This window comes from Chlorocebus sabaeus, chromosome 11, assembly GCF_047675955.1.
Source record: "Chlorocebus sabaeus isolate Y175 chromosome 11, mChlSab1.0.hap1, whole genome shotgun sequence".
Taxonomy (NCBI): Eukaryota; Metazoa; Chordata; class Mammalia; order Primates; family Cercopithecidae; genus Chlorocebus; species Chlorocebus sabaeus.
The window spans coordinates 109051448-109292374 of NC_132914.1; the positions used below are offsets into that span (position 1 = coordinate 109051448).

General features: G+C 42.4%; 5 protein-coding genes and 2 pseudogenes across 16 annotated transcripts; 4 read left to right on the forward strand and 3 right to left on the reverse strand.

The window, feature by feature from the left end:
• Positions 1-6212: 6212 nt before the first annotated feature.
• LOC103239142 (disintegrin and metalloproteinase domain-containing protein 1-like) lies at positions 6213-9966 on the forward strand. Its single transcript, XM_008004766.3, is given in 2 exon segments — positions 6213-9467; positions 9470-9966. Coding segments are annotated over 2 exon segments (2496 nt in total). The 5' UTR covers positions 6213-7378; the 3' UTR covers positions 9877-9966.
• A 33405-nt stretch (positions 9967-43371) lies between these two features.
• Positions 43372-93081, reverse strand: TMEM116 (transmembrane protein 116). 2 transcript variants are annotated; one of them, XM_008004761.3, is made up of 11 exons: positions 92946-93081; positions 78990-79036; positions 77509-77572; positions 65565-65696; positions 55896-56000; positions 50274-50323; positions 49278-49361; positions 48808-48946; positions 45972-46116; positions 44653-44726; positions 43372-43904 (listed from the first exon to the last, which is right to left on the reverse strand). In XM_008004761.3, exons 2-11 carry the CDS (start codon positions 79001-79003, stop codon positions 43698-43700), a joined length of 1014 nt encoding a protein of 337 aa, XP_008002952.3. In that variant the 5' UTR covers positions 79004-79036; positions 92946-93081; the 3' UTR covers positions 43372-43697. The 2 variants fall into 2 exon arrangements, with proteins under 2 accessions (XP_008002952.3, XP_072877218.1); XM_073021117.1 differs by lacking the exon at positions 92946-93081 and having other exon boundaries at positions 78990-79207.
• LOC103239474 (solute carrier family 25 member 3 pseudogene) lies at positions 67176-67910 on the forward strand (annotated as a pseudogene).
• On the reverse strand, positions 74115-74394 carry LOC103239140 (immediate early response 3-interacting protein 1 pseudogene; annotated as a pseudogene).
• Positions 93082-93261: 180 nt separating the features above from the next.
• On the forward strand, positions 93262-104152 carry ERP29 (endoplasmic reticulum protein 29). 2 transcript variants are annotated; one of them, XM_008004758.3, is made up of 3 exons: positions 93262-93559; positions 100889-101027; positions 103315-104152. In XM_008004758.3, the coding sequence occupies exons 1-3, from the start codon at positions 93416-93418 to the stop codon at positions 103815-103817; spliced, it is 786 nt and encodes a 261-aa protein (XP_008002949.1). In that variant the 5' UTR covers positions 93262-93415; the 3' UTR covers positions 103818-104152. The 2 variants fall into 2 exon arrangements, with proteins under 2 accessions (XP_008002949.1, XP_008002951.1); XM_008004760.3 differs by lacking the exon at positions 100889-101027 and having other exon boundaries at positions 93299-93559.
• A 3654-nt stretch (positions 104153-107806) lies between these two features.
• Positions 107807-191073, reverse strand: NAA25 (N-alpha-acetyltransferase 25, NatB auxiliary subunit). Of its 7 annotated transcripts, none has more exons than XM_008004770.3 (24): positions 190838-191073; positions 174788-174873; positions 172448-172586; positions 169419-169537; positions 162243-162317; positions 160171-160278; positions 159728-159806; positions 157193-157304; positions 156181-156270; positions 153380-153549; positions 150488-150600; positions 142464-142671; positions 141552-141641; positions 135744-135924; positions 134907-135006; positions 129632-129783; positions 129002-129127; positions 124938-125181; positions 124405-124528; positions 123358-123423; positions 121776-121873; positions 120532-120642; positions 114299-114445; positions 107807-110734 (listed from the first exon to the last, which is right to left on the reverse strand). In XM_008004770.3, exons 1-24 carry the CDS (start codon positions 190893-190895, stop codon positions 110612-110614), a joined length of 2919 nt encoding a protein of 972 aa, XP_008002961.1. In that variant the 5' UTR covers positions 190896-191073; the 3' UTR covers positions 107807-110611. The 7 variants fall into 7 exon arrangements, with proteins under 7 accessions (XP_008002961.1, XP_037852433.1, XP_072877219.1 ...); XM_037996505.2 differs by lacking the exon at positions 190838-191073 and adding an exon at positions 188602-190380; XM_073021118.1 differs by lacking the exon at positions 190838-191073 and adding an exon at positions 175358-175570.
• A 19052-nt stretch (positions 191074-210125) lies between these two features.
• On the forward strand, positions 210126-237635 carry TRAFD1 (TRAF-type zinc finger domain containing 1). Of its 4 annotated transcripts, none has more exons than XM_008004773.3 (12): positions 210126-210228; positions 215173-215231; positions 219350-219485; positions 219625-219678; positions 225422-225827; positions 226695-226901; positions 230002-230078; positions 232107-232337; positions 233779-233899; positions 235833-236172; positions 236459-236531; positions 236764-237635. In XM_008004773.3, the coding sequence occupies exons 2-12, from the start codon at positions 215185-215187 to the stop codon at positions 236818-236820; spliced, it is 1749 nt and encodes a 582-aa protein (XP_008002964.1). In that variant the 5' UTR covers positions 210126-210228; positions 215173-215184; the 3' UTR covers positions 236821-237635. The 4 variants fall into 4 exon arrangements, with proteins under 4 accessions (XP_008002964.1, XP_008002965.1, XP_008002966.1 ...); XM_008004774.3 differs by having other exon boundaries at positions 210170-210759; XM_008004775.3 differs by having other exon boundaries at positions 210195-210286.
• The last annotated feature ends 3292 nt before the right edge of the window (positions 237636-240927 follow it).

Below are 240927 nucleotides of genomic sequence, written 5' to 3' on the forward strand. Positions count from 1 at the left end.
AGACGAATGGGGAGTGCCTGCTAACAGGATACAGGATTTCTTCTGGAAGTGACGGAAGTGTTCCAGAATTAGATAGTGGTGACAGTTGCACAACCTTGTGAATATACTACAAGTCAATGAACTGTACACTATAAAATAGAGAACTTCATATTATTGAATTTCATCTCATTTTCTAAAACTGCAAAAAATGTAAAAAAAGAAAACCAGATACTGCATTGTTGAAATTGAGTGTTCATAAATTCTAGATCAACGAAGCCTGGAGCTGAAAATAAATGTTTTTGTTTTCAATATTAACCATTAATTGTCTTCCTAATTCTTGTTTCTGCCTTTTATTTTTGAGGCAGGGTCTTGCTCTGTCACTGATGCTGGAGTACAGTGGTGTGATCTTGATTCACTGCAGTCTTGAACTCTCTGGCTCAAGCAGCTACCAGCCTTAGTCTCCTGAGTAGCTGGGATTACAGGCATGTACCACCAAGCCTGGCTATTATTATTTTTTTGTGTGTGTGATGGAGTCTTGCTCTGTCACCAGGCTGGAGTGCAGTGGTGTGATCTCGGCTCACTGCAACCTCCACCTCCTGGGTTCAAGCGATTCTCCTGCCTCAGCCTCCCGAGTAGCTGGGACTACAGGCGTGTGCCACCATGCCCAGCTAATTTTTGTATTTTTAGTAGAGATGGGGTTTCACCATGTTACTCAGGATGGTCCTGATCTCTTGACCTCGTGATCCGTCCACCTTGGCCTCCCAAAGTGCTGGGATTACAGGCGTGAGCCACTGCACCTGGCCTAATTTTAAAATTTTTTTGTAGTGACAAGATCACCCTGGCCAGGCATAGTGGTTCATGCCTATAATCTCAGCACTTTGGGAGGCTGAGGTTACAGATCGCTTGAGCACAGGAGTTCGAGACCAGGCTGGGCAACATGACAAAACCTTGTCTCCATAAAAAATACAAAAATTAGCCAGATGTGGTGGTGAGCACCTTTGGTCCCAGCTACTTGGGATACTGAAGCAGGAAGATCACCTGAGTCGGGGGAGGTCCAGACTATAGTGAGCCATGATTGTGCCATTGCACTCCAGCCTGGGCAACAGTGAGACCCTGTCTCAAAAACAAACAAAAAAAAATAGTCTCCCTCTGTTACCCAGACTAATGAGGTGGTACTGTGAGAAATGTGTTTCCTCATGAGACGTGTTCTCAGAACTGCAATTCTAGAGGTATACTTATGTCTTAGAGGAGAAATATAAACAAAACCTTGTAAGAGACACATGAAATAATCCTCAAACCACAACATTTCCTCTGGTAGTGGATTTTCAATAGTGGAAACCTTTCTTCTCACAGATAGTGATGAGCTGGGTGTCGCAGACAATTTCACATGAAAAAGAGAAATAGAAAGGCATAATGTCAGTGCTAAGGAACAGGAGAAAAAGCTTTCCCTCATGCCCTCCACTGGCCCCTCACACACCCAAAGCCATGCTTTCTATTTCCACGAATAACTTATGTCATTATAACTTGGCAGAGATACAAATAAATATACTAAGACAAAGCAAAAGGCTACCAATTAATTCTTAGGTTTAAAAAAATAAGAATGGGTCCCCACTTTGAGGTAATGAATGTGTCATGATTTATGGAAAGTTCCAGACATTCATGTATCTCTTTATCGAAAAACTAAAACTGCTGCCACAAAATTACGTAAGTGCATCAAATTTCACAAATATGAAGGGTTTTCATGTAAAGTTTTATATTTTTACACTAATACACCTAAAATAAGAGCCTGTTAATCTTATTCATGAGCTTTTACAAGAGCAGACAAGTTCTGATCAGACTCAGTACACTGGCCATGTTTGTTTATTTATTTATTTATTTACTTACTTATTTATTTTTTGAGACGGAGTCTCCTCTGTCGCCCAGGCTGGAGTGCAATGGCACGATCTCGGCTCACTGCAACCTCTGCCTCCCAGGTTTAAGCAATTCTCCAGCCTCAGCCTCCTGAGTAGCTGGGATTACAGGCACCCGCCACTACGCCTGGCTAATTTTTGTATCTTTTTTAGTAGAGACGGGGTTTCACATGTTGGTCAGGCTGGTCTCAAACTCCGGACCTGAGGTGATCCACCTGCCTTGGCCTCCCAAAGTGCTGGGATAACAGGTGTGAGCCACTGTGCCCGGCCGTTTATAACCAATCTAAATACCTAAAAATGTTTTACGAAACAACTCAGTAGAAAAGATTTGAGACACCTTTCTTGAGCCCTCCAGGAGCTCTCTTCTTGCCTTGGATGCTAAGAACATGAGAACTATGTCAGCTCTGCATCTTGTGTTTTGCTAGCCTAATAAATCCAACCAGGAAGATATATCTTAGAGCAAAAACGAATCTTTTTAAAAGGGGGAAATTCATCTTTGTTCTGAATGAGAGGACTTCCATGTTCCACATTCCTAAGTAGCAGGTCTCACGTTCTCACTGTGTCTTAAGACACGGAACTGAACTTCCTGAGATCTGGGTTTCCTCCTCAGTAAGATGCCACACAAAGGATGCCTCTCATAGAGTATTTGTGAGGTTAAAGTGGATAATGTGTGTGAGGTGATCTAGTGCAGTGCCTGGCATACAGCTGGTGCTCAAATAAATGCTGATGGCCTCTCAAATCAAACGCTGTGATGGATATAGATTGTATTATTAATTGCGTATCATTCAGCAATGATCAGATTTAATCACCATCAACTTATAATACTGAATTTCTCTGATACAGCATTGCGATCTACTACATGGTCATTGCAAACATATTCTGTCTCCACTACTACAGAGCAAATCTGTGGGTGAGGAGCAAAGTTTGGTTAACTTGGTCTCGAACTCCTGACCTCAGATGATCTGCCCGCCTCGGCCTCCCAAAGTGCTGGGATTACAGGCGTGAGCCACCATGCCCGGCCAACTTTGTTTTAAATGGAGTCCCGCTATGTTGCCCCCGTTGGTCTCAAGTTCCTGGGCTCAAGCCATCCTCCTGCCTCAGCAAATGGTATTGATGTTTGCATAAAGACAGGATTGAGGGTTGATTATGTGATTTGACAATGGAGTTATTCACTGGTAACCTGTAGTAGAGCAGTTAGCTGGATGGGGGCTGAGGGATGCAAGCCTTTTTCTACTAGAATCAAAACAGAAAGGATGGGCCGGGAGCAGTGGAGCACGCCTGTAATCCCAGCACTTTGGGAGACTAAGGCAGGCAGATCACTTGAGGTCAGGAGTTCAAGATCAGCCTGGCCAACTTGGTGAAACCCCGTCTCTACTAAAAATACAAAAAAATTCGCCAGGCATGGTGGCGCATGCCTGTGATCCCAGCTACTTGGGAGGCTGAGGCAGGAGACTCGCTGGAACCTGGGAGACAGAGGTTGCAGTGAGCCGAGATTGTGCCACTGCACTCCAGCCGGGGCAACAGAACAAGACTCTGTCTCAAAAAAAAAAAAGGATGGGTCAATAAACATTTATAAAGGTCTTCAGGTCTTTATCCTAATTAGTATTCACAGAAATGCAAAGCATACCTACAAAAGAATATCATTGCATATCACAGGCTTGGTAAAATTTAAAAGAGTCACAACACCAATTATTATTGAGAATGTGCAGCATTAGAGATTCCCAAACTGCTTTGGGCATGCAAACTGGCACACAGTTTTGCAATACAGTTTGTTATGTTCTAGTTTAATGAAATTTTGCTTATCCTATGACCTAGCATCTACTTCTAGGTTTATTTTTTATTTATTTTTATTTTTTATTTTTTTGAGATGGAGTCTCGCTCTGTCACCCAGGCTGGAGTGCTGTGGTACGATCTCAGCTCACTGCAAGCTCTGCCTCCCGGATTCGTGCCATTCTCCTGTCTCAGCCTCCCGGGTAGCTGGGACTACAGGCGTGCGCCACCATGCCCGGCTAATTTTTTGTATTTTTAGTAGGGACGGGGTTTCACCATGTTAGCCGGGATGGTCTCGATCTCCTGACCTTGTAATCTGCCCACCTCAGCCTCCCGAAGTGCTGGGATTACAGGTGTGAGCCACCACGCCCAGCCCTGCTTCTAGGTTTATACCGTAGAAGGTCATATGCATTTGCATCATGTTACATAGACAATAATACAGCAGCAGTGTTTATGGGTATAGAAAGCAAAGGATAACAGATAAAGGATCATTAATCTTAAGGGATTCACACAGAGAAATACCAGTGTTGTGCTATGGAGAGGAATGAACTTTGGGTTCATACAATAACTTGGAGGCAACTTAAGTGAACTATGGAATAAAAGAAGCCCCGTTAAAAAGTTGTACTTTTCCTTCAGTTCTGCTCTGATCTTAGTTGGGAACTGAACAATGAGATCACTTGGACTCGGGAAGGGGAACATCACACACCGGGGCCTATCATGGGGAGGGGGGAGGGGGGAGGGATTGCATTGGGAGTTATACCTGATGTAAATGACGAGTTGATGGGTGCAGCACACCAACATGGCACAAGTATACATATGTAGGAAACCTGCACGTTGTGCACATGTACCCTTCAACTTGAAGTTTAATAATAATAAATTAAAAAAAAATAATAAATAAAGACTGTTTTGGGGTCTTAAAATGCAAAAAAAAAAAAAAAAAGTTGTACTTTTATGTATTCATATGAAGTCTAAACACAGGTGAAATGAAGCTACATGCTACAGGTTGCACATTTAGAAGGCAAAAGTACAAAAAAAGCGAGGAAGCTGTTAATCTACCACAAGTTCAAAAATAAATGTTAGCCAGGTGTTTTGGCATGTACTTGTCTTCCCTGGTGCTTGGGAGACTGAGGCAGGAGGACTGCTTGAGCTCAGGAGTTCAGGGGTACAGCAAACCATGATCACACCACTGCACTTCAGCCTGGGTGACAGGGCAAGACCCTGTCTCTCAAAAAAAAAAAAAAAATAATAATAATAAGAGGGCATCCTGGGTACATACGCAAGAGGAGGGATTCGTAATTATAAAGGGGTGCCTATGTTTATTCTGTGGAGTTTAAATTGTTGATTGCTTTAACAAATTTATGCTTACACAGCTTTTCTATTTTTCATAATTCCCCCAAATCTACATCTATGTCAAAAATGCACTTTTTGCTGGGCGCTGTGACTCATGCCTGCAATCCCAGCACTTTGGGAGGTTGAGGTGGGTGGATCACCTGAGGTCAGGAGTTCGAGACCAGCCTCGCCTGGTTTAGTAGAAACCCCGTCTCTACTAAAAATACAAAAATTAGCTGGGTGTGGTAGCAGGTGCCTATAATCCCAACTACTTGGGAGGCTGAGGCAGGAGAATCACTTGAACCTGGGAGACCTTGAAATGGACAGTGGGAAAATCACTTGAACCTGGGAGAACCTTGAAATGGACAGTGGGAGGTGGAATTTGCAGTGAGCCGAGATCACACCACTGCACTCCAGCCTGGGTGACAAGGGGGAAACTCAGTCTGGAAAAAAAAAAAAAAAAAAAAAAAATGCACCTTTTAGTGAATGCACTGTATTCCAGAATTTAAAATGTTAAAATCAAACACTAGGTGATGAACAATGGAGAGCGCAACTATGTTCTCTTTCTCAAAGCCATTCGGTATAAAGCATAGGCAAGATTTGGATGGTTACTGGAGAATGATATGAACTGAATGGAATGGTTTCATTAAGGTGAGAAAATGCACCATATAAAGAGGTTGATCCAATGGATAAACACATTTTTAAGATTAGAAGAGAGAAGGGCCCACCATACAAGTGAAGTTCATAAGAAAGTGAAATGAAAGGAGACCTAATACACAAGTGAAAGAATTGATCTTAGACCAGACCATGGATGATTCATCCATCCTAACAGGAGTAAAATTTAGATACAGGTGGATTCATCTGGGGCTACATTTGCTTCTGTCTTTTTTTTTTTTTTTTTTTTTCAGTGAAATATGAGGCAAAATAAATCAGGAGAGTGAGCTGACTAGCAAAATGTGGTAGGGAGTAAATTTGGAGATCAGGAATGTGCCATTAGTCAGTACAGGTCAGTCACTGTGTAGGATTTCCTGAAGACATTTTTAGCCACGGGGGTAGGCATGCAACAAGTACAAATAACACACAACAGATGACACACTGTACCACTCATACCCAAGTGTCCTTTATTCATTCAAAAAGAATTTGTGTTCATCTACTCTTGGACAAGGCCTCTTGTATGCCTGATGGTATCAGGATGAACAAATAGAGGTGGTCACTGAAAGTGTAGAGATTATATTCTAACATAGGGGAGACTTTTTGGACACCTTCCTTTCAAAAGACATAAGAATAATCTTAGCACCTCCCTATGTGACACTATCGCCAGGAGAGTGTAGTTCTGGAGGTACCAGCCAATGGTCTATGATAATCACATATAATAGAAAGCTGCTCTGTTGGCATCTCCCATATACTCTTTTGGATAGTAAAAACTCAACTTCGATGATGTTAAAAAATAGGACTGGCCGGGTGCGGTGGCTCATGCCTGTAATCCCAGCACTTTGGGATGCCGAGGTAGGCAGATTGCCTGAGGTCAGGAGTTCGAGACCAGCCTGACCAATGTGGTGAAACCTCGTCTCTACTAAAAATACAAAACTTAGCCGGGCGCGGTGGCAGGTTCCTGTAATCCCAGCTACTTGGAAGGCTGAGACAGGAGAATTGCTCAAACCTGGGAGGCAGAGGTTGCAGTGGGCCGAGACTGGGCCATTGCACTCCAGCCTGGGCAACAAGGACAAAACTGTCTCATAAATAAATAAATAAATAAAAGACTACTGTGCCTTGTCCATGGGTCACCAGCCCACTGGGGTTTATGCTGGGGCACAGGGTAGCCACCTCACTTGGCCACTGAAATGCAGACACACATATCTATAATGCCTCACTGAGAAGAAAAGAGCACCATAGGTAAAGATGTTTGTGTGCTCAGAGTATGAGTTTTAGAAGAGAGGAAATGGACAGTGGCGTATGCCCACCAGAGAGATCTCCAAGCCCCCTGGTCTGGAACATGTGGAGTTAGCTGAGGAACGGACAACAGGAGGGGTGGGGGAGGGGTTGTTCCATATGGCCCAGTCGAAGAAAGGCACGAAGATTTTGTTTCCTCTCGCACAGTACAGTCCTGCATTATAGAATGTCCTTCATGATGTCGATAGGACCTTAACCAGGGGCACTGAAGCTGAAACTGAAAGAGAAAGTCATCAAGTATGGAAAATTTCTGAAAGATATGAGATAGACCCGGAAGACTAGGCAGAGACTCAGCCAGAAAGCTGGGTCTTTCAGAGGTGAAAGTAGCTTCATGCAGCCGGCATAGATCTGGGGCTAGTACCTGTGTCTGACGGTCTGCGTGTCAGGGAGAGCTGCTGCTCATGGACACAAGTTGCATCATCAACTGATTCCCTAGGGCCATGTCAGTGACAGCCTCTGTGAGAGACTCTGCCTCCTTCCTGTCTTCTCTGATGAAACTCTATGTGGTGTTGTATGAGGCTAAGAGGGTGCTTCAGACCTGGGCTCCCCAGATGAAAAATTTGAGGCTGGGGTTAGTGCCAGGTCAATCGTGTGTCAGGCTGGGGATGATGTTGCTTTTGGGGATAATTTTTCTCCCGAGCATATGCTGTGACATGGCTTCGGCATATTACTCTTCCTATGAAATAGTCATCCCAAAGCGGCTGATGGTCAGGGAAAGTGAAGACTCAGTGGAAAAGGCAACCTATTTGCTACTTATGCAAGGCCAGAAGCACTTGGTTCACCTGAAGGTGAAGAGAAGCCATTTTGTGAATAACTTTCCAGTCTACAGTTACCACAATGGCATCCTGGGGCAAGAATCGCTTTTCATCTCACATGACTGCCACTATGAAGGCTACACAGAAGGAGTGTCAGGTTCTTTCGTTTCTGTCAACACCTGTGCAGGTCTCAGGGGCATCCTGATTAAGGAGGAAAAATCTTACAGCATTGAGCCCATGGACTCTTCAAGACGGTTTGAACATGTGTTATACACCATGGCACGTGAAGCGCGAGTCTCCTGTGGTGTCACTTCCAGAGACAGCCATGTGGTGTCCACTAGCTGGCAACAAGGGGGCAGGAAGCCTCATGATCTACAGGCGCTGTCCTACTTGTGGTCACACACCAAGTACGTGGAGATGTTTGTCGTGGTCAACAACCAGCGGTTCCAGATGTGGGGCAGTAACATCAATGAGACGGTCCAGAGAGTAGTGGATGTCATTGCTCTGGCCGACAGCTTCACTAGGGGAATAAACACAGAGGTGGTGCTGGCCGGAATGGAGATTTGGACCGAGGGGGACCTAATAGATGTCGCAGTGGACTTGCAAATCACACTCAGGAATTTCAATCGCTGGAGACAAGAGATGCTCTTCCGTCGTGCGAAGCACGATGTTGCCCACATGATCGTCGGGCATCATCCTGGACAGAATACGGGCCAGGCCTTTCTCAGTGGTGCCTGCTCAAGCGGTTTTGCGGCAGCTGTTGAATCCTTCCATCATGAAGATGTGCTGTTGTTTGCAGCCCTGATGGTCCATGAGCTCGGGCATAACCTGGGTATTCAGCACGACCACTCGGCCTGCTTTTGCAGAGAGAAGCACTTTTGCCTCATGCATGAAAATATCACAAAAGAAAGTGGCTTCAGCAACTGCAGCTCTGACTACTTCCACCAGTTCCTTCGAGAACACAAAGGGGCCTGCCTATTTAACAAGCCATGGCCCAGGGGCCGCAAGTGTAGGGATTCTGCCTGTGGAAATGGCGTGGTGGAGGACACGGAGCAGTGTGACTGTGGTTCTCTATGTCAGCGTCACCCATGTTGTGATGAAAACTGTATACTGAAGGTGAAAGCAGAGTGCAGTGATGGTCCATGTTGTCATAACTGTAAATTTCAACCTAAGGGATATTCTTGCCGTCCTTCTAGTGATTCCTGCGACCTCCCAGAATTTTGCAATGGTACATCTGCAGTATGCCCCGACAACAGGCATAAGCAAGATGGCTCAAAATGTCATAAAATTTACCAGTGCATTAAAGGTAATTGTATGGACCCTAACAATCAGTGCAAACAACTATTTGGATATGGTACAAAATCAGCCTCACAAGAGTGTTACAATTCAATGAACAGCAAAGGGGACCGATTTGGAAACTGTGGCATTCCTACCAGTCCTGGGTCACAATATGTTCGGTGTTCAGATAGTAATACATTTTGTGGGAAACTTATATGTTCTGGGTTTACAGGCTTACCAAAAATCAGTCTCCAACATACTATGATTCAGGTCCCTCGGGGAGATGACTCATGTTGGAGCATGGATGCCTATACAAGTACTGACATTCCTGATGAAGGAGACGTGCACAATGGCACTTACTGTGCACCAAATAAAGTCTGCCTAAATTCCGCCTGCACAGATAAAACCCCAGTGATGTCTGCCTGCAACCCAGAAAAAACGTGTAATGGGAACGGAGTTTGTAACGATTTAGGGCACTGCCACTGTAATGAAGGGCATGCCCCCCCGACTGTGTTACTGCAGGACGTGGAGGTAGTGTGGACAGTGGCCCTCCTGGTAAGCCAGGTGGGACACCTTCAGGAGGTCAAAATCAAAAGATATCTACTTCCAAACATGAAGAACGTGCCGTAGACATGATGATATTATCATTCATTCTACTTTTTATAATACTATCATTAAGTGTAATTACTTGCTTGATCTGCTTGCTTAAAAAATCACCAGAGGCTGCCCCAGCAGAAGCTCCTCCAGCAGTGCCTCCACCACCAGGCCCAGAAATAAAGCCAGAGGCAGCAGAAGTGGCCCCAGAAGAAAAAGAAGAAAAAGAAGAGGAGAAGGAAGAAGAAGAAGAAGAAGAAGAGGAGAAGGAAGAAGAAGAAGAAAAGGAGGAGGAAGCATCAGATTCTTAAGGTTTGAAATAGGTAGATGAAGCCAAGTATATCAAACTTCTCAAGCACTGAGTGGAAATGAGAGGTTTGGTGAAGTAGAAATAGACAGCTTTAGTGGCTTTGACTCAGATATACTAATGTGGAAGGAAGGATTCTTTCACTTTTATTATTCATTTTAGTAATTAAATTTACATTAATTTAATATGTCAAATATTTTGGTACCTTTTGCTTTTTCACATTTCATTGGAACCATTAATATGCATCTTTGGACATCAATGTCCTTGTCTTTTTGGGCCAATTGTTTTAGTTACCAGAAACTTTTTCAGGACATGCTGTCTTCTATTTGTTTGACATACAGAATCATATGTGCCTGAATTTATTACTGTCTCTGGGATTTTCATTTTAAGTAACAACTACCTATTATGTGAGGACAGTTGTTATAGGATTAGTTGTTCTAACTTGATCTATAAATGTGCATTCATCAAAGGAAGAGTTTTTAAATCCAAAAACAAATAAAACCCTATTCATATTAGACATCTCTTCAGGTTCCACATGGTTTAGTTATTGAGTCCACTTTATTCTGGGACACTGCAGGAGGGACTGTATCAAAGTAGAAAACCCTGATTGCTTGTTGGTTAAGAGGTCAGCATTGAGGTCACCTGCTTTCCAAATCTGGCAGATGTTTAATATGATATATGTATATTTGATTTATTATTTCCCAATATTTCTAGATGCTTCCTACAGCCATCTTCCCTTTGTACCTAAAATACTTTCTATCTTCAAGGCCAGCTTTTTTTTTTTTTTTTGAGATGGAGTCTCGCTCTGTCACTCCAGAGCGCTGGAGCGCAGTGGTGTGATCTCAGCTCACTGCAACCTCCGCCGCCTGGGTTCAAGCGATTCTCCTGCCTTAGCCTCCTGAGTAGCTGGGATTACAGGTGTGTGCCATCACACCTGGCTTATTTTTGTATTTTTAGTAGAGACAGGGCTTCCCCACGTTGGCCAGGCTGATCTCAAACTCCTGATCTACCTGCCTCAGCCTCCCAAAGTGAGGCCAACTTTCATAGCTTTTCTGTTTTACTAATTTCCCTGGGATGAACTTCATACCCCTCAGATAACTCATGGCTGATGAACATCACCTAGAGTTAGGAAACTGTGTTTACATTAATTCTATAATAGTATAGAGGCATCTACCACAGTGCTGACTATATGTATGAAATTAAAATATTTTTGGCCAGGCGTGGTGGCCTGTAATCCCAACACTTTGGGAGGTCGAGAAGGGTGGATCACCTGAGGTCAGGAGTTTGAGAACAGTCTGGTCAGCATAGTTAAACCCCGTCTCTACTAAAAATACAAAAATTACCCAGGAGTAGTAGCATGCGCCTGTAGTTCCAGCTACTCAGGAGGCTTGAAGCAGGTGAACTGCTTGAAACCGGGACGTTGAGGCTACAGTGAGCCAAGATCACACCACTGTACTCCAGCCTGGGTGACAAAGTGAGACTCTGTCTAAAAAAAAAAAAAAATAACTAAAAATAAATATTTTTTCCTCTAGTTTTCATTTAAAAAAATTATTCACATTAATAACTTGTTGACTGAATATCAGAAGGAACTTCTGTACAGGTAATAGAATTCTGGAGGTGGCAATTACTTCTCTGAGAAGAGAGCACAAAGAAAATATAATGTTAACATTAGGCCAGGCTCGGTGGTTCATGCCTGTAATCCCCACACTTTGGGAGGCCAAGCTTTTTGAAAGGATCACTTTCGGCCAGGAATTCAAGATCAGCCTGAGCAACATAGTAAGGCCCTGTCTCTACAAAAAAAAAAAAAAAAAAAAAAAATTAGCCAGGCATAGTGGTGTGCACCTATAATCCCAGCTACTCAGGAGGCTAAGCCAGGAGGATTGCTGAGCCCAGGAGTTTGAGGTTGCAGTGAGCTATGATACCACCACTGTACTCTAGCCTGGGCGACAGAGCAAGACCCTGTCTCAAATAAATAAAAAACATTCATTCTGTTCCAGGCACTGTGTTAAAGCAATACTTTACATTCATTGCCTTAATTTAATCCTCCCAGCTTCCCAATAAAACTTCCATCTTGTACATGAGGAAAGAGAGACTGAAGAGTTTGCTATAGAGGTAGCCAGTAAGTGGTAGGACCTGCATCCCTCCCCAGGAATCAGTGAATCTACTGCCTCATGAGCTTTTTCCTTCCGTTAAAAACAAAACAAAACAAAAAATCAAAGAAAAAAAACTGAAGGGAAAGACATGTCCTTAATTGCCCAGAACAGAGGTGCTTCTTCAGTGACTCTAATGAAACCAAAGCCTTACAAACACATGCTGATCTCTGTCATGAATCTACTGCATTGTGTAGTCATTATGGATTAAAATATCTTTTCCCCTACTACATCCTGACAGAATGCAGTGGCAAGTTGGCATCATTATTCAGTTTTGTAGGCCCAGCTCACTGCTCAACAAATGTTGACCAAGTGAATAATTTAATCAAATCCAACTGTCACAACCGTGGCAATATTTGTACCTTGAGAAGGATTTTTTTTTTTTTCCAAAGATGGTGTCTAGGCACGGTGGATGGTGGAATAGAAGGCTCCACCAATCATCCCCCCGCAGCAAGGACACCAACTTAACAACTATCTACACACAAAAAAGCACATTCATAAGAACTAAAAATCAGAAGGGATAACTGGACCAAACACAGCTGACACCTGCCAATAGAGGGAGCATTTAAACCAGCTCTAGCCAGAGGGAAATGATAGATCCCAGCACTGGAACTTGAGTTCCTGTAAGCCTTACCACCATGGGCTAAAGTGTTCTGGGGCCCCAAAGAAACTTGAAAGGCAGTCTAGGACACAAGGACTGCAAAACCTAGGTGGAGTCCTAGTGCTGAATTGGCCCCGAGACAGTGAACTGGGTGAGAGGGTGGTGGGGACATGACCTACTTTGAAACCAGCTGGGGTGGCTAAGGGCATCACCCCTCCCCCTTCACCCCAGGCTGCATAGCTCACAGTTGTGAGAAACTCTCCTTCCCTCCACTTGAGGAGAGGAGAGGGGAAAGTGTGGAGGTATTTGTCTTATATCTTAGATACCAGCTCAGCCACAGCAAGATAGGGCACTGGTCAGAGTTCTGGGGCCCACTTTCCAGGCCCTAACTTCTGGATGATAATACTAGACACACCCTGGGCCAGAAGGGAACCTGCTGCCTTGAAAGGAAGGACTCAGTTCTGGCAGCATTCATCACCTGCAAACAGAAGAGCCCTTGGGCCCTGAATAACCAACAACAATACCCAGGCACTACATCGAGGGCTTTGGGTGAGAGTCTGAGACTTGCTGGCTTCAAGTGAGACTAAGCACATTCCCAGCTGTGGTGGTTATGGGGCAAGACTCCTTCCACTTGAGAAAAGCAGAGGGAAGAGTAAATGGGATTTTCTCTTACACCTTAGGTACCAGCTCGGCCACAGGTGAGTAGAGTATCAAGTGGGCTAGAGTTCCCGATTCCAGGACTTAGCCTTGGACAGCATTTCTGGACCTGCCCTGGGCCAGAGGGGAGCCCAATTTCCTGAAGAATGAGTCCCGGGCCAGACAGCATTCACCACAAGCTGATTGAAGAGCCCTTGGGCCTTAAGGGAACTTTGGCAGTAGTCTGGCAGTACTCCCCATGGGCCCATGGTGGCGGTGGCCACAGGGTAAGGCTTCTCTGCCTTTGGAAAGGGAAAGGAAGAGTGAGAAGGTCTGCATCTAGTGATCTGAGTGCCAGCTCAGCCACAGTACAAGAGAACATCAGGTAGACTTCTAAGGTTTTTGAATCTAGTCCCTGGCTGGCTCCTCTGGACCCACTCAGGGCCCGGGGAAACTCACCACCCTGAAGGGAAGGACACAAGCCTGGCTGGCCTTGCCACCTGCTGATTGTAGAGCCCCAAGGCCTTGAGCAAATATAGGTGGTAGTCAGTGAGTGGTTACAGCAGACATTGGGCAAGACCCAGAACTGTGCTGGCTTCAGGTCTGACCCAGTGTAGTCATAGTGGTGGTGGCCACAGGGGTGTTTATGTCACTGCACCCCCAGTGGTGGCTCAGAACAGAGATATAGACTCTGTATGTCTGAGAGAAATTAAGGGAAGAGAACAAGAGTCTCTGGCTGGCAATCCAGATTATCCTGGATCTTGCCTAAGACCATCAAGGCAGTATCTCTATGAATCTTCAAGAACCACAGCATTACTGGGCTTGGGGTGCCCCCTAAAGCAGATACCGCTTAGATTACAACACCTAAGTCCTTACAAATATCTGGAAAGCCTTCCCAAGAAGGATAGGTACAAACAAGCCCAGACTGTGAAGACTACAATAAATACCTAACTCTTCAATGCCCAGACACAGACAAACATCTACAAGTATCAAGACAATCCAAGAAAACATGACCTCATCAAATGCACTAAATAAGGTACCAGGGACTAATCCTGGAGAAACAGATATCTGACCTTTCAGACAGAGAACTCAAAATAACTGTCTTGGAGGAAATTCAAGGAAACTCAAGATAACACAGAGAAGGAATTAAGAATTCTATCAGATAAATTTAACAAAGAGATTGAAATAATTAAAAAGAATCAAGCAGAAATTCTGGAGCTAAAAATGCAATAGGCATACTGAAGAATGCATCAGAGTCTTTCAATAACAGAATTGATCAATCAGAAGAGAGAATTAGTGAGCCTGAAGACAGGCTATTTGAAAATAAACAGCCAAAGGAGCAAAAAGAAAAAGAAAAAAGGAAGCATGCCCACAGGATCTAGAAAATAGTCTCAAAAGGGCAAATCTGAGTTATTGGCCTTAAAGAGGAGGTAGAGAAAGAGATGGGGTAGAAAGTTTATTCAAAGGGATAATAACAGACAACTTCCCAAACCTAGAGAAAGGTATCAATATCCAAGTAAAAGAAGGTTGTAGACCACCAAGCAGATTTAACCCAAAGAAGACTACCTCAAGGGATTTAATAATCAAACTCCCAAAAATCAAGGATAAAGGATCCTAAAAGCAGAAAGAGAAAACAAACAAATCAGGCCAGGCTTCCTCAGCCCATGAACTGCCGGGGCTGGGGCTGGGAAAATCAATTATTTTTTTAATAAAAAAAGAAAGAAAGAAAACAAACAAATAACATACAGTGGAGCTCCAATATTTCTGGTCACAGACTTCTCAGTGGAAACCTTAGAGGCCAGAAGAGAGTGGCAAGACATATTTAAAGTTCTGAAGGAAAAAACTTTTACCCTAGAATAGTGTATCTAATGAAAATATCCCTCAAACATGAAGGAGAAATACTTTCCCAAACAAAAGCTGAGGGATTTCATCAACATCAGACCTGTCCTACAAGAAATGCTTTCAAGGGAGCACTTCAATCAGAAAGAAAAGAATATTAATGAGCAATAAGTAATCACCCTGAAGGTACAAAACTCACTGGTAATAGAAATACACAGAAAAACACAGAATATTATAACACTGTAACTGTGGTGTATAAACTACTCTTATTTTAAGTAGAAGGAATAAATAATATACCAATCAAAATAATAACAACAACTTTTCAAGACATAGCACAGTAAAATATAAACAGAAACAACCAAAAGTGAAAAAGCAGAGGTATGAAGTTAAGGTGTAGAGTTCTTATTAGTTTTCTTTTTGCTTGTTTGCTTATACGAACAGTGTTACGTTGTTATCAGTTTAAAATAATGGGTTATATGATAGTGTTTGCAAGCTTCATGGTAACCTCAAGCCAAAAAAACATATAATAGATACACAAAAATAAAAAGCAAGAAACTAAATTATTTTCTTAATAATTTAGAAATAATAATAAATGAAAAATAATATAATAATTATATTATTATTATATTAGGATCACCTGAGGTCAGGAGTTTGAGACCAGCCTGACCAACATGGAGAAACCCCATCTCTACTAAAAATACAAAATTAGCTGGGCGTAGTGGCACAAGCCTACATAATCCCAGCTACTCAGGAGGCTGAGGCAAGAGAATCACTTGAACTGAGAAGGCGGAGGTTGCGGTGAGCCGAGATTGCAACATTGCACTCCAGCCTGGGCAACAAGAGTGAAACTCTGTTTCAAAAAACAAAAAAACAAAAAACGAAACCCCTGGGAACCAACGCTTCACTGCTAAATTCTAGCAAACATTTAAAGAAGAATCAATACCAATCCTACTCAAACTATAGAAGAGGAAGACATACTTCCAAACTCATTCTACAAGGCCGATATTACCCTGATTCCAAAAACCAAAGACACATCAAGAAAAAGAAAGAAAGAGAGAAAGGAAGGAAAGAAGGAAGGAAGGAAGGAAGAAAGGAAGGAAGGAAGGAAGGAAGGAAGGAAGGAAGGAAGGAAAACAAATTACAGGCATTGGTCTCTGATGAATATCAGATATCTCAGATGAATATCTCTGACAAAAATCTTCAACAAATTACTAGCAAATCTAATTCAGGAATATATTAAAAAGATTATTCATCATGACCAAGTGGGATTTATCCCTGGGATGCAAGGATGGTTCAACATATGCAAATCAATTAATGTGATACATCATATCAACAGAATGAAGGACAAAATCCATATGGTCATTTCAGTAGATGCAGAAAAAGCATTTGATAAAGTTCAGCATACCTTCATGATAAGAACCCTTATCAAAAAACTAGGTCTAGAAGGAACATACCTCAACATAATAAAAGCCATATACCACAGACCTACAGCTAGTATCATACTGAATGAGGAAAAACTGAAACCTTTTCCTCTAAGATCTGGAATATGACAAGGATGCTCCCTTTCACCAATGTTATTCAATATAGTGCTGGAGGTCCTAGCTAAAGCAATCAGACAAGAGAAAGAAATAAAAGGCATGCAAACTGGAAAGGAAGAAGTCAAACTAACTCTGTTTGCAGATGATATGATCTTGTATGTGGAAAAACCTCAAGGCTCCACAAAAACACTATTAAAACTGATAAACTCAGTAAAGTTGTAGGATACAAAATCAACATAAAAAATCAGAAGCATTTCTGTATGCAACAGTGAACAATCTGAAAAAGAAATAAAAAAGTAATCCCATTTATAATAGCCACAAATAAAACTACATACCTAGGAACTAATGTAACCAAAGAAGTGAAAGATCTCTGTAATGAAAACTATAAAACACTGATGAAAGAAATTGAAGAGGACACCAAAAAGTGGAAATATATTCCATGTTAATGGATTGGAAGAATCAACATTGTTAAAATGTCCATACTATCCAAAGCAATCTACAGATTTAATTCAATCCCTATCAAAATACCAATGACATTCTTCACATAAATAGAAAAAACAATACTAAAATTTATATGGAACCATAAAAGACCCAGAATAGCCAAAGGTATCCTAAGCAAAAAGAACAAATCTGGAGGAATCACATTACCTGACTTTGAATTATACTACAGAGCTATAGCAACCAAACCAGCATGGTACTGGCATAAAAACAGACACATTGACCAATGGAACAGAATAGAGAACCCAGAAACAAATCCACACACCTAGTGAACTCATTTTTGACAAAGGTGCCAAGAACAGGGAAAGACAGTCTCTTCAATAGACGGTGCTGGGAAAACTGGATATCCATATGCAGAAGACTGAAACTAGACCCTTATCTCTTGCTATATGCAAAAATCAAATCAAAATGGATTAACACTTAAATCTAAGACATTAAATTATGAAACAGCTACAAGAAAACATGGGGAAAAATCTCCAGGACATTGCTCTGGGCAAAAACTTCTTGGGTAATACCCTACAAACAGGCAAACAAAGTAAAAATAGACAAATGGGCTCACCTTCTGCACAGCAAAGGAAACAATCAACAAAGTGAAGAGACAACCCGCAGAATATGAGAAAACATTTGCAAACTATCCATCTGACAAAGCATTAATAACCAGAGTATATAAGAAACTCAAATATAGGAAAAAATCTAATCTGATCAAATAGGCAAAAGATGTGAATAGACGTTTCTCAAAAAAAGACACACAAATGGCAAACATGCATATGAAAAAGTGACTGTTCACTAATCATCAGAGAAATGCAAATCAAAACTACAATGTGATATCATCTCACCCCAGTTAAAATGGCTTATATCCAAAAGACAGGTAATAACAAATGCTGGCGAGGATGTGGAGAAAAGGGAGCCCTTCTACACTGTTGGTGGGAATGTAAACTAGTACAATCACTATGGAACTAAAACTAGAGCTACCATATGACCCAGCAATCTCACTGCTGGGTAAGGAAGGAAATCAGTTATTGAAGAGATATCTGCTGCACTCCCATATTTGTTGCAGCACTGTTCACAATAGCCAAGATTTGGAGGCAACCTAAGTGTCCATCAGCAGATGAATAGATAAAGAAAATGCAGGTTGGGTGCAGTGACTCATGCCTGTAATCCCAGCACTTTGGGAGACTGAGGTGGGTGAACTGCTCGAGCACACGAGTTTGAGACCAGCCTGGGAAACATGGCAAAACCCTGTCTCTACAAAAAATTAGCCAGGAGTGGTGGCATGTGCCTATAGTCCTAGCTACTCAGGAGGCTGAGGTGGGAGAATCACCTGGGCGCCAGAAGTTGAGGCTGCAGTACGTGTATACAACAGAGTATTATTTGGCCATAAAAAGGAATAAGATCCTATAATTTGCAATAACATGGATGGAACTGGAGATCATTAAGTAAAATAAGCCAGGCACAGAAAGACAAACATCATACGTTCTCACTTATTTGTGGGATCTAAAAGTTAAAACAACTGAACTCATGGAGATAGAAAATAGAAGGATGGCTACTAGAGGCTGGGAAAGGGCAGTTGGGGGTAGGGGGAGGTAGGGATGGTTAATGGGTACAGAAAAAAAATAAAGAATAAATAAGGCCTATTATTTGATAGCACAACAGGGTGACTATAGTCAGTAATAATTTAATTACACATTTTAAAATAACTAAAAGAGTATAACTGGATTGTTTATAACACTAAGAATAAATGCTTGAGGGGACAGATAACCCATTCTCCATAATGAGATTATTATGCATTGCATGCCTGTATCAAACTATCTTATGTACCCCTATAAATATATATACCTACTATGTACCCACAAAAATTAGAATTAAAAAAATTAATAAACTTCTTTGGATAACATTTTCTTGAAAAAGAGAGATGAGGTCTCATTCTACTGCCCAGGCTGGAGTGCAATGGCGCAATCATAGCCCTTAAATTCCTGGGCTCAAGCAACCCTCCTACTTCAGCCTCTTGTGCTAAGTATTTTTATTATTTTTATTTTTATTTTTAGAGATGGAGGTCTATGTTACCCAGACTAGTCTTGAACTCCTGGCCTCAAGTAATTCTTCCACCTTGGCCTCCCAAAGTGCTGGGATTACAGGCATTAGCCACTGTGCCCAGCCACGCAGGATACTTTTTGCCAGTCCATAGCCACTGCACAATCCAAAATCTTGTTCAGATACAATATTGTTAATTTTATAAAGCTCACGAAGTAAATTTTGAACATTTATAAATCGCAAATTCCAGCCAAATAAGGCTGAAGCCCTTTATGACAGACTGTGGCAGGGAAGGATGAGTTTTAATGGGGGCAGGAATGAGCATGTACATGGAACTTGGGATCTTAAATGTCTGGGTTCAAGAGTCAGAGTTCCCTTAAGCACGAGTGAGAACAGTCTGTTCTGCATGGTGTGTTTGTGCCTCTAGGAAGTATAGCCTTTCTCCTGGTTCCTTTCCCCAGTGTGTTGGAGGATTATGAGGAATGTTTACGTGTTGCCATTGATAGTCACTTGTAACCCAGCCAGGTGCTACCCCAAGAGACTCTGGTGTTGACTGGTGACTTCTTGCCATCCTTTATCTGCCTTCTCTGGACCACTTTTGTCTTCTCTGTGCTGCCTCAGGCCAGCGGAGAACCAAGTCCTTCTTTTACTTACCCAAAGCACTGCCAAGTTCAGGCTCTAGTTTTATCTAGACTTGAGGGAAACAAAGGGAATGACGATATGGGAAAGAAAACACATTTGGATGTTACAGATATTAGTGTTCCTGGAGTCCAGGGGCCAAGTCCCTCCCTGGGGGACTTGGATTGGCTATCTCTCTCCTTGGCCCCAACCTGACATCTTTTCTTGTCACTTTAGGAATGTCTGAGGGAAGCTCCTCCTAACCTGGGGTCATACTCCATGTCATTCTCTGGACTCAGTGAGAGGGAAAAAAATTTTTTTAAAATAGTTTACTGAAAACCCAGATCACACCATCGTAAATTCAGATAGGTGCAATTCTGCCCACAATGAAGGCAAAGTGTTACACTAATTTGAAAAAAGTTTAGCTTCTTATTCCCCCAAACTTCATTCTTGAATTTTGTCATTTTTTGTGGGCAAGCTGTGGGAAAGGGGCATGAAAGTATCACTGAAGTGTTTTTTCAAAAAAGAAAAAAGGCAGTCTTCCTCTACTAATGAGAATGCAAAATGTTGAACAACTGTAAAATGTTTTCACCCTGCTTTTAGACGTAAAGCTTTAAAAAATTGTGAGCTCTTTTATCACATCCCCATTGTATACGTAATATGGCTCCAGATAATTACTCTGCCATGGGAAGAAAATCTTCCATAACTCTCCCCCGTATATCTGTACACTCCACTACCATATCTTGTTATGTTATGGTGGTGGGAGTATTTGTACCACAGAAACAGGCAAATTATACATCTGGGCTTCAGGCTGGGCGTGGTGGCACACCCCTCTAATCCCAGTATTCTGGGAGGCTGAGGGGCAGATCGCTTGAATCCAGGAGTTCAAGCTCAGCTTGGATAACATGGTAAAATCTAATCTAAAAATATAAAAATTACCCAGGCATGGTGGCTTGCACCTGTAGTCCCAGCTACTCAGGAAGCTGAGGTTGGAGAATCAGCGAGCCCAGGTCAAGTCAAGGCTATAGTGAGCTGTGATAGTGCCACTGCACTCCAGCCTGGGTTACAGAGTAAGACCCTGTCTCAAAAAAAAAAAAAAAAAAAGAAACCCAACAAACGAATCTGACCTCAGTTCATTTGTTTATTTTCTCATTGACTTCATTCTTTAAATTAAATATTTACTTTTAAGAAATATTTATATGCTAGGAACTAAATGGCTAAAGATAAAAAACACAGATTCTGGATGTAGAGAAATTAGAACCCATATGCACTGCTGGTGTGAATGTAAAATGGTGTAGTCACTTTGAATCAAAGCTTGGTATTTTCTTAAAATGTAAATAAATGCAGAGTTATCATATGACCTAGCACTTCCACTCATATATGCATAATATACCCAAGAAATACAAAAACACATCCAGACAAAAACTTGTACCTGAGTATTTATAGCACGTTACTTATACATTAAATGAAAACAATCCAAAAGTCTATCATCAAGTAAAATGTAGTATATCCATACAATGGACCACTATTCAGCAATAAGAAGGAATGAGTTGAGCTGGGCACAATGGCTTATGTTTGTAATCCCAGCATTTTGAGAGGTCAAGGTGGGAGAACTGCTTGAAGCCAGGAGTTCCAGACTAGCCTGGGCAACATGGTGATACTCTTTCTCTAAAAAAAATTTAAAACTTAACAGTTTGTGGTGGCATGCATCTGTGGTCCCAGATACTCAGCAGGCTGAGGTGGGAGAATCTTTTTTATTTTTATTTTTATTTTTTGAGATGGAGTCTTGCTCTGTCACCCAGGCTGGATGGAGTATAGCGACAAGCTCACTGCAACCTCTGCCTCCCAGGTTCAAGCAATTCTCCTGCCTCAGCCTCCCAAGTAGCTGGGATTATAGATGTGCACCACCATGCCCAGCTAATTTTTGTATTTTTACTAGAGACAGGGTTTCACCATGTTGGCCAGGCTGGTCTCAAACTCCTGAGGTCAAGTGATCCACCTGCCTTGGCCTCCCAAAGTGCTGGGATTACAGGCATGAGCCACTGTGCCTGGCCAGGAGAATCTCTTGAGCCCAGGAGTTTGAGGCTGCAGTGAGCCATGACTGCAACACCACACTCCAGCCTGGGCAACAGAGAAACCCCAACAATTTTTTTTTTCTTGAGATGGAGTCTTGCTCTGTCGCCCCGGCTGGAGTGCAGTGGCATGATCTCAGTTCACTGCAAGCTCTTCCTCCTGAGTTCACACCATTCTCCTGCCTCAGCCTCCCTAGTAGCTGGGACTACAGGCACCTGCCCCCACGCCCAGCTAATTTTATTTTTGTATTTTTAGTAGAGATGGGGTTTCACCGTGTTAGCCAGGATGGTCTCGATCTCCTGACCTCATGATCCGCCTGCCTCGGCCTCCCAAAGTGGTGGAATTATAGGCGTGAGCCACCACGCCCGGCCAACCCCAACTCTTAAAAAAAAAAAAAAAAAAAAAAAAAAAGGAATGAAATACTAACAGATGCTACAATGTGGATGAACTTTAAGAATATTATGCTAGAATCGGGTGAAGCCCACCGCAGCTCAAGGAGGCCTGCCTGCCTCTGTAGACTCCACCTCTGGGGACAGGGCATAGCTAAACAAAAAGCAGCAGAAACCTCTGCAGATGTAAAAGTCCCTGTCTGACAGCCTTGAAGAGAGCAGTGGTTCTCCCAGCATGGAGGTTGAGATCTGAGAATGGACAGACTGCCTGCTCAAGTGGGTCCCTGACCCCTGAGCAGCCTAACTGGGAGACATCCCCCACTAGGTGCAGAACGACACCTCACACCTCACACGGCTGGGTACACCCCTGAGATGAAGCTTCCAGAGCAAGAATCAGACAGCAACACTCACTGTTCAGCAATATTCTATCTTCTGCAGCCTCCACTGCTGATACCCAGGCAAACAGGGTCTGGAGTGGACCTCAAGCAAACTCCAACAGACTTGCAGCTGAGGGTCCTGACTGCTAGAAGGAAAATGAACAAAGAGAAAGGACACCCACACCAAAACCCCATCAGTACGTCACCATCATTAAAGACCAAGGCAGAGAAAACCACAAAGATGGGGAAAAAACAGTGCAGAAAAGCTGGAAATTTAAAAAATCAGGGCACATCTCCCCCTCCAAAGGAACGCAGCTCATCGCCAGCAATGGAATAAAACTGGATGGAGAATGACTTTGATGAGTTGAGAGAAGAAGGCTTCAGTCGATCAAACTTCTCAGAGCTAAAGGAGGAACTACGTAACCAGCGCAAAGAAACTAAAAATCTTGAAAAAAGAATGGATGAATGGATAACTAGAATAATAAATGCAGAAAAGACCTTAAAAGAACTGATAGAGATGAAAACCATGACATGAGAACTACGTGACAAATGCACAAGCTTCAGTAACCAATTCGATCAACTGGAAGAAAGAGTATCAGCGATTGAAGATCAAATGAATGAAATGACGTGAGAAGAGAAGTGTAGAGAAAAAAAGAGTAAAAAGAAATGAACAAAGCCTTCAAGAAATATGGGATTATATGAAAAGACCAAATCTACATCTGATCGGTGTGCCTGAAAGTGACGGGGAAAATGGAACCAAGTTGGAAAACACTCTGCAGGGTATCATCCAGAAGAACTTCCCCAGCCTAGTAAGGCAGGCCAACATTCAAATTCAGGAAATACAGAGAACGCCACAAAGATACTCCTCAAGAAAAGCAACTCCAAGACACATAATTGTCAGATTTACCAAAGTTGAAATGAAGGAAAAAATCTTAAGGGCAGCCAGAGAGAAAGGTCGGGTTACCCACAAAAGGAAACCCATCAGACTAAGAGCAGATCTCTTGGCAGAAACTTTATAAGCCAGAAGAGAGTGGGGGCCAATATTCAACATTCTTAAAGGAAAGAATTTTCAACCCAGAATTTCATATCCAGCCAAACTACGTTTCATAAGTGAAGGAGAAATAAAATCCTTTACAGACAAGCAAATGCTTAGAGATTTTGTCACCACCAGGCCTGCCCTACAAGAGATCCTGAAGGAAACACTAAACATGGAAAGGAACAACTGGTACCAGTCATTGCAAAAACATGCCAAAATATAAAGTCCATCAATGCTAGGAAGAAACTGCATCAACTAACAAGCAAAATAACCAGCTAATATCATAATGACAGGATCAAGTTCACACATAACAATATTAACCTTAAATGTAAATGGACTAAATGCCCCAATTAAAAGACACAGACTGGCAAATTGGATAAAGAGTCAAGATCCATCAGTTTGCTGTATTCAGGAGACCCATCTCACTTGCAGAGATACATATAGGCTCAAAATAAAGGGATGGAGGAAGATCTACCAAGCAAATGGAAAACAAAAAAAAGCAGGGGTTGCAATCCTAGTCTCTGATAAAACAGACTTTAAACCATCAAAGATCAAAAGAGACAAAGAAGGCCATTACATCATGGTAAAGGGATCAATTCATCAGGAAGAGCTAACTATCCTAAATATATATGCACCCAATACAGGAGTACCCAGATTCATAAAGCAAGTCCTTAGAGACTTACAAAGAGACTTAGACTCCCATACAATAATAATGGGAAACTTTAACACCCCACTGTCAACATTAGACAGATCAACAAGACAGAAAGTTAACAAGGATATCCAGGAATTGAACTCAACTCTGCACCAAGTGGACCTAATAGACATCTACAGAACTCTCCACCCCAAATCAACAGAATGTACATTCTCCTCAGCACCACATCGCACTTATTCCAAAATTGACCACATTGTTGGAAGTAAAGCACTCCTCAGCAAATGTAAAAGAATAGAAATTATAACAAACTGTCTCTCAGACCACAGTGCAATCAAACTAGAACTCAGGACTAAGAAACTCAATCAAAACCGCTCAACTACATGGAAACTGAACAACCTGCTCCTGAATGACTACTGGGGGTACATAATGAAATGAAGACAGAAATAAAGATGTTCTTTGAAACCAACGAGAACAAAGATACAACATACCAGAATCTCTGGGACACATTTAAAGCAGTGTGTAGAGGGAAATTTATAGCACTAAATGCCCACAAGAGAAAGCAGGAAAGATCTAAAATTGACACCCTAACATCACAATTAAAAGAACTAGAGAAGCAAGAGCAAACACATTCAAAAGCTAGCAGAAGGCAAGAAATAACTAAGATCAGAGCAGAACTGAAGGAGATAGAGACACAAAAAACCCTCCAAAAAATCAATGAATCCAGGAGCTGGTTTTTTGAAAAGATCAACAAAATTGATAGACCACTAGCAGACTAATAAAGAAGAAAAGAGAGAAGAATCAAATAGACTCAATAAAAAATGATAAAGGGGATATCACCACCAACCCCACAGAAATACAAACTACCATCAGAGAATACTATAAACACCTCTACACAAATAAACTAGAAAACCAAGAAGAAATGGATAATTTCCTGGACACTTACACTCTCCCAAGACTAAACCAGGAAGAAGTTGAATCACTGAATAGACCAATAGAAGGCTCTGAAATTGAGGCAATAATTAATAGCCTACCAACCAAAAAAACTCCAGGACCAGATGGATTCACAGCTGAATTCTACCAGAGGTACAAGGAGGAGCTGGTATCATTCCTTCTGAAACTATTCCAATCAATAGAAAAAGAGGGAATCCTCCCTAACTCATTTTATGAGGCCAACATCATCCTGACACCAAAGCCTGGCAGAGACACAACAAAAAAAGAGAATTTTAGACCAATATCCCTGATGAACATCAATGCAAAAATCCTCAATAAAGTACTGGCAAACCGAATCCAGCAGCACATCAAAAAGCTTATTCACCATGATCAAGTGGGCTTCATCCCTGGGATTCGAGGCTGGTTCAACATACACAAATCAATAAACATAATCCAGCATATAAACAGAACCAAAGACAAAAACCACATGATTATCTCAACAGATGCAGAAAAGGCCTTTGACAAAATTCAACAGCCCTTCATGCTAAAAACTCTCAATAAATTCTGTATTGATGGAACATATCTCAAAATAGTAAGAGCTATTTATGACAAACCCACAGCCAATATCATACTGAATGAGCAAAAACTGGAAGCATTCCCTTTGAAAACTGGTGCATGACAGGGATGCCCTCTCTCACCACTTCTATTCAACATAGTATTGAAGTTCTGGCTAGGGCAATCAGGCAAGAGAAAAAAATAAAGGGTATTCAGTTAGGAAAAGAAGAAGTCAAATTGTCCCTGTTTGCAGATGACATGATTGTATATTTAGAAAACCCCATCGTCTCAGCCCAAAATCTCCTTAAGCTGATAAGTAACTTCAGCAAAGTCTTACGATACAAAAGCAAAGTGCAAAAATCACAAGCATTTTTATACACCAGTAACAGACAAACAGAGAGCCAAATCATGAATTAACTCTCATTCACAATAGCTTCAAAGAGAATAAAATACCTAGGAATCCAACTTACAAGGGATGTAAAGGACCTCTTCAAGGAGAACTACAAACCACTGCTCAGTGAAATAAAAGAGGACACAAACAAATGGAAGAACATACCATGCTCATGGATAGGAAGAATCAATATTGTGAAAATGGCCATACTGCTCAAGGTAATTTATAGATTCTATGCCATCCCCATTAAGCTACCAATGACTTTCTTCACAGAATTGGAAAAAACTGCTTTAAAGTTCATATGGAACCAAAAAAGACCCCTCATTGCCAAGACCATCCTAAGCCAAAAGAACAAAGCTGGAGGCATCACACTACCTGACTTCAAACTATACTACAAGGCTACAGTAACCAAAACAGCATGGTACTGGTACCAAAACAGAGATATAGACCAATGGAACAGAACAGAGCCTTCATAAATAATACCACACATCTACAGCCATCTGATCTTTGACAAATCTGACAAAAACAAGAAATGGGGAAAGGATTCCCTATTTAATAAATGGTACTGGGAAAATTGGCTAGCCATAAGTAGAAAGCTGAAACTGGATCCTTTCCTTACTCCTTATACGAAAATTATTTCAAGATGGATTAGAGACTTAAATGTTAGACCTAAAACCATAAAAACCCTAGAAGAAAACCTAGGTAATACCATTCAGGACATAGGCATGGGCAAGGACTTCATGTTTTAAACACCAAAAGAAACAGCAACAAAAGCCAAAATTGACAAATGGGATCTAATTACATTAAGGAGCTTCTGCACAGCAAAAGAGACTACCATCAGAGTGAACAGGAAACCTACAGAATGGGAGAAAATTTTTGCAATCTACTCATCTGACAAAGGGCTAATATCCAGAACCTACAAAGAACTCAAACAAATTTACAAGAAAAAAAAAAAACCCCATCAAAAAGTGGGCAAAGGATATGAACAGACATTTCTCAAAAGACATTCATTCAGCCAACAGACACATGAAAAAATGCTCATCATCACTGGCCATCAGAGAAATGCAAATCAAAACCACAATGAGATACCATCTCACACCAGTTAGAATGGCAATCATTAAAATATCAGGAAACAACAGGTGCTGGAGAGGATGTGGAGAAACAGGAACACTTTTACACTGTTGGTGGGACTGTAAACTAGTTCAACCATTGTGGAAAACAGTGTGGCAATTCCTCAAGGATCTAGAACCTAGAAATACCATTTGACCCAGCCATCCCAATTACTGGGTATATACCCAGAGGCATATACCCATAAATCATGCTGCTATAAAGACACATGCACACGTATGTTTACTGCAGCACTATTCACAATAGCAAAGACTTGGAATCAACCCAAATGTCCATCAGGGACAGACTGGATTAAGAAAATGTGGCACATATACACCATGGAATACTAAGCAGCCATAAAAAAGAATGAGTTCATGTCCTTTGTAGGGACATGGATGCAGCTGGAAACCATCATTCTCAGCAAACTATTGCAAGAACAGAAAACCAAACACCGCATGTTCTCACTCATAGGTGGGAACTGAACAATGAGATCACTTGGACACGGGAAGGGGAACATCACACACCAGGGTCTATTGTGGGGAGGGGGGAGGGGGGAGGGATAGCATTAGGAGATATACCTAATGTAAATGACGAGTTAATGGGTGCAGCACACCAACATGGCACATGTATACATACGTAACAAACCTGCACGTTGTGCACATGTACCCTAGAACTTAAAGTATAATAATAATAATAATAAAAAGAAGGTATCACTCTTTCACAAATAAGTGAAACCCAGCAAGTTGAGTGACAGATCTGCATTTCATGGACTACCATAGTTCAAATGTCACTGTAAAAAAAAAAAAAAAAAAAAATTATGCTAAATTTAAAAAGTGCAAAAACTCTATTTAAGGGTTTTCTGTGTTCCATTGATCTATGTGTGTATCCCATCAGCAATACCACATACTATTGAAACAGAAAAGAGCGATTTCTCCAAGTTATTATTTTCCAAAATTGTTTTAGTTAGTCTTGTTTCCTTTGTCTTTTAGAAAATTTATATTGTAAAATTTAAATCTGAAAATTTTCTTGCCTGTATCTACAAAGAATCTTGTTTGGATTGTGATATGAATTGGGTTAAGCCTATGTATCAGTTTGAGGAAAACTGATACCTTTATTACCTTGTGTCTTCCAATTTGTAAACACAGCATATCTCTATTTACATCTTTGATTTCTTTCATCAGTGTCTTGTGGTTTCCATTTAATAGGTCCTATACATATTTTGTTAAATTTACACCTAAATATTTCATTTTTTGAGTGATTTTAAATTGTATTTTTATTTTGATTAAATTGTTCATTGCTAGTATACAGAAATATAATTGATTTGTATATGTTGCTACTGTATCTTGCAGGGGGAAAGATTCAGTCTTTCACCATTAAGTAAAACATTAACTGTAGGCTTTTTGTAGATGTTCTTATTACATTGAAGTAGTTTTCACTCTCTACCTAGTTTTCTGGGAGTTTTTATCATGAATAGGCATAAAGCTTAGCCAAAGGGTTTTTTCTGCACCAATTGATATGATCATGGAATTTTTCTTATTTAGGCTGCTAACATGGTGAATTCAATGATTGATTTTCAAATATAAACCAATCCTGCATCCCCGGAAGAAACAAAACTTGGTCATGGTGTATAATTCTGTTTTTCACATTGCTGAATCTTATTTGCTAACATTTGGTTAAATTTGTTTTGCATCTATATTCATGAGGGATATTGGTCTGTAGTTTTCTTTTTTTGTACTGTCTTTCTCTGGTTTTGGTATCAGGGTGACACTGGCCTCATAAAATGAATTGGATAAGGTTCCCTTCCCTTCTCTTTTATTTTTCTAGAAGAGATTGTGTAGAATTAGTGTTAATTTTTAAAGGTTTGTTACAATTCTCCAGTGAAACCATCTGGGCTTGATATTTATTTTTCTTGGGAGATCTGAAGTTATAACTTCAATTTTCTTTTTTTTTTCCTTTTTTTTTCTTCTTCTTTTTTTTTTTTTTCTTTTTGAGACAGAGTTTTGCTCTTGTAGCCCAGGCTGGAGTGCAATGGTATGATCTCGGCTCACTGCAACCTACGCCTCCTGGGTTCAAGTGATTCTCCTGCCTCAGCCTCCCAAGTAGCTGGGATTACAGGCATGTGCCACCATGCCTGGCTAATTTTCTATTTTTAGTAGAGACGGGGTTTCTCCATGTTGGTGAGGCTGGTCTCAAACTCCCAACCTCAGGTGATCCACCCACCTCAACCTCCCAAAGTACTGGGATTACAGGCATGAGCCACTGCACCTGGCTAAATTCAATTTTCTTAATAGCTATAAAGATATTCGACTTATCCAGTTCACAATGAGTGAGACATAGTAGTTTGTGCTTTTTGAGAAATTGGTCCATTTATCTAGGTATCAAATGTACGTCTGCAGAGCTGTTTGTAGTGTTTCCTCATTATTCTTTTGGTATCTCTTAGGTCTGTAGTGATATATTATTTCATTCTTGATTGCCATATTGTTTTAAAACAAGAATTTAGGCTGGGCGCAGTGGCTTATGCCTGTAATCCCAGCACTTTGGGAGGCCGAGGCGGGCGGATCATGAGATTAGGAGATTGAGACCATTCTGGCTAACATGGTGAAACCCCCTCTCTACCAAAAATACAAAAATGTAGCCGGGCGTTGTGGCATGTGCCTATAGTCCCAGCTACTCGGGAGGCTGAAGCAGGAGAATCACTTGAACCCGGGAGGTGGAGGTTTTCAGTGAGCCAAGATCGCACCACTGCTATCCAGCTTGGGTGACGGAGCAAGATTCTGTTTGCAAAAACAAAGCAAAACCAAAAAAACAAAACAGGAATTGTGTTTTTGAGCCCGAGGTGTGCCTATCAAGTGAGCCCAGGAGTTCGAGACCAGACTAGCCAGTATGATGAAATCCTGTCTGTACTAAAAATACAAAAATTAGCTGGGTGTGGTGGTATGCGCCGGGAGTCCCAACTATTTGGGAGGCTGAGGCATAAGGATTGCTTGAACCTGGGAGGTGGAGGTTGCAGTGGGCTGACATTGCACCACTGCACTCCAGCCTAGGCAAGAGTGAGACTCTGTCAAAAAAAAAAAAAAAAAAAAAAAGGCTGGGCACAGTGGCTCACACCTGTAATCCCAGCACTTTGGGAGACCGAGGCAGGTGGATCACGAGGTCAGGAGATCGAGACCATCTTGGCTAACATGGTGAAACCCCATCTCTACTAAAAATACAAAAAATTAGCTGGGCATGGTGGTGGGCACCTGTAGTCCCAGCTACTTGGGAGGCTGAGACAGGCGAATGGCGTGAACCCAGGAGGCTGAGCTTGCAGTGAGTTGAGACTGTGCCATTGCACTCCAGCCTGGGCAACAGAGCAAGACTCTGTCTCAAAAAAAAAAAAAAAAAAGGTGGGGTTGGGGGTGATTTTTTGAGCAGCTAGGAGAGTCATGTTCCTAGAAGTCAAGACCTGGATTCCTTAAGAGAATAGGGCTGGCCGGGCATGGTGGCTCACGCCTCTAATCCCAGCACTTTGGGAGGCCGAGGCGGGCAGATCACAACATAAGGAGATCAAGACCACGGTGAAACCCCATCTCTACTAAAAATACAAAAAACTAGCCGGGCGCGGTGGCGGGTGCCTGTAGTCCCAGCTACTCAGGAGGCTGAGGCAGGAGAATGGCGTGAACCCGGGACACGGAGCTTGCAGTGAGCCGAGATTGCGCCACTGCACTCAAGCCTGGGCGACAGAGCGAGACTCTGTCTCAAAAAAAAAAAAAAAAAAAAAGAGAATAGGGCTTATACTATAACGCACACAGGAAAAAAGACCAGTTTATTCGTTATTAAAAAAAACAAAAGAAATAAAAATCCTCTCTGGGTAGAGGAAGGAGGAAGGACCTTGGAGAATATTCAAATAGAACAGTGAGGTAATTTTGACACTGGTGTAAAGGCTTGCTGCCTTAGAGTTAAAACCCTGTTGGAAGAGCTATAAAAATTCCAAGATAGATTTGGGAATTGGATATAGAAGTGGTTTATGTTGAAAGCAGTGGATAATTTATTAAAAAGTTATACCCGGCCAGGTGTGGTGGCTCACTCCTGTAGTCCCAGCACTTTGGGAGGCTGACGTGGGCAGATCTCTTGAGCCCAGGAGTTCAAGCCAGCCTGGTCAACTTGGTGAAACCTCATCACTACAAAAAAACCCAAAAAATGTTATACCTACTCCTACCTCCACTAAGAAGACATGGAAGGTAGCTGAGAATTGAAGATATTTATGGAACACTTCATTCACCAAAGGCAGAATATACATTCTTCTCAAGCTCATATGATATATTCCCTAAGATCACATTGTGGGCTACAAAACATAGTTCAGCAAAATTTTAAAAATAGAAATCATACAAAGTATGCTCCTGGACCACAGTGAAATTATTTTTGAAAAAATATATAAACTATTTATTAACTGTACACTTAAAAACAGTAAAGATGGTAAATCAGATCTATATTTTTATTTCAATTTAAAAAATAAAAAATAAATTTCTTAAAAATGTAATTATACTAGAAGTCAGTAACAGAGAGATAGCTGGAAAATCCTAAAATATCTAGAGATGAAACAATACACTTCTAAATAACACATGGGTCAGCCGGGCATGGTGGCTCATGCCTGTAATCCCAGCACTTTGGGAGGCCAAGGGGGTGAACTGCTTGAGCAAGACAAGCCTGGGCAACACAGGGAGACCCCATCTTTCCAAAAAATGAAAAATTAGCTAGACTAATTAGCTGATGGCATGCGCCTATGGTCCCAGCTACTCGGGAGGCTGAGGCAGGAGGATCACTCCAGCCTGAGCAACAGCGTGAGACCATCTCAAAAATAATAAATAAATAAATAACATATGGGTCAAAGCAGTCTCAAGAGAAATTTTAAAATATTTTGAACTAAATTAAAATGAAATACAACTTGTCAAAATTTTGTGGGATGCAGTGAAAGTAATACTTCAATGAAATTTATAGCACCTAATGAATATATTAGGAAAGAACATCTAAAATCAATCATCTTAGCTTCATTTTAGGAAACTAGAGAAAGAAAAGCAATGTAAGCCTAAAGCAAACAGAAGAAAAGAGATACAAAAATAAAAGCTGAAATAAATAAAACTGAAAATAAGAAATCTACTGAGAAAAGGAATGAAACCAATGTTTCTTTGGAAAAAATCAATATAATTGATAAACCTCTAGGCAAAGTAACCCAGAAAAAACTAGAAAAGACATAAATTGCTAATATCAGAAATGAAAGAGGGGCCATCACTACTGATCCCATAAACATTAATTTAAATAATAAATATTAGAAATACTTCCATGCCCACAAATTTAATGAGATGAAATATACCAGTTCCTAGAAAGACATAATCTGGTAAAGCTCACACAAAAAGGAACAGATCATCTTAGTGTAGCCTGTATCTATTTAAAAATTGAATCAATAATTAGTAACTTTCCAAAAAGGAAAGCACCAGGCCTAGATGGGGGTTCACCGGTGAATTCCACCAAACATTTAAGAAAGAAGCAATACTGGCTGGTCACGGTGGCTCACACCTGTAATCTTAGCACTTTGGGAAGCTGAGGCAGGTGGCTCACAAGATCAGGAGTTCAAGACCAGCCTGGCCAAGATGGTGAAACCCTGCCTCTACTAAAAATACAAAAATTAGCTGGGCGCCATGGCAGGTGCTTGTAATCCTAGCTACTTGGGAGGCTGAGGCAGGAGAATTGCTTGAACCCAAGCGGCAGAGGTTGCAGTGAATCGAGATCGTGCCACTGCACTCCAGTTTGGGCGACAGAGGGAGACTCCAGCTCAAGAAAAAAAAAAAAAGAAAAAAGGATAAAAAGAAAGAAGCAAAACCAGTTAGCTACGATCTCTTCCAGAAAACGGTAGCTGAGAGAACATTTCCTAAATCATTCTATGAAGGCCAGCATTACCCTAATACTAAAACCAGATAAAGACAATCAAAGCAAAACTACAGATCGTATCTTTTATGAACACAGATGAAAAAATTTTCAACAAAATATTAGCAAATTGAACCAATGTATATAAAGACTTACACACCACAACCAAGTGGGATTTAGTGCAGGTATATAAGGCTGGTTCAGCATTCAAAAATCAATTAAAATAATCTATTATATCAATGGGCTAAAGAAGAAAAATCATATAATACCAGTAGATACAGAAAAAGCATTTGACAAAATCGACACATATTCATAATAAAACCTCTCAGCAAACTAGGAATAGAGGGGAGCTTGATTTTAAAAAAATCAACTTGATAAAAAAATCTATCTACAAAAAACCTATAGCTAACATCATACTTAATGGTGAGAAACTGCATGCATTCCTACTAAGATTGGGACTAAGGTAAGGATGACCCCTTTCAACACTTCTGTTCAACTTCATACTGGAAGTCCTAGCTAACACCATAAAACAAGAAAAGGAAATAAAAGGCAAACAGATTGAGATTTAAGAAACAAAACTGTCTTTGCCTACAGATGACACAATAATCTATGTAGAAAAATCCCGAAGAATAGGCAAAAACAAAAAACAAACCACCCTTCTGGAACTAAGATGTGATTATAGGAAGGTTACACGTTACAAAGTTAATATAAAAAATCAATCACTTTCCTACATACTAGCAATAAACAAGTAGAATTTGAAATTATAACCATAATACCATTTACATTAGAACCCCCAAAGGGAGAAATACTTAGGTATAAGTCTAATGAAATATGTGCAAGACCTATATGAGGAAAACTGCAAAACTCTGCTGAAAGAAATCAAAGGAGGTCTAAATACATGGAGCCATATTTCCTGTTTATAGATAGGAAGACTCAATACTGTTAAGATGTTCTTCCCACCTTGATCTACAGATTCAAGGCAATCCCAATCCAAAGCCCAGCAAATTATTTTGTGAACACAAACTGAATCTAAAGTTTATAAGGAAATCACAAACCAACACAATACTGAAGAAGCACAAAGTTGAAGGAATGACACTATCTGACTTGAAAATTTACTATAAGGTTATAGTAATTAAGACAGTGTGATTTTGGTGAAAGAGTGGATAAGTGGATCAATAAAACAGAATAGAGAATCCAGGAACAGACCCACAAAAATACAGTCAATCAACTTATTTCTGACAAAGGAGCAAAGGAAATTCAATGGAGAGAATACAGCCTTTTCAACAAATGGTGCTGCAACAAGTAGACATCCACATTACAAAAAAAAAAAAAAAAGAAAAAGGAATCTAGACACAGAACTTACTCCTTACACAAAAATTAACTCAGAATGAATCATATACTAAAATGTAAAACGCAAAGCTGTGCAACTTTCAGGCTGCAGTGCAGTGGTGCCATTTTGGCTCACTGCAACAACCCCTGCCTCCCAGGCTCAAGCGATCCTCCCACCTCAGCTTCCTGAGTAGCCAGGACCACAAGTGCACACCACCACACCCAGTTAATTTTTTGTATTTTTGGTAGAGATGGGCTTTTGCCATGTTGTCCAGGCTGGTATTGAACTCTTGAGCGCAAGCAATCCACCTGCCTCAGCTTCCCAAAGTGCTGGGATTACAGCCGGCCATCGTGCCTGGCCAATGATGACTTCTTAGAGACAATACCAAAAAAGCATGATCCATGAAAGAAAAAAATAATAATATTTTAAAAATCTGCACTGTCAAAGACACTGCTAAGAGAATGAAAGGACAAGCAATATACTGAGACAAAATATTTCAAAAATGCACATATGATAAAAGATTTGTACCTAAAGATACAAAGAACTCTTAAAACTCAATAAGAAAACAATCCAATTTTAAAAAGGGCATAAGATCTGACCAGACACCTTACCAAAGATATACAGATGGCAAATAAGCACATGAAAAAATTCTCAATATCATATGACATTAGGGAATTGCAAAACGAAGCCGGGTGCGGTGGCTCACACCTGTAATCCCAGCACTTTGGGAGGCCAAGGTGGGCAGATCAGGAAGTCAGAAGATTGAGACCATCCTGGCTAACGTGGTGAAACCCCGTCTCTACTAAAAATACAAAAAATTAGCCAGGCGTGGTGGCACGTGCCTGTAGTCCCAGCTACTCGGGAGGCTGAGGCAGGAGAATCACTTGAACCAGGGAGGCAGAGGTTGCAGTGAGCTGAGATTGCACCACTGCACTCCAGTCTGGGTGACAGAGCGAGACTCTACCTCAAAAAACAAACAAACAACAACAACAACAAACATCGATACCTATTAAAATGTCTAAAACACAAAACACTGACAATACCAAAAGCTGACTAGAATGTGGAGCATCAGGAACTGTAATCCACTGAACAATGGTATAGCCACTTTGGAAGATAGTTTGGCAGTTTCTTACATTACACATGGGCTTACCATATGATCCAGCAATCATGCCCCTAGGTATTTACTCAAAAACTTACGTACACACAAAACCTGCATACAAATGCTTACAGCAGCATATTCATAATGGCCAAACACAGGAAAATGTCCTTCAATTGGCAAGATTTGCCTTCATAAGTGAGTAAATAAACATACTGTGGTACATCCAGAGTGAAATATAATTCAGTGATGAAAAGAAATGATCTGTAAGGTCACAAAAAGACATAGAGGAACCTTACATGGATATTGTCGAGTAAAAGAAGACAGTCTGAAAAGGTTACATACTGTATGCTAAAGATATGTCATTTGAAAAACACAACACTATAAAGCAAGCAAAAAGACCAGTGGTTGCCAGGGGTTTGGAAAGAGGGAGAGATAAATAGGTGGAACACAAGGGATTTTTAGGGCAGTGAAACTGTTCTGTACAACATGGCAATGGTGGCTACATGACATTATACATTTGTCAAAACTCATACTAGTATATAACACAAAAAATGAGCCCTAATGTAAACTATGGACTTTAGTTTATAATAATGTATCAGTATTGGTTCATCAATTGTAACAAATGCACCACACTAATGAAAAAGGCTAATGGGGAAATCCTGTGTGGAGGTAGAGGAGGTATATGAGAACACTGTAATATCAGTTCAATTTATATTTTCTTTTCTTTTTTTTCTTTTTGAGACAGAGTATTGCTCTGTTACCCAGGCTGGAGTACAGTGGTGCTACCACAGCTCACTGCAGCCTTGACTACTCTGGCTCAAATGATCTTTCCACCTCAGCCTCCTGAGTAGCTGGGACTACAGGTGCGTGCCACCATGGCTGGCTTTTTTCTTTCCTTTTCTTTTCTTCGAGATGGAGGCTTGCCCTGTCGCCCAGGCTGGAGTGCAGTGGCACGATCTCGGCTCACTGCAAGCTCCGCCTCCTGGGTTCACGCCATTCTCCTGCCTCAGCCTCCCGAGTAGCTGGGACTATAGGTGCCCGCCACCACGCTTGGCTAATTTTTTGTATTTTTAGTAGAGACGGGGTTTCACTGTGTTAGCCAGGATGGTCTCGATCTCCTGACCTCGTGATCCACCCGTCTCAGCCTCCCAAAGTGCTAGGATTACAGGGGTGAGCCACTGCACCTGGCCATGCCTGGCTAATTTTTTTTGTACTTTCGGTAGAGACAGGGTTTCACCTTGTTGCCCAGGCTGGTCTCAAATTCCTGGGCTCAAGCGATCCACTTGCCTTGGCTTCCCAAAGTGCTGGGATTATAGGCATGAGCCATACCACCCTACCGAGCTCAATTTTTCTGTAAACCTAAAACTGCTCCACAAAATAAAGCCTATTGGTTTAAAAAGAAGGCCAGGCGTGGTGGTTCATGCCTGTAATCTCAGCACTTTGGGAGGCCGAGGCGGGAGGACCACTTGAGGCCAGGAGTTTCATACCAGCCTGGGCAACATGGTGAAACCCTGTCTCTACTAAAAATATGACAATTAGCCAAGCATGGTGGTGGGCACCTGTAATCCCAGATACTCAGGAGGCTGAGGTAGGAGAATCACTTGAACCCGGGAGGCAGGGGTTGCAGTGAGCCAAGATCGCTCCATTGCACTCCAGCCTGGGCAACAAGAGTGAAACTCCGTCTCAAAAAACAAAACAAAACAAGGATTTCATATCAGAATGCAATTGGAAAATGTCCCCGATTCACAAAAATGACAGTAAGCTGGGATGCTGGATACGTGTTTTCACAGGGAGCATTTCTACTGGGAAGAGCCAAATAAATTATAATGCCTCCATCAGAGATGCACAGTACGAGATTATAATGGGCTATTATACACATTATCTTGGTCTCAGAGAAAAGATACTGATGCCCTAGATATAAGTACATCTGAGAGATTTATTCCCTAGACTCTGGAACATTTAAAACAACTTGGGTCTCTAGATTCCTAAAGATCTAATCTCTTTTTCCTTTCCATGCTACTTATGTATTATAGGAAAGGTCTACTCATACTTCCTTCCAGGACTTGCTGGTTTTTTTGTTTGTTTGTTTGTTTTTAAGCCGATCCCTGGTGTTTCATATTCAGGATCTCATAGCTGATTCCCCTTACACTAATGGACATATATCATATCAAATAGGGAAGTGCCCATATCTCAGATGCAGAAGTAATTTTAGAGCAAGGATCAAAATCAGTCTATTTAAATGAGGTAAATGTCCATGCAGAAGAGATTCTTAGGATAACAAAGTGGTAGGTCAAAGACCATGCCCACAAACTCTTTTGGAGGCAGAAAAGGTTTGAGGGTTTGAAATGGACTGTGTGGTACAGAGTAGAGAATGGTGCAAGAGGCACTGGACAGCAGAGGCCTGTGACCTACCCAGAGACCCACAAAAGCCTGCTCTGGAACCTTTAGTTTCAATGAGCCAAAAGAATAACATATGCCAGGAGAGGTGGTAGAAGCTGTTCCATGGGCACTACAACTGACAGAAAAAGGTTTTTTTTTCCTTTTCTTGAGGACTGATCCTGGGTCATGGAACTTGCTGGACCTCTGAAATCTTCCTCTCCTTGGTATATTCTTCCATGAAAACAGCAGGAGGCAGGGCGTTTGGCTCATGCCTGTAATCCCTGAACTTCGGGAGGCCAAGGCAGGCAGATCATCCTAGGTCAGGCGTTCAAGACCAGCCTGGCCAACATGGCGGAAACCCCATCTCTAATAAAGATACAAAAATTAGCCGGGTATGGTGGCAGGTGCCTGAAATCCCAGCTATTCAAGAGGCTGAGGCAGGGAGAATTGCTTGAACCCAGGAGGCGGAGGTTGCAATGGGCTGAGATCACGCCATTGCACTCCAGCCTGGGTGACAGAGCAAGACTCCTTCTCAAAAAACAAACAAACAAAACAAACAAACAAACAAAAACAACAGCAGGAGTTCAGCTAAAGAGCACTAAAATGTTGAGGTAGGTTGCAAAGTAAAGATAATCATGGAGAGAGAGGAGTAGGAATAAACATGATCAAAAGGCAGGTGTCATCATGTAATACTCAGGTGAGAGCAGCTATCCTTCTGGCAGGCAGCATAGCTTTGAGCTTTAACCAAACAACCATATCACTGACAAAGTCTGGGTCCACGAAAAACAACTGAGATACAGAGGTCCAGGATTACTGGCTGTTTCACTTGGGCCATGACAATGACATCCCTAATTAATTACTTTGCCTCCCTCTTGATCCTTCTTCTGTGAAATTAAGCGGTCATAGGTAAAGTTTGGAATGATTTGTATTTTATTTATTTAGAAACAGGGTCTCACTCTGGCACCCAGGCCACCTAGGCTGGAATGCAATAGTGTAATCATAGCTCACTGTAACCTCAAACTCCTGTGCTCCAGTGATCCTCCTGTGTCAGCCTCCTTGAGTAGCTAGGACTACAGGCACAGGCCACCACGCCTGGCTAATTTTTTTATTTTTTTGTAGAGAAGGGGTCTTGTTATGTTTCCCAAGCTGGTCTCAAACTTCCGGCCTCAAGTAATCCATCCACCTCAGCCTCCTGAAGTGCTGGAATTATAGGTATGAGTCACCATGCCTAGCCTTGGAAATATTTTTCATCCAGGAATCCCTACATGGGGTTTTGAGAATGGGGGAAATATCTTTATTATAAAATAGTTGTCCTAGAAACCTGATGATATTCAGAGGACTAGAAGAAAAAGGAGAAAAGGTGGTCTATGTCTTAATATGAGAAAATGGAATATTATTAAATCTGAAGCAAAATTAAGGATTGTTAGTCAAAAACTTCCCTATCTGTACACATTAAAATGAGAAATAAAGCTTGGGCATGCCTTTTACACAGGATCACTGTTACTATAATGCAGAATCAACAGGTGACCTAGATTCTTTGGTGACTATCAGCACTTAAAAGGACCTTTTAAGAACTGGACTTCTGGTGGGGCACAGTGGCTCATGCCTGTAATCCCAGCACTTTGGGAGGCCAAGGCGGGTGGATCACCTGAGGTCAGGAGTTCAAGACCAGCCTGACCAACATAACGCAAACAATTTTGGACATATGGTTTACAGTATATCTTGAAATAAGGATTCAGAGCAGAATAGAGCCCAGACCACATGCCCCATATATGGTTGCTTCCCAAATATGTAGAAATGTTTCTTGTGGTTGACAATAAGTGGTTACAAATGTGGAATAATATAATGTGACCAACATTACACAGATGGTAACAGATGTACACACGCTGGTCAAGTGGTACAATAAGGAGCTAAATAGTACTTACTGGTTAGATATATGGACTAGTTTGGAGATATGGACAGAGAGAAGGCTAGCGCATATGCCCCTGAATCTGCAGAAAACGTTTCAAAATTTTAACTGCTGGAGAGACCGGCTGGCACCCCTTCAGAAAGGTGAAACATGTTATTGCTCATATTTGGATCATTGGTCAAAATCCCAGAAAGTACCAGGGCTATGCATTTCCCAGTTGTATCTGTAGAGCTAAGAATACAATGAGTGTTGAATCTTTCTTTCATGAAGATATACCCCACTTTGCAGCTCTCATAACTCATGAGCTTGGCCACAGCTTGGATATAAAACATGACTATATGGCCTACAAGTGTCATGGCCAGAACCTCTATACTATGCATAAATTTATTACTACAGATATGGGCTACAGCAACTGAAGCTTCCACTGCTTCCATTAGTTTTTGCATAGGCACAGAGAAGACTGCCGGTTTAATAAACTTGAGCACCAAATCTCCTTTGGAAAACCATATTGTGGGAACCAGATAGTGATGACAGAGAAGAATGCAAGTGTGGCAATGTCCATGATTGTGAAAGGGATCACGGTTGTCTGCCTTCAGGGTTCAGACATGCATTTGGACATGCATTGTCTGCCATAAGGGTTCAGATTATGCATTTGGATTCTGTTGCAGACACAGCAAATTGCCAAACCCAACCACACCCTGCTGCCTCAGCGTACGTGAATATGACCTCCGAGAGTACTTTAATGGCACCTCTGAGTGGTGCCACACAGATATGTACAAGGAAGATGGCATCCCTTGCAAAGAACAAGGTTATTGTTACCAGGGCCAGTGCAGAAGCCTAGAGAATCAGTGCATTAAAATCTCTGGAAAGGGCACATGAGCTGCTCGGAAAAATTATCATTACCAAGGGGGATAGGTTTGGAAACTGGCAGTGAGTCTAAAGGATTGCTTAAAGTCTTAAGGAAGTACAAGGCCAAATATGTAAGATGTGAGACTGCTATGTGAAAACATCTAAAGATCCCACACACTGAAAAACATCAAACACCCATTTCCCCATGCAGGACATGTAGTGTTGGAGTATAAACATGGCTGATGAGGGGGAGGTAAAAGATAGTCCATGTGGTCCATAAAAGATCTGTATCAATCAGTGGTGCTTAGATACTACTGTACTCCACTATGACTGCAACCTGGACAAATGTCATGGGAGGGTTGTTTGCAACAATTTTAAGAACTAGCACTTGTCTACAACTATGACCCTCCTACATGAGAATATAATGGTTAGGAGGCAGTCTAACAGTGGCCCAGCACCACACATCCCCTCTGACTCTCAGTATAACAAAAAGCTGATAATCCTAATTCAAGTCTTACCTAGCCACTTATTATTTCTCATTCCTACCATCTTGTTTGCTTACATCCATGATCTAAGAAACTGTCAATACATCACTAGAACAGCAAGATGAACAAACCTGAAAAATATTTGATAATTACCTTCTTTCTGGTAATAAGGCCAAATATGAAGTGACACTGAAAGGACCTTTTAAGAAATGGACTTCTGATTGGGCGTGGTGGCTCACGCCTGTAATCCCAGTACTTTGGGAGGCCGAGGTGGGTGGATCACCTGAGGTCAGGAGTTCAAGACCAGCCTGACCAACATGGCGAGACCCTGTCTCTACTAAAAATACAAAAATTAGCCGAGCGTGGTGGCACGCGCCAGTAATCCCAGCTACTCGGGAAGCTGAGCAGGAGAACTGCTTGAACCTGGGAGGTAGAGAGGTTGCAGTGAACCAAGATCATGCCATTACACTCCAGCCTGGGCAACAAAAGTGAAACTCTGTCTCAAAAAAGAAAAAAAAGAAAGAAAAAGAAAGAAATGGACTTCTGGTGGGGCACAGTGGCTCATGCCTATAATCCCAGCACTTTGGGAAGCCAAGGCGGGTGGATCACCTGAGGTCAGGATTTCGAGACCAGCCTGACCAACATGGTAAAACCCCGTCTCTACTAAAAAACTACACAAATTAGCCAAGTGTGGTGGTGGGTGCCTTGTAATCCCAGCTACTTGGGAGGCTGTGGTAGGAGAATCGGTTGAACCCGGGAGGCGGAGGTTGCAGCGAGCTGAGATCATGCCAACGCACTCTACCCTGGGCGACAGAGCAAGACTCTGTCTCAAAAAAAAAAAAGACTGGGCTTCTTGGTTCTGGTGTCCCTCAGGGACTATGGATATAGGAACTCTTTCTTGCTTCCATCTATTTTTCTATATGCTGACTGCTTAGTAGTTTTTAAATGAAAAGAAGTTAACACAGCTTTCTAGGTGAAGCAGTCTTTTTTTGTTCTGTGCTATCATGAAATCAGGTCTCAGGATCTCTGGGACAATGAGAAGCCTCAAGATATGATCTTGACAGAATAAGGCCAGGTTACCCTCCATAACTTCCATGAAGCTCATGGTCTAAAACCGAAAGAGCTATCATTGAGCTCCCTGACATGTCTATAGAGAGCTCTTTTGGAAAGATCTCTGTAACTTACTTATCAGAATATCCTGTCTAATCTTCCATTATAATCCTCTCAGTCAATTTCTCTAATCTTAAAGATTTTGCCTTGGACATACCAAGGTATGCATCAAGTGAGAATAAGACCACCTTTGTGATCATCAGATTATTAGGTCTAGATGTTTTGATTACTTATCATTCCAGTCACCTTGTCCATTTGGCTTTCCCTTTGTTTCGGCATCATAGTATATGATGCTCTGGCCTCAGACTGGCCTTCATAACTTAGCTGGAGACACCAAGTATCATTGTTACATGATTCACGAGGAAGAAACAGATTAGATAGATATTCCTGCCCTGGAATGAAGCTCTGAAGTCTGAGAATCTTTTCTTTCCCAAAAGATTTAAATTTTACCTATAAGTCACTAATTTGCTTCTTCACTCATTTATCCTATAAACATATATTTAGCACTTACTATTAGGCTGAACCATGTGAAATTGATATTAGACCATTTTCACCTATAAAAATGGCAAGTTGTTCATACTGTTCAACCTAATTTTATACTTTGATAAATGAACACAATGAAACCAACCTTGTACTTCTGCTTATAAATGCAAGTTAACAGTTATTGATTACTAGAGGTTTTTTTAGTCTCTATTTCTCTTAATTCTTATTGTCCCTCTAACTTCAAAAGATTAGTCTTAATATTCTAGAATGGGGTGATCTCTATTGTTCAAGTCCTAGAACAGAATTGAACATATGAGACTAAGATGTGATGTGTCTAAAGATCCCACTGTCACTTTTTTATAGTAGTTTTCCTTATGAGTTTCCAAAACTCTTCACAGAATAGAAACCCAGGATTTTCTGTGTCCAACTTTAGAGACAGTAATAGCAATAGCAAGACCTGAGCAAGTTGTTGCATGTCCCCTACCCCCACTTCCCCTGCAACCATGGAGTAGAGAGCCTTGAAATGACACATGTAAATAATAATCTAGAATTTATTTTTTCTAGAAAAGACTTAGACAAATCTAATATCCATCAAGGTAACATGAATCTATCTCTGAGATGGAAAGTGTCTTCCTCTCCCTGAACCTCTAGACTTTAAGGATCACTAGTAAATCTGGGAATAACTGCAGAGATACTGCCAGTTCACCTAGAATGACTACCAACCAATGACACTATATTTCCTTTGAGTTCTACAGTTTAGGGCATAGTTAGAAAAGATTTAAGATGTCCTTTCCCAACATTCTTTCCAATCCATTAGCGCAGAATAACTCCAGTTCCTGGATGTTCCAGTATTGTAGTTTCAAAAAATGGTGGAAGTACTGGTAGGAAAAGTAAGGGCGGATTCCAGTGAATTTAAGCCCCTGCTATAGAATCTCTTCTGTGAGCATAATAATGGTGTCTGGGTATCTGCATCACGCCGAGCCTCCTGCTTTAGTTGGTGGAATTTGTGCTGTGTCCAGCCATATACTCCACAGTTGAGTAGACCCTGAGATGTTGCCGTCAGAGCCTGGAGGAGATGAAGGGGTGATGCAGCCCATGCTTCAGGTTTTCAGGGATCCAGGGAATAATTCCCACTCCCCTTATTCATAAAGCATTGTAACATTTTCCCTCTCTCAAACATGAAGATCTGACTTCAGTTTTTTATATTTTTCTAGTTTGTCCTGAACTCACTCTCTACACTACACTGTTATGGATGACTAAGAGTTGGTCATATTTCTTAGTATATACATAGGGATAATGAAGTAGCTTCAATGCCCCTCCTTATTACCTCAGGGTAGCCTTGAGAAAACTCTCATCAGAATAGTCAGATAGCCCAAAAATCTTCCTAAACCCAATAAAGAAAAAAAAGAGAGATGATCATTCCATCCCCTCCTCATTATTCACCAAGAATAGCTCATTTATCCCATTCAATTCACTCTGGATGGGAAAGAACCATGTCACTATCAATGTTTCATAAGAACATGCCTGGCAGATCTGGTTTATTTTTACTGTCCATTCCTTAAAAACACATCAGTAAAATGAAGTTGACCAGAGATATATATGCTCTGGAATGCATGGGGGTACTTTTACAACATCATCTACCTCGACTTTGAGAAAATTTTCACATTATTCATAACTGAGTGTAAATAATACATTTTCTATTTTGCAATGTAGAAATACCCTGAGGGAAAAATTGTGCTTACCGAGTAAAGGTAGTATAAGAAAATAGGCTGAGCGGGTATAAGAACAGAGATACTAGATGTTGAAGGTGTTACCTGGAGAACATAAAGGGCCATGTGAAGCTTGGCGTCCTGTGGCTTAGTCAGCTTTATGATCATCAGAATGACAGCTGTGAATACACAAAGTGTAAACCTTCTTTTCAGTCCTGACTGTCTAAAGTATCAGGTTCCTCCACACACATACCTGAGCATTATCAGAATGGAAACAACAGGCATAATAAAATCCATCAGTGAGGTTAACGTGTTATGCAAACCAATGAGTCTTAGGCCTCCAACTTCTAGTCTTTATTGATGAAACTTTGTAGATTATTAGTGTAGTAATGGTAGCAGGATATACTATAGGAAGGTAATAATTTATACTTCCTATCAATTCAGATTTTCCCAAGCTCTTTCATAAAAATTATCCAATCTGGGCGGGCACAGTGGCTCATGCTTATAATCCCAGCACTTTGGGAGGCCAAGGTGGGCAGATCACCTGAGGGCAGGAGTTTGAGACCAGCCTGGCCAACATGGTGAAACCCTGTCTCTATTAAAAACATAAAAATTAGCTGGGCATGGTGGTATGTGCCTGTAATTCCAGCTACTTGGGAGGCTGAGGCAGGAGAATTGCTTGAACCTGTGAGGCGGAGGTTGTAGTGAGGTGAGATGGCACCACCACACTCCAGCCTGGGCAACAGAGGTAAGACTCTATCTCAAAAAAAAAAAAAAAAAAAAAAAAAATTATCCAACCTGATCCTCACTATAACCTTATGTAGTAGGAAGGGCAGGTGTTAATATCTCCAAGTCTGTCATGATGTTTTTTCCTCTTATATCATGGTGCATCTCATGTCTAATTATCTTAATTTCTAAAACATAAGAAGCAAAAGGAGTTAAGGAGGTTAGTAAAAACTGAAAATATGGGTAGGGCCCATACAAATTTTATAAGCTGAATAGGAATTTGCAGCCATCCTTCTTTTTTTTTTTTTTTTTTTTGAGACAAAGTCTCGCCCTGTCGCCCAGGCTGGAGTGCAGTGGTGAGATCTCGGCTTACTGCAAGCTCTGCCTCCCGGGTTCACGCCATTCTCCTGCCTCAGCCTCCCAAGTAGCTGGGACTACAGGCGCCTGCCACCACACCTGGCTAATTTTTTTTTTTTTTTTGGTATTTTTAGTAGAGATGGGGTGTCACTGCGTTAGCCAGGATGGTCTCGATCTCCCGACCTCGTGATCTGCCCGCCTCGGCCTCCCAAAGTGTTGGGATTACAGGTGTGAGCCACCACACCCGGCCACAGCCATCCTTCTTAGTGAGACCACTTTGCTTGATCAGAACCTAATAACTGCCCTCTTCACTGCCCATCTCTTCTCGTTAAGATACCTACCTGGGCCCCAGCAGCAAAAGAAGGCCATTGGGTATAAGCGTACCCGCTGGTCCACAATGTGAATCACTGCCCACTGTTCACTCCCCAGAAAGCCAGATGACTTCACAAACTTCTTATACAATGTCTGGGCCCGGATAAGTAAGACCTAAATATGAGTACAGCAGTGAGCAGTTTGCTTAAAGCTTAGTAAAACACCCCTCTATCCTCCTGTCATTTAAATCTATCCTCCTATCATTTAAAAAAGATTATTCTCTTAGAATCTCACAACAGGAATGACCCCATTCTCTTGTCTTTACTTTCTGAGATCAGGCTTTTTTTCTGAGAGAAAATTACCTTCAGAATGAACTTTTACTAGGTTAGGGAAATGGACAGATACTAGCCAAACTTGCGTACCATGTTTAACACATGAACCTTACATCAGCCTCTGGGCATTTCCCCCTCTGAGGCTAATCACAGTTTACACAGGAGGTTAAAAGTAAGCTCTAATTAGTTCCTCTTAAAACACTTTATTAGAGATTCTGTTAAAAAGTATTCTATGCTTAACACACTTAAACACTTTAGCACCATGGCTGAGCTTAAATTCTCAACTCTAAGCAACACAAGTTTTAGAAAGTCACTTCTTGCCGGGCATGGTGGCTCACGCCTGTAATCCCAACACTTTGGGAGGCTGAGGCAGGCAGATCATGAGGTCAGGAGTTCAAGACCAGCCTGACCAACATGGTGAAAACTATCTCTACTAAAAATACAAAAATTAGCCAGTTGTGGTGGCGTGTGCCTGTAATTCCAGCTACTCAGGAGGCTGAGGCAGGAGAATCGCTTGAACCCGGGAGGCAGAGGTTGCATTGAGCTGAGATGCGCCACTGCATTCCAGCCTGGGCAACAGACCAAGACTCCGTCTCAAAAAAGAAAAAAAAGAAAAAAAAAAGAAAGTCACTTCTTGCCTTTAGATGGAAAACAAATTGCTTTTCCCTACTTCAGCTGTCTGAATAAGGTTTAGCTCATGAAACAAATATAAATCAGTTCAAAAGTTCAATGTGGTTTTTTGCAAAAAATAAATTAGATAACACTCTTGGTAACAAATCTGAGTATTTTTCCTAATCCAGATCTACTCTCTAAGTTAATAACCTCATTACTTAATCAAGTTCAGCCATGTACATAGTCTCTTTTCCCTACATAAGCATCAAAAGGAGACTTGATTTTGAGAATACTTACATCTAAAAGAATCAGTTCACCAGCTGCTTTTTTTTTTTTTTTTTAAGAGATGGAGTCTTGCTCTGTCACCCAGGCTGGAGTGCAGTGGCATGATCTCAGCTCACTGCAACCTCCGCCTCCCGGGTTCAAGCAATTCTCCTCTCTCAGCCTCCTAAGTAGCTGGGACTACAGGTGCATGCTGCCATGCCCTGCTAATTTTTTTTGTATTTTAGTAGAGACGGGGTTTCACTGTGTTGCCCAGGCTAGTCTTGAACTCCTGAGCTCAGGCAATCTGCCCGCCTCGGCCTCCCAAAGTGCTAGGATTACAGGCATGAGCCACTATGCCTGGCCACCATCTGCTGATTTTTAAAGAATCTAGAATGCTAATTCTGAATATATATTGAAACCTGGGCTATTCTAAAGAAGCAATCAGGAATCCTCAAGGTGCCAGGATTTGGGACCTGTCTCTCTTGTTAGTCAGTTCCAAACGTAAACCATCAAACCCATTTTAATATGAACTAGTCATTGTGAACTCTTTACAACCTGATGATTTGAACTGAGCCATCTCGTGTGTGTGTGTGTGTGTGTGTGTGTGTGTGTGTGTGTGTGTCTGTTTTAAGACAGAGTATCCTCTGTTGCCCAGGTTGGAGGGGCATGATCTCGGCTCACTGTGACCTCTGTCTCCTGGGTTCAAGCGATTCTCATGCCTCTGCCTCCTGAGTAGCTGGGACTATATGCACATGCCACCATGCCTGGCTAATTTTTGTATTTTTAGTAGAGATGGGGTTTAGCCATGTTGGCCAGGCTAGTTTCAAATTCCTGGCCTCAAGTGATCTACCTGCCTTGGCCTCCCAAAGTCCTGGTCTTACAGGTGTGAGTCACTGTGCCCAGCCAAATTGAGCCATCTCTATAACTTATGTTTGAATTGCCAAAGGAAATTCCCCATAACTGTATCTAGTTCACAGGTACTAGTGGGATATACATTTGATCTGCAGGTAGATACCTTGTAATTCTTGAACTGAAATATAAAAAGAGGAGAAAATGATACGGAAAAATAGATATGGGAAATACAAAGGCATATTTGCTCATTTACTGCTTTTGTATGAAACAGTTATGTAACTTATTATCCCCTGGCTAATTATTATAATTGTACATCATCCTGATGACATGAAATGATTATCTGAAAACTTCATGAGCCACTTAACACTTTAGCCCCAGTTAGACACAGCATAAATGCAAATTTAATGGCCAAATGAAGAATTTTAAAAAGAAAATTATTTTCTTATTTGGAAAACTAAATCAAAGCATATGTTCTGTGTTTCACAGTGTCATCCTAACTATGTAAAGGATATATTTGACACACGAGTTTTCTGGCCATGGGGGATTGATGAAGCCTATATTAGTTGTAGAGTGAGTATAATTTTCACCTAATGAATACAAGCTGTTTTCTCTCTCTTATCATTTGATTTGGGGAAGTGCAAAAGTCTGAGGCAGTAACTATATTGTCAAGATCTCCTAGCTACTTTCTTAGTTCTAGGACCACAAGAAGTGCCTCTCTGCCTCATCTTTCCCAAGTCCTGGGAATACTGGCCCATCCCCCTCATTTCCCCATCTCTCCACAAAGGAAAGTAGGGTGGTACCATACCATAATGGTAAGGAGGCTGAGTACAAAGCTGCCCAGGAAAATGGTGATACCATAAAAATAAAGTGTGCTACAGACAGATGTGTTGGCAGAAGGTGGGAGTTCAGCCACGGCTGATGGTGGTGAGTGCATCAGGATACACCTAGGAAGAAAATCAATAAACAGGAGTACCACTACAGATGTAAGAAAAGAGCTGCTCAACAAAAGTTAATAAGCATGTTATTTTACTTATCATTTTGCTAACTCTTGCCCATAAAATCTTGTCTCTCCCCGACAGACACATTATCTTGTAGTCACTTTGTGTTACACTTTTACTTAACGTATTTTTAGCCTTTACTACATCTTATTCCCTAGCCCATTTCTAATATTAGCACTTTGGTCAGAATGTATGTAGAAAGTCTTTTTCCAGCTCTATTTATAGAAACAAATAGGTGTAGTCTGCCATGAAAATGATACATTTAGTTCTTACTTACTTGTGGCTCTGACTGAAGTTTTGGAAACATTCGCTAGTATTGCCCAGACAGAATACAGGTGTCATCAATAGTAGAGGTATCAAGCTGGGAGGGAAAAAAAGTATCACCCTAATATCCAGTCTTTTTCATGCCCTTCCTCCTTTGCAGAATATTCTCCTGCTCTTCCCTCAACTCTATCATCCCACCAATCTCCACAAATAACACATTTCATTTCTTCAAGAAAAATACCTCAAATACCTTAGGTATTCCTTCTTTTCCAGTTCCTAGGGAAGTACAATGCAGTGGGGAATTAATTTTATACCTAGGTTAATGAACCCTACTATAGTTTCACAGAGAATCTCTGGGAGCTGTATGGTCAGATAAAAATGCAAGTGGGTCAAAGTGAAAGGAAAATCTACTAAGGAGTTCTGTGTGCAGTCTCTTTTACTTTCTGTGGTGACTAGGGATAATCTCATTCTCATCAGCCCCTTCTTGGAAGCTTTTCCAAAATGTAGCTTTAAATAGCCAGCTATTTATCCAACTAAATACAGCCAGCTTCCTGTAAGAGGAAAAGATCCAGGAGCAAAAGTCACAAAGTCTAAAACCAACTCTGATACGGCCACCACTTTAGGTGAGATCCAAACCCTTTCTGGACTCTGTAATCCTAAGAGTCTTACCCAATGTTATAAAATAGATGATATCCTGAAGACCGTCTATTACAACTCTTTATGATACAGGAAAAGGAATAAGTGATCCAAAGACTCAAGGAAATTTTTCAAGGTTACATAGAGTTGATGGTAGAATTGGAGCTAAAACCCAAATCTATAACATCAAGCTACTTCCCTATTCAATGTGGAAAAATGGAACCAATGAACACATATTTGTTGTTTCTAAGTTAGGCTCTGTGAGGACTTAGGAGTGACAACAGAAATAAAGGGCATTGTCCTATTTGTTCCCACCTGAACACCAGAATAATGAGAGTCTACACCTTGCTAAGAAGTAAAGAAAAAATCTTACCTTGAGAAAACAAAGGCCATTTGACCAACTCGACAAGTATAATCTATCACCTGTGAAAAGAACAAATGTGAGAAATGTCTTAAGACATTGTCAATCATATAATAATAAATACCAAGTCATCAGTTAACACTCAATAGAACAAAAAGATTTTCAAAAGCCAGTTTGCTTCTGTCAAGCAATATTTGCTATAAAATTCATCAAATAGATAGTCCCTTATTAGCACTGTATATAATATAATTTTATCTCTATTACTATATTCTAAAAAGTACAACAACAACAACAAAGCCACAAAGAAAGCCTGCAGGAAGTAGCCTAATATGGAATTTGAGTACTCAAACAAATTATCTTAAAAAGACAGGCATATATGAAATCATATAGTAATCCTCTATCTTCTAATAACAGTTCAGCTCTTTTCTCTTAGACCCAGAGAGGTGTGGACTTTTTCAGACTTTATGAGTGGAATGAAACCCTTCTTATAAGATGACCAGTAAAAAGTGTAATAGGCCAGGATTAGTATAATAGGGCAGGGTCAAATATGCCCTTTGGATGTAAGACTGTTAAGACACTAGATGATAGAACATTTTCAAAATCTTGACTTGTGTTAGACACTGTAAAACAACTTATAGAAGAATTATTCCTACCCTCTAGGACTTTATGATGTAAGACTGAATAGAACATCTTAAAGAAATAATAGAATTAAAAATAAGCTTTTTTCTAGTTTAAGATAGAAAACAATATATTTGGAATGGCGCTGTTAGGGATCAATAAGCATTAAGTGAGCAATTAATCAATAATCAGATATTGGTAATTAATCTGCCCCAAACAGTTTGGACCAGGAATAGGACAGCTAGTGTTGACTTTAGGAAAACAAGTAAAATTGTTTTTTGTGACCCCTCCCACTCACTTCCCTTCTTCACTTTTCATTCTTTCCTCTGTCAGGTGGTTATCCTGTGTTTAACTCTTATTTTTACCTGGGTACCAATGAATCTCTGATAAAAAGCTTATTGTTGGCTGGGTGCCGTGGCTCACGTCTGTAATCCTAGCACTATAGGAGGCCGAGGCAGATGGATCACGAGGTCAAGTGATCAAGACCATCTGGGCCAACATGGTGAAACCTTGTCTCTACTAAAAATACAAAAATTAGCTGGCTGTGGTGGCATGCACCTGTAGTCCCAGCTACTCAGGAGGCTGAGGCAGGAGAATCATTTGAACCCGGGAGGTGGAGGTTGCAGTGAGCAGAGATTACACCACTGCACTCTGCACTCCAGCCTGATAACAGAATGAAAATCCATCTCAAAAAAAAAAAAAAAAAGTTTATGGCAGAAGTCTTGCGTTTATGGCAGAAGTCTTGCTAGGGTATTCAAAGAGAACTCAGGCTGAACACAGTGGCTCACATCTGTAATCCCAGCGCTTGGGGAGGACAAGGCAGAAGGTTCACTTGAGCCCAGGAGTTTGAGACTAGCCTAGGCAACATAGTATGACCCTCCTATCTCTACAAAACTACAATTAAAAAAAGAGAAAAGAAAAAATTAGCCAGGTATGGTGGCACACACCTGTGGTCCCAGCAACTTGGGAGGCTGAGATGGGAGGATCACTTGGACCCAGGAGACTGAGGCAGCAGTGAGCTGTGATCATACCACTGCACTCCAGCATGAGTGACAGAGTGAAACCTTGTATCAAAAAAACAAAAAGAAAAGAAAACCCAAAGAAGAAAAAGTATCTTCAAAGCTCTTTGTGTGTGTGTGTGTGTGTGTGCATGTGTATGTAGCTATAACAGCAGACTAATAGGTAGTAGAGTTAATATATCAGGCTGTGGTTGGTCACGGTGGCTCATGCCTGTAGTCCCAGCACTATGGGAGGCCAAGGTGGGTGAATCACCTGAGGTCAGGACTTCAAGACCAGCCTGGCCATGTCTCTACTGAAAATACAAAAATGAGCTGGGTATGGTGACATGCACCGGTAGTCCCAGCTACTTAGGAGGCTGAGGCAGGAGATCGCTTGAACCTGGGAGGTGGAGGTTGCAGTAAGTCAAGATCACGCCACTGCACTCCAGCCTGGACAACAGAGTGAGACTCTGCCCCCAAATATATATATATATATATATATATATACACACACACACACACACACATATATACACACACATATATATACACACATATAAATACTTTTTCCTCTTTGGGTTTTCTTTTCATTTTTTTTGAGACAAGGTGTTACCCAGGCTGGAGGGCAGTGGTATGATCACAGCTCACTGTGGCTTCAATCTCCTGTCCCCTACCAAAAAAAAAAAACATATATATATATATCTCTTAGGCTAAAGCTTTTCTTTTTGAAACCAGTGACAGAGTATGGGTTATAAAGAGAAATATAGTATACGCATCTGTATGCATAGAAAGCAGTAGGATACCATATTTTAGAGCTAATCTCATGTCCTTCCCATTTTTCTTTCAAATATTTTTTTGTTCTGCTGCTAGGAGCTCAAGCCTCAGAAAATTATTGCCCCATGTTTTCTCCATTCTTGGCTTCCAGTCTAATCATGGCAACTTCTTTAGGGAATGACTTGTGGCTGAATAAGTCTCACAAGCTACAGTCAGTCTATTGGCTTTTGAGTGAATGAATGAATAAATAAAAACTTGAAATGCTATCCCTGTAAGGCTATTGGACTTTTTAGACATTCACTTACCTAAAGGGAAAGATATTGAATAATTCTTTCTTTCTTTTTTTTTTTTTTGAGACGGAGTAGTTTCACTCTCATCCAGGCTGGAGTGTAGTAGCACAATCTCGGCTCACTGCAAGCTCTGCCTCCTGGGTTCACACCATTCTCCTGCCTCAGCCTCCCGATAGCTGGGACCACAGGCGCCCACCACTATGTCTGGCTAATTTTTTGTATTTTTAGTAGAGATGGGGTTTCACCGTGTTATCCAGGATGGTCTCAATCTCCTGACCTCATGATCTGCCCACCTTGGCCTCCCAAAGTGCTGGGATTACAGGCGTGAGCCACTGCGCCCGGCCATTATTTCTTTATAGTATCTTTCAGTTACAGAATACTAAAGGATATATAGCCACGGGTCCTTACTAACTTGTAGGGAGCTAAGAAACTATGTGACTTTAAAATATGGAAGAGTAGGCCAGGCATGATGGCTCATGCCTGTAATCCCAGCACTCTGGGGGGCCGAGGAGGGCAAATCACGAGGTCAGAAGATCGAGACCATCCTGGCCAACATGGTGAAACCCCATCTCTACGATAAATACAAAAATTAGCTGGGCATGGTGGCACATGCCTGTAATCCCAGCTACTTGGGGGACTGAGACAGGAGAATCGCTTGAACCAGGAGGTCAGAGGCTGCAGTGAGTCGAGATCGCGCCACTGCACTCCAGCCTGGCGATAGAGCGAGACTCTATCTCAAAAAAAACAAACAACAAAAAAAGAAGAGTAATTATTAGTATGGAACAAATACCCAGAGGTAAACTAAAGAAAAGGGCCCAGAGTATAATACTGTGTTGCACAATACAGTAGCTATAGCTACATGTGGCTAATTAAATTAAAATTAATTAAAATTATTTAAAATTTAAAATTCAATTCCTCAATCACACTAGCCACATTATAGGTGTTTGGTATCCACATATAGCTAGTAGCTACTGAACTAGACTGTGAATTAAAAATTTTTATTATTGAAAAACGTTGAACAGCTCTTACGTAAACTATGATATCTTGTTCAGGATACTGCTTAAGGGCCTCTTCATGTTACTTTTTCAGTTATTTCCTCAGTGCCCTTTCTCCTTACAGCAAGAGAGAGTGAGAGAAGAAATTTTAAAAGAACTCTCTGCCCCTGCCCTTCTTCAAACATGAACATCTAGAACAACAGAAAAAAGTAAGAAGAGTATCTCCTTAAGAAGTCAATCAGGGCCAAGTGTGGTGGCTCAAGCCTGTAATCCCAGCACTTTGGGAGGCCGAGGCGGGTGGATCACGAGGTTAGGAGATCCAGACCATCCTGGCTACCACGATGAAACCCCGTCTCTACTAAAAATACAAAAAACTAGCCGGGCGAGGTGGCGGGCGCCTGTAGTCCCAGCTACTCAGGAGGCTGAGGCAGGAGAATGGCATGAACCTGGGAGGCAGAGCTTGCAGTGAGCCGAGATCGCACCACTGTACTTCAGCCTGCGCGACAGAGCAAGACTCCGTCTTAAAAAAAAAAAAAAATCAATCAGATGAAGAGTTCATAGAATCATAGCATCTTGGAGGTGGAAGGGACATTAAAGATCACACAGACTAACATTTCATTTTATTTTATTTTATTTATTTATTTTTTTAGACAGAGTTTTGTTCTCATTGCCCAGGCTGGAGTGCAATGGCACAATCTTGGCTCACTGCAACCTCTGCCTCCCGGGTTCAAGCAATTCTCCTGCCTCAGCCTCCCAAGTAGCTGGGATTACAGGCATGCGCCACCATGCCCAGTTAATTTTGTATTTTTAGTAGAGATGGGGTTTCTCCATATTTGTCAGGCTGGTCTCGAACTCCCAACCTCAGGTGACCCGCCCGCTTCTGCCTCCCAGTGTGCTGAGATTACAGGTGTGAGCCACCATGCCCGGCCAACACTTCATTCTGTTTGTTTGTTTGTTTGCTTTTGTTTTGTTTTATTTTTGAGATGGAGTCTCTCTCTGTCGCCCAGGCTGGAGTACAGTGTGGCGTGATCTCGGCCCACTGCAAGCTCTGCCTCCCAGGTTCACGCCATTCTCTTGCCTCAGCCTCCCAAGTAGCTGGGACTACAGGCACCCGCCACCATGTCCGGCTAATTTTTTGTATTTTTAGTAGAGACTGGGTTTCACCATGTTAGCCAGGATGGTCTCAATCTCCTAACCTCGTGATCTGCCCGCCTCAGCCTCCTAAAGTGTTGGGATTACAGGCGTGAGCCACTGCACCCAGCCAACACTTCATTTTACAATGAAAAATTGGAGGTGCAAGAAAGGGAGATGATATGTCTAAGGTCACAACAGGAGATAAATAACAGAACTGGGTCTCCCAGGGCTGGCATGGAGTCAAGAAGAATTTCCCTTCCTGAATCAAACCAGGCAGGCATGCCAGCACTGTAAATAATATTCCTATAATCAAACCTGTGTGTGTGTGTGTGTGTGTGTGAGAGAGAGAGACAGAGAGAGAGAGAGAGAGAGAAAGGGAGAGGAGGAAGTGATGTCAAAAGAATGGAAACTCTGTGGGAACACGTTTTTCCTTCAATTAACCTCCATAAATGCACCTAGCTAGGGCTACATGCTTACACTGTTTATCAGGGATATACGGGGATTGTTTTTACATACTATTATTATTTTTTTTTTTGAGACAGGGTCTGTCTCTGTCACCCAGGCTGGGGTACAGTGGCTCAAGTGATCCTCCTGCTGCAGTCCTCCAAGTTGCTAGGTCTCCAGGCATGCGCTACAATGCCTGGCTAATTTTTTTGATATCTTTTGTAGAGATGGGCTTTCACCACTTTGCCCAGACTGGCCTCGAATTCCTGGGTGTAAGCAATCTGCCCCCCTCAACCTCCCTAACTGCTGGGATTACAGGTAGGAGTCACCACACCTGGCTTAGCATACTATTATTAACTATCAGCTCTGAATAAAACTTACCAGTGGAGATGTGCTCTGTCCACTCTGGGTGTGTTTCATCCTCAGTTCTGTGTACAAATACCAGATGTAATTGATGGTGTAGAGAAATGAGGAAATGTAGAATATCTAGGTTAAAATCAAAACAACCCATCATAACTATCTCACTTTGACACTGTGAAGTTCTTTCAACATACTCCATTATTTTCTATTATGGGAATCCTACCTACTAGTCTATTAGTAACGTACCATCTAGTGTCTGTATCAGGCAAAACCATACCAAGTCTGAAATTCTTTTTTTTGTGTGTGTGACAGAGTTTTTACTCTTGTTGCCTAGGCTGAGTGTAGTGGCACAATCTTGGCTCACTGCAACCTCTGCCTCCCGGGTTCAAGCGGTTCTCCTGCCTCAGCCTCCCGAGTAGCTGAGATTACAGGCACGTGTCACTATGCCCCACTAAATTTTATTGTATTTTTGGTAGAGATGGGGTTTCACCATGTTGGCCAGGCTGGTCTCGAACTCCTGACCTCAGGTGATCCACTCGCCTTGGCTTCCCTAAGTGCTGGGATTACAGGTGTGAGCCATCGCACCTGGTCCCAAGTCTGAAATTCTAACAGGCCTACCTAAAACATGCCCTGCTTTCTTATTTTATCCTTTGGACTGTTCAGAAGAACCACAGCATTATCCCACCTCTACCTGCCCAACAGTCCCACTTTTATGAAGATATCATATAATCTTTTTCTATTTTATTTTTTAATTGAAAAGGCAATAAGGATTTCTACTTCTAGTAATGACAGGCTAAGCTATTTGAATCAACTTTCCATTCAAAAGAACTAAACATGATGAATAAGATATATTTTTAAAAATCCTTAAAAGAACCTAAGAACTGAGATGATATCAAGGAACTAGTAGGATAAAATCTAAGGGAAGGAATTTCTACTTCCAGCTTTGATGAGATAACAGGAATAGAATTTACCCTCCAGCCTTAAACAACTAAAAATTGAATAAAATATATGAAAACATCCAGTTTTCAAACAGTAGGCAACAAGCAGAAGAGAACAGCAATCCCTGAAAAAAGAAAAGCAAGGTGAGTCCATCAAGTGCCCCAGCTCACCAGCTGGTAAGAGAACAGGAGGGCTGGGCATGGTAGCTCACCCTGTAATCTCAGCACTTTGTGAGGCCAAGGTGGGCGGATCACAAGGTCGAGATCGAGACCATCCTGGCCAACATGGTGAAACCCCATCTCTACTATAAATACAAAAATTAGCTGGGCATGGTGGTGCATGCCTGTAGTCTCAGCTACTTGGGAGACTGAGGCAGGAGAATCACTTGAACCCAGGAGGTAGATGTTGCAGTGAGCTGATATCGCACCACTGCACTCCAGCCTGGCGACAGAGCAAGACTCCATCTCAAAAAAAAAAAAAAAAAGAAAAAAGAAAAAAAAGAAAAGAAAAAAGAAAAAGAAAGAAAAGAAAAAGAGTGAGTACAGGAGCGGGAATCCAAACAGACCACTGTCTTGGTGAGTTGAGAAGACAAAATTCAGAGTTTGGGAGGCCAAGGCAGCTAAAATTTGTCAAGTACAGTATCAGAGCAGGGGAAGCTATACAGTGAGATGATTCTCAGGAGAGCTGCAGAGGTCACCCCAAGTCTTTGGTTAAGTATTAATCAATGTATATGGGAGAGAAAACCATGAAAACCAGAGAAAGAATCATCAGAAAGGAGTAGATGGGACAATCCCTAAAGCTCACACAGGGCCAGGAATAGTTTGTTTGCTTTCTCATCAACCAGAGTGGAAAAATACACAGGGCATAATCATAAGAAGAACATTGCTTCTGTAATGGGATCAAATTAGCCATACATAAAAGGCTGCCCTCACAATGCTTAAAAGCAAGCCTTCTAATTAGCGGGGCGTGGTGGTGCACGCCTGTAATCCCAGCACTTTGAGAGGCGGAGGCAGGCAGATCACCTGAGGTCAGGAGTCTGAGACCAGCCTGACCAATATGGTGAAACCCCATCTCTACTAGAAATACAAAAATTAGCTAGGCATGGTGGTGTGTGCCTGTAATCCCAGCCACTTGGGAGGCTGAGGCAGGAGATTCGCTTGAGTCTGGGAGGCGGAGGTTGCAGTGAGCTGAGATCACGCCACTGCACTCCAGCCTGGGCAACGGAGCAAGACTCTGTCTCAAAAAAATAAAAATCACAAAATTAGCTGGGCATGGTGGCATGCACCTGTGGTCCCCGCTACTTGGGGGTCTGAGGTGGGAGGATTGCTTGAGCCCAGGAGGTCGAAGCTGCAATGAGCTGTGATTGAACCACTGCACTCCAGCCTGGGAGACAGAGCAAGACCCTGTCTCAAACAATAATTATAGTAATAATAATAATAGTTTAGAAATAGAAAATTGGAACAGACCTATAACTAGTAAGGAGATTTAATCAATAATCAAAAAATTTTCCCAAACACAAAGCCTAGAACCAAATGGCTTCACTGGTAAATTATATCAAACACTTAGAGAATAATTACCACCAAAACCTGTCAAGTTATTCCAAAAAGTTGAACAGGATGCAATGCTTCCCAACTCATTGTATGAAGCCAGCAAAACCCTGATAGCAAAGCCAGACAATGACACTACAAGAAAAGAACAGACCAATATCCCTGATGAAAACTGTTGTAAAAATCCTCAACAAAATAGTAGCAAACAAAATTCAACAGCACATTAAAAGGATTATACACCATGACGAAATAGGAGCTATTCCTGGAATGCAAGGATGGTTCAACACACAAAAATCAATTAATATATCACATTAATAGAAGTAAGGAAAAAACTATATGACTATTTCAATTAATGCAGAAAAGCATCTGACAAAATTCAATACCCTTTCATGATTTAAAAAAAAAAAAAAAAGCCACCAAAAAAAAACCCAAACTAGGAACAGAAGAAAACTATCTCAACAAAATAAAGGCTAGTACATATACACACTGGAGTACTATTCAGCAATTAAAAAAATGAGATCTGTCATTTGCAACTACATAGATGGAACTGGAGATCATTATATTAAGTGAAACAAGCCAGGCACAGAAAGGCAACCATCGTATATTTGCAGTTATTTGTGGAATCTAAAAATCAAAACAACTGAACTCATGGACATAAAGAGTAGAAGGATGGTACCAGAAGCTGGGAAGGGTAGTGGGAAGGTAGGAAGGAGGTGGAAATGGTTAATGCATACAAAAAATATGTATAGTAATGGGTACAAAATACATATATAATAATGAGTACAAAAATATATATAGTTAGAAAGAATAAATAAGACCTACTATTTGATAGCATAACAAGGTGACTATAGTCAACAATAACTTAATTGTACATTTTAAAAGAATTAAAACAGTATAATTGTATTGCTTATAACAGAAAGGAAAAATGCTTGAAGGGATGGATAACCCCATTCTCCATCATGTGATATTTTACACTGCAAGTCTGTATCAAAATATTTCATGTACCCCCATAAACATATATACCTACTATGTACCCACAAAATTTTAAAAAATTGTTTTAAATGTTACCAATTTATACTCTTCCTCTACCAGAGGTATATAACAATTCCCATTTTATTATACATTTACCAATATTAAATCATTTCATAAACAAAAAAGCAAAAACAAAATAAAAAAAAATAAAGGCCATATATGAAAAGCCCAGAGAAAACATCATACTCAATGATGAAAGACAAAGCTTTTCTTCTAAGTTTAGAACAAGGTGAGGATGCCTGCTTTTACCACTTCTATTCAATATAGTTTTGGAAGTCCTAGCTAGAGCAATTAAACAAGAAGAAACACAAGATAATGAAATTGAAAAGGAAGATATAAAATCATATTTGTTTGCAGATAACACAATCTTATATGTAGAAAACTCTAAAGATTACACACACGCGCACACACACACACACACACATGCAACTGTCCAAACAAATAACAGAATTAAGTCAAGTAGCCAGATACAAAACAACATGCAAAAATCAGATGTACTTCTATGTATCAACATGAACAATCCAAAAAAGAAATTATGAAAATAGTTCCATTTACAATATCATTAAAAACAATAAAATACTTAGGAATAACTTAACCAAGGAGGCAAAAGACTTGTACACTAAAAAGTATGAAACATCGCTAAAAGAAATTAGAGAAGACACCAATAAATAGAGAGATACCCATGTTTATGGACTGGAAGAGTTACTACTTAGTTTTAGTTTTTTGTTTTTTTGAGACAAGGTCTCGCTCTGTCACTCAGGCTGGAGTGTCGTGGCGGAATCATGGCTCACTGTAGCCTCAACCACTTGGGCTCAAGCAATTCTCCCATCCCAGCATCCAGAGTAGCTGGAATTACAGGTGCACACCACCACACCCAGCTAATTTTTGTATTTTTTGTAGAGACAGGGCCTCGCCATGTTTCCCAGGCTGTTCTCAAACTCCTGGGCTCAAGCAATCTGCCTGCCTCAGCTTCCCAAAGCATTGGGATTGTAGGCATGAGCCATCACACCTGGCTGAAACACTTACTGTTGTTAAGATGTTCAATACTACCCTAAGTGACCTACAGATTCAATGCAATCTCTATCAAAATCACAATAACTTTTTTTTTGAAGAAATAAAATATACCATACTAAAATTCATATGGAATCTCAAGGGACCCTGAATAGCTAAAACAATCTTGAAAAAGAAGAGGCTGGGCATGATGGCTCACGCCTGTATTCCCAGCACTTTGGGAGTTTGAGGTAGGAGGATCACTTGAGCCCAGAGGTTTGAGACCAGCCTGAGCAACATGGCAAGATCCTATCTCTACCGAAAAAAAAAAAAATAAATTAAAAATTAGCCAGGTGTGGTGATGTGCACCTGTGGTCCTAGCTACTCAGGAGGCTGAGACAGGAGGATCACTTCAGCCCAGAAGGTCGAGGCTGCAGCGAGCCAAGATCATGCCACTGCACTCCAGCCTGGGCGACAGAGCAAGACCCTGTCTCAAAAAGTAAAAAGAATAAAAAGTTGGAAGACTCACACTTTCTGGTTTCATACAGAACAAATGGATCAGAATTTAAAGCCCAGAAATAAATCCTATATATATAATCAAATGATTTTGACAAGGGTGCCACGATCATTCAATGGGGAAAGGACACTCTTTTCAACAAATGGGGCCAGGCATAGTGGCTCACGCCTGTAATCCCAGCACTATGGAAGGCTGAGGCAGGAAGACTGCTTGAGCCCAGGAGTTCAAGACTAGTGTGAGCAACATAGGAGGCCCCATCTCTACCAAAAATACAAAAATTATCCAGGTGTGGTGGTATGCACCTGTAGTCCCAGCTACTTAGGAGGCTGAGGTGGGAAGATCAATTGAGCCCAGAAGGTCGAGGCTACAGTGAGCCATGATCATGTCACTGCACTCCAGTCTGGGTAACAGACCAAGACTCTGTCTCAAATAAATAAATAAATGGTACCAGGAAAACTGAACATCCACATGCACGAGAATGAAGTTGGACCCTTACTTTACACCACATACAAAAATCTACAAATAGATCACAGACTTAAATGTAAGACTAAAACTATAAAACTCTTCAAAGAAAATATAGTGTAAAAGCTTCATAACGTTACATTTGAAAATGATTTCTTGGGTAGGACACCAAAAACATAAGCAACAAAAGAGAAAATGAACTGTAACAAAATTTATAAAACTTACATGTATCAGAGGACACAACAGAATAAAAAGGCAGCCTACAGAACGGGAGACAATATTTACACATTGTATGTCCGGCAGGGGATTAATATAAATACTTTATAAAGAATTCTTACAGCTCAGTAACAAAAAAGCAAACAATCTGATTAAAAAATGGGGAAGTGGCTGGGCATGGTGGCTCACACCTGTAATCCCAGCACTTTGGGAGGCCAAGGCAGGCAGATTGCTTGAAGTCAGGAGTTGAAGACCAGCCTGGCCAACATGGTGAAACCTCATCTCTACGAAAACTACAAAGATTAGCCAGGTGTGGTGGCGCATACCTGTAATCCCAGCTACTCAGGAGTCTGAGGCAGGAGAATCACTAGAACCCAGGAGGCGGAGGTTGCAGTGAGCCAAGATAGCGCCACTGCACTCCAGCCTGGGTAAGAAAGCGAGACTTTGTGCCCCCTAAAAAAAAAAAAAGGGAAAGGACTTGAAGAGACATTTCTTCAGAAGATATATAAATGGCCAATAAGCACGTGAAAAGTTATCCAACATTACTAATGATTAGAGAAATGCAAATCAAAACCACAATGAAATACCACTTTGTACCCATTAGGATGGCTATTACTTAAAAAACAAAAAAAACCAGCAACAAATGTTGGCATGAATGTGGAAACCAGGGCACTGTGCACTGCTGTTATGGAAAATATGGTGTTTCCTCAAAAAATCAAACACAGAATTTCCTTCTGATCCAGTAATTCTACTCCTGAGTATATGTACAAAAGAACAGAAAGTAGGGGCTCAAACGTATTTGTACATCAATATTCATAGCAGCATTATTCACAACATCTAAAAGGTGGAAGTAACCCAAGTGTCCACTGACAGATAAACAGATAAACCAAATGTGGTCTATCCATACAATGGAATATTACTCGGCCTTAAAAACAGAGGAAATTCTGACACATGCTACAACAAGATAAACCTTAAAGACATGCTAAATGAAATAAGTCAGATACAAAAGGACAAATATTATGTGATTCCAGATTGAGACCATCCTGGCTAACACAGTGAAACCCCATCTCTAGTAAAATACAAAAAAAAAATTAGCCAGGCATGGTGGCATACGCCTGTAGTCCCAGCTGCTCGGGAGGCTGAGGCAGGAGAATCGCTTGAACCTGGGAGGCAGAGGTTGCAGTGAGCCGAGATTATGCCATTGCACTTCAGCCCAGGCAATAGTGTGAGACTCTGTCTCAAAAACAAAAACAAAACCAAAACAAACAAACAAACTAGTGTGTGTAAGCCCTCTCCAGCTCATCCCTGATTACAAGAAAGAATCCTAGGAAAAATATAAAAAACAACCACTTGAAGACACTGAAAAGTAAACAAAAACAGGTAGATTGTGGAAAGGAGTCAAACTTGGAGAAGTAAACCGAACAGAAGAAGTGAGTTTCCCAAACTTTTTCCTCTCTTTTCTCTTAGTTTTGCTCAAGCATGTACCTCAGTCATGATGGTGCTCAATGAAGGCACCTACAACGCTAATAGAAATCTATCTTAAGGAAACAGAGATCAGAAAAGGGCCCCCTTTGGGCAGGAAAGTATGGAGGGAATCCTAGAAGAAAGGCAGTCAGGAAAAGGGATGCTTTAATTCTATGTATTAATCCAAACAAGTCTCAGCCTAACCTGTCTACTATGCATGTGCACGACAGTCTCAAACCAACACAGCCAAGGCTTATAGAACTAAACTGAGATTTGAACCATTGTCCACAGATGATGAGACCAAATTTACATTCTAAACCTAATCAGGTTGCCTGCTAAAATAAAAGTATTAACAATCTCTAGAGAGTTACAAAAGGACCCAGATTCTATGCAACATAGTATTCATGACATCTAAGATGCAATCCTAAATTACCTGACATACAAAGAATAGGAAAACGTGACCCATTCTCATGGGAAAAGATAATCAACAGATACCAGCCTAGAAATGAGCCAGACATTGGAAATATCCAACAAATATTTTCAAAAGCAGCTATTATACTACATAGCTCAACAAGGTAAAGGAAAACATATCTGAAATGATTTGGAGGGTGATGGAAACAGGAATGTTTGTTATCTTGATTGTGGTGATGATTTCACAGGGGAATAGATATGTAAAAGCTGATTAAATTATACACCATAAATACATATAGTTTACTATAGATACAGCTCAATAAAGTTGTAAAAAAAAATAAAGTAACAGGCCGGGTGCAGTGGCTCATGCCTATAATCCCAGCACTTTGGGGGGCCAAGACGGGTAGATCACAAGGTCAGGAGATTGAGAACATCCTGGTTAACATGGTGAAATCCCATCTCTACTAAAAATACAAAAAATTAGCTGGGCGTGGTGGTAGGCACCTGTAGTCCCAGCTACTTGGGAGACTGAGGCAGGAGAATGGTGTGAACCTGGGAGGTGGAGCTTGCAGTGAGCCGAGATGGCGCCACTGCACTCCAGCCTAGAAGACAGAGCAAGACTCCATCTCAAAAAAAAAAAAAAGAAAGTAACATTAACCACATCTGTACCAAGCACAAAGTAAATATTATTAATGAACATTTTACAGATTAGGAGACTGAAGTTCAGAAAGATTAGGTACTGGCCAAACATTACAAAGTTAATCAGGTCCAGGATTCTAATACAGACTTTTCTGATCAAAGACTATAATTATCTCAGTAAACAATACAGTCTTAATTCTATTTAATTCCTGAGGTTATTAGCGGGACTGAGCAAAGTATGACTCCTAAAACTTTTTAAACTCATATGAGATTGGTAATATACTAGTGCACAGATTTTATACCACCAATTATATATCATTAATTTCTCACTAAATTGAAAGAAATTACCCCTCTAGTAACAAATTCCAAAGGAAATATCTAGCAGTGAGCATAGGCTGCATTTTAACCTTTACTTTTATCACACCACGTCTCAGAAATATAGAAGCAGTATTATATACTGATGGCACTATGTGAATTAATCCATTGGTAAAATTCATGAAAGATATACAATCCATATATGATTATCTGTAGTATTTTCGAAATCCAATGTTCATTTTATTCTTGTAACACAAAACCATCCAATCATTTCAAATGATGTTATAGAAAAGTATTTCATTACCTGGAAATATGGTCACAATACGTTAATAAAAACAGGTTATAAAAAAGTATTCATTGGCTGGGGACGGAGGCTCACACCTGTAATCCCAGCACTTTGGGAGGCTGAGGCTGGCAGATGATGAGATCAAGAGATCAAGACCATCCTGGCCAACATGGTAAAACCCAGTCTCTACTAAAAGTACAAAAATTAGCTGGGCCTGGTGGTGCACGCCTGTAGTCTCAGCTACTCGGGAGGCTGAGGCAGGAGAATACTTGAACCTAGGAGGCGGAGCTTGCAGTGAGCTGAGATTGCGCCACTGTACTCCAGCCTGGTGACAGACCGAGTCTCAGTCTCAAAAAACAAAAAAAAGTAATCCCAGCACTTTGGGAGGCCGAAGCGGGCGGATCACGAGGTCAGGAAATAGAGATCATCCTGGCAAACACGGTGAAACCCCGTCTCAATTAAAAATACAAAAAATTAGCTGGGCGTGGTGGCAGGCGCCTGTAGTCCCAGCTACTTGGGAGGCTGAGGCAGGAGAATGGTGTGAACCCAGGAGGCAGAGCTTGCAGTGAGCTGAGATCACGTCACTGCACTCCAGCCTGGGAGAGAGAGCGAGACTCCGTCTCAAAACCAAAAAAAAAAAAAATTAAAGAGTAAAGATAATATTATTTATCTTTTTGCTTCTCTGAATTTTCAAAATTTTCTATAATAAATAAATAAATAGTGTTTTTGTATGAAAAAAGATAAAAGCTATTGTTTCAAAATGTAACAATAAATAAATGGGTCTCCACTTCCCAAGGTGAATCATCTTTGTTTCTATTTAGATCTGAGTGTGCCTTTCTTGCAAGGTGCAGTGACAGTCTTGTAGCACTTACCTGTCCAACTGCTTGTAGGTTATAGCAGATGATGTCCTTATTTGCTACTGAAGCTCCATAGAGAAGTGTCTCTGTGAGCCAGCAAAGTCCCAGGAGCAGGTCACAGAAGCTCAGATAAAAAAGTGGTCTTATCTGTCAAAGTAATAAAATCCTCATTTCATATATGATGTAGCTAGGAGAATGTTAACAATGTAACAATTCTTACATTTTATCTTTCTAGTAGGAAACTGGCATCATTTTTCTGGGGCCTCTGCCATTGGCTGATTGTGGGGAATGCAAATGAAGACTACAGATAGGAAGGAATCTATAACATAACTACAGTTATCCCAACTGTTCTGGAATCAGAGTACTCATGGATAGATTAGTACTGAAGCTTCTTACTCATAGGGACACTCCTTTCTTAGGTATAGGGTTAAAAAAAGAGTGGAAAGATGAGAAATTTTGCAGTGGACATGTACCACAAGGAGACAATTGAGAGTGCTTTAGTGGCACAGGCAACATCTTCTACTTTTTTTTTTTTTTTTTTTTGAGACAGAGTTTTGCTCTGTCACCCAGGCTAGAGTGCAGTGGCACAATCTCAGCTCACTGCAAGCTCCGCCTCCCAGGTTCACACCATTCTCCTGCCTCAGCCTCCCAAGCAGCTGGGACTACAGGCGCCTGCCACCGTGCCCAGCTAATTTTTTGTATTTTTAGTAGAGACGGGGCTCCGTCGTGTTAGCCAGGATGGTCTCGATCTCCTGACCTCATGATCCACCCGCCTCGGTCTCCCAAAGTGCTGGGATTACAGGTGTGAGCCACGGCGCCCAGTGGCAACATCTTCTAAATATAAAAAATGAGGTAATCTGCTAAGTGTTTATGGATGTGGCTGAAGACTTAAAGAAAATGAAAACATGTTTACAGTAATAAAAAGTCAGGGTAAAAAGTCAGTAATAGTGAAAAATGTCAGAATGAACTGTACATGTTGCCTTTCAATTTCTGACCACACTGGTGAAATCTGTCTTCTTATCCTTCTCCTTTTGGCATCCCCATTCCCACTTATCTAAAAATAGTTTTGGTCCTTCTATGGAGAAAATTATAAAACATTTATTGAGGGACTCCTAAAGGAGGTCTAAAGTGAAGAAATATGTCATATGCTTATAGATTGTAAGACGCAATACTATAAAAATTTCAATTCTGCCTAAATTGTTCTATAGATTAAATGCAATCTCAATGAAAGCTCAACCTACTTTCCTGTGGAACTTGACAAGCTGACACTAAATCTGATGTAGAAATACAAAATATCACCCTGTGAGCCACAATCCAAGGGAGTAACGGTTGGGTGTTTGCCATCTTAGGGAGAAGCTCTCATCCATGGCACACCTGGCATGGGCAAACCCCTTTAATGCACCACACCTGTAGCTTGTGGACAATGGCCTCACGGACCTCCACAGCAGCCCCACAGGACCCACAGGCCCCCCTCACTGCTCTCTTAACCTGGCAGCTGCTGCCTTATAAAAGTACAGTTGTGAATTTGACTCCATGAAGTATTATGCACTGTGTGGTTCTCGTGAGGTCTTAGGTTGTGGTCTGACACACACTGTGGTCATTCCCCTAGGTTTAGTGAAATGCTGTATGCAGGTGGATCCCCAAAAGTACAAGGGCATATTTAATGGATTCTCAGTTACACTTAAGGAGGATGGTGTTCATTGTTTGGCTAAAGGACGGGCTCTAACTTTCATTGGTCACTCCATGCAGGGGCTCTGCAAGTCTGGCTTTTATGAAGTCTTTAAAGTCTTGTATAGCAACATACTTCCAGAGCATGTTATCTCTGGTGCACATCACTATACTTGGCTGCCTCTGCCAGTGCTGAATTATTTGCTGTAACTGCCCTACAGAAGCTGGTAAGGTTCAAATTCAAACCCAACCAGGTTAGACCAAGACTTTGAGGGATGCAGCGCCCAAGATGTATAAGGAAGAAGGCCTAAAAACATTCTACAGAGGGGTTGCTCCTCTCTGGATGAGACAGATAGCATATGCCATGACAAGTTTGCCTGCTTTTAAGGTACTGTTGAAGCATTGTACAAGTTTGTGGTTCAGAAGCCCTGAAGTGAATGTTCAAAGGCAGAGGAGCTGGTTGTAACATTTGTAGCAGGTTACATACCTGGAGTGTTTTGTGCAATTGTTTCTCACCCTGATGTTTCTGTGGTATTTGTGTTGAATAAAGAAAAAGGTAGCAGTGCTTCTCAAGTTCTCCAGAGACTTGGATTTAAAGGTGTATGGAAGGGACTGTTTGCCTGTATCATTATGACTGGTACTCTGACTGCACTACAGTAGTTTATCTATGATTCTAGATGCCAGAATCTCTGAAGAAGAGGCTTGGGTTAACTCAGCAGATAGATCAAAGCAAATGTGGACTGAATCTGCCTGTTGATCAGTGTTGAAGAAAGTACAAAAGGAACTTTCATATATTTGACAGTGTAGGAAATTGTCTATTCCTGATATTATTACTATAGTACTTAAGTCAAGAATTGCTTAAGTCAAGAATTTCAAATTTACATTGAAATAAACCCAATTCTTCAGGGAAAAAAATACAAAATATTAAGATAACCAAGACACTCTTAAAAAAAAAAGAAGGAGAACTTGCCCCACCTCATCTTAAGACTTATTGCGGGATCTGGCCAGCAGCCTGCAATGCAACGGGGTTCTTTCTTTGTTCCCAGACGGATCGGCAAGTCGAGAAATAAAAGACAGACATGAAATAGTGAAAGCTGGGTCCAGGGGGGGTCACCACCTTCTGGTCCTGTGATGCTGCCAATGCACTGGATATATCAGCATTTATTATTGTTTAGTGAGGGCGGGGGCAGGTTAGTGAGGGATTTAGGGTCATTTATGAGGTGAGATGATCACATGGAGATGAAATAATTCTTTAACATAAGATCGGTATGCAGAAGTGCAGTATACAGAGATAAGAATTTAAATATAGTGTGTGCGTCAGCAATTTCTAACAGAGCCTTGAAACAGAAACACAGTCTATCCATAACCTATGTTTAGTAAGATACTAATCAGCAATAATAACTGCAGCAAAAGCTGGTTGCAAACAATCAATAGAAACAGGACGTGAAACAACCGGTTAGACCACAAATTCTCAGAAAGGAGTATGCCTTAACCCTAAAGAGACCTAGAAGAGCTGTGGCAAGATAAAGGCGTTTATAACCCTATCTTCTCCATATGAACAGGTGCCCCTCATGTGTCCGTTTATAGGCTCTCCACAAGGGTTTCATTCCATTCCCAGAGCTACGAACATCTGCTTTTCTGAGATAGGAATCTTGGTGATGTGAAACCTCCCTGACTGCACATCCATTTATAGGCTCTCTGCAGGGGGAAGCACATCACATGCTGTTGGCTCATTTTGGCAGTCCAACCTGACATTGTCTTTACACAGTCCTGCATGCAATTTTGTATTTACAATAATCAGGAGCATTTAATCTTTTATTCCATAGCAATAGTTTCAGGGGGTCTCCCTACAAAGACGAACATAGACCTAGAGAGAAGATACTGTGGTACTAGTACAGGGATGGACAAATAGGTGAATAGAATGAAAATATCCCAAATTAAGCCCAGCAATATATATATATCTCTCTGATGTATGATACAAGTGACTTTTTCAATAAGTGGAAAAGGGACAGTCTTTTCAAAATATGAAGCTAGAACAATTGGGTATCCATACAGGGAAAAAAAAATGAAATTAGGTCCCTACTTTGTATCATACTACACTCAAAAAATCAGTTCTAGGATGGGCACGGTGGCTCATGTCTGTAATCCCTGCACTTTGGGAGGTGGGCAGATCACCTGAGGTCAGCAGTTCAAAACCAGCCTGGCCAACACGGCGAAACCCCATCTCTACTAAAAATACAAAAATTAGCTGGGCATGGTGGTGGGTGTCTGTAATCCCAACTACTCAGGAGGCTGAGGCAGGAGAATCATTTGAACCCAGGAGGCGGAGGCTGCAGTGAGCCGAGATCGCGCCACTGCACTCCAGCCTGAGCGACAAAGTGAGACTCCATCTAATCAGTTCTAGGCCAGGCTCAGTGGATTATGACTACAATCCTAACACTTTGGGAGGCCAAGGCAGGAGACCTGCTTGAGCCCAGGAGTTCAAGACCAGACTGGGCAACATGGTGAGATTCCATCTCTACAAATAAAATAAAACACAAAAAAATTAGCTGGTGACGGTGACATACACTTGTGGTCCCAGCTACTTGGGAGTCTGAGGCAGGAGGATCACTTGAGACCAGAAGGTCGAGGCTGCAGTGAGCCATTAATGCATCACTGCACTTCAGCCAGGGCAACAGAACAAGACCTTGTCTCAAAAAAAAAAAAAAAAAATCCATTCCAAGTAGTTTAAAGACCAAAATGTGAAAGGGCAAAAACGATAAATCTTTTTTTTACATTTTATGTCATTTTATTCCGTAGCAATAGTTTCAGGGGGTCTCCTATGTTAGTAAAAAGACTAACATAGACCTAGAGAGAAGTGCAAGCAAACCTCACCTCGTTTTGCCCTCCTTTGCCCTGCCAAAGACTTTTGATATGTTTTAACATCTCCCTATACATAGGGTCCTTTCCTTTCCTTTTCCTCTTTCCCCCTTTCCCTTTCCTGAGAGTCCAAATGGCCATAAACACATGAAAATATGCCCTACCTTATTAGTAATAAAGGAAATGAAAAATTAAAACTACAATAAGAAAATAATTATACACCCATGGCAAAAATTTTAAGTCTGATAACAGCGAGTATTAATGGGAACAAAAAGCAACAGGACCCTTTATACGCTGCTGGCACAACCAGCTGGAAAAGAGTTTGGCATTAATTTAGGGGCAGTGGAAATCCTATGACAATTCTGATATTGGGCAAATACACTAGATAAACTTGTTCATCTGTGCACCAGAAAACATGTACAAGAATGCTTATAGCAGCATAATGTACAAGAATGCTTATACAAGAATGCTTATGTACAAGAAAACATGTACAAGAATGCTTATAGCAGCATAAGCAGGTAAATATATTCTAGTATATTTATACTACAGAATACCAAACATCAATGAAAATGAAATGACCTCGTGCTCTATACAACGTGGATAAATCTCACAAATAATATTGAGGGATAAAAGCAACTCACAAAACAATACATACAAAAATACATATAGCATTATTCCATTTATATCGAGTTCAAAAATGAGCAAAACTAAATTGTTTAAACATACATACATTTCTGGTAAACTGTACATAAGAGTAAAAAAATGCTTATCACAAAAATCTGGATACTGATTATCTCTAAAGGTGAGAGGGAGAGCTGTGATTGGGAAGAACCTCAACAGGTATATGTCTGGAGGTACAGGTAATGTTCCATTTCTTGTCACTAGTGTTTGTTTACAATCATTCTTTAAACAGTACATATATGTTTCATGCATTCTAGTTCATGTCTGATATATCTCACAATAAAAAAAATACATTTACAAATTTTAAAGTCCTGGCCAAGCATTGTGGCTCAAGCCTGTAATCCCAGCACTTTGTGAGGCTGAGGCGGGAAGACTGAATGAAGCCAGGAGTTCCAGGCCAGCCTTGGCAACATAATGAGACCCCTGTCTCTACAAAATTAAAAATTAAAAAAATTAGCTGGCTATGGTGGCATGCACCTGTAGTCCCAGCTATTCAGTAAGCTGAGGTGGCAGGATCGCTTGGGTCTAGCAGTTTGAGGCTACAGTAGGCTATGTACTATGGCCTGAGTGACATTGCAAAATCCTGTTATTTTAAAAAACAAAAACAAAAACATAAAAACAGATATTACCTAATACGAGAACTAATCTCCCTATATATACAAAAGAGAATTTCTCATCTCTTTCTCCCAAGCCCACCTGTACAAGAGGATTTTTCTCATATATTTTTCCCAAACCAGAAAAAGAGGTAAGATGCTAATTAATATCTTGTTAATAGGGTTAGACGGTCACGTTGCCTTGGCTAACAGAAACATAAACAAGTGAACTAATATGTAATAAAACATTTAAAAGTATAAAGTATTTAATAAATATCAGCTACTATGTTAACCACATATGGCCTTTTCTCTGGGTAAGCTTGCTAAAATTCCAGCTGGATGGCACAGTCACAGATTCTACTGGCTTATGACCTATCACAAGTTTGTAACTGTTAAGAGATTAAAAAAACTAAGACTAAATATGAAATGGTGAAGTCAAGAAATATATAGAGACAAATCTCTAAATTTAAAATGTTTTATTTGGGAAGCAAGAATTGTGTTTCAGGGCACACACACAGACTGGGTGGTCTTGGACATGACTGAAGAACAAAGAGATGACTGAGTTTTATTAGAAAGGGAAATAGTACATGTTATTTTGAAAGCAACCTCACTGACACCAGAGACAGTTTTGGGAGTTGGCAAACTCTGATTAGTGAGTGACCATGGTATGTAAAACTGGTCCTAAGAGTCAGGCAAGTCATTTCAGCAACTACAAGGTCAAACTGGTCTCAGGGTTATATTGAGCCATTTCAGTAGCTGGGCTTGTGAAAATATTAATTATTGGAGCAGGTGCTGTGTGCTCTGAGAGCTTGTTCCCCCGGCTTTCCAATATATATAATCAACTTTCACATAAATAATCCCTGGAGAAGAAAAGCAGCCATGCAGCTTTTGTGAGCAAGAACATAATTCTGATCATTAATTCAAGAAATAGCCCTATGAGGCCGGGCGCAGTGACTCATACCTGTAATCCCCAGCACTTTGGGAGGCTGAGGGGAGCAGATCACCTGAGGTCAGGAGTTCAAGACCAGCCTGACCAATATGGTGAAACCCTGTCTCTACTAAATATACAAAAAAATTAGCCAGGCATGGTGGCACATGCCTGTAGTCCCAGCTACTCAAGAGGCTGAGGCAGGAGAATCACTTGAACCTGGGAGACAGAGGTTGCAGTGAGCCGAGATTGTGCCACTGCACTCCAGCCTGGGCTACAGAGCAAGACTCCATCTCAAAAAAAAAGTTATATATATATATACACGTATAACTGTGTATATTATATAGACACACATACACACACACACACACACGTATATGTGTGTGTATATATATGTGTGTATGTGTGTATATTATATATACACATATATATAGCAACTAATAATTTTCACAAAAACCATTTACATTGTTTCAACCTTTCTGCTTGAAACTGTACTATGAGATGAGCAAACAATCCCACAAGATGATTTGAGACATAAAAAAATAAACAAAAGACAACCTATCCAGCATGAATATCCTATTGACAAACACAATGAAGAATTAAAAATCACAACCCACAGTGTGCCACTTTACCAAGAAATGGAACTGGAATGATTTTGGTAGAGGTAAATGCTTCACAACAGTCTTCTTGTGTAGTATAGTTTAATTGTGGTTGTTTAGAACTGCTCTTGCAGGCTAATAATTATGCTGTTTTTTTTTTAAGTCATCATTGTAAAAAGGGTAGACCTTTGTAGATTTTTCTAACAATGAAAATACGTAGATACTGGTCTGGTCTCATCATTTAGGCCAATTAATAAAATAATAAATGCATTAAAAAAGTAAAACAAAATCATCATGTGACTAACACAATTCTCCTTGATAAATCAGAGAGTACTACTCCTCAATAGTGTCTATAAATTTGAATTATTCATAGCTGAAACAATATACAAACAAAATAATTAATCAAGCGGTTCAAAAGAAAATTACTCAAATTACCTATTTATCATTTTACATGTAGCAATTACTTTTTAAAAATCCTTTAAATTTTATCTAGGGATAAGCACTCACATCGTGGCTAAGTCCCAAAGAACTTCAAAACATTTTTTAAAAATTCATCCCTGAGAAATGAGAGATAGAAAATTATCTTTAAAAACAGAAACAATAGCCGGGCGCGGTGGCTCAAGCCTGTAATCCCAGCACTTTGGGAGGCCGAGACGGGCGGATCACGAGGTCAGGAGATCGAGACCATCCTGGCTAACACGGTGAAACCCCGTCTCTACTAAAAAGTACAAAAAACTAGCCGGGCGAGGTGGCGGGCACCTGTAGTCCCAGCTACTCCGGAGGCTGAGGCAGGAGAATGGCGTAAACCCAGGAGGAGGAGCTTGCGGTGAGCAGAGATCCGGCCACTGCACTCCAGCCTGGGTGACAGAGCCAGACTCCGTCTCAAAAAAAAAAAAAAAAAAAAAAAAAAAAAACAGAAACAATAGACTTATGCGTTCTTTTAACAATCTCTGCACAGAGTGAGCTACTATTAAGAGTGAGCAAATATTCCAGTCCTGGAGAGTTACTGCCTCTCATGATCTGATTTTTCTTTCTTTCTTTTTTTTTTTTTTTGAAATAGGGTCTCACTTTGTCACCCAGGTTGCAGTGCAGTGGCCCGATCTCGGCTTACTGCAGTCTGTTTTACTGCAGTCTGTCTTTCTTACTTACTTACTTACTGAGCCTTCCAGGCTCAAGTGATCCTCGTGTCTCAACCTTTATTCCAATAATGACCTAAATAATAACTTCTGCTAGCATCTCTTCTGAGTCTCTATTTCCTCCACGGATATTCATCCAAATAATAAAAGTAACACAGCTGCAATTGAGTTTACTATTATCAATGGCATTCTCATCACAGTTGCTACAGATTGAATATGGTTCATTAGCTGAGATTTAATTCCTGGCTCCTCCCCAAATCCACCAATTCTCTAGTCTATTATCCAGCCAATGTTGTTGAGGAATCTCTCCTTGTGCAGCATGGTGATGGCGCTGACACAGAGCAGGGCTGCCTGCAGCAGTGAGTACAAGGTAAAGGTCATGACCATCCAAGCTCCCCTGAGGTCCAACTGATTCTTCTCTGTTGCCACAAGGGGACTTGTCGCCACCATGGCTGGTGCTTTCCTCTCTGTCTTTAATTTAAACCACGGGCAGAATAAACCAAGAGCTCCCCCTACTCAAGAGCAACTCTATTTTGTTTTAATTACAAATAATAAGAAAAAAAAGTCACGTCCTAAGCCAAATTAGACCTCAACACCTTATATCTTTATACAGTCACAACCCACTGTTATGCCAGAAAGTCACCTCGGACAGTAGTTTCCAAACAAGAACAATTTCGCCCCGATCCCACCCTCACAGGGACATTCAGCAATTTTTTCTTTTTAAGAGATAGGGTCCTGCTCTGTCACCCAGGCTGGAGTGCAGTGATATGATCACAGCTCGTTGCAGCCTTGAACTCCTGTGCTCAAGCAATCTTCCCACCTCGGCCTCCTGGGTAGCTAGAACTATAGGCACCTGCCACTACACCTGGACCATTTGGTGTTGTTTGAAGAAATTTTTGGTTGTCACAACTGAAGAACAGAGGGTTTACTACTAGTATCTAGCTGATAAAGGCTGCCAAACGTCCTAATGTACAGGACTACAAATAATTATCTAGCCCCAAACCTCAATAAAGCTGAGGTTGAGAAACCCTGCTTTCAGAGATAAAACTTAGCTCTCTCTATTGTGTAACTCATACCTTATTAACTTAATCACATCTGAACTCAAATTCCAGCAAAGGAAATAAACATTAGGAAAATCTGAATCAGAAGATGTTTGACTTAAAATTACTTTAGCAGGCAATGACAATACAGTATCAAGACTTTTACTTTCCAGTTTGACTTACATAGTCACAATCTACCTCTGAAACTTCAAAATCCATTTTTATTGGACATTATATTTTGGTGGTTTAAAAGTGTGTGGGGGAGAGGCTCTGGAATAAGACAAGGATGCATTCAAATTCCAGCTCCAACACTTACTAGCTGTAAGAACTTAGGAAAGTCCCCTAACCTTACCAGGATTCAGTTTCCTTGTCTACAATATCATCTATTGTAGACTACTAATAATATCCATCTCAAAGTTTTTTAAGGATTAAATGAAAAATACATTGAAAGCACTGAGCAAATGTATCTAGAATATAATAAATACTATTTTTTTTAAATTTGGAGAGCAACTAGTTAAGAGTATGGACTTTTAAAAATCCTTGCTCTTGGCCAGGCTCACACCTGTAATCCCAGCATTTTAGGAGACCCAGGCAGGTGGATCAGGAGGTCAGGAGTTCAAGATCAATCAGGCCAAGATGGTGAAACCCTGGTTGAGGCAGGAGAATTGCTTGAATCCAGGAGGCAAAGGTTGCAGTGAGCCGAGATTGCACCACTGCACTCCAGCCTGGACAACAAGAGTGAAACTGTCTCAAAAAAAAAAGGCCGGGCGCGGTGGCTCAAGCCTGTAATCCCAGCACTTTGGGAGGCCGAGACGGGCGGATCACGAGGTCAGGAGATCGAGACCCTCCTGGCTAACACGGTGAAATCCCGTCTCTACTAAAAATACAAAAAACTAGCCGGGCGAGGTGGCGGGCGCCTGTAGTCCCAGCTACTCGGGAGGCTGAGGCAGGAGAATGGCGTAAACCCGGGAGGCGGAGCTTGCAGTGAGCTGAGATCCGGCCACTGCACTCCAGCCCGGGCTACAGAGCAAGACTCCGTCTCAAAAAAAAAAAAAAAAAAAAAAAAAAAAAAAAAAAAAAAAAAAATTAGTTGGACACAGTGGCAGTCACCTGTAATTCCAGCTACTCAGGAGGTTGAGGCAGAATAATCACTTGAAACTGGGCAGCAGAGGTTGTAGTGAGCCAAGATCGTGCCACTGCACTCCAGCCTGGGTGACAGGGTGAGACTCCATCTCAAGAAGAAAGGAAAAAAAAAAAAAAAAAAACCCTGCTCTTCTACTTACTGTGTAACTTGAACAAATTATTTCCTGACCTTGAACCACAATTTCCTCTTTTGTGAAATGGGCCTAATACTATCCCTCTTACAGACTGATGAGGACCAATGAGATAAAGTATGTAAAGCACTCAGCATAGTTGGAAAATAGTAAGCGTTTAACATACAGAAGTTATTTTTATTATTAAAGTGGGCCCAATAAAACCCAATGGCATTTCCCACATATAAAAGCTCTCCCATACACGTCCTGACCTATGCTTTGCCTAATTTTGTGCTATTTGGTCTGGTTAGAAAATAGCTGTTATATTTCTCTTAAAATCTGTTTACTAAGCTAGAAAATACATCACTCTCCCTAGTACTCTGTTAATCAGGAAGGTTTTTAATTTGATCTTTTTGGTATGAATAGTTTAAGATGTATTTTTACTCCATTTTCACCATAAAATTGCAATTGCCTAGAAGGCCAGAGAAGCAAAATAAGTATGTTTCATATACTAAAGTTTTCAAACTATCTCCTAGTCCCAGTAGCAATTTTACTAAAGTATCAAAATCCGAGAACTCACCTCTAGGCAAGCTCCTGCTACGCTTAGAGTGAATATTGGATTCAGACAACATTCTGTTTCCTTAGTCTTAGCAATTAACGGATACCAAAGAAATCCATATTTAACAGTTAATCTCGGGGCTGGGTGTGGTAGCTCACACCTGTAATCCCAGCACTTTGGGAGGCCAAGGTGGGCAGATCACAAGGTCAGGAGATCAAGACCATCCTGGCTAACATGGTGAAACCCCATTTCTACTAAAAATACAGAGAATTAGCCGGGCATAGTGGCAGGTGCCTGTAGTCCCAGCTACTCAGGAGGCTGAGGCAGGAGAATGGCATGAACCTGGGAGGTGGAGCTTGCAGTGAGCCGAGATTGCACCACTGCACTCCAACCTGGGTGACACAGCAAGACTCCGTCTCCAAAAAAAAAGTTAATCTCTCAGAATTCGAAGTTATAGCTAAAATAATTACCTAGAAGAAAAGGGAGCTCTATTGACCAAGCTAAAAATATCTCATTGTATCATCATGACAAATTTAAAAGTAATTCATAGAATTATTTCACCATTTATAGGTAACATCTGTTATTTGTTTTGGAGACTAAGTCACTAAAAAGTTCAAAGCCAACACCAAGAGAAATCACTCACCTCTGGAGATTTCTGTATATTCTGGAATACAGCATAGGCAATAAGTGAACTTGAACCTATAACACTGAGAGATTTAGAAGATGACTGATCATTAAAGCAGGACAATGGAGTGCCACGGTTTTTGTTATTAATTTTGGGATTTTTTTTATAGTTTTATTGGCATGATTGATATAAAATAAACTGCATTAAAAAAATTTTTAGACATGGGGTCTTGCTATGTCAGCCAGGATGGAGTGCAGTGGTACCATTATAGCTTAACGTAACCTTGAACTCCTGGGCCCTAGTGATCCTCCTGTCTCAGCCTCCTTAATAGCTAGGACTAGAGGTGTGCATCACCACAACTGGCTAATTATTTTATTTTTTGTAGAGGCAGGATCTTGCTGTGTTGCCCAGGCTGGTCTCAAACTCCTGCCCTCATGGGATCTTCCCACTTTGGCCTCTCAAGCACTGAGATTGCAGGTATGAGCCACCATGCCCAGCCCTGCACATATTTTTTTATTTTTATTTTTATTTTTATTTTTAGAGACAGGGTCTCCTTCTGTCACCCAGGCTAGAGTACAGTGGTATAATCACAGCTCACTGCAGCCTCCAACTCCTGGGCTAAAGTGATCTTCCCACCTCAGTCTTCTGAGTAGCTGGAACTACGGGCGTCTGCTACCATGCCCAGCTCATTTTTAAAAATTTTTTTGTAGAGACAGGGTCTCACTATGTTGCCCAGGCTGGTCTCAAACTCCTGGGCTCAGGTCACCCTCCTGCCTTGGCCTCCAAAAATGCTGGGATTACAGGCATGGGTCACCATATCCAGCCAATATTTTTAAACAAATATAGAATGCTTCACAGATTTGCATGTTCTCCTTATCCAGAGGCCATGTCAATCTTTTTTTTTTTTTTTTTTTTTTAATTTGTTTTGATATAGGGTCTTGCTCTGTCAACCAGGCTGGAGTGCAGAGGCACAATCACAGCTCCTCCTGAGTAGCTGGAACTACAGGCACATACCACCATGTCCAGCTATTTTTATGGTTTTTTGTTTTCTGTTTTGTTTTGTTTTGTTTTTTGTAGGGACAGGGTTTCACCATGTTGCCCAGGATGGTCTCAAATTCCTGAGCTCAAGCGATCTGCCCACCTCAGTCTCCCAAAGTGTTGGGATTACAGGTGTGAGCTCAGCCCTGCCTAATTTCTCTGTGTCATTCCAATTTTTAGTATAGACACTGCTTAAGTAAGCACTTTGCTATTGATTTTGCAATTGATCCTGTTGACCAGGTTGTCCACTGATGTTCAGATGTTATCCTTTAATCAGTTTTTTGTTATTATTGTTGTTAATGTTGTCATTTTATTAGTAAGAAGATATCAACATGATAAAGAATATCATTTCTCTTTAACTAAAGAGTAAAAGCAAATCCCCGAGGGGGAAATGTGGAAAACTAAGGAATTGACCAATTGTGCTTATACTAGTTTAGTTATATGAGATTAAATAAACATACCTCAGAGTAGCCATGACAAATTGTATCCACTGTATTGCAGGAAAAACCTAAATAAAACAAGGAAAAAAGAATAAAATTAAACCTTTTACATTGAATATTCAACCTAACTCTATGTTCATCATTAACTATCTGTACAGCATAAAGTTTCTTCAAAGCCTAATCTCAAAACATACTACAAGCCTGAGAATGAGTCAAAAGGCTGAACGGGCCCCTGGAAAGACAAGGCGCTCCTTTTTTCCTCTCTTATTTCTGTTTCCCTGGGAAATAGTATGATTTTTTAAAAAATAGAGATGTGGATTAAAAATGACTAAATGAAAAAAGTAAGCTAACCAGGCACTGTGGCTCATACCTGTAATCCCGACACTTTGATAGGCTGAGGTAAAAGGATCACTTGAGGCCAGAAGTTTAAGAAAAAAGAAACCTGGGTGAGAAAAATAATAAAAGGAAGAACAAAATGGCGAGGGAGTAGGAAAAATGTTGAGAGACAATACAGAGATGTGTGGAAAGAATAGGTAAGAGAAAAGACAAATACTAGAGTTCACTGATAGGAAGAAAGAGAAAAGAGAATAATAGTAAACCAGAAACTGAAGAAAAGTTAGTAGTATGGAGAGAGAGACTGTGAGTGAAAAACGCAGAACAGGAAAGAAGAAAGGGAGAACACAAAGACAGGGAGAGCTTCTGACCTTACCAAGTCCCAACTGTCCTCCAGAATGCTAGCCTCTAGTGGAAAGGTCATAGGGACTTCAGTCCCAGCTACCCTTGAGCAGCTGATCCTTCCTAGTCAGGTTCTGAATCCTGAAGCAGTGAACAGGTGGCTCCACCCCTACCCCAGTTGGGCTCCTCCTATACCTAATCCTGCCCTGTACCTTGGAGGGCAAGGAGAAAGGTACTGACAAGTGCAGGAGAAAGCCAAGCAGAAAGAATGAAAACAGAAAGACCAGGTGACAGGAAAACAAAGTTGTAAGTGGCATTAGGAATTAAAAGGAGCAAGAGGCAGAGTAATAAAAAACAGACAGATACAGAAGGGGCAGGATTGAGAAAAAAAGAATGAGTCATAGTGAAAAGATAAATAGAGCTGCAATAGAGAAATGGAACTAAAAAAAGGGGTGGGGGGAGAAATAAATGGGATAGAAAGGAGGTCTCCCTAAAATTTGCCCTTGTTTAGAGACAGAAGCCTGTGATGGAAAAGAGAGATTGCATATTCACTCAATTAATAAAGTTTTAGTAATACTAGTGAAAAGCTGAGGTGGTTATTAATGTTTGTCATAAATTACATTATTTATTAATACACTGATGCTTAAATATCAACTTTGTGCAAAGCAGTGTGTTATGGAAGATATAAAGATAAATAAGACACAGACCCAGCCTTCTAACAGCTTATAATATAGTAGGAAAAATGGCCTGAATGCCAAAAACTCAAATGATCTGCGCACAGCCAAGAATATACCTACACAGAGTAGCACTCAAAGAGGATTTGGAAGAACTGATAAAATTTGGACAAAGACTGGAGGAAAAAAGGGAGCAGAAGGAAGACCAATCCTTTGTGTAATTTATCTTTCATCTAGCCATAATTGCATATAGTCTACAAATCCTTATTGATAACAAATTAAATCACTTGCATGACTAGAGTAATTTAAATACATGACTAATTTATTCATATCAGGTTAAAACTACAGTCCAAAGCAAAACAAAAAACAGCCAGATGCAATGTCATGCACCTGTGGTCCTGGCTACTTGGGAGGTGGAGGCAGAAGGGTCTCTTGAGGCCAGGAGTTTGAGGCTGCAGTGTGCTATGACTGTTCCTGTGAACAGTCATTGCACTCCAACCTGGGCAGCACAGCAAAACACCATTTCTAAAACAAAATAAAACACGGCCAGGTGTGCTGGCCCACGCCTCTAATCCCAGCACTTTGGGAGGTCAAGTTGGGTGGATCACTTGAGGTTAGGAATTTGAAACCAGCCTGGCCAACATGGCAAAACCTTGTCTCTACTAAAAATACCAATATTAGCCAGGCAGGGTGGCATGCACCTGTAATCCCAGCTACTCGGGAGGCTGAGGCATGAGAATCACTTGAACCCAGGAGGTGGAGGCTGCAGTGAGCCAAGATCATGACACTGCACTCCAGCCTGGATGATAGAGCGAGACTTCATCTCAAAATAAATAAATAAATAAAAATAAAACAAAACAGAAACCAAACCAAACCAACCAAACAAAAAGATTATAGTCTATAGTGGAAGACCAGACATTGTTAAATAAAGGTTATGTTCTAATCACTTTGCTTAAATTGTTAGGTAAACAAATAAATAAAAATACCAGGAAATTTCTAGATCCGAAATCCCCAGCATAAGGTCTTAGGAAGTATTTTAAGGCCTCTACTCACACGTCTTACCTCATAAAGGTGAGCAGACTACTGACAGTTTCACCAAGTGATAAGAAAATGCTTTGAGACAAAGGACTGTTGTTTCAGTCAAGAACAAATCTCATGTTGTTTAGAGAACAGCCATTCCAAATTAGTCTGCTGCTCTTGTCAGGACAATCAATGATGAATAACTTTTCTCTTTAGCATTCTCTTCTAAAACATCTATACCATCTACCAACATTTGGGGATTTACTTTCCAGTTTTTCTATCAAAATTAGTCCCATGCTTGCTGTATATTCAGTACTTTGTCCCTTTGAAGTATCTTTGGAAACAATCTTGCCATCTTCCTTTTCTAAAAAGGCTAACCCAAGCTCAAATGATGAAGTAGGTGATATTTACTTTCAGTTTTCCTTTATCTCTTTTTAGCAAAAAGCTCCTTGCATGCCTGCGGTCCCAACATTACTCAGCAGGCTGAGGCAGGAGGATCTCTTGAGGTGGAGAGGTCCAGGCTGCAGTGAGCTGTGTTTGCACCATTGCACTCACACTCTAGCCTGGGTGACAGAGTGAAACCCTGTGTTTATATATAATCAAAAAAACCAAAAAAAAACAAAAAAAACAAAAACAAAAACAAAACAGCCAGGTGTGGTGGCTCACGCCTATAATCCCAATACTTTCGGAGGCCAAGGCGGGTGGATCACAAGGTCAGGAGTTCAAGACCAGCCTGGCCAAGATGGTGAAACCCCATCTCTACTAAAAATACAAAAATTAGCTGGGTATAGTGGCAGGCACCTGGAATCCCAGCTACTAGGGAGGCTGAGACAGAGAACTGCTTGAACCCGGAAGGCGGAAGTTACAGTGAGCCAAGATCATGCCATTGCACTCCAGCCTGGATGACAGAACGAGACTTCATCTCAAAAATAAATAAATAAATAAAAGCTCCTTAGCAAGTTCAAACCTACCCCAATTCTTAACTTATTGGGCTACTATATATTACATATCAATTGAAGTCAACACATATTCATAAAATTGCTATCATGAGCAAGTTACTCAAAGTCAAGAAAGACACTTGCCTTTGTAAAATATTTTTATTTAACCAAAAAGTTTTCTAAAAATAACATTTAAAGATTTCTAGGGCCAGGCATGGTGGACCATGCCTGTAATCCCACCACTTTGGGAGGTCGAGGTGGGTGGATCACCTGAGGACAGGAATTCAAGACCAGCCTGACTTAACATGGTGAAATCCCATCTCTACTAAATACAAATAATTAGCTGGGCATGGTGGCGGGTGCCTGTAATGCCAGCTAGCTACTCAGGAGGCTGAGGCAGAATTGCTTGAACCCAGGAGGTGGAGGTTGCAGTGAGCCAAGATTGTACCATTGCACTCCAGCCTGGGCAACAAGAAGTGCTTTTGAGTTGTATCTTAGTAACATTATTGCCAATAAAATGAAGTTTGGAACAAAAGCAAGGAAGGAAATGCCCAGTGCTAGAATTCATGGTGTAATGATTAATGGATATGTTTCTGTCTGACTAAAAAGGATAATACTCAGAATATAAAGTATAAAACAAACATTGTAAGAGGGAACTGAAGATAAAGATTTAAGAGGGCACCTGACTACTCTAAATAAATCCACCACTCCTGGACTGAACAAATTACACTCCAGAATTTTGATAAAACTTGCCAGTTAACCTAATAAACCATTTGAGAAAAATTTGAGAGTTCATGTAAAAATGGGAAAGTTGCCAGAAACCTGGTGATAACTAAATTAAAGGCAAAAAGATAGTGAAATCTGCAAACCAAACCATACATCAAGGATCTTAGTATTGATCCCAAATAAGAATCTAGAATGAATTGTCCAAAAGATGTGTTTGCAAACAATTAGGAAAAAAAAAGTAATTGCTAAGTCGGCATGGGTTTACCTAAAAAAAAAAAAAAAAAAAAAAGGCTGGGTGCAGTGGGTCACACCTATAATCTCAACACTGGAGGTCAAGGCAGGAAGGATCACTTGAGACCAGGAGGTCAAGATCAGCCCAGACAACATAATAAAACCCTGTCTCTACAAAAAATACAAAAATCAGTCAAGCATGGTGGCACATGCCTATAGTCCTAGCTACTATAAAGGCTGAGATAGGAGAACTGTTTGAGCCCAGGAGTTTGAGGCTGCAGTGAATCACGATTGCACCACTGCACTCCAGCCTGGGCAACAGAGGGAGAACTTGTCTCAAAATAATAATAATGCCAGACTAATCTGTTCTCTTTTTGGATAGAATTACTAGACATATATCTGAAATTCTAACAAAGCATTTGGTGAGACATTTCATGCAATAAAAATTAGAAAACAGGCCAGGTGCGGTGGCTCATGCCTGTAATCCCAGCACTTTGGGAGGCTGAGACAGGCAGATCATCTGAGGTCAGGAGTTCAAGATCAGCCTGGCCAACATGGAGAAACCCCATCTTTACTAAAAATACAAAAATTAGCCAGGTGTGGTGGCACATGCCTGTAATCCCAGTTACCAGGGAGGTTGAGGCAGAAGAATTGCTTGGACCTGGGAGGCGGAGGTTGCAGCGAGCCGAGATAGTGCCACTACGCCCCAGCTTGGGTGACAGAGCAACTCCATCTAAAAAAAAAAAAAAAAATTAGAAAATAGAGGCTGGATGCAATGACTCATGCTGTAATCACAGTTCCTCAGGAGACTGAGGTGGAAGGGTCCCTTGAGCCCAGGAGTTTGAGGCTTCACTGAGTTACGATCACACTACTGCACTTCAGCCTGGGTGACACGGTAAGATCCTGTTTCTACAAAAAATAAAGTAAAAAATTACCCAGGTATGGTGGCACATGCCTGTAGTCCCAGCAACTCGGGAGGCTGAGGTAGGAGGATAACTTGAGTTTGAGGTTACAAAGAGTTACGATCACACCACATAATGAGACCCTGTCTCTTAAAAAGAAAAAAAAAAAACAAAGTAGACAAAGTAGAAGCATAATTAAGGTCATTCACTGCACAAATAAACCTAAGGGAATGCTAAGTAATTGATCAATATTAACCTAGCAATGACTTCTATTGATATGAACCAGCATACTGACTTGGCACTGTTCTGTAAAACACTTTCATCAATGACTTGAAATAAAACATAGTGAGCATATTTATCAAATGAGTATTACGTATCTATTGTTGCATAACAATTTTCTACAAATTTGGTGGCTTAAAATACACATTTATTATCTCACAGTTTCTGTGGGTCAGAAGTCCATAGCATGGCTTAACTGGGTCCTCTACTTCAGGGTCCCTCAAAAGGCTATAATCAAGATATCAGCCACAGGCAGAGCCTCCCTCATTTGAAGGCTCAAATAGGGAAGAATCTGGCTCCAAGCTCATGTCATTGTTGTAATTCAGTTCTATGAGGGCTGTTAGACTGAGGGCCTCGGTTCCTAGCTGTTACCAAAAGACTTCACTCAGTTCCTTGCCATATGGACTTCTGCAAGATCTTCTCCTAGAAAGATGGAAGGTACAATCTTATGTAAACAAATCACTGAAGCAAGATCCCATCACCTTTCCCATATTGTTTTTGAGATAGATCTTACTAAGGGATTATACAAGAACAAGAACATCCAGAGGCAGGGATCACTGGAGGTCATCTTAGAGTCTGCCTACCACTGTGTATTCCTCCAACACATCAAGCATTTTTCCACTTCAGGTCATTTGCAATAGTTGTTTCCTCTGTCTTGAGTGCCCCTTCCTCCAGATAATCACAATGGGGTCCTTCTCATCCTTCAAGTATCAGCTCAAATATCATCTCTGAAATGTAACATTTATCAAATTTTCAAGTACCTTGGTTATATGTTTGTTGTCGGATTCCCCCAATAGACTATAACTTCCTTGAGGGTAGGTAACTTATCTGTTGCGTTCTAAATAAAATGCTATTTATAATAATACCTGTAGTTGTCCAGCTTTTGAAATGCGGCCAATCCAAGTTGAGACATGTTGTAAGTGTAAATATCCACTGAATTTCAAAGTATAAAAGAAAGGGTGTAAAATATCTCAATGACATATTTATATTGATTGTATGTTGCAAGGATATTTGGGATATTATCTAACCTTTTTTTTTTTTTTTTTTTTTGAGACAGAGTCTTGCTCTGTTGTCCAGGCTGGAGCACAGTGGTGCAATCTCAGCTCACTGCAACCCCCACCTCCCAGGTTCAAGCAATTCTCCTGTGTCAGCCTCCTAAGTAGCTGGGACTACAGGCGCCAGCCACCATGCCTGGCTAATTTTTGCATTTTTAGTAGAGACACGGTTTTACCATGTTGGCCAGGCTGGTCTCAAACTCCTGATCTCAAGTGATCCACCTGCCTCAGCCTCCCAAAGTGCTGGGATTACAGGAATCAGCCACTGCACCCAGCCTATTATCTAAATTATTACACAAGATTATTTTGGATATCTGGAGATACAATATCTCCAGTACCTAAAACAGTGCTTAGAAGAGGCACTCAGTATTTGTTGAATATTTACTCAACAATGTACCAAACTTGTGAGGAATGACAGATTTAAGATCTAAAAAGATCTAAACACTTCAGAATGAGTATTATTAAATAAAAGTTAATAGAAATAAATGTAAGTATACTGTACTTGGGTCTAAAAAACCAACAGGGCAGAGATTAAGATGAAGAATATAACAATTATCTTATTTTTTAAATCTTAAGTGCTATTATCCAATAGAAACATAACGTGTGTCACATATGTAATCTTAAATTTTCTAAAAGCAACATAAAAAAGCAAGAAAAAAATAAGTGACTTTTTTTTTTTTTTTTGAGATAGGGTCTCACTCTGTCACTCTTGCTTAATTATAATGGTACAATCATAGCTCACTGCAGTAACAAACTTCTGGGCCCAGAGATCCTCCCACCTCTACCTCCCAAGTAGCTAGGAATGCGTGCCTCCTATCATGCCTGGCTGATTTTTAAATTTGTTGTAGAGATGAGGTATTGCTGTGTTGACCAGGCTGGTCTCAAGTTATCCTCTAGCCTTGGCCTCCCAAAATGTTGGGATTACAGGCGTGAGCCACTGCGCCTGACTGAAATTAATTTTAATAATACACTTATTGGCTGGGCGGGGTGGCTCACACCTGTAGTCCCAGAACTTTGGGAGGCCAAGGTAAGCGAATTGCTTGAGCTCAGGAGTTCAAGACCAGACAACATGGTGAAACCCCATTTCTACAAAAAAATACAAAAATGAGCTGGGCTTGGTGGCACGCGCCTTCGGTCCCAGCTACTCAGGAGGTGGAGGCAGGAGTTTCGCTTGACCCCAGAGGTGGGGGATTGGGGTGAGGCAGAAGTTGCAGTGAGTCAAGATTGGGCCACTGCATGCCAACCTGGGTGACAGTGAGATCCTGTCTCAAAAAGTAATAATAACATATTTTATTTAACTGAAGTATCCCAATTATTATCACTGCAATGTGTAATCAATGTAAGTATGTCATTGAGATATTTTACATTTTTAATTTTGTACTTTGAAATTCAGTGGGTAGTTACACTTCCATGTCTCAACTTGGATTGGGTACATTTCAAAAGTTCAGTCGCTACATGTATTATTATAAATGCATTTCTATTTAGATAGCTTTTATAACTAGGTTATGGAGGCTGTTGCATTTGGATTTTATCTTGCAGAAGTGCCATTATAAATTCCTGAGCATTATAAAGGCTTTAGTGAGTACATACTTTATGCCAGGCACCACTCTCAATGCTTCATATGCATTAACTAATTTCATCTACTCACAATCCTATGAATTATTATTATCCTAATTTTACATGATAAAATTGTGAATATTAACACAATGGCAATATACAGGACTAAAAGATGAGATTGACAAGAGTTAGGTTATTTTTATTTACTTACTTATATCCCTCTTTGACTTAGATAATATTTCAGGTCATTTACAAAACTACATAAATAAGACAAAATAACATGAGTTGAAAGTGGGACAAAAGAAGGAACATTTCTGCTAATGTGACTTGATTCCTGAATGTTAAACTCTGCGTTTTTAAATGTTATTTTATTGCAAAAACAATATTAACATAATAGAAATCCAAAGTAAAAAGTTTCCTGTAGTCCTATTATCTTGCTAAAACAATAATTTAATTCTTGCCTATATGCATATTCCATTTTTACAAATTTGCAGTAACTGCAGCTAGTATTTTACATTCTATTCTTTTTTCTCAGCATTATGCCATAATTTTTTCCTTTTATTAGTCTTATGTGCTTTCTCTCCACTCCCTCAGATGGTACCCAATGTTAAATCCTAGTGTATTTCTCTGTATTTTTTCTCTATGCTCAGCAATACACATTCAAATATATACACACATATATGGCAAGGGGTATTGCTGAGGCAGCAGGGTTTTTAAAAATGGGATCATATGTTTCTGTACACACTGCTTTTCACACTATTTCACAGATATCTTTCTGCTTTAATAGAAATAGTTATAATCCATTTTGATTGTTACATAATATTCCACATAAAATCATTTATCCAGCAATTCTTCTAATGATGGACATGCAGATTATTTTTGTTTTCTGCAAACAATGCAGCAATAAACATCCCAACACATATAACCTCCTTCTGTGCTGATTTGTTGTTGTTAGAGGCAAGGTCTCATTATGTTGCCCAGGCTGGTCTTGAACTCCTGGGCTCAAGGGTCCTCCCACCTCAGCCTCCTGAGTAGCTGGGACCACAGGCATGTGCCACCATGTCTAGCTAAAAGTTGTTTAAATTGCTTGTAGAGATGGGGTCTCCCTATGTTGCCCACGCTGGTATTGACCTCCTGGGTTCAAGCATCTTCTTGCCTCAGGCTCCTAAAGTGCTGGGATTACAGGTGTGAGGCACTGCATCTGGCCTTAATATCATTTTTTCCATGAACTTTTTGAAGTCCGCTTGCATGTGGTCCAAGAAGGGAATGTAAAAAGAGCCAAAAGTATTTTGAGACACAGACATGGAATAGTTTCTCCTTCAGACAAAAAAAAAAAAAAAATTTAGGCCTCACAGGAAAGGTAATAAGCAAAATCAAACTAAGCAAATTATATAGTGTGTTACAAGTTGAAAAGTACTATGGAAAAAAATAATGAGGGGAAAGGAGATGGAAAGCAGGGCAGTCAGGGAGAAGCAATTTTTAAAAGATGGTCAGGATAGGTCTCAGTAAGAGGTTGAGGTTTCAGCAAAGACTTGAGGGAAGTCAAGTAGTCAGCCATGTGGATATCCTAAAAGAAAGCGTTCCAGAGGGAGAAAATACAAAGGTCTTGAGGTAAGGGACATGCATTGTGTATACCAGGAACAGCAGAGAGGTCAGTGAAACTGGGGCCTCACTGGCTTAAGGACAGAAAAATGGGAGTTTATATATTAATTGCCTTAGCCAATCATGCTATTTTTCTTCCTCTTCACTCCAGTTGCTATGCTGAGTCTTGTGGACATTCATGCAACATGCCCCCTCCTCTTCACCTCCATACAACACCCAGGGTAACTCTTTTGATTTTCCACATCAGTGTCAACTGTGGGATTTTATGACTTCCAAAATATGCCGGAACTATACTCAGTTTATTTTTGAAGATCATCATCAAGGTCCTGAGGCCAAAAATCTAATTACTACTATTATTATTATTATTATTATTATTTTTTTAGACGGAGTTTCACTCTTATTGCCCAGGCTGGAGTGAAATGGTGCAATCTCGGCTCACTGCAACCTCCACCTCCCAGATTCAAGCAATTCTCCTGCCTCAGCCTCCTGAGTAGCTGGGATTACAGGTGCCCACCACTGCACCTGGCAAATTTTTATATTTTTAGTAAAGACAGGGTTTCACCATGTTGGCCAGTCTGGTCTCAAACTTCTGACCTCAGGTGATCCACCCACCTTGGCCTCCCAAAGCACTAGGATTACAGGTACGAGCCACCGTGCCCAGCCCAAAAATCTAATTATATCTTAACACAACTGACTAGGACCAGAGTGCTATTCAAAGGAAGGATTGGGACAATTACTTTTGCAGTTTATAGCAAAAGTGCCAATTTTTCCTTTCCCTATCCAACCAATCCACTTCCCTTACTTCTACAAAACCTACTTTTAGGCCGGGCATGGTGGCTCATGCCTGTAATCCCAGCACTTTGGGAGGCTGAGGCGGGTGGATCATTTGAGGTCAGGAGTTCAAGATGAGCCTGGCCAACATGGTGAAATCCCATCTCTACTAAAAATAAAATTAAAAAAAAAAAAGTAGCCAGGTGTGGTGGCAGACGTCTGTAATCCCAGCTACTCAGGAGGCTGAGGTAGGAAAATCACTTGAACCCAGGAGGTAGAGGTTGCAGTGAGCTGAGGTCAGGCCTCTGAACTCCAGCCTGAGTGACTAAATGACTCTGTCTTGAAAAAAATTTAAAAATAAAAAATAAAAACCTACTTCTAAACTAACCATGACTAGATAGTCACTGTTGATCAATTCTACTAACTAGGTATAACCAAAGTTATTTATACTGAGAAGTGAATAATTTTAGAAGTTTAAATGTTTTATAAAGAAATTTTAAAACTCTTAATAGCTCCATATAGACTACAGAACAGAAAATTCTTAGTTTGACTTCAAGATTCTCCCCTACCTGGGCTTAAAACTGTTTTACTATCTCCTGTTTTGAGAACTCCCTCCAACCAAGCCAGTCACTCTCCCAAAGCATCATGTTCATTCCCACATCTGCTCCTTTTCCACTTGTTCTCTAATGTTCTTTCTTCCAAGGCTTAACTCTATTTCCACCAATTACATAAAGCCTTGTTTCACCACCTCAGTTCATAGTTTTCCCCTCTTCTAACTTCTATCACTTGTCTTGTAGCTCATAGTGTTACGGGATCTTTGGGGTATCCATTTTCTGGCCAGAAACCTCTGTGGCCACAGTGCCTTTGCCCGAGTTCTTGTCCTGCATCCAGGAGGAATGAGGTATGTGGACAATGAAGGGTGAAAAAGACAAAGATGAGCTTTATTGAGTGTTACAGCGGCTCAGAGGAGACCTGCAGTGGGTAGTTCCTCTCTGTAGGCAGGTTGTCCATCGAGTATTCAGTTCTCAGTAGAGAGGAGGCCCTGCAGAGGGTGGCTCCTCTCTGCAACTGATCGTCCTGATGTCTGCAGCTCTCAGAAGAGAAGAGGCCCTGGAGAGGGTGGCTCTTCTCTGCCCACAGGTTGTCTCTGCAGCTCTCAGCAGGCAGGGTAGGTCCTTTCTGCAACTGGTTGTTCCGTCATCTCCAACTATCAGCAGAGAGGGTAGCTTCTCTCTTAGGCTGGTTGACCCATAGGTCTCTGCCCTCTTTGTCCTCTGGCAGTCCTCTGCCCTGCTCTGGGTGAGCCCAGGGCTTTTATGGACCTCAGAGGGAAGTACATGCCGATTGGTCCATGGGCAGCCATGGCAGGCCAAGAAGATGCACCACGAGTCCCTACTCCAGTCTTCAGGACTGGCAGCCTGGACCCCTGTCTTCAGGCCCTCCCTGACCTGAAGGTGGAGGTCTTACTGGGGACTCACCCTCTTCTACCCAGGAATCAATCTGCCTCCTGCTGCCATTCTTGGCCCCAAGCCTGCTCTGACATTGGAGCAGGGCATGAGAGTGGAGAGAGGCCAGGCGGTGGGAGCAGACACTCCTGAGCTTGCAGGGATTGCGGTAGGGTGTCTAGCTGGTCCCCCAAGGGTGCAGGCTGCAGAGATGCCCAGGTCCTACACCTGGGAGGGCAGCCACAATGGCACCAGGGGCTCCTGAGTCAACTCAGAAGGGGCAGGGCTCCCACAGGCTTCATGGAGTGTGCAGCCCTAGTCATACCTCCCTGCTGCAGCTGGCTGCCATCAATAGGGCAAACTCAAATTTTTCTGAACTTCCCCAAACACACACACACACACACACACACACACACACACACACACACGACTCTTTCAAAATTTATATATAATCAAACTGGTTGTCCATGATTGGATCCTGTTATCACTGATGACTATTTATACACATAAATTTTGGATACATACAATGGTTAATTATAGCAGTAAGTCCCTTACAATGCATTGTATATGTTCTCTTACCCTTACATGCATTTGTTCATCAAATCTTGTGAATTCTATCTACCCTTTAAAAGTCTGTCAATTCCATCCACACTTCTTCAGCCTTATTATGTCCTACTGTATGACCTTAACCTCTTCCAACTAGACTACTGCCATACCCCATTAATTGGCTTCAGTCCAATCTTCTCACTTTCAATCCATTCCCTTCATTCCTGAGTAATGTTGTTTTTGTTTTGAGACAGAGTCTTGCTCTGTTGACCAGACTGGAGTGCAGTGACAGCAATTAGGGCTGACTGCAGCCTCGACCTCTCAGGTCCAAGTGATCCTGCTGTCTCAGCCTCCCAAGTACCTGGGACCACAGGCACACACTAACACACATGGCTAATTTTTCTACTTATCGTAGAGACGAGGTTTCATTACATTGCCCAGGCTGACCTCAGTGCTGTGTCTACACACAAATCTAAACTTATTCTCCTGGTTAAAACTTCTGGTGACTCCAAACCCTTTAGCGTGGTGAGACCTTTTCAAATCCGCCCCATGGAAGCTCAGTAATAATCAACCAAAATAAAAAAGAGTGGCAGCAGCTGCTGCCCCAGTTCGCCTTTACACAGACTGATCTCAACCAATTCCCCAATATGCCTGTGCATAATTTTCCCATTGCTAGAAATGCCCTGTTTCTCTTTGCCTCATGCACACCCCGTCTTATTTCAAGGTCCAGCTCAAAAGTCACCTGCTGTCTACAACTTCCTCTGATGCTCCTGAGCAGGGCTGGCTGAATCCCTGCCTCTTTACAATAAGCAAATACAGTCTTTTTTTAATTTCTTTTTTTTTTTTTTTTCTGAGACCTTGTCTCGCTCTGTCACCTAGGCTGAAGTGTAATGGTGCCATCTCGGCTCACCCAAACCTCCGCCCCTTGGGTTCATGCAATTCTCCTGCCTCAGCCTCCTGAGTAGCTGGGATTACAGGCATGTGCCACCACACTCGCCTGATTTTTGTATTTTTAGTACAGACGGGGTTTCACCATGTTGGCCAGGCTGGTCTCGAACTCCTGACCTCAGGCAATCCACCTGTCTTGGCCTCCCAAAGTGCTGGGATTACAGGCGTGAGTCAACGTGTACAGCCAGAAATAATATTTTACAGCAATTACACTGTACTGCTTAAATCATTATTCCTACACCGCCTCCTCCCCCAACAAGGTGCGTGCCTTCAACACAGAACTGTCTTGTTTCTGTCTATTCCGTAGCCTCGCAGGCAAAGCCAGCGTCTGGCACAAGCCAAGGACCGAGTGACCACCTGCGGAACATAATTATTAGAATTGTGTCTGGGGTTCCTGGAGGGTGGGCCTTGGCTGGGCGGATCCCAGGAGCCTGGCGTCTCCCAGGGAGGTGCTCACCTCAGGGCGGGTCTAAGAGGGCCCTGCCTGCCACACTAACCGCAAGCCTGGCCAAGAAGCTCAGGGAAGCCGCGTAGCCACTGCCCGCCTGGGTCAGGGCGGTGACGGAGCCTGACTGATAATAACAGCTGAACTTGACCGACAGACTGACCTAGGGTTGGAGCGGGTCCCAACCAACTGCCTGACGGCCCAAAGTTAGTAAGAAGGGATGGCAGGCCTTGTCATCTTCGAAGGAGAGGAAGGGCAGCAAAAGAATTGCTGTAGCGTTCCTACGCGCGCTTCGCGCCTCTTCTCACGCGGAGAAGGAAAAGGAAGTGGGCGAACCCGCCGGGAGACTCGCCGAGTGCGCGCGCGCAGCAGCCCATTTTCCCGCCCCCAACGTGGCCCGCCCTTTTACCCAGGCCCTACGCGAGCTTCGCCGAGTACGCGTGCGCGGCAGCTTTCTCCCCACCCCACCCCCCCGCCCCTCACGTGGCCCCACCCTCTCACCCTACACAGACGTGAGCCTCTTGGGGTGTCCACGTGAGCGCGCGTGAGCCCGCCCCCCCCAGTCACGTGATCGCTGACTCCCGGCGTTCTCCACTACGACTTACCTACCTCCCTTGCCCGGAACCCGGCGATATGGCTGCCGCTGTGTCCCGCGCCGCGTCTATCTCCCCGCTGCTTCCCCTTCTCCTGGGCTTCCTGCTCCTCTCCGCTCCGCATGGCGGCAGCGGCCTGCACACTAAGGGCGCCCTTCCCCTGGATACGGTCACTTTCTACAAGGTAACAGGGGCGTGGGACGTCGCGCGCAGGTGCTGTCGGGCCGCCTGGAAGAGCGCGCGCCCGTGGATGGACGCTGGACACCGGGAGCTGACGGGAGGTGGTCTGTAGCAATGGTCCCAGGGCTTCCCGGAGTCCTACAGGCCTAGTGGACTCTGAGCCGGGGGAATGTTATGACCACCGGGCATGCACGCTTCAGGGCCCTGGCGCACCCGTGCTTTTGCAGCATTTATACTTGCATCCTCCCTTGCAAAGATGCAGCCGAGGGAACTGGGTTCCCCTTCCCTTCACCTAGGGGGAGAGGGTGGTGCCTGGAGAGATCCAACCCTCGAATCCCAAGTGGGAGAACCGGAGGGCGGTGCGAGGCCGACGCCACTGGGCTCCCAGCTGTGGTAGCGGGGAGGGATTGGCGGGGAAAAATGCAACATGTTCGCGCCCCTCTTCCCCAAGGATGGATTGCAGTCTGCTTTGCATATGCAAACAATGATCAGATATCATACATCTTGAATAGTGCAAGCTTGAAGAATAAGCTTCAGTTCAGCCACCCTGAAAAGCAGGGGCCCCCAACCACCAGGCCCGTGGGTGGCCTGTTAGAAACCGGGCCGCACAGCAGGAGGTGAGTGGCGGGTGACCCAGCATTACATCCTGAGCTCCACCTCCTGTCACATCAGCTGCTCGCGGGATCCAGGTTGTGTGCTTCTTACGAGAATCTAATGCCTGATGATCTGAGGTGAAACAGGTTCATGTCGAAACCACCCAACCCCCCACCGCCGTGGAAAAATTGTCTTCCATGAAACCAGTCCTTGGTGCCAAAAAGGTTGGGGATAGGTGTTGTAGAAAACATCTTGGGTTTGGCAACAAAATGAATAAAATTGGGTCAAGGCATGGAAGAATTTGCCACTACCTCTGCCCCTCCCCCTTCCATTTTTGCAGAATTAAGGATCCTGGCCTGGGTAAATGGACGGTTGGAAATGGTGGCAGAATGCAATACCGCAGCCCCAGTCCCCTCCTCTTGCACCTGTCTTCACCCACGAGCAGCTTTTAACTTCCTCTAGGAGATGGGCAAGCTTAGTGTTGCAAGAGAGCCAGTCATTTCATTTTCGAGTTTTGTACTCATTGTGGGGAAGTGAAACCAAGAAGTAGTTTTCTCCAGTGGTTGAAGTCTTCCCTGTTTTCAAGCATTCCCTGTCATGGACTTGGCACTTGTAGCTCATTCAAGGCAAAATTTCAAGAATTTAAAAGTGTAGGCCGGGCATAGTGGCTCATGCCTATAATCCCAGCACTTTGGGAGGCTGAGGTGGGTGGATCTCCTGAGGTCAGGCGAGACCAGCCTGACTAACAAGGTGAAACCCTTTCCCTACTAAAAATACAAAAATTAGCTGGGCATCGTGGCAGGCACCTATAGTCCCAGCTCCTTGGGAGGCTGAGACAGGACAATTGCTTGAACCCGGGAGGCAGAGGTTGCAGTAAGCCAAGATTACACCACTGCACTCCAGCCTGGGCGACAGAGCGAGACTCCATCTCAAAAAAAAAAAAAAAAAAAGTGTGGGCCGGGTGTGGTGGCTCATGCCTGTAATCCTGGCACTTTGGGAGGTGGAGGTGGGTGGATCACCTGAGGTCAGGAGGTGGAGACCAGCCTGGTCAACATGGTGAAACCCTGTCTCTACTAAAAATACAAAGATTAGCTGGGCGTGGTGGTGGGCGCCTGTAATCCCAGCTACTGGGGAGGCTGAGGCAGGAGAATTGCTTGAACCCGGGAGGCGGAGGTTGCAGTAAGCTGTGATCATGCCATTGCACTGCAACAAGAGCAAAACTCTGTCTCAAAAAAAAAAAAAGGTGTAGGTATGGCTGGTTGGTTGTCAGGCACACTCAGACACACCCTACAGCACCTTATGCTTTGGGGGCCTTTATTGGCAAAGTGACACCCCTACCCTACCCTGCTCCATGGGAGTGAGATAATATCACAGAACAAGTGTAACCCAAAGGGAAACTTTGCACCATAAAGCTAACAGTGTTTTCTACTATTATCACCCTAATCTAGGTCGACATTACAATAGCCTCTTTTCTGGTCTCCCTGCTTCCACTCTTGAGTCTCCACACAGTAGCCTAAGTCCTACATGACCTGATTCCTGGCTTCCCGTTCATCTCCCAACCATTCTCCTCCTGTCTTTTGAATATTCCTTGCTCTTTACTGCCTTAGGATGTGTTGCACTAGTTGTTCCTTGTGACTGGAATATTCTCTGCCCAAACTTTGAAAGGCTAGTTGGTTACTTCTCATCATTCAGACTTAGGTTAAGTGTTTCCTTCTTAGAATTCTTCCTTGATTTATCTTCCCCCAGTCTAAAGTGCCAGTCACGTTAATCTGTTTTATTTCTCCATACAGCACTCATCACTGACTTTTTTTTAAATCCATTTTGCTATCTTTCTCTCTCCCTGGAATATTATGTGCTCATGAAGAAGCTCCTTGTCTGTTTTGTTCCTGATCATCTGCACTGCATAGCAGATTACCTGTCTCATAGAAGGTGCACAATAACTAATTTGTTGCATGAATGAACAAAACGTTTTCTCCAGTCTCTTTTCAAATCTTCTCTTCATCACCATTGAACCAAAGGGAAATGTAATAGTGTTTTGTCTGGCAGCCTTGTTCCACGCTTTGCCTTTTGGTGATTTCCAGTATCTTTTTTTGTTGTTGTTGTTTCTTTCCCTTCACCATCACTAGAATGTTAGCTTCATGATCTAAGAGATCCCATTTTGTTCCCTGCTGTGTTCACTTAGTATGGGGCCTGGCACATGATAGGTCCTTAGTAACTTTTTATTCAGTGAACGAATGAATGAATAATGAACTTACCTATACTTTAAAGAAGTGAGTTGCCTAATTATAGGTAATGGTAGAGCTGATTCCTACCAGCCCATTGGACACCAATGGCTGGTAGGAAGTAGATGAGGAAAATAGATTTCTAAAGCTATCATTAAGAGATAACAGGCCGGGCGCGGTGGCTCAAGCCTGTAATCCCAGCACTTTGGGAGGCCGAGATGGGCGAATCACGAGGTCAGGAGATCGAGACCATCCTGGCTAACACGGTGAAACCCCGTCTCTACTAAAAAATACAAAAAACTAGCCGGGCGAGGTGGCGGGCACCTGTAGTCCCAGCTGCTCGGGAGGCTGAGGCAGGAGGATGGCATAAACCCGGGAGGCGGAGCTTGCAGTGAGCTGAGATCCGGCCACTGCACTCCAGCCTGTGCGACAGAGCGTGACTCCGTCTCAAAAAAAAAAAAAAAAAAAAAAAAAGATAACAGACCACTTCGGGAGGCCAAGGCGGGTGGATCACAAGGTCAGGAGATCGAGACCATCCTAGCTAACACGGTGAAACCCTGTCTCTACTAAAAATACAAAAAAATTAGCTGGGTGTGGTGGCACCTCTAGTCCCAGCTACTTGGGAGGCTGAGGCAGGAGAATGGCATAAATACGGGAGGCGGAGCTTTCAGGGAGCCGAGATGGCGCCACTGCACTTCAACCTGGGTGACAGAGTGAGACTCTGCCTCAAAAAAATAAATAAATACATAACAGACTAAGATAACAAGAGAAAATTCTTTATGCGAATGTTTGCCATTCAAAACCATTCTGCCTTACCCTTGTAACTAAGAATGGTGGAAGTAAAAGGTGGAGATCTCTAAATTATATTTTAATGTTAGACCACCGTATAATTATTAATATTATTCCATAATACAAATGCAGGCCCTTGAAAGTAGGTATCCCGTGTTGTGCTTTTTAAACAAGTGCTTCTCCCCTTCCCCAACATGTAGCATCTGCTACAAAGCCTGAGTATTGTTCATTCATCAGATATTTTCAGAACATCTGCCACATTCTAGGCACTGTTGGGCACTAGGGATACAGCAGAAAACAGGTCAGACAAGGTCCTTATTCTCATAAATGTATATTCTAGTGGAGATGGTGGAAAACAAGCAAATAAGGATTTCAGAGAGTGAGTAATGCACTGGAGAAAATACAGCAGGGTAATGATACCAAGGTATGATGAAAATGCAACCATATTAGACAGTCTGATTGGAGGAGTCCCCAGTAGCAGGGGACATTTGAACTGAGCCTTGAATGATAAAGAGATAACCATGAAAAGAACTGGGGAAAGGACATTCCAGCCAGCAGAGAGCAAATGAAAAAGCTCTGAGTGGGAGTAAGTTTCATGTGCTCAACTGAAATAAGGCCAGTTGGGCCAGAGGGATGTGAACTCATTTGTATTTTAAGTCTTTCCTGCTTTTAGGCCTCCAGAGCTCAGGCTTTTTGGCATTTAAAGATGACCTGTTCTGGTGTCTTTTCCTCCCTCCTTTGTGTCCCTAAACAGTGTTAAATATTTTTAAAAACCAAGAGGACATGAGTACACGGTAAAGGACAAAGACTAACAAGAACATTGTATCTTTTTTTTTTTTTTTGAGATGGAGTTTCGCTCGTCACCCAAGCTGGAGTGCAATGGCACGATCTCGGCTCACTGCAACTTCCACCTCCTGGGTTTAAGCAATTCTCCTGCCTCAGCCTCCCGAGTAGCTGGGATTACAGGTGCCCGCCACCATGCTCAGCTAATTTTTGTGTTTTTAGTAGAGACAGGGTTTCGCCACGTTGGCCGGGCTGGTCTCCACCTCCTGACCTCAAGTGATCCACCAGCCTCAGCCTCCCAAAGTGCTGGGATTACAGAAGTGAACCACTGTGCCCAGCCCAGAACATTGTATGTTTGCCTTTAGCCAGAATTATGTCAACTTGACATAATTTTTTTTTTCTTTTGAGAGAGAGAGAGAGAGATGGGGTCTCACTCTATTAAACAGGTTGGATTGCAGTGGTGTAATCGTAGCTCACTGTAACGTCTGACTCCTAGGTGCAAGTGATTTTCCACCTCAGCCTCCTGAGTAGTTTAGCTGGGAATACAGGTGTGTGCCACCGTGCCTGGCCAATTTTTTTTTTTTTTTTTTTTTTTGAGACAGAGTCTCGCTCTGTCACCCAGGCTGGAGTGCAGTGGCCGGATCTCAGCTCACTGCAAGCTCCGCCTCCTGGGTTCACGCCATTCTCCTGCCTCAGCCTCCCGAGTAGCTGGGACTACAGGCGCCCGCCACCTCGCCCGGCTAGTTTTTTTGTATTTTTTAGTAGAGACGGGGTTTCACCGTGTTAGCCAGGATGGTCTTGATCTCCTGACCTCGTGATCCGCCCGTCTCGGCCTCCCAAAGTGCTGGGATTACAGGCTTGAGCCACCGCACCCGGCTTTTTTTTTTTTTTTTTTTTTTTTAAGCCAGCTGTGTTGTCCAGGCTGGTCTTGAACTTCTGGCCTCATGTGATCCTCCCACTTCAGGCCCGCAAAGTGTTGAGATTACAGGTGTGAGCCACCATGCTCAGCCGTGACATGATTATTTATAGTGATTGCTTGTGATGAAAAAACTTGATGATAGGGATCACTTGGATTAGGAAACAAAACGTCGATGGAAGTGAGAAAGGCAGTGTTATGCTAAAGTGGCTGGTTAGATAAAACTTGTGCATTGGGAGAAACCATCAAAAGAAGTCCTTGGCTTCCTCAGTAAGTTAAATGTAGACTTAGCATATGACCTCCACAGTTCCACTTGTAGGTATATACCCAAAAGAGTGGAATACAGGTTGCCAGGCGCAGTGGCTCACGTCTGTAATCCCAGCACTTTGGGAGGCCAAGGCGGGTGGATCACGAGGTCAGGAGATTGAGACCATCCTGGCTAACATGATGAAACCCCGTCTCTACTAAAAATACAAAAAATTAGCCGGGCGTGGTGGTGGGCGCCTGTAGTCCCAACTACTCGGGAGGCTGAGGCAGGAGAATGGCCAGAACCAGGGAGGCGGAGCTTGCAGTGAGCTGAGATGGCGCCACGGCACTCCAGCCTGGGCGACAGAACAAGACTCTGTCTCAAAAAAAAAAAAAAAAAGAGTGGAATACAGGTGTTCAAACAAAACATGTTACGTGAATGTTCATAGCAGCACTATTGACAGTAGCCAAAAGGTGGAAACAACCCAAACATTCAGCTGATGAGCGAATAAATAAAATGTGGTCCCTCTGTACAATATAATATTTATTTGGCCATCAAAAGTAACAATGTACCAATACATGGTACAACATGGATAAACTGAAAACATGCTTGGCTGGGCGCGGTGGCTCACGCCTGTAATCCCAGCACTTTGGGAGGCCAAGGTGGGTGGATCCCCTGAGGTCGGGAGTTTGAGACCAGCCTGACCCACATGGAGAAACCCCATCTCTACTAAAATTACAGAATTAGCCAGGCTTGGTGGCGCATGCCTATAATCCCAGCTACTTGGGAAGGCTGAGGCAGGAGAATCGCTTGAACCTGGGAGGCAGAGATTGCAGTGAGCTGAGATCGCACCATTGCACTCCAGCCTGGGCAACAAGAGTGAAACTCCGTCTTAAAAAAAAAAAAAAACATGCTAAGTGAAAAAAGCCAGACACAAAAGGCCACATACTGTACATTTCCATCAGAATAGACAAATCTATAGAGACAGAAAATACATTAGTGGTTGCTGGGGCTGGGAGGAGGAAGACTGGGGAGTGACTGCATAATGAGTATGGGGTTTCCTTTTGGGATGATGAAAATGTTCTTGGCACTGGATAGTAGTGATGGTTGCACATTCTTAATGCACTGAATCACACAGAATGTACACTTTTAAATGGTTACAATGGCAAATATTATGTGAATTTTACTGCAATTAAATGTCTCTCCCCGACAGTTTAAAACCCAGAGATCTAGCCAGAGAGAAGTGTAGTCTAGGGAGAGCACATTGCCCCACGCCTGGCCTCTCACTAACTTAACTGCCCTGAAATTGCTGGGTTCAAAATCCAGCCTATCCAGCCAAAGCGTCCTCCATGATGCCAACTCCTTTGTAGGTGGTTTTGTTTATTTTTGTCAGATTTCTTGTTCAGGGTTTACTGAGAAAGGCCTCCTGGGCTGATGAGCACGACAGGAGCTGATGTAGTGTGCAAAGGGTCTCCTTCACCTAACTGAAAGGAACCCTGCAGGAGAAGGCCTTATTATGTCTGCAGCCTTGTTTATTCTGGACAGGGTTGTGTATATCTTTGATTAGTGTGAACAGGTACTAATGGGGTGCCCTGCACATCGCTGGCACTCACTAAATTGTTAAATAAGTCAATGGGTGAATGAATAAATATTAATTTGTGAGAGCTTGCCTCGCTTGTGGGCTTGTTTCCACTCTATTTCTTAAACAGGGGCCCCTTGGGAAGGGGAATTAGCCCCAAAAGTCCCTGGAACACCCACTTGCTCAGCTCTATACGCCCTCAGGTCATTACCAAAAGCAAGTTCGTCTTGGTGAAGTTCGACACCCAGTACCCCTACGGTGAGAAGCAGGATGAGTTCAAGCGTCTTGCTGAAAACTCGGCTTCCAGCGATGATCTCTTGGTGGCAGAGGTGGGGATCTCAGGTATGGACAAGTCCAGGATGGCTGGGGAGGGCAGAGAGGGAGGAAGCTAGGAATCGTTTCCACTTGGAAGAGGAGTACCCAGCATCTTTCCTTCTGAGCTACCCTCAAGGAGTGTAAGTAAACAGGTTCATGGCCTCTAAAGGAATCTGGTGCCCATAGTAGGCTTAACCTGAGCAGATTCTGGGACCATGGAATCTCAGCTCAGCCATGCAGGTCCCTGAAGGGAAGGGAACCCCTGACATTCCACCCCTCTCTGACATTAAACTGTGAGAACTTTGAGCTCTCCTTGCAGGGAACAGAATGAAGAGGGCAGAGGGGGTGCTATGTCCCCTAGTGGACTGGGCAGAGGGGGTGCTATGTCCCCTAGTGGACTGCATAGTCAGTTCTTCTGTCTTCATTTCAGCTTCTGTACCAAAACTGTTTGGTTTTGGCTTTAGCTCAAATGCACTGATGCCACCACTAATCCAAGGGCACCTCCCAACCACAGTGACAGCTTCAGTAGTCGCCAGCATTTAGAGGTCAACAGGGTAAAGATCTGCGCCTCCCATTGCATTTTAAATCTTCACTTGAACTCTGCCTGAGAAGCAAGATGTATTATCTCCATGTTATACTTCAGGAAAAAAACCTGAAGCTCAAAGCTTAAAGGACTGTGGGCTATGGAGTGGCTCATCCAGAGCTCCACCTAAGTGTTTAGTCCCAGGCAGGGACTTACTTGTCTCACTTCCCTCCCAGCTTGGATGCCTCCATTCCGTAGTAAGCTGGAAACTTAGTAGAGAGTCTGGTCCTGGGTAGATAGAGATAGCTGGCACACCTCTCCAGGACAGTCAGTCAGATTTAACTCAACTTTAGGTAACTCCCTTGGTGCTTTTATTAGAAAAATAATAATAGTTAACCTTTATCAGATGTTTACTGTGTGCCAGGCCACTGTGCTGAGTGTTTTACATGTGTTTCATCTTTGCAAGAGCTCTATGAAGGAAGTCCCATGTGGTACTATTACCTCCATTGTTTCAAATGAAGAAATGGATGCTTAGAGTAACTTGCTCAAGAATGTGGAATTGTTAAGTGGCAGAACTAGGTTTGGAACCCTAGGCATCCAATACTACCACTACTAGTAGTTGGTCTTAGCCGTTTCTTGGCAAAGTGTAAGAAACCAGTTGTCACAGCATCAGCCCTTGGGGCTGCTACTGCCCGTTAGGAAGGGTGTTTTGCAGATACTAACAGCAGCTACCACATATTAAGCATTTAACCCGGCCAAGTATCATGCACATATTCCCTCATCCAGTCCTCCCAACAGCCCCCATGTGGCAGGAACTGTGTTCCTTCCCTTCTACATGCTCCCCTTTCTCACCCAGCTCCAGCCAGACTGGCCTTTCAGGAGACTGAAAACTCCTGAGCTTAGTCCTGCCTCAGAGCTTTTGCACTTGCAGTCCTTCTGCCTGAGACACTCTTCCCAGATCTTCGCGTGGCTGGCTCCAGGACATTCAGGTCCTTTAGCTGATGTCACCTTCACAGGGAGGCCTTCCATGACCACCCGAAGTGGGCTTTCTTACCCAGTCACTTTGTCACATCATGCTGTTTTGTTTTCCCGATGCCACTCATCACCTATGTTTATGTGTTTGTTATGTCTCTTCTCTCCCTTAGAAGAATATGAGCTTAATAGTCTTTTTTTTTTTTTTTTTTTTTTTGAGACAAAGTCTCACTCTGTTGCCCAAGCTGGAGTGCAGTGATGCGATCTCAGATCACTGCAACCTCCACCTCCTGAGTTCAAGCGATTCTCCTGCCTCAGTCTCCTGAGTAGCTGGGACTACAGGCATGTGCCACCATGCCCTGCTATTTTTTTTTTGTATTTTTAGCAGAGACGGTGGTTTCACTATGTTGGCCAGGCTTCTCTTTAACTTCTGACCTCGTGATCTGCCCGCCTTGGCCTCCCAAAGTGCTGGGATTACAGGCATGAGCCACCGCATCCGGCCGAGCTTAATACTCTTAATCACAACTAGACCCTCAGCACCTAGAACAGCATCTGACACATAGTGGGCATATAATAAATATTCAGAAGAATCTCCATTTTTTCATCTAACAGTTCAGAGTTTAATTATTTGCCTAGTGCTACATGGCTAGGAAGTGGTAGAGGAGGAATTCAAACCCAGGTATGTATGGTTGCTCCTCACTTTGAACCATTACATGGCCAAGAAAATTCTTCTTCCCTTCAGTGCAGGTAGGTCCCATAGCAATTTTCTGCCCTGAGTTCCTCATGGTCTTGCTTTTTGTGTCTGGTTTCTGCTCACAGATTATGGTGACAAACTGAACATGGAACTGAGTGAGAAATACAAGCTGGACAAAGAGAGCTACCCAGTCTTCTACCTCTTCCGGGATGGGGACTTTGAGAACCCAGTCCCATACACTGGGGCAGTTAAGGTTGGAGCCATTCAGCGCTGGCTGAAGGGGCAAGGGGTCTACCTAGGTATGCCTGGTTGCCTGCCTGTATACGACACTCTCGCCGGGGAGTTCATCAGGGCCTCTGGTGTGGAGGCCCGCCAGGCCCTCTTGAAGCGGGGGCAGGACAACCTCTCAAGTGTGAAGGAGACTGAGAAGAAGTGGGCCGAGCAATACCTGAAGATCATGGGGAAGATCTTAGACCAAGGGGAGGACTTCCCAGCATCAGAGATGACACGGATTGCCAGGCTGATTGAGAAGAACAAGATGAGTGATGGGAAGAAGGAGGAGCTCCAGAAGAGCTTAAACATCCTGACTGCCTTCCAGAAGAAGGGGGCCGAGAAAGAGGAGCTTTAAAAGGCCGTCTGTGGTTTTCCAGGGTTTGGTGGGGGTAGGGAGGGGAGAGTTAACCTGCTGGCTGTGAGTCCCTTGTGGAATATAAGGGGGTAGTGGGAAAAGTGGTACTAACCCACGATTCTGAGCCCTGAGTATGCCTGGACATTGATGCTGATGTGACCATGCTTGGGATGTCTCTAGCTGGTCTGGGGATAGCTGGAGCACTTACTCAGGTGGCTGGTGAAATGACCCCTCAGAAGGAATTAGTGCTATAGAGGAGAGAGGAGTATACCGCCCAGGTCTTTGACAGGTGTAATTCTCATTCAATTAAAGTTTCAGTGTTTTGGTTAAGTGGACCTGAAGCCATTCTGTTGTCTTTTCAAATTATACTTTGGTCTATGACCTGCTTTCCTCTTTGAATCTAAGCTGGTATGGACTCCACTTTCCCAGCGTAATAAACTGTCCTCGTAACACTGTGGAAACTGGCATACCTTTGTTATTTTCCAGTGATATTCAGACTGACATGGATTGACTGTTAATGGTAAAGTGTGTTGTCCATTTTCCAGTCCTTAAAACTCAGTAGCAGTATTGATGAATACATTGAACCAACATTGATGGACCATGGTGTGATTATTTTCCATGCTTTGTGAGGTACACATAGCAAATTCTTACTTTTACTGATATATTCTGTGACTTGGATTTACACAGCTAAATGATATAGTCCAGTCCAATCTGAAAATTAAAACATTTTCCATCTAAATCACTATCTGTCACTAAATAAATACTAACTTCTAGAAAGCAGACTAAAGAGCACTTGTGCCAACATTCACATCTTTTCTTCAGACTCAGAAGCAGTTATCTGCAATAGTGAGCTTCACGACAGCCCTACTTTCCTATTTAACTATGTGAAAATGTTATCAGACCACAGCTCCTGACGTATGTCTAATTGCACCCACACAAAGAATGGAGTTGGCAAATAAGACCTTGAATTGTTTTCCTCCATTTTATCCAGGTTGGTATGTTTAGTTACTGGAAACAAAAAATAGAGGAAATTCCATGTGTTGAATTGGATGGGACAAAAAATTGTGATAGCTTAGGCTAACAATTCAAACCAAGTAAGTAAAAGATGTTTAAACCTAAACATCCACCTGCTGACAGCTTACGTACTCTACATATGATGAATTTCCTTCTCATTACTTTAGTTCTCACTGAAACTTTTGGAAGATCTTTTTGGACACTTCTAACTGGTAAATTTGCTTTGGCTGTTCTAGTGTGTACCATGTAAACAGGATCACTTACAAAGAGCAAAGTATTCACTGTTTTATAGAAATTAGAATAAGATGACAAATGGCAGGTAGGGAAAGGACTCTAATATTAAATGCACCCACAGTCCGTGAATGAAGACTAATCTTGATTCTCAATTGTAAGAAGCAGGAATGTGACTACCTCCATGGGCACGGCACTGGATGCGTTCTGGCTGGGCATGGTTCTTTACAACCCCAGGGCCTTGAGTTGAAGAAACCTGAGCTATTGGGCAAAACTACATTATCGTATGTCAGAGGCCCTTTGTTAGCCAATAGTTTTCATTAAAGATGAGCCCTCTTTCTAGAGTCTTGTGATTTGCATGTGTCACATAAAATCCAGTCTTCCCTGACCCAAGTCAAATGGATTCCTTTCCTCTACCTGTTAGCATTTACTAATCCTGTGGCTCAAGTACTGCTACTCAGATTCTAATGAAGACTATGGACTGGAATCCCAGAATCAATCAAATATTTATAGTTGTTTTTTTAAAAGAGATGGGCATCTTGCTATGTTGCCCAGGCTAGACTTGAATTCCTAGGCTAAAGTGATTCACTGGGAGTACAGGTGCATGCCACCACACCTGGTTAAGTATTTTCAATTTTAAGGGAGTTTCCTGATAACCTGAAGCAAAGCAGACACTGGATCCAACATGAATTGTGTTTAAGGAACTTACAAGTTATCTCAAATGGTGCCAAGAGTAATTTACAAATAGTTCTTGGTAATTGGCACCACAAAAAAAATGTTGGAGTTGGAACTGCATCCACAGAGATTATACATAGGGAACTAATCTGGGAATATGAACATGGCCAACAAGACTTAAGAATGTGAGAGAGATGGTGAGGGGGATCTGGATTTTAGCTCATTTCCTCAAAGCTTAAGGGAGTTTGAATCGTTTGCAGGAGAGTTCAACAATTTCAATATTAAATAGTAGTCTTACCTACAACAACTAGTTTTCTGATTTGTAAAACAGTACAGTGTCTGGGCCGGTGTGGTGGCTCACGCCTGTGATCCCAGCACTTTGGGAGGCCAAGGCGGGTGAATCACTTAAGGTCAGGAGTTCAAGACCAGCCTGGCCAACATGGTGAAACCCCGTCTCTACTAAAAATATAAAAATTAGCAGACTGTGGTGGCAGGTGCCTGTAATCCCAGCTACTCAGGAGGCTGAGGCAGGAGAATCGCTGGAAATCAGGAGGTGGAGGTTGCAGTGAGCCAGGATCGCGCCACTACACTCCAGCCTAGGGGACGAGAGCGAGACTTTGTCTCAAAAAAACCCAAAACTACAGTATCTGAGGCCTAAATTTACTGGACTATATGGAAGCTGAAGGTTGCAGAAAAGCTCTGCACTTCTGAAGCATAAACTCCCGTAGGAACCCCACAAATAATTTGTATAAGCATTTGGTTCATAGTAGCTTACCCTCCAGTTGTACTATGAAATACATGTCTGCATCAAAGCAGGAACAGCATCTAAAAAAACGGCATGTAAAAAAGCATAAACCTGAGCCCATCTGTGGAGAAAAGAATGGCAGCGAGGTATGCCCAAGTACTTATCTTTTGCTAGAGAAGAACTGTGGGAGGCCGAGGTGGGCAGATCACGAGGTCAGTTCGAGACCATCCTGGCCAACATGGTGAAACCCCGTCTCTACTAAAAATACAAAAATTAGCTGGGTGTGGTGGCACACGCCTGTAATCCCAGCTACTCAGGAGGCTGAGGCAGGAGAGTCACTTGAACCTGGGAGGCGGAGACTGTGGTGAACCAAGATCATGCCACTGCACTCTAGCCTGGTGACAGAGCAAGACTCCGTCTCAAAAAAAAGAAAAACCTTGGGATGGAGTTAATTCATAACTGAAGAAAGAGGCAAAAACTGACTCTTTGGGGCTCATACAAGGGGACAATATGACAAGACAGAAAGTAAAAAAGAGAAAAAGTTCCTACTTCTACCATGTTGTCAATGTACCTGAATAAGTTCTGAATCCCAGCTTGTGGGTTTGAGTACCCTTGGATAAATCATGTCACCAGCCTGCCTTAAATCCTCCGGTAACTTCCCACTAAATTTAGAATAAAATCTCATTCCTTCCCCAGACTACAAAGTCCTGATGGATCTCATCCCTGCTCAACTTTCTATCTCAATCCTACCCCTTTCATTAAGTCCCAGCCACGTGAACATTTTTTCACTTCCTGGAACTGGCTCAGCAGTCTCCTGCCTTGGGGCATTTGCATATGTGTTACTTTTTTCCTGAAACTTCATCATTCAAATCAGAGGTCACCACTTGGGAGGTCCTCCTGTGACCCAGTCTGAAGTGACCATCTAGACACACTCAATTCATATACTGTGATTTACATTATTAAGCAGGATGTAATTACAAACTAATATTTTTATTGCCTCTTCCCCATCTCACAGCCACTAACTGGGATATACGTTACTCATTTACTAACTAGGACACAGCATCTCAGCAGAGCCTAAAGTGGAATCTGCTATATGCTAATTAAGTGTTCAGTACATGTATGTTGAATTAATAACTGCAAGTATAGAAGGTACTAACTTCTGAGCCAAAAGGACTAGTTGACTTCAAATAAAAATTCTAAATTCTCAAATATTAAAAATATGCTGGGATATAGCACTAAATTCACAATTGAGATGAATTACACCATTTAGAAGGTTGTGGCTTCTAAGAATCTGAACAAAAAGGAACCAGGCAGAAATGCCAACTTAAAATGAAAATGTTTATATAAATTAACCCATCCAGTTTAAAGTAGATTTGCTATGCTTCACTTACTTAAGAAGGAAGAATATATACTTCCCATATTAATAAATCACATCAAATAAGTAGGAAGTTTCAATAACAAGCCTGTAGATACATTGAAACCCCTTTTTATATTAAAAGTTAAAATGAAAGACAAATCCAGATTGAACATAGTGATTGCAAAATATAATGCAATTTTGAACAATTGAAATTATGAAAATATACAAAATTGATGGGCAACACAACTAGGCATTTTTACATTTTCCATTATGTGGAGAACACTACAAGTTTCTCTACCTTTTATCCACATCAGATAAATGATTTAAACCAAATGTTTGCTTTGGAGAGTCTTAACTTAGGATCTCAGTAGTATAAAAAGCAATAATTTTTCAGTCTGTAAACAGTAGTCGTGATTTTTCTCCTTTCCTTTTTTAAATATCAATTTACCACACAAAAACAAATAAAACAAAAAAACCCATACAAATCAAAAACAGCAGCAGCAGCAATGAGTTATTTGGGAATTCTCTTCAAATACCAATGACATACGATTGCTGGGAGAGGGTGCTTTTTACTCATGTAAGAATATATATATGTGTATATATATATATATTTTAACTGTACACAATTTATAGTGCATGAGGGTTACCAAAAGAACAGATTGATAAGAGATATTGGCCATTTCTGCATAATTTCATTCTTTTTACAATTATCTCAAAATGTGAAAGCTGGATCTAATTGAAATGCTACATTTAGTAGGAAAATCAGCAAATAACAAAGGAAGCATAACCTCAACATAACATTGTCATTAAAGCCAGTAGAGGTCCCAGATATTTTCAGGCAAGAGACTGGTTAGGAAGACCACTAGAGTCACACACTGTCCCTGAGGACCAAGGCCAGCCCACTGAACATATATATATGCTAGATTGATCATGGTCAGTTGACAGACTTTTTCAAAGAGCATTTCTACAGTACAGTACTTGTTTGGATATTCAGAGAGACATCATTTCAAGAACACATGCCATACACAGGTACCCCACGCTCCCCAGCAGACACACGCAAAGTTCCATCTTAAACAGGCCATAGTTTTATGAAAGAATATGTTGTCATTACATGAAATTCAGAATTAACCAGACTTTTCCATTCATCTTGTTTAAGACAGTTCTTCCTTTCGGGATGGGGTATATGACAGCTGTGGCTACTCATATCAAAAATAAATTTTTGAAATTACTTGATGGACTAGGATTTCCAACAAGCCTTATTTTGAACAGGTAATGCAGTAACTGTTTAAATTTTCCTTGGAAGTTTAAGCACTATATCAAATTATGAATCTAAGAAAGTCAAAATGGAGGGACGAAATGCAATTACTATGAATACACAGATATTCCCAGCTCTCTTGGTTGCTTTTAAAAGAAAAAAGTATCACATTTCACTGGAGCAGTGCAGATTGGAAAGCACCTTTAAGGTCTTCAAGACCAATCCTCCATTGGATGCTTAATTTCCTCATCAAATTCATTTCTTTGCTCTTACACAATTAAACTTGAACTATAGGTAACAGACCAAAAACAGAAGCAGGGATTCAAACAGAAAAATATTATCGAAGAAACTGTATAAATTGTATGACATTTTCAAGAGCAATTTTTACCTCTTCTATCAGACCAACCTCTGATAGAAGAAGCTATAGTCTTGGGGACATCCAGGCAAACAAAGTAAACACCATCCTGTTACATTTCTCTAAGTTTGAAGAAAGTAGTTCAAACCTCAAACCCACTGAATAACATTTCTTTTGCCAGCCTAAAACTTAAAGCCTAAGGTTAAATCCATAATATTACATTCCTTCCTTCCCAAACCCCCCACTTAAAGTATTAAATCTTAATTTTCATCATATATATGTATATATATGACTCACAAAACCAATGAAATAAGTATCAGACTTGCCTGCATAAATTATGTACACCTCTCTTCTTTGAAACAGTCATTCCCATCTTTCCCAAATATATGAAAGACAGAAAGCTAGTCCTCAGCGGGCTTAATAAGTGGTCTGCACTGCTTTCCCCTCTAAACAGCTATAAATTAACAGAGCCTTCCTTGCCTTCCTGAGATTTTAACTCTCACAGAAGCCAGGATGGGGATGTCTTAACTATCAGACAAAAACTAAGCCAAAAAGTGAGGGCCTGTGGTCATCCAAGTGGTGCCCTTCTATGACGGGTGCATATGCCAGATCTCATCTAAGGTCCTTTGTGTAACTGCCTTGGGTTCTGTGGGAGCCAAGTAGCTGAGCAAACCTCAAAACAAACTTACTGCTGTGGAAAGGGGGCCTGTTCGCAGGCATGGTCTCCCTTCCATGACTTGTGGCTCAAGGACCAGACCAAATACTCTCATGGTTATTTATAATGGAAGGGCTACTCAGTTGCTACGAGGTTGATGCTTTATGCTTAATTTCTATTGCTGTTTTTATAGACCCCCCCGATTCCCTGAAAAGATGTTTCTGGTGATGGGAAGAAGAAAAGTAGGGTTCTCTTGTTGCTGCCATATGCATATGAACATGTATAAAAAGTGGTCAAACCCAGATAAGGGTCCTGCTTCTGGTTTATATACAATAATTTAATCAGTTGTATATATTTAACACCTAAAAAAATTCACGATCAAAGTCCTTCATGCATTTTATGAGGAAGTTCTGGATTAAAATCATGGTCAACCAGATGTTGCTTTTGCCTGGGAAGATGGTGTCATTTTCTGTTGCAGAGTCATCAGTGCCCGTGGTTGATACTTTCTTAAATTTTTAGTTTCTTTGTGGTCTCAAGTCTTTTTTTCAGCAGCTCCCCCATTTCCAGAAGTGAATGCAGATAACTGCTCTGCACCTTCCCTTGCACAGTCTTTGAAAATTTTCTCTCTTCCTATAAAGGAGGAGACAAGAATAATTAATCTTGTTTAAAAACCATGCCCCCAGATTCTACTTCTCAGATAAAAGTTAAAGCTGCCATTACCTTTGGTCTCATCGCAAGCTCCATCAGAACACAGTGGGTCATTTTCAATTGCATAAAATGCAAAGGCAGCAAAAGGCCATCACAAATGGGTATTTTTCCATGTGATTCTTCATGGAAACCCTATTGCTTTAGCATCATTACTCTTTCAAGTATCCTTTGTTGTAAATTATATAAGGTAGAAAAACTGGGCCAGGCACAGTGGCTCACGCCTGTAATCCCAACACTTTGGGAGGCCCAGGCAGGTGGATCACTTGAGCCCAGGAGTCCGAAACCAGCCTGGTCAACATGGTGAAACCCCATCTCTACTAAAAATACAAAAATTAGCCAGGCATGGTGGCACACACCTGTAATCCCAGCTACTCGGAAAGCTGAGGCACGAGAATTGCTTGAACTCGAGAGGTAGAGGTATTAGTGAGCTGAGATCGTGCCACTACACACCAGCCTGGGCGACAGAGTGAAGCTGTCTCAAAAAAAAAAAAAAAAAAAAAAAAAAAAAGAAGAAAAACTGAGATTTCTGATTACTACTTTTTAATCAATAAAAATAGAAAATTATGACTAGTTTGGACATAAAATCCCTACTATTTTGTTATAAGCTATACAAAGTGGAAAATTTGAGATTTCTGATTGTTTTCATCAGAAAAAAGTAGAAATTTATTACTAATTTGTACATCATCACAGCCACTTTTAATAATGGCCTCAACTTTACCAACTCCATCATTTCCAGTTACAATATTAACAAGTCTCCCTCCATATTGACAAAGCCCCTGAGTTCAAGAGACCAAATATATATTCTTTAATATGAGTTATTATTTGCTGACAAATGTTTGGGGAGATTACAAAAAACAAAGGGGAAGGAGTGAGTTCTCACAGAGAAAGGAGGCTGGCTGAAGACTGATTAGGTTTACATGAAGTTGAGTGCTGCAGAGCCCAGAACTGTAGAAGAAACAAGGAATATATTTTCTGACCCAACAATACTAGTACTTCAGGTCTAATTTTCCTTAGAAATACAAATGTGCATAGAAGGGTGTGCACATTTCACTCGGTAACATATGTAAAAAGCAAATATAAAGAAACAACCTAAAATGTCCAGTAGCAGTGGTGCATTTATATTCTGCAGCTGTTTAATGAACAAGATTGATCCATAGGCATTAGCTTGAACAGATCTCTTGAACATAAAACTGATTTTAAAAAACTTTTTTTTTCAAGAGGCAGGACTCACTAAGTTGCCCAGGCTGGTCTTGAACTCCTGAGCTCAAATAATCCTCCAGCCTTGGGCCTCCCAAAGTGCTGGAATTACAGGCATGAGCCACTACACCTGGCCGAATTTACGTTTTTTAAAGTACAAAATAACAAAATACTGTATATTTTCTCTATGAATATAAATACACACAAAAAGGTCCTAACACACAACCAGTTTCACTGGGATATCCCATAGGAAGGAAGAAAGGGAATCAGGACTAGAGGTCATAGTCCAGAGACCTTATTCACAGTGTTTCAAGTTTAGAAAGAAAGGGAGGAAAGAAAGCAAAGGAGCCTAATGAAAACTGAATTGAAGAGATTTTTACCTTTAAAAGACAAGTAGCCAGCACCATATGCATCAGGTATTTGGTACTGCTCAGTAACTATATGAAACATGACTTTAACAAAAGTAGGCAATATAAGGCCGATTACTGCTTTGTTTAATCCTTGCTATAATCCTATGAAGTAGGCATTATTATCATTCCCATTTACAGATAAAGAGATTGAAGCCTAGAGAGGTTAAATAACTTTCCCAAGGTCAAAAGACAAGAACAGAAGCTAGGGCTTCAAAAATCTAGAGCATGGCCAAGTTAAGGATAACCTCTAGAACTCTGAAAATAACTCTTGCTCATCATTTCAGGATGCAGAGAGATCTTTTAACATAAACAACCACTTGATAGTCAAAACAGGGCTATTGTGCCTATCATCTTCATATCTAATAGTATATCTATGGTACCCCTTCCCGTACACCATAAGCTCTGGCCCTGCCAACTGTGTCACACTGCACCACAGAATTCACTTTCCTGCCCCTGTGCTTTTATCTGTGCCTCCTTCTGCTTGGGATCCTTTTCCTACATTTCTTTCTACCTGGTGAAAACCAATTAATCTTCCTCAAATGTCCCCACTCTTAAAGAAAGCAGACATGTTCATTTTGAAAGGAGTGATTTTTTCACTCACTCAGTTCAATATGAACATGTCTGCTTTTTTAGGGGGGTGGGGGATGGAGTCTCACTCTGTCACCCAGACTGGAGTGCAGTGCCGCGATCTCAGCTCACTGCAAGCTCCGCCTCTGGGGTTTATGCCATTCCCCTGCCTCAGCCTCCCGAGTAGCTGGGACTAGAGGCGCCCACCACCACGCCCGGCTAATTTTTTTGTATTTCTTTAGTAGAGACAGGGTTTCACCTGACCTCATGATCCGCCTGCCTAAGCCTCCCAAAGTGCTGGGATTATAGGCGTGAGCCACCGCGCCCAACCCATGTCTGCTTTTTAAAATCAATCTTTGGTAATATGAACTGCTCTGAGCCCTTTCCCACAGTAAAAACCTTGTTCAAAGTCTAACGTTTTTAAGCTTTACAAAAGAGGGGCTTACAATCTCTTAAGGCTGGTGTGCTAAGAAGGAAAATTCTATTCATTCCCTTTCCTATGAAGGTCTGGTGCTATGATGATGGCTGCCCTCAAGTTACTGGATAAATTCCCTCATCAGCAGTTTAGCTCAGACAAACTCCTGGAGGGAAGCATTTTCTTAAGATCAGTTTCAGTATCAACAAAAATTTAAAAATCAGCGTGGAGCAACAGACTAGAAACAGATGACTCCACCACTGGTGGAGTCCTTCTGGCCCCTATCAAAATCCTAAACCTACTCCAGGCCGATGAATTAACATTTACAAAAAAGAATTATTATTTTAAGGGAAAAGGCTTTATAAGGATTTTGCTAACTACTAGAATTTGAAAAGACCTAAAATAATATCAGAAGACATTTGATGGTGGTACGTTTGATTCCATACTTGGTTTCATTCCCTTTTTGGTTGGCTTGCTCTAGCCTAATTATTACTGACATAATTACCTCTGATGTCCAGCATTTCTCCTTTCTTAGGTGATAACTGGGTGGCAAGGAAGACAGCTAACTCAGCAGCAGGTAAATTCTACTCAACAAGATTGTCCCTGGATTTCAAAATATGGCTGGTTCCTCAAAATGCTGGCATTAGTTTTCATAGTAAAAGAACAACCCCAAAAATGTATAGAAAGGAGGAGGTATGGGAAAAAATGAAGAGGGGGAAAAAACCTACCACCACCAACACAACAAGAAACTACTGCCAAGCACCTTCTAGTCACAAGTCTTATAAAGAGGAAATGATAAACTGAACTTTAACTTATCCTTGTGATAAAGATGAGAGAGAGAGAGAGAGTGTGTGTGTGTTGTGTAGAAAACATTGCTGATTGCCTACAATCTCTTACCGGTGAGAGAGAAGTGTCTTCTAAAATAAGTTCTTCAAGTTTAAGTGCAATTAGATATGTTTCAAGCCCTTTAATATGATCCACAACATTGGAAATTAAAATCTGGAGCCCAGTAACATAGTCTTGGAAACTGGTAAAGACAGGTGGCTGGGAAAAAGATTAAAAAAGAGTTGAAATATTATCAAACATATTACCCATATCTACATCACAAAAGCTACTGAAAGATATGAGGGAATTTAAATAGTGGCATTTCAAACTAGTGGTTTCAAGTGAATGAATGGTACTAAAATAACCAGCTAGACATTTGGAGATACAAAATAACACACAGTGATATTAAAATACATTTCAGATAGAATAAATACTTAAATAAAAAAATCCATCAAAGCACTGGAAGAAAATTAGGTAACAACTTCTGCAATCATGACACTGACGTTAAAAAAGCCTTTCTAAACATCACAGTAAGCTAAAAACAATTAAAAAGATTATCCTTGTTTTTAAAAATATTACTACATTGAAAAAAAAAATCACTCAAGTTAAAAGACAAATAGCAAACTGAAAAAAAACTGCATCACCTATGACAGGGGATTAGTAACATTATTATGTTAAGAACCCAGTAGCTCAACACATATAAATAGGAAAAATATTACTACCACAATAAGAAACTTGGACAAAGAATAGAAAACATACCAAAGAAATCCAAGAAACATGTGATACAACTAAAAAACCTAGCCAATCCATCAATAAGGCTAGCTTTTCACTCAAGAAGTATTCTTGGACAGTTCAATATCAACAAAAATTTAAAAATCAGTATTAGAAAAAGGAGATACCAATATTTACCTACCCAAATGGTTATAAAGATACAGACACATTCAGCACTGTTGGGGATATACATTTATTAACTGTATAAATATATATATACAGTTAATTTCAGATCTAAGAGCTATCCTAAAGAAACTATATTATATGCCAGGCATGGTGGCTCATGCCTGTAATGCCAGCACTTTGGGAGGCTGAGGTGGGTGGATCACTTGAGGTCAGGAGTTCAAGACCAGACTGGCCAACATAGTGAAATGCCATCTCTACCAAAAATACAGCCAGGCACAGTGGTTCATGCCTGTAATCCCAGCACTTTGGGAGGCTAAGGCAGGCGGATCACCTGAGGTCAGGAGTTCGAGACCAGCCTGGCCAACATGGTAAAACCCTATCTCTACTAAAAATACAAAAATTAGCCGCGTATGGTGGCAGGCGCCTGTAATCCCAGCTACTCCTAAGGCTGAGGCAGGAGAATCACTTGAACCTGAGAGGTGGAAGTTGCAGTGAGCCAAGACTGCGCCACTGGACTCCAGTCTGGGCGACAGAGCGAGATTCTGTCTCAAAAACAACAACGACGACAACAACAAAAAAATTAGCTGGGCGTGGTGGCGCACGCCTGTAATCCCAGCTACTCGGAAGGCTGAGGGAGGAGAATCGCTTGAATTCAGGAGGCAGAGGCTGCAGCGAGCTGAGATCCTCTGCACTCCAGCCTGGGCGACAGTGAGACTCCATCTCAAAAAAAAAAAAAAAAAAAGAAAAATTATATTATAAATGTATCTTTGTGGCTCTGTCTGTATCTCAATAGCAGCATATTTATAATATTCAAAAAATTAGAACCAACAATTCATCAATATAAATTATAGCATATTAATATAACAGTACAATATATAACCATTAAAAGTAATGAGATGTATCTATATTTACTAACATGAAAAGATATCCAAGATACCCTGTTATGTGAAAACAAAAAGGCAAGTTACAGAACCTTCTGGATAGCAGGTTTGTTCACCATGAAAATTTTCGCAGTGGTTATTACTGACTGGTGGGTATATGAATGATCTTCACTTTATTCACACCTTTATGGGTTACTCTGATATCAGAAAAACCATTCTCACTTTTAGAAACCAGAAAAACAACAAAAAACGCTACAAAAGGCAATTACCAAAAAGCTATCTGACATGTTCTAGGGTTGTAAGCTTCATTAGAAGGACAGCAACAAAGCCAGTCTGACCTATACTTTCAAACTTTGCCCTCTTTTTTTTTTTCCCCCTTTTTGTTGAGAACGAGATCTTGCTATGTTGCCCAGCCTGGTCTTGAATTCCTGTGCTCAAGCTATTCTCTCGCCTCTGCCTCCTTAAGTGTTGGGATTACAAGCATGGGATTACCAGTGCCCAGCCTCGAACTTTGTACTCTTGATCAGTTAAATTATCTTTGTCTCTGTTCTTGTTGTTTAATTCTCATGAATAGAAGAAAGTTTCGAAGCGCCCTCATTCATATCTAAATATCCTTTGTTTTTGAATGAATAGCAACACTCAGCAGCGCATCCACTCTAAGGAACTCCTGAATTTAACTGAATTGTTCAGAAAGTCAATTTATAACTGAAACATCAACTTTTTTTTTTTTTTGAGACAGCGTCTCGCTTTGTCATCATCCAGCCTTGTGCAGTGGTGCGATCACAGCTCATAGCAGCCTCAATTTCCCAGGTTCTAGTGATCCTCCTGCCTCAGCCTCCTGAGTAGCTAAGACTGACTATGGGCATATGCCACCATGCCCAGCTAATTAAAAAATTTTTTTTTGTTTAGACAGGGTCTCATTATGCTGCCCAGACTGGTCTCAAAACTCCTGGGCTCAAGCAATCTCCCCACCATGGCCTCCCCAAGTGCTGGGATTATAGGTGTGAACCACAGCACCCAGCCAACATTTTCAAATGATAATGATTTTTTTTTTTTTTTTGAGACGGAGTCTTGCTGTGTTGCCCAGGCTGGAGTGCAGTGGCGCGATCTCGGCTCACTGCAAGCTCCACCTCCCGGGTTCACGCCATTCTCCCGCCTCAGCCTCCGAGTAGCTGGGACTACAGGCGCCCGCCACCAAGCCCGGCTAATTTTTTGTATTTTTAGTAGAGATGGGGTTTCACCATGTTAGCCAGGATGGTCTTGATCTCCTGACCTCGTGATCCGCCCGCCTCGGCCTCCCAAAGTGCTGGGATTACAGGCTTGAGCCACCGCACCCGGCCGATAATGATTATTATAATGCTACAGTGAACAAAAATCCAACATAAACTCAAACCTTAATAAAACAGCACATCATGAGCTATAATGAGCACTAAATTATTTTCCTGTGAAATGGAAAAAAATTATGTTACTGTTTTTCACATTCAAAAATTAAATCAATAAAGATGGGGGAACCCTTAAACTGAATACAAATGGAAATGAACTTTATATCATATTAATAAAAAGTAATCTCAGTTTTTAATTCCAGTGTTTTTACAGAGTATCTTAACTGTCTACACTCACTGGAACATATTCTAAGGACAAAAAGAATTGCAAAACATTTGAACTTTAATGAGTTTATTGGAACTAGTAGTGTAACTGATGTATGAATTCCCAAAACTATTTAGTATTTATTGTGAAACAACAAATAAATATATTGATATTTAGATGCAGGGTTCTCACTCTGAGAAAAAGAAGCTACAAAAAGGGAATGAGGGAAAGAGTGGAAAGAACTCTTGAAACTGAAAGTATCACTAAAATGCTGGCTTGAAAGTATCACTAAAAATTCTTTTTGTAGGCCGGGCATGGTAGCTCATGCCTATAATCCCAGCACTTTCAGAGGCCAAGGCAGGTGGATCACCTGAGGTCTGGAATTCAAGACCAGCCTGGGCAACATGGTGAAACCCCATCTCTACTAAAAATACAAATATTAATTGGGAAAGTGGCACCTGCCTGTAATCCCAGCTACTCAGGAGGCTGAGGCAGGAGAAGCACTTGAACCTGGAAAGTGGTGGTTGCAGTGTTCAGGCCATTGCACTCCAGCCTGGGCCACAGAACAAGACTCCATCTCAAAAAAAAAAAAAAAAATCACGTAAAACTGTGTGTGTGCATGTGTGTGTGTGTGTGTGTACGCGCATGCATAAAAACACTGCCTAAGGTCTCATCACAGAAATAAACTAGAAGCCAGGAAACCCCAATAGCAATGAGCACACTAACACCTAGATCTTGGTTTTGAAATTCATTGCCCATAAAGGAACCAGTGCTCTTGAAAAAATGTCTGATTTCAGTTCAGTGAGAAAATACCAAGTATGTGGAGCATTTATGCTATTCCAGAAAGGGCCCCAAAACTGATGAGGACATGTTAAAGGACAGAAACTAGATTAAAGGAGCTAAACAAATTTGGCACAATTTGAGCATCCAAACGAAAATGATGATAATGGATTATAATAAAGTGAATTTTTTTAAAAAGAGTCCATGGTGATACTCAAATAGTGACATTTAAAAATATATATATATTCAAATTAGAATATATTCAAATATATACGAATGGGTTGGGACATCTCTTATTTTACAAAATAACAGCAGCTGATAAATGATAAAATACAGAATTTTAAAAAATCATTTGGGACACATCAATGTAATAACTAATTCAGGCGTTGAACTAAGAATGGATGCTAAAACTAGTGGGTGAAGGGCCATTGGGAAATAGGATTTTCAGAGACTCAAGCATTATCCCATACCTTACTTATTACAGAGAGAAAAACGCACCTTTATAATGAAGAAATCTGGTAGATATGTCCTTAATCATATAATGAAATCTGAAATCACCAATAACAGGACACAACAACATGAATCACATTAGTGTCCCATTATTGGTGATTTCAGATTTCATTATTTAATAATGGGACACAACAACATTAGTGACTCCTGATTTAACTCACTAAAACAGACAACAAGTCTATATTTAACTTCAATATAAGCAATCAGCTTACATTTAGTGATTATCTAAATCCAGATTGTGGGACATTCTACCAAAAAGCTAGCTAGTGTCTTCAACAACAACAACAAAGCAAAAGGTTAAGGAAACATTCTAGATTAAAGAAGGGTAAACAGACATGACAACTAAAGGTCATGTCAGATCCCTGACGGCATTCTAGTATTCTGGAAAAGGATATAAAAGACATAACTGGAATAAGTGGAAAACTTTGAATACTGATTTGTTTTTTGTTTTTTTCAGATGGAATCTCACTCTGTTGTCCAGACTGGAATGCAATGGCGCTATCTTGGCTCGCTGCAACCTCTGCCTCCTGGGTTCAAGGAATTCTTGTACCTCAGTCTCCCAACTAGCTGGGATTACAGGCACTCACCACCATGCCCGACTAATTTTTGTACTTTTAGTAGAGACGGGGTTTGACCATGTTGGTCAGGCTGATCTTGAACTCCTGACCTCAAGTGATCTGCCTGTCTTGGCCTCCCAAAGTGCTGGGATTACAGGCGTGAGCCACCGCACCCGGCCTGAATATGGACTTTATTAGATAATATTATTGTATCAATGCTAAGTTTCTTGAGTTTGAAATTTTCTTGAGTATTACGGTTTTACAGAGACCTGTCGTCGTTCTATCCTGATGTGTTACATGTCATAAGTCTGTACTTTCCTTTTACATGGTTCAACAAATGAGATAAAGCAAATGTGATAAATGGTTAAAAGTTGATAATCTAGGTAAAGATCTTTATGGGTGTCATATCAATCTTTCAACTTTTCTGTAGGTGTGTAATTTAAATTTTTTTTAAGGTTAGGGGAGAAAAACAATGCATATGCAGGGACGTCCAATCTTTTGGCTTCCCTGGGCCACACTGGAAGAACTATCTTGGGCCACACATAAAATACACTAATGTTGGACAGGCGCAGTGGCTCACACCTGTAATCTCAGCACTTTGGGAGGCCGAGGTGGGCAGATCACCCAAGGTCAGGAGTTTGAGACCAGCCTGGCCAACAGGGAGAAATCCCATCTCTACTAAAATACAAAAATTAGCCAGGTGTGGTGGCGGGCACCTGTAATCCCAGCTACTTGGGAAGCTGAGGCAGGAGAATCGCTCGAACCCAGGAGGCAGAGGTTGCAGTGAGCCAAGATAGTGCCACTGAACTCCAGCCTGGGCAACAGAGTGAGACTCCATCTCAAACCAAACCAAACCAAACCAAAACAAAACACTAACAATAGTTGATGAGCTTAAAAAATAATAATAAACTAAAAAAATCTCATAACGTTTTAAGAAAGTTTACGGGTTTGGGATGCATTCAAAGCTGTGGGTTGGAGAAGCCTGGCATATAGGATCCTAAGGACTCAACATGGAGGAAAATAGTGAAAAGAAAAGAAAAAGTAGCATGTGGTCAGATTGGTACTTGTATATCACTTGTGTTACTGTTATTACCATGATGATGCTGGTTTCTTTTTTCTTCCTTTTCTTTTTCTGTAAATTTAGTTTGTATGGTCGCAGGACACTCTCACAGTAACTGGATACCCAAAGGATAACAGAAATAGTCTGAAAGGAAAAATTGCAAATTCACCAATAAGGATTACACTAAAAATATCTATCAGGAAATTAGAAGCAATGGATTCAACAAATTCTAACGCAGTTCTTCTATGTAAATCCCTTCAATTTCTCATGTGAATTTCCACTCTAGTTTCTGCAATCACTCTACTGATCCAGGCCTTCATCATCTCCTGCTCAGAATACTACAATGACCTAACTCTTCAGCCTTTCTTATGGCTCTCCTAGCTCAAAATCCATCCTCCACTTCACTCCAATTTTCTGTCACTTCCCTGGAGAAGTGGGGACCGATTAACATCCTTTTCACTCAGGGAAGAGTCCAAATTCCTAGGCATGGAATCCAAAGGTTCTTTACAATATGCCTCTCCCCTCACATCTCTCCAAGCAGGTAAGATACCACCTTACCTGCAAATCTTAACTTACAGATGTATGGAGAAATCTACCCAGTTGATCAGCACATATCCTGCATTGTATCAAATTAGCTGTTTATATGTCTTCATCTATACTACAGTGTGTGCATGTACATATATGTCCGCTTATTATTCATTTAATAAAAATCTCTTAGGCACTTACAATTTGCCAATCACCAGAACAGTGTACACTCCCCACACAGAGCAGTAAGGGGAGAACGGTTAAGAAATATATGACAGGAATAAAAGAAAAGATAATAGATTATGAGTGTTTGCAATCCTCCTCCTTTTCTCTCTGGCAAAAAAAGAAGAGGGAGTTTTGCTGTATCAGTTGTTGGATGCTGTCATAATGCATATCTCAGCAATTAATAAATGACAACAACAAATAAAAGAAGCTGAAAGAATTAAACTACGTAATAAAGAGTGAGTCAGAAAGGAGAATGAAAACAGCTAGATTTGGGGTGAATCTGGAGTTTAGAGATGAGTATAGCAAATTTCAAGAAGTTTTACCTAAGTATTAGGAATGAAATCATCTTAGAATTCTTGGAAGGAATTGGTTTAAAAATGATTTAAATTTGCTTTTCAATTAACAAAAACAGGGATGCTGGGTTAAGTTGCAGGTATAAGGTGCCTATTACCTGTTCACTGTTGAAAAATGAATCCTGTAGACCATTAAGAACAACACTGTCTTGTAGGAAGAGAACAAAAACTTACCTCAACAAAGAAAACTAGATTTTCTAAAAGAGTAGGATGTGTTTTCAAGTTACCGTCTTTAACTTCTAAGAGGTCACCTTTACATTTACTGAAGACATCTGAAAACAAAAAACAGTTTACTTTTATTCAGCTTTTATTTCAATGCTATTTTAAGGAACACAACACACAAATAAAGAATAAGCAAATAAAAACTTAATTTAGAAAGCAATTTTTTTTTCATTTTCCATAATGAACCCAACTCCAAAGGACAGACTATCCATTTTAAGTTCTTTAAAAAGCCATGCTATTGCTCTATAGTCTTCAAAATATAAAAGGTAGCCTTAAAAATTATATATTCTACGGTCTAAACACCAGCGAAGCCTTTTCAGACAGATCATGAGCACAGAAGACTTGTGCCATTATGAACTGAAAAACCAAAAAGGTACATTGTAGAAATGCATCTTCATACTGAAAGACCAAAAAGGTACACTGTAGAAATGCATCTTCATAACAGATAATAAATGTTATTATCATAATCTTAATCATTAAGTTTTCAGACATTCTTCATCTGGGCAATAAAATATAAGACCAAGCCAGGCTCAGTGGTGCACACCAGTAGTCCCAGCTACTCAGGAGGCTAAGACAGAAGGACTGCTTCAGTCCAGGAGTTAGAGTCCATCCTGGGCCACATAACAAGACCTCATCTCTTAAAAAAAAAAAAAAAAATCCTTTAGGGTCCTAAAAAGAAAGACTCCTTTATTTTTTTTGAGACGGAGTCTCGCTCTGTCACCCAGGCTGAAGTGCAGTGGCACTATCTCGGCTTACTGCAAGTTCCGTCTCCCGGGTTCGTGCCATTTTCCTGCCTCAGCCTCCTGAGTAGCTGGGACTACACGTGCCTACCACCACACCCGGCTAATGTTTTTGTATTTTTAGTAGAGACGGGTTTTCATCGTGTTCGCCAGGATGGTCTTGATCTCCTGACCTTGTGATCCTCCCACCTCAGCCTCCCAAAGTGCTAGGATTACAGGCATGAGGCACCACGCCCGGCCAGAAAGACTCTTATAGATATAAGATGCATATATGTGCCCTTTAACAATTCTATTAAATTACTGGGAATTTAACAATTTAATAATTCTATTAAATTCTTGGGAATTTAATCCCAAGGAAGGACTCAAATAATATCCTAACAATTTGTCCCAAGATATTCATTTCAGCATTGGTAGAAGAAATAACTCATATACATAATATGTCACCAATTGGGGAGAACATAAAAAATGTTAATACAATACTATAGAATATTATGCAGTCTTGAAAATAAATGGAGTATATATAACTAACATGGAAAGATATCCAAAATAACAAAAAAAATTAAAGTCAAAAAAGCATGTATTACACCATTTTCTATGTTTAAAAATTATTTTTTATCTGTATTTTCATTCACACACATATAAGTGCTTAGGTGGCATCTAGGAGTATTGACTCCAAAGTGTTAACACTACTTACTTATCTCTGGGTGACTGGGTTTGGGAATGGGGGAAAGAACTTCCAAGCTATTGCCATACAACCAGACACAAATACAGGAATCTACAGTAGGAAAACTTACCTTTTAACTGGTCTAGTAAAGACTTAAAACTATTTTCTATTCGTTCCTGGATCTCCATTGTATCCTCTAAAATTGAAAAACAAAAAATGAAAAACATTCAATTCCATTTTTAGTAAGATAAAGAAGCAAGATAAATACCTGCAAGAAGTTCATGGGCAAGGACATTTTCTTTTCTCTACAGACCCTTATGCATTTTTCATTATTTTGAGACAAAAAGAAAAAGATAATGAAAGGAAAAGGAAGAATAAAAGGAAAGGCACTAATTACCTTTCTGCCAAAGGTACTACCTAAAATTCTTTAACAGGGCTTAAAATCTATGTGCTTCAAACACTCTAAATGGTAGGATCTACTAACCTTATGATTTAAAAAAATAGATAAATAAAAGGAAAAATCTATAGAGTATTTGTGATTTTCATGGGTTGAGAGCTTACAAAAAAAAATCTCTTCTCTACAAAGTTTAGTGCTTCTTTTCCTTTTTTTTTTTTTTGAGACAAAGTGTCACTCTATCGTCCAGGCTGTACAGTGGTGCTACCTTGGCTCACTGCAACCTTTGCCTCCCAGGTTCAAGCGATTCTCCTGCCTCAGCCACCGGAGTAGCTGAGACTACAGGCACCCCCCACCATGCCTGGCTAATTTTTGTATTTTTAGTAGACAGAGGGTTTTGCCATGCTGGCCAGGCTGGTCTCGAACTCCTGAACTCAGGTGATCCGCCTGCCTCAGCCACGCAAAGTGCTGGGATTACAGACGTGAGCCACTGCGCCCAGGCTACTGCTTCATTTTTAAAATCCAACAGCCTTTCAACAAATGAAGAATTTCTTCAACTTCTGGACCTAACAAGTGATTTTAAATATGGAATGGACTTAAGCATCTAAAACATTACTTTGTAACCTATGACTGTACCCTCTTGTATACTAAACCAGACATTTCCAGAACAGCTTCCAGCTGCCATATACTCTAAAATTTTCCAAATGTGAGGTTATAGACATTTTATTACGTGTACTACATTTTCTATGACAAACACCCTGTAAACACACAGTGTACACTTACCTAAACCACTGGTATCCAACTCATAAATATCATTGACAAGATAAAAAGAGCTTATCTGGCACTGAGAACAGCCAGAATTAAAGAATCCACCCATTCTAGTAGGTACAGGACCAAGGAAAGGATACTGGAAAAAAGGGAGAAAAATAATGCTCTTCTAGATCCATCTAAATGCATACAAAATAAGAAAATCAAGTAACTAGTGAATAAAAACCTGTCTCAGCTAAAAGCCACTAATCAGCAAACTAATAAACTGAATCATTACAGTAAAAACAGAACATCTATATTAATTTGTTGCTAGCTATTAAAAACTTACCATCACAAAAAGTTATTTTGCTTTCTCCCTCACTAGTCTGGATATTGAGGAAGCCTCTGCAATTCCCTCTGAGTCTAAAATATTCCTCTTTCTCCTACAGAAGCCATAAACTGGGACAAAACAATTCCTTACTACTCACTCACCCCAAACGCCTGTTTATAAAACAGTCATAAATATAATTATTGCAACTTTGACGGTAAATTATATATATTGATGGTACCTGAATATCCTTCTCAATAAATCGCTTTCCTGTCTCCAGGGCTGCCTCCAACTGTTGAAGGAGCAAACGAAGAATATCAATTCGGGAGGATACCCCATTCTCGGCAGTCTTCTCCGAGTTCTTTGGCTCCACAGGGTGGTTGAGACTTGGAAGTCCACTGATCAGCCTCAATGTTAAGGATCGGATTCTTAACCACAAGGTCTCCTCCTCTAAGGAAAGTTTCTTATGTTCTTCAGAAACGTCCCTTAAACAGAAACATCCCCAAATTATCTAACTTATTCAATTCATTGCTTTCAAGTCTTTTTTTTTTTTTTTGAGACGGAGTCTTGCTCTGTAACCCAAGCTGGAGTGCAGTGGCACCATCTCAGCTCACTGTAAGCTCTGCCTCCTGGGTTCATGCCATTCTCCTGCCTCAGCCTCCCAAGTAGCTGGGACTACAGGCGCCCGCCACCACGCCCAGCTAGTTTTTTTTTTGTATTTTTAGTAGAGACTTCCAACAGCTTGGAAGTTTCACCGTGTTAGCCAGGATGGTCTTGATCTCCTGACCTCATGATCTGCCCACCTCGGCCTCCCAAAGTGCTGGGATTACAGGCGTGAGCCACCGCACCTGGCCTCAAATCTTTTAAAAGTTAACTTTCACCAGTTAAGATGCTTTGAATGGTTCCAGCTTTCATTTACTAGCTGAATGACCTAAGACAAGCCAAAATGTTTTCAAACACCATTTCACTATCAATAAAATGGGAATGATAACCTATTCAACAGGTCATTTTCGGCCGGGCGCAGTGGCTCACGCCTGTTATCCCAGCACTTTGGGAGGCCAAAGTGGGCGCATCACAAGGTCAGGAGATCGAGACCATCCTGGCTAATAAGGTGAAACGCCGTCTCTACTAAAAATACAAAAACATTAGCTGGGCATGGTGGTGGGCACCTATAGTCCCAGCTACTCGGGAGGCTGAGACAGGAGAATGACGTGAACCAGGGAGGAGGAGCTTGCAGTAAGCCGAGATTGCACCACTGCATTCCAGCCTGGGCGACAGAGAGACTCCATCTCAAAAAAAAAAAAGAGGTCATTTTCCCTATAAATGACACTTTGTCCTCTGATTATAAAAATAATACATGAGGACAGGAGTGGTGGCTCACACCTGTAATCCCAGCACTTTGGGAAGCTGAGGTAAGGGATCGCTTGACGCCAGGAGTTGGAGAACAGCCTGGTAAACATAGCAAGACCCAGTCTCTACAAAAAAAATACAAAAAATTAGCTGGACGTAGTGGCACACACCTATAGTCCCAGATACTAGGGAGGCTGAGATTGGAGGATTGCTTGAGCCCAGGAGTTCAAGGCTGCAGTGAGATATGGTCACGCCACTGTACTCCAGCCTGGGTAAGATCCTGTCTCTAATAAAAATAATAATACATGATATAAAAAATTCAAATGACAGAAAAATGTAAAAGGTAGAAAAGCTGCCCTGATAACCAATACCCACAGTATTATCAAGTTTGGTATAGATCTTTTTAGACTTTTGTAATGCGGATGTATAAAAATCTAACTAAAATTAGGGGCTGTGGCCGGGCGCAGTGGCTAATACCTATAATCCCAGCACTTTGGGAGGCCAAGGCAGGCAGATCATGAGGTCAGGAGATCGAGATCATCCTGGCTAACATGGTAAAACCCCATCTCTATTAAAAATACAAAAAAAATTAGGCGGCTGTGGTGGCACACGCCTGTAGTCCCAGCTGAAGCTAAGGCAGGAGAATTGCTTGAGCCCAGGAGGTGGAGGCTGCAGTGAGCCGAGATTGCACCACCGCACTCCAGTCTGGATGACAGAGTAAGACTCTGTCCCCCCCAAAAAAAAAAAAAAAAATTGGGGCTGGGTGAGATAGCTTACACCTTTAATTCCAGCACTTTGGGAGGCCCAGATTGGGGGATTGCCTGAGGCGAGGAGTTTGAGAACAGCCTGGTCAACATGGCAACACCCCGTCTCTACTAAAAATACAAAAATTAGCCAGGCGTGGTGGTGGGGACCAGTAATCCCAGCTACCTGGGAGGCTGAGGCAGGAGAATCACTTGAACCCAGGAGGTGGGGGTTGCAGTGAGCCGAGATCACGCCACTGCACTCTAGCCTGGGCAACAAAGAGAGACTAGGTCTCAAAAATAAAAAGCAACTAAAAATAATACTTACACAACTTAATAATTTTAAACAAATTGGTTACAGTACGCAACAGGCTCTATCTAAAAAAACAAGTAACTAAAAATAGTATGTATACAACTTAATTTTAAACAAACTGGTTAGAGTATTTACACTATTTTGCAAACTTCATCTTTTTATGACAGTGTGTAGAAAGAGTTAACATAGCAGGCCTGTAGCTATTATCATTAGAAGGGCCTACTTGCAAGGTTGGCCCTTGGCTGATGTCTGGGAACTCTGCACTCCAACTGTTCCCTAAAATAAGAGTGGCTCGCTGTGCCTAGACTGTTTATATAAACCATGTTGTTTATAGTGAATACCTGCTTTCTTTCCACTCAGGATAGACAGAGTGTACCTACATAACAATGAAACCTTAAGCACCAAGTCTCTACTGGGTTTCCCTGGGCAGGAACATTCCACCTGTATTACTGCATTTTTCCCTGCTAGAGAAAGGAGCATACTCAGTGTTTCCCCTCAGAGGGAGAAAACACTGAAGTCTGAATTCTCCAGACTCTGCCTGTTCCTTTTTCCCTTCCAGATTCTGTCATGTGTCCTTTCATTATAATAAGCCTTAGCCGTTGAGTGCAACTATATGCTCAGCCCTGTGAGTCCTTCTGGGACTCAAAAATTCTAAATCACTGAATGTGGCCTTGGCAACCCACAAATCACAGAATGTTCAGAACTACCTCACATACACATCTTAGCATGTTTCTGCATTTATTTCCTTAGGTTCTATTTTCCTATAAGCAGATCTGCCAAATTAAATGGTGTATGGCGTTTTAAATCTTGGTATAGATCACTACAATCCCCTATAGGAAGACTGTATAAAATTTATCCCTGTGTAAATGCATAATAAGTATTTTCCACACAGTCTTGCTGACCACAAGTATTCATCTTTTTTTGCTAGAAACAAAATCTTTATTGCTGTAAGATGTGTTTCTTTGAACTTCTTGTTAAGCCCTTTCCCCAATTTCTTGTTTTCTTATTGACTATTAAGAGTTCTCTCTACATATGAAGGATATTTATATGAAGAAATTTACTACAAACCTTTAGAACCTAACAAATTTATTATTTCTATTTACAGAAGTTAAATTCTTTATGCTTCCAGATTTGGTATAATGCTAAGAAAGGCTTTCCTCGCCTATTTAAAAATATTTTTCTATATTTTCTTCTACAATTTCTAAGGAATCTAAAATTTAGCATATAGTCTTTAATCCGTCTGGAATTCTCATATATGCTGTGAAGTAGATCTAACTTTTAGATTAACTGGCAATCCCAGCATAGGGGTGAGCTACACTTTCTTCATTTGGCTTACCTATATTTTCTGATCACTACAACACACACATTATTTTATATTTGTGTAAAGTGGAGTTTGTTTTTTTTAACTTTAGATTCATCCTAATTCTTTTTTTTTTTTTTTTTTTTTGAGATGGAGTTTTGCTCTTGTTGCCCAGGCTGGAGTGCAATGGTGCGACCTTGGCTCACTGCAACCTCTGCTCCCTGGGTTCAAGCAATTCTCCTGCCTCAGCCTCCTGAATAGCTGGGATTACAGGCACATGCCACCATGTCCAACTAATTTTTGTATTTTTAGTAGAGACAGGGTTTCACCATGTTGGCCAGGCTGGTCTTGAACTCCAGACCTCAAGTGATCCACCCGCCTTAGCTTCCCAAAGTGCTGTTATTAACGGCTTGAGCCACCACGCCTGGCCCATCTTAATTCTTTAAAAATAAATTGCTTCACCCAGGAGTTCAAAGCTGCAGTGAGCTATGATTTTGGTCTCTTTAAAGGCCTTGTCTCTTTAAAAAAAAAAAAAAAAAAAAGAAAAAAAAAGAAAGAAAAAAAACTTTAAAAATTGCTTGGGGTTAAATTCCAGTTACCTGTCTTTTGGATCCCAGCTGAAAAAAACATTTAAGTCTCTGTTGTCTCGTAAATCTTCCCATGGAATGTCATCTTCTTCTGGCCTAAGGTTCATTGACTTTATACTTTCTGCTAAACTGGTTGATCTGTGATTTAAAAAAAAAAAAATTCATGTATTATTTTAATAGTAAAATAGCCAGAAAATATTATTAATCAGGACTTCCTGTTTTACTAGACAGGAAGGGAAAGAGGAAGGAAGGGCTCATATAGGGTGAAACAGAACCAAGCACAGATCAAACTGGCTTGCTACATGGCAAGAAAAAGGCTTCTGGAAGCCCACACAAAACAAAGGGGATCAGCATTAATTCCTGAAATCTCTTGATTTGTAGGGAAGGAGGAACCTTTGTAAGCACAATAGGGACCAGGTGTTGATGACCATGACCTAAATGGCTTCTGTAATGGTCCCAAGATGTTGCTGGCAGTATTCTATCATTTCCCATGACATGTACCAAGTTCTGTTTCTCCACTGTCTGTCTCCCTTTTTTCCCCCATATTTTACCTTAAGCCTGCTAATAACACCCATGAGCCCATTAACGGCTCTTAACTGATCTAATCCCTTAGCTCCTTTAGAGCTCTCATGCAATACTTACATATTTGCTTCAAGTAGAAGGTCTAACAGCATCCGTTCAGTACGGACTTGTGCAAAATGAAGAGAATTATTCAGCCTGTTCCTAAAAGCGATAAACTCTGGGATCTTCTCAAATGCACCATATTTGTAAGCTTGAATAATATATTCTGAGGTCTGAGAAGGAAAGATATCACCTTGGTATAAATAGTTCACAAGTCAGGCAATGTAAGCAAACCTTGCCAGTCAAAACAAAACACTCAAACTAAAATTAAGTTTTAAATCTAATCTTTAAAGGTCTTGGTCACCAAGTAGAGTATTAGCTTTTTAAAATGTTGTTTTTCTTCCTTCTTATACTTTAGACAAATGTCTCCTTTACTAATATTACTAATTGTAATAACCAGCTTCCGCCATCATCACATAAGCCTTCTCTTAGCAATCATGTCTTTCAATTCAATAGGAACTGAGGTTTTGTTTTGCCGCATCAGTCAAAAATTTGGTTAGTGCCATTCTGGAAGGGATGTTACCCCATGTTTTTCTGCATCTAAGATAAACTGTGTTTCATACAAAGGTTCCAAAAGCACCAGAAAAATAGAACCACCTGACCCCCCAGCCCAAATAAAAACCACTCTCCTTCAGAAAAAGACAGGCTACTCCTTGGTTTTGCTTATTTCTGAATACTGTATTAGAAACACAGGGCATATGAGCATTACGTCAGGATAGAAGACACCAAACAAAAGACCTATAAAAATTCATGTCATAATGTATTCTGAGGACAAAGACTTCAAGAACCAAGTTTCTTGTCCATCTACATTACATAAGACCTCTGCTGGAAATTTCCTTAAACAAGTATGTGAAGGGAACATTCACCACATGTGCTTTAATTGTAGATTAATACATATACAGAGATTAAACATTACAGAACAGAGGCAAGATAAAGAATTCTAAGCAGAAATTCTGGCACAATAGAAGAAAATCTCAGGGAAGAACATTTCATGGGTGTGGGTCTATGCCATCAGGATCAGAAGATAGGAGATTACCCCTTTAGACCAAGGAAACTATTATGCTCAAAGCTGATGTCTGCCCCAAAAAAAGATCCTTTCTAGAAAAAACAGTCTTTTTACACAGCCTCAGTTATATCAGCTCTGCCCCCATCTCCATTACGTCTGAATAATTTGCCCAGTAGGAAAATAGGCCAATAGTCAACAACATACCCTCTGATATACAGCCTTGCAGGGTTCATTTCAGGCCGCGGGATTGCGCCACGGGCGCTAATTCAACTGCATTCGATGCGGCTTTTAAACCCCCATGGGACACCTCGGCGAGCTGTTTGCCTGCAGTATCTGGAGAAATTAAAGACGGACGGACACAAGAAAATTAAAAAGATTACTTGTGATCCTGCAGGTTTCAAGAAGGACTACCTGAAAAAGCTCGAGTATACCTTCTAGCTTGATTAAAGGACAGTGATACACCCTATCAAGAGGAGGCCAGGATACTCTAAACACATGTGCCTATCCTATGGCCCCTTGGCTTAGAAAACACAGCAAGGTTTACTATCAGCTCTTGTAATAGGTAATTACAGCTGGGGCGGGGAAAAAAAAACAGCTGGTTAGGAACACATGATTCAGCAATTAATCAAAAAGAAAATATGACTTTAGTAATTCCAATCAAAGTTATAATTACAGTTCCAAAGTATGTTATGATTTAAGGAGGCAACCCAGCCTTACCAAGTGTAGAGGCAGTTTTAATTTCTAAGTGGTCCGTGGAACACCACTTTATTTAAAAAAAAAAAAAAAAAAAAAAAGGCAATGGCTTTTCAAAGAGAAAAATAAGGGGTAACGAACAGAGTATAGTCTTTAACAAACTAAGAAGGTAGTCACAGTTCTCTGGCTTATCTTTTTTAGATAGTCCTTCTGTAACACTGCAGTAAAGTACCACTGCAGAGCTAGACAAGGGCCTGGGATGCAACCAGTAGGACCAAGGCTATGGAAGTAGTACTATGTGAAAAAACAACCCCGCACTGGAACTGCAGGCAAAACTGAAAGCCACAGGCACTTTAAAGACTTTTGAATATCAAAGTATGTTGTCCGTACCTATTTCTACTAATTTACACACCAATGAGGCTATTTAGATCCCGAATGGATTCCTGAAATGAACCCTGGTCACTGTAAAAATTAGTGAAATATATGGACATAAAACCCCTGAATAATGATTTTGTGAATACTTAAAATAGAGATTTGATTTTCTTTACTTTTTTTTTTTTTTTTTTGAGACAGAGTCTCACTCTGTCACCCAAAAGTGACAGCTGGAGTGCAGTGGCATGATCTCAGCTCACTGTGACCTCCACCTCCCAGATTCAAGCAAGTCACCTGACTCAGCCTCCCAAGTAGCTGGAATTACAGGCACTTGCCAACACACCCAGCTAATTTTTGTGTAAAATAGAGATTTTAAAGTGAAATTTTAAAGAAGTAAAAACACATAAGTGACTTTTGAAGATATGAAAATCTAGTGCTCATTCTCATATTTTTTTAAAAATCTATTCCAAAGTAAGATGACAACAGAAAATAACCTTTCTAGAAAGAAAATCCCTGTGCAGACCTTCCAAATACAACTTTCAATCCCATAGCACAAAATGTTACTAAGCAGAACACTAGATTTTCCATTTAAGTAAAAGTGTTCTGTCAAAGAGCTAGGTGGGACTTGAAATGCATCAGTCACCCAAGGAAAAAGCACCCGGGGATCCCAAAAACTACCAAGAATAGAAGACGCAGAGTACAGAACTCTGGATTTGAAGAGAGATATTTCTAATACTCTAAGCACAAGGTTGAACACACACAGTAAGACACTACAATCATAATCTTTCTTAGCCTTAGATTTCTTTAGGAAACAGCTCACATCACAGTCTCTATCTGGCACTCAACATTAAGGTCAAGCTACATGTTCCTAGCTGTACTGTTTTTCTTTTTTGGTCGGGGGGCAGAGTCTCTCTCTGGTCACCCAGGCTGGAGTATAATGGTACAATATCAGCTCACTGCAACCTCCACCTCCCAGATCAAGCAATTCTCCTGCCTCAGCCTGCCGAGTAGCTGGGATTACAGGCACCTGCCACTATGCCCGGCTAATTTTTGTATTTTTAGTAGAGACGGGGTTTCACCACGTTGGCCAGGCTGGTCTTGAACTCCTGACCTCAGGTGATCCACCTGCCTCAGCCTCCCAGTGCTTGGATTACAGGCGTGAGCCACTGTGCCCAGCCTGTACCATATTTTTCTTTTGCCTCTAGGACTCCTCAAGATTTTCTCCTTTCAGCAGATTAAATAAGCTCCATCTTCTTAGCAGTAATCAAAATATATTTGAAGTGTTTTAGTCTCCGATCAATAAAATGCTATGATTTTATCAGGTTCAACATCACATACATTCAGATGAATTAGTCACTTTTGCCACACACAACCATCAGCAAAACATCAAACAAAGATACAAAAAAAAACACTGAGGATGACACATCCCCTTAAATTGCTCCCAGGGGTCTCCTTTGCCTATATTATAATACTTCTGTAATTTTATTTTTAGAGTTTTCTTTCAAAAAAACTCTTCAGACATAGTATTTGTGGGAAAAAAAAATTAAAGCCTAAGTCTGATGTATATAAAGTAATGTGTCTTTATTGACCACATCTTCATGAGTAATACAGTTCTTCTAGAATGCTGGATGATTGAAAGCTAGAGGAAAAGCCACTGGGCTGGAATGAATCCCTTATTTGCTCCCACTACCTCAAAGCTATTTGAGAAACAAACCTTTGAAAAGGAATCTTCAGTAAATCAAATGTTTCTTTAATCTCTCTTATAAATACAGAAATGAGGGCATAAATGAGATGAGGAAACCAATCCAATTTTTTTTTTTTAATGAAACTTCTTGAAAACAGGAGGTCAAGTACAGATACTTGAACACACAATGAAAACTCATAGGTTTATACTTCATCCATGCTAGATTTTAGAAACCCAATATCCTAGAGATGACCTTCTGACCACTAAGCCAGGCCAGCACACCTTCTGAGCAACATGCTCAGATACTAATACTCATTTTCTTCTCTCCCTGATCAGAGGCGTGCCACAAAATGAGGTCTGAATGGAGATACCAATCACTGGGAGGGGGTAGGGGGACCACTTTGGGGAGGGGATACAGGACTAAGAACCAACTGATGGTACACAGCTCATTATCTAAGCACAAGAGGCTGCTTTCCATCTGCTCCGAGCTGTCCTTTTGCTACTCCAGCCCTCTAGGCCATTCCCTGAAACTTGTCAGAACGTAATTATCATAAACTGAAAACAAACCTATATCCCATGTTCAGAAATGCTTCTATTTAATACAATATACCCTTAAAGAATTAGATGGAAGATAGATTAGTCAACCTGTTATACTAAAACGAAAGGGTTTAAAAAAAAAATCCTCATGAGTGTTTGCCAAGAAGAATCCCAGAAACTAGCTTCCTTGCTAGTTCCTTAATTGCTGGTAGACCATGAGAATGGAAGGCTATGGGCAGATAGCTGGCACAGCCAACTTCAAGCGATGAGGCTTAGAAGTCTGTGAAAACCAAGTAGGCAGTGACCACCCTGGAGACATTCCTTTTCTCCACATTCATTGTTGGGCAGTTTTTCACAATTGGTCGACTGAGTACAGACCATATGGTTTCCCTACAAAAACTTCTGCTTAACCAACAAGTAGAGCCCAAGTCTGCTTGCAGTGAAAAATATGGTGCAAATCCCATCCTTTCATTATGGCACAGAGAAGCTCTATTTTATTTATTTCTACTTTAAAAAACATATTATTCACCTAAGTTTCTTGGAATGCCTTTTAATTTTCTAAGAAAATACAAGTACATTCACTGTTGGCAAACAGCACAATGGACATACATTTCAGAGTTAAATAAAAGTAACGGAGAGCAGCTGCTACTGCAGAATGTTAAATGGCATCCCAGGCCATGAATGCTTATGGGCTGTTTCTTTTACCCTTGGAAAAGTCTCTTAGAGATCAAAAGACAGGTCTAAGATGAATAACACTTCCCATTCACTAAATACCAGTTTTAAATGCAACTTTCCAAAAAGTCTATCAAACACACCCATTCTAACAAACACAAATAACTCTCTACCTCTCCCTACCAGCCTTGGACAGTAAGCTGTGGTCTAAGGGCACTTGCTAGTTCAGCATAGTGCACCTTAACACGTGTACTTGTGACATGAGGTGACGCGCTCCTCAACAGTGTGCAGTCAGCAGGCAAGATCACGTTAAAAAATAGTTTTTCACTTACATCTTTCTGGTTGGAGTGAAAAAACCTGAGTGCGAAGTTACAGGATTGGGACGCAGCAGCATACTGACCTAGAGATTCAGCATATCGGGTCAAAAGATAACTAGATCACAAGGAAAGAAGGAAAAAAAAAAGACATGTTATACTTACTTACCTACCTCAAGTAACAAATATTACGCTTCAAATTACTTGGCAAAAAAGTAGTTAGGCATAAGAAAACACTAAAACATACACCCACAGAAATGATCTAATTCACAAGTTAAAATTTTTAAAAAAGCAAAAAGTTAACTCAGTTTTGTGGGAGACGTAAAGTTCTATACTAGGCTTTCTTACACTCTGATGATTAATGGCACATAAAAGGTCTAAGAGAACATAATGCTGTCTTCTTAAAACAGCACCATAGACAACAGAGAAAATGCCATTAAGTGATAATAGCATAATAATAAAGAGTAGTCTAAATACAAATCCAAAATACAAATTCAAACTTTGTTGAGGTCAATAAAGTACAAGAGTCAACTTCAACTGCAAAGCGGAAATGAACACTTCAAAATAACGTGTGCTAAGAATAAGGGTTCAAAGTGTATGTGTGTGTGTATATACATATATATGTTTGCTATCTCTGAGGAAAACTCTCTTACATTTCTAAATTGTGCAAATTTTCAAATTACTACAAAATGCTGGGAGATATAAAAATCTTTCTGCTTTGCAATGAATCATAACAGATTATTATTTAATCAAAAAGGCTTAATGTCAGGATCAACTTTAAAATCTAACTTAGAGTCCTGTATACCCCACACTGGTGTAGCTGGCTGCTCATTATTCAGAGTATATACTACCAACCCAATGGTATCATGCTGGATATGCTTAGCATCAAGGCTGGAGTAAAGATCCACCACTGGTTCAAATGCACCCAGCATACAGTAGATTCGAACAAGCAGCAATTTGAACTGAGCATTGGAAGGGCTATGGGTTAATCCCTCTTCCAGCAAAGTCAGGGCCTGCCACACAGCAGTCTCATCACCTAGAACCAAAATACAATATTATCCACTGATCTTGACAGCAAATGAAAGCTTCCCAAAAACAAAAAACAAAACCTTATTGACATCATCACCCCCACTCTATAAATGAAGTTATATGACAGAGAACAAATTTTAGATATACATCTATAACCAAAATAGAGAATTTCGCCTAAATAGAGAGTCCCTTAATAGTTAAGTCTATTCTTAAACATGCCCGTGGCAAAAATGATGCGGATTTTAAGTGGCCAGGTCTTATGGGGGGAGGTTACAGAGTCTCAGATTCTGGGAAGACATGGACTTTGAAGGAAAACTGGAGCTCAGCATCTTGCCCCTGCAGGATTTCCTTTATGAAACCCCAGACAGATGTTCTCTATAGACATCATTTTTCTTCCATATGTAACTCTACTAACAGAATGGCAAATAGGATGTTTGAAAATATTTACTCATTAATAATCAAACTAAAATTTTTTTTTTTTTGGTCTATGAAATTTCAAAAGGTACATGTATCTGTAGGTTTCAAGATTAAGTAACTTATTCTTTAGAATCCATCTAAAGAAAATACTATGAAATACAGATAAAGCTTTATATATAAAAATAGTTATCGTGCTATCTAGTGATATAATGATGGGAGGTTGATTAGGTAAATTATGGTAACTTCCACACATGGAAACATCATATAACTACTTGACAGTAATGAAGACTTTTTAATTACAAAGGAAAATGTTTGTGCAAGAATGTTCAGTAAAACACACAGAGAGAGAGAAAATTCAAGTTAGTACAAAGAGTTGATCTCAACTCTTAAAATATGCACAAAGAGAGAGAGAGAAGAAAAACACACAAAAAAATGTTAGCTGGACATGGTGGCTCATGCCTGTATTCCCAGCACTTTGGGAAGCTGAGGTGGGAGGATCACTTGAGCCCACAAGTTTGAGACCAGCCTGAACAATACAGCTAGACCTCATCTCTACTAAAAACATTTTTGAAAAAATTAGCCAGATGTGGTGGTGCACACTGCCTATGGTTCCAGCTACTCAGGAGGCTGAGGTTGGGAGGACTGCTTCACCCTAGGAAGTTGAGGCTGCAATGAGCTGTGATCATGCCACTGCACTCCAACCTTGGCAGCAGAGTGCAACTTTGTCTCAAGAATAGAAAAGAAAAGAAAGAAAAAAATGCAAAAGTGATAGAGTGCTTTTGAGGTCCAAAAAAGTGAGATTTTAAGTAAACTGCTATCCAAAATTTGAACAAGCTACTTTTACAGTCAGTAACAGCAAAAATGAAAGCACCATACAGTAAGATTTTAAGGTAATATTCTATATGCTGTTTTCCAAAAGAAAAGAAAGATAGGCCGGGCACAGTACAGTTTGGGAGGACAAGGCAGGGAGATGGCTTGAGCCCAGGAGTTTCAAACCAGCCTGGGAAACATGGCAAAACTCCATCTCTACAAAAAATACAAAAACTGGCTGGGCGCAGTGGCTCATACCTGTAATCCCAGGACTCTGGGAGGCCAGGGAAGCGGATCACCTCAGGTCAGGAATTCGAGACCAGCCTGGCCAACATGGTAAAACCTCTTCTCTACTAAAAATACAAAAATTAGCCAGGCGTGGTGGATAATTCCAACTACTCAGGAGGCTGAGGCAGGAGAAATGATGGAACCCAGGAGACACAGGTTGCAGTGAGCCGAGATCACACCACAGCACTCCAGCCTGGGTGACAGAGTAAGACTCCATCTCAAAATAAAAATAAAATTTAATAATAAATAAAAAATAATTTTAAAAACATTTAAAATTAACTAGTCAGGCATGGTGGCATGTGCCTATACTCCCAGTTACCCAGGAGGCTGAAGTGGGAGGATCCCTTGAGCCCAGGAGGTTGAGGCTACAGAGCGCTACTATGGTGCCACTGCACTCCAGCCTGGATTACAGTGTGAAACTCTGTCTCAAAAAAAAAAGCCTTTCAGAAAAAAATATTCGAGAACATCAACTTCCTGAAGCACTCAATCCTTTTGTATTCAAATGAATCTCTTTAAATGCCCTCATCAACTTTCTATTGATTTCTAAGTTCTGCCAGGTGCACCTTGAACAATGATTATGACTGTGATTGGAGTACTTCATCATCCCTTTCACTGACTTTAAGAAGCCCTACATCTTTACAAGATCTACAATTTCATTTTGCAAATGATTCCCATGTATTTGTCTGCACTGCAGGATTTTGGACACTTTACCTTTCTTCTCTCTGCCCTCCACTTCTCTCATCTATAAAACTGTGATAGTAACTATATTATTAAAATGTTTAAATTGGCCGGGCGCAGTGGCTCATGCATGTAATCCCAGCACTTTGGGAGGCCGAGGCAGACGGATCACGACGTCAGGAGTCCAAGACCAACCTGTCCAACATGGTGAAACCCTGTTTCTACTAAAAATGCAATAATTAGCCAGGTGTGGTGGTGTGCGCCTGTCATCCCAGCTAGTCAGGAGGCTGAGGCAGGAGAATCGCTTGAACCTGGGAGGCGGAGGCTGCAGTAACCCAAGATTGCACCATTGCACTCCAGCCCAGGCGACAGAGCAAGACTTCATCTCAAAAAAATAAACTAAAATAAAATAAAATTGTTTAATTTGTGTAAAGTACTTTCACATGCCTGCTAATCAACTGTTAGTTGTTACTATTATCATATGGCCACGTATCTTGCTCAAAATATTAATATATGAGATTAGCAAAGCCATAGTCACTATTGGTGAGAACAGATGCTAGGCATAAGTAAGAAAGGCTATCTGTGTGGGGATCAAATTACGTGAGCAGTTCATTAATGTTTTCACGTAAAAATTACTTTTGCTGCCCTATGCAGCCTCATGAATCTAGGGGCTCAAATAACAAGTTACCTGACGACAAGGATTTCACTGTCATCCTTGGTACAATACAGTGTAACAAGTAACATGGGCCGGGCTCGGTGGCTCACGCCTGTAATCCCAGCATTTTAGGAGGCCGAGGCGGACAGATCACCGGAGATTAGGAGTTTGAGACCAGTCTGAGTAACATGGTGAAACCCCAACTCTACTAAAAAATACAAAAATCAGGCTGGGCGCAGTGGCTCACGCCTGTAATTCCAGCACTTTGGGAGGCCAAGGTGGGTGGATCACGAGGTCAAGAGATGGAGGCCATCCTGGCCAACATGGTGAAACTCCGTCTCTGCTAAAAATACAAAAAATTAGCCGGGTGTGGCGGCGGGCGCCTGTAGTCCCAGCTACTCGGGAGGCTGAGGCAGGAGAATCACCTGAACCCAGGAGGGAGAGGTTGCAGTGAGTCAAGATTGCGCCACTGCACTCCAGCCTGGTAACAGAGCGAGATTTTGTCTCAAAAACAAAAAACAAAAACAAAAATTACCCAGGCATAGTGGCACGTGCTATAATCACAGCTACTTGGGCGGCTGAGACAGGAGAATCGCTTGAACCCGGGAGGACGATGTTGCGGTGAGCCAACATCGTGCCATTACATTCCAGCCTGGGCAACAGAGCGAGACTCCATCTCAAAACAAACTGAAAAAAAAAAAACACACTACCATATGGTTACATACAATGTTCTACAGAAGTTCAGAGGAGCATAAAATCCCCAGTGGTGAAGGAGTTAAATCAAGACAGGCTTTGTTAAAGGCACCATTTGAGTAAAAGTTAGATGAGGGAGGTAAGAAAGTTATTTCAAAGACAGGCAACATGATGTTAAGTGATAGTTGCAAAAAAATTTTAAAGCAGATTCAAGACCACAAATACCTAAGAATCTGGAGATGTGGACACAGGCCAGATTATAAATAGCATTATAAAATATCCTAAAACACTTGACGTTTATCTTCAGGAAAACAGGGTACCTCTGAAGGATTTTTTTTCTTTTTAAATTTTTTAGAGACAGGGTCCTGCTCTGTCACCCAGGCTGGAGTGTAATGGTGTGATCATAGCTCACTGCAGCCTTGAACTACTGGGCTCAAGCCTCAGCTTCCTGAGGTCTGAAGGATTTTAAGAATGGCATGATAAGGCCGGGTGCGGTGGCTCACGCCTGAATCCAAGCACTCTGGGAGGCTGAGGTGGGTGGATCACCTGAGGTCAGGAGTTTGAGACCAGCCTGGCCAACATGGCAAAACCTCATCTCTATTTAAAATACAAAACCTGGCCGGGCGCGGTGGCTCACGCCTGTAATCCCAGCACTTTGGGAGGCCAACGTGGGCAGATCACGAGGTCAGGAGATCAAGACCATCCTGGCTAACACGGTGAAATCCCCTCTCTACTAAAAATACAAAAAATTAGCCGGGCGTGGTGGCGGGCACCTGTAGTCCCAGCTACTTGGGAGGCTGAGGCAAGAGAATGGCATGACCCCAGGCGGCAGAGCTTGCAGTGAGCTGAGATGGCACCACGGCACTCCAGCCTGGGTGACAGAGTGAGACTCCATCTCAAAAAAAAAAAACAAAAAACAAACAAAACAGTAACTAGCTGGGCGTGGTGGCACATGCCTGTAATCCCAGCTATTCTGAGGCTAAGGCATGAGAATCGCTTGAACCCAGGAGGCGGAGGTTGCAGTGAGCTGAGATCATGCCACTGCACTCCAGCCTGGGCAACAAGAGCAAAACTCCATCTCAACAACAAGCAAAACTGAGAGCTCTGTGAAATGATCCATGAGGGCAGAGGTTGTGTTTATCTTGCTTACCATTGCCTCTTCAGCCCTTTGTTTCTTCTATAGTTTAATTCTCATGAATAATATGCAATAAGCACCTAAAGTTATTTTTTCTCCAAAACTGCTAATAAGAGAATATGTCAGGGTGTGGGACCTAAAGAAAAGGTAACCCAATACCATTTGCTGAATCATCCTTTTCTTCCCCAGTCACTCACAATGCTTCCTTTACCACGTCTTATATTTTTATCCTAAATGAGACAGACTATATTCCAGAAAGAATGCATTTTTCTGTATATAAAATTTTTTGAAGTGAATAAAAGATATTCTGTTCCATAGGCCTGTGCATGTATTTCTTACTCAGTTTCATTGTATTTTAATTTTTGTAGCTTTGTCATAGTATTTTTTTTATAGTCACTACTTATTATTCACAAACACTTAAAAACAGAACAGATATCCATTCATTTAACATTATCCTGGTTACAAGGGGATAAATTGGAGACAGTTTTTGTTGTTGTTGTTGTTGTTGTTATTGTGAGACGATATCTTGCTCTGTTGCCCAGGCTGGAGTGCAGTGGCACGGTCTCGGCTCACTGCAACCTCCGCTTCCCAAGCTCAAGCAATTCTCCTGCCTCATCCTCCCAAGTAGCAGGGACTACAGGCATGCGCCAAAATGCCCGGCTAATTTTTGTATTTTTAGTAGAGATGAAGTTTCGTCATGTTGGCCAGGCTAGTCTTGAACTCCTGATCTGAGGTGATCCACCCACCTCAGCCTCCCAAAGTGCTAGGATTACAGGCAGGAGCCATCGCACCTGGCCAAAACAGGTTTTTCTGGAAGCACCCTAGAAATATCAAGAAAAGGAGAACCTAAAAGCATAAATAAAATTTGTGGATTGTATAATTAGTCTAACAAAAGAATGCAGGACTTATAATCAATAAAAGCAAAAAGTAAAGTTGAACTGAAATCACTGCTACTTACCTGTTTCCCTCCATACATCAATAAGCACATGGACAGCAAGGAGACAGTAATAGTCAGAAAATTGCAATTCTGTTTTCAAACAGGTTTTCCCTACGGGGGAAAAAATCATATCTATTTTAATATTTGTTCAACTATTACTGACCCCATAGGAGTTTTTAAAAGCAGGAAAGTGACAGGAGGGAGTAGAGGAAAAGTAAAAGAAAATTAAGAACAAGATAAGTATCAGGAGAAAAATATGAACCATGAATCAAAGGGTTCAAAAGAAAGTGAAACCACACTCAGCTGGAACAGAAGGTAGGGTTCCAGAGCAGAGGTGGTATCTATGATGGTCCCAAAGGGAGAAAAGGAAGATTTGAAGGAGGTTGAAGTGAAGAAAAGAACATAAGCCAAGTGCCATGTATAACTAAATTCACAATATGCTCCTGACTTCATCTAATTCTTTAGATTACAGATAAATACTGACATCTTATAGTCAGACAATTATGTGTCTATCACATATATCTAGCAAAAGCCACACCTATCTGAAGATCATCTATTTCTAAACTAAATATTTATCTTACAATTTACAATATTCCTTTTGTTCACTTAATATACAGTCTGTATATTAAGAATACTTAGGCCTACAAGCAGAAAATGTGATAATTACCATAAACTATGCAATCTATATGAGCCCCAATCTAATAAAAAGTTAGCTCATCAGATCAAGAACATAGACAACTGAAAGCCAATCCAAATTATTTAAAACTCCAGGCTTAAGAAAGGCTTTACATCATTTTACTTAGATGGTCTTCCCAGACAAAATAGTCTCCTTACAAAACTCATTAAAACAGGGTGCTACAGGTGTTTAAAAAACTGACTTCTAAGTCTTAGTGTAGATCAGGGAACTACTGCACATTTTGAATGGTTGCTCACCAAATTCCAGTCCATGCTGGTACCTTAACATCAATTCTCTGACCACACTCAATTTCTGATTTTTATCCATGGTGTGGTACAAGCCAAGTAACCTCGTCAGCTGCACCACACACAAATGTTGCTGCAGAGCTCTGATGTCAGCAGGCAGTGCCAGCTTATCCTCTGTTGGTGTCGACAAAGGAACAACTCCAAGTAACTGATTAATAAACTGCAAAGTGGGGAAAAAAGGAGCAAAGGTCTCAAAACACAACTAGTCTTCAGTAGGCCATAATTAACAGAAATTGAAATGGTCTAGAAAAAGACATCAAGAAAAAAAACCAAAAACTAAAATTCCTTTCATACACCATTTTCTATCTACCAAAATAGCTAAAACGAAAAAAATCTGTGACAGCACACAACACTGGTGAAGCTCCAATGAAACTGGCACACTCATTCATTACTGGCCAAAAGTATTCGTCAATACCATGTACTACAGGCAGTGAAAGATTTTTATAATTCTGAAAATGTTCCACAACTTATAGCATATTAACATAATATATATTACAGCAATGAAAACATTAGGAAGACTATAGAAAAGAGCAGATTACCAAAAAATTTTTAAAATTTTAATCTGTAATTATGCTGATAAATTCTGAAAGGAAAGGTTATACATGGAAAGACACTGTTTACCTCATGTCAGTGACCCTACATTTTTCTTAATTGAACTTATTATAATTATAGATTCATGCTCAGCTATGAGAAATAACAGAGAGATCCCATATACCATTCATCCAGTTTTCTCCCAATGGTTACATCTTGCCTTAAAATGTTTTTCATCCTTTAAATTTGGATTAAAATTACAAAATAAAACCCACATACCAGTTCTAGTCATTTATTTATTAAACACATGCTTATTTCCTCTCAATTCTAAAATCCTATTAAGATGCCAGTAAGAAATAAAAAGAAGAGGTCGGGCGCAGTGGCTCAGGTCTGTAATCACAGCACTTTAGAAGGAGAAGACGGGCAGATCACTTCAGGCCAGGAGTTCAAGACCAGCTGGGCCAACATGGTGAAACCTCATCTCTACTAAAAATACACAAAACAATTAGCCAGGCATGGTGGCGCACACCTGTAATCCCCACTACTCAGGATGCTGAGGCAGGAAGGAGAATCGCTTGAACCCAGGAGGCGGTGGTTGCAGTGAGCCAAGATTGCGCCACTGCACTCCAGCCTGGGCAACAAGAGTGAAACTCCATATTAAAAAAAAAAAAAAAAAAAAGAATAAACCCACAAAGATCAAGAATGTGTGAAGAGGCCGGGAGCTGTGGCTCACACCTACAAGCCCAGCACTTTGCGAGGCAGAGATGGGAGAATCACTTGAGCTCAAGAGTTCAAGATCAGCCTGGGCACATAGTGAGATCTCATCTCTACTAAAAATATAAAATAAAAAAACACATAGCCAGGCATAGTGGTGCACGCCTGTAGTTCCAGCTACTCAAGAGGCTGAGGCAGGAGGATGGCTTGAGCCCAGGAGTTTGAACCTGCAGTGAGCCATCGTCCCACCATTACACTCCAGCCTGGGTGACACAGTGAGACCCTGTCTCAAAAAAGAGAAGAAAAAAAGAATATGTGAAGAAATGAGAGACGACAGCAAATAAAAATCATCAAGATTCAAAAGATACAAGAACAGTTGGTAAGAAATAACTTATGTTGCCAAGAACACCGAAATCTAACAGTACGCAATGAGGCAGACCCCAATAAGCAGGAAGCGCACTGTAGTCACAGAATCTTGGAAGACTCAGAGACTAAGGGCACCAGGTGTCCCTAAAGGCTAAAGTGCTGATGGGACTAAAATAGAATATATAAATTTCTTTTTTTTTTTTTTTGAGACGGAGTCTCGCTCTGTCGCCCAGGCTGGAGTGCAGTGGCCGGATCTCAGCTCACTGCAAGCTCCGCCTCCCGGGTTCACGCCATTCTCCTGCCTCAGCCTCCCGAGTAGCTGGGACCACAGGCGCCGTCACCACGCCCGGCTAGATTTTTGTATTTTTTAGTAGAGACGGGGTTTCACCGTGTTAGCCAGGATGGTCTCGATCTCTTCACCTCGTGATCCGCCCGTCTCGGCCTCCCAAAGTGCTGGGATTACAGGCTTGAGCCACCGCGCCCGGCCGAATATATAAATTTCTAAGAAGTTAGGCCCCTCCCAAAGTCCACAGACGGAATTTCTAAGTGTGAGTAGAATAGCCTGGGTTTTATAGCCATAATGTGCTGAACCAGAGAAAGAGTCAGAGACAGCAGTCATAGCTGAAAACAGGGGAATAAAGTGAAATTTGCTTATTCAGTGATAATTTCAGGCTCCCACCCCGTACTCCCAACCATATCCCAGAATGCTATCAGACAAATATGTAAGTTCCTAAACAGATAGTAGCAAACAGGCATTTCGGAATGGAAAGCATTTCTTACATTGGTGAAGAGAAGGGTAGAGAGAACAGAATCTTATGTTTTATCCTAAGTATATAAGGGGGCAATTGATTTGTTATAAACAACTAACTAATCACCTTCCACAGAAGGGCACCAATAGTTTAAGACTATAACTATAAAAATAAATTGAAATAATATAGAAATATGGAGGAAATATGAAAATAATCTCAAAATATGGAGGAAAACAACAAAAGAATTTAGTTAAAAGTGATTTGCATCTGTTGAGCTGGAACAAAAAGAGTGACTACTGCCTCTCAACACAAGCCTTGTGATACTATCTGACTTTTTCAATCGTATACAGCACATGTATTTCTTTTTCCTTTTTTGGGAAGGGGTCTCACTATGTTGTCCAGGCTGGACTCAAATTCCTGGGCTCAAGCAATCCTCCTGCTTCAGCCTCCTGAGTAGCTGTGATGATAGGTGCGTGCCACTGCGCCTAGCTCCAATACATGTAATTTTTTGATACAAATGAAAAAAAAAAAAACAAAATCCCACTCATCCTGCAGTTTCACATCTGTAATGAATTTGCTTCAATTTACCTATAATTATATTAATTTTAATCATTATGATCAGATATATATATTCCATACTTTTAACAAACTGCAGCACTGATTTTCATGTTTTTGTTGTTGTTTTTGAGACAGAGTCTCACTCTGTTGCCCAGACTGGAGTACAGTGGTGCAATCCTAGCTCACTGCAACCTCCACCTCCCGGGTTCAAGCGATTCTCTTGCTTCAGCCATCAGAGTAGCTGGGACTACAGGCATGCACCACCACACCCGGCTAATTTTTGTATTTTTAGTAGCCACGGGGCTTTGCCATGTTGGCCAGGCTGGTCTCAAACTCCTGAACTGAAGTCGCCTGTCTCAGCCTCCCAAAGTGCTGGGATTGCAGACATGAGCCACCATGCCTAGCCATTATTTTCATGTTTTTGATTAAATGCTTGTATAGTTTCTACTGCCAGTTCTTCTAACCTTGCAAGCCATTTTATGTATTAGTTAGGTTTACTGCGGCCTTCTTTAGTGGATGCTAAAGAAAAATCTTCCTGACAAGGTTTTGTTACAAAACAATCTGCTCATTCTTTAGTCTGTACAGTTTTACTGCTGTGTAAAAAATTTCCTTTAAAACTAGAATCGCTGAGGCCAGGCACAGCGGCTCACGCCTGTAATCCCAGCATTGGGAGGCTGAGGCAGGTGGATCACTTGAGGTCGGGCGTTCGAGACCAGCCTCACCAACATGGAGAAACCCCGTCTCTACTAAAAATACAAAATTAGCCAGGCATGGTGGTGCATGCCTGTAATCCCAGCTACTCGGGCAGCTTAGGCAGGAGAACTGCTTGAACCTGGGAGGCAGAGCTTGCAGTGAGCCGAGATGGCACCATTGCACCCTAGCCTGGGCAACAAGAGCGAAACTCGTCTCAAAAAATAAAATAAAATAAAAAATAAAAACTAGAAGCAGTTGAGTGCGGTGGCTCGGGCCTGTAATCCCAACACTTTGGGAGGCCAAGGTGGGTGGATCACTTGAGGTCAAGAGTTCGAGACCAGTCTGGCCAACATGGTGAAACCCCATCACTACTAAAAACACAAAAATTAGGCTGGGTGCAGTGGCTCAGGTCTGTAATCCCTGCACTTTGGGAGGCCAAGGCAGGCAAATCACTTGAGGCCAGGAGTTCAAGACCAGCCTGGCCAACATGATGAAACTCCATCTCTACTAAAAATACCAAAAAAATTAGCTGGACATGATGGCAGGCACCTGTAATCCCAGTCACTCAGGAGGCTGAGGCAGGAGAATCACTGGAACTCAGGAGGCGGAGGTTACAGTGAGTTAAGATTGCGCCATTGCACTCCAGCCTGGGTGACAAGAGCTAAACTGTCTCAAAAAAAAAAAAAAAAAAAAAATTAGCCAGGCATGGTGACGGACACCTATAATTCCAGTTACTGGGGAGGCTGAGGCAGGAGAATCACTTGAGCCCAGGAGGTGGAGGTTGCAGTGAGCCAAGATCATGCCACTGCACTCCATCCTGGGCAACAGAGCGAGACTCCGTCTCAAAAAAAAAAAAAAACAAAAAACAGAAAACAAAAAACTAGAATCATTTTATTGTTTAGCTAAAACCCTAAAGCAAAGGAAACAAAGATTACAACATACCCAGGGTGAGCCACTTCAGGATAACTGAACTCACTGGCTCACTCTTAGGGGCTAGTCAGACTTCAAAAAGATTTGGTTCATAATTCATTAGGACAACAATTCTCAGCTTGACTTGGACAGTTCGTAATCCTCTGACAAACATACTTGCTGAGTGACAGGATATTTACCTACTGAAGTCATCCTACAGTCAAAAAGTGGCAGCAAAATTACCTCTCTCAAGTAAAATTTACATAGACTAGGACTATAAACTCAATGTAACAGCTTTAAATCCTTATTCTCACAGAATAGTGACTAGAGCTTATCACTGCTAGCATTCTAGTAAGGGTCATCTGAATAGATGACTCTTACTATGTGGGATCACATGAGATGACCTAAGATTCCCAAACATACCAATGAAGTAGAGCTGTACAGAAAAGGTTACTGGTACTAGATTCATGGTAGCAAACCTTTATGAATCTCAGCTAAAAGCAGCAAGTGTTCCTCTAATGCAGCCCCACCATTTGATGCTTCAACTAGCAAGACAATAAGCACTATAAGACAAGATCAGTTATTCCTTATCTTAGGGCTTAGCACACAATATGCTCGACACTTACTGAATGAATCCCTCCCACATGGTTTATCTACATTCCACTTCAATCCCTCCAGTAACATGAAGCTCCCACACAGTATTCGAGAGAATTCTCACTACTAAGAAAGATCTTTTTCTCAGTGAGTCAAATTCTGAGCTCCCTGTAGAACTTCTTGCTGGTCCCTGTTCTCCTCCCTCTTCTAAATACAGCTTTTCAAATAAGTGAACGGCAGTATCACTCTGTCCTTGACAGACCAAACCTCTCCTCCACTCAACCATTTTTCCCTCTTACATGCTTTTAAATCCTCCCATAACCCATAACTTTCCTTTCCGAATGTGTTACAATTTATCCAGAAACTTCCAGGCTTGGCCTGAGCCCTATAACCACAGCAACTCAAACAGAGCTTTACTAAACCAATGTGAATGGCAGCAGTCATTTCAGAACCTGAGACCACTGGTTACTTATCAGTTGGGGAATACACTGCTCTATCTGCCCCAAATGTGTAACCCCAGGTCTGCCAAAGTATTGAACCTTCATGGACTAAAAATGTGGTCACTAAAAAAATACTCTAAGTATATCTACTGTGCTTCCAGTGCACTTCATCCATTCCACATGGGGACAACAGAAAGTTTTCTGGAGAACGGATGGTGGCAGCCCTGTCACAGAAAGACTTCCAACCTTCCCAGCCTGGCCAACATGGTGAAACCCCATCTCTACCAAAAATACAAAAATCATCCAGGCATGGTAGCACACCAGTAATCCCAGCTACTTGGAAGGCTGAGGCAGGAGAATCCCTTGAACCAGGAGGCAGAGGTTGCAGTGAGCAGAGATCGTGCCACAACACTCCACCCTGGACGACAGAGTGAGAGCAAGAATCAGTCTCAAGAAAAAAAAAAAAGAAACAAAGAAACAAAGAAGACATTAAAAGGAGAGCCCACTAGACTTCAAAATGCAAACTTTGTACTGCAGAATTTCATGAAGATGATGAATACATTTGAAACCACATATCCGACAAAGAACTTGTATCTAGGATATATAAAGAACTCTGCAAACTCAACAGTAGGGAACACTTGTTCTATTTTATAGAATAAAGTGTTGCCCAATTCTCAAAAGTTAAAAAAAAAAAAAAAATCCAGGCACACTGGCTCACACCTGTACTATCAGCAATTTGAAAGGCTGAGGCGGGTGGACCACTTGAGGTCGGGAGTTTGAGACCAGCCTGGCAAACATGGCAAAACCCTGTCTCTAACTAAAAATACAAAAATTAGCCGGGCATGGTGGCATGTGCCTGTAGTCCCAGCTACTCAGGAGGCTGAGGCATGAGAATCACTGGAACCCAGGAGGTGGAGATTGCAAGGAGCCTGGGTCACAGAGTGAGACCCTGTCCCAAAAAAAAAAAAAAAATTAAATAAACGGAATCATACTATGAGTAACTTCTGAGATTGGCTTATTTCACTCAGCATAAATTCCTGGAGAGTCAACCATGTGGTTGCTGTGATCTCAGATCACTGCAACCTCCGCCTTCTGGGTTCAAGCAATTCTCCTGCCTCAGCCTCCCAAGTAGCTGGGTCTACAGGTGCTCATCACCACACCTGGCTAATTTTTTGTATTTTTAGTAGAGAGAAGGTTTCGCCATTATTGGCCAGGCTGGTCTCGAACTCCTGACCTCAGGTGATCCACACACCTCAGCCTCCCAAAGTGCTGGGATTACAGGCGTAAGCCACTGCACCCAGCCTCTTTTTTTCTTTTTTTAAGAGACAGAGTCTCACTCTGTCGCTCAGGATGGAGTGCAGTGGCATGATTACAGCTCACTGCAGCCTCAAACTCCTATGCTCAAGCAATCCTGCTGCCTCAGTCTCCCAAATAGCTGGGGACTACAGGCACGTGCCACCGTACCTGGCTGTACTTCATATTCATAAAATGACAAAATTATAAAGACAGAAAACATAGTAGCTGCCCAGAGATAGAGATGGGGGGGTGGCTATTGTTATTAAATGGTAGCATGTGGGATTCTGGTGGTGGTGGGACTGTTCTGTATCTTTTTTTTTTTTTTTTTTTTTTTTTTTGAGACAGCGTCTTGCTCTGTCACCCAGGCTGGAGTGCAGTGGCCAGATCTCGGCTCACTGCAAGCTCCGCCTCCTGGGTTCACGCCATTCTCCTGCCTCAGCCTCCCGAGTAGCTGGGACTACAGGCGCCCGCCACCTCACCCGGCTAGTTTTTTGTATTTTTTAGTAGAGACGGGGTTTCACCGTGTTAGCCAGGATGGTCTCCATCTCCCGACCTCGTGATCCACCCATCTCGGCCTCCCAAAGTGCTGGGATTACAGGCTTGAGCCACCGCGCCCGGCTTGTTCTGTATCTTGACTATGGTAGTAGTCACACACACCCATATGTACCACATACTGCACTAAATCCACACATAACACCCAAACACATAAAATCAGTGCATGCAAAACTGGCAAAAACTGAATAAGTTCAAGAGAAGAGAGGAATGTCAATTTCCTAATTATATTACACTATAATTGTGCAAGATGTTGCCATTGGGACAAAACAGATAAAAGATATATGAGATGTGTTATTTCTTCCAACTACATGTAAATCCTTAATTATCTCAAAATAAAACAGTCAAAAAAAGGAGAATCCACCATCTGTTAGGGCTTTACTCCCATTGTGACTTAACCAGAAATTATGCCTTCAATGTTGTAACACACAGAGTACTCAGCTTGACAGGGCAGTTATCATTGTATCTCATGATTATCAGCTCCACACATTTTAGAAAAGAAACCCAAACATTTAAACTCTGTGTTTCAACAAATAGAGGCACCCAACAAACTTCTAAACTGTATAGTACTTACTTTTGTACACTGTGTAGCAGGTAAGAGGTCAACAAACACCTTAAGGTCTGTAAAACAACAAGGTTTATCGCCAAACTTTTTAAAATATTGGAACATTAATTCTTCTGGATCACCTGGGCGACGGGAAACAAAATCACTTTATTACTCATGAACAGAAGCATTTTCTATTTAAGTGATAATCTAATTTGAAAACACTCAATTAAAACAAAATTTTGCTTGAGGCTGGTCCCAAGATAGTGGGTTATCTCAACTGCTGGTTCAGTTACAGACTGAACTCACTGTCCTACTCTTTCCCCCTTTTCACCACTGCACCTAACTAGTCTTTAAACAATAAAAAAATGGGCTGGATGCAGTGGCTCACACCTGTAATCCCACACTTTGGAAGACCAAGGCAGGCAATCCCTTGAAGTCAGGAGTTCAAGACCAGCCTGGCAACATAGTGAAACCCCATCTCTACTAAAAGTACAAAAATTGGCCAAGTGTGATAGTGCATGCTTGTAATCCCAGCTGCTCGAGAGGATAAGGCAAAGGATCACTTGAACCCAGAAGGTGGAGATTGCAGTGAGCCAAGATCATGCCACTGTATTCCAGCCTGGGCAACAGAGCAAGACTCCATTCAAAATTTAAATTAAAGATTATAAAATAGGCTGGGTGCAGTGGCTCATGCCTGTAATCCCAGCACTTTGGGAGGCCAAGGCGGGCAAATCACCTGAGGTCAGGATCACCTGAGGGCAGATCATCGAGACCAGCCTGGCCAACATGGAGAAACTCATCTCGACTAAAAAATATAAAATTAGCTGGGTGTGGTGGTACGCACCTGTAATCCCAGCTACTTGGGAGGCTGAGGCAGGAGAATTGCTTGAACCCAGGAGGCGGAAGTTGCAGTGAGCCGAGACTGCACCACTGCACCCCAGCCTGGGCAACAGAGACAGACTCCATCTCAAAAAAAAAAAAAAAAAAACTGTAAGCTAGGCCAGGTGCAGTTGCTCACGCCTGTAATCCCAGCACTTTGGGTGGCCAAGGTGGGGAGATCACTTGAGGCCAGGTGTTTGAGACTAGCCTGGGCAACATGGCAAAACCCCATCTCTACTGAAAATACAAAAATTAGCCAGATGTGATGACGCCTGCCTGTAGTTCCAGCTACTTGGGAGGCTGAGGCAGGAGAATCACTTGAACCCAGGAGGCAGAGGTTGCAGTGAGTGGAGACTGCACCACTACACTCCAACCTGGGACCTGGGCAACAAAGGGAGACACTGTCTCAAAAAAAATAATTATAAAATAAAAACCCGTAAGCAAAGTCATAGTATGAGCAAAGAATTACTGCTTTCCTTTAGGGACGTGGTAATTTTTCCAGCAAAATTGTGAACTAGTACGATGACGACATCCTTTACTTATTGAGCAATAAGATCATAAAGAATCATTTTATAAAAAGATCTAAAGGCTTCATCAAATTTCCTGAAGGATTCTCTCAATGCTTTACTATCCACGTCATTCTTTTCCACTATCTTGTCATTATCCAAGTAAATTTTCTCTTCAGTTACAAATTGCTAATTCCACCAAATATTCTTTTGTCAATAGTTTTTCGAGTGCTTCGAGCAGATTTTCAAGAAACCTTTCATCCACTTCATGAAACTTTTCCAAAACTGGCAATTTTACTTTGAAATTCATTTTGACTTTATTGTTTTTGAGGGTTTTTAATTTTTTTTTTTTTTTTTTAAGACAGAGTCTCGCTGTGTCACCTAGGCTGAAGCCAGAGTGCAGTGGCACGATCTTGGCTAACTGCAACCTCCATCTCTTGGTTCAAGCGATTCTCGTGTCTCAACCTCCCAAGTAGCTGGGACACAGGCACACGCCAACACGCCCAGATAACTTTTTGGTTTTTTGTTTGTTTTTTGAGACGGACTCTCACTGTCACCCAGGCTGGAGCGCAGCAGCACGATCTCAGCTCACAACCTCCACCTCCCAGGTTCAAGCAATTCTCCTGCCTCAGCCTCCCAAGTAGCTGTAACTACAGGCGTGTGCCACCGCGCCTGGCTAATTTTTTGTACTTTTAGTACAGACAGTGTTTCACCAAGTTGGCCAGGCAGGTCTTGAACACCTGACCTCAGGTGATCCACTCACCTCGGCCTCCCAAAGTGCTGGGATTACAGGCATGAGCCACTGCGCCCAGCCAATTTTTTGTATTTTTAGCAGAAACAGGGTTACGGCCATGTTGCCCAGGCTGGTCTCGAACTCCTGAGCTGAAGTGTTCCGCCCACCTTGGCCTCCCAATGTGCTAGAATTACAGGTGTGAGCCACTGCGCCCAGTCAGGTTTTTTCATTTTTTATTTTTTGTAACTAAATTTTTGAGACAATTTCTGGCTGTGTCACCCAGGCTGGAGTGAAGGCGCCATCTCGGATCACTATAACCTCTGCCTCCTGGGCTCAAGAGATTCTCCTGCCTCACCCTCCTGAGTAGCTAAAACTACAGATGTGCACCACTATGCTCAACTAATTTTTTTGTATTTTTTGTAGACGGGGTTTCACTATGTTGCCCCAGCTGATCTCCAACTCCTGAGCTCAAGCAATCCACCCACAACAGCCTCTCAAAGTGCTGGGATTACAGGTGTGAGCCACCGCAACCAGCTGATTTTGACTTTATTGTTGGGTCAGCAACAGAATGCCTGACAAAGACTCTGATGGAACAGGGAGATAAGTTAATGTTAAGCCAAGATGAATATATGATAAAGGACTAATTTTATAAGTGATCCATTCATTAGCAAATATTTTCAGGCTATGAAGACATCTGCTTCCCAAACATGACTCTATCCAGTGTAGATCTCAAATAACGAATATAGCACTTGGGTATTAAGGGCATTCTCCAGGCTTCCCAGATATCATATGGTTTCTTACCCAGTTTGTACTCATCGTTACAACCTTGACTTCGTAAACGCCTAATCAGCTCCAATTTAGCTAGATGTGGTCCTCGGAGATGGCGAGAACTTTTAGATTCTTCCGTTATCCGATCTTCTATAAACTTCACAGCTTCTTCTGCAGAATAATGTACTTCTCCTTCTAAAGAGCTGAGGAGAAGCATATGAAAAAGGTATTTTATTGCCTCTATCATCCTTCCCAAAGCTTAAAGTCAAGCCAAACTCATTAAAAAAAACAAAAAAACAAAACAAAAAAAAACTTTGATAATTATAAAATAATAGAAAAAGGAATAAAAGAGAACTATGAACATATTCTAACAGATAACATGTTATAAGATTACTTTCAATTTTGACATTTGATTACTGCGGCATAACTTAACCTTTTTTAAAAAAGAAAGAATAATTTTGTCTATATGAAATATTGCCTGGCCGGGCATGGTGGCTCACACCTGTAATCCCAGCACTTTGGGAGCCCAAGGTGGGCGGATCACGTGAGGTCAGGAGTTCGAGACCAGCCTGGCCAACATGGTGAAACCCCATCTCTACTAAAAGTACAAAAAATTAGCCGGGCGTGGTGGCATGCACCTGTAGTCCCAGCTACTCAGAAGGGTGAGGCAGGAGAATCACTTGAACCCGGGAGGGAGAGGTTGCAGTGAGCCAAGATCACACCAATGCACTCCAGCCTAGATGACACAGCGAGACTCCATCTCAAAAAAAAAAAAAGAAAAAGAAAAAAGAAAAAATATTGCCTAATAAAAATAGAAGGCTGGGTGTGGTGGCTCACATTTGAAATTCCAGCACTTTGGGATGCTGAGGTGGGAGGACTGCTTGGGCCCATGAGTTTGAGACCAGCCTAGGCAATGCATGGAGACCTCATCTCTACAAAAAATTTTAAACTTAGCCAATTGTGGTGGTGCACACCTGCAGTCTCAGCTACTTGGAAGGCTGCTGTGGGATGATCACTTGTGCCTGGGAGGCAGAGATTACAGTGGAAGGCAGTATCACACCACTGCACTCCAGACTGGGTGTCAGAGCAAGTCCCCATCTCAAAAAAAAAAAAAAAAAAAAAAAAAGGCCAGGCATGGTGGCTCACACCTGTATGGGAGGCCAAGGAGGGTGGCTCACTTGAGCTTATGAGTTCAAGATCAGCCCGGGCAACATGGTGAAACCTCATCTCTAAAAAAATACAAAAATTAGGCAGGTGTGGTGGTTCATGCCTGTAGTCCCAGCTACTTTGGGGACTGAGGCAAAAGGATCACTTGAGCCCAGGAGTCAGAGGTTGCAGTGAGCCAAGATCACACCACTGCACTCCAGTCTAGGGGACAGAGTGAGACTCTGTCTCAAAAAAAACAAAAATTAAAAATTAAATACACACACACACATATATTTTTGAGATGGGGTCTTGTACATTTTACCGCTTTAAGAATGAAAGCTGAAGCTGGGTGTGGTGGCTCACACCTGTAATCCCAGCACTTTGGGAGGCCGAGGCAGGCGGATCATGAGGTCAGGAGTTCAAGACCAGCCTGGCCAGCATGGTGAAACCTGTCTCTACTAAAAATACAAAAAAAATTAGCCAGGTGTGGTGGGGAGCGCCTGTAGTCCCAGCTACTTGGGAGGCTGAGGCAGGAGAATTGTTTGAACCTGGCAGGCGGAGGTTGCAGTGAGCCGAGATTGCACCACTGCACTCCAGCCTGGGCAAGAGAGAGAGACTCCGTCTCAAAAAAAAAAAAAAAAGAATGAAAGCTAAGAAAAATTAGGTAATGTAGTTAATATTATGAAGCAAGCATCAGCTCATAACTGTCATCTTGAATCTGACTTCTGTATTGATTTTTTAAAAGATGCCATTTATTCATTTACCTCTAGATGCCTATAAAAAGGAAAAAAAAAATTTTATTGTAGTACTGCATACAATAGCCAATAACAAAAGGACAAAGGAAAAAAAGAGAGATCTTCAAAAATCCAAGTATCATCAATAGGGAAAAGGCTAAATGAATTATGGTACATCTGGAGTACTCCTAAGCTGCTGGGAAAAAAAAAAAAAATGAAAGAGATCTACATGTACCAGAAATGAAAGATGTTCAAGAAATATTTTAAGGCAGAAAATAACAGGTTGCAAATCATGTCTAATACAATCCCATTTTTATATTAAATATAAGGATAATTAAGCTGGACGCAATGGCTCATGCCTGTAATCCCAGCAGTTTGGGAGGCTGAGATGTTGTGGTGGGTGGATCACCTGAGGTCAGGAGTTCGAGACCATCCTGGCCAACACAGTGAAACCCCGTCTCTACCAAAAATACAAAAATTCGCTGGGCATGGCGGCGGGCACCTGTAGTCCCAGCTATTCGGAAGGCTGCAGCAGGAGAACTGCTTGAATCTGGGAGGCGGAGGTTGCAGTGAGCCAAGATCATGCCATTGCACTCCAGCCTAGGTGACAAGAGTCAATCTCCGTCTCAAAAAAAAAAAGAGAAAAAGAAAAAGAATAATTATCTTAGCATAAACATGAAAATAAATCTGGCAAAAAGGCACCAAACTGTTAAAAAGAGTTATTTCTGGAATGGTAGGATAAGTGGAAATTAGCACACCACATATTTCGGAACTAACATGATTTTTAGAATGAACTTGTGTATTTTATACTTTAAAAAATAGGAAAAAATCTCTTACTTTGAAAGGAATACTTTATTGAGACAGAAAAAGAGAATTCAATTGGCTTATAATGAAATCCTTTCACTACACTATATTAAAAAGCGCCATTGTAATTCAGGAAAGAAGACAACTTACTGTTCACCTTCAGCAGGAGGAGTCCAGGCCTCTTCAATCAGTCGAAAGACAGAATCGAAATAAGTCAGATAGAACTGCCAGTCATCTGAGCTAAAATCAGATTGAATGATGCACACAGGATTAAACTCAAGTTGTGACAGATCTGCCTTAGGAACCATGATATTCAATTTATTTTGTAAGTTACATTTCAGTATGTAGTAGGTTGGCTCACCCCCACCCACTCCATGTTTCCTTTGCAACTCTAAAAGGCACTCCAGAGGCATTTTCAAAGTAATACTACTTTGTATTTGTAAAGACTAGTAAGCTACTCTTTCCCTCAATAAAATGACCAGGTCTAGAAAACTAATATTCATAACAGAAAAGTCCCCACATAAGCACTTCCAAAATGGAGGGAAGGGGAGAGAAGTGCTGTAGCAAAGAATGAAGGCTCTCTCTTTCAGGGGAATACTGAATTTGAGAAATTAATGATTTTCAGTGTTCATTCTTAAACCCTAACTAGAATTCAGCACCATGGTCACAAGTATCTTTTTTTTTCTTTTTGAGATGGAGTCTCACTCTGTCACTCAGGCTGGAGTGCAGTGGCACGATCTCAGCTCACTGCAACCTCCACCTCCCGGGTTCAAGTGATTCTTGTGCCTCAGCCTCCCAAGGAGCTGGGACTACAGGCACGCACGACCATGACTAGCTAATTTTTGTATTTTTAGTAAAGACAGGGTTTTGCCATGTTGGCCAGGCTGGTCTCAAACTCCTGACCTCAAGTGATCTGCCCGCCTTGGCCTCCCAAAATGCTGGGATTATAGGCATGAGCCACCACGCCCAGACTACAAGTACCATTATAATACTCTACTGAAAGATGAAGGCTCCTTACAAACTTTTACAAACATGCAGGACACAACTACTATAAGAAAACTTTATGCCCAGAAACTTTAAAATACAAGACACCAAGAAAATCAACAGTGAGGTCTTAGAGCCTCACTATAGTCAAATGGTACAAAAGAAAGCTTTTACTTACTTTTTTAGTAAGAGGCGCCGGGAAAGGGCATTGCACTCTGGCCACCTGCTCAGCTTCTTGTACATAGCCATGCATTTATTTTCCCGACTCTGAATCTCACTTGTCAACTTCTCTAAAATCAAAAGTTGTAAAAGTTGGTAAGCTGGTTTCATTTCTGACAATTACCAGATAGAGTCCAACCACAAGAAGGAAAATGTCACATTTTCTTTTCTTCCTTTTTTATTTTTTTTTTTTTGAGATGGAGTTTCACTCTTGTCACCCAGGCTGGAGTGCAATGGCATGATCTTGGCTCACTGCAACCTCCACCTCCTGGGTTCAAGCGATTCTCCTGTCTCAGCCTCTCAAGTGGCTGGGATTACAGGCACCTGCCACCACGCCTGGCTGATTTTTGTATTTTTTAGTAGAGACAGGGTTTCACCATGTTGGCCAGGCTGGTCTTAAACTCCTGACCTCAGGTGATCCACCCATCTCAGCCTCCTAAAGTGCTGGGATTACTACTGTGAGCTACCGGGCCCGGCCTAAATGTCACATTTTTTAATTCACTCTCTTACAAAATGGGACCACTATTACATACAAACTACTACTATCTTATTAAAGATTATTTTACTTCAAAGAAAAAAGTACATTACTGACAGTAAATTTTTATAATTATTTTCTTTGTAAAATGATAGGTTCCACAATGTATTGGGTTGAAGATCTATTAACAGTACATGGGATATACTTATAAAATCCCAACAGCATCTAGGGACTAGTAAATTTAGTCCATAGACAGGCTGCCCATCCATACAGTTCCAAAATATCAAATAGGGCTGGGCTGACGTGAGGTAAGAAAGATGAGATGTTGAAAGAACACAAAAAAAGAGTGGAGATGAATCAAACTCTTTCCAAACAACTGAAAACAAAAAAACTAGGATGATAGTTCTGACCAAATTAGATTTGCCCAACTGTTTAGTAGATTAAGGATACCAAAAATTACATTATGAATTTCCTGTTGAGAATCTAAATTTTAACTATCTATAGAACTATAATCTAGTTTTTAAAAAAAGGAAAAAAAAAAAAAAAAAAAAGGCCAGGCATGACAAGTCACACCTGTAGTAATCCTAGCACTTTGGGAGGCTGAAGCAGGCAGATCACTTGAGCCCAGGAGTTCAAGACCAGCCTGGGCAACATAGTGAGACCCTGCCTCTACAAAAAATGTAAAAATTGGCCAGGTTTAGTGGCATACGCCTGGAGTCCTAACAATTTAGGAGGCTGTAGTGAAAGGATAACTTAAACCCCGGAGGTCAAGGCTGCAGTGAGCTGTGATGGTGCTACTGCATTCTAGCCTCGCTAACAGAGCAAGGCCCTGTCTCCAAAAAAAAAAAAAAAGGAAGTAGTTTCTTGTGAGTAGCCTAAATATGCACCAAAAACTGGTTAAGTAAATTTCTATATTCACACTGTGGAACACTGGACAGTCATTAAAGAGAGTGAGGTAGTGAACTTTATCTCTAGGAAATACAATTTAGTTAAAATAATAATAAAATAATGGAGGCCAGGTGTGGTGGCTCACACCTATAATCCCAGCACTTTGGGAGGCCGAGGCAGGCAGATCACTTGAGATCAGGAGTTTGAGACCAGCCTGGTCAACATTGTGAAACCCCGTCTCTACTAAAAATACAAAAATTAGCTGGGCGTGGTGGTATATGACTGTAATCCCAGCTACTCAGGAGGCTGAGGCAGGAGAATCACTTGAACCCAGGAGACGGAGGTTGCAGTGAGCTGAGATTACACCATTGCACTCCAGCCTGGCCACAGAGCGAGACTCTGCCTCCAAAAAAAAAAAAAAAAAAAAAAAAAAATAGAAACAATGGAGCCCAGTGTGGTGGTGTGTGCCCCTAGTCCTAGTTACTTGGGAGGCTGAGATGGGAGAATTGCTTGAGCCCAGGAGTTCAAGTCCAGCCTCAGCAACACAGTGAGCCCTCATCTCTTTAAAATAAATCAATAATTAATAAAAATAATGGGTATAAGAGTATGCAGAGCAGAGTTCACAAACTCAAATGCCTTCATAGGACAAAAATGTAAATAAAGAAGGAATGTTTGTGGTATCTACAGAATACAAATCCTAACTAGAGGGGCATTAATTTAAAATTTTTAAAGAAAAAAATTTTTTTAATAAAAACATTGCGCTAACTGAATAAGATTATTCTATGAGCCAGGCATACTATGTTTTCATTTCTGTTTAAGAAAAAGAAAAAAAAAGTGGAGAAGATGAATCTTTTGAAGAATATAAAGTATAACTGGAGGAAAACCTATGGGAAGAAGGCTAGAGATCTGAAGCATAACCTTACACATTTCTTGAAGTTTCTGAATCTGTTATTTTCAAGTAAAAACATTTTTAAAAATAAATTTACAACATACAGAAAAGTCTGGAAGAATATAACAAAATGATCAAAAGTGTTTATGTCTTTATATCCTTACGTGGAAATTTTCTACGATAACCATTTTTCATGTTTAAATAGGAAAAAAAAAAGCTTTAAGACAATTTTTAAAAATTACCTCCTAATTTCCCTCTGATGACATCCAAGGCCTCCTGGTACTTTCCCAAACGTTCCAGGATCATATAATAAAGTTCAACCTTACAGAAAAAAAAAACAAGAAGTGCAACCTCTGAAACTTTTCAATAATAGATAGTAATTTATAGGTTTCTAAAAAGTTATTTAATAGAGCATGTCTTCAAATGAGATGAAACTGACAGTAAGAAAAAGGTAACAGGATCTTCTCCATCTATCTCTCTCCCATCTATATACATCTCAGCCTAGAGTACTTGCTAGAAACAGCTCAGTGATTAGACCTAAGCTGAGGGCTTCACATTTACCCAAAGGCCAAGAGTGAGGACCCAGCTATCAAACTGGAACAAAACAACAGTTTATAGTATTATAACATAATATTGTAGCACCAGCAAAAAAATGAAAACACAAAAGTGGGCTTAAAATACTCACTTCAGCCTCAGCTTCTATCTTGTCCTCTTTCACCATTTTTTCTACCATTCTCTCAGCAAGGGGCAGAAACATTGTTTTTGAGAGGTTTTCATCCTGTGCCGATATAGACTGAAAGAAGAAAAATAACGTTTCATTCTAATTTCTCCCCTGCTTGCGCTATTGATAGTAACATTACCATTAATTGGGCACATAATTATCAATCCATCATGTCAAATATCAGACCTAATATGAATTCCCTGCCAAGGAGGCACATTACAGAGTGGTTTGTTTTACAAAAGATTTCTCTGCTAAAGATTCATTATCCTATGTGTTCTTGAAATACTGAGCTTCCACAATACAACCTAGCATTTAAGTCAGTTATTTATACATTTTTCTAAAAGAATATAAAGAGGTAGCATGCCTATACCGTTTATTATTTATGAGTATTATCAGGTATTTGAAGAGGAAAGCCTTCCAGGTATCTTTGAGATGTTCACATACTGGAAGAGAAATGCCAATTCCTTTCATTACAGTTTACTAGTAGCTAGTTACCTTAAATTGGTAACAAAAATTAACACATGAAATTCATAAAGTTAATAACGTCAGAATCTGCTCACAGCTCACTTAACCCTTGTAAACAACCTTTCAAAGTAGATGTTATGCTTATTTTACAAAGAAACTAAGGTTAGGCCAGGAGTGGTGGCTCATGACTATAAACTTAACACTCTGGGAGGCTGAGACAGGTGGATCCCTTGGGCCAGAAGTTTTGAGACCAGCCTGGCCAACATGGCAAAACCCCCATCTCTACTGAAAAAAAATTTTAAAATTAGCTGGGTGTATGTGGTGGTGCATGATTGTAATCCTAGCTGCTTGGGAGGCTGAGGCATGAGAATCACTTGAACCTAGGAGGTGCATTGTGCCATGCACTCCAGTTTGGACAACAGAAAAAAAAAATAAATAAATAAAGTTAAGAGATTTCCCAAACAGCTTTACCAGACATGTGGTAAAGCTAACATATGAAAGCAGACCTCTCTGACCCCATAACATCTGTTCTTAATCACTACTTTTAAATCCTTCCTCCCTATCCTCTCCTATACAGAATCTCACTTGGGTCCCTGGGAGAGAAGTGTCTCCTTTCTGCAAAAGAGCAAACTGAGGCTCAGAAAGGAGAAGTGATAAAAGAAGGCCACCCAGTTCAATGAGCCATTAACTAACCAGCAATGTTGTCCTAAAGGCAAACATCAAGTTGTAATATCAAACATTTCAAGGCTCATGCTTGATCAAGCAACCCAGCAATAGATCAGAGATTCAGGGGAAATACAGTCCATGCTACCCACAAATAAACTGATATACCAACTCATAAAGAATACTCAAAATCCCTAACTTAAGTCAACTGACAACACAAACTCCCTGTCTGACATGCTGCAACACATTACGCAAAATGTTCACAGTCAGATGCAGAGGCTGATGCCTGTAATCCCAGCACTTTGGGAGGCTGAGGCAGGAGGACTGATTGCTTGAGGCCAGGAGTTCAAGACCAGCCTGGTCTTGAACAGTCTCATTCTGTCGCCCGAGCTGGAATCCAGTGGTACAATCTCATCTCACTGCAACCTCCACCTCCCAAGTTCAAGTGATCCTTCTGCCTCAGCCTCCAGAGTAGCTGCGATTACAGGCACGTGCCACCACGCCCAGCTAATTTTTATATTTTTAGTAGAGATGGGGTTTCACCATGTTGGTCAGGATGGTCTCGATTTCCTGACCTCGTGATCCACTCACCTCGGCCTCCCAAAGTGCTGGGATTACAGGCGTGACCCACCACACCTGACCAAAAAAAAAAATTTTGTTTTAATTAGCCAGGCAAGGTGGTATACACCTGTAGTCCCAGATACTTGGGAGGCTGAGGTAGAGGGACTATTTGAGCCTAGGAGGTCAAGGCAGCAGTGAGCTATGATTGATTGCACCACTGTACTCCTGCCTGGGTGACAGCGTGACCCTGCCTCAAAAAAAAAAAAAAGTTCAGAAGACACATTGAGGACAATGACTATATAAAAAATAAAACCAAACCTCAATCCCATTCTGAATGCCATACTCACTTGCATAATTAAGCTCATCACAGACCAAAAGTAGTAGGGATTTTTGGGGACAATCTTATATAGAGCCATGCCAGCCTAAAAGAGAACCATAAATATTTTATTTAGAAACACCATACAGAGGGGGATTAATGATCTAGACACATGACAAAAAATTTATTGGGAGAACAGCAATATATTTACATATCCCAGTTAGTAAATGCCTAGTGACTTGATGGCTATAGCAATAGTAGTAATCACAAAGGTGAATATTCATGTTATGAGTGACACTTCAATTTCTGAATCAGAATTTTCTAAAATTAAAGTCCGATTTTTTTTTTTTTTTTTTTTTTTTGAGACGGAGTCTCGCTCTGTCGCCCAGGCTGGAGTGCAGTGGCGCGATCCCGGCTCACTGCAAGCTCCGCCTCCCGGGTTCACGCCATTCTCCTGCCTCAGCCTCCCAAGTAGCTGGGACTACAGGCACCCGCCACCTCGCCCAGCTAGTTTTTTTTGTATTTTTCAGTAGAGACGGGGTTTCACCGTGTTAGCCAGGATGGTCTCGATCTCCTGACCTCGTGATCCGCCCGTCTCGGCCTCCCAAAGTGCTGGGATTACAGGCTTGAGCCACCGCGCCCGGCCTAAAGTCCGATATTTCCAGAATACACTGCAATCCAATATAGTTCTAGCAAACTACAAAGCAAACACAAAATGTGGCTTGTAAGTGTACTATACATCAATAAACTTTACTGAAGATACCATACTAACCAGTTATTAGTAAAAACAAATAAACAAGCCCAGAGAATACACTTAAACTTCAATATCAGAAAAGATTACTATGCCATAATTCAAAAATTCTTCTTAGGAAAATAATATGGTTACTTCAAGATTCCAATAATTAGGACTGAAATCTTTCATTATAAAATGTATAATATGCAAATACTTAAAAGCAGGAACATGCTTTTAAAAAAGAATAGACCTATTCAAGCATAATTTAGACTGTATCCATAATTAGCCAACTAGTAATTGACGCTAAAAACTCCATCAAGTAATTTTCATATGTTTTTTAATCTTTTGCCTACTGCCAATCTAGTTCCAAAATTACTGCCGATCTAATGGAGCTCCTATGAAGTAGAAGAAACTATCTATTCCCAACAAAGATTCAAAGATCGAGTCCCTGTCCCAAAGCCATTTAAAAGCGAGGGAGAAAACAAATACATAAATGACTGAAATGTATTTAGCAATAAAAATAAATGTCCTGGGCCAGGCACAGTGGCTCATGCCTGTAATCCCAGCACTTTCGGAGGCCGAGGCTGGCAGATCACCTGAGGTCAGGAGTTCGAGACCAGGCGAGCCAACATGGAGAAACTCCATCTCTACTAAAAATACAAACATTAGCTGGATTTGGCAGCAGGGACCTGTAATCCAAGCTACTCGGGAGGCTAAGATAGAGAATCGCTTGAACCTGGGAGGTGGAGGTTGCAGTGACCAGATATTGCGCCACTGCACTCTAGCGTGGGCAACAGAATGAGACTCTGTCTCCAAAAAATAAATAAATAATAATAAAAAATAAATGTCCTAGGCCAGCCATGATGACTCATGCCTGTAATCCCAACATTTTGGGAAGTTGAGACAGGAGGATCATTTGAGCTCAAGGAGTTTGAGACTAGCCTGGGCAACACTGTAAAATCTTACACACACACACACACACACACACACACACACATATATGTGTTAACCAGGGTGGTGGCAAGCACCTGTGGTCCCAGCTACTGGTGAGGGGCTAAGGTGGGAAGATCACCTGAGCCCAGGGAGATCGAGGCTACAGTGAGCTGTGATCACACCACTGCACTCCAGCGAGGGCAACAGAGACTCTGTCTCAAAATCAAAATGATAAAACTAAAATATAAAAATAAATGTCCTATATAAAACACCATGCTAGGGTTTTTCCAAGGAAGGCAAAGTTGTTCATTTTCTTACCTCTTCTTTCCTTAAGGGAAAGTAGAGAGGAGAACGTTATAATTAAAGCCCCTCCAAGGTAGCCATCTTTCAGATGACTTTGAAGTCAAACAGAACATGGCGGCGGGGTGCAGGGGTGTGGTAACGATACATATAAAACTACAAATATTTGCAGTGAATGGGTAAATGAATCACCTCAAAGTAGGAGAAAAATGAGTCTGAACAAAAAACATTCAAGAAAGTTAAGGGATATATGCTGATAAAAACAAGTAGGATATCTGGCTAAAACAATTCAGAGTAGTAGGAAAAGTGTTGAAAGATAGGCCAAGGTACTTTTGTTGTAAGGTGTTAAAAAAGGAGCCTATACAGAATAGAGAAGTGATATATATAAATCTATACTCTTCTAGGAATAGTATCTTAGCAGTACTGTGAAGAGACAAAGTAGGAAGAAAGAAAAGGCGAGGTGATGAGGCACAAAACCAGGATGGGGTAGATCAAACAGAAGAGAAACCTGGAAAGATACAGCAGAGGCCGGGCACCATAGCTCACGCCTATAATCCCAACACTTTGGGAGGCCAAGGCAGGAGGATTACCTGAGGTCAGGAGTTCGAGACCAGTTTGGCCAATAAAGTTAGGGTAAAAGATAAAAGTGATGGTGAAACTCTGTCTCTACTAAAAATATGAAAATTAGCTGGGCGTGGAGGTGGGTGCCTGTAATCTCAGCTACTCAGGGGGCTGAGGCAGGAGAATCGCTTGAACCCAGGAGGTGGAGGTTGCAGTAGGCCGGAATTGCACCACTGAACTCCAGCCTGGGCGACAAGAGTGAAACCCCATGTCAAAAAAAAAAAAAAAAAAAAAAGATACAGCAGCAGTAGAATGAAGATGATCTAGAGACAACAAGGACATAAAGGATAGGAGAGTCTAAGATGGTCTGAGGCTCCTGCTTCTAACACTGGGGTACATATACTCCACAGGTATAAAATGAAAAATGTTAGGAAATTCAATTGATCCCTGGGAAGACTTTACAATCAAAATAAAAAATAATAATTTTTTCTTTGAGTTAGAAAACTGGCTGGGTACAGTGGCTCATGCCTGTAATCCCTGCACTTTGGGAAGCCAAGGCAGGAGGACTGCTTGAACCCAGCAGTTCAAGACCAGTCTGGGAAACACAGTGAAATCTCATCTCTACAAAAAATAAATAAATGTTTAAAAATAAATAAAAGTTAAGAAATCCATTTTACTTGAGAATATGGGAAAACATTTTTATAAGACATACAGAGATAAAAATATGTAACATTAGAATATGAATTAATATAAAATGCAAGGCAAAAATTTCATGTCCATACCCTATGATCTTGCAGGCTCTGATAATCTGCTAAAACAAAATTTTTGATGACAGACAAGTTTAAAAACATGAATCTAAGTTGGTGACGCAGAATGAGAATGCCATTTACAGGAAAAGAAAAACCTTATCACCATATGAAAAACTAGCTACTCTTCATTTATGGTGGTTTCAGAATCACCAGCCAGAAATGTTATTTGGGGCAGCAGAAGCTCTTAAGTTTCCCTCCCTCCTACCTCCACCAGTTTATACAAACTGTATTTGCTTAACAAATTAATGTGCAGATGCTATTCTAGGCAATGGAAAATCAACAATCAGCAAAGCAAACAAAAACCTTTATCCATATGAAATATGACATTAAACTTGTGAAATACCTCAGACTGACATTTCACACTCAAAATAAACATACTTAAGCTAAGAAACTGTAACTTCCTTAAGCAGCAACAGTATAAAAATTAGCCAGGCGCAGGCAGGGTGCAGTGGCTCACGCCTGTAATCCCAGCACTTTGGGAGGCCAAGGTGGGCGGATCATGAGGTCAAGAGATGGAGACCAGCCTGGCCAGCATGGTGAAACCCTGTCTCTACTAAAAATACAAAAAATTAGCTGGGCATAGTGGCGCGCACCTGTAGTCCCAGCTACTCAGGAGGCTGAGACAGGAGGATCTCTCGAACCCAGGAGGCGAGGTTGTAGTGAGCCAAGATCGCGCCACTGCACTCCAGTCTGGAGACAGAGCGAGACTCAATAAGTAAATAAAAAAAAATTAGCCGGGTGCAGTGGCTTACGCCTGTAATCCCAACACTTTTGGGAAGCTGAGGCAGGTAGATCACTTGACGTCAGGAGTTTGAGACCAGCCCAGCCAATATGGTGAAAGCCTGTCTCTATTAAAAATGCAGAAGTTAGCCAAGTGCAGTGGTTCACGCCTGTAATCCCAGCACTTTGGGAGGCTGAGGCTGGTGGGTCACGAGGTCAGGAGTTTGAGACCAGCCTGACCAATATGGTGAAACTCCGTCTCTACTAAAAATACAAAAATTAGCTGGGCATGGCGGTGTGCACCTGCAACCCCAGCTACTCAGGAGGCTGAGGCAGGAGAATCGCTTGAACCCGGGAGGCAGAGGTTGCAGTGAGCCGAGATCACACCACTGCACTCCAGCCTGGGCAACAGAGAGTGAGGCTTCATCTCAAAAAAAAAAAAAAAAAAAATTAGCCAGGTGTGGTGGCAGGCACCTGTAATCCCAGCTACTTGGGAGGCAGAGGTGGGAGAATCACTTGAACCCAGGAGGCAGAGTTTACAGTTAAGCTGAGATTACACCACAGCACTCCAGCCTAGGCGACAGAGAGAGTCTATCTCAAAAAAAGAAAAAGAAAGAAAAGAAGTATATCCTTTTGAGGACAACATGAGAAGAATGGGAAGAGAAGGCCACTGCTTGTCTCAATTAACATATACTGGGAACATCTTTCTATGTCAACCATATAAAGACACCCAGTATTATTTGGAGAGATGGGGGAATGCATTTTATGTACCATAGGGATGAACTATAACTTCTTTTACTCTGTCCTTCTGAATGAATATTTAATACACTTTGCTTAAAACATAATCTTAGCCCGGGCGCTGTGGCTCAAGTCTGTAATCTCAGCACTTTGGGAGGCCAAGACGGGCAGATCACGAGGTCAGGAGATCAGGGCCATCCTGGCTAACACAGTGAAACCCCATCTCTACTAAAAAATACAAAAAAACTAGCCGGGCGAGGTGACGGGCGCCTGTAGTCCCAGCTACTCCAGAGGCTGAGGCAGGAGAATGGCATGAACCCGGGAGGCGGAGCTTGCAGTGAGCTGAGATCCAGCCACTGCACTCCAACCTGGGCGACAGAGCAAGACTCCGTCTCAAAAAAATAATAATAATAATAATCTTACAAATAAAAATGATATTAAGGATTTATATGTATATATGTTAGCATTGCCAATTTAAAAAAATATACCCATTTTATGGCTGGGCACGGTGGCTCACGCCTGTAATCCCAGCACTTTGGGAGGCTGAGGTGGGCAGATCATGAGATCATGAGTTCGAGACCAGCCTGGCCAATATGGTGAAACCCCATCTCTATTAAAAATACAAAAATTAGCCAGGTGTGGTGACGTGCACCTGTAGTCCCAGTACTCGGGAGGCTGAGGCAGAAGAATCGCTTGAACCCAGGAGATGAAGGTTGCAGTGAGACGAGATCATATCACTGGATTCCAGCCTGGATGACTGAGCCAGACTGTCTCCAAAAAAAAAAAAAATATATATATATATATATATTTATATTTATATATAAATACACACCCACAGCCATTTTACATTTTTAAAAATTATAATGTCTAAATACCTTTCCGTAAATAAATTAATAAAATGTTATTAAATAATTACATTGAGATCCCTCAAAAAATTTCTCCAGTTGAGCGCACTGGCTCACATCTGTAATCCCAGCACTTTGGGAGGCCAAGGTGGGCGGATCACTTGAGGTGAGGAGTTTGAGACCAGCCTGGCCAACATGGTGAAACCTCGCCTCTACTAAAAACACAAAAATTAGCCGGGTGTGGTGGTGTGCACCTGTAATCACAGCTACTTGGGAGGCTCAGGCAGGAGAAGCGCTTGAACCTGGGAGGCAGAAGTTGCAGTGAGCGAAGATCGTGCCACTGCACTCCAGCCTGGGCAACAGAGCAAGACTCCATCACAAGAGAGAAAAAAAAAAAAAATTCTCCAAATGTTAAAACTTGCATAAACTTAAAATACAGAGACTGATTTTAAGAATTTATATTTATATTAATATAGTATCTGCCACCCTGCCCAAATTATCTACTGTTGTAACTTGGTATTTAATGTAAAGAATAAGATGAAAACACAAAACATTTTGCCTTCAGAAGATATTATACCCACAAAGAAAGCATTTCTAAAAAAGTACTAGCTTGGGCTGGGTGTGGTGGCTCACGCCTGTAATCCCATCACTTTGAGAGGCCAAGGCGGGCAGATCACCTGAGGTCGGGAGTTCGAGACCAGCCTGACCAACATGGAGAAACCCTGTCTCTACTAAAAATACAAAATTAGCCGGGAGTGGTGGCGCATGCATGTAATCCCAGCTACTCAGGAGGCTGAGGCAGGAGAATCATTGAACCCAGGAGGCAGAGGTTGCAGTGAGCCGAGATCGCACTATTGCACTCCAGCCTGGGTAACAACAGAAAAATCCCATCTCAAAAAAAGAAGAAAAAGAAAAATACTAGCTTGACATCATAGCCATTTATGGACTTAATAGTTCTGATTTCATTTCTCTGAGATGTTAGCTTTACTCGCAACCTAATTTAAATGTGTTCAAATGAGGCTCCTTCAGATGTATGTAAAGAATACCTAAAATATGGTAGCGGCCAAATAAGCTGCCTTAAACCAAAAACAAAAAAAACAAAAAATAAATTTAAAAAGAAACATGTCAGGCAACAGGGATTCTTCCCCTGGTGGATTTAAAAATCTTAGCAGGCTATCAACAGTTTAAATTTACAAATTAGATGTAACCTTTAAATTTACTCTTTCCATAGTTGTTCATTTTTTGCTCTGGTATATCTGCCCATTTTCTAAAAATTTAACAGCAATCTGATGCAGTGGGACAATCTGAAGCTGAATTACCAAAACCAAACAAAACATAACATCAGGCCACAAAAGAACAATCAACTTATTCCCAAATAAAACATTTAAAGATCTTGAAAAACAGTTCAACTTTAAACACATAAGGAAAACAACTGACTGACCTCCACACAAAAAAAATCCATAAATTCAATTCTACACACACACACCCAGCGCAGTTAACTCACACGAAAGAGACTTTTACTTCTAACAGTAAATCCCATAGCCCAGTAGGTTTGGGGATCAAATTACCTGTTGCATTTTCTTGTATTCACCCACTCTGGCATAGGCCATGAAGAGGTGAGAGTGATACTCCTCACTATTGGGAACTTTCTTCACAGCTGCCTCATAAAGTTTTGTAACTAACTCCGCTAAGATAAAGAGAAATAAGATTTAAGTTATACTTCAAGAAAATTCTAATGGCATTTAATGTTCTTCCTATCTGGCAGAAATAGATGTCTCCTACCATTATAGAAGAAGTATCTGCTTGGCCTCATCCAATCATCATTCATCTCTTGGTTAGGTGGTGTTTAAATGAAGCATGGAATAGGTCAAGTCTTCTCATAGCATTTACAACATACAAGACCTTATAGGATCTGGCCCCTGTCTCCTCTTTCCCTCAGCACTTTATCATGTAGCCACAAACTATTTGTAGTTCCACCAGATTCTCTGGGATGTATCATGCATACCTCTATGCCTCTACACTCTTCCCTCTGCCTGAATTCTCCTTTCCTCTCTTTTATCTTAGTGAACATCAGCCAAGACCCAATTCAAATGTAAGTTGAACTGTAAACTTTCTCTGAACACCATCTCTGCTCCTCCACTGCAATTTGACTACTGCCTCCTTCTGCCATCTTGGAATCTTATATAAATAAGTATATTGTAGCTTTTTTTTTTTTTTTTTTTTTTTTGGAGACAGGGTCTCACTCTGTTGCCCAGGCTGGAGTGCAATGGCACAATCACGGCTCACTGCAGCCTTGACCTTTCAAGCTCAGGTGATTCTCCAACCTCAGCCTCCCAATAGCTGGTTCTGAAGGTACATACTACCACAACTAACTTATTTTTTGGAGAGACAGTGTTTCGCCATGTTGCCCAGGCTGTACTGTAGCATTTATTAACACATAATGTAGTATACTGTCTAGTGATCTATTTCCCCTTATAGACAATGAGTGACATGACAGCAGAAAGTGCTTTTTTTTTTTTTGAGATGGAGTTTTGCTCGTTACCCAGGCTGGAGTGTAATGGCGCAATCTCGGCTCACCACAACCTCCGCCTCCCAGGTTCGAGTGATTCTCCTGCCTCAGCCTCCCAAGTAACTGGGATTACAGGCATGCATCACCATGCCTGGCTAATTTTGTATTTTTAATAGAGACAGGGTTTCTCCATGTTGGTCAGGCTGGTCTCAAACTCCTGACCTCAGGTGATCTGCCCATCTCAGCCTCCCAAAGTACTGGGATTACAGGCGTGAGCCACCACGCCCAGCTGAAAGTGCATTTTTTATCTTTGACTCTGATAGAATAGCAGTTATAGAGAAACATGCCACCAATATCTGTGGAGTAAATGATTTTTTTAAAACACTGGAGAAGAATCCATATCCCTAAATCAACATAATCTGTAAATATTCAGATATAATACCTCAACTCTTTTTATCTTTTGTAAAAATTAAAAACAAAATTGAAGCTGAGCACAGTGCCTTGTGCCTATAATCCCAGCACTTTGGGAGGCTGAGGCAGGCAGATGGCTTGAGCCTAAAGAGTTCAAAACTAGCCTGGGCAACACAGCAAAACCCCCTCTCAAAAGAAATTGGCAACAATGTTTAAGGTTACAAATACCAAATGTTACAATCTGAGCTATTTGAATGAATGAAGAGAGAAAGCATACCAAGTGTTGACAAGCATGTAAGCAATCAGAACTCAAAAACTGCTATTCTATTTATAAAAGAAGTTGACATTATCTTGCTTTACGCTAAACATACACTTACCCCATGACTTGAAAATTCCACTCCTAGATATTGTAATGTAGTTACCCAGTGAAATATTTTGTGGTAGTGAAAATGGATTAACTATAGCCACTTGGCTACTAGATGACAAATGCAAGTCACAGAACATATACAGTACAGATACACTAACAAAAGTTTAAAATTAAGCAAAACTAATAATGTATTACTAAGAGAAATAAATTAATAAACATTTAAAGAAAAGCAAGAGAATAAAAAATATTCAGAATAGCAAGTAACTCTTGATAGGTAAAAGGAGAATTAAGATTGATTGAGGAGGCCAGGTGCACTTGGCTCACGGCTGTAATCCCAGCACTTTCGGAGGCCAAGGCAGGTGGATCACTTGAGGTCAGGAGTTTGAGACCAGCCCGGCCAACATGGTGAAACTCTGTTTCTACTAAAAACACAAAAATCAGCTGGGGATGGTGGTGCATGCCTGTAATCCCAGCTACCTGGGAAGCCGAGGCAGGAGAGGATGCATGAACTCAGGAGATGGAGGTTTTGATTCTCCTGCTTCAGCTTCCCAAGTAGCTGGGATTACAGGCGTGCACCACCACACCCAGCTGACAAGGTTTCACTATGTTGGCCGGGCTGGTCTCGAACTCCTGACCTCAAATGATCTGCCTGCCTCGCCATCCAAAGTGCTAGGATTACAGGTGTGAGCCACTACGCCCGGCAATGCTCCACTTCTTAAATTAGGAGGTAGGTTCATGAGTTTTCATTATTACACATCAAATTTACTTATATGTTACATAAAAAAGATTATTTTATAATATGTACTATGAAAAATATGTATTATTTCACAATGAAATATTTAAGAAATTAACAATAAAAACCTTTATTTCAGAAGAAACGATGGACTACTTAGGATATGCTCTGAAATAATCTGCCAGGGGAAACGGTAGAAACAAAATAAAATTTGGGCCATGTGTTAATTGCTGAAGGTGGATAATAAGAACAACGGGGTTTATTATTCTATTCTATTTTTGTCTGCTTGAAATTTTCCATATTAAAAAGTGAAAATAAGGGTGAAGCCTCCATTTAGCAAATCAAAATACCACAAATGAAGTCACCTTAATCCTCATTCCAATTCAAGGATCCTAATGCATGTAAACTATCCTTTCTAGCTACAGTTCTCGCAAACCCTGGCTAATGTGTTATTCTACCTACTGTCACCCATTCAAATCATGAATGACAAATCAGACAAGGGCAAACAGATAACTCAGTCAGAAATATCCAAAATTTTCAGCTCAAGTTTAAAAACAATGCAAAGAAAGAAACATACGTCGGTGCATCTCTCGGTAAAGGATAGTCAGTGCCTGCAGTGAGTTGTCATCTGTGGGTTCAAGGGCTGCCACCTCCTGTGCAAGAGTAAAGGCCTCCTCTTGCTTTCCAGTTCTCTGTAAACCAATTGCCTTTAAAACCTGATAGTAACAACAGAAAAATCAGTTTTTAAAAGGACAGAAAAGGAAATATGAACCAAAGAAAGCTGATCTGAAAGAACAAGTATTAAGGTATGCCTAAGTTGCTGATATACTAGTTTCAGGCTGGGTGCGGTGGCTCACGTCTGTAATCCCGGTACTTTGGGAGGCCAAGACGGGCACATCGCTGGAGCTCAGGAGTTCAAGACCAGCCTGGGCAACGTGGTGAGACTCCATCTCTACAAAAAATAATAAAAAATTAGCTGGGTATGGTGGTGTACACCCAGCTACTTGATGGGTTGAGATGGGAGGACTGCTTGAGCTTGGGAGGTTGATCACGTCATGGCACTCTAGCGTGGGCGACAGAATGAGAACTTGTCTCGGAAAAAAAAAAGTGAATAGGACTGGCATGGTGCACTCATGCCTATAACACTTTGGGAGACTAAGGCAGGAGGATCACTTGAGCCCAAGACTTTGAGACCAGCCTAGGCAACACAGTGAGACCTCATCTCTAGAAAAAATTTGAAGGAAAACAATAGGCCAGGTTCGATGGTCAGGAATGTAACCCCAGCACTTTGGAAGGCCGAGGCGGGAGGATTACTTGAGCCCACAAGTTCAAGACTGGCCTAGGCAACATAGTGAGACCCCATTTTTACAAAAAGTTTAAAAATTAGCCAGGTGTGGTGGTGCACATCTGTGGTCCCGGCTACTCAAGAGGCTGAGGTAGGAGGATCACTAGAGTCCAAGACGTTAAAGCTGCAGTGAGCTGTGATCATGTCACTGCAGTCCAGCCTAGGCAACAGAGTGAGAGAGACCCTATCTCAAAAAAAAAAAAAAAACAATAGCCAGGCATGGTGGTACACCCTGTAGTCCCACAGTCCCAGCTATGCGGGAGGCTGACATGAGAGGATCATTTGAGACCAGAAGACCAAGGCTGTAGTGAGTCACGGTTGCGCTACTGCACTCCAGCCTGGCTAATAGAGACTTTGTCTCAAAAAAAAAAAAAAAACCAACAAAAAAGTGCACAATATTGCATCAAAGGATTCTGTGAAAATAAAATAAATTAGGTAAGCAATATGCAAAGAAATAAAGTTAGCTTTTATTGAAATATCACAGCCAGGCACAGTGGCTCATGCCTATAATCCCAGCACTTTGGGAGGCCGAGGCAGGCGGATCAGGAGGTCAGGAGAACAAGACCATCCTGGCTAACACCGTAAAACACCGTCTCTATTAAAAATACAAAAAAATTAGCTGGGCATGGTAGGACACGCCTGTAGTCCCAGCTACTTGGGAGGCTTAGGCAGGAGAATCGTTTGAACCGGGGAGGCAGAGGTTGCAGTGAGCCAGTATCGTGCCACTGCACTCCAGCCTGGGCAACAGTGCAAGACTCCATCACAAAAAAAAAAAAAAAAGAGAAATATCACTTGTGGCATGTAAATGACCATGGAAATAAATGACCTATAAAGTAATGAGAAAAAACACAAATAGTGAGCTGGGCCCAGTGGCTCACGCCTGCAACCCCAGCACTCTGGGAGGCTGAGGCAGGCAGATCACCTGAGGTTGGGAGTTTGAGACCAGCCTAACCAACACGAGGAAACCCCATCTCTACTAAAAAATATACAAAATTAGCTGGGCGTGGTGGTGCATGCCTGTAATCCCAACTATGTGGGAGGCTAAAGCAGGAGAATCGCTTGAACCTGGAAGGCAGAGGTTGCGGTAGCTGAGATCAAGCCATTGCACTCCAGCCTGGGCAACAAGAGTGAAACTCTGTCTCAAAAACAAAAAAGACACTACTAGCCATCCTTTCTCTTTTTTTTTTTTTTTTTTTTTTTTTTTTTTTTTTTTTTTGAGACAGAGTCTCACTCTGTTGCCCAGGATGCAGTGCGATGGCACAATCTCCACTCACTGCAACCTCCACCTCCGGGGTTCAAGTGATTCTGCTGCCTCAGCCTACTGAGTAGCTGGGATTACAGGCGCACGCCACCAAGCCAGGCTAATTTTTGTATTTTTAGTAGAGACAGGTTTTCAACATGTTGGTCAGGCTGGTCTCGAACTCCTGACCTCATGATCCGCCCCGCCTTGGCCTCCCAAAGTGCTAGGATTACAGGTGTGAGCCACAGCGCCCAGCCCTCCTTTCTCTTTAAGGTAAGGAATTACAAATATAACCCGCCCCAGGTAAGTAACTGAAGGGCAAATGAAGTTACCTTAGCACAATGAAGATCCTTATGTTTCTTCAACAATTTATCTGCTTGCTGAATTGCCATTTTATTATTACCATTGTCAAGATAATCTATGAAAAAACAAATTATGTGACAGTTATTATACTCCTTCAACAACAAACATAAAAAATGCACCAACTGGTATGAGATGTTTTGGAAAGTATCTTAATCTGCTATATAAAACATCATGGAGGCAGGGAGTGGTGGCTTATGCCTGTAATCCCAGCACCTTGGGAGGCCAAGGCAGGTGGATCACTTGAGGCCAGGAGTTGAAGACCAGGCTGGCCAACATGGATAAACCCTGTCTCTACTAAAACTATAAAAATCAGCCAGGCAGTGGTGATGCACACCTGTATTCCTAGGTACTTAGGAGGCTGAGGCATGAGAATCGCTTGAACCTGAGAGGTAGAGGTTGTAGTGACCTGAGATCATGCTACTGCACTCCAGCCTGGGCAAAACAGTGAGACTCTGTCTCAGAAAAAAAGTAATAACATAAAATAATAATAATAAAACAAAATAATAAAAACATCAAGGGCACAGTGCAGTGTCTCACACCTGTAATCCCAGTACTTTGGGAGGCCAAGGCGGGTGAATCACTTGAGTCCAGCAATTTGAGACCAGCTCTGGCAACTTAGTGAGATCCTATCTCTAGAAGAAATATAAAAATTAGCCAGGCATGTTGCCATGCACCTGTAATCCCAGCTACTTAGGAGGCTGAGGTGGGGTGATCATTTGAGCCTGGGAAGTCGAGGCTACAGTGTGAGCCATAGTCGTGCCACTGCACTCCAGTTTGGGCAACAGAGTGAGACCCTGATTCAAAAATACTTTTTTTTAATTAAAAAATTTTTTTGAATTTTAAATAAAAACATTATGGATCTAATTTTAACTATAAATGGCTAGGACAGTCAAGAATACAAACTTATCCCAGCACTTTGGGAGGCCGAGGCGGGTGGATCATGAGGTCAGAAGACTGAGACCATCCTGGCTAACATGGTGAAACCCCATCTCCACTAAAAAATACAAAAAATTAGCCAGGCGTGGTGGCAGGCTCCTGTAATACCAGCTACTTGGGAGGCTGAGACAGGAGAATGGCGTGAACCCAGGAGGCGGAGCTTGCTGTGAGCTGAGATGGCGCCACTGCACTCCAGCCTAGACAACAGAGTGAGACTCTGTCTCAAAAACAAAAAAAAAGAATACAAACTTACTTGCCTATAGTCATCTCTCATCTACAAGTAACATAATCGCACTATATAATCCTTAGGGAAGATTCAAGACTATACATATTTAGATAAGATGACATTAATATTTTTATCTATGGATAATTGAGTTTAGTCACCAAAACCTTAAAATCTTTTAAAAATTAAAAACCAAAAAAGAAGCCTTTCTAGTATTCAAGCCTCAAATCTACCAAGTGAACTATGTTCCTTCAATAAAATATATTTAATGAGTACTGACTTTGCCACAGAGTTAAGTTTAATTTGCTGAAGAAAAAAATAAGAGAAAGTTTTACCCATAAGATTGGGAGGTAGGGAATGAATTCCAATAATAGCAGGAGTAGGCAAGGATGTAGGGAAAATAGTACTTTTTTTTTGAGACACAGTCTTGCTCAGTCGCCCAAGCTGGAGTGAAATGGTGCGATCTTGACTCACTGCAACCTCTGCCTCCTGAGTTCAAGCAATTCTCCTGCTTCAGCCTCCCAAGTAGCTGGGATCACAGGTGTGCACCACCATGCCCAGCTAAATTTTGTATTTTTAGTAGAGACAAGGTTTCACTATGTTGGCCAGGCTAGTCTCGAACTCATGACCTCAAGTGATCTGCCCACCTCAGCCTCCCTAAGTGCTGGGATTACAGGCGTGAGCCACCATGCCCAGCTGATACATTTCTAATTTTAAGGAATATGGAGACCCATCACAAAATTGTGTTAGGCCGAGTGCAGTGGCTCACACCTGCAATCCCAGCACTTAGAAAGGCTGAAGTGGGAGGATCACTTGAGGCCAGAAGTACAAGACCAGCCCAGGCAACACAGCAAGATCCCATCTCTACAAAAAATTTAAAAATTTGGCCGGGCATGGTGGTTCACACCTGTAATCTCAGCACTTTAGGAGGCCGAGGAAGGTGGATCACGAGGTCAGGAGATCGAGACCATCCTGGCTAACATGGTGAAACCCCATCTCTACTAAAAATACAAAAAATTAGCCAGACGTGGTGGCAGGCACCTGTAGTCCCACCTACTCAGGAGGCTGACACAGGAGAATGGCATGAACCCAGGAGGTGGAGCTTGCAGTGAGCCAATATTGCACCACTGCACTCCAGCCCAGGGAACAGGTGAGACTCCGTCTCAAAAAAAAAAAAAAAAAAAAAATTTAAAAATGTGTCAGGTATGGCCAGGCGCAGTGGCTCACACCTGTAATCCCAGCACTTTGGGAGGCCAAGGTAGGCGGATCACAAGGCCAGGAGATCGAGACCATCCTGGTTAACACGGGGAAACCCCATCTCTACCAAAAATACAAAAAATTAGCCGGGCGTGGTGGCAGATGCCTGTAGTCCCAGCTACTCGGGAGACTGAGGCAGGAGAATGGCGTGAATCTGGGAGGCGGAGCTGCAGTCCACTGCACTCCAGCATGGGTGACAGAGCAAGACTCCGTCTCAAAAAAAAAAAAAAAAATTGTCAGGTATGGTTGCGCATGCCTATAGTCCCAGCTACTTGGGAGGTTTGCTTGAGCTCAGGAGGTAGAGGCTGCAATGAGTTATGCTTGCACTACTGCACTCCAGCCTGGGTGACAGAGCAAGACCTTGTCTCCAAAAAAAAAAAAAAAAAAAAAAGAAATGAGCTATCAAGCACAAAAGACAGAGAGAAAGAAAAAGACATGGAGGAAACTTATATCCATATTGCTAAGGGAAAATAAGCCAATCTGAAAAGTTATATATACAAATAACTTCTACCTGGCATTCTGGAAAAGGTGAAAAACTAGAGATAGTAAAATAATCAGTGGTTGACAGAGGATGGAGGTTGGGACGGATAGGTGAAGCACAGGGGATTTTTAAGGCACTGAAACATTCTGGATAATACTGTAATGGTGGATATATGTCTTCATACATTTGTCAAACCCACAGAATACACAACACAAAGAAATGAAGCCTAAACTATTTATGAATTTTACTTAACAATTATGTATCATGTTGGCTCAGCAATGGTAACAAATGCGTATGAATCCAAGTTGTTAACAACAAGGGAAACCATGGGGTTGGGGAGAGGGAGTAGTTGGGAACTCTGTACTTCCTACTCATTTTTCTGTAAACCATAAAGCAGTTTTATGCTCTAAAAACAGTCTATTATTTTAATTATTTTAAAAAGTCTAACAGGGCCGGGCACAGTGGCTCATGCCTATAATCCCAGAACTTTGGGAGGCTGAGGCGGGTGAATCACGCGGTCAGGAGATCGAGACCATCCTGGCTAATATGGTAAAACCCCGTCTCTACTAAAAAATACAAAAAAAATTAGCCAGGTGTGGTGGTGGGTACCTGTAGTCCCAGCTACTCGGGAGGCTGAGGCAGGAGAATGGCGTGAACTGGGGAGACGGAGCTTGCAGTGAGCCGAGATCATGCCACTGCACTCCAGTCCAGGCAACTGAGCAAGACTCCGTGTCAAAAAAAGAAAAAAAAAAAAAAAAAGGCTAACAAAAGCAAAGATTCATTTCCAGAGAAGAAAAATGAGAAGTGTTATAAATGACAACTTAAAATAATCTATGATCGGCCGGGCGCGGTGGCTCAAGCCTGTAATCCCAGCACTTTGGGAGGCCGAGGCGGGTGGATCACGAGGTCAGGAGATCGAGACCATCCTGGCTAACACCGTGAAACCCCGTCTCTACTAAAAATACAAAAAACTAGCCGGGCGTGGTGGTGGGCGCCTGTAGTCCCAGCTACTCGGAGGCTGAGGCAGGAGAATGGCGTAAAACCCGGGAGGCGGAGCTTGCAGTGAGCCGAGATCGCGCCACTGCACTCCAGCCTGGGTGACACAGCGAGACTCTGTCTCAAAAAAAAAAAAAATAAAATAATCTATGATCCTGGTGGCTCAGAGTGTCCCAAAGAACAGAAATAAACTGTCATTTTACTATATGGTTTAAATTTTTCTGCAATGAACACTTAACTAAAACTTAGTCACATGAATGCATGAGTTCAATGCACTTAATATTGATGAACACCAATAATGCTAGGTAAAAAGATAAACCTTACTCTGTAGGGAATCACAATGTAGAGAGGAATGCCAAAGGCCTAATATTCTGGAGAGACATTGGAAAAATCACAGAAATCTAAAAGCACATAATCTTGGCCTAAATACCTAAATATCTAATACCAGTTTTCTTAAATCCTTAGCTCAGCTGACAGGCCATCATTTGTCCTTATAAACTATCTGACAAAGACAAACCAGCTCAATAAACAACACCCTCTCTTCCTCATAACTTGACGCCTATCTCATTCTGAGTCAGTTCTAAGTCACTGCTGACTCAGTGGTCCTGCAAGGTTCCAGGTTCATAGAACCTATCTTGAAGACTTCTCAAAGGGTAAACATCTTTGATGAGACCCATCTCTGAAGGTCTGCCCATAAATGGATCAGACCAGAGGTTAGGACTATTAGGGTATTTTCCCCTTCCCCTCTGTAGTTGACGAGGTTCCGATATAATGTACCTACTTGCCCATGCCCTCTTGTCTGGGAATGGTTTCTAGTACCCCTGCTTAAGGGGTAGGACTAGATGACCATGTCTAGACTATGTAACTGCAGCCCGCCCCAGGTTGGACATTTGATCCAAGCTGGGTAAATCAGGTTTCTTCCTGGTACTCTGTAACTATAACACTGAAAGCCAGAGTCAGTAAGCTACAAGGAACCTCAGTTGGAAAATCTTAAAAATTTTAAGTCTGAGTTTACCAGTGGCAGCTCCAGAATTTCTATTTTGAAGGCACTTTCGGGGATGCAATTTGATTGATGTGGAGCAAAGAAAAAGAGTTGCCTCTTGACTCTTTATTCACATAGCATTTATATAAAAATGAAAAATGTCAATTACCTTTATTGGGAAATCTAGAGAGATTAAGCTTATGGGGTGAGGCTAATGAACCCTCCCTTCTCCAGCCACAGCTTGGTGTGGCTACAGAAGTTAACATGTTGGGTTCTGGGTAAGTTGATGAGTAAGCAGGAAAAAACAGTCTGAAGAACCAAGCAGTCTGGGCGCAGTGGCTCACGCCTGTAATTCCAGCACTTTGGGAGGCAGAGGCGGGCGGATCCCTTGAGGTCAGGAGACCGAGACCAGCTGGCCAACATGGTGAAACCCCGTCTCTACTAAAAAATACAAAAAAAAAGCCAGGCAAGGTGGCAGGCACCTGTAGTCCCAGCTACTCGGGAGGCTGAGGCAGAATGGTGGAAACCCGGGAGGCGGAGCTTGCAGTGAGCTGAGATCCGGCCACTGCACTCCAGCCTGGGTGACAGAGTGAGACTCCATCTCAAACAACAACAAAAAAAAAGTACAAAAATTAGCTGGGCGTGGTGGTACACGCCTGTAATCCCAGCTACTTGGAAGGTTGAGGCATGAGAATCACTTGAACCCAGGAGGCGGAGGTTGCAGTGAGCTGAGATTGCGCCACTGCACTCCAGCCTGGGCGACAGAGCAAGACTCCATCTCAAAAAAAAAAAAAAAAAAAGAACCAAGCAGAGAAAAAAAACAGACATAGAGAAAAGCAGAGATGAGCAACTGAGAAAGAAACTTCAGGTCCTGACAACTTTCTCATTTCCATCAGGTCCTGGGGCACTACACTCTTGCCTTGGCAAGATTTACAGTAACCCTCTTTACTTGCACTGGTATCAATGAGATTGTTTCTTCACCTAAAAGAGTTTAAAACACTTTACCACATTCAGCCAGGTATGAGGCTCCCCTTTCCTGGACACCTAGGAGAGTGTGATTAATTGGCTGCTAAGTCTCTTGGGAAAGTTTATTTTCATTTTACATTACTAAATCTGTAATATAAGTTAAGAAGTCCTTGGAGAAAACAGGCCAATAAAAATGATATCCTAAGTCTGTCTTCTTAGTAAGTCTTTTTAAAAAGTTACTCAAGGGGAATTGTAGTTTGGCCATGAGGAATGGTGCTGTTCCCTTAATAACAGGAGTCAGCCAAAATCAGCCATCCACAAATCAGGCAATGGAAACAATAAAATGTACTGGTTAAAGCAATATTTTCCAAAGCATGGGTGAGTGCCATTCCAAATGAAATGCTTTTAGTCCTTGCAGACAGCCCTAGATAATACTCACAGTGAAAAAGTCAATCTTTTTTTTTTTTTTTTTGAGACGTGAAAAAGTCAATCTTTTTTTTTTTTTTTTTTTTTTTTTTTGAGACGGAGTCTCACTCTGTTGCCCAGGCTAGAGTGCAATGGCACGATCTCAGCTCACTGCAGTCTCCACCTCTGGGTTCAACTGGGATTGTGCTGGGATTACAGGCGTGAGTCACCACACCTGACCCTAATCTCTTTTCTAATACTTCCTTTACATTAAGGAGAAAGTGTCAGTTTAGTGCTAGCCTACTATTTCTCTAATAATTGCTAATATCTTTTTTTTTTTGGAGATGGGGTCTCACTCTGTCTCCAGGCTGAAGTGCAGTGGCGTGATCTCGACTCATTGCAACCTCCACCTCCTAGATCAAGCAATTCTCCTGCCTCAGCCTCCTGAGTAGCTGGGACTACAGGCACGCACCACCACACCCAGCTAATTTTTTTGTACTTTTACTAGAGACAGGGTTTCACCATGTTGGCCAGGATGGTCCCAATCTCTTGACCTCGTAATCTGTCCGTCTCGGCCTCCCAAAGTGCTGAAATTATAGGCATGAGCCATCGCGCTCAGCCTTTTTTTTTCTTTCCAGAAGGAAGGAATAGGTCCTGGAGTTTTACAAGTATCAGAATCTGGTTAATTTAATAACATTGTTTAGTTTTCATTATACTTTACTTTTATAGTTTTATTTTCCTAGAGCAAGTGATACAGGTTTTCCACTCATAGCAATAATATAGATTATTGTAAAATAAATTTAATTGTAAAAGTCACCTTGGAGAAAAATATTAAGTAATAGCACAGATAATACTATAATGCAGCTAAAATAATGAGATTAGTAAAAGAACGATAGAAATTTGGGAAGGACAGGGATAAATCATTGGCAAGACACTATCAAAATTTGTTGAATGAATACACAAGCTGCACTCCAGAGGTAACACGTTCCAAAGAAGTTACTAGTCCTTGAAGATGCAGGCAGCAGCAGGCCTGGACACATGCAGGCCTGCTGTCCACATGCCCTGGAGAAGAGGTCCTGGGATTTGTTCATCCAATCTTACTGAGGGATGGATACTGACAGTAGGAAAAGTGTCAATTTTGCAAATAAAAAGGAAAGTTTTTAATCTGCATGTTCTTGCAGCTGTCATGAATGGTCTCCTTAGCAGCTGAAATAATATGCTCGTTTCCACTTACTACAAGAACTTCAGACACTATTAAAGATATTGCCCCAACTTAGAAAAACACTAAATAGAAGAGAGCTCCATCTTTAAACACAATATCCTTTACTTAAAAACCCTAAAAGTTGGAGAATAGGAGCCTTGCTTTTACCATTAATACAAATTACAGAAGAAACATTCCTTCAGTCAGCAAGCCTTTGTTAAATACCTACCACGTGCAAGACTGCAAGGGACAAGGATGAACCTAAAAATGAATAATGCCTCCTAACTGACCGACCCATCCTACATTTGCCTTCCATTTATTTATTTATTTACTTATGATGGAGTCTTGCTCCGTCACCAGGCTGGAGTGCAGTGGCGCGATCTCAGCTCACTGCAACCTCCACCTCCCGGGTTCAAGTGATTCTCCTGCCTCAGCCTCCTGAGTAGCTCGGACTACAGGCACGCGCCACCACGCCCAGCTAATTTTTTTGTATTTTAGTAGAGATGGGGTTTCACCATGTTGGCCAGGATGGTCTCGATCTCCTGACCTCGTGATCCTCCCGCTTCAGCCTCCCAAAGTGCTTGGATTACAGGCGTGAGCCACCGCACCTGGCCTTGCTTCCCTTTTAGTTTAAAGGTTTATTTCCCACACAGTATTCATAGCTATCTTTTTTACATGCACACCTTGTCACTCTATTCTTCTGGTTAAATCTTTTCAACGTCATCCACTGTCTGTCTTTCTTTTCACAGGTATTGATTCCACTGTCTTTAAAACAAATTTCAGTATCCTTAAAATGGATTACAAAGCTGAGTCGCTGCCCACCCCTAGTCTCATCTCACTTCCTCACATATCTCTTCATTCCAACTACACAAGCCTTTGTTTACATCCTCAAGTGGACCAAGCTCCTTTTCTCAGGGTCTTCACCACCCTCTCCCCATCTCTCTGCCTAACCCTGGTTCTCCTTTCATGTCCAAAGTAAAATATCATTTCCACAGGAAACCTTTTCTTGACCTGACCCCAACATCCCAAATGCCCATATTGTATGCTCTCATGGCAAACTGTCCTATTCCTTCAAATCCCTTAACACAACTGTAATGATGATGTGTACTGTCATTTCAAGGAGATAAGCTCCTTGAAAGCAGAAACTATGTCTGTGTTGTTTAGTACTCATTCCCTGCATCTATATCGTGCCTAACACATATTAGGCCCTCAATAAATGTTGAATGAAGGAATGCATAAACGAACAAATGGTATGGCAAAAAAAGGGTAGTCTGTTAGGAAAATGAAAGATATATATGATATATATATAAGATAATACAGGGCGGATGCAGTGGCTCATGCCTATAATCCCAGCAGTTTGGGAGGTCAAGGAAGGTGGATTGCTTGAGGTCATGAGTTCAAGACCAGCCTGACCAACCTGATGAAATCCTGTCTCCACTAACAATACAAAAACTAGCCGGGTATGATGGCAGGCACCTGTAATCCCAACTACTTGGGAGGTTGAGGCAGGAGAATCACTTGAACCTGGGAGACAGAGGCTGCAGTGAGCGGAGATCACGCCATTGCACTCCAGCCCAGGCGACAGAGGGAGACTGCATCTCAAAAAAAAAAAAGATAATACAAAGTGATCAAAGAACCAAAGGAAGTTCAAAGAACCAATGATTAGTGATGGCTACCAGCTATTAAATTAGATTTTTTCCAAATCCTTTCAACTTTTTTTTTTTTGAGACAGAGTCTAGCTTTGTCGCCCAGGCTGCAGTGCAGTGGTGCAATCCCAGCTCATCGCATCCTCCACCTCCTGGGTTCAAGCTATTCTCCTGCCTCAGCCTCCTGAGTAGCTAGGATTACTGGCGCGCATCACCATGCCCAGCTAATTTTTTTGTATTTTTAGTAGAGACGGGGTTTCACCATGTTGGCCAGGCTGGTCTGAAACTCCTGGCCTCAAGAGATCCCCCCAAGGAGGCGGAAGTTGCAGCCAGCCAAGATCGCACCATTGCGCTCCAGCCTGGGCAACAAGAGTGAAACTCCATCTCAAAAATAAAAAATAAATAAAAATTTAAAAAACAAGCCAGGCATGGTGGCCTGTGCCTGTAGTGCCAGCTACTCCAGAGGCTGAGATGGGAGGATCGCTTGAGCCCAGGAGGTCGAAGTTGCAGTGAACCATGTTCACATCACTGCACTGAAGCCTGGACAACACAGCAAGACCTTGTCTCCAAAAACAGAAAAAAAAGAAATGTACTAATCTCTTCATCTTGTCCTATGTTTCAACAACTACCCTCTAATCTATGTAAGAGTATTTTTGTGCATTAAAACCTTCATTTTAAGTCTAAAATGTCAGGGTTTTTTGTTGTTTTTAATTCTTTAGCTAAGACAGCAGAAGAGTTTTTTGTTCATGTATTTTGACACAGCATCTTGCTCTGTGAGCCCAGGCTGGAGTGCAGTGGCACAATCTCAGCTCACTGCAGCTTGGACTTCCTGGTTTCAAGCATGCACCACCACACTGGCTCTCCTCGTCCCCCACCTCCCCACGATGTAGTCTTACACTGTCGCCCAGGCTGGAGTGCAATAGTGCAATCTTGGCTCACTGCAACCTCCACCTCGTGGGTTCACGCAATTCTCTTGCCTCAGCCTTCCAAGTAGCTGGGATTACAGGTGCACACTACCACACCCGGCTAATTTTTTGTATATTTTTAGTAGAGACGGGGTTTCACTATTTGTATATTTTTAGTAGAGATGGGGTTTCACTATGTCGGCGAGACTGGTCTCGAACTCTTGACCTCATGATCCGCCCACCTTGGCTTCCCAAAGTGTTAGGATTACAGGCGTGAACCACTGCGCTCGGCCCTATTTTTTATTTTTTTGAGATGAAGTCTCGCTCTGTCCCCCAGGCTGGAGTACGGTAACATAATCTCAGCTCACTACAGCCTCCGCCTCCCAGGTTCAAGTGATTCTCCTGCCTCAGCCTCCTGAGTAGCTGGGGTTACAGGCGCCTGCCACCACGCCTGGTTAATTTTTGTATTTTTAGTAGAGATGGGGTTTTGCCATTTTGGCCAGACTGGTCTCGACCTCCGGGCCTCAGGCAACCCACCCACCTCGGCCTCCCAAAGTGCTGGGATTACAAGAATGAGCCACCTCACCCAGCCAAACCACTGTGCCCAGCCTTGTATGCTTGTTACACTTGGCCAAAACTGAACACAAAAATAGTCCAGAATGTCACAGGTCCAGGGCAAAGGACCAACAGGGACTGTTTTGGTTATGAACAAGGTGAGTCTCAGAGGTGGTCTCAGCCATCCAATGGCAATGGAAGTTTTAGATTCATTGAGACAAGTTCTAGTAAGTCAGGGCTTTTTAAATGGTCATATTTTCAGAACGGAAAAAAATAGGTTGTGCCAAGTGACTTTTCTACAGAAAGGCAAGATAGTCTTCACTCACCAAGGTACCCTGTCACTTCTGAGGCAAAATAGGACCAGATTCGCAAAGCTATCACACTGTCCAAGGGGAGGTCAGAATAATATCACTTTTGATTGAGGACTTACAAGTTTTCATTTATGAACTAGAGCAGTGGTTCCCAACCTCTTGCACCAGGGACCGATTTAATGAAAGGCAATTTCTCCACAGATGGCAGGGAGGGATGGTTTTGGGATAAAACTATTCCACCTCAGATATAAGACATTAGATTCTCACAAGGAGCGCCAACCTGGATCCCTTACATGCACAGTTCACAATAGGGTTTGTGCTCCTACTCCTAAGAGCTGATCTGACAGGAGGCAGAGCTCAGGCAGTAATGCTCTCCCCTACAACACCCTGCTGCTCACCTCCTGCTGTGCGTCCCAGTTCCTAACAGGCCACAGACCAGTATCAGTCCACCATCTCGGGGTCAGGAACTCCTAAACTATGAACTGTAGTAGAATAATTAACTGAGCCAGGCACCCAAGAGAAATGTTCTAACTCAGCAAAGAAGTCATTGCCACTGGGGAGACACACTGGAAAATATCTTACACCTGATTCAGGCTAGTCCAAGACTGTAGGTCAGTACGACATATTAAAATAAGGGATCTCATGCCTGTGTATGTGTGTATATTCTAAAGACTGCGCAAACATTTTTTCTACTTTGAACTTTCTCTATTTCTATTATGCAATTTGCTGACCTAGAAATTCCCATATTCTATACAAATTTATTAAGTGCCATACCAGACCATCAATTCCACTTTCAATTACTTAAAAATATGAGGGTGAAACTAAAATAAAGAAAATAAATAAATAAATAAAAGTATGGTGTAGACGAGGCTGCATAACAAAACAGAGTCAAATATTTATTATCTCCCTCCATCCCTTCCCTTCCCTAATCCATAACCACTGAAAACATTTTAAAATTAAGAATAATGGGGCTAGGCGCAGTGGCTCACGCCTGTAATCCCAGCACTTTGGGAGGCTGAGGCAGGTGGATCACAAGGTCAGGAGTTCAAGACCAGCCTGGCCAACGTGGTGAACCCTCATCTCTACTAAAAATACAAAAAATTAGCCAGGCGTGGTGGCGGGCGCCTGTATTCCCAGCTACTCGGGAGGCTGAGGCAGAAAAATGGTGTGAACCTGGGAGATGGAGCTTGCAGTGAGCGGAGATCGCACCACTGCACTCCAGCCTGGGGGACAGAGTGAGACTCCATCTCAAAAAAAAAAAAAAAACAAACTACAAAAATTAGCCGGGCATGGTGGTGGGCACCTGTAATCCCAGCTACTCAGGGGGTTGAGGCAGAGAATTGCTTGAACCCAGGAGACGGGGGTTGCAGTGATCCAAGACTGCGCCACTGCACTCCAGCCTGGGTGACAGAGCAAGACTCCTTCTCGAATAAATAAATACATAAATAATGGGCAGGACGTGGTGACTCACGCCTGTAACCCCAGCACTTTGGGAGGCCAAGGGAGGCAGACTGCTTGAGCTCAGGAGTTCGAGACCAGCCTGAACAACATGTGAAATACTGTCTCTACAAAAAATACAAAAATTAGCCAGGCGTGGTGGTACCCGCCTGTAATCCCAGTACTCAGGAGGCTGAGGTGGATGGATGACTTGAGCCTGGGAAGTGGAGGTTACAGTGAGCCAAGACACTCCAGCCTGTGTGACAGTGCCAGATCTTGTCTCAAAAAAAGAATAATGAAAGAAGGCACTGGGGCTTACCAAGTCACACAACAGTACAAAATCTGCTGAGAACTACATAGCAAAATAGAATAATTTTAGCAAAAGGAGACCAAATAATCAAGTATGGGTTCTAGTAAGGTCATGGGTGGAGGTTTTCAAAAACGAAAAATGCAATACCCAAACTTATTAGTAATGTGAGATGCACTGTGAAGATGTTTCAAATCTATGTACACAGAAAAGCTATTCCAACCCCAGACACCAACAGTAAAATTTAAACCCACCATAATTTATCACCTCATAGCTCTGTCCACGTAGCCCTCAATGAATTCCAGCAAGAGCTGAGGCCCCAAGCAAGGTTTCCAACGCAATTGTAAAACAAATCCTGAAATCTTGGCAGTACAAATACTGTTGTACAAAGACAGTGGTGCTACTGAATCTGAACCTCGTGAAGAGCTGAGCTCTCAGTGAGAATGCCTATGTTCGAATCCCAGCTCTACAACTTGGTAGCTACAACCTTGAGCAAGTTAATCTCTAGGCTTCAGTTTGATCACAATAATCTTACCTACCTAATAGGGCTGTTAGCCCACCAGGAAACACTCATTAATGCTGACAGTTGTTGAATTTTTGGCTGGTGGGCAAGTACCACCATAGATGAGTTCGTTCATTTGTCAGAATGTCTGAATTCAAGGAACCATAGTTGTTTGGGGGTACTAATGTATTTAAACAACAAAAGTGTGGAGTTCAAAAGTCAAATGTGCTAAAGTGCTGAATTCACGGACAGTCTGTACTGTTCTTTTCCTAGACCTGCCAGTTTATACTAATCGCCTTAGAATTCCTGAAGAAAGCCTCTTCTAATCCTCTTCCCATGTACATATAACAAAAGCTACATAACTCTGACTTCAGTTTTGAGAATATAACTTGTTAATATATCCTGATGTTTAGTGATATGAAATGGACATAGTGTTTCCCACTGGACAGTGAAAACACTATTAATTCTAAATAACTATGGGACCAAAGAAATTCTCTTTGGTCCTCAAGAACAATTTTAAAAATCAAATTATTCTTGAAAGTACTGAGTCTTTTTAGTTAAAAAAAAAAAAAAAAAAAAGTCTGCAGGCAGCTCTGCACAAAGCTGTAATGAGTCACAAACTATGAACCCTGGATTCAGTTCTCACCTTCCATCACCCACCTTGTATACATACCTCTGCGCTCTGAAAATATACACTGGAGGGCAAGGGCATGAGAATATGCACTCCTGGGGAAACAGGAAATCAGAGTCCTTTCTCTGCCACTTACCATCTGCGTGACCTCAGGCAAATTAATGTCTTCAGCTCAAAGTGATGTGGTTTCTAGCACGGTGGTTAAGAAGGTGAGCCTGGACCAGGCGCAGTGGCTCATGCCTGTAATCCCAGCACTCTGGGAGGCCAAGGCAGGAGGACTGCTTGAGCTCTGGAGTTTTAGACTAGACTGGGCAACATGGCGAAACCCATTCTCTACAATATATACAAAAATTAGCCAGCATGGTAGTGGGCACCTGTAATCCCAGCTACTCAGGAGGCTGAGGCAGGAGAATCACTTGAACTCAGGAGGCGGAGATTGGTTGCAGTGCGCTATGATTGCGCAACTGCACTCTAGTCTGGATGACAAAACGAGTGTGTCTCCAAAAAAGAAAAAAAAAGGTGAGCCTGGAGCCAGGCATGGTGGCTCACACCTATAATCCCAGCACTTTGGGAGGCTGAGTAGGACAGATTACTTGAGGTCAAGAGTTTGAGTCCAGCCTGGCCAACATAGTAAAATCCTGTCTCTACTAAAAACATGAAAGTTCGCTGGGCCTGGTGGCGTGTACCTGTAATTTCAGCTACTCAGGAGGCTGAGGCAGGAGAATCGCTTGAACCCGGGAGCCAGAGGGTGCAGTGAGCTGAGATTGTGTCACTGTACTCCAACCTGAGCAACAGAGTGAGACTCATCTCAAAAGAAAAAAAGGTGAGCCTGAAACAGTCCACAGGGGTTCAACTTCTAGCTCCAAGAAATACTAGCTGAGTGGCCTTAGACAAATTACACAACATAAATAAAGCCTCAGTTTCCTCATCTGGTTTTGTTGCTGTTGTTGTTGTTGTTAAAGGGTTCAGGGCCATGAAAAAACAGTACCCATCTCTTGAGAATGGGTGAAGATTATATTAGATAACCCATATAAAAGGCCAAGGCCAGTGACTGTCATAATGAGTTGTCTATAAACTTTAGCTATAGGATTGCTGCTAAAATCAAATGAGATGTGAGAGTAAAAAATCACATAAATTATGAAATAAAAGCAGGAGTAACTGTGGCCAGAAATAAAGTTAACCACTGCTCCCTACTCCCAAAACCATTCCCACCATGGGAAGAAGCCTCCAATTTAATAACATCCACACAACGTCTATAAACACGATGTCTACTTTTGTAAAAACCACTGACCTTGAGGCTTCCTCACCATTAAGTGAGATAGACCAAGACCATAAAACCATCTAACAGGAAAGGAAATGCAAAAAGGACCAATCCAATTACACAACATCTCGGTTATTGGAAAAGGGTTTCTCCCAAACTCAAATCTGTGATTTTTCACTACCAGGGTAACTGGATGACATCAAGGTCTTCAAGCCTGCGGGTTGAGGTAAGAGTGGTGGAGAGGGATCTGCTTAGCATAGGGAAGGAAAGCTGCAGAGAAAACCACAGAGAAGCTGCAGAAAGGAGAAGCCCTCCAGTAGCTCTGCATGCCCCTCTGACACGAGCTATCACAACCTCTTCACCGCTATTTTGGGCCCAAGACCCCCTCCCCCCGCCTCCCACGTGTGACCAGAGCAGCTGCTTCTCCACCAAACAGCTCTGGATTGGGAGCCTGGAATCTCGGGCCTGCTCCCTACTCGATGTGGGTGACCTTGCGTCAGCCCCTTCCCCACTCTAGACCTCGGTTTCTCCTGTGCACCGAAGCCCACCTAGTCAGACAACCCTCCAGGCCCAATTCCCGCAAAAAAAAAAAAAAAAATATATATATATATATATATATCTGGTAGGGAATCTTCCCTCAGGTAGGGCGTCCCACACTCGCGCCGGAGCCGGCTTCCACCTTCGGGGAGATCTCCGGTCTCCCTAAGAGCGGCGGTAACAACGCAGCCTGCGGGTAGCGCAGGTGTTTGCAGAACCACGCGTCCCACGGGGCCTGCCAGGCAGGCAGCTCTGCCGACCAGCTGCTGCCCAGACCGCGCCGCTACCACCTCAGGGCTGAGGAAGGCTGGGCCGGCGCCTACGCGAGGCCCGCGGCTGCGGCCTAGTGGCCCGCGCGGCCCGCCCCCTGCGCCTGCCTGGCCCGCGCGCCGGCCCTCAGCACCCATCCCGGGCTTTCGCCCCAGCCTCGGCAGCCCTCGGCGCGTCGGGCTGGTGAGCTGGCTGGCCCAAGACACTCACCGTAAATGGGCCGGAGGCGCCTGTCGTTAGGGTCCTGCACATGGCCCCGCGTCGCCATGATGACAAGCGCAGAACCACAGTGCGCACGCGCGGGGCAGGACCCCGGGAAGGGGCTATTAAAGGGCCAGCATCGAGCTCGCTTGTTTATCGCGATAGTCGCGGTGCTGCGACTGAACGCGCCTGCGCGGAAAGGGAAGCATCCGTCCTTGCCGATTGCCACTTCTTTAAACGCTGTTCCTTCACTTTGCAGGTGGGATCAAGCTGGCAAAGAGGAGGCAGCTGTTGCTGTTAAAATCCTCTGAGTCACTGACTGGGAAGTGAGGAAAGGAGGGGAGAAAGCTCTCAAAGTTAGGGTTCGGCTGCTCCTGTTTATCCTATTTATTCTTTGTCTTGAAGAACCAGCTAGATTTGGCTGTGATTAATTGCAGAGGAACCAGAAACTCCTGGCGGAGAGAGACCCAGGGGAAAGCTGGGGAAGTGGGGCTGATGAACAGCAAAAGTCTGCCAAAAATGTTCGAGAGAGCCGGGCGCGGTGGCTCACGCCTGTAATACCAGCACTTTGGAAGGCCCAGGCGGGCGGATCACAAGGTCAGGAGATCCAGACCATCCTGGCTAACACGGTGCAACCCCATCTCTGCTAAAAATACAAAAAATTAGCCGGGCGTGGTGGCGGGCGCCTATATTCCCAACTACTCCGGAGGCTGAGTCGAGGAGAATGGCGTGGACCGGGGAGGCGGAGCTTGCAATGAGTCCAGATCAGGCCACTGCACTCCAGCCTGGGCAACAGAGCGAGACTCCGTCTCAAAAAAAAAAAAAAAAAAACCTCGAGAGCCCTCCACCACCTGTTCCTGGGCCAAACTGAGGTTCGGGCTGCTATTTCTTGTGGTCCAGTAAGGAGATGCAGATGAACTGGAGAAGAAGCGAGTTTTTATTTCTGCAACCGGTTACAGGGAGAAGGCCTGGAAATTATCACCAAACCAACTCAAAATTACAGAGCTTTCCAGTGCTTATATACCTTCTAAGCTATATGTCTATGTGTAAGTGTGCATTCATCTAAAGACATAAGTGATGAACTTAGTCTATAACTAAGGTCTGCGTCCTGAAGACCTTCCTTTGAAGCCTCAGTAAATTTACTTAATCTAAATGGCAATAGGTGCTGAGGTGATTAACCTTATCTTGTCTCCTGCTAAATCACGGAGGTTTGGGGAGTTACTTCAGACCCCGGATAAAACTTGTTTAATCCTAAATGGGTCCTGTGAGGAATTCTTTCATTATTTTGTCATGCTTTATGGCCAAGGAAAGGCCTAGGCAAAACTCTTGGTGGGTTTTTGTTAAATTCCAGCCTTTGTATAAGGGCACCGGCTTTATTTTAGCTTTTAATATTTAACTTAACCACTCAGTCAGTACTGAAACAGTTTTTATGGAGGCGTGTGTTAGTGAGACCTGGCCTGCCACACACCCTTCTCCCAGGACTCAGCCAACAAAGAAGCATCCTAGATGAATACTTACTCGGTATATGCCTAGAGTATTGAAATGCAACGTCTTTACATTTATTTTCTCATTTAATTTTCATAACTGTTGTCATATTTCCCTGGGAGGTAGATCCTATTATTAACTCTCTTTTTACAGATAGATTTATTCATACAACACTGAGTTATTGAGTGCCTATTATTTGACATACTCTTGTTTTAGGCACTGAGGATACATCAATAAAATAGACGGAGACTTAATGGAGCTTTTATTTGTAGTGAGGGAGACAGACAATAAATAAGTAGATAGCCTATTACATGGTGATAAATGCTACTGAGAAAAATAAAGCAGGAAAGGGGGGCAGTGAGAGAGGGAGGTAATTTTAGTGTGGTTTACAGTGGCTCACCCCTGTAATGCCACCATTTTGGCAGGCCAAAGTGGGTGGATCACATGAGGTCAGGGGTTCGAGACAAGCCTGGCCAACATGGTAAAACCCCTTCTCTGCTAAAAATACAAAAATTAGCTGGGCATGGTGGTGTGAGCCTGTAATCCCAGCTACTCGGGAGGCTAAGGCAGGAGAATCGCTTGAACCCGGTAGGCGAAGGTTACAGTGAGCCGAGATCGTGCCATTGCAACAAAGATCGTGCCTTTGGCAACAAAGCAAGACTCTTGTATAAATAAATAAATAGGCCAGGTGCAGTGGGTCATGCCTGTAATCTCAGCACTTCGTGAGGCCGAGGCGTGGTGACACATGCCTGTAATCCCAGCTGAGGCTGAGACCTGAACCTGGGAGGTGGAGGTTGCAGTGAGCCAAGATCACGTTATTGCACTCTAGCCTGGGCAACAGCAAGACTCTGTCGCAAAAAAAAAAAAAAAAAAAAAAAGGCATTTAAATACTCCCTGGAGGTCGGGAATGATGACTCACACCTGTAATCCTAACATTTAGGGAGGTCTAGGCGAGCGGATCACTTGAGGACAGGAGTTTGAGACCAGCCTGGGCAACATGGTGAAACCCCGTCTCTACTAAAAATACAAAAATTAGCTGAGTGGCCAGGCACAGTGGCTGACACCTGTAATCCCAGCACTTTGGGAGGCTGAGGTGGGTGGATCACGAGGTCAGGAGATCGAGACCACCCTGGCCAACATGGTGAAACCCTGTCTCTACTAAAAATACAAAAAAATTACCCGAGTGTGGTGGCGGGCACCTGTAGTCCCAGCTACTCGGGAGGCTGAGGCAGAAGGATGGTGTGAACCTGGGAGACAGAGCTTGCAATGAGCCGAGATCGTGCCACTGCAGTCCAGCCTGGGCGACAGAGCAAGACTCTGTCTCCAAAAAAAAAGAAAAAAAAAAATTAGCTGAGCATGGTGGTGCGCACCTGTAATCCCAGCTACTCAGGAGGCTGAGGCACGAGAATCACTTGAGCTCAGGAGGTGGAAGTTGCAGAGCCGAGATTGCAACACTGCACTCCAGCCTGGGCAACAGAGGGAGACTCAAAAAAAAATTATAAATAAATAAATAAATACTCTCTGGATAAGGATCATTTGAACCCAGGAGTTTGAGGCTGTAGTAAGCTATGATTGCACTACTGCACTCCAGCCTGCGTGACAGAGTGAGATCCTGACTCTCTAAAAACAAAGACTCCCAGGATGAAGTTATCAGGCAAAGTACAATAAAATATTTGAGACATACATACACATACTTCACTGTTTATCTTAAATTCAAATTTAACTGGGTGTCCTTTATTTTTATTGGGGGGCAGCCCTGCCCTAGGGAAAACTCCATGCCCCCAAATCGTGCTAAGCAGCAGCAATGAAGGGCAGATGCCTCAGGCCAGCTGACCCCAGGATCACTCAGAGGTGGTGTATGACCCTGCTGAGGTTGGGCTTGGACAGGGAAAAGGAGGGAGGAGAGCTAGGGTTCACCTTTGGTGCAAGGGAAAGATGATGAGTCACCTGAGATTTAAGAACTTCCTAGGAATGGAAAAATACAGCACCTTTAAGGGGAGCTCCTAACCAAGGCTCAGGTTACTCAGCCATGTTCTTAGGTTACCTTTGTTGGCCTGGTCCCAGAGGAATGCTGATAGACTTGGCACCCAGCTCCCTGAACTTGGCAAGACCAGGGCGTCATATGGACCTACCTAGCAGAGGCCTCTAGAGTCTTAGGTCACCATCCTTAGTGGGATATATTTCCCTCCACTCTGAAAGGCTGTTTAGCGTCCAAGTAGGATTAATTGGTTGTTCTCTTTTCCCATTCCTACTGCTTGTCCTCAGAACCTAAGAACGAAGTAGTGACTCGCTCGGCTCTGGGCTTGTCCTTACCTGCCGCTGGGAGGCAGCTTCCACACCCTTTGGCAGGCCTGAATCATTTCGGGTAACAAGATGACCTCTGAGGAAGCCAAAAACCCATCCTTGCCGTACAATTCAGAACTTGGAGCTCTTAGAGATGACATTATGGGAAAGTGCTTGGCATACAGCAGGTGCTCATTAAATGGTGGTTTCCATTTTCTCAACTTAGCGGAGGGGCGTACACTCTTCATTTGGTAACATTTTCTCTGGTGAGAAACATTCTCCCTGGCCAGGCGCAGTGGCTCGTACCTGTAATCTCAGCACTGGGAGGCTGAGGCAGGTGGATCACTTGACGTCTGGAGTTTGAGACCAGCCTCGTCAACATGGCAAAAACCCCATCTCTACTAAAAATGCAAAAATTAGCCAGGTGTGGTGGCCTACGCCTGTAATCCCAGCTACACGGGAGGCTGAGGCAGGAGAATCGCTTGAACCCGGGAGGCAGAGGTTGCAGTGAGCCGAGATCATGCCACTGCACTCCAGCCTGGGCAACAGAGCTCCGTTCCCCCAGCACCGAAAAAAAAAGAAGAAGAAAAGAAATGTTCTCCCTAAAGGGCAGTGAGACACCGGGAAGCTCTATGCCCGAATAGCTAAGGACACAGGAAGAGGGACTGCATTACTTGAATGTGGTGATGTGGGTGTCTCCACCCAATGATTCTTCTAGTTTTTCTTTTCCGTCTTGATGGACATGTCCCGATGCCTAATCCTAAACAGAACACTGACCTATTTCACAGTTCTCATGGTTGATATCCTGCACTTTTGACAGTGGAATAAACAGCAACTCTGGCTCTGAAATCAAGCCGATTTCGGCTTCAAATCCAGGCTCTGACATTTATCAACTATGTGATGCTAAGCAAGTGACTGAATGTCTCCGAGCCTCAGTTTCTGCCTTTATGAAATTATAATAATAAAATGACCAACCTCATCAAGTTGATGGAAGCAATAAATGCTGTCTTCCATGAAAAGAAACAGACATAGGCGGGTGCAGTGGCTCACGCCTGTAATCCGAGCACTTTGGGAGGCCAAGGCAGGCAGATCACCTGAAGTCGGGAGTTCGAGACCAGCCTGACAAATATGGTGAAACCGCATTTCTACTAAAAGTACAAAAAATTAGCCGGGTTGGTGGCAGGTACTTGTAATCCCAGCTACTTGGGAGACGGAGGTGGGAGAATCGCTTGAACCTGGGAGGCGGAGGTTGCAGTGATCCAAGATTGCACCGCTGGACTCACCAGTCTGGGTGACAGAGCGAGACTCTGTCTAAAAAAAAAAAAAGAAAATAAAAGAAACAGGCACAAAGAAAGCACTCAACAACGGTTGTTATTATTATCCTTCATATTAGTATGAGGACTCCTTTGATTTAAAACTGCAGAAATTCTCATGCCTGTAATCCCACCATTTTGAGAGGCTGAGGCAGGAGGATCGCTTGAGCCCAGGAGTTCACAATTGGCCTGGGCAATATAGGGAGACCCCAGCTCTACAAAAAAGTAATTAGCCAGGCATAGTGGTGCACACCTATAGTCCCAACTACTCAGGAGGCTGAGGTGGGAAGATTGTTTGTGCCCAGGAAGTTGAGCCTCCAATGAGCTATGATTGTGCTACTGCACTCTGGCCTGGGTGGCAGAGTAAGACACTGTCTCAAAACAGACAAACAAAACGACAACAACAACAAAAACCCTGCAGAAATAACTTCCTGGCACTTCAGGACACTAAGGAAGGAAATTTTCCCAAGTCTGACATGTCTCCTGGTAGGAACAATATCTGGGAATTTCCCACACTGGTCAGCATAGGGAAAATCTAGAGTATAAAGTAGGCACAGAGTTAAAGGTAGATGGAGAAACGCAGAGCCTTCAACTAAGAGTTAGGATAACCTGAGCAATGGTCTTCTTTTGACCAATAATTCAAGTTCTGACTTGTTTCCATTAGAAAAGGAGAGGATGGGCTGGGCGCGGTGGCTCACACCTGTAATTGCAGCACTTTTGGAGGCCGAGGCAGGCAGATTGTCTGAAGTCAGGAGCTTGAGACCAGCCTGGCCAACATGACAAAACCCCATCTCTACTAAAAATATAAAAATTGCTGGGTGTGGTGGCGCACCCCTATAGTCCCAGCTGCTCAGGAGCCTGAGGCAGGAGAATTGCTTGAACCTGGGAGGTGGAGGTTGCAGTGAGCCAAGATCGCACCACTGCACTCCAGCCTGGGCAACAGAACAGGACTCTATCTAAACAAAACAAAAAAAGAAAAGGAGAGGATGAGCTGGGCGCAGTGGCTCACGCCTGTAATCCCAGCACTTTGGGAGGCTGAGGTGGGCAGATCACTTGAACCCAGGAGTTCAAGACCAGCCTGGGCAACAGGGCAAGACCCCCATCTCTACAAAAATTTTAAAAATTAGCCAGGTGTGGCGGTGCATGCTCAAGCCCAGGAAACCCAGGCTGCAGTGAGCCATGATCACACCACTGCACTCCAGCCTGGGTGATGGACTGTCTCAAAAATAAAGAAAGAAAGAGTGAAATTCCATCTCTACTAAACAACAACAACAAACAAATACAAAAATTAGCTGGGTGTGGAGGTGTGCACCTGTAGTCCCAGCTACTTGGGAGGCTGAGGCAGGAGAATCGCATGAACCTGGGAGGCAGAAGCTGCAGTGAGCCGAGATAGCGTCATTGCACACCAGCCCGGGTGACAGTGCAAGATTCCGTCTCAAAAACAAAAAGAAAGGAAAGGAGATGATGAGACTAAGAGACCCTTTCTAACTCAATCCCTTGTGTGCAGTAGCTGTCTGCCTCAGCACTTCCAATTGTGTCCGCCAGGTGGCCTATGAATGCCAAGTCTCCCAGGCCACTTTCCAAATCAAATACATCTCATTTTGCATGCTTTAATAAAACATAGCAAATATTGTGTTTGTGTAAGCTACACTTTATTAATTTTTATACTGAATTTTATTGAGATATGATTTAAATTCCATAAAATTTGTCCATTTTAAGTGCAAAATTTAATGATTTTTATTTTGCTTTTTTTTAAAGACAGGGTCTCTGTCACCCAGGCTGGAGTACAGCGACATGATCATAGCTCACTGTGGCCTTGATCCCTCAGGTTCAAGGAATCCTCCCATCTCAACCTCTCAAGTAGCTGGAGCTACAGTTGGGCACCACTATGCCTGGCTCCAGTCTGATCTTGAACTCCTGGCCTCAAGTGATTCTCTTACCTCAGCTTCCCAAAGTTTTGGGCTTACTACAGGTGTAAGCCACCGTGCCTGGACCTTCCGTATCACTTTTTAAATTACTTTATTAATTCTCCTAGTAGTTTTATGGTTTTATTTTTAACATGTAAATCTTTGATCCATTTGGTATTTATTTCCATATGAATAATAAAGTGGGCTTTCGGCCGGGCACAGTAGCTCACACTAATCCCAGTACTTTGGGAGGCCAACATGGGTGGATCACTTGAGGTCAGGAGTTCCAGACCATCCTGGCCAACATGATGAAACCCCATCTGTACTGAAGATACAAAAATTAGCTGGGCATGGTGGTATGCACCTATATTCCCAGCTACTCAGGAGGCTGAGGCACGAGAATCACTTGAATCCAGGAGGAGGAAGTTGCAATGAGCTGAGATCTCACCATTGCACTCCAGCCTGGGCGACAGAGTGAGACTCCATCTCAAAATAAACAAATAAAATAAATAAATAAATAAATAAATAAATAAATAAATAAATGTCGGGCCCGGTGGCTCACGCCTGTAATCCCAGCACTTTGGGAGACTGAGGTGAGCGGAATGCCTGAGCTCAGGAGATTGCAACCAGCCTGGGCAACACGGTGAAACCCCATCTCTACTAAAAATACAAAAGGTTAGCTGGGCGTGGTGGTGTGTGCCTGTAGTCCCAGCTACTTGGGAGGCTGAGGCAGGAGAATTGCTTGAACCCAGAAGGCAGAGGTTGCAGTGAGCTGAGATCCGGCCACTGCACTCCAGCCTGGGCGACAGAGCCAGACTCCGTCTCAAAAAAAAAAAAAAAAAAGAAAGAAAGAAATAAGGTGGGATTTCAATTTTATCTTTTTCAGTTGTATCTATCTATCTATAGTGGTCATATAAATATATATATGGGGGAGGGGGGAGGGATTGCATTGGGAGTTATACCTGATGTAAATGACTGGTTGATGGGTGCTCTGATGAGTTGATGGGTGCAGCACACCAACATGACACAAGTATACATATGTAACAAACCTGCACGTTATACACATGTACCCTAGAACTTAAAGTATAATAATAAAAATAAAAAGTTAAATTGAAAAATAAATAAATATATATAAATATATATAGTAGCTGTATAAATATATAAAGGGAATATATTATATATATATATCCTTTTTTTTTTTTTTTTTGCTGGGTTCAGTGGCTCACAGACTGGGCGCAGTGGCTCATGCCTGTAATCCCAGATTACAGGAGAGGTAGGAGAATCACTTGAAAATGGAGGTTGCAGTGAGCCAAGATCACGCCACTGACTCCAGCCTGGGTGACAGAGCAAGACTCCATCTCAAAAATATATATGTTATATATATATTATATATGTATATATTTTTTTTTGGTAGAGACAGGGTCTTGAACACCTGGCCTGAAAAAATTCTCCCACGTCGGCCTCTCAAAGCCAAGGGAGCCACCATGCCTGACCTCAATCCCTATTTATTGAATAATCCATCTTTTTCACAGAGCACCCAATGCCATCATTATCATATATTAAATTTACATATATGTTTCTGGCTAGTCATGGAACAGTCTTAGTCTCTATTCAAGGGCAGGTCAAAACTGGAGTCTGCAGAGCTGGCTGGATTCTCTGATCTGAGTCTGGGCTTGCTCTGTACAGTCTCTGAACCACTCGACTATTGGGAGAACCTTGTCAGCTGCATTTGGGCTACTGGATACTAAGAATGAGGCCCTTAATTTGGAATGAAGTCACCTTGTGGGGGTAGGGCTGCTCTGTGGCCAGTTCCCTGAGAAACCGTAGGAGATAAGGAATTAAAACCACCCAGGAAATTTTTAAAATGACTCTAAAATTTACATGTAAATGGTAATGACCTAGAATAGCCAAAATGGCAAGGCCAGTTGCAGTGGCTCACATCTGTAATCCCAGTACTTTGGGAAGCCAAGGTAGGACGATTGCTTAAGTTCAAGACCAGCATGAGCAACATAGCAAGACTCCCATCTCTACAAAACTAAAAAAATTAGCTGGAAGTGATGGTGCACCCTTGTGGTCCCAGCTACCCTGGAGTGTGAGGCGGGAGGATTGCTTGATCCAGTCAGAAGTTTGATGCTGCAGTGGGCTATGACCCTTTCTCAAAATAAATAAATAAATAAAGCCACACTCATTAAGACTGTGGAGAAATAGCATAAGGATAAACAGGTAGATGTGTAGAACAGAGAGCCCAGAAATAGATTCTATACATATGGTCTCTTGATTTATGACAAAGACCCAAGTGAAATTCAATGGAGAAAAGATTTTTCTCCCAGTAAATGGAACCATAGGTTATGTTTTTATTTATTTATTCGGTCTGTTTGTGAGGCAAGGTCTCACTCTGTCACCCAAGCTAGAGTGCAGTCACATAATCACAGCTCACTGCAGCCCCGAACTCCTGGGCTCAAGCGATCCTCCTCCCTCGGTCTCCCGAGTAGCTGGGACTACAAACACACACCAGAATGCCCAGCTAATTTTTTTACTTTTTTTTTTTTTTTTTGTAGAGGCAGGGGTCTTGCTATGTTACCCAGGCTGGTCTTAAACTCCTGGGCTCAAGCAATCCTCCCACCTTTGCCTTCCAAAGTGCTGGGATTATATATAGGTGCGAGCCACTGTGCCTGGTCTCACACCTTAGGCGTTGTTAGGGGAGAGAACTGAGTGAGGGCTTTTCCTGGGAAATCAGACCAAAACAAAGTGATCCTAAGTCTCCTCCTCTAAACACTAGCAGGGTCCCTGCAGGTGTCTGAGGGATGAAGCTGCCCGGGGAAGGGAGCGGTGGCCCCTGGGAACTCTGCCTGGCAACCAGGCAGCCTGGAAAACGTCCCAGCATGCTCTGAGGCCTCTGGTCCAATCCCAGTCCTCCTCATGAATATGTATGAGTCCCCACTTGTCAGCTGCATCTCTGAGCCTCTTCCTCCCTCCTCAACCCCCCCACTGCTCCCCTCCCCACACAAACGTCCCTCACCCTTCCTTTTCTTGATAACTGGCAACATCTCCTCACTTCAGAACTGATGAAATAATGTGAACATTTCAGGGCCTGAGGACATATCCACAGAGTGTTTCAGGGCCTGTCCCCTTGATTAGGAAACTGGCTTTTAGCAGTGGTTTCACAAATATTTCTCCAGTTAGAGATGAATGTATTTGTGACTATGTGCCAAAAAAAATAAATAAGAAGAAAAAAAATTAAATCAGATGAATGTCTAAAGCCTGTCTTGGAAGACCAAACTCCAACTAGAAAATAAAAGTGCGTGGTGTCCTTCTGTGGCAGACACTGTCCTTTGCTCTTGCTTCCCTAATAGCTCCCTCCCTGGTTACTCCCCTGTTACTCCCTGGTTACTTCCCCTCCCAGTGTGTCAGTTATCTAAGCCTCTCTGAGTAATCAGATGTCCAGCTAATGAGTGAGTGCCTGAGTCACCCTGGGGCCACTGAAAAATAAAAAAAGATGGAATTTCCAAAACTTGTATGTAGAAATTAAAAGACTGTATTGTTTTGTTTTTTAAGCCAGAGCCAGCACAGTGGCTCACACCTGTAATCCCAGCCCTTTTTTTTTTTTTTTTTTTTTTGAGACAGAGTTTTGCTATTTTTGCCCAGGCTGGAGTGCAATGGTGCCATCTCAGCTCACTGCAACCTCCGTCTCCCAGGTTCAAGCGATTCTCCTGCCTCAGCCTCCCGAGTAGCTGGGATTACAGGCATGCGCCACCACCCCAGCTAATTTTGTATTTTTAGGAGAGATGGAGTTTCTCCATGTTGGTCAGGCTGGTCTTGAACTCCTGACCTCAGGTGACCCACCTGCCTCAGCCTCCCAAAGTGCTAGGATTACAGGCATGAGCCACCGTGCCTGGCTATCCCAGCACTTTAAGAGGCTGAGGTGGGAGGATCATTAGAGACTAGGAGGTGAAGGCTGCCATGAGCTGTGATTGTTGTCACTGCATTCTAGCCTGGGTGAGACCTTGCCTCAAAAAAAATTTTTTTTAATTAAAAAAAAAAAAAAAGCCAGGGGCCGGGTGCGATGGCTCATGCCTGTAATCCCAGCACTTTGGGAGGCCAAGGTGGGCAGATCGCAAGGTCAAGAGATTGACACCATCCTGGCCAACATGGTGAAATCTTGTCTCTACTAAAAATACAAAAATTAGCTGGGCATGGTGGCGTGCACCTGTAGTCCCAGCTATTCGGGAGGCTGAGGCAGGAGAATCACTTGAACCCGGGAGGAGTAAGTTTCTGTGAGCCGAGATCATACCAGTGCACTCCAGTCTGGCGACAGAGCAAGACTTCGTCTCAAAAAAAAAAAAAAAAAGCCAGGGCTAAATAAATATTAATAACTCATGAGAGCTAGAGATATTTATGTACACATGGATGACTGGAACTTTTAATAACCAAAAGCCAAATAAAGGCAAACTCTATAGCCCATTCCAGTAATTCTACTCCTGGGTGTATACCTAATAGAAATTAACATCATACCTAACCAAGAACAAGAATATTCATACTTGGCTGAAACTAGAAACAAGCCAAATGTTCATTAACTGGAGAATGGGCTAATAAATTGTGAAGTTGTAAAGATATTCACAATTTATTAAGAACACTACACGAGAATGAAAAGGAATGAACTAAGGTTATATGCAATGACATGGGTGAATATAACATTCAAGATATTGCCTGAAAGAAGTCGTACACAAAATAGTATATATTGTGTCATTCTATCTGTTCCTACAGAATAGAACAAGCAAAACTATTCCTATTTTTTTTTTTTTTTTTTTTTGAGACGGAGTCTCGCTTTGTCACCCAGGCTGGAGTGCAGTGGCGCAATCTCGGCTCACTGCAAGCTCCGCCTCCCGGGTTCACGCCATTCTCCTGCCTCAGCCTCCCGAGTAGTCGGGACTACAGGCGCCCGCCACTGCGCCCGGCTAATTTTTTTCTATTTTTTAGTAGAGACGGGGTTTCACCATGGTCTCGATTTCCTGACCTTGTGATCCGCCCGCCTCGGCCTCCCAAAGTGCTGGGATTACAGGCGTGAGCCACCGCGCCCGGCCACTATTCCTATTTTTTAAATTTGTTTTCTGAGATGGAGTCTCGCTCTGTCACCCAGACTGGAGTGCAGTGGTATGATCTCGGCTCACTGCAACCTCTGCCTTGCAGGTTCAAGCGATTCTTCGGCCTCAAACTAACAAGTAGCTGAGCCTACAGGCATGCACCACCACGCCCGGCTAATTTTTGTATTTTCAGTACAGATGGGGTTTCACCATGTTGGCCAGGCTGGTTTCAAACTCCTGACCTCGTGATCTGCCGGCCTCGGCCTCCCAAAGTGCTGGGATAATAGGCATGAGACACCGTGCCTGGCCGGGAATTTTCTATTTATTGATCTGAGTAATGGTAACAGGGGTGTATACAAATACAAAACTCCACTCCTAGGTGAAATTTCTCTTAGAGAAATGAAAACATACATCCATGCAGGCTGGGTGTGGTGGCTCACGCCTGTAATTCCAGCACTTTGGGAGGCTGAGATGGGCAGATCACGAGGTCAGGAGATCGAGACCATCCTGGCTAACACAGTGAAACCCCTTCTCTACTAAAAATACAAAAAAATTATCCGGGCGTGGTGGCGGGTGCCTGTAGTCCCAGCTACTCAGGAGACTGAGGCAGGAGAATGGCGTGAACCCAGGAGGCAGAGCTTGCAGTGAGCTGAGATTGGGCCACTGCACTCCAGCCTGGGTGACACAGGGAGACCGGTCTCAAGAAAAAAAAAGAAAAGAAAACATACATCCATACAAAATTTGTATACGGTTGTGTAGAACAGCATTCTTGGCTGGGCAAGGTGGCTCAAGCTTGTAATTCCAGCATTTTGGGAGGCCGAGGCAGGCAGATTGCTTCAGTCCAAGAGTTTGTGACCAGCCTGGGCAGCATAAGGAAACCCCATCTCTACAAAAGATATGAAAATTAGCCGGATGTGCTGGTGTGTACCTCTAGTTCCAACTACTCCGGAGGCTGAGGTTGGAGAATTCCTTGAGCCCGGGAAGCAGGGGTTTCAGTGAGCTGAGACTGTGCCACCACTGCACTCCAGCCTGGGTGATCAAGGGAGACTCTGTCTCAGAAAAAAAAAAAAAAAAAAAATTGAAAGAAAAAGAAAGAAATGAAGTACTGATTAATGCTATAGTATGGATGAACCTTGAAAACATCATGCTAAGTGAAATAAACCATCACAAAAGTCTCCATATTGTATGATTCAATTCATATGAAATGTCCGAAATAGGCAAATCCATGAAGAAAGAAAGCTGATGGGTGATTGTCAGTCCGGGTGTGGAGATGAAGGGAGTAAGTGTTAATGGGCACAGTTTCTTTTGGGGATGATAAAAATGTCCAGGATCGCCAGGCACGGTGGCTCACATCTGTAATCCTGGCACTTTGGGAGACCAAGGCAGGTGGATCACTTGAGGTCAGGAGTTCCAGACCAGCCTGGCCAATATGGTGAAACCCCGTCTCTACTAAAAATACAAAAATTAGCTGGGCGTGGTGGCAGGCATCTGTAGTCCCAGCTACTCTGCAGGCTGAGGCAGAGGAATCGCTTGAACCTGGGAGGCAGAGGTTGTAGTGAGCTGAGATCGCACCACTGCACTCCAGCCTGGGCGACAGAATGAGACTCCATCTCAAAAAAAAAAAAAAAAAGTCCAGGAACTAGATTGCAGTGATAGTTGCACAAATCTGTGACTATACTAAAAAATCATTGTGAAGTCTATTTTTTTTTCTTTTCTTTTCTTTTTTTTTTTTTTGAGACGGAGTCTCAAACTCTGGGAGGCAAAGTCTGCCTCCCAGGTTCAAGCGATTCTGCTGCCTCTGCCTCCCAAGTAGCTGGGATTACAGGTGCCTGCCACCTCATCTGGCTATTTTTTTTTTTTTTTTTTTTGAGACGGAGTCTCGCTCTGTCACCCAGGCTGGAGTACAGTGGCGCAATCTCTGCTTATTGCAACCTCCGCCTCCCAGGCTCTAGTGTTTCTCCTGCCTCAGCCTCCCAAATCCCTGTATCTGGAATTACAGGCATACGACACAATGCCTGGCTAATTTTTGTATTTTTAGTAGCGGGGTTTCACCATGTTGGCCAGGCTGGTCTCAAACTCCTGACCTCAAGTGATTCACCTGCCTTGGCCTCCCAAAGTGCTGGGATTACAAGTATGAGCCACCATGCCCAGCCAAAAACAATTTTTTTTTTTTTTTTTTTTTTTTTTTTAGAGGTAAAAGTCTCTATTATCCAGGCTGGAGTGCAGTGGTGTGACCATAGCTCACTGCAGCCTTAAAATCCTGGGCTCCATTAATCTTCTCACCTCAGCCTTCCGAACACCTAGGACTACAGGTGCACACACTAATGCCCAGTTAATTGATATCACTTTGAGTAGAGACGAGGTCTCCCTATGTTGCCCAGGCTGATCTTGAACTCCTGCGCTCAAGGGATCCTCCTGCCTCAGCCTCCCAAAGTGCTGGGATTACAGGTGTAAGCTACCATGCCAGGTCCACTTTAAAAGGATGAATTGTCTGATATGTGAATTATACCTTTGATAAAACTGTTACTGTTATTTAAAAAGTCCTTACACAATATACTTGTGATTTATGCACTTTATGGTGTGTACTTTTACCCCAGTCAAACTTGAAACAAAGCAAAATAATAGTTTCCTACCAGCGGTGTCTGAGAAGATGGGCAGAGAAGGAGAAGGTATTTGGGATTGGGTACTTGTTGGGACGCCAGGGAGCAAGGGAGTCACTGCCAAAGTTGCCTCTTGATGCACCCAAAAAAGTGCCAGGAAGATCAACAGGAAGGGGCCTCAAAAGACAGAGGGAGCTAGGGAAGGGCTGAGAGAAGTGCAAAGGATGGAATGCTAGAGAGTAGAAAGGAACCCAGTTTGATGAAAACCCAATTTGATGAAAACAGATTTGGTTTTGGCCAAAAACGAAACAAAAAAACACCTTTAAATGTTTATTGTAGGCTGGGCACGGTGGCTTACACCTGTAATCCCAGCACTTTGGGAGGCCGAGGTGGAACACCTGAGATCGGGAGTTCGAGACTGGCCTGACCAACATGGTGAAACCCCATCTTTACTAAAAATACAAAAATTAGCTGGGTGTGGTGGTGCATGCCTGTAATCCCAGCTAGTTGGGAGGCTGAGGTGGGAAAATTGCTTGAACCCAGGAGGTAGAGGTTGCAGTGAGCCGAGATCGCACCACTGCACTGAAGGCTGGGTGACAGAACGAGAGATTCTGTTTCTTTTTTCCTTCCTTTTTTTTTTTTTTTTGGAGACAGTTTCGCTCTTGTTGCCTAGGCCAGAGTACAATGGCGTGATCTCGGCTCAACGCAATCACCACCTCCCAGATTCAAGTGATTCTCCCACCTCAGCCTCCCAAGTAGCTGGAATTACAGGCACGCACTACCACACCTGGCTTATTTTGTATTTGTAGTAGAGATGGGGTTTCTTCATGTTGGTCAGACTGGTCTCGAACTCCCTACCTCAGGTGATCCGCCTGCCTCGGCTTCCCAAAGTGTTGGGATTACAGGTGTGAGCCACTGCACCCAGGCGAGATTCCGTTTCAAAAAAAAAAGAGTTTATTGTAAAGCAGCACCTTGAAGTAATTCTGCAAGTAGAAATTGAGTGCCTTCCATGTGTCCGGGCTAGGCATGGGGCCAGGAATCTGACTCTAAGCAGCTGCTTGCGGGGAAGTAAAAGTGGGAGGAAGGGAATAGGTTGGCAGCTAGAACGAGGAAAAGCTGCATACTGTCAGTGAAGATCCCTAGCCCTTGAGCAGGGGCTGAGGCTGCGGGAGGCAGAGGACAGTTTAAAACAGGGATGGAGGCATGTTGGGGAATGGAGGAGTCGGGTTGGCTTCTCAGACTAGGTAGTCACAGCTTTGGCTAGAGGAGAGGAATTTCCCTCCCCAAGCCTGGCAGGGCTCTGAGTAGGGCTGAGCTGGGAAGGGTAGGGCAACACCTCTCCCTTTGGGCTTTATCAAAATTCCACTGCAGTGAATGCTAAATCTGCCAGAGCCCAGAAGTGCCATTTAGGCCATGACACCAGAAATCCAGATTCAGTTAATTTAGTGAGTTTTGGGGGATGAGGTTGGGATACTAGGGAATTGGGATAGTGAGGAGGTTGACCTTGAGTAGACATATAAATTTCTAACAAGCCGGCTGGGCGCAGTGGCTCATGCCTGTAATCCTAGCACTTTGGGAGGCCAAGGCAGGAGGATCATTTGAGGTCAGGAGTTCAAGAGCAGCCTGACCGACATGGTGAAACCCCATCTCTACTAAAAATGCAAAAAAATAGCCAGGTGTGGTGGTGGGTGCCTACAGTCCCAGCTACTCGGGAGCCTGAGGCAGGAGAATTGCTTGAACCCAGCAGGCGGAGGTTGCAGTGAGCCGAGATCGCGCCACTGCACTCCAGCCTGGGCGAGAGAGTGGGACTTTGTCTCAAAAAAACAAAAAATAAGTAAATAAATAAAAAAAATAAATAAATTTCTAATGAGCCCTTTAAAGATTCTGGTGCAAGGAGGTTGGGGGGAACTCCATCTAATCCTCTCATACAGGTGACTCCTGGTAAACCAAGACGCAGCTCTTCCTCTAACCTAATCTAAATCCTTTCTGCTGCCACTGTAATCACCCTGCCTTGCCTGCCTTTTTTGGTCAGGAATAAAATGCTCCTAAATTTTTTTTTATTTCTGCTGTTGGATTTAGGCCAGTGAAAATAAGGCACCCCAGGGGTTAAGTGAAATTTGAGCTTATCATTATTTCCAGTCCATTCCTTGCTACCCTGGATCTTGTTTTCTCCTCCCACTGTGAACTATGAATTTAGAGGAGCTTCTGGGTCACTCAGGCAAGGGAAGACAGCTGTTCCCAGGAGACAGGACTGCCATTCTCCTGTTTATTTATTCAAAATGTGTTTATACCAAGTGGATGACTATGCGGAGCAACTGAAACTCTCCTACACTGCTGTTGGGAACGCTTAGTGGCGCAATCACTTTGGAAAACAGTTTTGGCAGTTTCTAAAGTTAAAACATAGACTTACCATATGATCCAGCAATCCCACTTCCAAGTATTTATCTGAGAGAAATAAAACATATATCCCCAAAGACTTGCACAAGAATGTTTACTACTGCTTAAACTAGAATCAATTTTTTTTTTTTTTTTTTTGAGGCAGAGTCTCACTCTGTCACCCAGACTGGAGTGCAGTGGTGCCATCTCAGCTCACTGAAACCTCCACCTCTCAGGCTCAAGCAATCTTCTCACCTTAGCCTCCCAAGTAGCTGGGACTACACGCATGAGCCACCACCACTGGCTAACTTTTTGTATTTTTTGTAGAAACAGGATTTTATTATGTTGCCCAGGCTGGTCTGGAAGTCCTGAGCTCAGGCGATCCACCCGCCTCGACCTGCCAAAGTGCTGGGATTGTGAGCCACCTCACCTGGCCAAAAACTAGAACCAGTTCTAATGTTTGTCAGTATAAATTGTGGCATATCCATGTGCTGTGCTACTTGACACTGAAAAGGAATAGGCTTGATATTATCAACAGCATGGATAAACCTCAAAAACATTATGCTGAGTTAAAACACCTTATTCATAAGAGAACACACTATATGGTTCCTTTTTTCTTTATATATACTTAATATATTAATATGCTTAATTCATATTAATACATATTTTTTCTGATTGTTTTTTAATCTTTAATGATTGTGCTTTCTTTTGAACTCCAGTAAGTTTTAACATACAATGTAAAGTGCTTAAGACATAGGTGTGTAGCTTAATAACTATTTACTAATTAATACATCTGTGTTAATCACTTTGCAGATCAAGATATAAATATTTCTAGAAAATCTTTCTCATATCCTCTTGCAGGCTATATACCCTCTGAATGGAACCAGTTACTTACCTCTCTCGCACTTTAGGTTAGTTTTCCCTGGTTTTGAACTTTATATGTTTGGAATCGCACAAATTATACTGCATATTTAAACTAAATATTTTATTTTGTTATAAATATTGCTTTGAGACGGAGTTTTGATTTTGTCGCCCAGGCTGGAGTGCAGTGGCTCAATCTCGGCTCACTGCAACCTCTACCTCCTGGGTTGAAGGGAGTCTCCTGTCTCAGCCTCCCAAGTAGCTGGGATTATAGGCGCCTGCCACCACGGCCAGCTAATTTTTGTATTTTTAGTAGAGACGGGGTTTCACCATGTTGGCCAGGCTGATCTGGAACTCCTGACCTCAGGTGATCCACCAGCCTCGGCCTCCCAAAGTGTTGGGATTACAGACGTGAGCCACCGCGCACAGCCCATTAGATGCTTTTCTTGCTTAGTACTAGCTTATGAACATTTTGCTATTATATTATATTATATTATATTATATTATATTATATTATATTATATTATTTTTGAGACAGGGTCTTGCTCTCTTCCCCCAGGCTGGAGTGCAGTGGCATGATCAGGGCTCACTCCAGCCTCTGCCTCCTAGACTCGAGGGATCCTTCCACCTCAGCCTCCCAAGGAGGTGGAACTACAGGTGCGTACCACCACGCCTGGCTAATTTTTGTATTTTTTTTTGTAGAGATACGGTTTCACTATATTGCCCAGGCTGGTCTCTAATTCCTGAGCTCAGGAGATCCACCCGCCTTGCCCTCCATATTTTGCAATTATAATCTACAATGGAATCATAATTTTAAATTGCTGTATTGTTTGTAATATGTGCTTGGTTATACTTACATAATTATTCTCTCCTTTATTATACACGAGGTAAGAGAAGCTCAGGGAATCCATTCAGGCAGCAAGTGGAGAAACTAGCTCTCAAACCTGCATCTCAGGTTCACTCTTCCACTGCAAAAAAGTAAAGTGCTCAAATATGGTCACAGCCCTGCAGAAGTCTTGCACAAGGGCATTATCATAGCAACAAGAATGACTAATAAGTATTAATGGCTCATGAGAAAAGAACAAATACCATTAATTATCTCAATATATTAGGCATATTAGTAATGTTTGTACAGAATTATTCATGCAAATATTATTAGCCTGTGTCGGGGACAGTTGTTAAACTCAGCAACAGGCTCACAGCTCAGCTCCGTGCCTCTGGTTCCAGATGTGCAGGGGCCAGGGCTTCCAGGGACACGCCCCCGTGGGCCTCCGGGGAGCCAATCAACGCGCAGAAGGCGGGGCCCTGGGAGCGACAACGGTATTATCCAATGGGTCGACAGCTGAAGCAGCCCCTGGCCAATGGGAGTGCTCCTCCGCGATGGGCGGAAGTGGTGAGGCAGCTCTGAGGGCCGTTGTTCAGTGCGGGGTCTGACAGAGGAGGCTCCGTGTCTGCAGCTAGTGTGTCAACTCAACGTTTCTCCTCTCGTCCCTGGTGAGGTGTAGCGGCGGCACGCGGCTGGAGATTCCCTGAGGCCTCCAGTTTAGGAAGGGTCCGGCATCCCAAGGGAGGGGTGTGTGGGCGTGGGGTCTCTGGGCGCGGGGTAGCGGCTGTGAGGAGAGGATGCCCGCGCGGCGGCATCTCTGGCGACTGGAGGAGGCGGCGCTTTCTCCTCAGGGAACCGGCGCCTTGGCAGCCCCCGGCGACGCCGCCCCCTTCGCGGCCTAGGTTGGTCTGGGGAGCCGGGAAGCGGGCGTCGTCCGCAGCGCCTCTGTGGCCACCGCGTCCCGGGCGGAGCTGGGCTCAATGCCGGCCTGGGCCTAGAGCCCGAGCCTCGAGCTGCCGGCGTGGGGGGTCGCGAGTGGCCTAATGCGGCCTCGAGGCCGAAGGACCCGAGTCAGAGCCCGCACTCCGACCCGCTAGTGCTGCGGAAAACTCAGGTGGCCTTCCGCTTTCGCAGCCTCTAAAGTGGGGACCAAGACTTTCACCTCTTAGGATTATAGTCGGGATTAAAAGATTTTCCCGGTAAGCGTTTGGCAACTGCTGTTATTTGAGAAGCCTCTTCTTCACTCCCCATCGCCGACCTTGCTGGGGAAGGGGGCGATTGGAAACTACCTTGGGGTATCTGGACCCGGCAGTGGAAGCTACGCCGCCTCGGGCAGAGGGACGGTCCCCTCTGCGGACCAGAGAGATCTAGCCGACCCCCAACGGGCTCCTTATAAGCTTGAAGACTTTTTTTCTGTGCCTCGACTCTTTCGTGCATTCGCTCGTTTCCTTGATCCTTTGAAGTATTGTCAGTCTTCTGCCTGAAGAATCTGAGGCCCAGAGAGGTTAAATCTGGCAGAACCAGCCAGAACTTGACCCCCAGAGGGGGACCCTGCAGGTCACCCCCAGTCTCCTTGCATCTAGAAAAGCAAGCACCTGCCACATCTGAGCTCTGGCCTTAGAGTTGGCCATTTAGTGGTCTGGAATAGAGCACACCTGAAATCAGTCGGACAGCCCTCCTTAGTTGCCATTTCGTGAGAGTGAATATCTTTTTTTTTTTTTTTTTTTGAGATGGAATCACCTTCTGTTGTTCAGGTTGGAGTGCAGTGGCGAGATCTCAGCTCAATGCAACCTCTGCCTCCTGGGTTTAAGTGATTCTCTTGCCTCAGCCTCCTGAGTAGCTGGCATACAGGCGCCCGTCACCACGCCCAGCTAATTTTTGTATTTTTGGTAGAGACTTGGTTTTGCCATGTTGGCCAGGCTGGTCTCGAACCCCAGACCTCCTGTGATCCGCCCACCTCGCCCTCCCAAAGTGCTGGGATTACAGGCGTGACAGCCGCGCCTAGCCCAGAGTGGGTATCTTGAGTTATGTCATTCCCTAGTTTAAAGCCCTTCAGTGTTTACCATTGAGCTTGGAATCTAATCCAATATTCTTTCTGTCTTATATGACAAGACCTTGAGTCATTCCCCTTTTTTATTATGCTTTTCCAGGTCTGCCTTTACTTTCTCTTTCATTGCTTTTAGGCCTTTTGCCCTTCCCACTGCCTGGATGGATTTCCCCCCATTCCCATCCTCCATCTTTGTCTTTTCATGGTTGGCTCTTGTACTTCAGTTCTTAGTTTAAATGTCGTCTGCCCAGAAAGTTCTTCCCTGACCACTCTTATCTACCTAAAGTAGATTTGCCTCTACTCCACCCCCATTTATTTGTCTGTGTACTTTTCCATCACAATACTCACCTTAAGTTATATGTATTTTTTTGCTTATTGTTTTTCTCTACCACTAAATCGCTTTATCAGATACTAAATTTCCTTATTTTGTAAAGTATTTTTAGTACCAGGGCACAGTGGCACACAGTATGGTCTTCTTTTTCTTTGAGACAGGGTCTCACTTTGTTACCCAGGCTGAAGTGCAGTGGTGTGATCACAACTCACTCACTGTAGCCTTGACCTCCTGGACTCAAGCCTCCCAAGTAGCTAGGGACTACCTCATCCTCCCACCCCAGCCTCCCAAGTAGCTGAGATTACAGGCATGTGCCACCACACCCACCTAATTTTTTGCCTCTTTTTTTTGAGACAAGAGTCTCGCTCTGTTGCCCAGGCTGGAGGGCAGTGGCGTGATCTCAGCTCACTGCAAGCTCTGCCTCCTGGGTTCATGCCATTCTCCTGCCTCAGCCTCCCGAGTAGCTGGGACTACAGGCGCCCGCCACCACACCCGGCTAATTTTTTGTATTTTTTAGTAGAGAGCGGGTTTCACCGTGTTAGCCAGGATGGTCTCGATCTCCTGACCTTGTGATCCGCCCGTCTCGGCCTCCCAAAGTGCTGGGATTATAGGGGTGAGCCACCACACCAGTTGCTTATTTTTTATAGAGACAAGGTCTTACTATGTTTCCTGGCTGGCCTTCGACTCCTGAGCTTAAGTGATCTACCCACCTCAGCCTACCAGAGTGCTGGGATTACAGGTGTGAGACACTGCACCTGGCCTACAGTATTGTCCTTTTTTTTTTAATTTTTATTTTTTCAAGACAGAGTCTCACTCTTTTGCCCAGGCTGGAGTGCAGTGGTGCGATCCTGGCTTGCTGCAACCTCCACCTCCCGGGTTCAAGCAGTTCTGCTTCAGCCTCCCTAGTAGCTGGGACTATAGGCACCCGGTTAATTTTTGCATTTTTAGTAGAGAGGTGTTTTGCCATGTTGGCCAGGCTGGTCTCAAACTCCTGACCTCAAGTGATCCGCCCACCTCGGCCTCCCAAAGTGCTGGGGTTACAGGCGTGAGCCACCCGGCCCAGCCCCAAAGTATTGTCTTAATTAAGCTTGTTGAACAAATGACTAAATACATGTTTTGAAAAGTGGCAACTCACTTGATAATGCCAAAACCATTAAAGAACCCTGTTGGGGGCAGGATTTAAGACCATTTTTTGTATCATGGAAAGGAATAATCTAAACTAAACAATGGTAGTAAAGTTGCCAGTGCTTTGCTTTCTGCATTGACATCTTGTTTAAAAAGCAGGAGAAACTTTATAGTGAAGAAATTTGGCAGACACCATATCAACTATGTGATCATGGTTTACATCAATAGTAAAATAAGACTGTTGACATCATGTACCTTTTGATATAAGGCACTGAGACGAGCATAACATGATTTCTGTGGTGTTCTTGCCAAAAATGTGTAACCTGAATTTAATCATGAGAAAATATCAGACAAACCCAAATTGAAGGACATTATATAAAATAGCTGGCTGGGCATGGTGGCTCACACCTGTAATCCTAGCACTTTGGGAGGCCAAGGCTGGTGGATTATCTGAGGTCAGGAGTTCAAGACCATCCTGGTCAACATGGTGAAACCCCATCTCTACTGAAAATACAAAAATTAGCTGGGCATGGTGGCACACACCTGTGGTCCCGTCCCAGCTACTCGGGAGGCTGCGGTGGAGGTTGCAGTGAGTCGAGATCACACCACCGCACTCTAGCCTAGGCAATAGAGCGAGACTCTGTTTAAAAAAAAAAAGAAGCCAGTATGCTTAACAAGGTCATGAAAGAGAAGGAAAGACTGAAGAACTCTCCCAGATCAAAGGAAATTAAGTACAAGTAACTGCTAAATGCAGTGTGTGATCCTAGATTGAATGCTGGACCAGAAAAAGGGTGGGATGGTGATTTTTTTTTTTTTTTTTTTTTTGAGACAGGGTCTCACTCTGTCACCCAGGCTAGGGTGCGGTGATACAATCACTGCTCACTGCAGCCTTGACCTCCTGGGCTTAAGTGATCTTCCCATCTCAGCCTTCTGAGTGGCTGGGACCACAGGTGTGCGCCACCACGTCTGGCTAATTTTTAAATTGTTTGTAGAGAAGGGGTTTCACCATGTTGCCCAGGCTGATCTTAAACTCCTGGGTTCAAGCGATCCTCCCAGTTTAGCCTCCCAAAGTTCTGGGATTACAGGCATGAGCCGCTGTGCCTGGCTTGTTGGTGAAATTTGAATAAATTCTATAGATTAGTTACTAGTATTGTATTAGTGTTAATTTCCTGTATTTGATAATTTTACTATTGTTATTTATGATGCTTTTAGGGTAATTGGATGAAATCTCTGAGGGATGTTATTTTATTTTATTTTTATTTATTTATTTATTTTTGAGACCGAGTCTCACTCTGTCGCCAGGCTGGAGTGCAGTGGCACGAACTCCACTCACTGCAACTTCTGACTCCCTGGTTAAAGCGATTCTCCTGCCTCAACCTCGAGAGTAGTTGAGATTACAGGCATGCGCCACCTCGCCCAGCTAATTTTTGTATTTTTAGTAGAGATGGGTTTCACCATGTTGGCTAGGATGGTCTTGATCTCCTGACCTTGTGATCTGCCTGCCTCGGCCTCCCTAAGTGCTGGCACCTGGCCAGGATGTTATTATTATTTTTGAGACAGGGTCTCACTCTGTCACCCAGGCTGGAGTGCAGTGGCATGATCATGGCTTTCCGCAGCCTTGAACTCCTGGGCTTAAGCATTCCTCTTGCACATTCCTCCTGCCTCAGCCTCTTGAGTAGCTGGGACTACAGGCACACATCACCATGCCTGGGTAATTTTTTTTTTTTTGTATTTTTTGTAGACATGGGGTTTCCCCACGTTGTGGTCAGGTTGGTCTTGAACTTCTGGGCTCAAGTGATCCGCCCGCCTCGGTCTCCCAAAGTACTGATTATAGGCATGAGATTATAGGCATGAGCCACTGTACCCAGCCTAGTAAAAGTGTTTTGTTTTATTATTTTTATTTTTTAAAAGTCCCTTATCCAATAAAATTATTTTAAATTGATAATTTTAAAATAAGAAAATCTCAAGGGGCTAGATATTGAATAAAATGCTTTAACATGCAGGTTTGGGTGACATTTTCTGTATACTAGTTTTTTATTTTGTTTTTTGCATGTCATCTTGAAAGCAGAAATGAAATAGAAAGTTCATGTCTTCCTTTGTGGTTTTCAGGAAGAGCTAAAGATGGCTGAATTTCTAGATGACCAGGAAACTCGACTGTGTGACAACTGGTAAGACATTAAATCTAAGAAATGTTAGTGGAATGAGGACAGTCAAGCTTAATCACTACCATTTCCTGATTTAAAAACGCTTAGTGAAGACTGACACAGTCTTGAATGTTAAGCTTTTTATTTTGGTGTTTATAACCCACATGAATTACAAGAAAGCATCTTTCTCCTGATGAAATGAAACTAGTTGTAAAGTTAGTAATCAGCTGGTTCCTGTTGGGGATTTCCTAAGAACTTAACTTGGTATCTTGGTGCTATACAAGTGCTCTTACTGTAAGCTGACAAAAAAAGCAAAGCAGAACTGTCTGCTATGTTTATTACTTTATTTTCCTTCACTGGGTACTTCTTTCACAATGTGCTATGTTTACCTTAGTAAACTGTGGTAGAAAGAGATGTGGAATAACAAAAATAGTTTGACTCATTGGTAGAATATTTGAGTCAAATAACATTTTTGTTGTCGTTGTTGTCTTTTTCTTTCTTCTCAGCCTAACTTTGGCAGAATTAGGATATAATTAGAGCAAGAGCTGGTTACAATATTCTTTACCTGCTTGGAATTAAGATTTCATCTCATTGAAGGTGTCTTGCCATATTGTAGGGTATTTCTGCTATGCCACTATCACTTTCTACCATTTCATAAGCTATTTTAGGTTTTTTTGAATTTTATATGTATAGCTACTGAAACATAAGAAAACAGACACACTGGTTTTTAGCGTTAGTTAAGATACACCTGTTTTATCAGTCCACTCCAATTAGGAGGAATCTCAAGCCTAGGACAATATATAAATAACTATGCTAAGAGAGTTAAAGGGTGAGTTAATGGAAAGCTAGTGAAAAACAAGGCTATTCAAAGCCAAAGAAATTAAAGAAAAAAGCAAATTAGCATAGAAGGCTGACTAAACCTGTAAAGAATTAATTTCTGGTTGTTTGTGTTTAGTGTTTGGAAAGCTCTTGGGAATTTTTCTGGAAGCTTTGGTTTGCCTTTCAGCTATTTATATCTAAATGAAATTTCACCTCTAATTTGCTAGCCCTTCCTTGAGACTTTTAGCAGTTTTATGTGGATATGGAATTGTGTGCTCATTTATCTCACTTAAAACATCTTCATTTTATCTGAAGGTAGGAAGAAAGCGTATTAGTACTTCATCTGGTTGGAATGTTTGGTAGGAATATGTTGGCAGTTAAATTTTAAAAGAAAAAAACAGCAGGCAACTATTTTATATAATTGTTGCAAATATCTTATTTTAGCATTTCCTAAGAGGTGAATATGTGGAATAGTAAATGCTTCGTGGTCTTACCTGACAGCTGCTTTCGATTCTTGCTTTTTCATATTATGATGGTGTGGTCCTTAATATTTTTTGTTTTAATTCTAAAGTTTTAGGGGCCTTGTGTATGTAGTATGTCGACAAGTTATCCTGAATAGCCTTGTAAAGTAAATGCTAGACATTTAGTGTCTCCATATTTGCCATTAAAATAAAATTATTGCTGAAATTATTAAAAAGGAACCCAGGTTTTCTACACCCTAAGCAGTAATTGCTGGCTTTAATTTTCATGGCATTTGTACATACATGATTTGCAATCACAATATAACATTGCTTCTTTCACTTTGTTGGTATACTATATGTAACTTAGATATTCCTTTCTTGCTTAGGTATTTTTAATGACTTTCATTTTTTACCATTCTATGATACTGTAATGAAAGTATTCATACATAATCCCAAAAGGAGGATTATTATGTTACAGAGTATATAATTTTATGATCCTAGAAATGCATTTTCAGACTGTCTTTAGACAGTTTATTCTACCACCAGTAATGTATTAAAGTATTAGTTTCACAACATCTTTAAAAAGTTGGGATTTATTATTTTAACTAAATTAATTCAAAATGAGTAGTTTCCTTAGAAAGCTAGAAATTTGAGAGAAATATGGGAAGTTAAATCTGTCAGTAATTTACCTCTTTATCCATTTGAGTTTTCTTCCCATCTCTCACAGTTGATTGTTCTGTCACCTTCCAGTGCTGCTTTGAGAGCTGCCTTGGGGTCCCCAGCTTGATAATTCCACCATTGGATGAAAATGAATGTACACTGCCTTGGTGTCTTGGTCTTTCAGTTTGGAAGAATGACTATAAGCTGGAGGCACATCATTTATTCTACTTCGAAATGTTTTTTAGACAATGTCTGAATATTAAAGGTTATTAAAAGAGAAATAAGCTATTTATAATTTAGTGTGGGAGAGAGTTCTTCTAGTATTCAGCTTCAGAGGCAAAATATGATGTTAAATAATGTGTTTTATGACTATCTGTATTGATCCTGTTCAGTATTTTATTTTTCTAAATTATTGTTATAGGTACCTTCTTTAATGTCTTTAGCTGGTCAAATTGGAATTTTACAATAGTCCTATCCAAATAAGTAAAAGTAAGGCCTTTGAATAGAATGTACCTTTAGTTCGAGTGTGTGTCTAATCTTTTCATGTTTAAATGGTCTTATTCTTTCATGTAAGATTATCACTTTACTTCCTTAATTTGTGTAGCTTAGATATGTTCTTTGGACCACTAAACTAAGTGAGAATGGGAAAATTAAGTGGAGAGACCAGACTGGTGGAGGAAAGGGTTCGGGATTTGATTTTTGTGCAGCTTTGAAGTGAAGTTTCCACCAACCCAGCCAGAGAGCATGTTCCTGTAGTCAGGAAGCATCCAGCCTGCTTTGAAAGGCATGTGAGGCATACAGGAGACAATTTCCCCTTCCCCTTTGACTATCCCAAAGCTGGCGTCTTCTCCTTTTGGTTTGACTTTTCATGGAATAAAAGCCAATGAAATTTAACTACTTAAAACTGAGGGAAAATCAGTGGTAGGGTATTTTTTCACTTGTTTTTATTGTTGTTTTGGTTTGTTTTCTGTTTTAAAATAATCCTGGAGCGTATCACTCTGCTTTGGGACATGGATGGTTTTGGAATAGCCTAGCTCCACTCTTTTTGGCATCTGACTTCATGTTGTGATCAGCTCTGACTTTGAGAAAGTAAGGCTGAGCTTTTAGAGGCAGTAGTGCATAGCACTGGTAACTCAGAACGTTGCACAGAAGAGTCAGCCTTCAGGATTTAGTTCTTTTTTTTTTTTGATACGGAATCTTGCTGTTGCCCAGGCTGGAGTGCAGTGGCACAATCTCAACTTTCTGCAACCTCCACCTCCTGGATTCAAGTGATTCTCCTGCTTCAGCTGCCCAAGTAGTTGGGATTACAGGCGCCCGCCACCACACCCCGTTAATTTTTTATATTTTTGGTAGAAGCGGGGTTTCACCATGTTGGCTAGGCTGGTCTTGAACTCCTAACTTCTAGTGATCCACCCACCTCAGCCTCTCAATGTGCTGGCATTACAGGTGTGAGCCACTGCACCTGGACAGGATTTTGTTTTGTTTTGTTTTTTGAGACAGAGTTTCACTCTTGTTGCCCAGGCTGGAGTGCAATGGCACGATCTAGGCTCACTGCAACCTCCGCCTCCCCGGTTCAAGCGATTCTCCTGCCTCAGTCTCCTGAGTAGCTGAGATTACAGGCATGTGCCACCACACCTGGCTAATTTTGTATTTTTAGTAGAGACAGGGTTTCTCCATTTGGTCAGGTTGGTCTTGAACTCCTGACCTCAGGTGATCTGCCGTCCTCGGCCCCTCAAAGTGCTGGGATTACAGGTGTGAGCCACTGCGCCTGGCCAGTTCTTTTTTTTTTTTTTTACAGTAACTTCTGCCTTCCAGGTTCAAGTGATTCTCCTGCCTCAGCCTCCCGAGTAGCTGGGATTACAGGTGCCTGCCATCACGCCTTGCTAATTTTTGTATTTTTAGTAGAGACGGGGTTTCACAATATTGGCCAAGTTGGTCTCGAACAGCTGACCTTAGGTGATCCGCCTGCCTCGGTTTCCCAGAGTGCTGGGATTACAGGTGTGAGCCACCGCGCCCGGCCAGGATTTAGTTCTTGAAAAGCAGGAATGGTAATAATCATGAGTTTGTAGGCTAGGTATTCACTAAAGATAAATAATGGAGACTAAAGATTGGACAGGACAGATTTCCATGTGATGCCACTGTGCAAGAAAAGGCATAGATTAGTCAGTAATGCTTGCCTTTTTCTTTGTTCTATTTCTGTAGCAAAAAAGAAATTCCTGTGTTTAACTTTACCATCCATGAGATCCACTGTCAAAGGAACATTGGTATGTGTCCTATCTGCAAGGAACCATTTCCCAAATCTGACATGGAGACTCACATGGCTGCAGAACACTGTCAGGTGAGCCACCAAGTACCCAAACGTTTATACATATGTTACACTTGCTGTTGTTCATAAATGTATTTTGTTTGCTATTGTGCAATAGCAAATAAGCATATTGTCACAAAGCCAATTTATTGATTCTCACTTCTTATGCTAGGTGACCTGCAAATGTAACAAGAAGTTGGAGAAGAGACTGTTAAAGAAGCATGAGGTTAGTCTTGTTGCACCATGGAGTGAGTTACTGTGGTCCCAGTCCTACGGAGATTACAGACCCACATGCAGAGCAGAAAGCCAGTCTGGTTGAGTGTTAGTTCTCCACGAGCTCACATGCATACTGTTTCTCAAAGCCTGTTTGAGGCCTTGACTTTGTGACTGCTGCCTGATTCGGCTACCTGGCTGTTGGAACTCCCTTGTGTATGCTGAGACTCCCGAAGTCTTTCCCTTTGGAACTGAGCCTATCATTTCTGCTGGGGTTTAGTTATTGGCAGCTTCACTGAATATGAAGCCAGCCCTGGAGTTGCCAGTATGGGATAACCTCTTTAGCACACAGCCTGCCTTGCAAGCTGTCATTTCATTTTAAATTCTTTGGGTTTTTTTTTTTTTTTTTCCCGAGACAGAGTCTTGTTCTGTTGCCCAGGCTGGAGTGCAGTGGTGCAATCTCAGCTCACTGCAACCTCTGCCTCCCAGGTTCAAGCAATTCTCCTGCCTTGGCCTCCTGAGTAGCTGGGATTACAGGCGTCCGCCACCACACCCGGCTAATTTTTGTATTTTTAGTAGAGATGAGATTTCACCATGTTGGCCAGGCTGGTCTCAAACTCCTGACCTTGTGATCTACCCGTCCCAGCCTCCCAAAGTGCTGGGATTACAGGCGTGAGCCACCACACCAGGCCTCATTTTAAATTCTTGAACACTTGGATAACATGCTACTTAACCTTAGAAATTCCTCAGCATTTGGTGAGAGAGAATAGAGTATCATTTGCTTGCTCAGAATAGAGTATCATTTGCTTGCTAGTTGAGATAAAACTGGCAGGTTTTTTTTTTTTTTTTTTTTTTTTTTAAATAGAGACAGGGTTGGCTGGGCGGGGTGGCTCACGCCTATAATCCCAGAACTTTGGGAGGCTGAGGTGGGCGAATCACTTGAGGTCAGGAGTTCGAGACCAGCCTGGTCAACATGGTGAAACCCTGTCCCTATTAAAAATACAACAATTAGCTGGATGTGGAGGTGCATGCTACTTGGGAGGCTGAGGCACGAGAATCGCTTGAACCTGGGAGGCAGAGGTTGCAGTGAGCCGAGGTCGCACCACTGCATTTCAGCCTGGATGACAGGGTGAGTCTACGTCTCAAAAAAAACCCCCCCAAAATAGAGACAGGGTCTTGCTGTGTTGCACAGGTTGGTCTTGAACTCCTGGGCTCAAGTGATCCTCCTGCCTCAGCCTCCCAAAGTACTAGGATTACAGGCATGAGCCACTGTACTCAGCCCAAAGTTTTTTTGTTTTTTTTTTTGAGATGGAGTCTTGCTCCTGTCGTGGAGGCTGGAGTGTGGTGGTGCGATCTTGGCTCACTGCAACCTCCACTTCCCAGGTTCAAGCGATTCTCCTTCCTCAGCTTCCCAAGTAGCTGGGATTACAGGTGTGCTCCACCATGCCTGGCTAATTTTTTTTTTGTATTTTTAGTAGAGATGGGATTTTGCCATGTTGGCCAGGGTGATCTCGAACTCCTGACCTTGGGTGATCCAACTGCCTTGGCCTCTCACAGTGCTGGGATTACAGGCGTGAGCCACCGTGCCCTGTCATTTTTCTTTTTTTTAAATTAAAAACCTTTTTTAAGAGACAGAGTCTCACTCTGTCACCCAGGCTAGCATGCAGTGGCATGATCATAACTCACTGCAGCCTCAAATTCCCGGGCTCAAATGATCTACCTGCATAGGTGGGACTATAGGTATAGGCCACTATGCCTGGCTAATTTTATTTATTTTTGTTTTTCTTAGAGTTGGGGTCTTGCTATGTTGCCCAGGCTAGTCTCGAACTCTTGGCTTCAAATGATTTTCCCTTGGCTTTCCCAAGTGCTGAGATTACAGGCGTGAGCTATGGCACCTGGCCAAAACTGGCCAATGTTGAAAGAGTATATTAATTCACCAATTTAAAAATCCAGTCAGGTGCAGTGGCTGACACCTGTAATCCTAGCACTTTGGGAGGCTGAGGTGGGTGGATCATGGGGTCAGGAGTTCGAGACCAGCCCGGCCAACATGGTGAAACCCCGTCTCTACTAAAAATACAAAAATTAGCTGGGCATGGAGACGCGTGCCTGTAATCCCAGCTACTCGGAAGGCTGAGGCAGGAAAATTGCTTGAACTTGGGAGGCAGAGGTTGTAGTGAGCCGAGATCGTACCATTGCGTTCCAACCTGGGTGACAGGGTGAAACTCCATCTAAAACAAACAAACAAACAAAAAAACGGGCTCACCATGTTTTCAAGTGTTGACATAAACTAATAGTCAAAAGCACCACTCAATCTTTTATAACGCAACTGAAATCAGTGCTGTACCCCTTTAAGGAACCACGTGACAGTATGTTCAGTTGAGCTAAAGTTCCTTGCAGCAACAGTTGCTGGCAGAAAGGCTGTGTCTACAGCCTATGTGGAACCAAGGACAGTTTTCCCATTCGGTAGGGAGCATCCTGCAGCCTTGATCTTCAGCATTTCTTGGCGGGGAGTGGTGGCTCATGCCTATAATCCCAGCACTTTGGGAGGCTGAGGCGGGTGGATCACGAGGTCAGGAGATCGAGACCATCCTGGCTAACACAGTGAAACCCCATCTCTACTGAAAATATACTCAAGCCTGTAATCCCAGCACTTTGGGAGGCCGAGACGGGCGGATCACGAGGTCAGGAGATCGAGACCATCCTGGCTAACACAGTGAAACCCCGTCTCTACTAAAAAATACAAAAAGGGCGAGGTGGCGGGCGCCTGTAGTCCCAGCTACTCGGGAGGCTGAGGCAGGAGAATGGCGTAAATCCGGGAGGCGGAGCTTGCAGTGAGCCGAGATCTGGCCACTGCACTCCAGCCTGGGTGACAGAGCGAGACTCTGCCTCAAAAAAAAAAAAAAAAAAAAAAAAAAATTAGCTGGGCGTGGTGGCGGGCGCCTGTAGTCCCAGCTACTCTGGAGGCTGAGGCAGGAGAATGGCATGACCCAGGAGGCGGAGCTTGCAGTGAGCCAAGATTGTGCCATTGCACTCCAGCCTGGGAGACAAAGTGAGACTCCGTCTAAAAAAATAAATAAATAAAAATCCAAACAGCTGTTTATATGGTAGTTATGCAAGAGTGGATATACATATGTTAAAATTCACCAAGGTATATACTTACAGATTTGTGCATTTCATTCTATGTGCCTCAAACTGTAACAACTTAGTTTTATTAATTTATAATTAAATTACCCTTAAATTAAAGGTAATTCATGGTGGGCTACAATGACTCACGCCTGTAATCCTAGCACTTTGGGAGGCCAAGGCGAGAGGATTGCTTAAACCAAGGAGTTCAAGACCAGTCTAGGCAATATCGTGAGACCCCTATCTCTACAAAAAACTAAAAAATTAGCTGGACATCGTGGTCCGTTCCTGTAGTCTAAACTGCTCGAGGGGCTGAGATACAATATTGTTTGAGCCCGGAGGTTGAGGCTGCAGTGAGTCCTGTTTGTGCCACTGCATTCCAGCCTGGGCGACAAAGGGAGACCCAGTCTCAAAAAAACAAAAATAAAAAGGTAGGCCAGGCGCAGTGACTCACACCTATAATCCCAGCACTTTGGGAGGCGGAGGCGGGCGGATCACTTGAGGTCAGCAGTTCAAGACCAGCCTGATCAACATGGTGAAATCCCGTCTCTACTAAAAATACACAAATTAGCCAGGCATGGTGCTGCATGCCTGTAATTCCAGCTACTTGGGAGGCTGAGGCAGGATAATTGCTTGAACCTGTGAGGCAGAGGTTGCAGTGAGCCAACATCACACCACTATATTCCAGCCAGGGCAACAGAGTGAGACTGTCTCAAAAAAAAAAAAAAAAAATGGCTGGGCGTGGTGGCTCATGCCTATAATCCCAGCACTTTGGGAGGCCGAGGTGGGCAGATCACATGAGGTCAAGAGTTCAAAACCAGACTGGCCAACGTGGTGAAACTCCATCTCTACTAAAAATACAAAAATTAGCTAGGTGTGGTGGTGGGTGCCTGTAATCCCAGCTACTTGGGAGGCTGAAGCAGGAGAATTGCTTGAACCCAGGAAGTGGAGGTTGCAGTGAGTCGAAATCATGCCATTGTACTCCAGCCTAGGCAACAGGAGCAAAACGCCATCTCAAAAAAAAAAAAAAAGTTCTATTCTAAATGCTACTCCAACATTTTCAGTACTGTTTATATATGCATGAACTACCTCTTGCAGGAAACACAATAAATTGATAAAAAGGCCTTAGGTAGCTGAGGAACAGGGAAGAAGAGACACGATTTTTACATATATCCTTTTTGGGCTTTAAAATTGTATACCAGCTGGGCACAGTGGCTCACGCCTGTAATCCCAGCACTTTGGGAGGCCAGGGCAGGAGGACTGCTTGAGCCTAAGAGTTTGAGATCAATCTGGGCAACATAAGGAGACTCTTGTCTCTACAACATAAAAATAAAACAAAAAACCTAGCTAGACATGATGGCACGTGCCTGTGGTCCCAGCTACTTGGGAGGCTGAGGTGGGAGGATCACTTGAGCCCAGGAGGTCAAGGCTGCAGTAAGCCATGATCGCACCATTGCACTCCAGCCTGGGTGACACTGAGATCCTGTCTCAAAAAATAAAAGAAAAATTAAAATTAAAAAATAAAATTTGATACTATGTAGATGTAATGCCAATTCAGAAGTTTTTTTTCAAAAGCTTTTTTTTTTTTTTTCGTCCCCACTCTGTCACCTAGGCTGGACTGCAGTGGTGTGATCCCAGCTCACTGCAACCTCTGCCTCCTGGATTCAAGCAATTCTCCTGCCTCAGCCTCCCAAGTAGCTGGACCTATAGGTGAATGCCACCACACCCTGCTAATTTTTGTATTTTTAGTAGAGTAGGGTTTCACCATGTTGGTCAGGCTGGTCTCAAACTCCTGACCTCAGGTGATCCGCCTGCCTTAGCCTCCCAGAGTGCTGGGATTACAGGCGTGGGTCACTGTGCCTGGCCCCCAAAGCTCTTTTATTGGATAAATAACACGTATTTGCCAGGAGTAGTGGCTCACACCACTTGAGGCTGGGAGTTTGAGATCAACTTGGCTAACGTGGTGAAACCCCTTCTGTGCTAAAAATGTAGCTGGGTGTGGTGGCACACACCTGTGGTCCCAAGCAACTCAGGAAGCTGAGGCACAAGAATTGCTTGAACCCGAGAGGTGGAGGTTGCAGTGAGCCGAGATTGCACCATGCACACCACTCTGTCATTGGGCGACAGCGATACTCTGTCTCAAATAATAATAATAAATAAAAAATAAAACCTGTGCTGAATACAAATATGAAGGTTAGAGAAACCTGTGTCCTTCTAAAGTGCAGGTTCTTTTCCTCATTATTAGGTAGTTAAGACTGAATTGGAGCAGTTGGTAGGGGACAGGGACATTGGAGCTTTGACAAACATCTGAATTGCTATGATTCTTGTTATTTGCTCCTGGGCTTCTCTGGCTGGTTTTAGATTACTTAGTAATGTGTGCACAAAACGATAGGATAGTTAGGATGGCTGAGTAGTGGACTCCCTCTAATATTTTATTTTCCTTTATAGAACATTGTGGCAGGAACGAAAGGGGAAGCTGTGACTCTTAAATATTAAATACATAAAAAAAATGGCAGGATAATCTAGGGTTGGAAGAGAAGATTGCAGTAGATACTCTTGGCTTTCCTTGCCCTATACTAAAACACACGTCTCCTAGATATGCATATTAACTACCTCATTCCTCTGGTTTGTAGGAGACTGAGTGCCCTTTGCGGCTTGCTGTCTGCCAGCACTGTGATTTAGAACTTTCCATTCTCAAACTGAAGGAACATGAAGATTATTGTGGTGCCCGGACGGAACTATGTGGCAACTGTGGTCGCAATGTCCTTGTGAAAGATCTGAAGATTCACCCTGAAGTTTGTGGGAGAGAGGGGGAGGAAAAGAGAAATGAGGTTGCCATACCTCCTAATGCATATGATGAATCTTGGGGTCAGGATGGAATCTGGATTGCATCCCAACTCCTCAGACAAATTGAGGCTCTGGACCCACCCATGAGGCTTCCACAAAGGCCCCTGAGAGCCTTTGAATCAGATGTTTTCCACGATAGAACTACCAACCAAAGGAATATTACAGCCCAGGTTTCAATTCAGAATAATCTGTGTGAGTTGTGCTTGGGATTAGGGAACTAGAATGGTATCAAAATCCCAAGGCAAATGGGAACAGGGCTTTGGGGCCAGATAGATCTTGATTATAGAAACCTGACTGTAGCTGAGTAACACTGGGAATACCTCACTTTCCTATAAAATGGAAATAGCCTCTATTGGATTATATTTAGGGTTCATAATGGTAAGGATGATGACAGTCTTGTAAATAGCCAGCACTTATACAGATTGAGTATCCCTTATCCAAAATACTTGGGGCTAGAAGTGTTTTGACTTTTGAAGTATTTGCATTATATATACTGGATGCGCATCTCAAATCTGAGAAATCTGAAATCCAAAATGTTCCAGTGAGCATTTTCTTTGAGAGTCATATTGATGCCCAAAAAGTTTCAAATTTTGGATTTTTGGATTGGTATGCTCAACCTGTATCTTACTTCCCTTAGGCATTTGCAAAGTGCTTTATATGTATTAACTCATTTAATTGTCTCATTATTTGAAGGTAGGTAAAATTGAAGGTAGAACTAAGATTTGAATTCAGGTAATCTGACCTCGTGCTTTAAACCATTCTACTATAATTCAGAAAATAAGTATAAAATGTTTAGCGCAGTGCCTGTCTCATAATTATGGCTTAGTAATATTGCTTAATAATACAATTAGAATAATAATGGAGCCTTTTCATATGGCAGACTTTAATGTTCAGAGCTAGGAGACCCAGAGGGTGAAGAGAGCTGGTTGAGCATGGTCATTTTTGTTCCTACCCAGATGCCTGTAAACCTTGACTATTTGCTAGGCATGGACTTGAGTTGAGGGTGGTAACATTTCTAATGTATCCTGAATGCTGGTTTTTGGTTTTTTTATTTTTCAGTTGAAGAACAAGAGAGGCAGGAACGGAATAGAGGCCAACAGCCCCCCAAAGAGGGTGGTGAAGACAGTGCAAACTTGGACTTCATGTTGGCCCTAAGTCTGCAAAATGAAGGCCAAGCCTCCAGTGTGGCAGAGCAGGACTTTTGGAGGGCCGTATGTGAGGCAGACCAGTCTCATGGCGGTCCCAGTTCTCTGAGTGACATAAAGGGTAGGCTTGCTTATTCTGTACTAGCCTCTTTCTCTACAGTTTTTCTAAGTCAGGTTATACAATTCTTATACAATTGAAAGATTTTAATGAGATAGAATTTGCCTTATTTTTTGTTTCGTTTTTTTTTTGGGGAGGACACTCTCGCCCTGTCACCCAGGCTGGAGTGCAGTGGCATGATCTCGGCTCACTGCCCCCTCTGCCTCCTGGGTTCAAGTGATTCTCGTGCCTCAGCCTCCCGAGTAGCTGGGATTACAGGCGAGCGCTTGAACCCAGGAGGCGGAGGTTGCAGTGAGCTGAGATTGTGCCACTGCTCCAGCCCGGTGACAGAGTGAGACCTTGTCTAAGTATATGGGTATTTGCTATACTATTCAGAACTTTTTTTTTTTTTTTTGGAGACGGAGTTTCACTCTTGCCCAGGCTGGAGTGCAATGGCGCAATCTCGGCTTACTGCAAGCTCTGCGTCCTGGGCTCAAGTGATACTCCTGCTTCAACTTCCCGAGTTTCTGGGATTACAGGCATGTGCCATCATGCCCGGCTAATTTTTTTTTTTTTTTTTTTTTAAGACGGAGTCTTGCTCTGTCGCCCAGGCTGGAGTGCAGTGGCGCGATCTTGGCTCACTGCAAACTCCACCTCCTGGGTTCACGCCATTCTCCTGCCTCGGCCTCCCGAGTAGCTGGGACTACAGGCGCCCACCACCACGCCTATCTTATTTTTTATATTTTTAGTAGAGACGGGGTTTCACCATGTTAGCCAGGATGGTCTCGATCTCCTGACTGCGTGATCCGCCCACCTCGGCCTCCCAAAGTGCTGGGATTACAGGTGTGAGCCACCGTGCCCAGCCACACCCGGCTAGTTTTTTTGTATTTTTAGTAGAGACGGGGTTTCACCATGTTGGCCAGGCTGGTCTCAAACTCTTGACCTCAGGTGATCCACCCGCCTCAGCCTCCCAAAGTTCTGGGATTATAGGTGTGAGCCACTGCGCCCAGATATTCTGGGTAATTTCTTATCTGTCTTCTAGTTCACTGATTTTTCACCTTAGTTATTTCTAATCTGTTGTATAAAGTGTCCATTAAGATTTTCACTTTAGTGATTATATATTTCATTTTGAGTTCTGTTTGATCCTTTTCCTCATTGTACCTCCTAATTTTTAAAATAATCTTTTGTTCCATAGTCATATTACAGTTCCCTCTTTGGTTTTTTTTTGTTTTGTTTTTTGTCTTTTGTTTTTGAGACAGAATCTCGCTCTGTCACTGAGGCTGGAGTGCAGTAGTGTGATCTCAGCTCACTGCAGCCTCCGCCCCCAGGCCTCAAGTGATCGTCCCACTTCAGTCTCCTATGTAGCTGGGACCACAGGCATGCACCACTACCTATGTTTTTGTATTTTTAGTGGAGATGGTTCCTTACTGTGTTGCCCAGGCTAGTCTCGAACTCCTGAGCTCAAGCAATCTGTGCCACCCGTTGGCCTCCCAAAGGACTGGGATTACAGGCGTTAGCCACTGCACCCAGCATAGTTCCCTCTTTAACATGTCTTTAAACATGTTAAATATACTTATTTTTCTTTTGTGTCCAAAAATAGCACAAACTGTTTCTTTGCTATGTTGTTTCTGCTGTCTCCCATTCATGGAGGCTTGCTCTGTGTGTGTGTGTGGGTGTTTGTGTGAACACCAAGTTTTCTGGCATGTTCCTCTGAGAATTTATATGTGCTTCTGGTAGGCACATAGAGATACTACCATTAGGGGTAACTTTAAATTAAGCTTTTGGCCTGGACTTTTTTTTTTTTTTTCTGTGACAGTCTCCTTCTGTTGCCCAGGCTGGAGTGCAGTGGTGTGATCTTGGCTCACTGCAACCTCCGCCTCTGGGGTTCAAGTGATTTCTCCTGCCTCAGCCTCCAGGGTAGCTGGGATTACAGGCTTGCACCACCATGCCCTGCTAATTTTTGTATTTTTAGTAGAGATGGGGTTTCACCATGTCGCTCAGGTTGGTTTGGAACTCCTGACCTCAGGTAATCTACCCACCTTGGCCTCCCAAAGTGCTGGGATTATAGGCATGAGCTACCGTGCCTGGCCGGCTTGGGCTTTTAGAAAGCATCATATCTCATTCCTGTAATCACAACACTTTGGGAGGCTGAGGCGAGAGGATCATTTGAGCCAGGGAGTTCAAGACCATACTGGGCAACAGAGTCAGACCTCATTTCTACACAAAATAAACAAAAACTAGCTAGGCATGGTGGCACACACCTGTAGTCTCAGCTACTGGGGAGGCTGAGTGGGAGGATCTCTTGAGCCTGGGATATCGAGGCTGCAGTGAGCCAAGATTGCACCACTGCACTCCAATCTAGGCAACAGAGTGAAACCCTCCCTCAAAAAAAAAAAATCACAAATGTGAATTTATGTAAAAATAGAAACATAAAAATCATAAGCACAGACTGTGACCCCAAACCTATATAAGGGGCCAAGCTCTAGTTACTCTACTTGGTAGAGACTTTTCTCTCTTCTACCCAGAACTAAAATCTAGTTGGGTTGAAGGGTAAATTTCCCTGCATCCCCCCATTGTTCACCCTCCCATTTGTTTAGCAGTCTTACTGAGGGTGTTGTGTCTGGGAATCTTGGTTTTAAAATGTATCGATTTGTTCACTTCAGTTACTTTTAGTCAGGATTTTTTGGGTATTTTGGTACTGGGAGGAGTATTCATGATATTATTTGCCAGTTTGCTCAATTTCTTTATCCGTAAAAGAAGGATAATGTAGGATCTGCTTGGTAAGTTTATTCTGAGGATTGAAATAGCGTGTGGAAAACACTTAAGATTATTGCCTACGATTTAAATCGCTTCCTTAGAGTAGTGAGTAGCAGGTAAACTACTACTATACTGCTACTCAGGAAATTGGGGTCAAGTACATTTCTTGTTTCGTAATGGAAGTTTTTGCCTAGAGTTTATCTCTTAGATGGGTTCCCTCTGAGAATATACAGCCCCACAAATTGCTGTCTATAAGAAACATTAAAGAAAGCTAAACTTCTATATAAGACCCCATAAAGAGGATAAAAGGTTAAATTCAAGTTTGTTTTTGTTCATCCTGAGTCTCATTATGTGGCCTAATACCTAGGTGCAGCTGACGAGACCATGTTGCCTTGTGAGTTTTGTGAGGAGCTCTACCCAGAGGAACTGCTGATTGACCATCAGGTGTGTTATGAATTACTTGAGGACTTTTAGTTGGAATGTATGCAGGCCGTAATTGGTGTTACAGGCCACATGAGGCCTTGAACAAATCATTTTAATACAATGCCCGTGGTAGGAATAGCAAATGTTCTTTTCCATAGTGTGACTGGCATACAGATATAAAAACTTAGCCTTGTTCCTTCTTAGAAAAAGTGATGGCAGTAGTTTGTGCCTGTAGTCCCAGCTACTCAGGAGGCTGAGGTGGGAGGATTGCTTGAGCCCATGAGTTTGAGGCCAGCCTGGGCAACATAGTGAGATCCCAGCTCTACCAAAAAAACAAAGGGGGCGGGGAATGATGCTCATTTCAGCAGACCTAGAAATCTCATGCTAGCAGTCCTTTCATGTGGTAGTGACTGGTGCACATATATCTCCACTACCCGTCTTGTGATCTGGTCTCATCTCATGCCACATTTTGATTTATTGGAGCTGTATTGAAGTCCTTGCATTTTTCTAGAAAGGTCAAGGGTGTTTTCTACACATTCCTTTATCTACCTGAAAGGTGTCTGGCCTTCTGCCACTGTCTCCTTAACACATCCAACAACAGAGCCCCCTTACTTGTAGAGTTGGTTCAGATGTGGCTTTATGGAAGCCATCCTGCGAGGTACTATGAAGGCTAGGTCAGGAACCACACCTGTGTGCTTCTGAAAGTCCGTGCCCACCTCTCTTATAGTTTGTCACTTTATGATGTGGTCTTCTGATCTCCTGGTGGTCTGCGTCACTAGGGTGAGTTCCCTGAGGGCAGGTTCTGAGTTTTCCCGGTTTCAGAATCTCTAAATACTTGGTATCCGAAAAGGTGTCAGTTATTTGAATGACTGACTATTCTTGAGCCATTTAGGAATGATGAACAAATAGCTTTATGTGTTTGAGGATTACCTGATGGAGGGAACTTCTGTGTTTTTTATTTTTTTATTTTTTAGTTTTATTTTTTGAGATGGAGTCTCACTCTGTCACCTAGGCTAGAACGCAGTGACGTGATCTGGGCTCACTGCAACCTCTGCCTTCCGGGTTCCAGCTATTCTTTTGCCTTAGCCTCCCGGGTAGCTGGGCTACAGGCGCGCACCACCATGCCTGGCTAATTTTGTATTTTTCATAGAGATGGGGTTTCACCATGTTGGCTAGGCTGGTCTCAAACTCCTGACCTCGTGACCTGCCCACCTTGGCCTCCCAAAGTGCTGAGATTACAGGAGTGAGCTACCGCGCCTGGCCTGGAGGGACTTCTTATTCCCTCAATACTCTCATTTGGTTTGGCTTAGTCTGGCATTTCCACAACTACTAAGTAGTGCCTGTGCTCTGTATAGTGGAACATACTTTCCCTCATATATGAAATAATATACTATTTGAATACATGTAGTTTTTGTTTTAGGAGTACTGTAGAAAATCCATTAGCAAAGATAATAGAGAATATTTGTGCCTCTCTTTTACTGTATGGGTGTGGGGGAAGAACCCTGAATCATTTCAAATTGATTTAAAAAGAATAAACACATGAACACACTTTAAAAAAACCCACAAAAATATTTAAAAGTAAAATGAGTGTTCTATGTATATTCCCCCTTTTAGTTCCTCTTTCCAATATTAAGCATTGTTAAATTTTTTTTTTTTTTTTTTTTTTTTTTTTGAGATGGAGTCTCACTGTGTCGCCCAGGCTGGAGTGCAGTGGCGTGATCTCGGCTCACTGCACCCTCCGCCTCCCAGGTTCAAGCAGTTCTCTGCCTCAGCCTCCCGAGTAGCTGGGATTATAGGCAAGTGCCACCATGCCCGGCTAATTTTTGTATTTTCAGTAGAGACGGGGTTTCACCCTCTTGGCCAGGCTGGTCTTGATCTCCTGACCTCGTGATCCGCCTGCCTCGGCCTCCCAAAGTGCTGGGATTACAGGCGTGAGCCACTGTGCCCAGCCAAGCATTGTTAAAATTATTTGACTTCTAGAAAATATCTTAGGAATGTAGTTTTTTAACCTCTGATTTTTGTTTTTAACCTATATTTTTTGAATGACAGACAAGCTGTAACCCTTCACGTGCCTTACCTTCACTCAATACTGGCAGCTCTTCCCCTAGAGGGGTGGAGGAACATGATGTCATCTTCCAGAACTTCTTGCAACAGGCTGCAAGTAAGCAGTTAGACTCTTTGATGGGCCTGAGCAGTTCACGCCTTGTGGAGGAGAGCATCATCATCCCCTGTGAATTCTGTGGGGTACAGCTGGAAGAGGAGGTGCTGTTCCATCACCAGGTAAGGGTCCCTGGAGTCCCTGTCCATGTGGCTCTGTGCGTGAACCTGAGGCTTCCAGAGCTGAGAACACTTCCTTAGCCTTTAAGTTGCATTCCATCCTGACAAGGAATGCACACACTTGGCTTCTGGCCGTGTCATCTTTGTGAGCTGTCTGTAGTAACCAATACCGCAGGCTTTCAGACTTTCCCTCTCTTCAGGCAACTGAAGCCATCTTGTTACTAGCTGAGGGCCAAAGAGCCAGGACTCTATTTGAGCAGGTGTGGAAGGAAGCCTTGTCAGAAGGTTTAGATGAGAGTCTCCCTGCTTTTCACCAGGTGGGTTTTTCCCATTGTGGTGGCATTTGAGACTTGCACTGTAGGACACCTGAGGGTCTACTTCTGGTTTTGTCCTATGGATGCCCCTCACTGGGGCCATCTGTAAGTGAGGGAGTTGGACTAGACAATATGAAGTCATTTTTCAGCATTTACGGTATAGGATTCCAATCTGTTAGTGGAAAATATGTTTTCTGCTCAATAGTATATGTTACGGGGAGTGGGAGTCAACACTGCAGGTACCATTTCTGTAGTTGATGCCATGTAGCTGTTACTAGAACATTGTACATTTCATTTCTATAATAAAGACTCCTGCTTTTCAGAGGCCAGGCGCAGTGGCTTATGCCTGTAATCCCAGCACTTTGGGAGGCTGAGGCGGGCAGATCACTTGAGGTCAAAAGTTTGAGACCAGCCTGGCTAACATGGTGAAACCCCGTCTCTACTAAAAATACAAAAATTAGCTGAATGTGGTGGTGGGCGCCTGTAATCCCAGCTACTCGGGAGGTGGAGGCATGAGAATCACTTGAACTTGGGAGGTGGAGGTTGTAGTGAGCTGAGATCAGACCACTGCACTCCAGCCTGGGTGACAGAGTGAGACTCTGGCTCAAAAAAAAAAAAAGAAAGAAAAAAAAGACTCCTGTTTTGGGATCAAACAGTAGATAAGAGACTGCTTACCCTCTAGGGCAGACTGAAATAAGCAACCACACAAATAAGTACTCTGGTGAGAGTATAGAAATGCTTTTCAGCTGCTCTGAAGGTAGTGAGTTATCTCAGTTGATTGTTCACAGTCAGTTACAGATCGAACTCCTTGTTCTACTCTTTCCCCTCTTCTCACTATTGCACTTGAGTAGTCTTAAAAAAAAAAAAAAAAGAAAGAAATGTTTTTTTTGCTCCAAGACCAGCCCTTCCCTTATCCCTGCACAAATCAGAAAGTGCTTCTGTCAGTGCCTCAGGTGCCGATGGGATTGAATTCACCATTCCAGATGTGTGGTTTCTGAAAGTTCCCAGAACTTTCAGAGGTTGTCAAAGTCCCTATCCAGATAAGGAATACCCTGCTATTCCTCCCATCGCGTGCTCTTTTCTGGGAATGACTCAATTCAGAGGTACTAATTCTGTTTTTTCTTGTTTAGGACCAGTGTGACCAACGCCCAGCCACAGCAACCAACCATGTGACAGAGGGGATTCCTAGACTGGGTTCCCAGCCTCAAGAGAACTCACCAGAGCTGCCCAGGAGGCGTGTCAGACACCAGGGTATTTATTAGCCAGGACTGAGCCAAGGCCGCAGGTCCACTGCTGGCTCCGGCCTATTTACCACTTCTCATCCACTGCTCTAATGTGGGGATTACCTGCATCTCGAATTTCCAAACACACTAGGGTCTCATGGGAGACTCCTGCAGGTAGTCATGATCCCACATTAGACTGAGCTCTCTCAAGTGTGTGATTTTTAGGGTAATGGCTTTGCGGACATCTGTGAGATACACCTAGTAGTTAGTGTTTGTAGTAAGTTTCTGGTTTCCTGTCTGTGCACTTAGTGGACTATTTGTAGATAATTTGCAGACCTTATGGTAGCTACCCTGGACCCCCATTTCAAGTTGAAAAACAATACATATTGTTATTTATTTTTAATTTTTTGTAGAGACAGAGTCTTGCTCTGTCACCCAGGCTGGAGTGCAGTGACACAATCATAGCTTACCACAGCCTCAAACTCCTGGGCTCAAGTGATCCTCCCTCCTTAGTCTCCCAAGTAGCTGGGACTACAGGCACACTCTACTACACCCACCTAGTTTTTTGTTTTTGTAGAGATAGGGTCTTCCTATGTTGCCCAGGTGATTTTGAACTCTTGGCCTCAAGCAGTCCTTCTGCCTTGGACTCCCAAAGCATTGGGGTTACAGGCGTGGGCCACTGTGACTGACCTCAAACATTATTTTTCTTTTTTTTTTTAAGACAGGGTCTCTTAGTCATCCAAGCTGGAGTGCAGTGGCGTGATCACAGCTCACTGCAGTCTCAACTTCTTGAGCTCAAGTTATTCTCCCACCCTTAGCCTCCTGAGTAGCTGGGACTATAGGTAGGCTAGGTGCCCACCACCACACCCAGCTAATTTTTATTTTAATTTTTTGTAGAGTTGGGGTTTCGCCACATTGTCCAGGCTGATCTTGAACTCCTGTGCTCAAGTGTTCCTCCCAGCTCGGCCTCCCAAAGTGTTGGGATTACACGTGTGAGCCGTCATACCCAGCCTCAAACTTATTATTATTACTTAAGAGCCTCATGTTTAGGCAAGTAAACTGTTTTTGAAACCTCACCACTACAAAGCCAATTAGAAATTATTTTTCGTCTGGGCATAGTGGCTCACGCCTGTAATTCCAGCACTTTGGGAGGCTGAGGTGGGTGGATCACAAGGTCAGGAGTTCAAGACCAGCCTGGCCAACATCATGAAACCCCGTCTCTACTAAAAATAGAAAAATTAGCCAGGCGTGGTGGCGGGTGCCTGTAGTCCCAGCTACTTGGGAGGTGAGGCAGGAGAATCACTTGAATCCAGGAGGCAGAGGCTGCAGTGAGCCACGATCATGCCATTGCACTCCAGCTTGGGTGACAGAGCAAGACTCCATCTCAAAAAAAAAAAAAAAAAAAAATTTCAAGGTTTGCTTGCACACTGTTGTTGAATAGTTAGGAGGCTGTCTTTGAGGACTCATATAATATATGCAGAATAGATAAAATATCGCCAACTCTGCCCTGGAGATGTGGGGTCCAGCAGCCTTTTGGGGTGAGCAGTTGTCTTTTTTTTTTTTTTTGAGACAGAGTCTTGCTCTGTCTTGCCCAGGCTGGAGTGCAATGGCATGATCTCGGCTCACTGCAGCCTTCACCTCCCGGGTTTAAGTGATTCTCCTGGTGTCAGCCTCCTGAGTAGCTGAGGCTATAGCCATCTGCCACCTCACCTGGCTAATTTTTTGTTTTTATTTTTTTAGTAGAGATGGGATTTCACCATGTTGGCCAGGCTGGTCTCGAACTCCTGACCTCAGGTGACCCACTTGCCTTGGCCTCCCAAAGTGCTGGGTTTATAGGCATGAGCCACCACACCTGGCTGAGCAGTTGTCTTCTATCTGGAATCTTTTTGTTCTTGCCCTAAACCTGGCACTGTAGCCAGAGCAGGCTTTTTCCTAAAGCTGTTACCATTTTCTCTTCTCAGGAGACCTGTCTTCTGGTTACCTGGATGATATTAAGCAGGAAACTGCTAATGGGCCCACCTCCTGTCTGCCTCCCAGCCGACCCTTTAACAATATGACAGCTACCTACAACCAGCTATCAAGATCAACATCAGGCCCCAGACCTGGGTGCCAGCCCAGCCCTCCTCGTGTGCTGAAGCTTAACAACTCAGACAGCCAGGACATCCAGGGGCAGAATCGAAACAGTCAAAATGGGGCCATAGCCCCTGGGCATGTTTCAGTGATTCGCCCTCCTCAAAGTCTCTACCCAGAAAACATTGTGCCCTCTTTCCCCCATGGGCCTGCAGGGAGATACGGAGCTAGGTAAGAATCAGTAGCCCAGGAATGGGGCCTGGGAGTAGCTGAAGCAAACATGGGCAAAGGCCTGGTTACCCTTGCTGGGCCTGGAGTAAGACTGAGGTCCTTGCATGGTAAGAGGAGGAGTATGGATTTTTCCTGTATTGTCACCTGACTCCAAAAAAATTATTTTGTGGCCCATGGGTTTTTTGGGGTTTGTCTGCGAGCATAGGGCTGCTTCCTGTTCCCTCTGAGTTTGTTGACCTTTGCTCAGGAACACCTCAGGAGCTAGTTTCCAATTGTTTTCTTTCAGTGGTAGGAGTGAAGGTGGCAGGAATTCCCGGGTCACCCCTGCAGCTGCCAACTACCGTAGCAGAACTGCAAAGGTAACGTGGGCTCCAACCCAACGATGCTCAGGGGGGACTCAGACATGGTGGGGCTGGTGTGGCTCCTGAAGTTGTAGAAGTTGCTGAAACCAGGCTGGTTGTGGTTGAAAGACTGTTCCTTTGACTTTTGAGGAGGTTTCTATGGAAGCAGCACATTTTCAGGGATCCAGGGGAGGAGTACTGCTTTTTCACTTTTTACATAAAGCTTCATTTGTGTTGTGTTGTTTACCAGGCAAAGCCCTCTAAGCAACAAGGAGCTGGGGATGCAGAGGAGGAAGAGGAGGAGTAATGGTGTCTCCAGAGACTTTACATCGGTTCCTGTCTTCTGTGCACAGCAGCACTTGCCGCCGTGCAGGTCCACCTCTCTGGCTCTTTGGGTGGGAGAGATTTTCCAGATTTTAGATTTTTCTAGGTTATGGCCATTTTGTGTCTTTTGGGGTTGTACTGTGGGGGTTTGGGTTTGAGGGAAGGGAGCAGGGTGGTGGTTGAGGAATGCTTCAGCCTTAGCTGCCACCTTTCAGCAGCAGTGAAATACAAGCTGCAACCTCGGCTGCCAGGGCTCCCTTTTGACTTAGTGTCGCCACTGCCCCTTGGTGCTGTGCGGTCCCGGTGGAAGGAGGGGAAGATTTTGGAAACCTGGTACCAACCAGTAAAGTGATTTTCTGCCCTGTTGGGGCCTAAATTTGGGGGCTTTTGGGCAACCTCTCCCTGTACCCGCCTCTGCCCACACTCGATTGGGTCCCAGGTGTGTGTGAGGCACTCTGGTAAGGTGCTCAGGCCACTTGCAATGTCTGTCAGTAACGAGGCTTTTGATGTGTTGAGCTGGAGGTGAGTGCCCTGGGGACTGTGTTTTAAGCTGCTTCCTTGGCATTTGGCATCACTGCCTTCTGTTCCTGGGGGAGCATGGATCTTTTGTCCTCACTGCTCTCTAATGGGGAGGGCTGAGGGCTCCCTGTCCCCACAGGGGCTATGTTGGGCTCTGCCGCAGCCCCATGCTTGCTCTGAAAACCAAGTGTCAGAGCCCCTTCCCCTTGTTTTTATTTTACTATTATAATTATTATTAACTTCCTTGTAATAGAAATAAAGTTTGTACTTGGAGTTCAACTCAAGTCTTGTGGTTCCTTCTCCTGTGTGCTTTAGAGACTGCAGGGAGGCCAGGGTGTGCTGGAGTTAGCCCTGGGGTTGGAGGAGGTGAGCGGGGCTGGGCTTTCTCCAGCACTCCAATAACCCTTGCAGCATCACCGTGAGTCCCTTCTCGGATTACACAGACATTGAACGTGTAGTGTTTTAAATTGGACTTCTGAGAAAACTGACAGGCTTGCTGCAGCTCCAGTGATAATTGGGGCTAGAATGGGTGCCTCTGACTGAATAGAGAAAAGCAGATTCTTCAAATGCTTCCATCCTGAGAGGAGTTGAGCCCTAGCAGGATTAGCTGTTACCCCTCAGTGCCTCCGTGTGCATAGGACTATCGAGCACCTTAGGTCATTTTGAGTTCCTTTGTTCTTCGAACAACCTGTTGGGGTGGCAAAGGTAGGAGGAACTGCCCTATTTCATAGATGGAACACTAGACATGGGAACCATGCGGCCAGTTCTTTGTGGAGGCAGTACTCTATTGAAAAGAATTATCCCAAAGTGCTGGGATTACAGGTGTGAGTCACCACGCCTGGCCTCTAATAGTAATTTTCAAAACCTGTATTTTTATCTTCTCACAGTCTTTTATCCCCCTATTTAATGGATACTTTTTTCTTGTACTTTTGCGGCATATTTTTTGATATCTTCTACTCTTTGTGTTGTCCATTTCCTGGGAGTTATTTTCACTTCAGTATTTTATGTTGTAGACTTTTCCTTCTGCTACTGCTTGGCTGGCTGGCTATGCATGTAAGAATAGGGAACTAAGAGCAACTCAACTGCTGGCTTTCACTGTAGGGCAATCAATCAAGTGGCATTTTCACTGGCGATCCCTAGATGTCAATCTCTGTAGGTCTTTTCTCTGAGTTAGTTCAGAGAGAGGTCTTCTGGTCTGCAGTCTAAACCTGGAGTGGCACTGCGAAAGGGGTTGGGATGTTCAGAAGACAGACTTTATTTTGTCCCCATTTTGGTCTGATCATTCCCTTTCCAAATGCCACAGGGCTGGAGTTGTGAGTTTCTGAGGTTGTTTCTCCAAATATATATAACTTCTGGTCTTGTTAATTCTAACTGCTTTTTACATGAACTTCCAATTCCTGTTCTTCCCTATCATATAGGGCCTCCAATTCTTCCCTATTACATTTTTTTTAAAAAGACGGTGCAAATAATCTTGCTTCTTATGATATACTCTGGCTAAGTCATTTGTTATTCTCTCATCAGCTGTCCTTTTTCATAAATTATGATTGAAATTACATATGTCTCTTGGTTTCATGAAGACAGCATGTATACTTTTCTTTCTTGATTTCTCTGTTTTGGCATACTTATAAGAAACCATCTATATAGTACAACGTTCCTATAGAAAAGTGCATGGATGTGTACAGCTAAGTGTGAACACATATTTGTCACCACCACCCAAATCAAGAAACAGAACGTTACTAAGATACCACAACACTCCTCATACTCCCAGGCCACTCTCCCCATCCCGGGACAAACGTAACCCATGCCTTGACATTCTATCACTATCAGTTATCACTGTCCATGTTCAACATTATCCATGGAATCCTACCGTTAAGTACCCTCTTAGGTTTAGCTTCTTTTGCTGATCATTGTGTTACTGGCTCATCCATGTTGTTGCATGTAGCAGTGGTTTGTTCATTTTCTTCCTGTACAGTATTTCATTGTATGCCAATAATTTATTCTGGCTGGGTGCGATGGCTCAGGCTTGTAATCCCAGCACTTTGGGAGGCCAAGACAGGCAGATTGCTTGAGGTCAGGAGTTTGAGACAAGCCTGGTCAACATGGTGAAACCCCATCTCTACTAAAAATACAAAAATTAGCTGGGCGTGGTGGTGGGTACCTGTAGTCCCTGCTACTGGAGAGTCTGTGGCACGAGAATCGCTTGAACTCGGGAAGCAGAAGTTGCACTGAGCCTAGATTGCGTCACTGCACTCTAGCCTGGGTGACAAGAGTAAGATTCTGTCTCAAAAAAAAAAAAAAAAAAAATGGAAAGAAAAAACAAAAAAAAATTATTCCACTGTTGATGGGCCTTCAACTTGCTTCCAGTTTTGGCTGTGACTGTTAGTGCTGCTGTGAACTTTCTCATACATGTCCTTTGGTGAATGTGGGTAATTCTATTGGGTTTATACCTGTGAGTGGGATCGCTGGGTTATAGTTATGTGTAGAGAGAGTACCAAACGGTTTTCCAAAATAGGAGTAGTTTACATTTTCATAAGCAGTGTATGAGAATTCTGTTGTTCCACATCTTCCCCAGCCATGGTATTGTCTTCCTAATCCTTTTGGTGGTGTAGTATATCACATTGACATTTTATTTTACTTTACTTCTTTTTTATTTTTTGAGACAGAGTCTTGCTCTATTGTCCAGGCTGGAGTGCAGTGGCACAACCTCAGCTCTCTGCAGGCTCTGCCTCCCAGGTTCAAGCTATTCTCCCGCCTCAGCCTCCCGAGTAGCTGGGACTACAGGCACACACCAGGACACCCTGCTAAATTTTGTATTTTCAGTAGAGACAGCATTTCGCCTTTTTGGCCAGGTTGGTTTTGAACTCTTGATCTGGACCTCAAGTGATCCTCCCTCTTCGGCTTCCCAAAGTGCTGGGATCAGAGTCTTGAGCCACCGCAGCCAGCTCATTGTCATTTTAATCTGTATCTCCCTGCTGACAAATGATGAGTATCTTCTCTTTAGTGGATGGTACACTTTTCGAACAGTACTTATCTCTCAAGAGGCAGCCCAGTGCGATGGCCTCAGCAGTGGAGAGCAGGGGTCTCCTGGTTCTGCTCGGCCAAGGAGACAGCTAGGCATCTCCTTCCTCAGCTTCTCATCTAAACAGAAATCTCTCTTTGCTGTGAGTGGTTGTGTTTGCTCCCTGTTCCCAGCACCCTGAAGCAACAGACAGGGGAAGGAAGGAAAGCTGCCTGTTCTTTGTCCAAGAGGGTCCTTGCTCTGCCTATAAAAAAGACACATCTGGGACACTTCCACCAAAGTTAGCACTTTTTTTTTTTTTTTTTTTTTTGAGACAGAGTTTTGCTCTTGTTGCCCAGGCTGGAGTGCAATGGCATGATCTCGGCTCACCGCAACCTCCGCCTCCCAGGTTCAAGTGATTCTCCTGCCTCAGCCTCCCTAGTAGCTGGGATTACAGGCATGTACCAATACGCCTGGCTGATTTTGTATTTTTAGTAGAGACAGGGTTTCTCCATGTTGGTCAGGCTGGTCTCGAACTCCCAACCTCAGGTGATCCGCCCACCTTGGCCTCCC

Bases quoted from the DNA above. Each gene is read 5' to 3' on its own strand.
- ERP29 (XM_008004758.3), top strand. From the start codon at position 93,416: ATGGCTGCCGCTGTGTCCCGCGCCGCGTCTATCTCCCCGCTGCTTCCC. The intron at 93,560-100,888 runs GTAACAGGGGCG...ATACGCCCTCAG, and splicing joins ATACGGTCACTTTCTACAAG to GTCATTACCAAAAGCAAGTT. The intron at 101,028-103,314 runs GTATGGACAAGT...TTCTGCTCACAG, and splicing joins GGCAGAGGTGGGGATCTCAG to ATTATGGTGACAAACTGAAC.
- NAA25 (XM_037996505.2), bottom strand. From the start codon at position 188,698: ATGGTAAGTGGCAGAGAAAGGACTCTGATTTCCTGTTTCCCCAGGAGT. The intron at 169,538-172,447 runs GTATGTTTCTTT...TCTTTATCTTAG, and splicing joins TTACCGAGAGATGCACCGAC to CGGAGTTAGTTACAAAACTT. The intron at 124,529-124,937 runs GTACCATCAATA...CCTTTTTTCCAG, and splicing joins TTATTGAGAAGGATATTCAG to TATCCTTTCCTTGGTCCTGT.
- TMEM116 (XM_008004761.3), bottom strand. The intron at 56,001-65,564 runs GTAAGTGCTACA...ATTTTAACCTAG, and splicing joins ACCTACAAGCAGTTGGACAG to ATATTCTACATTTCCTCATT. The intron at 44,727-45,971 runs GTAGGTATCTTA...GTGTATTCACAG, and splicing joins CTTTTGCTGCTGGGGCCCAG to CTGTCATTCTGATGATCATA.
- TRAFD1 (XM_008004773.3), top strand. From the start codon at position 215,185: ATGGCTGAATTTCTAGATGACCAGGAAACTCGACTGTGTGACAACTG. The intron at 219,486-219,624 runs GTGAGCCACCAA...TTCTTATGCTAG, and splicing joins TGGCTGCAGAACACTGTCAG to GTGACCTGCAAATGTAACAA. The intron at 232,338-233,778 runs GTAAGGGTCCCT...TTTCTTGTTTAG, and splicing joins AGGTGCTGTTCCATCACCAG to GACCAGTGTGACCAACGCCC.